This window comes from Aptenodytes patagonicus, chromosome 3 (genome assembly GCF_965638725.1).
Source record: "Aptenodytes patagonicus chromosome 3, bAptPat1.pri.cur, whole genome shotgun sequence".
NCBI lineage: Eukaryota > Metazoa > Chordata > Aves > Sphenisciformes > Spheniscidae > Aptenodytes > Aptenodytes patagonicus.
This window is the reverse complement of record NC_134951.1, coordinates 56,438,488-56,726,845: the sequence shown is the minus strand read 5'-3', so window position 1 is coordinate 56,726,845 and position 288,358 is coordinate 56,438,488. Positions and strand designations below refer to the sequence as shown.

Sequence of the window (288,358 nt, the reverse complement as noted above, 5' to 3'; positions counted from 1 at the left end):
TGCCAAAATAATTAGGAAATTGCAGTAAGTTGTCAAAAATGCAAATCAGCTAAAATAAAATCATGCACACTGATCACTGATGCATTACATTTTGGGGGGTTCTTTTTTTTGAGGTGGGAGGGGTGTTAAGCTGGGCCAATGCATACATATACAGCATGGGGTATTGCTCTATAACATGTTAGAAAAACTACTGTAAATTCCAAATAATTACCCTTAAAAACTCCTACATTAAAAAATTACTTTTATGACAGTGATCTATGATACATTTCTGATATGTCATAGGCTATGAAAGTGATTTTACAGATTTCTTCTCCTTTTCCTGTGTCGTATTATTCTTGTAGCTTCCTTGATTTAGAGATGGATCTGGGTCTTCTGAAATTATACTAAAAAGTCATCATTCTACTTTTCTCCTTTTCTGCTTAGTGTGTTTAAACAGCCTTCTTGCTAGCAGCATCTATTTTTACTGAAAACTTGCATTGAAGCATAATTCCAGGCAGATATTAGACATTCAACAGCAACTTTGCGTTGAAATTACAAAGCAAATCAGTATCCCCTTGTAATTAAAATAATAACATAACACTGCCTCTTGCTAGTTCCTAATGCCATTTTTTTCCCTTCAGTTACCACACTGAACGGCGGTGGTCATATATAGGATACATCTGGCAGCTTCAAATGTCCCGATGCCAAGCTTATCTTTCCGTTATTGGCATTCATTTATGGATTTACCTTTATTTGAAGTGGGGATTTTGCCTAGAAAAGACGTTCTAAGTGACAATTGTCAGAGAGGTGAGACGCTTAGCAGGAATAATTAACCTCCCGTTTGAAATTTATTTTGAGTGGTCACAGGTATCATAATTAAAAGGGCAAGTGAATTATAGGGCTAAAGGAATCTTTGCCTATTTGGAATTCATTAATGAAAGCTTTAACAGTTAATGTTGAACATTTAGGTAAATCTTCAAACTGCGTTTTGCATACACCTCCCTTGGCAAATATAAGGCCCCTGATCTCATCTCCACTGATGGTTAATAGACAGGAGTAGGTTAAAAGGTAATAAGATTTGCTTTTCTGGAGCACTCAATTCCATCTAAAAGTGCCAGAAGGTACCCTTATGACATCTTCACAAGACAGACTGTATCATTTTCCCCCCAATTTGCTGAAAATAAATTGAGGATCAAAGAGGTAAAACTACTTGCCCATGGATTCATACAAAGCCTGGGGCACAGCCAGGATTAGAATACAAACTTCCTCACTCCCACCCTATGTTTTGCCACAAGACCATTCAACACTTGGTAAACAACAAACTTGTAACTCAGCCATGGAGAAAATACTGCAGTAAAGTGGTTTGTTTTTTTTCCACTCGCAGTATGAGCAAGGAAGCTATCGAGGCAAAGAAATGACAGTATTTTATAAGGAAGGGATGCAAATCTTAAATGTTTCTGAAATTCTTCAACTCTGGGACTATCAAGTACTGCTCATTTAGAGATCATATAAATTTATATACGATTAAATAATTGAAGAATTCATAAATTCTGAGGGTGGAGTTCACATTGTTTAGGATGTCAATCAAAGTCTATGACTGAACTATTGCAAAAGTGAAACTTTAAGCCTAACAACATTAGTGTCTTTGCAGTATGTTTTTCCTCTGGCCTACCAGTCTCTGATATTTCCCTTCAAGTCATAATATTTTTGTTAATTCACTCCCTTATTTAAATTACGTAACGTCCCCTCTGTAAACTATGGTATTGCGTCCCTCTCCTTGTCAAGGTAGAGAGAGGCCATGCATATCATCTTACTCAAATGGCACATGGAATTTTTTTTGTGTTTTTTTTTTTTTAAATGTGCCACCTAAACCAATGTCAAGACCCAAGCCTACACAGCATGTACGCAGTATGCTCCAGATTTTCCAAACTGCAATAAAATCAAACCTTCTCTCTAAAAAGAAAAAGCCCTAGTCTTTCTTTTCTTTAGAAAGTCAATATTTTATGGAAAAATGTGATGCTGTCAAATGCATTTCACAAATTCAACTTATCTTCCCATCATTTGCTTGTATGTTTTATCTGAATCACAATGAAAGCTAATCTGGAGCCTAATCCTGTACTGCCCTGTAGCTTTTTTAGGTGAATTCTGATGCCCCAACATGGGAAAGCTCCCAGGAAGAGGAGGGTTCTCTGAATTGCCTATATTACTTCCCACTGCAATCCTGGAGACTGTCAGGAGCATTTCCAGGGAAAATCAGACATAACTGATTACAATGTGCCATATACAGGCAGGTAAAGATTAAGGTAGGTCTATTGTTTTCCATACCATATGAGAGAAACTGGTCTCCAGGCAGTCCCAAAATCAGTGAGACACAAATGGAAACAAAAGGTTGATTTCTGTTTGGTACCTGCCTCTTACAAAGGTTTGTATAAAGTGAACAGTTTGGAAAGGATGAGTCTGGGACAAGACAATTTACAAACATTTTAAAAAGTACTACCATTTGTAACTAAACAAATTACAGAAAAGCTCAAATCTGATGACTTCAAACACCCTGAAAGAACAGAGACTAAGCTAAACATTTGGCTAGCAATAGGTAGTACTGGTTTTAAATATAAATAAGAGAATTTACTGATTTTGTTCAACAAGATGTTGAACTTTCCAGTGAGCCTTTTACATGTGAAACTCCGTGGTATAAGAAAAAAGCTTACATTAAAATCTGAAGCTGCTAATAACTATAAAACCAATTAAAGAAAGTATAAACAACAATTTTAGCGATTTGAATCTACAAAAATTTTTTGTAGTGAAGTGAATATTACATGTTTTCATTTAAAGTGCAATTTAAACAAGAATCTTGGTTGTTCTCTAGTGCATTCCTTTCCTAGTGGTTATTGTGAGTTACTCCAGCTGCATGCTATGAAGGTATGGCACTAACCCACAAACTGAGAACTTAATCTAGACACATGCTCCCAGACTTTGTTTCACTTATTTGTCATTTTAGGGCATGGAGTAACTCTAAAATCATGAAGTATAGTGGAGAGGAGATTTTTTTCAGGCAAATACTGACCCACTCATCAGATCTCAATAACACGCAAGCCTTCAGAATGGAATGAAAGGCTTTAAAATAAATCTAAGGGGAGGGAGAAAGAATTAAAGGCATAAAATGTCATAAAACGTGGCAGAACTCTACCAAACAGATTTTGCTAAATTAATCTGGTAATTTGCTTTGAAAATACAAGGGATTTCTCTGAGATGTTGCTTTAAGCATTTTATATGGTGTTTTGGGAGAACAAGTTGGTTAACATGGAGAAGTTTAGGACTAGTACAGAAGTTAGACAAAAAGTAAAGGAAAGGGAGAAAATAGCTAAACACGCTGAAGGAAGCTTACCAGTAAAGAATCAGTACTGGGAGCTATCTAATATTTTCTTTAGTGACCTTGGTGCAAAAAGAAAGCTTGTTTTAATGGAATTTACTGATGCCATGAAGTTGGGAAACAACCCCAATGCAAGAGAGGTTTGAAAGACCTGATGACCTTGGGGATTTGCTTAATAGTAATGAGATAAAAATCCAATCATGCAAAGGGCAATGTCATACACTTAGGGGCTAATATTAAGAACTTATGTTATAAGCTCGAAATATTAGAAAAGGAGAGGATCTGTGTGTACCAGTGATGCCTGTGAACCGTAGTGATATATGCAAAAAGACAAATGTAATTTATACTTGTATCAGGTGAGGTATTTCCAGAAGGAGCCATGGCATTTGAGTGTCTTTACATGAGGTACTGCTGACCACTTTTGGAGAACTATGCAGTGTTTAAGACCACTCAGCAAAGAACAGGTGAAGAAAAAGGCTCTTGGAGTGATCAGAGAACCATGAGTCCTAGAAGAAGAGTAAAACTAGGTTTGTTTTGGGTAATCTAATAAAACACAGTCTAAAAGGATATTGAATTACTATCTATAAATACACAGACAGGGAAAAACTAGGGTGAGAGAGGATCTATTTAAACTAAAGGATGGCATTGGCACAAGAACAAATGGATAGAAACTGGTCATAAATAATTCTAGTGTGGAAATCAGAAGGAGGTTTCTAGTCATTAGGAGAAAGATATTCTGTGTAATATCTTTCCAGTAGACTTCTTGCCTTCCCCACTCAATAAGTTTGTGAAAGGGATTATGAAGAATGACTGCTTGCAGCAGCTGAGATTTAGACCCAAAGATCCAGGAGCTTCCAGTCTAGGTTAAATGCCCATTTCTATCTTACTAAATAAAGAAAATCTGCTGAACATGACATGTCATGCTACAAAACAAAAAAAAAGTTGAATCACTGTCTTTGCTGGTTAATGGGTCAAACAGTGTGGCGGATGAATTAAATAGAAAACAAATGTTTTGTAAAAGATAAAGATGCCTAACTGCAAATTGTTTTATTAAACTGCCTCTTAAATAAGAAAGATTACATGGAAGGGCAAATCTTGTGGCCTAACCTGCAAAAAAAATCTAATGATGTAAAGTTCCTACATGGCCCCTTTAAAGTTTACTGGAGAGTTGTGCCAGCCTGGGAAAGTATAGTGACTAAACCTTTAGACCATTATTTATTTATTTGTACTCAGATTTATGTCAAAGCAAGACAGGAAGAAACACAAAACTTTTTACTGTAATAAAGCTTGGCATTTGACTTCCATTATAAACAATGTGAACTAAAAATGCCCGGAGACACTATACCTTGTGCATCTGGCATTTATACAGCAGATTACCAGCCCTCTCACTGACCTTGGTAGCTCTGCAGGGGGGACACTGTATTTTCATTTAGCTGAGCTGATTTAAAAAATCTCTTGTCTATGCACATCCATATCAGGGTGAAGCTCAACTTGCCTCCATTATCGTGTCAGCAGGATTCATCTGAACTTCGTCACGCTTTCAGCAAAGCACATTTGCAAAGGTGTGAAATCAGATGGCAAGTGTATATAAAATCTCTCTGTTCCAAAACCCTCAAGCTCTTGCACGTGCTTGTAGCCCCTTGGGTTCAGTGCAAACAATTGTGGGAGTTATTTGTTACATACACTCAAGAGCCTACCAGGTCAGAGGATGTAAACATTAAGGGTCAAGCTTTCCCTAGGCTCTTCTGCAATTCTGGGGAGTAGCTGGACACAAGAAGTTTTCTGTCTCCTTACATGTAAAAATCGTCTCTACCACTTTAAAGAAATAAAGTTTGAAAAGTAGGCCGCTGCCATCAGACTTGCTGGATGGTAATGAAAGGCCAACTGACATGAAAGGTTCGGGGGAACAGATGTAGCACTCAAAGGCAAACAGAGACTGCCTTCACTTCCTTTTCTCATCATTCCACTGTACCTTTAGAATCCAAGTCTCCAAAAATTCCCAGCAGACTAGGCACCTCTGGGCCATCCAACCTCAGAAATACTTTAAAACCAGAGTCTGGCTTTTGCTGCAATTCACTGCTTTACTTGAAGTTATAATAGTGGCAGCTGTAGCAATATTCCCAGTCTCAATTTCCCTTACTGTTAAGTTCTACTTATAAGAAGACTTCAAATAATAAAAAAGCAAAGAATGAAAACGAGTTCTTCTGGCAATCTATTTTGTGTGTATTTACTTCCATCACAGTTTTCATTATAACAGAAACTTAGTGGGTGCTTAGAATCCAAACCCTTTGGATTTTCTGAGCAATAAAACAGCCAAGATCATTAATACTGTGTTAAATATGAATTAATTTATTTCTGATCAATATATATTATTACATATAGACATATTAATATGTATGTACACCATTATACATATATTAACCTTCAAAAGCCTCTTAAAAGATCTGTTTCACTACAGAGTAAAATGAATATCTATCAAAATGTGTTATTTAGACATAACGGAGTCTATAACACTTCTTTTGAATGTAGCATTTACCATTCTAAAAACAGATCTGGTAACTGCACATACTGAGTTTCTAAAGAGCTTTATTTCATGAACTTACAGAATAGAAGAATCTTTTTACAGAATAGAAGAATCTTTTCTTTCATTGAATAATGCAGTAGTCCAAAGAGCATGTTAAGACATATATAGCGCTCTAAAATGTGTTCTAAGAATTACTAAAAAAATTATATATCTGCATTTTGAAGTAGCAGGCTAACTGAAGAATGTACACATTTTCTGAAAGTGTTTACCAAATAATGATTCTTTTTTTTCTATATTTTTTTTTCAAAATTTTTCATAGATATTATCAGAAGCAGAAATAACCAAAACCACCATGCAGTAGCTTTGTTCTTGCAGTAGAAAAATACAAACTAACCTCTCCCTCAGTCCCAGCGATCTTAACAGGAAAAAAAATGAGAGAGGGTTGGCTTTGCATTTACAACATCATTTTCAGCAGTCAAAAACATTGATCAAAATATTCTCTAAAACTAATTAACCAATTGCAATCAGTAGCAACCTCAGTATTTCACTCATTTAAGCAGGTTTTGTTCATTTGACATGTTTAATTTTGGCTGCCAAGCACAGAATGAGCTTTCTAGTCATTTAATTACCTGAAATTATGAATATCTTCCTGATAGAGAATGCCACGGTCATGCTTAGATAGTCGGGGCAGAACTCTTGGCTTTTGTTCCAGTCTTTATGTTGCTGATGCAGTGCAAAGCTGACCCACTTGCTTCAGTTCCCAGTCCTCAGCCTTTCTTAAAAGCGTTACTGAGGAAAGAAGTGTAGGGGCGAAATGGGGATGGGAAAAGGTAGAATGGCGTGTGCAGTCCTCTGTTGGATCCTTGGCCATGAGTAGCATGTGCAGCATTGTAAGCTAGAGTATCCTAAAAATAATCTTAAATTATGCAGCAGATTTTCTTGCATTGTAAAAGCATAGGGAAATGGCTGAGACACACCTTTTCCCTAGACATTTCTCCAGGTACTTTGAAAGAATGAATTCTCTACTGACACCAGTATAAGCATCCAAAATATCGGATTTTGCATATACTAAAAACATGAAACAATGAATGTCTGCTTTTTAAAATTCTTTACTATTTAATGGCAACCAGTGTAGGGTTATTTGAAGCAAATGTACATTTCAGTTCTCCCTTTGGAGTACTATTCTCTGCTAACTTAACAGGTCAAAGTCTTCTATTTTTCTGTCAGAACCTGACCTGTCATGCTTATTGACATGAAGGAATTAGAAACTGGGGAGGGGGAAACTGTAGGATATAGCAATGGCAATTAGCATGTATATTAACATTTAAAGAGTGTTATGTGCCTACATAAGAAATGAGGCATAGTTTGCTGTATCGGTGCTATTTCTATACTGCAACAACTCCTTCAGGTCACACAGTGAGGCAGCATCTCATCTGAAATGCAAGAGGGAACAAGGAGACATTGTTTCCATCTATCTTGTTGTTTCAAATATGATCTTAGTTCTTGGAAGTAAATTTATATGGTTTCATTTATCTCTCCAACATATTAAAATTTCAAGATATGCCAATTTATTTTTCATACATATTTTTGAGTGTATTCATTCTGAGTGCTGGTTTTCATGTTTTTGCAAGTTCAGAGTGCCTGTCTCACGCAACCTGAGATATAATTAATCACACAGAAGTAGGATTATATGTTTAACACTTTGCCTATGTTTTGAAAAAATCAAACTCTCTGGAGGTTGCTCCATTTTCAATGTAGTAATGTATATAAGGAACTTTCCATCAGCAGACATGTTTGAGCAGATATACATAACTTTACAGCTCCTCATTGGCTTCAGAACACAGAAAAACCCCACAGGCTTGGTTACGCTAACGAAATAGAGTAACTTGCTTTGAAGAAGTTTTTGATGGGGGAAAAAAGTGAATGAATGAGTGTTTGCTAAAATCTCTTCATGGTTAAGCTATGTTTTAATTCGGTATGACTGACTCACAATATACATTCACAGCAGGAATATAAAAGAAAACCTAATTAATATTAGGGGAAAAAAATCAGCCAGTGAAACCCTTGGAGATTATTTCTTTCTTCTGCAGAAAATCCAAGCATCAGCTACTGCTCAGAGGAAGTTCTGCAGCAAATCAGGGTGAAAATACCCTTCAGTGCTCTGCCATAGCAGGTGCTCTGCACGGGATTCATCTGAACAAATGTAGATTTCTACATCTGAGTGAGGCTTCCTTTTTAGTCCCCACAGTGAAAAAGGCATTTTTATGCTGAAGCTTCTCTAATTTTGAACTAAACATCTACATTTGGTCAGATGAATCATGCAATAAAAATGCCTATCTCTCTCCACTGTGTTGCTCTCTCCCAGAGTTAAAGGTGAACAGCTTAGATTTAGATGTCCTTGTACTTTCTGACCTTTAGGTGACAAGAATCCCACCCTAACTACCACCTCAGCATTAGTGGCTAACTACATCTGCAGCTGTTTATAATTCCCTCTTACCCCAATAGTCGTCCAGCTATATCTCCTTGGGCAGCTGTGCTCAAAAACCACTCTCCGTGATGGCCAGCTGTCCTGGTTTCGGCAGGGATAGAGTTAATTTCCTTCCCAGCAGCTGGTACAGTGCTGTGTTTTAGATTTAGGATGAGAACAATGTTGATAACACACCGATGTTTTAGTTGTTGCTGAGCAGTGCTTACACTAGCCAAGGACTTTTCAGTTTCCCACACTCTACTGACTGAGGCAGCTGGAGGTGCACAAGAAGCTGGGAGGGGGCACAGCCAGGACAGCTGACCCAAACTGGCCAAAGGGACATTCCATACCATGTGATGTCATGCTCAGTACATAAACTGGGGGAAAGCTGGCCGGGGGGGCCGCTGCTCAGGGACTGGCTGGGCATCAGTTGGTGGGTGGTGAGCAATTGCATTGTGCATCACTTGCTTTGTATATTCTTCCATTATTATTATTATTTTTTATTATTATTATTATACTTTATTTTATTTCAATTATTAAACTGTTCTTATCTCAACCCACAAGTTTTCTTACTTTTACTCTTCCGATTCTCTCCCCCATCCTACTGGGAGAGGGGGGAGTGAGCGAGCAGCTGTGTGGTGCTCAGTTGCCATCTGAGGTTAAACCACGACACCAGCCTAAGCTGGGTACTGCTGCTGTCCCAGCCTATATTGTCAGGTAAACCCTATAAGACTAAACAGGTCCATATGGGAGGAGTACTGACTGACTTGATAATGGTACATTATTTCCAGTATAGTAGAATAAGAGCAATGACAAGTTAAGGTCATAAGGAAAAACAGAGAGGGGAATTCAGTAAAATGAATAAAACTGTGTCTAAAACATAAAGCTGAAAAAACCACTTCAGCTAGGTCCATAGCAAATGACAGAAAATTATGTTGTAAGGTGAAAAACTATAAGCAATTCTGATGATTGTTGTAAACTACAGTCCTTCTCCTTTGTACTGTGAGCAGAAGTCATCACAAGACTGACCTGTACAATCCTTCTAAGGGTGTCCTGAACTTTCACTCCTCACCATTTCTCTATAGCCATTAACTACACGTCTCATATTCTTCTTTGAACTCTGTGTTCAAGATGATACTCCTTGGTCCTTGTTTTTAATTCTTTTTCACACACTTCACCCAATCCTCTTCCTCTCTCATTTATCCCAGAAACTGATGAAAATGATAAATTGGCCTTTTTCTTTGACTCTAATGTAGGAACTTCCTGATACCACTGATGCAACCCTCTGTCTTCTGTCCTGTTTTCAGTTCCACCTGCACTGTGGACACTAACTGAGAGGGAAGAGCACAGCTGTTCATTAAAACACAATGTGTGCAGCAGCTTAGTCTCCTAAAGGAGTCATTCCTTCAATCTGTTCCAATATGTATTCCCTTGTGTGACTCTGTGTGTGTGTGTGTGTGTATATATATATAAAAAAGAAGGGGAAAAAAAAAGAAAAATAAGAGCACAAGTCTAAGGGTACTAAATTCTGCTAGGGAAAGGATATTAATTCATAAATGCCATCCCGTAATTTCCATCAAAATACTCTGAAAGGTACTTTTCTACATAACAATGGTAGCTGTCCTGGTTTCGGCAGGGATAGAGTTAATTTCCTTTCTAGTAGCTGGTACAGTGTTTTGGATTTAGGATGAGAACAAAGTTGATAACGCACTGATGTTTTAGTTGTTGCTAGGTAATGCTTACACTAGTCAAGGACTTTTCAGCTTCCCATGCTCTACCCACTGAGAAGGCTGGAGGTGCACAAGAAGCTGGGAGGGGGCACAGCCAAACTGGCCAAAGGGACATTCCATACCATGTGATGTCATGCGCAGTACATAAACTGGGGAAAGCTGGCCAGGGGGGCCGCTGCTCGGGGACTGGCTGGGCATCGGTCGGCGGGTGGTGAGCAATTGTACTGTGCATCACTTGTTTTGTATATTATTATTATCATTTTATTTCAATTATTAAACTGTTTTTATCTCAACCCACGAGTTTTTCTCACTTGTGCTCTTCCAATTCTCTCCCCCATCCCACCGGGTGGGGGGGAGTGAGCGAGCGGCTGCGTGGTGCTTAGTTGCCGACTGAGATTAAACCACGACAGTAGCTCAGAAGAGAAATATATATCAATAGCTTCAATTAGTTGATATATCTGGAAACAACAGTTGAGGAGAATCAAAATCAAACATGAATGCATGCTGGGGCAAAAGTATATTCTGGAGAGTGTCTTGGATTGGCAGCGCCCAGAAGAACAATAGAACATCAGAGGTGCCTCCAGCCCAGTATGCTGTCTCCAGCAGCGACCCAAACCAGATGGCAAAGGAGGTGTAAGAAGTAGTAACCATTGTTTCTCCCAACTAATCCCCTAGACTTCAACAGTTTTCAGCTCAGGCCATTCCCTGAACCAGATAGGGTTTGTCTGTTTAGTAACCCCCCATGGATATCTCTTCCAAGAATTTATCCGGTGTTCCTTGAACCCATGCATCCACAACATATTTTGGTGAGGATGTCCTCAGGTCTGCTACCTAAAAATTAGGTAATTCTAAATGCACCAGTTGTGAGGTAAAATCAGGACAGAACAGTAAGACACAACTAATTAAGAGCCATGCATCTTTAATTCTTATAGCATATACCCAGAACAAATACTGAGGATTTTCACAAACCTGTTGTACTTTCAGATACAACCCATCTATTTATAAAATATTTATTTATTCTGCAGCAGTATTTAGGTTACTCAAAATTTCCTGCTACTCTCTCCATATGGCTCCTTTGCATTACTATTAATGGTCATTCTGTAAGGCATTGACTCTTTTTGTATAGACATAATTCATTTGATATTAGAGTCAATGTCACTTGCCCATGAATTTACAGGGCTGTCATCGCTGTGACACTTCTCGGTTTGTTTGCTTGGTTTTGCCAGAATACCATAGGTGGAGCTTTAATTTTTGCTGACTTATCCCAGTAAACTGCTGGCCCCAACCTGTCTCCAGACTTTTCAATGGAGAGTATTTTTCTTTGAAGAGAAACCAAATTGTGTTTTAACAATTTTTAAGCTGCATGAGGGGCAACCTACCAAATCAAAGTTTTAGGCCTGAAATTTACCTTTTTAGGTCAGCTTTGTAATTTGCTGTGATCCTTTTTCATTTTGAATCCCTTTACTTGTAATAGAGTCTACAGCCTATAAATCACTCTTCAGAAATATCCACAGCAGTATCTGACAAAAAGGTAGTAAGCTTTGTGTTTGAATCTTAAAAGGAAGCATTTTCAGACCTAGTAGAAGAAATAATGAATCACTTCAATTTTTTTTTTCCAAGAAGAATAACTTAATAAAGATATTTTGAGAAATGGCAAAAACGTGATGCTCTGATTTCCTAAATAAGTTGTAAATTATCAACAGCTTTTGACTTAATAAATATTACTTTTCCCCACATGAAGTTTTTTTTTAAGTCTCAGATGCCTGGGTTTCAAGGACTTATGATGTAGATAGTGTAAGAAAGAACACGGAGACAGTGTCTTTGCATCTTAATTATAGCAGTCCTCTTCTTTCCAGTACTGAACCAAGCTACACTCAAAGCATGGGGAGATAAATGTGGGAGCTGTAAGCTTGACGTCTAATATCTGCTACTGAAGATTTGGGATTTGATTTAGTGCCTCTATTGGAAGGTTTGAAAAAAACAGGTCTTCCATCTTCTTTTAATAAATTCATTTTCAGACCTGCAATTTACCTTTTTGGCAGTTTTACGATTCAGAACAATGGCCCTTTTTTAGTTGTGTAATTTTTTTGGCTGTTTCCGTTTTCTCTCACATTTATAAGCAGAAAAGTGGTGTTCAGTAATTTGCAGAACAGGGAAGCAGGAGGCATTCATAGCTCCCTAGCTGGAAAAACTTCACCGTGATTCCTGATTGTAGAAAATGTTGGGGGACTATTTGACAATTTTTAATCGTGACAAACTGATACTTGCACATTACTAGGCCACATTATATTAACTCCATATATGCCTGCTATATTGGAATTTCTGAAAAGTAACAAATTCTGAAGTGACATACTACAAATAGCTCCCAGCAGAAGGGAAAAGAGATTTTCTGCAAGGAGGAAAAGAATCCTACAATAGTATGACTTTGCTTTTATTTCCCAGTAATCTAAAAATAAAAAGACATCAGGGCAGGGACAGGGGGAGGGCAGGAGATGTTTAAGAGGACAGAGATAAGCTGTGGAGACTAGTGATCCTGATGAATATGAGACCTGATAAACTCGGGACACCAAGAGTTGGCCAAATTTGTGCAAGGCCACCAACACACACATCAACAGCGGGTCGTGTCATGACTCAGCCCACATGAAAGAATGCGGTGGCTGCTATGGGCAGACCAAGGCAACAGGATAATATGTTCACCACCTCTTGGGGGACTTTCTGAATTCGTACCTAGAGGCCACAGGTGCATCAGTGTGTCCTTCCACTTCTGAGTGGACTTCTCAGTTGGCCTCCTCATTGTTGCTCCCACCGGGTAACTATGAGTGAGTATATGTGTGTGTGACCTGTGTGAGGAAACAAGTCAATGTACTATGTGAACAGCTATCTGGTATTAATAACAACAGCTAGATTCCTTTAACAACAAAAACTTAATAAACAATAGTCGTTCTAATAAATCTGGGTTATGATCTGCCCCCCTGACTCAAGAACCTGTCAAGGAAAAAGGAAGTGACAAGAGCAGACATCACCCCTCTGCATACATGCACTGCATCCTGTCTGGTTGTGGTTTTGAGTAACACACATACTATAACTGCATTTTCTTAAAGAATTGTACGCTCTAACTCAGAAAATTAACAAGAGTGACACAGCTGTTGGATCAAACACAGCAGTTTCTCTATTGCATTGACCTTTCACAAACCTGGATGTCTTGAGCACATGGTTCAAACAGTTTTTAAATAAATTTTAATTGCTTTTAAATAAACTGTAAAGAACAAAGACAATATTCTGTATCCTATATAGATAAAGATAGCATCATGTAATCTGTCTTCTGTCAACCAAAAGAAAACAAAGAACTGCTGAGATTGATGCAGCGATTCAGTTGTGTCATATCACCATAAAACTGAAATAACATCATAGTAAATCAGTCCTGTTATGTCTGCAACTCACAGTAGATATTCTGTGCTCCAAGTTCCATTTCTTTGCTAGGAAGCAGCTGCTGGGAACATTCCTTGGTCAGAAAACAACCCCAGCTTCACAGTCCTTTCATGCCTTGCTTGCACATAGACCTAGACAGGATCCCAGGGTGTGGCTGCTCCATGTACACATACCAATGCTGGTTTCAATCTTCCCTGCCATTAATAGTGCAGATAGGATGATTAGGGTGATAGGACGATAGGTGTTTATGGGGTTGTTTCTATAGGGAAAATATCTTCCATGAATCAGGACCAGTAACAAGAAAAAGGTTGTGGTATGTTCTTATTCATGTTGTTCATGGGTCAATGTAAAGAATGTGTTGCTAGCTATAGCATGGCTTTATTTTCATTTAGATCCTTTTCTATGGATTGTGGGAGGAATCTTGGAATGCTTAGCATTTATCTAAGAAATGAAATCACAGCATTATTCATATAATAAAACATTTATCTTCACTTTCTCCAGATTTCCACAACAGTTTATTATGTTATTATAAGGGAAGCACAACTGCTTTTATATTTCTACTAAATTCTGTTGATTAACAGTAAGAGTCAGGGTTGTATTCTTGTTCTTTTGATTCTTGCAGTCAGCATCCTTTCCAGTAAATGAAAGTCCCATAGGGCATTTTTGCCCTTCCTTTTTATGTATTTGTCTAAACCCAGTAAAAATGGAAGAAACACTTAGGCTTTCAAAGGGAAGAAAAAAAAAGAAAAAAAACCAACACAAAAACACCTCACTCCAAACAATATAATTAGGACAATTAAGGATCTAGCCTCCACTCAGTACACATACATAACTCTGATTAACGTTATCGGGAAATACAGGCTCACAGACTGGAGAATAGGTCCCTTAGCTCAGAAGAGAGCATTACTCTTGTATCTGAATGTGTCCTTTTAAAAAATGACCCTTAAGTTTATCCCACAGCAACTATTTTCCCTTTTACTGCATATCTGAAACTATTTTAGTTTGAAGTGCTGTCAGGAAACTAAAATCTTGTTATAAAATTCCCCACAGAATTTGAACCACATGTTTAAAAAATCACTTGATATTAATTGCAAGATACGTGGAAATAAATTCTGCAATACCCATGTGGACCATCTCACAGATGGCAAGGGGGCTATATGGATGTAACAGGGAACAGAGTCCGTCCAATTTATGCTCCTTAATGCAACACCATACAGGAGTATTTTTGGAGAGAGGAAAAAGGAAAGGAAGAGGAATTGGAAACTGTTTTTATCCCCTTGTTTTCTTAAATGTCGTTATGAGTTATGATCCACGGATTGTTTCCAGGTCTATATTCCGCAGTAACAATAACAAAAATGGAAACATCTATATGCAGATATGGGCTCCAGTAAAAAAAAACTCTCAGACAATTACAGAATCTTACTTCTGTTCCAATTTTCCACATTGTAGAAGGGAGAAAACCTATCTTAGCAAGCCATTTACTGAAACAATCTCAAAACCTATTTCATTAACTCATGTTCCTCATACCAGCTGACAAGGAAAATATTCAAGGTTTTGCCTTCTCAGCTCTTTTGATGGGGAAAATATTACACCTCCCTCACAGATGTGCCATCATGCAGGGCTGCTTTCAAAACAGTTTAAACAAGAAATGCTGGACTGGCAATTAAATTCAATCACTCTGTTTAGCTAACACATCCTGAACAATCTCTTCGACAGTAGAATACAGATGTGTTTCTAACTTGCTGTATACACTTGAAGGCCATCAGGTCATTTCTACCTAGATATACCAGAAATGGTCCATTGATTTGATACCAGGCGCTGTAATTCACTTGCGTATATACAGTTCAATATCTCTTGTATTCCTCTGTGTGAAGCCTGTTATCTCTTCACTAAAAAATAGATGTGTTTAATCCTGGTAGAATGTGATTCTTCTGGAAAGTTTACTGAGAATGGAAAGTAATTAAATAATTGGTGTGTGGCCTAAGAAGGCTAATGCTCTTAGTTATCTTTACAGAAGAAAATCTACTGAGGTCAACTGGAGTTTTTTAGTTGGCTTCACAGACTTTTATGGCTAAAAGGAATCATTAAATCTTCTAGTCTGTACTCCTTCATATTAAATTTCATCCAATTAGCTTTACAGTGTGTTCACTTACTTGCTTTTGGCTAAAGCATATCTTTTAAAAAGGCATCCAACCTTGATTTTAGGACCTTAGCAGTTGAAGGATTGGCCACATCAATACATATGTTGTTCCAGAGATTAAAATCCGTGAGAAAATAACATTTGCAAACTTGTGCTTTTCAAGCATTTGAATTTGCTTGATTTATGTTTCTAGAAATTGGCTGTTGTCCTCCCTACCATTGATAAATTTTAGCCTTTTACCACCCACTATTTCCCTCAGAAACTTATTCATGGAAATCAAGTAATTTCTCAGTCCCCCTTTTAACAAACAAAACAGATTTGTCTGTCTTCAAAAAGCTTGATCTAGTTCTAGTTAATTAGAAGCTACCTTGAATTAGTTTCTCTAGTTTAAAATAGTCTGTCTGTATCAGACATAAAATATCATCTCGTTCTTCTTCTTCCACAGTTTTTAACATAGATTTAGAAACAGGAATACAAGAGTGGTTTGCAGCTAGCAGTCTGATGTAAGCCACATTCAGATGTAGAATTACCCAAATGTATCCTAAATATGAGTCACTGTTTCCTTATCTATAATTCTAAAATTTGTTTTGCCCTTTTACTATAGCATCACACTGGACAGTTTCTTGTCTGCTATAAGCACTTCTCGGAGGCATTGCTTTCCAGAGTCGCAGCCCCTCATTCTGTAATAACAGTTATATACTTCAGTTTTAGATGTATAACTTAAACCTATGCAAATATGATTCCAAGTTATGCTACTACTATGCATTTCAGGCATTTTCTACTGATCTTCATCTGTCCCTCTCCATTTAGTAATGAACTTCTGTACTGGATGCTAGCATGGCACTAATACCTAATGCTCCTTTTAACTCTGCACAAAGTGAAATAGAAAATAAGGGCTAGTGACTGGCACGGGTGAGTATCAAGCTATCAAGCTTGTGCGTTTGACTGAAAAGAGTAGGAAGCACTGCAATAGAAGATATATTACATCATTCTCAAATGCAACTGTGCCAGCAACAGCAGCTGGGAAGAGTATGGGGTTCTAATTACAGATTGCATCCATCTCTGTGAAGAGAAGTAAATCTCCTTCCTAAGTTTCAGAGTTGCAACTTGCTTGGAGAGGCATAATGAGTTAGGATTAAATGTTCACTTACAATAGGATGACATTACAGGATGTAAGCAGATGTTGCATGTAAGAGCTCTAATGATATATATTTCAGTGCACCAAAACTTTGAACTTCTAAATTAAGTCTTTATTAACATAACTGTAAGTGTAAGGATCCCTCTCTTTATTTTGGGATGCAGAGTCAGTGATTGGAAGAATGTTCTCCGTGCATGTTAAGTAAGATTATAAACCAGCTAGAAACACCTTAAAAGAAATCTTGGGAGAGGCTTTCCACACAAGAATGAGACAATGAATGTTGAATACAAACAGAAATAGTGAAATTACAATGCTAAAAGTCAAAGTTTACCAGATGATACTGAGGTAACCATGTTATTATATTATTTCTCCTATCACAACATTAAGCCCCAACAACCCCAAATTAAGATAGCACTCTTCTAGTCCCTTCAATTAGGAAATCTGTGTTACTAACAATGCAATTGTAGTTCTGAGAGGTTAATGAAATTGTGTTAAATAAATCTGACCTCAAAGCACACACATTATAGTCCAAGAGTTTGGTTCAACCACATCTCCATTTTGTTTGCTTTTTATTCCTATTAATCTGACTTCATCACTGCTGCTGTCTTCAAAAAAATATTTCCTACTTTATAAGGAAGTTTATTCAACAACAAAGAACCTATTGAAAACCCCTTTAAAGGGTGTATAAAAATCAGTAATAGGGGTTAGATGGATTTCCTCTGCATCGTCTGTACCATGAAAGCAGGTATACTGACACCCTTGTCCTCCCCTCTGTTGTTTAAAAGCCTACACCAAAACACATAACTCTCCAGGTGTTTGGAAGTCTAAGCAGAGTCTTAATAAATGGTGGCAAGGGAATTATTTAGAGGCAGAAGACTAGATACCTAAGCCAGGCTTCTGCTTCAAATAGTTGGCAAACCTGAGTGATCCTTACATCAGAAGATCATTAGAACCAACACGTCTGAGCTTCCACTGATCTCCAGGCATCACATCTTCCATGAGCATCCTCTCATAGTGGGACACACTGCTACATTACACCAGCCTTCCTCTGCTGTAAAGGACTCACTGATACATGTGAAAGTTAGGACTGACTGGCACTAAGACTGGCCTTCAGAATCAGACAGCTATAACCAGACACCGACAAACCCTCCCTCTCCCGTGCCAAGAAAAGATCTAGTGCAAGGCTATTGACAGCAACATTTGCTTGTAAAAACATTGTTTGGATTGTCAATTCAGTTGATGCTAGAAGACAAACAAAATGCAAGAACTAGAAAGCCAAAATAATCCCTTTTCTCCTGTTTGATGGAAAGGAACACAAGGGGATCTGAGAACATTTTAGTTTGATATTCCTAATCATTCCTCATAGAGTAGATATCTATGAGCAGAAAATAATATCTTGCTTAATAAGTTTTCTTGTTTACTAAAAATAAAGAGAATTATGAACCTACAAAATTTAAAAATGGCAAATAAAGTTTTTAAAATATTTTTAATGGAATCCCTCATATATTTTATAGTAAACTCCATGGTGCTGTATAGAAGAGTCTTTCAAAACAGAAGTGCAGATAAATAATGAGCACTGTAAACAACTACTACTTTCTTCAGCAATTACAGTGCTTCAGAACAGAGTTATGCTTCTGCATTCCACTTCTAGTAAGAGAGCAGTCCGTACATTCATCCCTATGAATTATCTACCTTGTACACCATTCGTATCAATAAAGATTTTTTAAAGAGTGGGGGTGTCAGGGAGCAGCAGGAGCTGCTCTGCAAAGGAGGACGAGCAGGAGCTGAGGGTGACTCCAGGACAGACCATGTCCTCATCGACAGGCACCACCCTGGACTACCTGAGCAGGAGAGCAGGGCAGGGTGGTCACAGCAGTGGAGCCTATCAACAGTCCAGTGAAAATGAGACAAACATGGGATGACAAGTCAGGTCCAAGGTCAACCCAGGAAACTCAGCCAACATCAGCTGGGGACAAGCCACAGATACATCTAAAACACAGCTCAGCAACAGCTGAGCTGAAATGGAGCACCCAGGCCCATGTGTAGAGTGTGGGTGAGGATCCCAGGTGAAACTGGTCAGAGGCAGTAAGGCCTATTGGTGCCCTCAGGGCCTTGACACAGGGACCCTCTTTTTTTTTCTTTTTTTTTAATGCTAAGTACACTGCTTCTGGGATGTACTTACAATGTAATTAGTTTTCTTATATTTTGACAGACATGTACAGCTGTGCTCTTCAAGTACTTAAAATTCTTATTAACATGGTTTTATTCATTTCAGTAAGAGCAATACGCAATACCTATTCATAAATAAATATGAAATTGGGTCACATTAGTTCAGTGACAGTGGTTTATTTGTGCCTCAAAGCTTCCTATGCTAAATTAGCCAGAAAATGTGAAGAAAAATTCTCTTAGTGGTCTCCTAGGATCTATGTCTGGACAGAGGTGGGTTTGTCCAGCCACCCACTGCTGCAACAACAACTTAACCGCTGAGCCACACAATCTCCAGGAACCACAAAAAGTCCAGTGCTCTCTGAGGGCTCCTCTCTCCCTGCTTGCCATTTCTATGCACACACCTGCTTCCAGCAGCATGGCTCCATCCCTACAGGCACTTCCCAGGCACAGTATGTTATTTTCATTGCTATGGCATGGAGAGCTTGAATTTAACACTGAGATTACTTTTATTTAAACACTGCACAACTCAAGCAGCAAGAGCTTGGCTTTGACTGCAGACCAGAGCCTCAGGCTTTGAAAAATAGAAGCCAAACTTTGTTCTTTATAGCTGCAACCCACTTCCTTGCTGAAAAATAGCAACTACTCCATGCAGAGCCTGTGCAGAAGTTGTGCAACTTCACAAGGATAGATTTTTATTGAGAAAAGTCCCTGCATAGAGAAAATCTTACTATTACTGAGGTACTGAATAAACATGGTGACACAGAGCAAGGACAATTAGCTAAATTTAGAGCACAGATTCAAATCCCTTCACCTTACATTGCCAATTATGTCTATTTTAGGAGCATAGTTGCCACCAGAGAAAGGCATTTCCACAAATAAATTAGAACACTAGTGGCCTGGAGGTGCTATTTTTTTTCTACTGTCCATACACAAAGTCTAAGCGACTCTCCTGATTTAAGTGGTCCATGCTAGGTGACTTCATCTGAGCCTAGAATAGTAACTGGTAGAAATATCACTTCTGCAAATCTTTCTTCGTTTCAACCCATGTGTGCTTGAGTTTAGAATAAGATCATCCATTTTTTTCAATTGGATGAGAGTACAAAGATTAATCTTTCCCTCATATAGGCTGCTCAGGAGTTTGTCTTCTGACCAACACAGGTTTCTGTATGCCTGGAAACAGTACTGGGAGGAGATGTGGCTGGTGGGATAGGCATGGTTTTGTTAGCTTAGTCCTGCTGTGAATCCAAGTTTGGAGGGATCTGAATTGTCTTGGATTTATTCTTCATTTTATGTTCTCTCTGCAAGGGAGTACCAAAATGCATAATATTGCCCTGAAATAATTTTTTTTTTTTTAATTCTTCTCCTAGGTGTGTAGTTTATCCAACAAACACTATTCTTCTTTGTTCTCTCTCTTAATTACTTAGCCCTTTTTGAGACTTTTTTCCCTATTTTGTTTCAAAGCCATGTTCATCTTCCTTTGACGTCTTCTGCTCTATGGCCACCCTTCTGGAAGAACACTTTTTCTCCTGTCACCCATCCATCTATTCTTATATTTCCATCCTGTCTCAGCAACCAGAATACGTCCCTTTTTTTGTGTTAGTTTTGGCATACTTGCTTTTTAATTTTATGTCTAAATGTTATTTATCTCACTGGTTGTCTTTAAGGATTCCATTGACACAGAGAAAGCAAAAGTTTCATTATACTGGATTTTTAATACTACTTGTGGATTACTTATATCAGACCAGTGCCTTTTAAACCAGTTAATCCAATACCCCTCAAGTCAAGAAAGTTTGCTATTCTCCTGAAGAACTGATTTTATCATCTTGCCAATATTATAAATGCACTGCCTAGTTGCTCAGTCAACATCTCCATTAGAAATACTATTATTCTTATAACTCAACCATTTCAAATTGTAATTGGACCAAAGGCTGGCCTACAAGTGCTGGCCCACTTACATTGTTTTGTTCAAATCTGAAAAGGAAAAACAAGGACCTTTTAAAAGCTCTTACTATTCTGAATCCAAGTAAAAGATTGTCATGGTAATGGCCAGACAAAAACTATTGCCTGCCCCGTCTTCCTTTCCCATTCCAAGGTAACATTACTGCACATAACAAGTGCTGTTCTGATACTTCATCTTATATTTAGACTTTCCTAGAATTTGTCAGCTTAAGCCAGAGACTTAACACTATTTTTATGCAGCTTTTTTGTACTTAACAGCAGACAATCCATTCTGCTGCGGAGCAGTAAACAAGCTCACTGCAAGATGCCAATTGGGAATCACAATGGGAAATAACTGATCTCCTGTGTGATATTAGCTAAAATGCTGTGTCCTACAGCCAACCTTGAGACTTGGTAAAACATCGTTTTGTGAGAGATTAACTCACACTTAATACAAACTGCAGCAAACCCCATACATTATCAGATAATACAGAGGGTTTTTTTAAACAATTTTAGTTTATTGAGAGGCGATTAAAGCTAGCAATCATATATTTCTGTTGAAAGAAGTCTGTGTATTTATAGTTCACAGGTGCATGTGCACGTGTGTATATGAAGTTAAAAGCAACTTTAAATCTGACCTCCGCTATTTTGTTGCCACTGATACTAGCATAGTACTGAAGTACTGTTGATTAATTTAGAGACACATGAGGAAATACGAAGAATCAAGTTTACCTGTTTTCTCAGGTGGCTATGAGCTGCTGTAGTTCACGCCAAAACGAAAGAACTGTAAATCTGAAATAACTGGCAAAGGGGGGGGGTTGATATTCTGACTATTTTCATTTAGAAAAATAGTCCAAAACAGCTAAAATGTGCTGGTGATGTGTGCAAGTAACCTTAGTGAAACATTTTCATTACACAGTAGTAAGATTGAAAGAAAAAAATTTAGGAAAAGCCAACTCTTTATATCCATCACATACTTGCCTCCTCTCCAAAAAAACCCTGAGATCATAAAAAAACCTCAGATCTAAGTCTAACTGGGGTTCCTGTTTTGTTTGGTGGTGAAAAGGTATAAGAAAGAGATCTTACTTTAAACTTAACAGCTAACAAACTAAGGATGATGCATCATCTTTGAGTTATTTTTAGCTTATTCAGGTCATGGAGAAGGTAAAACAAAATGTGACAAAGGGAAAATGATATAAAAAGAAACCGTGACTCAGGATGCCTGAAAAATACCTGTCTTCATTTAAACAGATTAGGTGGGGCCACAATTCACAATCTAATGATTGTTCTTTTGTAAGCAGACAAGGAAAAGACTTGTTGTTCTCAGTTGTTTCATCTCAAAGTAGTCCTGAATGTTGCTGCACAAAGCATGGTTATATTCAGCGTGAAAGGATACTGTAAGGAAAATCAAGGAACTCCAATGGGGGGAAAATAAGAATCATCAGCATTAGCAGTCCAGGTCTCTCCCAATGTCCTATTTCGTACAATCAGGAGGCTGTAACTGGAGATGTATTAGTTTACACCAGTCAGCATTATCCCATTTTCTCTTGCCACCCACTGGCTGAGAATTTCTATCTTGTACTGTTCAAGTTGCTCTGCCACCTGTCAGTGTTATCTTGATAAGTACCTTGCCTTTCCCAGTTAAAATGCATAGTAGGTCGTGCATATGAAAAGCATTCCTATTTCTTGTAAATGATCAGAGCACACATTATGTCCTGGGGTTATCAAAAAGCGCCTATGAATACGTCCAACTGTTCCCCAGCTCAGGTGATGCTTAAAGTTTCACAGTATGGGCTTCAGGTATTGCTGCTGTTAAATGCTTTTCTTTGACTGGGAAACTTTTATCAGAGAAAGCTATCATCTGCCTTACCTCCTGGACAACACCATAAAGCTGAAGATTTTTTTCTGCTATTTCTACAAAGTACTTGCTACATTTTAGTTAGTCGTTCTTCCCTTTGTGTGTACGGAGATATATATATATATATATATAAAAAAAAAAGTGAAAGTCCCCCATTGCATTTTGCAAATGGAAAATTAACAATAGCAATTATCTCCATTTCTTGCTTAATTGCACTTGCAGGCACAGATCCCTTTTTAAATAGCATATCAACAAAATGTACTATTTGAGCACTGACAACATATACCCCTAAAACTCACTGTTACTTGAGGGGGAAAAAATGACAGCAGAAATAATATTTCCATACGACAAATTCATGTGCAGTATCATACCACAGTACAAACGAGGAACTTGACTCTTCTACTCCACTTACTTTGGAGGCTACCTGCACCATAGGTTTCAGGGTAGGTGGGACAGCAGCATCTATGTAAGGGCAGTACTACCTCAACATGCCTGGAGAAGGGAACAGGCAGTGTCAACACAGACAAGGAGGTCAGCACGTGGTGGAAAGTCTGTCTTCGCTTTTGGGATGCTGGAGCCATGGAGAAGTAGCACCTGCTCCTAGAAATGGCTTCACCAAGAAGGGCTTCATGCTGGAGCTTCATGGTGACTGTGCAGCTCAGGACTCAGATGTGTTTCCAGGAGAGCTTCAAACACAGTAAATGCCGACAGGTTGTGATAGGCTTATATTTTCTCTGTTTAGTGTCAGACATGATTCCCTGTGTTGTAATGTGGGTAAGCATATAAAAATAACGATACTTCTAGCATAATGCAGTTTTGTCAGGCTGTACATGTAGACTAATGGGACACAAGTGGTACAGTTTGCCCCAAGTCCCATTGCTTGGAAAGATTAGAGAGTCCAAACTTTTTACAGTAGAATATATCATCATATAGATAAGAGACATATAGAGAGCATATATTTGTGTATATAGTGGAGGGAGTAAAAACTTTTGGCCTGGATCTCTTTGATCCTTTTTATGTCATTACCTTCACAGGAAGCCTCCGCCAGGCACAAACATGTCCTCAGACTAGTCTCTTGAAAGAAGGCCATGTGGCTAGGTGCTATTTAAAAAAAAAAAAAAAAACAAAAAACAAAAACAAACTACACACACAAAAAACCCAAAAAAACAAAAAAAAACACACTTTTTTTTCATGTGTTACACATTTGTAAGGGCAGAGCAAGGAAACACTGCTTAATTTCCACCACCTTGCTTCATCAGGAGGTAAGAGTGAATTCATTAACCTCTCCTGCATCTCCTACGCTGAAATATGTATGCTTCAGAAGAAACAGCCTGAGGAGTTTATACTCCACGTCCCTAATTTCCTAGAATGTTAACAGTGAAGCCTAAAGCTATTTGGCTCATATTATAAACATGTTTAAAGCTAATCCAGGGCCCTAAGTGCAGCCCAGAGAAGACTCTTTGAAACAGGAATTTCTTGGCCAAAAAATGCAAAGGCTAACATTGTTCAAGTCAAGCAGTGTAGCAAAATGAGGTCAAACAATGATAAGTACTGTGTTATTGACCTTCCTGTGGTTTCTTTGTGTAAGCGTTGGGTAGGGTAGCATAGCTGATAATTAAAGTTTGTACATATTGTACAGTTTTCCAATATCAATATGATTTTCTTTTTCTCTCAGATAAAGCTAGAATCAGCATGTTAAAGGTCATGTCCACCTTACATTTGAACACCTCTGTAAATGTTTGCCCTTGCACAGGTTACAAGACTTGTAATAGTGTGCTAGGTGGGGTTTTTTGTTTGTGTTTTTCTCTTCATTGACTACAAGTCATATATTGCGTAGAGGAGCTGGCTAAATTCAATCTGATACCCAGTCCGACTTTGGTTTACTGCTACTATCTGAATCAAAGAATTATCTAACCCATGTGATGCTTTAGCATTGTGCTTTCCCAGTAAATATGCTAGAACTTGTAATTTTTCTGAACTCTTGGATGTGTATATGAAATACTTTGTACTTTTTTCTCCTCATTAGCACCCTAACTGATTTCTCTTGAACTACTAAATAAAATGACACTAAAAAGCAGAGTGGCAAAACCCTGTTTTTTGTCCTCAACAGCAAGAGGTGTTATTTCTTGCATGTAATAATGCATAAAAGTTTTTAGGGAACAAACCAACAATCAAGTGCCATGAGCTGAAGCATATGAAATAAAAGCCCCTTAGATTTTTAAGTGGAGTGGATAGAAGAAAAAGACAAAAAATAAGACAGTGGAAAAATCCCAGAAGTCAAGGCAATAGGCACATCTGATATGATCAGCAGCAGTTGTAGTACACTCATTATCTAACCAAGTATGTTTCACCGGAATCCCAAATCATTAGATGAGCAAATATTTTGCCTTTAGAAAGACTCTGAATGATCTGATAACGGGCACATGGCACGGTATAATTGTCTCATGCTTTAATCCGGGCTTGTTTCACTGCATAGCTCAGGACAAATCACTTTTCACCCCTCATCATCTTCTAAGTGTGAATAATTATAGCTATCCTGCTTCACAAAGGTGGTATTAGGAATAATTTAATTGATGCCTGTGTAGTGCTTTAAGAAACTTGGGTGGGTAGATCAATGCTAAATTAGAGCAGGCAATTATATTCAGCCTGAGGGAGAGAAATCAATATCCATATGGCAAGGCAGGAGGAATACTTTCATGGGCCTGTTTTAAATCTCCCTTACTGCACTCTCACATCCCTGTATTTTGTGTACTTCCTCGGAATTAGTTCTGGACAGCACTGGAAAGATGAGATCATGGTCAGACCCGATGAATCCATACCTGTGAGGAACAACAGCCAAAATGGTCTGCATGGGACAGGAAGAGAAAGCAAAGAGCAAAAGTAGTTACAGCTGAAGCTCTTCCATACTGTGCAGAGTATTTTGATTTCTCCGCTTTTACACAGGCTTGGATTTTTATCAAGTTTTACCTTTTAGGGAAGTAATTTTATCACATTTCTAGAGGAAAACTGAAAATGCTGACACTGAGTTTTTGCATTTTATGGCAGAGTCTTTTTCTTTTCCTTCCTTTGGTATAATGACTGAAACTTTTATTTAGTTACTGTCTCCATAAAATTATTTCCTAAATGAAGTGAGGTACGACCTGAACTTTCAAAATCAATTCACTGATTTTATCTTATGGGGTAAAAAAAAAAGTTTCTGAAGATGATTTTTATGCCTAAATACATAAATTCAACTAATAAATATTTTCAAAATATTAGATCTATCACAAAGCAATACTGAAACATGAAAACATTGAAATATGTTTCTAAAGTATTTTTCTCATGTGCAATATGGGGGAAAATCCTGACAAATTTTATGGAAAAGCACACTTTTTGTTAAAAGGAAATACTATATAAGGAAGATCTTAATTTTGCTGTGATCTCTGTACCACTCCAAAGGGTTCGGAGAGCTGTTTTATCCAGCAGGTGAGGACTGGTCTGGTGATGGGATGAGTTATAGCAAATGCAGTGATCCATAGTTATTAGAACAATTGCTTTGGGCAAAAGGGAGAAGTTGGCAGCTGGGATTACGTTAGGCTAGCCCTGAAGCTTCAGACCACCTTCACTTCTCAGATCCAGTGCCAGAATTAAACAGCAACTGAGATTTGGACCTGGAGAGTACAGCGTATTAATACTGACAGATGTCTTCCTGGAGAAAGAGTATACACAGGTGTACATGTGTGTTGCACTTCATGATCTTGGGAAACACTAGAGAGCCTTTCAAGTCAAGACTGGATTAGATCTGAACACTGGCCCTTTTTTTCTGGTGTTTATTGCTAATGAAATGCATGTTTTGCAAACTTGGTGCAAAAGCACATTGAATTTCCACAAGTTAAAAAGGCTGGATCCTTTCACAAAAATGTGCTTCTACCTGAAATCTTGCTCTTTACTGTTACTGATGATGCTATTGCGGGTTTTTGAGACTTGCAATTAAAAGTTAAGTGAAAGTTTTTGTTTATTTTGCAGTAGAATTCTTAAATATTTATAAAGGACCTTAAGTCTAGCTTGCCTTGAGGAAATATAGATGAATTAATAATTTATGTGGTTGTTTTGCAGAAAATTAAAGGTTGGGAACAAGTGTTTAAAAATTAAATCATCCACAATCTAAGATAGCAGATGTTATTTTGTTAAAATCTTGCAAACAACAAAGTACAATGAGGTGTTATCTTCTCCTTGGTCCAACTGAAATCTTAACGATTCATTACAATTGAGCAGATTCTAAAGCCTGAGGCCAGCTAATGTCAGAATAATGAAGAGGAACTTCAATTATGTAGCCTAGATTTTTTATATTTGTTTTTTGTTTTATTTTATTGCCTGCAGTGAGAAAGACTCTGTATCTCTATATGACATAGTGATTTGTAAGATGTTGCACTCCCACAAAAATCACTGCATATTTCATTAGTAATCCTACAACAGAATCCCCTGCAACCAAAATGTGTGTGCATCTACCTGTGTAAATAATAATAATAATAATAATAATAATAATAATAATAATAATAATAATAATGAGATTTTAGATGGAAAAGAGATCCTGCAACTACATAGCTTAATAACTTAATGATTCTTACTCTTTTTTCCAGCATCACTTTTTTTTTTCTCCTCCTTTTTTTCTTTTTTATCAGTGACAGCTGTCTCTAACTCTCACTTAGTCTAGACATCATAGTTAGCCAATTTCTGGTCAGCATCCTATGTCAATAGACTAGGAAAGATGGCTTTCAGACAGGGTCTGTAATGGGTTTCCTTCTTGGCTTTGATGAGCTGCCCTGACAATACAGTTCCAAATTCTGCTTTTGTATATTTAAATGCTTTCCATGATGAAATCTATGTTGAGAAGTTGTAAACAAATTGTCTTGCTGGAAGTAAGGCCAGACATGCAGTCTTTTGGAGCTATCTTTTTACAATAAAATTCTCTTTACAACTACAGTATCTATGTCCTAAACACGGTCTGATGGTTAGTCCTGCTTCTGGATCTGTTTCCAGTGCAAGGCTTCTACTAAGATCAATGCAAAACCCTCACAAAAAGAAAAAAGAAATGGTACCAGAACTTGGACAAAGATCCATTCTATGAATACAAATTCTAAGAGGTCTGTAACTACAGAGCCTTAAGCCAGGATCCAAAGAAACCATACATTAATTTCTCCTCTCATTTTTTGCCTGTTTGACAACAGGCAATTTTTTCAAATTTTGCAGTTGTGACTTCAACTGCATGTATAAAACTTGGTCATTTTGGCAATGTAAAGACATGAGCATATCAGTCTGTAACCACAACTGCAAACATAAAAGAGATTTTTTTACCCTTCAAATAAAAGATCTGTACAGCAGAGCAGATGAGAGAATTTTGTGCTTAGATTCCATCTAATAAGAACCCAAAGGATTTCACTGCTATTAAAAATGTAAGTTAAGCAGAGACATCTTCAATTTAAATAAAAAGTATATGTAGGAAAGATATAGTCATAAAGGGGTGCTCTTTCAAGATACTATGTGAGGATTTAGCAATGTGATTCCCAAGATGCGAATAAAGACAGAACAGCTAAAACCTTGTACATTGCTTGATAATATAATTCAGCTCAGCAGTTTGGCATTTTCTGTTCAGAGGAAGCCAAGTATTGGCAATTCATCTACACTGATGCTAAATTATGGTTGGTATACATATATAAGACTGTAATTGCACAGTAATAATAAATGAGAAACCTTCACAAAAACTACATACATAACAGTTCATAGACTCAGTCTGTTCCGTTTTCCTTCTAAATGTTCATCTTCAATCAGCATTGCAAAAATCAATCTCTTTTTTCCTTGGTTTTTTTCCTGTTCTAAGTATGAGTTGCTGTTTATGATATTGACTATTCTTAGCGATTTCAGAGGAAGCTAGGTTTGCCTAGCACACATATCTTAATAAAATGGCAGCACTCTGAATAAAATGGAGTGCTTGAAAGTAGAATCACTTTCCTAAATATTAACTGTAAGGGACATGATGAGTAGATTGATTTGATAGCGTTAGAAACTTGCATCTCCTGACTTTCTCTAGATGTGCATTTCCATATATGTAATCTTTCCTTTTTTTAATGTTCTTTCTACTGAGCAAATTAATCTTACATTCCCACTGCTGGGGTTATTTTCATAATTTATTGTGTCAGTGTTATTCAACACAGTCAAAACACAAATCTAGTGCCTAGGTTTTAAGGGTCTATTATGAGATGACAACCATTTTGTTCTCCCTTTCCAGACACAAAATGCAACTTATGAATGTGATCAAGTTCTAAAGGTTTCCCGCATGATGCAGAGCATTGCTGTGACAAGTAGTAGTACTGCGAGGACAAAATACTAGAAAAGTTCAGATTTTGAAACAGCTGGTTTGATTTGCTGTGAGATATGGTTGAAAACCACAGTTATAGCACACAAAAAACATCAGGGGTCTGAAATTTGTTCTTCTTTATTGGTGGTTGAGAGGGGAGAGGAAAGAAAACCTTTTGAAATCTGTCATGGAACAGAGGAGACCATCTAACACGCCTCAAAATATCTGGTAATTCACTGGTTAGAGAACATGCCTCGCACCTTGAAGTTCAAGGGTCAGATCTTTACTCAAATCTTTACTCAAAATAACGTGAAATTAAAACGTCTGCCTTCCTCTTTCCTGATAAAATTTCTATGAAGACTTTCTATGAAATATTTTAGTTGCAATGAAACATTATCTCATAACAAGGAAAAAATAATTTTGGACCAACATTGCTAACTACTGCATTGTTAAGTACTGTAAAACTTCATGCAGTTGCGCCTCTAAAACAGAGTAGATTTAAAACTGTTTAAATGTCTGAATCTCCGTTGACTTCAGTAAAACAAAACTCCTTTTAATTCAATTGAAGTTCTGGCCCAAAGGATCTAAGAAAAACTGTCAAGCGTTAAATGAAAATAACTTATAATTGCGTTTCTCAAAAACCTCCTTTTATCTAGAAACCAAAAGTAAGATACAGAAATGTTTTGAGAAGTTGATAATGTATCTGACATTTCTTCCAATTTCCAAATGATCTGGAATTCACAAACAGCTGGTTTGCATAATATCTACAAGCATTGCAGATTAGATGCAAGCTATCACTTTCAACAGGACCAGCCAATCTGAAAGGGCGTTCTCCTTTACATTTTAGCAGTCATGTCTCATTACACAGCTAATGTTCTATTACTCTGTCTAATGTAACATGACATGACTGGTAAAATCCAAGGAAGCAGACAATTTTTCATATTACAAACTCACTCTTCCTGTCTCCGAACCGGTTGTCGATTCCATTTTGAATGCACCAAACTGCAATCTTGCCTAAATCACCTGTATGGGAGAGCTAGCTAACATAGCAGCTATCTTACTACCAGAGACATGAAAAGCCAAGCTTGAACAGCTTGGCATGTCACTAAAAAAAAAAAAAAAAAAAAAAGGCATGACATATGATGTTTTTTTCTTTGAAATTGTTTTGAAAGCCTGTTATGGTTGAATATAAGCTTTTTCTCTTCTGTTTATGTATTCTACTACCCACACATACAAAATATAATCGGGTTGTACTTTTTTAATTAAGAAAAACATCGCATAGATAGATATTAAGGAAAATATATTGCAAAGTTTGATTCTTTTTGGAAGCTGAGTACTAAGAGTCGAGAGCAGATGGAAATATCTTAGTCCTGCACATGACATGTATATAGTCCTTCCTCCATAGACAAATGCAATTCCCATTAACATTGGAAAGTGATCTGTTTCAGTAAAGATTTTGAACTGCAATGACCAAATACTTCTTTGCCACATCCATCTGGAGGATGAGAAGGGCTGTGTCCTAACCTGAATGGCAGCTACAGCAGAATCCTCAAGTGGATTGATTTGACTCTACCTGTTGTCTTCAGCAGGGCTAAGACTGATGTAAGCTGTTATTTCAGTTTTAAGATTGGGGACCACTATACAGACTTAAGTCTATGAGATTTCCAGTTGTCTGAATAAGCCTCTGTTCTATGTGAGGCTGGCATCTAGAGAAAAAAGAAAACTTTATGTCTGAACCTACTGAAGTTTGAGGTAAGAATTGTTTTAAATGAGATGCAATGAATCTCATTATGATCTTTCCTTAAGGAACATGGAAAAATAACAAGATTCACCCAGAATATTTCTAATGCCAACAACCATTACTTAACACTTCAGGACATTTTCATGATCTCAAAAGAGACCGAGTCTGACTAAGTCATTGACAATAATAGGAGAAGGATTACAGAATCAGTAATGAAAATTAGGTTGCTGAGAAGACCAACAGTCTTACAAAAGCGGGTTCTCCCAGGTTTGTGGCAATCATATGTTTGGCTAGATCTTAGAAATTCTAGTGCCTCTAGCCAGTGGCACCAACACCCCTGCTTGCACATTGCTGGAAACAAAAACTGTTAATAAGATCGTTTAGCAAAGCCCTATTGCATAAAAAAGGGCCCTCACGAAAACAAATTTCTGCTCTATTCTGATGTCAAGTGCTTCTTTCTTTCTCTATTTTTTGCTGTCAGTCAATCAGTGTCTTTGGACACAAATTCCCTGTCTTGGCAGTAGTTGGGTTAAGTATTAATTGGGCAAAGGTATTTTATGTGATAGAACTCATTTGGGTATTGATGCATCAAAGCTGCACAATCATGAAGGAGGGCCGTAACAGCTGTTTCATTTTCTACTGAGATTTTTGGAAAACTTCTGAAATTTATAAGAGGAAAAATAACAAAATTAATTCTTTTCACTTAATGACTTTAGATACATATTTCATATTTTTGATAACCAGAATAGTCTTTTCTTAATTTAAGTATACATAAACTATATACAGCATATTTGCACCTGGCAGCAGGAAATCATTAGAAATACTTCAATTTTTTGTATAAAATTTGTCAGAAAAATAAATTTTGTTGTGTGGACCTCTCATAAAGAAAGGCTATTTTGCAGTTTACAGAGAGGACATTTTCATGTTGTCATACTGAATACTCTAAATATATAGTATTGTAATAACCAGAACATCACACTTTCCTAAACTGCCAACTTAAGTATACCGTGCTTCAGCAAAATTATTACTTGTTTATATTTTATTGAGGTAACAAAAATAGTAAGTGGTTTAATCTGCAGAATAAATCTCCTACATGTAAATATATTTTTTTTCAGTTGAAAGGCCATTATGAAAGACCGACATTAAAGAATATTCCTAGATTTTACCGCAGTGTAAATAAAACAGTTTTTATTGCAAACTTTTCACTCAGGAAGCATACACACTTAGACTATATAAGTTTTTTATACTTAAAGAATAAAAAGAAATTATGAGGTGAGAGTGTGACAGAACTTAATTTTTCTTAGTTATACTGCTAACGAAAAAAAAGGAAAAGAAAGGAGAGAGAGCTATACATTAAATATCTGATATAGAATCATAGAATCATTAAGGTTGGAAGAGACCTCTAAGATCATCGAGTCCAACTGTCAACCCAACACCACCATGCCCACTAAACCATGTCCCCAAGTGCCTCATCTACTCATCTTTTAAATACCCTCCAGGGATGGGGACTCAACCACTTCCCTGGGCAGCCTGTGCCAATGTTTAACCACTCTTTCAGTAAAGACATTTTTCCTCGTGTCCAATCTAAACCTCCCCTGGCGCAACTTGAGGCCATTTCCTCTCGTCCTATCGCTAGTTACTTGGGAGAAGAGACCGACACCCACCTCGCTACAACCTCCTTTCAGGTAGTTGTAGAGAGCGATGAGGTCTCCCCTCAGCCTCCTTTTCTCCACGCTAAACAACCCCAGTTCCCTCAGCCGCTCCTCAGAAGACTTGTGCTCCAGACCCCTCACCAGCCTCATTGCCCTTCTCTGGACACGCTCCAGCACCTCGATGACCTTCTTGATGAAGGATGTTCAGCCCAAAACTGAACGCAGTATTTGAGGTGCGGCCTCACCAGGGCCAAGTACAGGGGCACCATCACTTCCCTACTCCTGCTGGCCACACTATTTCTGATACAGGCCAGGATGCCATTTGCCTCCTTGGCCACCTGGGCACACTGCCGGCTCATGTTCAGCTGGCTGTCAACCGGCACCCCCAGGTCCTTTTCCGCCAAGCAGCTTTCCAGCCACTCTTCCCCAAGCCTGTAGCGCTGCATGGGGTTGTTGTGGCCCAAGTGCAGGACCCGGCACTTGGCCTTGTTGAATCTCGTACAGTTGGCCTGGGCCCATCGATCCAGCCTGTCCAGGTCCCTCTGCAGAGCCTTCCTACCCTCGAGCAGATCAACACTCCCGCCCAACTTGGTGTCGTCTGCAAACTTACTGAGGGTGCACTCAATCCCCTCATCCAGATCATCGATAAAGATATTGAACAAGACCGGCCCCAAAACTGAGCCCTGGGGAACACCGCTCGTGACCGGCCGCCAACTGGATGTAACTCCATTCACCACAACTCTCTGGGCCCGGCCGTCCAGCCAGTTCTTGACCCACAGAAGAGTACACCTGTCTTAGCCGTGAGCCGCCAGCTTCTCGAGGAGAATGCTGTGGGAGACAGTGTCAAAGGCCTTACTGAAGCCCAGGTAGACCACATCCACAGCCTTTCCCTCATCCACTAGGTGGGTCACCTGGTCATAGAAGGAGATCAGGTTGGTCAAGCAGGACCTGCCTCTCATGAACCTGTGCTGGCTGGGCTGGATCCCCTGGTTGTCCCGCTCATGCCTTGTGAGCGCCCTCAAGATGAACCGCTCCATAATCTTCCCTGGCACCGAGGTCAGGCTGACAGGCCTGTAGTTCCTCGGATCCTCCTTCCGGCCCTTCTTGTAGATGGGCATCACATTGGCAAGCCTCCAGTCGTCCGGGACCTCCCCCGTTAACCAGGACCGCTGATAAATGATGGAAAGCGGCTTGGCGAGCACCTCCGCCAGCTCCCTCAGCACCCTCGGGTGGATCCCATCCGGCCCCATAGACTTGTGAGCATCCAGGTGGCGTAGCAGGTCGTTGACTGCTTCCTCTTGGATTATGGGGGGTTCATCCTGCTATATAGCCATATAGCAATGGATAAAGCTTTCTTTACATAACCACTAAGACATATTCAAATTTTTTTCAATGTCTAAAAATCGTAGACTGGAACCCATCAAAATATATTGGCACTCCGGCTGTTTTTTCTGACTGACCTAATTTTTGTCTTTCTCAGCTTTCTCTAGATTTTTTTTTAATTATTATTTAGGTTTCCCATTTTTAAAAATAATGTATGAAAAGTAAATGTCTGAATGTCAGAATCCAGCAATTTGAATATTTCACGTTCTTTTTATTTCATTCTCACCTCACATCATTAATATGCACTCAGAATACAGTATTTACTGTGCAACACACCTATCTTGCAGAGCAGCCACTAAGACTATAGACACGTCCTTGAGACATCCATTCTTGGACAACTAATTCCTTACAAATGACCATAAGGTGACTTTACATAAACAGAGGCAGTAAATATTGTGATGCTCTTAAAACAAAGTGGTTTTGATGAATAGCTTTCAGGTGGTTTTGCTTACCAGCATGATCTCATAGGGAGCTTAAAAAAAAAAAAAAAGTGGAAGGACCATGAAAAGTCATTTAGCTTAACTGCTACCCAGAGCAGAATTAGCTATGCCTAAAAAATTCCTGAAAATTATTTCTCTACACCACTCTCCAAATTTCCAATGAAGAAGATTCCCTAACCTCCACAAGAAATCTGTGTCCCTATTTAACCACCAGAACTGCACTTTTTCTCTCATGGGCTGTAAGCCTTACAAAGGGATCGTTCCTTGCAGAAGAGAAAAAGAAAAGGAAAATTGTCTTTTGAAAAGGTGTGTTTAGAAGAATGAAATCAATGGCCCAAGCTGGTATCTGCTGTGGACTTCATCAGGAGAAACAGTGTTTTCTTCTTCTGAAAGACAGTTATTTACCATTCTGAGGGGGGTAGTTTTTACATTCTGCTTTCCTCCAGAAATATTATCCCCAAAATAGTCCATATTTTCAGTAGTCATCTCCTTTTCTAAGTCTCAGATTTCCTAGCTTCCTAGCTTTACATATATATGTGTGTGTATATATGTGTGTGTGTCTATACGTACATATATATATATTGACATTCCAATCCCACACATATTTTGACTCTACGAAAGAACAAATTCTTGCTATCATGTCAGTGTGCCAGCTGAATTGGTATAGTTTTTTCTTTGTTGCCAGGGCTATTACAATGAAATTGTTTCCACTTGTGATCTCATATTGTAAAGATTCCCAAAGCTCTGACAACTCAAGGCACTATGATATACTCCTCTTACACTGTTAAAGCAGACATAGGGAGCAGAGTTCTCTGTAGAGCATAAGTCAAGATTTATAGACATAGTGAAAGAACACTTTCCCTGCTGCCTTCTTAGAATAATTATGACTTTCCATGAATTTCTTTCTAAATCAAGTGCAGAATGACAAAAGCGTAAGGAAACAAGCCACAAAAATACCATTTACGATAAGCTCTAGTGGACTATTTCAGTGGTACATCACATCCTTGGGTGAAAACTGTATATAATTATTTCAAGAAGACATATGTGTCTTAATATGAAAAATAAGTATTTATTGTGCCTGTCACTATGTTTCAAAAACTTCCTTTCTGCCTTGATTGTTGTGTTACTATAATGCTTTCATACGATATTACTAAATATTGAAGGAGTGAACAGATACAAAGTGAGAGACACATAAAAGGGCACTATATGACACAAAATAAACATAATAGATTGACCAATTTTAACAGTCGTGAAGAAATATTCTTATTTAGAAAAACAAAGTACCCCTGAAATGAAAGCAGCCCTTAATTTTAAATACACCACTGCTGCTCTTCATTCAGGTTGCGAGAGACAACTGATCTGCCTGATCTACCAGCAGCAGCTACATGGGCTTGTCGATAACGTGGGGTTAGGTAGCTGCTGTGTGTTCAAGGGTATCAGTGACTTTCCACACTGGCATTTCTGCCTAAGCCTAATATATCTTACTGTAGCAGTACATGCTGCTGAATTAATACCCTTCATTCTTTGTGTTAATTACACAGAATAAAACCATTCAAGATTAGTTGTTAAGAAACGGTTGGGACAAAACCACCCTTCTGTTATATGGATCATAAATGCAGAATTTCTCTCTCTGACAGCCTCTCTCAACTGAACAGTGCCTTGACGGGCTGTAAAACCATCCTCATGCCTGGCTGTTCAAGTGCTTCAGCTCACCCACTCAGCTCCTCACCCTGCTGGCAAGGTTTCCCCTCAGCCTCACAAGTTCTGGGCAACAAACACAACCCCCTCATAACAACAGAGTTATTTACAGAATAGACTCATAGAATCGTTTAGGTTGGAAAAGACCTTTCAGATTATCAAGTCCAACCATTAACCTAGCACTGCCAAGTCCACCACTAAACCATGTCCCTAAACACCACATCTACACGTCTTTTAAATACCTCCAGGGATGGGGACTCAACCACTTCCCTGGGCAGCCTGTTCCAGTGCTTGACAACCCTTTCGGTGAAGAAATTTTTCCTAATATCCAATCTAAACCTCCCCTGCCACAACTTGAGGCCATTTCCTCTCGTCCTATCACTAGTTACTTGGGAGAAGAGACCGACACCCACCTCGCTACAACCTCCTTTCAGGTAGCTGTAGAGAGCGATGAGGTCTCCCCTCAGCCTCCTTCTCTCCAGGCTAAACAACCCCAGTTCCCTCAGCCGCTCCTCAGAAGACTTGTTCTCCAGACCCCTCACCAGCCTCATTGCCCTTCTTTGGACACGCTCCAGCACCTTAATGTATTTCTTGTAGTGAGGGGCCCAAAACTGAACACAGTATTCGAGGTGCGGCCGCACCAGTGCCGAGTACAGGGGCACCATCACTTCCCTACTCCTGCTGGCCACACTATTTCTGATACAGGCCAGGATGCCATTGGCCTCCTTGGCCGCCTGGGCACACTGCCGGCTCATGTTCAGCCGGCTGTCAACCAGCACCCCCAGGTCCTTTTCCAAAAGGCAGCTTTCCAGCCACTCTTCCCCAAGCCTGTAGCGCTGCATGGGGTTGTTGTGACCCAAGTGCAGGACCCGGCATTTAGCCTTGCTGAACCTCATACAGTTGGCCTTGGCCCATCAATCCAGCCTGTCCAGGTCCCTCTGCAGAGCCTTCCTACCCTCGAGCAGATCAACACTCCCGCCCAACTTGGTGTCATCTGCAAAATTCCTGAGGGTGCACTCAATCCCCTCATCCAGATCTTTGATAAAGATATTAAACATTTCATTTGGGGAAGGGCACCCTGTTCATAAGCTGTTGCCAGCAACCCTTTCAATGAACAGATTTCATTCACAGTTCTTCAGAGTCAGTTAACTGACTATTTCCCTCATAGCTGACATCTCCCTGGCTGCTGGGGTGGTGCCTGCTGCATTGCTTCACACAGGTAGGTATGCTGTGTTACCCTATTCTCCTTGGGTTTGTAACCCCGATTTTTTGACCTTCAAACACTGGCACAGCTTCAAATGCTGTCTGTGGTTTCATGGCATGAACCTGATCCCTGCATTTTTGAGAGAGATTGCTAAATCCATTCAGATAGCCTCCTGCCGTTATGTAGTAGTACATTCAGCTAACATACTCAGATCCAGTGAAAACCACTAAATGGAGGCACAAAAAGATGATCTGGACACACAAAAGAAGTGAATAAGAACTAGTAATCTAAAGGATTTGTATTATTAAATTGCATTAAACCAAAAGATATCAATTTCTGTGATGACTTCAAAGAAAATTATAACATAAATGCAAAAGGTTTATGAACTACAAAGGGTCAGCACTCAAAACAGAGGATCTTATAGCAGACAGACATGACAAAGCACTTTAAATAAAAGACCCTGAACGGTAAAATACAAAAAGGTTGCTGTCTGCCAAGAAACAGAAATAACTGCTGAAAGAAAATAGAGACTTTAGACCCATTATGTTGTCTTATTTTGTTTAGCCAAACCTTCCACACTCTGATAAACTTCTATGCCAGTGGATCTTGGTGGACGGTAAAGCTTTCTAACAGCTTGATTCTTTGAGATAAAGTAATTTTATTCTTTAAAGTAAAACATTTCTGATGTCTGTGTACTTGGAAGACAGGCATCCAGGTAGTTCTTTAAACTGTGTATAATCTTGTACATGAAAGGAGTGAAAAAAAAAGGTTTTAAATAGCACTTGGTTTGCAAGTGCTGTGATGCAGAAGTTTCATTTAAACTAACTAGCTTATGAAGTAGTAGTGGCCTACTAAGATTAAAATTATTGACATCCTTTAATCTAGAGAAGACAAAGCAGAGGGAAGGAGCATGATGGAAAAGCAAAATGCCCCAGTAACACACTTCAGATACTAATAAGACTGTTAGCAAGACCTGTGAACGCATCCTGTTTAGATTAGGGCAGCAATGAAAATTGTGCTCATACGCTTGTGATGCTGCCACTGCAATACAGCTGCTTCTCTCTTGGCAGGGAAGCAAAACATGAGAAATAGCTAGAAATAATCTGAAAGAGTAAAAACTCCTGAATCTGGGGCAAAAATTCTCCAGTAAAAATAATAGGTCAGTAATGCTCCCTGCACCCTAGCAAAATTTCTCTCTATGAACAACTGGCCTAACTTGGTCTTATATTCAGTGGACCTTCAGTGATCTCACTAACCCACAAGTCCCAGTACTTTTTACAAAAAACTTTTGCTTAGACGAAGAAGAAAACCAACCAACCGATTTTGTTTTCTTATTCTTTGATATATAAAGAAAAGTAAACAAAAAAATGGAAACATATGGAAATGTTGTCATGCAGAAGTATACAAACTGCAGATGAGTACATTTATTTTATTTTGTATTTAGTTTTTTTTCAAGGCTGCATTTATTTCAAAGTTCACAGAGATCTAGCTTTGTTGCATTATGTATGGTAATTTTCACTTCCTCTTGGACTTAACCACTATAAAAATTGTATCATGCTCAACAAAATCAAATAAGAAAATGCTTTAATTAACAATACTAACCATGCTTTAACTATTGAAATCTTGCTTATACTTTGACTCTGTTTCTATTAGGCTTGCTGATAAAAGGTAGATATCAAATACCTGTAAGTGCATATAGCATGAAAAAATTATGCTTCTTTTTTTTCCTAGAATTTATTAATACGAAGCTGTTTATAGAGATGTTTTTACTGAATGAGCAATGCTAATGACCATAGCTTTTCTTTTAGACAAGTTACATGGTAAATTATGAAGTTTCACAGTAAGCTTCCAGACAAGGAATTAAAATGAACAAGGTTGAATTCATGTCCATTTTATTTTCATCAAATTCAGTGAAGATTTGAATTAGATATATTTTACTATGTATATATTAATGTGTGCATATTTTATATGTATATTTAGAGAACTATGAATAATCTATATATATTATAAACAGAGTATATAACATTATATACTATTGTATTACACAGAACATATTATTGTTATATATTAGGTGTGGATATTTCAGTGTACCAATCTCTAATTTGTAATGGCAGCAACAAGTTCAATCCTACAGGATAGAAGAAAAGCTCAAGATAAAGTCTTCATATAATTTTTCCACTGCTGCCTTTAAGAAGAAAAAAAAATATTCTTTTCTCAATGAGTTCAAACACTGCAGAGGTTCACTTTTAAAGTGTAGGCCTCTGGTACCCCTTTAACACTTTACTCAGCAATACGCAGTACCTTTTCTCTTGTGCTCCATATTACATTCACAACACATGACGCAAGGCTTTTGTGTAATTAAATGTGTTACTCTTGACACTCATACAGAAAACATTCACATTTTAATGGGGAGCACTGTGTGGATGAAAAAAAAGACCTATTTGTCATCCTTCATTATGTCAATTCACCACAATAAATTAACAGAGAAATATTCTCCATATTTCCACTGTGCATTCTATAGCTCTTCCCCTTCAGCGTGTTAAGAGACCCATCTCTTTAGGGAAATAGTGCAGGAGTACTTAAAGGCACTTTGCAATCTGGTGTCTGAATTACATTCTTGTAAACTCTGTTTGGCATTGGATTAATATCTAATTTTGCTCTGACAAGAATAAGGAAAACTTATGCCTGCTAAAATGCTTATTTAGGTTGAATATGAGAACATTTGTTTCTCTGTGGGAAATAGACATATAAAGCTACAAAAAAGAGCCTGAGCTATGGAAAAAAAAACCCTCTTCAAGACTTGGTAACACTGGCAGTTCATGCAGCGGTGTACAAAAGAAATTATACAACATACATGAATGTTTTAATAATCCATTTCAAACTCTATGCAATATATATGATCAGTCACAAAAGAACTGCAGATATATGAATTATGTTGACAGAAAATGTAATGGAAATAGGTAGGAAACAACATATACCCTACATTATATGAAAAGTGTGTTCTGAGATACATAATTAATTGGCAAAAAGATCTTATGGGAACATTGTATAATCACTGCCCACCATAGTAATCGTGCCTACAGGACTTCAGAGAATACTTATGAAAGTATTGCATATTGTAGTTGATTCTTTGTTAGGTCATGACCTACTTCTATGTCTTTTTTATTCTTTGTGTTACAGCTGCTTTAGAGCTCTTCAAAACAAAACAAAAGTCAATCGGTCTTTTTGTTAAATGCCTGGGGAAATTAATCTTTTCCCTGACTCCTCTCTCTCCTGTTATGACAAGAGACCAGGTTTGATTTGGTCACTTTTTCAAAAAGTGACTTACTTACTTATTACTACTAGTTAATCTTGATTCCACTGAAATCAGTGAGAGAATCACCCTTGAATTTTAGTGAAAGACCATGGGTTTACCTAACTCACTGAAAATTTCAGCTCAAAATGTAAGTTTTTCAGAAAGCTACAGTCGTCCACAGATAGAGAACTAGAAAGGATTGATGTGATTTCACAGAATCCCACATATCATATAGTATTTAACTCTTCTAACATCAAAATCATAAGCTTTATTGTGCTTGAACATCTAAGCAGCCACAAAGAGGTTTGGTGTTTTGTGTTTTGTTTTGTTTTTTTTTTTAATTGCATTTTCATTGCAATAAAAACAATGTGACAACTGTCCCTTCTCTCTTTGAGAACTATTATGAGATTTCTATTTCTTTGACACTGCAACTTTTTTCCCAGACAACGTAGTGCATTTTTCTATCTAGTCATCGGATAGGTATATTTGGTATAGCAGCACTTGGGATACTATTAGTAAATCTGGAAAAAAGATTAGAATTAATAGAGAAATTGTAAAATTGGCAAAGATGTATTTTTAGGGACAGCAGCACACAGATGTTTCAGACTGTGTCAAAGTGGTTCCTAGTCAAGTTCCTCAGAACATGATCTTGGAACTCATCTGTTTTTTTGTTTTCAATCTGGCACAGTTTTAGATCCATAGTGATAAAGTTTGCAGATGCCATGAATGTGGAAGGTAGTACGGAGGAGATCAGAACTGAATACCAAAAGATCTGGATGAACAGAAATAGGACTAGATTGAAATGCAAGGTCATGCACGTGGAGCTAATAATAAAAAGTTCTCCACTATGCTGGAGGCTTATCAGCTGGAAATGTTTTGTAGGAATGGGATGTGATAGTCAATCTTTGAATGAATGAACTGCCAGTATGATGCAGCATAAAAATGGTAAATGCAAACTGAAAATGTATTGCAGAATGTGAACCCATGAGAGACAGGCAAGCACTGGTACCATTATACTAGGCCCTGGTTAAACCTTGGCTGCAATACAGCATTGAGTTTTCTGGTCGGGAAAGGTAACCTTGAAAGAGAACAGGTGCAGAGAAGGCTATGGAAGAAAACAGGAGAAAAGGCCCAGTTTTCAGGATGAACCTGAAACTGTTTTCCTGGTAGGAAAATATATAGAAAAATGAAGCAAAGAGGGAGGTGATTGAGGTCCATAAATACATCAGTGGATAAATAAAAGAAAGAAGAAAGATCTCATTAAATCATAATACTGAAACAAAAAACCATTCTAGATGGACATAAACATACTGAGGTGGAAATGAAAAAAGCTTCTAGCCATTACACCAAGCAAATTTTACAGTGGCTTTCCAGCTAGATTACATAGGAAGAAAGCTTTGAAAAGAGATCTTGGTAGATCTAATCCCATTATGAATGGGATTATTTGTCATATGCCTGAGCCAGGATGGAAATGGGACACATGACACATGCCCCTTCCATTCTCACCAGCAAGACTCCAGGGGCATCAGTGCTTCTAAATTACTCTAAAAGGGTAATATATGGTTCTGTATTACCTAAATGTATAGAGACTGAACCCATGTATTTAGTGATGTGTGTCTCTTAAGGGAAAATTTAACAATACCAAAGATCAAATTACCAAAATCGGACTTGAAAGATTAAGATGAATTTGTACACGGGCTTCTAAATATGGCATCTAGAAGGACTATGTACACTTTATAGGATGTCACCTGCAATGCAGGTGCCACTTATCTCTCTCTATTTCTGCCAGCTACATGTATCATGAAATGCAAATTTACTAAGCATGTGATGCTGAGTGTTTGGATTTGTTACAAAAAAGATCTGTTAAATATGGAAGTAAATGTAAACAGTCACGCTCACAGGCAGCTCTTGAAATACATTATTCAACCCATACTTGTATATATTTACTGTTTTTTTTCCATAGACCTAGCATCTGAGTTAAAGAAATTCAGCTGTTTCCATTGTCCAGAGCTTGTTGTGGATTGACAGTTCAAGGAGGAAAACACATCAGCAGGGAGAGGGTGCCAAGATGTGCATGATGAATTTTCTGAATTCTGTAGAGAAGAGCAGAGGGCCCAGCTCTGCAGCATCTCTCCACTGTGATCGAGATCTGTGGGTTAAAATAGGCATGTGGCTCATTCAAAGTTCAGAGCAGCAGTCTGCAGTGTGGCTCCAACAGAACTGGTAAACCTAGAAAACTGCTGGTGGTTACAGAAATGATGAAAAAAACAGGGTCCTTAGCTTTATTCCCTACAGGCCTGACCTTAACTAGGCTGGTTTTGGATTACAGATGAATCAGGTGATTGTCTATCTTGGTCTAGCAAAACAATTCCTGACCAACAAGATTCTAGCCAACAAGAGATCAGTTCAGAGGAAATATTCACTTGGTGATTCTTAACAAAATTTCCCACAGATAAAAGTCCCTGCCTGAGGGTTTTAGCAGAGAAAAAGGAGCCCCCTACCGTATATCAATCAGTCCTTGTTAAGCTAAAGGTTTTTGGTTTTCAGGTTCAGTGGAAAATAAATATGAAAATAACTGTAACATTTTATGTCCCGTTGAAATTCTCTGAAGACATTATTTAGCAAAAGAAATTTCTTATTGTGGACAGTAAAGGAAGAAATGGTCATATTTCACTTTTTCTTCAATGCTTGTTCCAAATCAGAAAACAGGAAAGGTTATCCTGGCATCGCTATTGTTAGAAAACTTGGAGAGAGAAGGAAAGGCTTCCAGCCCCCAGGAATTCCAAGCAATTTCCCTCTCCTCTAGCTCTGCTTGGATCCTTTCTCCCCCTATAAGTGCAATATTTTAAGTGCTCAAAATAATGAGATGGCAGCACCAAAAGTGAAGTGGGCTGTCGACTTCAAAGATGGAAATTTTCCAGGCGCTTCTAGACGGTAGACAAACTTTTCCAGTTTGGCTCCAAAATAAATGTTCAGCAAACTTTTAAGTAGCAGATTATTCTGGGATTTAGAGTTTCACTATGCTTGAAGAACTAATACTCAGTTATGACCTAAGTCTAAAGCATAGATGGGTTCCAGTTTAGCTCGTACATGGATTGTGAAGATATTTTTTTTTGCTGCAGGACCTCTCCTCATCAGCGCACAGGATGACTTATCTCTGGGGATAAACTGGGACATGTCCTATAACAATGCTGTCATCGGTTTTCTCTCTGCCTTTTTTTTTTTTTTTAATTTTTAGAATGTATACAGTGAAAGAAGTTTCAGTATGTTTTCAATTAACGTTTCATTCTTAAACCATTTGAATGGTGACAGGAAAAGCGGGATACTATCCCCTTGCATTGCTGGGAAGTTCCAGCGGTAAGCTGGAAAAGCCACCAAAACTGAACTGTTCACCTATTTCTCACAAGTTATGAGTATTTTATTTCTGGATGCCCTACTTAAAAGCCTGGGTCTCATTTGTAGAAGTGCTCACCTCTCAGCTGAAGTGAGCACACAATAGCCTTTCAAAAAGTAAAATGCTAATTCCTAGATAATTTACATTTACCCTCAAAACCGGTGGATACTCTTGCTTTAATTTGTTATGTCTCAGTTCTCATCTCTGCAATGGGAATGACGGAAGCACTGTGAAAGTAAATTAATATTCATTTGTGAGGTATGCAGATGCCATATTAACTGGTATCAGAGAAAATCCTCTGAAAATGCAATTAATATTTTTTCTCAGTAGAGTTTGAATAAATTGGTAAAAAGTGTGTGATCTGCCCAAAGGCCAATGAAAATAAAACAAAACATTACACAGCTACTTAGTCATTGAGCAGGACTCATCTTCTGCAGTGATAGATGTCCTATGCTGATGGAAGAAAAAATAGTACATGGTTTTATCATTTTAAACTGTGTTATAATGTATATCCACAAATAGGGAAGGAGAAGATGAATAGAGTTAGTAAAGGTGACTTCAGTTCTAATGTTGCCTAATACATGACAGCAACACTTTATTGTAATAAGAATTAGAGGATCCCCTTCTTCCCTTTCCTTTTCCTTCCTCTTTTTTTCTTCCTTTCCATTTTCCATGCCTTTTCTATTCTTCAAAGAAGAATGAACATAAATATTTTAAAAAAATGGCCTCATACCAGCAAGATTCATCACTGAGGTTGGGAAGTTAGACCTACAGGATATGTTTCTGCCAGTAGAGCTAACGTCAGGCTTGACAATGGTAACAGATGGTCACTCCTTGTGAGCAGCACCAGAGGAGAGTGAGGAGCACATTTTGCCAACAGGTTTCACAGATATTTATTGATAACAGCGAAATGCTGAGGTTTGGGATGGTTGGTTCATTTCCAAGATCTGCATGGCAGTATGCTCTAGTATTACAGACTTTTCTGTTTCTTTTTCTGCCTTCATGTCTTATTCCAGCTCTCTCGCTCTCTCCCCCACTTCTGGGACTTCATTCTCATCTTCACATCTTCACTGGCTTGTTTCCACCTGACTTTTTTCACTTAGCCAGCTACGGTCTTCAGTATTTAGATTTCTTCTTTTTCCTTATCAGCATATCCAAAATTATAAACTCCTCATATAGTTTTTCCATCTGACTGCCACACAGACAGATCCATTGTCTCTTCCCATGCTCCTTTCCTGCACCTAGCACTTAGTCATCTGAGTTCAGTCTCTGCCTTACCAGTTCCTCCCAGGTCTCACATCTTTCTCCCATACTTTTTAGCATTGAAATCCCTGTCACTTCATCTTTGCCAGCTCCCCAGTCCCAAGAAATCCAGGGAAGACTTCTTGTGCTCCTGTGCTCAGCTGAACCAGCCTCCTTCTCAGTGCCTCTTTGGCTCTAACCAAATGAAGAGCAGAGGAAAGACAGACCCTCTTGCTTAAGAACAACAGCATTGGGAGAGACAAAACCAGGCAACATCTGAATATACCTGGCTGGAGAACAGCTAAACATATGCATTTAGCTGCATAACTCTAACAAACTGCTATTTAGCATATGTGAGCTGAACTTCCAACTGGAAAAATTTAAATTAATTTTTAGGAAGATTCCAAGGAGCCCTCAACTAAACTAATACTTATCACCCTGCCAACTTACAAGTTTCTTCTCCATTACCTGCAGGTTCAAGAGTTCTTAAAAAGTAAGTCTTACAAGGAATGCATTAGCAAGAAATAAAGCAAAATAATGTCCCTCAATCTCGTTCTCAGATATAGCTGAGCCATTTTTGTTGGGTATGCTAAAAACATACAGCCTGAGGCAGAGCTCCAGCATACAGAAAATCAGGTTGAATCACTGAAGTTTAGCAAACTTGTAAGAAGCTAAAAGCAGTGTAAGATAATGGCAGTGTCAGGACGAAACATGTAAGGGACAGTAAAATAGCTGAGAGTTACTCCTCTTATATGCAAACCTCAGCTATTTTGTCAATACTTATCTGAATGGAAAACAAGAGTGAGTAGGCCTCGTATGTCAGTTTGGAACTGAACAGAGCAGTAAAAACATCATAAACCTGTGAAAATGATGACTAGTATGGGTGCTCAATGACCAAATAACCACACATATCCATTGATCTTCTATTAAAATTAATGTTAGGTCTTTGCATATAATTTTTTTTTCCTGCTGAAGGGAGTCATGCATGGACATTTGAAGGCAGAATTTGATTCTAAGCCTAGTATCTTTGGATATTTTTTTTTTCCCAACTTGAAAGTCTCTCTTTAACATGCTAGTCACATTTCATTATGATTTTAAATAAGCTGCCTCTCAACCTATTATGGTTTACTATGTTTTCCCGTATATTTAGAAAGAGTTGTCAAAACTCTCGGGTGCTGCAGATAAGCCTGCAAAGCAGAGCTTCAACAAAATAAAGAAGGAAATGGTATAAATTCTGAAATATATCAAGGTTAGATTACCTTTGTTGCTCTGTATATCTAAGATTTGAATTGATTTTTCTGGTATGAAAACAAAGGGGGGAAGGGACTTCTGATGTAATGCTTTGCAGAAGCCAGAAAAGTCAATAATATGCAGTCAACTCAAAAATATAGTATTTACTGATTCAGTGAAGCATGTTTTTAGTGGGTTATGACAGCAAATTCCAACCTAACAGAAGAATATCAGTTAGATTTCTTAAAAATTATATCTATTCTTGTAATACACAAGTTTACATAATCCTGTAAGATCCTTAAACACCTTAACTTTTTATGAAGTTCTTGAAGGGCACAATTTTTTTTCCGAAAAATAAGACAACCAGCAATAAATTAATAAAAAGTTGGGGTATGAGACACTTCACATGGAACAGAATGCAAGTTTGAAAAATTGGGATATAATTACACAAAACATACCTTTATGACAGACCAGATATTTAACAAATAAAGCAACACTCTCTCCTAATTGCCATAACTATTACTGAAACTTGAATTTTAAACTGAAAATGCAGGCAGAATATATTCCTATCACTATTAGCTACAATATTTTTTAACAACTGAGACCATGTATCTATGTGTGGCTTTTAATGGTCAGATGTTGGCTCGCGAACTGAATTTCATATTTTGTGAAAACACCACCATTTCAAGCTACAATCTTGGTTCCTTACCGTTCTATAAGGAAGAGTAGCCATCCTGTACCAATCAGTGTCATTTTCTCCATCATTGTGACTTTCTTAGAAAACCCTCTTGAGTATCAAAAAGCCCACTTGGTTTAAAAGGGTCAATGAGATTACAAGCCAATGCAGCCATAAAGCAAGTGTAATAAAGGTTGGGCGTTTAAGTCTTACTATTCTCATCTATTGTTGCTGGCTTTGCTTTTTTGCAGTGAATGACAGGTTTTGTTTATTATTTTATTATCAAAGCCTGTTTGTAATAAATGATACATACTTCTTCAAGTTACAGTACTGAAAATGAATAAATAAAGCTGTTGGATAATATACCTTGTAGTAGAAAAAGAAATAAATTTAAAAAAAGAACTTTATTAAAGAACAGGCGGCTCAACTTTGTATTTCCTTAAAATAATGGCTACCAAATATCAGCTATTTTTGTACCACGTGAAAGGCGGGAAGCTTGGATAGCCAGGAACATCACAGTTTTGCATCTGCTAATATCTATGTGATTATCCTACACAATATATGCAAAGAGGGACCAGTGTGTGATACCCTGTACCTCTCCCATATTACAGCGGGCAACTCTCAAGTAAGGAGAAAACGCTTTGGACTTAGTGAAGAAAAAACAGTGAAAAAGCAACCAGCTAAAATGTACCTACTTTCAATATTTAACAGGCTCTCTCCAGTAGCAATAAGCACTCATTCATTTTTGAGCTATTAATGACTACTCTTGCCACAACAGGTTGAAATATAGCCTAAATTTAACACTAGACAGTGCAGATTTACATCTTTCCCATCCCAAACGTCTGCTCTTGAAGCCACAGTCTCACACACTCAAAACATTCTGCTAATGTATCCATCACTTCTTGATTTTGTTACTGATTTTTATGAAAAAGGGATCAAAACTTCATTTTCTCAGATTAAAACCATATGATAGCCGGCAAAGAGTCTGGGCCTTTCTCTCTTTGGGCTAAGACAGCATAGTGCCAGCTGACTATGTCTGAAGAGTCGGTCAGGGTGACAAAAACCACCCCTAAAACCTTCCTCCTTGGGGAAAACAAACATAGATCCTCTAGGAAATGGGTGAGTCCCGTGAACTTAGATCTTTTAGAATTTCACAGAGTGTCATGTTTGGTTTTTTGGGAGGACTTCTTCGAAGACACAGAGGATTTAGAAGCAATGTGTGGAGGTCTTTAGAGGGTGTAGGTGTTATCCTATACTCATCCCCTAATGAGCAATGGGATGTGTTTTACAGCACAGCCTGACCATGAGAAAGGAGATGAAAGTCTTCTTTCAGGCCGCCTCCTCCACATGAGATGACATTTTGTTTCCAGGCCCAGTTTCTCCTGTAACATACTAGCTTCTTGTATTCACTGTTGTCACCCAGCTAGCCCTACTCCCCATCCTCATCACCTTTCCTGTTCCTTTTCCCCAGATCCTCATGTCGTCTTTTTTGCACATATTATCTTCCACTCCCAGACCAGACAGCTCGATCTAGCAGTGACAGATTCAACTTCTCTGAATGCAGACTTTCCAAAAGAAATATTTTGGCACATGGCAATTAGGACCACAGCCTAATGTCAAAATGTCCTATGCCAAAAAAACCCAGAAAACATTATACTTCCATTTTTCCACAGATGTATTTCTATTAACTAAGTTGCTTGTGTAAAGAACAAGGTGCAAGGTATAGCTTTCATATTCTCTCTCTATCAGTGTTTCTATGACTTCCTCTCTAAGCGGTAGCATTTTTTTATAGCACTCGGCAGGGGGTTGAGAGCTGTGTTTTTAGCTTTGCTTCTTTTCTATACTCACTTTCTATACTAATTTTTTAAATGATTTTGAAGTACATTATTTATATAATGGGTATTTTTATATATATAGCATGTACATGTGCACACACATTTATGTATTAATATATAACTTCAGACAATGTATTTGGGTTAAAGGGCATATACATATATATGTATATACACCTATAACATATATGGAAAAAAAGGGCCCTATATATCCTATTTTCATACTCTGATTTGATTATGTCGGGTTTTGCTTGGCTTTTCTCTGTAAAAGAACTAGAACTAAAACTTTAAATGGCACGCAGTATAAATAATAAATAATTAAATGCTGAAGGTAAAATTATCCCAAATCCTTGTTATAAAGTAAGAATTTTTCATATGCTGTCCACCTTTGCACATATTACCTTAAGCATAGCACAGTGTTTTTACTTATAAATGAACACAAAGTAGCAAAAAAACCCACAGTATATTTCTTTCTTATTACTTTCATTGTCAAAGAGACCCTTTTTAATTGCAACATAGGAGAGTGGAGTTTACTATGAAAAGAAAACGGCTTGTCTTTAAAATATAAGAATTTGATCGTGTGCTATTGTTGCCTGCCAACAATGAGCTAAAGAGGTTAATGGATCATAGGTCTGGCAAACAGCCACGCTACCTCCGGCTCGATACATTTAACTGCGTAATCTGGGTTAAGGTTTGGTGCTATTTTTTTTCATCGGGGCATGAATTGTTGGTAAATAAAAGTTAGATTTTGTCCAATCTTTTTCCCGAAAACTGCCCCACTTATCACTGATCTTGATTTCCACAGCTGGAGAAGCGAGGGAAAGCAGCCGGCGGCCTCCCGCGCTCCCAGCCGCCCTGCGCCCCCGGACTCGGGCGCGGCGCCCCGCGGCCGCGCTGCCCTCCGCGGCCGCGCTGCCCTCCGCGGCCGCCGGCCCGCCCAGCGCCGCCCGGCGCAACCTGCGCGGGGGCACGGCGCGCCCTCTCGGCGGGGGCGAGCAGCTGCGCGGCGCACCGCGGGGCTCCGCGGGTTTCTCCAAGGTACTGGGGCCCGGGTCCTCCTCCGCCGGGCCCTGCCTGGCCGCCCCCCGGGCGGGCATCAGCGCCCGCTCCCTCCTCCCCCCGGGTGCCAAACCCGAGGGCCCAAAACCCAGGGCGAGCGCTCCCCACGCGCACCTTCCACACGCACCTTCCCCCCCCCGGCAAACTCCACTTGCAACTCAGAAACCACCACCTGGAGCTACCTCGCCAGCAAGTGGGGAGGGGGTGTGTGTTTGGTTTGGGGGGTTGGGTTTTGGGTGGGTTTTTTTGAGAGCGCGATTGAGAGAGAGAACTACCGTCAGGAAGGGAGAGCGCACGAAAAGTATGTAGCTCCCTCTCTCCCATCTTGCATGTTTCTTGGGTACGCTGTTGGAGGAGACAGGCGGCAGCGGCAGCGTTATAATGCAAATCACAAAGCGAGCAACTTTCCATGCTGTTGTGGCTATTTTTGATTTCTCTCCCGAGAACGGGCTTTTTTGATGTGCGTGTTGCTTTTTTTTTTTCCTTTCCGTGTGATTGTTATAATTATGCCCTGCCGCCCTTCTCCGCCTGCTCCCGCCTCCCCTCCCCCAAGAAAGCAGGCAGTAATGATGCACTGTCCTCGGTCCTCTTCAGCGGGTCATTCCGCTCAGGCAGAAGGTGAGCCGAGCGGGGGAAGCGGCGTTTGCAGGCGTGCGATGGGGCACTGCCCCGCTGCCCGGCTGAGGCGGGCCCGCCCCGCTGCTTCCTCATTTCGCCGCCGTTGCTCCTGGGGCCCGCCGGCAGCTCTCGGGGGCAGCCGGCTCCCCCTTTCCGCCCCTCGCTTCCCCCCCGCTCCAGCCGCGTCCCGGCGGGGGCGGTCTCCCAGCGCCGCCCCGATGCCTGGAGGAGCACGGCCGCTGCCCGCGGAGGGGCCGCTGCGCCCCGCGCAGCGCCGGCGGAGGGCCCTGCCCTGCCCTTCTCTCGGCCGCCGGGCGAGCCGGCAGCACCTGCCTGCGCTGCCCGCCTTAGCGGGCTGGGAAGGAGGGAAGGAGGGAACGATGGAGGGAAGGAGGGAGGGAACGAAGGAGGCTCCTGCGTGCGCGGGGAGAGGCTCCGGCTCTCAGCTGGGCGCTACCGGCAGCGGCAGCTGCCGCCGTGCTGCACCGCGGGCGGTGGCGGCTCCCGGCGCGGCGGGAGCGCGCCGCTGCTGCGGGACCGCAGCTTTGGGGCGGGGGGCTCAAACCTCGGCCGGGAAGTAGAGACAGAGTTTTGCTGTTTTTTTTCTTTTCTTTTCTTTCCTGGTGATCGGGTTTTTTATTATCATTATTTTTAATCCCTCCCCCCGCTCCCCCCCCCCCCCCCCGCCCGCGGTGCGTGTGCCACCGGGGAGGATGCGCGCCTCCCCCAACCCCTTCCCCGGCAGCTCCCGCCGCGGCGGCGGGGCGCGGGGGGGCCGCGGGGCCGGGGGCGCCCTGGGCCGCACCTGGCCGCGCCGCGCTGCGCGGGCTGCGCCCCCTGAACTCCCCCGCCGCTTCCCGCCGCCCCTCGGTGCCTGAGTCTCCGCTCGCTTGTGTCCAGCAACGCACACACACGCACGGAGGCACTCACTCACCGACTGGCAGCACTCTGCCGAGCTGCCCAGGCTGCCGAGCAGCGCAGCGCAGCGCCGCGCAGCCCGCCAGGAGCCCCCTCCCTCCCTTCCTCCCTCTCTCCTCCTCCTCCCTCGCTCCCGCCCGCCCGCCGCTCTGAAGGATGCCCGGTAAGTAGCGCCGAGGACCGGCACCTCTGCCGGTGCGTGATCTGACGGGTTAGGGACCGCTTTATAATGCTACCGCCCGCCGGGGGGGGGCGCGGGGCGGGGGGGCGAGGGGAGGGGAGATGACAGCGATCCGAGGCAGGAGGCGGCGGGGCTCGCCGGGTGCTCCTCAGAAGGACTTTTAGCTGCGCGGCCGGGGCTTGGATGTGGGCGCCGAGGGACGGGATCTGTGCACCGCAGCGGGCACCGGCCGGGGCGGGGGCGCTTCGCCTGCGCTGCGGGTTGCTACCCGCAGCACCGCGGTGAGTACGGGGCTCCGCGCCGCGGTCCCCCGGGGACGGGGAAGGTGTGGAGGGTGCCCTGCCGTGCTGGGGGCACCCTCCTCGGCGGCTCCGCTCCGCGCCTTGCTGGGGCCGGGGCGCGAAGGGCACGGTGCCCCCGGCGCGCCCCGGGGACCGTGCCCTGCTTCTCCCCCCTCGGTTTTGGCGGCGTCCCCGGGGGCTGCCAGCGCGGTGCCGCCGTCCGGGGGAGAGAGGGAGCTCCGCCGGGCGCCTCACCTGCGGAGGGGAGCACCCAGGTGCTGCGCGCCGGGGCGCGCCGCTGCGCGGGGAGGAGAGCGGCGCCCCGGCCAGTGCCCCGGCGCCTCGGCGAGAGGGTGCCCGCAGCTCCCCTGCCCTCTCCCCGTCCCGGCTGCTCCCTCCCGTGCGTGACACTGGGCTGCGGTGGCAAAACGCTCGTCCCTTAGGGAAGGCTTAATGTTTGCAAAATGTTTGCTATCAAATGAGTGCGTGGCTCTGCTTAGCTCGGGTTTGCGCACGGCTAACTCCTCTCGGGCTGGGGTTCAACTCCGGCTACCGAATGCCAGGGACACCGGGCAAGGGGCTTTTTGTTCTCCTAGACTGCCCGATGCGATTTGTGGGAAACGTATATAAAAGCTGACTATTGCTGGAGATTTTAAAGTGGATTTTGCTAAATCATTTAAATATTTTTTCTTTTACAATGTCTACTTTGACAATGACATCTTTCCTCACTGTGTTTTGCGTCCTGGGTATGGTAACTCTCCCATTGAAGTCAATGGGAAAACTCCCAACTGACTTCATTGGAAGAAGGTTCTGGCCAATACCGAATACTTTTTGAATGAAGGGGACTGGGCAGAAGGCTGAGAGATGGCAAAGTGAGAGAGATGTGTAAAAGAAACTTCGTTTTTAAAAGATAGCTTTTTAACCAAAGAGATTTAGCTGCACTGTGTCAGAAATGTCTTCTAGATTTTCATTCCCACTTTGCAGTGGAGAAATATTGGAATGATTTCTTGACATGTTTGATACCAAGACAGACTGAAGCCCATTGTTTTACCCACAGACATTATAAAGTATTACCAGATTAGTATCTTACACTCTTCCGGTGCTGTATATCTTTTCTTCTCACTAAAAAGTTGGAAGCAGAGGGAGACCACTGAGACAATTGGATGGGCTCCCATTGACTTCAGTGGCCTGTGGATCAGGCCCAGAAAGGTTCAACAGAGAAGTAACAAGAGAAATGTAGTACAGTTTGTAAGGAAAGGTGTTCCATAAGCATTTAACTCATGAACAGCCTCCCTCTAGGGAGGAGAAAAATCTAAATGTACATTAATTCCTTATCCCATTTTTAAGAACTGTTTCACAACACAGATACAAATAAGAAAGAATGCTTCTGATTAATAATTAAAATGGCCATATTCATATGGACTACAAGGAAGATTTTATGCAAAAAAAAATCCATTAGCAAATGGAAGTTCTGGTTCACAGAACATCCTCTGTTCAGTGCAGTATTTAGATTGGGAGCAGTCAGATATATAATGAAACACCAAATAAAAATATTGATATTCAGATGGCAAAAGCCAGTCTTATTCCTGTAACCTGACTAACCACTTTCAATCGCTTGGAATACCTTAAAAAGGAAAGTGTGAAGACACGCTTTTAATTTTTTTTCAAATCTGAGTGCTGAAAGAACCCCAAAAATTCTGCATGTGGTCAACAACTTGTTAAGTGTCAGAATTATGCCAATACTCCATGAAGAATGTGACTATTACATTGATAAGAAAAATAACCTTTCTCAGTTATGGTCCAATAATAATGTTTCCCTTCTAAGCTCAAGTGTGTGTTGACAGGCAAGTATAAAAAGTTTGAGGTGCTGCATCTCTTGTTCATCTTTATTTGTAGGCATCTGGTAGAATTGTCATTGAACTGAACTGAATGTGCCACTGAATTTAACTGTGAACAGATTAAGATGTTCATGTTACAATGGAAAAAAACCCTGTAAAATGGACAAACGCTTCACTGGTTATCTATTCCCTCCTTGCAATTACATAGGGAAGACAGAAACCTCCTTTTTAAAATGTCATGTTACAGGTTCCGTTCTAATTTCCCTGTGAATTCATATATTTCTTTTATCATGTGCCCTATATGGAGCTGAAGGATACATATTTTATGGGACACTGCATGGAGAAAAATTGTCTTTGAGCTGCTTTGTTGCTTTCTCTATTCTCCACTCTATCAGCTGTTTACTAACACATTGTAATGCCACAATCTATTGATAATACTTCAATTTCAAGTCAAATGTGAAGAATATGGTGATTATTTCCGTATTAAGAGTTTGGACTGGTTTTTTTTGGGGGGAGTGGTGGTGGTTTTTTTAAGGTCGAAAGCAAATGCTTAATCCTCTTTGCTTGCTTGGATGAAGAGAGTCAGCAGTTCTAAAAATGAGGATATATATTTGCATAAATCTTCAGTTTTGTCCTGAGAGCCATCAGTTTGAAATTCTGTATTCTTTTCATTTCGGTGTTCCAATACTTATTCTTCATATGTGCATATGGAAATGCAGACAGATGTTCTTGTGGACAGCATCTCCAAAATAGAAAGTTAGGTTTCTTAGGCTTACCTGTAACTAAAGAGTATATAAGATTTGAGTAATTAAAATGGGGTTGAAGGAAGCCAGATAATGAAGTGCCAGGAAACTCCAGGAGATGATTCTGAATATCCATTACTCACTTTTAGCGTCTTTATAAACCTTATCCTGTTTTAAGGAGTAAGTGCTGTTTATCTTTATTCAGATACACCTTTTTCTAGACTATTGCAAATTTGCTGTCCCTTGCCTGTCTCTCAAACATGTTTATGCCATTGTATGGCTACGGTTGTTAAGTGAACAGTAGCAAGTGTTTACCGGTCTCTTAGTATGTGAATCTAGGAAGCAATATTAGTGGGATTGTTGAAAGTCACATGAATTTTGTAATTATTACACCTTTAAAAACTTTTTCAACATAAATTTGATTGTTAATCCTAGAACACATTCGTCAGATAATGTATTTAGGACGGTATTCTTCTATCCAATAATGTAAGAACAAAAGCCTCCACTGTAGCTCAAATCAATCAAAATATTGGTTTTAGGTTATACATTGTACATATGGAACCTGGCATGTAAAGCAGATGGTATGTAAAATTATGCATAGCATGTCTGGAGAGCCATACAATATCTAAATGCGGTGCAACAGAACAAGGAAAGAGTGTCACATGCAACTTAAAATATCAATTACTGGCCTATGTCTAGTCTCAACTGCGCTTTGTTTTAGCATGCACGCGCGCGCGTGTGCGCGTGTGTGTGTGTGTTGAATTTTCTCTTACTTCAGTCAGGACATTTCCTTGATAATATGATCTTCCCTAGAAAAGCATGCAGATTGAAATGATATGCTACTGGCTAAATGAAATAAAGGTGGATATACAAGAAAAAACTAGTTTAGTTTAGTTTGGGTTCAGAATACAAATACATGCAAATAAAAAAAATGATCAAGAACAGAACTTTTAATCTTTTAAGGAAAATGGCCAGACACCGTTTGCTACCAACATTGTGTTTTTCTATATTATTTACGCACTTAGTTTGCCCAACCCAGCAATAGCACTTAATAGTACTTCTGTCCTGTTGTATAAATACTGTGTTAGCTCCACACACTCTCTCTCAAGTATTACAAGTCTGTAAGCAGCAAATTTCTTCCCGAACAAACAAGCATTACTGTGCATTGTTAACACAATCAGATGAAATGGTAATTGCAGAAAGATTCACATCAGCAAAACCCTTAATTAAATACTAGTCTTTAAGCATGTGCTGACCTCAAAGGGACCTAATCACTTGTTCTCTTGAACAAAGATGCTTTCGTGATCAATGACCATGAAAAGTAATAATTTTCCCAAGTCTATTCAAGTGTCTAAATCTGTGGTTATAAAATATTGCCAGCATCAAACAACTTTAATTTTTAACTTCCAGGGGAAAAGCTTTAAATATTTCTACCTTTTTTTTTATATATATATTTTGTATACTTTAGAAGTACTGCAAGCTACAAACTGTTTTAAAAAGGGTTGCACAGCTGTACTGTTTGATATTTCTAATCAAAATGAACTTTTGTAGATAAGATGTGAAGGATGAAGTTTATAATGAAGGACTACCACAAAGCGAACTCTAGATATGATATCAGGAACTAATACTGCATAAGTTAGACTTTAATAGCCAATTTTGTAAGATCTAGCTGTTTTTCAAGGAGGCAAATTGAAGGAATGCCCCCATGTTTAAACTGTTGAATATCCCCAAACATTTGTAAGGTTTTTTAAGGTACTTGAGTTGATATAGAATGTTTCACACTACAAAAAAATAGCAATTCCTGTACTTTTTTGCACTAGCACCTTTAGTCCTCATGCATCTTATTGCTTGCAGCGGTGTTGCTTGAGAAAATACAGCTCTCTTTCTGGGGGATTAAAGTAACACAGTTGTCCTGATATGTTACGGAACAGTGTCTATCAATCCGTTTCTGTTTTGGAGATGAAAGAACTTCTATCCATTCAAATCACTGTAATACAATCTTGTATTATAATGGCTTGAACAATCTGGACTGCACACAGTTGCTCGAGTCTCCAAAGGACTGTCATAAATAAAATTGTTAGACTGTACTAGAGCAGACACATATTCAGAGTCTACCAAGGGATAACAGAATTTTACATTACAGCACAAATCGCTAAAAAATGTCTGTGAATACCAAAAATGATTACTGTGAATGAATTAATGAACCAATTTATAATCTATATATATATATATGCTATTTTTCTTTAAAACTATGTAAAGGAAATATTAATATTAATGGATTAATCCTATGTAGAATTAAGTGGAAACTGAGCCAACGAATAAGGGATTTGTCCTCTACAACAGGTACTTAAGCTTGCTCAGCAACATGTAAACTTTCTGCACTAGCTGACGGACTTTCAACCTACATCAAAACCTCCCTTTGCAACCTGGCATTGCTACTATGATGACAGCATTAGAAAACTCTCATGGGAGACAAGTCAGTTTACATCAATGGAAATGGATTTACACTGCATCCTGGATTCTGTGCAGACAGGTTTGTTTTTATTTTTTCCTCTTACCAGATACTATTATAGAAGGTACGACTTTTGCCAGATATACAGACACAACAGAGTTTGGCAAAACCCTAAATGAATCTAGAAACAAAGTTGGAAATGGTGGAGACATGGCAAAATGAAGTAAAAATGTGTGAGGATGTGTTTTGTTGGGGTTTTTTAAGAGAGGAAAAAATGTACTCTTTTATGAAAGATCCTTAAGACAGAAGTAAAACATAAAAATAAATGCAACTGAGGTTAAAAATAAAATTACAAAAGTTGAATTACCTAACGTTCTGGCCACGGGGGATGTAACTAAAGCTGACGTACCGATAGGATGGGAGCTTCAAAGGAAGACAAAAGCCAGAAAATAATCATTTCCCATGTTGGAAATCCAGATGGCCCTAGCAGATTTCGTGTGTATTTGTATGCACATTTATCTGTGTGTATACATGTGCATACATATATAATTTTTTTCTTTTAATATCAAAATCTGTATAATGACCTACTTTGTTACTATCTGGTTTCCTCACCCCAGCAGGGATTTGCTGGTTGTTCTTCCTTTCTGACCATGAAGATAGAGAGGAAGATACGACAGCGCAATAAATAGCTGAGAGTGGTTAAACTGTTTCCTGAAGGTAAAACAGCAGGGTCCAATGGTTCTCCTGCAGAATGTTTTAAACCCAAGGCTATAAATAATAGCCAGTGCTGGGAGGAGAAAAAAAAAAAAGTAACTGAATCCTGAAAAAGGAGAAAACAAAATGAATTTTCACTTCAGTGTGTGAAGCCAATGTTACATTACATCCTGAAAAACATGAATCTGAAAGATATTTTGCCAGCTACAGGCTAGTGTCATCTACAATCACAGTCAAGATCTTCCTGTTAAGACTTGAAAAAGCAACTACATTGCTTCTTACATTGAAGAACCAGGAAAGATTATCAGTGAATGTAATGTGGAGCTTTAAGAAAACGGAAGATGACAGTAGAGCAGAGGAGTATTTAATACAGCACTGCATTTAATACAGTAAATAGATGTACCATTTTTTAATACGAAATGTTGATGCTGAAAAGACAGTTGACTGGATTGAGTGGAGCTAACTTTGGCATGATGTCAGAAGTAAAATTTGGGGAAAATTATTTTAGATAATTTGCTGCTGCATGTCCTCACCTTTGTAACTGCTGTATAAGTATAAATAATGTCAGAGGTGGCAGCAAATCCTTCCTATTTATAATTTCACATTCCTGTCTCTTGCAAAAGGATTAATCTCCAATGTAAAGTAAAACAGATTTGCAGTAAGAAAAAAGTCTTTCAGTGTAGAGTCTATCAGTATAGTCAAACAACATGTCTTTATTTGTGTTCTGGTGGAAAATTACATTCCTGAATGGTGATGCACAATCTGGCTGAAATAATCTATTATAATCTTTTTGGCAAATAATTCTGAAAAAGAAAATATGACTGATTAGCTTTTTACCAACCACAGAGTTTTCACTCAGAGGTAGAAAAGATTTGAGGAGAATTAGTGAAAATTCGTTCCAGGATTAGAAATTCTCAGTTTGCATATACCAAACAATTCTGGTTACAATTGATATTGCTAGCCCCTCTTTCAGTATCCTATATTCAATGGTTTCTGACCTAAGAATGAAATTCATTTCCCTCAGGCATAGCCAAACAACCCGGGCTTCAAAAATTTGAATTGTGCAACTGCAGAAAATGGAAACCCAGGCCTTCATACAGATCTACCTAAAAACATGTTTCGCTTCTGTGGTTGCTTTCCCAGCAGTTCCTTCATGACTGCTGCCTGGCTGCTAGTGGGGTAGATCCAGGTGAACATGAGTGAACAGCTCTTTCCTCCCTTATATATCGGGCCTACAGTGTTGTAACTGCCTTTGCTTCTCTCCTGGAGGCTAGCAAAGGGACTATTTATGGTGCAGATGCTTCAGAGACATTTTCGTATACCTCCACCTTACACAACTTAATAGCAAGAAACAACAAAGGATGAATTTCATGACAGAAGCTTTACTTACCAGCATTATCCCTGAACAGGAATTATTTTCTTTAACAAAAATGGATTGAAAAAAATTTAGCTGTCATTCAGATTTGTCAACTTTCTTCTTCTGTAAAAAAGCAAACTAGAAATTTTTGCTTTGTTTGTTTCAGAACCAAATAGCATATAAGTTTCTTAAAGATATGTCATTTTTCTTTTCTTTTCTGCTTTTCTTGTTGGGGAAGCAAGGAAGAACTCAGTGAGAAAAAGAGAGGAAAAAAAGAAAAAGGGATAAAAATATTTTTAAGCTTTGAAACAATTTTCTCTTTTACGCAAAGTAAATAGATCTGATTAATGCCTCTTTATTATTCATCACCTTGAAAATATTCTGTATTAAATTTTTTTAAAAATCCATTTTTTAATGTCATTTCAGAATGGATCAAAACTTTTTATTACAAAAATCTTGTCTTTGAAGATATTTCAGTCAGCTCTCATGAAAAACTTGAAGATGGTTGAAATTTCTTTGAAATTTATGTTTTTCAGACATATAAGTTCCTTGAAACCAAAGCTGTCTGTAGAAAAGATGTATTTTCAAACATTTTTTCTGTGTGCTGTGATCATATATCAATTAAAAGACATTTTTCTTTTTTTTATCGATAAGGTGATTTTTTGTAAAAATAAGGAAGAAACTGAAACCCGAAAAAATGTCCCCAAAATATTGACACAAGACTCTTGATTTGTCCCTAATCAAAATGTTTTTCCCTCTAAACTTTTGAGATTTTTAACTTCCTTTTGCAACTTCCAAAAAGCATTTCAAAAGCTCCAAACATTTTTCCTGATGGGGAGAATACTTCTTGCCCAGTTCTAGAGCACACACCGTTGGGTAGATCGCGGTTTTAGTCTAGTGGATAAAGTGGAAGAATTGGAAAGGTAACCAGGCACTTTCTTGGAAAGGCACTTACTAGTGGAGGGTTGCTTATTATTTTATTCCTGAATAAAATTTCTGAATACAGCTCATGCATTGAGGCATGAGTGTTACCACCACTTAAGGTGGTAACAGAAAGAAAGAAAGAAGGAAGCGTCTCTTGCCATAAGTAAAGAAAATTGTGAGTGGGAAATCAGGTGTGGTTTTTTAACAACTTTAAGAGGAAAATGTCCTCTGACCGAACTGTATTTAGGCTCAGGATGTAGGTTTAAAAGACATTTAGTGGCCAGCTGGAAAGAAATCTAATTTACTTAGTCTACCGTTTCAGGAATTTAAGTTGAATATGTGTTGTTTATGTGACTTGACATGTATCAGTAAGTAGTGCTTATGGATGAGACAGCTTGCCTCTGGACTTGGGTGTATATCAGCACCAGTGCACTGGACCAATACGGAAAGCACAGCATGGAGATACAGCGTAAATCCCCAGCATGGTGGTAGACAGAACCTGGCCACTCACTTCTGTTTATCCCCCAGGGACACAAGAGAACAGATTTGTCAGGGTTTGTCTCTTTTATTCCAGTAATAATGAGAGATTAATTGGGAATGTTTACTGTTGGGAGACTAATTGGGAATGTTTGTTGTTGTTTAGATTTTTTTTTTCTATTACAGCTGCATTTCTGCTCCTTGCCTATATTTTTTATGAGTAAACTGAATGATGCAAGGCCTACCTGTAGCCTGGAGGCCAGATAAGCGTGGCCACTTCCCTATGGTTAAGCTCCCTTAGCCTCCCGAGCACAGGCTGCAGCTAGCCTGCCTCTCGGGAGCGGTCCCCAGGCTGGGCTAGTGCTCTAGCTGTGCCCAGGAAACCCTCGGGAGACGGCTGGTCAAGTAGCCAAGATCAAAAGAGTGTCAGGGACTGCCCTGAGATTTTATACTTCAGAAAAAACTAGTTCCAGGGCATGGATTCATGCCCTAGCACTATTTAATTCACTTGCATAGATGTAGTCTTAGTATTATTTAGGTCAGTATGACTCCAAATGCATACACATTGTTTATTCACTTTTCTCGTTAGGAGTGAACTCCACTGATTTAAGTGGTGTTACTACAGCACAGCATGATGTTTTTACAAATAGTGTGAAAGGGGCTTAATATTTGTTTGTAAGCAGTCATTAATTGTGGTATATGCAATAATGTTCTGAAAGTAGTGGAAGATTTAAACGTGGTACAATGTTTTAGGAAACAGTAGCTACTTTTCTGCATACTTTTCATTATTTATAGTTACGTTTCTCATTGAATGCTGGGGTCAGTTTATCCAGAAATCGCTGTTACAGGAAAGCTATTATCTATTTACAGTGCATTTGTTGTCAGAAGTTTGTAAAATATTGAAAAATCGGGTTTAGAAAAGTGAGGGTACAAGCACTTCTTCTCAAAGATGCATTACTAACTTCTGCCAGAGAATGCAAATGGAGACAAAAATCCTTATTTGGTAGTATATTCAGTATTCTGTGTGTCAGAAAAAAATAATGACTAACCTTTTAGGATGTGGTCTCAGAAGTCAAACTCCTTTAAGCTTTAAAATACAGACATTTTCAGCTAACTGAAAATTATGCTTACACAGGATAGTTGGATAAAATATTAATGAGTAATTGTATGACAATGGACTAATTGCATAACAAAAATAATATTTCAGTTGTGGAGGAAAAATACATTAATTTATAGTGGTTCTTATCACAGGTTTTTATTTCTTGGTATTTAGCATCACTGTTGCATCTTTTGCAACATCTACAAGTCATCTTCTCTACTCTTTCTTCATCTTTTACTGGTGAGCTTTTGCAAAGTTTTATGATTCTTTCACCAATGCAGGATAGCGCAACTTCAAAAACAGTGAAAAATAATCTGAGCATGGGTAAATAAAAATGTTGCCCAGGAGAGATTCTACTTCTTACTGTAATCCTTCAGCACCAGTTTTGTCGTTCATGGGTTGCATACATAAATTGCAGTGCTCTTGGGGGAAAGTCACCTAGCAGAGATATAATACTTTCCTACCAATGGTAAAATAATTGCCTCCAAATGCCGTGACCCTAGGTGTGTGGTAAGACCAAATCTCAGGGGGAAGGTCATGAGGTCCCAGTGCCTTCTCTGGGCAATGCTTTCAGTTCGGGCTCCAGCAAGCTGCATTGATTTAATACTTTTGGTGGTTTCAAATTGGGAGAAAGAACAAACCTAAATCTTTTAGCCATTTCTTCCTCTAAGTGATGCTTTTAGGATATCTCTCAGGGGAGTTTCAAGGATTCTGATTTAACTATTGTGTAAATACATCTATAATGAACCTGATGGACCCAACCTACAAAAAATTGGGTGTGAATCTGATAAATAAACAATAGTCAAATATCAGTTTCATTGTTCGGTAGGAGCTATTTGGCTTGACCCACAAAGAAGTGAAGATTTTTGTAGAAAATTTAAACTTAATGAAGTGTACCAGGACTTTGAGCTCAGCTTTGGTTTGGAAGTTGGGATGACATATAAGTCACTTACTTTGCCTTCCTATTGAAATCACTGAGTTCCCTAAAATTCTTCACACTTGGAAAATTATGTGTAATACGCAACTCAATAAATGTATTTAAAAACAATAGGGTAGTAACAGATATTGGAAAAACCCCTGCTAAAAATCTGAGAATGGTACTGTATGATTATTTATGATATAACCTGTAGATATTGATTTTTAATTTATTCTTACATATATATTGTACACACTCTCACCAAATAAAAATGCATTTTATCACTAGGTATGGGATGTAATGATTAAGGACAACTGAGTGTGTTCTAAAAAGTTTAACTTCTTTATGAGCAATACATAAAAAGGAATAGTTAAATAAGTAGATCTAAAGCTGGCCTGGATCTTCTTTGGTATGTGGCTGAAGTATATCTACTAACTACAACTGTAATTCATGTTCTAAAGAGCATCCTGCTCCTTGCATCCTGCCGTAATGCCTCTGGTGCCTCTGCCTTTCTCTCTTCTCTCCCTTCAGTTTGGTCTGCAGGGATGGTAGCTCTCAGTTGATGAATATGAGTCATGCAGTCCAGAAGAAGAGGAACCCTTACCAAACAGTTGCTAATAGATAGTGAACTAGTAGCCAGTCTCAAACCTGGGGCAGACACAGAATATGCCACAAGTTTGAGATTCCTTTAGGTGTCTTTCTTTCAAAGATAAGGCTTTTTCTTCCAGCCTATTTCTTGGAAAAAGCCCCAAAATTATGGCCTAGCTCTGCAAATCTCTTTGCAGACTGCTTCTATATCAAAACATCATCATTTGTGGCAATAAGTGTAAGTGTCTATTAAATATTTCAGCCTACATTATAAAGGTACTTTGAACAGATGTTAGGTTGAGATATCCAGGGAGAAAGATCATGACACATTTGGTGACAATGTGGTACTGGTGCCAATAGCTTCCTATAAACTATGAAAAAGCAGCTGTTACTCTGGCCAAAATTGTACCTTCCTCTTGAATACTTTCAGCGGGCGGCAGGCCTGACTCTGACCCCCCTAAACTAACCTTGAAGCTGCTGTTACGGTAATGGAGACCTCTCTATTAGCCTGGTCCTGCAACCATTTGGCACACCCTATAGCAAAATTGTTCTAGCCCGACTGTGTCAGCTGCCTCCTCAAAAGTGATACTGTCTGCTTATAACTCAAAGTATAACTCTGTCATACATACGCTTAGTGCAGTATGGTTCTTAAAAGGCATTTTAATCTGCTGGCATTTTAGTTCGTAGGCCTCTGGGGTCAGGTTGAAAAATTACACTAATGCTGAACTTACTCTGATATTCTGGGCAGCCTTCTGAATTTTAAGTAACTATCCTCAGAAGGCCATGCTTTTCAAAAATTATCTTTAAGACTGCACACAGAATTTTAAGCTCAGTTCAGTTAATAGCACACTGATGTGCAGGCTGAAATTTATAAAAATGCAGGGTAAGAATCTCTGAATTTATAGATACCAGCAGTTATTTTAGTTTTCATTCTCTGAGTATCTGGCCCATAGATTGCTAACTATATGGGTTCTGTGTTATTGTAATTGTTAATATATGCATCTGAATTAACTGTTCTTCATTGTTGGTTTTGTAGTTGACTGTACTCAAATATGTGGGATTATTTTGAAACCTGTATAGAAAATTATCCTTTTATAATCTGGAATTAGGCAAGGTGAAAGACACAGGTCTATTTTTCCAAACAAGAGCATTTCTTAATCCATTCCCTTATATGTATATAAAGGAAAAACAAGTTTACCACCTCTTCGTCTTGAGAAAGATTTATGTAAGTATTTCATATGTAGCTTATCCAGCATTTGTTGCTTCTCCCAGTGCTCTACTTGTATTGTTACTGATTCTCATCATGCAGCGATATTCATGCCCCCCAGCCTGTGTTTTACAGCTTCTTCTTCTGCTGTAGCCTTGTCTGTTGCAGAATTGAATCTGATGATCCTTGCTTGTCCAGCCCAACCCATTGGGCTCCTCCTCTGGATCTCTACCACCTCCTCCAGTCTGACCCTGCCTTTGCCCTCAAACTGTTTCCAAACCGCAGACTGCAGTGGGCATCCGGCCATGGAATGGGACCAGCTTTTGGGCACAAAATAAACCCCGCTGCTTCTAGGCAGGGACTGCAACCCGTTAGCCATCTGTTCTGCTGGATCATTAGGGATAAAGGCTACCCAGAGGTAGTTTTTAGCAAGGCCTTGAGCAAGTGTACCTTTCTGGTTTATCTGAACCCTCTCTTGCTAACAGCCTTAGAGGCGTGCTAGATCTAGCTTTCTCTTGTATAGAAATCAAATTTTGAATAGCTGAAAACAGTTCCCAGCTCACAGCACATCTTCTTACTCAGCTTGACTGGAGCTGTTCTCCTTTGGGAGGAGGTCTTTTTGAGCCAGAGGGAAAGGAAGGATGAGCTCTATATATTCCTTGTTCTACCAGCTGCCACCAAATGTATTCATCTTCCCTCCGAGGACCTGTGAGTCCAGATCCATTTGCACTGTGCACCCTGATGAGACAGAATGACATCTTCCATGATAGGTAATGAGGCTGTGGTTCCAACCTCTTTTTTTTAATAGCATCTAATGAAGAATGTCAAAACAGATGTGTTTCACTGTTGCGCTTTTAGGAGCAGAATGAAGTAAAAAGTCTAGGATGGCTGCTACAGTGAAATCTTGCAGCATGCTGTGTACCTGGACTGTGAGAAAAAGTTACTCTTTGGTTTCCCAGACAAGTCAGTCTTTTCTGAGTGCTCCAGTAAGCTCTAGGAAGAAGGTTTAACAACTGCTCATCTACCCTGTGTTGGAAAAAGCTTATTAACTTCAGCATGTGTCCAGCCCTTTGCTAGTTAGCAAAGAGTTTCTAGAATGCTTCTTTGGCTCCTTCTAAGATCGTGTCTTATTTTTAGATTGACAGCAAACTGTGCCTGGTAGCGACATCTGCAAGCTATTCTTTCTGGGGCTGAATGGTTGCTTTTGTGCTAGATGTGTGATGCATAATACACCAGTTCTGCTCTTTGAGTAGAAGGAGGGCAGGGTTTGCTTCAGAGAGTTTATTTTATCCTTGTCTTAGTCTAAAATCATTGGCTCCTTAGGAACCGGGTGACTTTTTTTGGTTGTTACTTGAGGTAGATAATAATTCTGATTCTCCACAGGAGCCTTTTGGTACAAATATGCTCCGAATAATGCAAATAAGAAAGTATTGATAATGCTTTATATTATTTGCAAAACAAAACAGAAGGAAAAATAAGATTATACAACTCCACAAATAATCCATTACCGCAGTATACAAATTGTTCTGTTAATATCTAATAAGCATGCAGTTGTATAGAAGATGTAAAGGTATATCAAGAAATCCCTCTGTCTTTTGATGTTTAGACACCTCTTTCGAGAGTTCTGGTTGGGGTCCTTATGAAGACAGAGTCCTCCTGTCAAACTATTCTGCTTGATTAGTTGTCCATTTTCTCATTCGGGGATATCTGTGCTGCAAAAAAAAAGGATCAAAATGGCATTTCATTGCCTTTTTCTTCCTCTTGGGAAATACACGTAGAGTTGCCCCTCTTTTTGTGAACTGCAGTTGTGATTGTTATCCAACAGATTCAGGTCTTGAATATGAAGTGAAATACTGTATTACTTGCTTTCATCATGCTAAGTGATCCATCTCAATTCTTCACTTATATGAAGAATGACCTATGCTTTCTTATCCTGTTCTCTCTCCCAGAGTTTGACACAGAATTTCAATGTCACAGGAAGAAAATAACAACATTACATCTATGCAAAAATAATCTACTTTATCATATATCATTCTCAGTAGCATCACACTTTCACCTTTTTCAAAATTAGATGACGGATTAATAAATTGGTGTTTGTTCCAATCATAATGGAAACTGCGACTACTTAACATGCTCATGCCCTCCCTGTAATTGAGATTTGCAAATATTAATGAGATTATACCACTGTTCTGTCAATAAATATTATCAACTGAGTTCATTCATGTGGAGGTCTTGGGATTTCTGTAGAATGATTTCACATTGTCGCTCTAGAGATTTCATTATAAATCTAACAGATCCCGACTACCTTTTTTAATTAACTCGAGTCTTCTCAAACTTTATATAACATGTCACTGGGTATAAAGTATACAGCTCTTGCACATGTAAGCAGACAGGGAGAACGCATGCTGACGTGCCTGTCGCTTATGAAGAGTTACAACTATTTGGAGCCTTGCGGTTGCTTCCATAGCTGAAAATAAGTGAATGACAAATAATCTAGATCTATTCTATCTATTGGGGGGGAACATGGTCACCGAGGATGAGGAAAAGGCTGAGGTACTTAATGCCTTCTTTGCCTCAGTCTTTAACAGGCAGACCAGTTATCCTCAGGGTACTCAGCCTCCCGAGCTGGAAGACAGGGACGGCGAGCAGGATGAACCCCCCATAATCCAAGAGGAAGCAGTTAATGACCTGCTACGCCACCTGGACACTCACAAGTCTATGGGGCCGGATGGGATCCACCCGAGAGTGCTGAGGGAGCTGGTGGAGGAGCTCGCCAAGCCACTCTCCATCATTTATCAGTGGTCCTGGTTAACGGGGGAGGTCCCGGACGACTGGAGGCTTGCCAATGTGATGCCCATCTACAAGAAGGGCCGGAAGGAGGGTCCGGGGACCTACAGGCCTGTCAGCCTGACCTCGGTGCCGGGGAAGATTATGGAGCGGCTCATCTTGAGGGCGCTCGCAAGGCATGAGCGGGACAACCAGGGGATCAGGCCCAGCCAGCACGGGTTCATGAGAGGCAGGTCCTGCTTGACCAACCTGATCTCCTTCTATGACCAGGTGACCCGCCTAGTGGATGAGGGAAAGGCTGTGGATGTGGTCTCCCTGGACTTCAGTAAGGCCTTTGACACCGTCTCCCACAGCATTCTCCTCGAGAAGCTGGCGGCTCACGGCTTAGACAGGCGTACTTTGCGCTGGGTGAAAAACTGGCTGGATGGCCGGGCCCAGAGAGTTGTGGTGAATGGAGTTACATCCAGTTGGCGGCCGGTCACAAGTGGTGTTCCCCAGGGCTCAGTTTTGGGGCCGGTCTTGTTCAATATCTTTATCGATGATCTGGATGAGGGGATCGAGTGCACCCTCAGTAAGTTTGCAGATGACACCAAGTTGGGTGGGAGCGTTGATCTGCTGGAGGGTAGGAAGGCTCTGCAGAGGGACCTGGACAGGCTGGATCGATGGGCCGAGGCCAACTGGATGAGGTTCAACAAGGCCAAGTGCCGGGTCCTGCACTTGGGTCACAACAACCCCATGCAGCGCTACAGGCTTGGGGAAGAGTGGCTGGATAGCTGCCTGTCAGAAAAGGACCTGGGGGTGCTGGTCGACAGCCGGCTGAATATGAGCCGGCAGTGTGCCCAGGTGGCCAAGAAGGCCAATGGCATCCTGGCCTGTATCAGAACTAGTGTGGCCAGCAGGAGTAGGGAAGTGATCGTGCCCCTGTACTTGGCCCTGGTGAGGCCGCACCTCCAATACTGTGTTCAGTTTTGGGCCCCTCACTACAAGAAGGACGTTGAGGTGCTGGAGCGTGTCCAGAGAAGGGCAATGAGGCTGGTGAGGGGTCTGGAGAACAAGTCTTCTGAGGAGCGGCTGAGGGAACTGGGGTTGTTTAGCCTGGAGAAAAGGAGGCTGAGGGGAGACCTCATCGCTCTCTACAACTACCTGAAAGGAGGTTGTAGCGAGGTGGGTGTCGGTCTCTTCTCCCAACTAACTAGCGATAGGAAGAGGTGAAATGGCCTCAAGTTGTGCCAGGGGAGGTTTAGATTGGACACGAGGAAAAATGTTTTTACTGAAAGAGTGGTTAAACATTGGAAGAGGCTGCCCAGGGAAGTGGTTGAGTCCCCATCCCTGGAGGTATTTAAAAGACGTGTAGATGAGGCACTTGGGGACATGGTTTAGTGGGCATGGTGGTGTTGGGTTGACAGTTGGACTCGATGACTTAGAGGTCTTTTCCAACCTCAATGATTCTATGATTCTATGATTCCACATGTAACCTGTTCCTGAATGAATGTATGTCTCTCCTGGGCAAAAAACATGCAGCACTGTCTCTGGGAGACACAGCCCAAAGCTCCTACCTAGTTCCTATGTGGCAGCTTTGCGATAAAAACTGACCCTGCCGGTAACAAACACCTTAGTTACTCATGCAAAGCTGCTGCAAAAAGATGACTCCCTTTACACAGAGCCTGGCATAGCCAAAGCTGAACACTACTTACCCACACAGAGAACAGGAATACTGTATGTAATAGCACCACTGAATGACACCTGTCATACAAATATCATCATTGCTGTGGTTCTTAACTACCTTAATTATGTTTAATAACTGTGAGGAGTCAATGCTCAGTTTTGAAGGGGTTATACGTTTCTGAAAATGTCCCTGAACTGAAATTTCCAAGATGGGCCTATTGCTGTAGGTATCTGGAAAGTTCAAGGAAAATGGTTTCTCTTTTTACCTTTAAGGAAAACTCCACAATCGTGTTAATCATTAAAAAGCTAAAGACTTGAATATTTTTAATGCCTGTGAAACTGAAACTTCCAGGGCTGGAAAACTGGAAAAGTTAAATCCAAAACCATCGCCCAAATAAGTCTTTCTTAAAATGTATTTGGTCATTCTAGTGACATTTGACTGAGCTCCAGCTTTTCAAAAAGTATATAGTGCAAGATTTTTTTCTAAACTTATAGATAAATGTAGTTCTGTATATATTTTTGTAATTATTTGAAATACACTGAGCTTTCAAAGGAATGAGAGAGATCTCTTGTCCTCTGTATTTGGCATGAAGGGTGTCCTAATGCTCATTTTCAGCTTTTCATTGAAGAAGAATGCTATCCTGTGGATTGCTTACAGAAAATGGGAGTCTATATCTGAGACAGGCAGTCAAATGACATTGTGTAACACACAGTCAGCATATTTCAAACTGAGAAATCTTTTTTCGCTTGTTACCTTCCTCTCGTTTTCCTTTAAAACAACATCACCAGATAACCTTGGAAAAATCCTACTAAAAGTCCATCTAGTGAGAGAAAATTAAAGCTGTCATTGTGCAAAAGTGTAAACTTAATAAAAATAACTTTTACTGCAAGTATTACTCCCCAATTTTCTGTGCCCTGTATTTTGAAAAAGGTCAGACTGAATTATCATATTGTTTCCTCCTGACCTTAGAATCTGTGTCAGTACGTTTTATTTTTTATTGAAACCTGGCACTGGCATTTCTCTGGTGCTTCTCTGAAGGTGCTATCTTTTATTTTTAAATAAAAGCAGAAAATCTGGGGGGGGGGAAAGCTTAAGTCTCTAGCTGTGACCATGACAAAGAAAACTTAAAAAAAGAAAAAAGAAAAAAGAGTTAAGTTTTTGTCTTTTTTTTGCAGAGAGAGTGATTGGCAGTTGGATTTTACTACTTGACATAGTCTAATTTTAGGTATGAATAGTCATATTGCAAAGCTCTTTGTATCGGCACTGGGCCTGAATTCGCCTTTGTGATATGCAAGAATTCTGGCTCCATTTCTAACTGCCTGAACCCTGCTACAAAACTAAGTCATCCCATATTTTTTTCCAGTTAATTGAGAAAGAACTCTGTGCTATAGGAGACTTTCTGAAGAAATATGATATAAAAATAATTTAAATAAGGAGAGATTCCGAAGATAATCAGTATCCCATCATTCAAATATTTTTTTTGAGAATAGAAATTCATAAAATCATGGCATGACTTTCAGTATCATCTCTGAATTGCTTTCATACCCATGATATTTCCCTAGTATACTCATTGAATTTTCCAAAACTAGATCTATGGCTAAATAGTATATGAGCTAAGGAATTATTCCTAAAAAATTATTATTCTTCATTGCATTAATTTCAGAAAAATAAGTAGGGAATTAATTAATAAAATACATTCAAAAAATTATTGCAGAAACCATTGCAGTTGATTTCTCTGCCATATTCCAGGACCTTTTCTTCTTTTTTTGTCTTTTTTTTTTTTTACATAAGCTTTATATTTTAGTTTAATTATTCTACAGATTACCAAATGCTATTGCAACGTTCAGTGCAGTATCAGAACAGGGGAAAAGGTGAGGCTCTCTCCAAACTGCACCTGCACAAGGTGCTCTTCCCTGTGAACTTATAAAAATAGCTGCTCTTCATTTTTAATTGATCATGTATTCAGAAAATTATCACATCTGTGTTTTTTCATGGGCTCTGCTAGTGTGAACTTCCTTACATGAGATTAAATGCAAGTCGCATGTTTCAGTCTTTTCCTTTCTTTATATATATAAACCAATTCATGCACAGGCATATATTATATTTCAACATGGATTGAGTTTTGGAAAGATGTTCAAATACTGCTACTTTAATATTTAATACTAGTTTTTAAAATGATATCTTTAAGTATTTCCCATGTATAAATTGGAATAAATTTTTTTAGACTTTTCTATCATTAAAACTCATTACTTTGTACATTCCTGTAGAATGTACATTTGAGCAAATTAGGTTTTCATCTAGCTGAGTTATTGAATTTATTTTCCTCCCTTTTATGTATCTGTGCATTTTCGTTTTTTGAAATGTGCTGTTCCCAATAATTTATAAGGAGACATAAGATACCTAATGGGACTGAAAGCGTCCAAATATTCAGTAAAAAAGGACACTACTACACTAGTAGGAGGGAGGTGTCTGTACTAGAAATGGTCAACAGCTCCTGTCATTTTTTAATATGATTGAAACCACAGGCTTCTCTCTGGTAAGACAGACACTATTTCATAAAACTCTCTCATCTCTTAGCTCACATACCTACCAGTTGAATATGTGACCAATGACTGGAACAAAAGATATATCCTTTATAAAGGATATTCTTTCGCAACATGAACTTTTAAAAATATTTTAAAGAAAAACATGGGGAAAAAAATAAGCTTCACCATATCCAACCTAAGGACTCTTCAGGTATTTCCTGCATCTCACATAAGAGAACTAACTGTTTACCTTTTCTATTAAAGTTGCGTACTCCACAGTATTTGCTTGTTACAGGGAGGGGGGGTAAAAAAGAAAATGCTGCATATCCCATTCCTAGCATGGTAAGAGGAGCATGGTCCCATGATCAGAGCATTGCTATTGCTAAATATAGAGCCTTTGCCTTGCTTTTGGAGGACATCGAAATCTAAAGATTTAATCTATCATATAAAAAGTTAATTACAGCTTCTGCAGCATCAGTAACAGTAATTCCATGTATGGTTAAAGGTGAAGTGTAGGGCAAGATGTATGGGCTTCTTCATAAGTTTTCGGAAGAATCTGATCCCATATTAATGTTTTAAGTTTGATTACATTGAAAAGTGAAGTATGGGGGGGGGTATAACTACAATAATGTTCACATTCATAATTCAGTAGTGTGTCCCCAGGCAGCTTCATGCCAAGCCCTGTTGTCACACTTATGAATGGTGTATGAGACAAAGCATGTACTGAGCGGTAGGCCATGCCTGTGCTCACTGTCCTTAAGGACGACGGCAAAAAAGTGTATCCACGTGTAGACAGCCATTTTCCAACGACACCCCATACGCATCATTTCTTACTCATTCCTGTCTTCACGAACACGCTAGTTGGTATGTGTTTGCACAAAGTCTAAACCCTCAGGTGCCCAGGGTCCTCTCCCGTTCCCTCTGCCCAGCTCTGCAGAGCAGCAGGGTCACCACCGCGGCTGCGGCTTGGGGAGGAGGGTGTCCTGCGTCAGCACAGAAACAGTCATGATCCGGGGAGGAAGACCCGCGGTGGACACCCTTCTCTGTGGCATAAATGTGAACACGTGTGGTCGAGGAAAAGGGTGGAAATGCTCTGAGGATGTCGGGAGGAGCTGGCAAAAGGGCAGGGTGTCAACTCAAAGGAACAGGTGGTGAGTCTTTTGGTTCAAAATTGGCTTGTGTGGCTAGCTGGACCTGTAGGTACTAACTGACTAAGCGTAATTTTCCAAGCACAGTTTGAGGCTGGGTTAAAAGAGAGGCATAGGAACAGAAATGAGATTTGCAATCTGCTAGTGATAGCAGCATAATTTTCACTACTTTCTCAAGAGAACCCATGGCATAACAGGGAAGGAGTTTTAACATACAACCAACCAGTAAACTCAGCTTGAGACTGTAATATCCCCCATGCCAGTAATTACAACTACCTTTGATGATAGGCCTCTCTCTGCCCATTGCACCTGGTGTCTGTGATCTGAGATAGGTCCCACCTTGGGTGAAAACACGGGAAGACATCAGGCACTCTGCGGTGGCGGCTCTCCCGAATGTGAACTTGGTGTGACATGAGCTGTGCTCCCACCATGACTGCAGTGTAGACATCCCTTTGAGATTCCCAGGTAGGACAAATTTTCAACAGCTGCCTTAGTAGCTAATTAGCCCTATCCATGCTTTGATATGTGGTTCAGTCACTACATGATGAAAAGTCTTATTTACATATTTTCCACCTGTAGCCTGTTTTTCTATCAGCCTAGGGTTTCTGAAACTGTAATGTAATGCCAAGCTTTCCCAGAGTGATAGTGTGTTTGAACCGACACTATTTAAAGGACTCCAATTTTATACTATTAAGACCCAAACCAGATGCCTCCCAATTTTTTATTTTTTAACTGTATTAAGTTTTCACCTTGCTTTTCCTTGAGTCTTCTTTCCTGGGAGGAATTCAGAGTAGTCCAGTGCAATAGAAGAAGAAATAAAAGCATATCAGCCTGATGGAAGTGATTTTTTCTTTCTATTGACATTGAATATAAAGAGGAAATATTCTGTATTTCTTTGTTCTTTGTTTAAAAAAAAAAAAGGAAATAAAAGGACTAGGAAAGTTAATATGTTTCTCATTCTCTTGATGTCATTTATACTAGGTTGTTATTCTGAAGTCCTAAACTCAGAAAATGGCTATGATGGCCAGGCGTCTAGCTGAGTCCTGCCTTGCTTGGCAAAACTTTGAACTTTAATTTCCTTTGCATATTTATAACTCTTCTACAATTGTACACAAGTAACTGATATTCCTGCTAAATCCTGGCAGTAAATAGGTTTGCGCAGTTGGTACTTGAGTTTGTGAAGGAAAAAATAAGAAGGAGGAAAAGACAGGAAATTGTTTGTGTTAAAGTACTCTAAAATGATCCAAAATCAAACCATCCCTACAGTGGGGGTGTTTCTCATAGTCAGCTACACACTGTGGCATTCCCATGTGACAGTGGACTGCCATTTACCATAGAAGTTTAACCTGCCATGCATTTTAAAAAAAATGCATAAAATATACTTTTGTTCCTTTGCCGGTCTTCCTCACCCACTACAATAGTTGCTGGACTTTCTTGCTTCCTGTACTGAGTTTGCAAACAGGGCTGATGGTTATGTCACTGGGAAGGAATGAAATCCCTGCTTGTCCTACGGTGCTGGATCTCTTCAGCATTTTGCACATTCCTGCACAGTTCATAGTGTCACATGCCACTGCCCCCATGACCGACTGCAGTCTGCAAAGTGGCTGTCACCATTGTGTTGTTGACATACTTAATATTTCTGGCATGGAAAGTGTATACTAGCTGCATTTAAACTAGGGGACCTGATAATTTTTCCAGCTCAGAAGTTAGAGGTGAAAAATCTTCACCTGGCCACATATTGAGGGCAGACGTGAATGCAGAGCAGCAGATGTCACCTAGCCCTACACCACAGAATAACTTGTCTCTCCAACCACCAGCAGCACAACATTTTCAGCTAACTAGACGCCATAAACTTGTCTGCTATGGGTCTGCAGCAGGCCAGAATAGTCCATTTCCATATAGTTATTAGCATCTTCTTTCTGGATTGGAATGGCCTCGTTCACTTGTCTGTCCTAGGAAATCCTGAAAATATCTCTTTTCTTTAGCTCTGGAGTCCTTGCAAGTTACTCCACGCCTGCAAGATGATGGTGTGATGCGACACGTGTGGTTTTGCATCACAGGAGCCTGGAAGCAGGTTTGTCCCGCACGCATCCAGGCACTCCTGGTTCTACTTCTGTATGGACTGCAGTGTGGGTGCACCCAGGGGACGGGGGAGATTCCTGCCTCAGTGCCAGTGGCTGTGCACCGGGAGAGAAAGACGAGGGAGCTAATTAGCCGGAGACTCCCTGGGATGTTCCAAGTTTGTTTGTTTGTCCCACATGAATAATTTCTTATAAAGTAGATTTTTACTTTTATAATGTCTATAGTAAAGCATAGTTACCCAAGAAAACCATTAGTTGACTTTAAATATCTAAACATATTTTTGAATAATTTCATTTGTCTACAGATCCTCTTAGAGACAGGCAGAAGGGTTTTTTTAAAACATTAAGTATTAATTTTGTAATTCATATATAACTTTCCCTAATCATGTAAATGTACATTCTAATTAACAGTGTAGAAATCAAATTATTCTGTTAATCCGTGACATACCATTAAATCTGATATTTTAACCATGATGAACTATAATTAGATGAAATATAATTAGATCAAAATACTGTCCTGAACATTTGGAATAAAAGGAAAAATATATGGCTGCTTACATATGCACCATTATGATAAATTTATTACAAAAGAACATAAGCTAGTGTATTCTAGGTTGGTTTAGCGGTCTTGTTCAGAACATGGCAGGAGTAATTTAAGAGGAGTTCTCTATCAGTTTTATCCACATTATACATAATGAAACAGTCAAATTGAATCATTAGTATACTAATTTTGGCTCTCTTAATAATCCTTTTTGTATTGTGTAATCTTACACAATCTTACAATGATGGGGAATGTATATAATTGTCGGATGCACTAACAGCTTGTCTGTATAAAAGGAGAACAGATTTCAAAAATAGCCACTGCCTTCAGTTGTGCAGTTTGAGAAACGTTATTTAGTCATCCAAAGCCAGAAGAAACCAAAATCAGGGATCATGACGTCAAACCAATAACTTGCCTTTTAACCAAGCTGTAAGTAAGTAAGCAGCCATATAACAAATGGCATACACTTAAAAATACTAGGCAGGTTTTGAAATCAAGAGCTCAAATGTTAGGAAACATCACAACCAAGGGCACTTTGCTTTCAGCCCTCTTATACGGATGCATTATGATTCAGACTTCAGTTACATGAGTGCATAGCACTTTTTCCGAAGGAATCTTGACTCATTTGGTACGATGATTAGAATGGGCTCTCTAATGAGCAACATTTCAATTTTTTTTTTCTTTTTATTGTTTACTGAGTGAACCTATGCCTCATTCACTTCATGCCATCAAGGTCTTATTTTGAAGACAGAAATCCTGATTTTCTCATTGGCTTTTCCCAGTGTTCATTGTTGTAATCTGCAAAAGTCATTAATTATTACTCATTTTCATCAATCCTGAAGAGGAAACAGGTTATCATTAGTCCATTTTCACAATTCAGAACTGAAGCTCAACTGAATGTTAGGATATGAACTCACTTTTGCTCTTCTGCTTGAAATTCTGCAATATAGGTATGAAGAGCTCAAAGGGAAAAAGGAGGAGGTGGAGAAGATGGCTGGATTATTTCATATAAAAAAAATAAATCTCCTGAAGGAACATACTAGCTGTTCAAATGTTCAGTTCCAGAATATGACTCATTCAAGCAAATTTCTCGTGTTTAAAACCAAAACCAAATAATTGATTTTTCTTTCCTAAAAAAAAAAAAAGAACAAAAAACCAAACAAAAACAATCAAACAAATTTGACAGCTCTACTTATTGAAATAGGGAATTCTGGTAGTCTGTGTGTGTTGGGAGAGTGCAATGGTACCTCTCTAATTCACGAAGTAGTAACCAACTCAGAAAATGCATCAGAGTAGATAGGGCTGTGATTGCTTAATATGTACTACTAAAATGGTCATCTAATTTTTTAAAATATAGATTGATTTATTTATTTAATTATATGCTTTACTAGAGTACATAAAAGTCTTAACCAAGAACAGATCTAGAGGTCGATCTAAGATCTATATTGAAGATCTATTATAATTTCAAAATGCTTGGAATTTAAATGCTGGCTTTTTTTTTTCTGCATATTTGAAAGATGTATTTCATCAATATGCTGGATGTATATAATACATGTTTTCAATAATTATTTTTAATTCCCTTGTTTCCACATACATTGCGTTAGAAATAGCTACTGTATAGGCCTTTTCCAGTGCCAGAAGTTCTTTGTTTGAAAGGAACTTTTTGTTTTATTAATTACATTATCAATTTCCAGTTATTACTCAATTTTGATGCAATTAGAGAATTTAAAAAATCCAAGATCTTCCAAGCAATTGTTCCTAGTGGTGCTTCTTTGGGTTTTTTTTGTTTGTTTGTACTTTTTCCTCTTATAAGGAACTAATGAAACAATGCCCTAGCATGACATTTTGTTTTGTATTCATAAGGCCATTATTCTGCAATGTACTCAACCTCTCATGTCATAGGAAAAATATGCTATGCTACTTTTTACAAGAGCAAGGATGTTAAACTCTTGTTGTCCTGGCTATGTTCCAGGTTGATTAATTAATATTCTACATAGTTTCTCTAAAATTTCAAATGAAAAGATTGTTCTTTATTTAGACTTGTAGCAAATATAGTATTGCATGTATGTTGCCCTCCAGAAAAGACTGCATTTCTTATTGCAGTTTAATTTTATGAAACCTTTTCAACTTTGAGGAAAAATAATTGTAGAAATGTTAGTATGTCACAAGAAACTAAGGTTGGTTATTCAGAGCAATGCTTACCTGTTGCAGGATATCAGATCTGTCATGGTAAATTCAACTTCATGTGAAAGACCAAGATTTAAATGAGACATAGGTGGTACATATGGTACAGCAACATGGCAATGTTATCACATAAAGATGAACCAAGATGGATTTGAAGATTCCTGTGACCTTACTGACCCCTGTGAGGACAGGAGCAATCAGAGTCCTTGAGCACAGATGTGCCCGGCGTTGTTAAGTGGTGCTCTCAACTTGAAGGGAGACGGGGCGTTGCACTCTCTTTCCTTTCTATTGAACGGCACAGCTGGCCTGTGCAGATCAGAGCATCTGCTGCTCCCTCTGAAACACTGCTGCTGCAGTGCCCTTACCACAAGCTCTGCGTTCTGTTTGATTCCCACACCTGCCACTTGGATAATATAACTGAGAATTACCCCAGTGCAATACAGAAACTGCATAATGCAATCCATAACAGCAAATTTACAGTTTTAAAATCCAACAGGATTATTGTATAAATAGAGCTGGAACTAAAAATACAGTAATGCATATGTGTTTCATCTCGTGTTTTAGGAGACAACAAAGGATAAGTATGCCCTCAATGAACCGGTTCTCTCTCTCCCGCTCTCTTTTATCTTACAAAACATAGATACTCAGTAATCCAATTGTAAGAGGTGCTGAAGATCAGTATCTTCATATTCAAAGTTGTTGGGTCTTTCCCTGTGGTGTGAGTAGGAAGAAGGAATTTGTGGAAGGACCCAAGGGTCTTTAGCCAAAGAAGTGATGGATTCATGTGGGTTTGGTTCTCGTGATGTGATTTTGAGAGAAGGTGCTTCTGATATGTCTTAGGACCGTAAAATGCCAATCAGGCCAACCTGTGGGCATACCGCATAATTCTGAAAGGGCTTTGGGTGGGAGCTTTCAGATGGTCTCTGTAGGAGATCTGGTTTCTCCACCCTACTGTGTTGCCATGCTTTATTCAGCCCAGGTTGTTGTAGCCTTCCTGGTCACACTGGAGCCGGAAGGATCAGTTATCACTGAGAGATCTGAAAAATGTTCCTGGCGACTCGGACTGCCAGCCCATTGGCACCTGAATTTTCAGAGCTACTGATACAGTCATTTTATCTGAGTCAGTCTCCAAATGGCAAGGGCTAGTGTTAAATCAGCATTGCAAAATCCTGGGGAATCTCAGTGCCTCACCTGCTTTAGCACAGACAATTAGATGGCTTGGTCCTCATCTGTCGCCTCCCCTTCCCAGAGCACTCTGAGGAGACAGTAATTTGAGGACAGAATCTCACTGGGAGAAAGGGTTTGAAGATGGAGCCTTGTTATAAGAAAACAGGGTAAGGTAAGAAAGATAGGAAGCCATTATGTGGCAGGGCAGCACAGCTCACCATAAGCTAATTGCTTCTCTCTTTGGAGAATGAAAGTGAGCAGGAAATAAAATCACTCAGAGAGGTAAAATAGCACTTGTCTGGTCTGGTAGTGTTTTTTTGGCCATGAGGTAAGCAGGTGTAAACCCCTGATGATTGGAGGAAAAATAGAGGGCCTGATGCCACATCATGCTGCAGCCTACTCCAGTCCTGGCCTACAGCAAGGCAGGATTATCGGCAGGCTGGAAGCTTAGTGGGGCAAGGAGAGACTCCTGTCCCTACGCATGGTCTCCCCAAACTCTAGTGACACTTGTCCAAAAGTTTTAATACTGTCATGATCCCTGATGATATTGTGCCTTTTTTTAATATCAGGGTTTTGAGACACTCAGGTGCATTACAAATCATTATTACCCACTGGTCGTAGCTGCTGACTGAAAGTCCCCAAAGCAATGCTTAGACTCAGAAAAGCCGAAGAAAGTATTGACTACGGAATGTTGTCCTTTGGAAGGATCATTCATTCAGTGCAAGTGTCACGGATCCTTATCTTGCTCTAGCCTCACACTGTCAGGATAGCAACAGAGGGAGCAGTATATTCCTCCAACGTAGACATAAGGACCTTGTGTCATCAAGCCCTGATGTCATAGTATCATAGAATCATTAAGGTTGGAAAAGACCTCTAAGATCATCGACCCAACACCACCCAACACCACCATGCCCATTAAACCATGTCCCTAAGCGCCTCATCTACACGTCTTTTAAATACCTCCAGGGATGGGGACTCAACCACTTCCCTGGGCAGCCTCTTCCAATGTTTAACCACTCTTTCAGTAAAGACATTTTTCCTCACATCCAATCTAAACCTCCCCTGGCACAACTTGAGGCCATTTCCTCTCGTCCTATCGCTAGTTACTTGGGAGAAGAGACCGACACCCACCTCGCTACAACCTCCTTTCAGGTAGTTGTAGAGAGCAACAAGGTCTCCCCTCAGCCTCCTGTTCTCCAGGCTAAACAACCCCAGTTCCCTCAGCTGCTTCTCACAGGACTTGTTCTCCAGACCCCTCACCAGCCTCGTTGCCCTTCTCTGGACACGCTCCAGCACCTCAACGTCCTTCTTGTAGTGAGGGGCCCAAAACTGAACACAGTATTCGAGGTGCGGCCTCACCAGTGCCGAGTACAGGGGCACCATCACTTCCTTAATTGTTACAGTCTCTTGAAAACTCCAGCTTCTTGGCAGGAGTAATTACTGTGAAGGGTCTGATCCAGACCAGTAGAGGCTGTGCGGAGCCCTGCTGCAGAAGGTGATGCACAGGGAAGCTCAGGTACGCAGCAGTGTGGTGGCTGCACGGGGGCCTCTCATTTGGGTCACAGAGCCTGTATGACTGACACAAGAAATAATGTACCAGAGCATGACTCTGCCACCGGAATCTGACTCTGCCAGAGTCCCTGGTGGGTCCAAAGCCAGCTGCACAATTTAGGGTTGCCTGTCACAAGGTATAACGTTCAAAAGGACTGGTTCCAGCACTCTGAAACACCTCACTCCTCTCCCGTCTGTTTAGGAGAAAATATAATTATCTGGGTCATATGTTACCATCATGCATAGGAAATGAGCTGCAATAGTTAGATTTTTCTGTTACATACCCAGTGTCTGACCCTATTTAGGGTTTTGAGCATTTTTCGTTTCACTTTTAACTCTTCACTCTTGATATAGAGGTTGTGGTAGGTGAATGACAGTGCTGTGGGTCAGGCTATCTTTTTCAGGCTGGAACAGGAAAGGACAGACAGTCAATATTATTAGGAGGCATAACTATTAGTTTATAACACTGTAACACCAACTTATTTCAAATGGCCTTTTAAAAGCTTACAGTAACAGAAATGTTTGTAAATAAACACTGAAGAAGAGTATCACTCTCTAGAACTTTTATGGGCTAACTTCGCTCTTGTGCCATCTATTGTAAGTGTCCTGATTTCTGAAGTCCCTGTAGGTATATGACTGTTCATTAAGAAAAAATTGATGTATTCATTGACAATGAGGCAAATGATCTTAAACTGGAAAAACACCGTAAGTCCCTACATGAAGCTACTTTGTTATCATAAAGAAAGCACTATAGGCTAATGTCTTATGAAGATGTAAAAAAAAAAGTGTCTACAGTTTTGAAAATTTCATAAAAGTAATTCACATTCTTTTTTAAATGATGCCAACTCTGTAAGAATTTTGCAAGTTGCTTTAATGATAACTGTGATCATTGCATTGCATTATGTATTCAGTAACAGTAGTGGAATATTGTGTATTAGTCTGAATAACTGAAAGCTGGAAGAGACATTTATGCAGTCTACAAATGTATTATGAAAGTACTTAATCTGAAGCAAACAATTGTATATGCTTTTATTATGTACTCTTTTGGACTTAGCTATGACAGAGTATCTTACAGAGCATTCTAAGATATTAGACAAAATTATTATATTGCTCAGTTCATCCTAATTTTAAGTAGATATATCTTGGTTTTTTTTTAAGAAAACTATTCCCAGTGAATACAGAAACTGTGGTGAGATGGTACACCATGCTACCGCTTCTTTTAGGCAAAGAGCTGCTTTCTGAATGGCAATTTCTTTTTTCCCTCTGAGTTTGCTTAATGATGTTATTCATAGAGTGATAATTTGTCACAGTGTGAGGCTGCCTGCTCCAGAGGAACTCAGCAGGGGCTGGGACATGCTGCCTCTCTCAGGCCACTCTGCTGTGAGGCAACAGCTTGTATGCCTATAGGAACTCGCTAACATCCCCTACGCTCCCCAAAGAAATATCACCCCTCAATTCCCTCTTTCCTTCCCCCCCCCCCCCCCAAAATTGGGTAGCATCTCAAAAATCCCAAAAGAAATAGGAAATAAACTTCTACACACGGATGTCTCCACTTAAATATGGGTTTTATGAGTAGAGAGAGTGCTTTCTGTTCTTTCTGCATGCATAAAGTAGTTTTTTTGACACTTTAATCTAAATCTGCCAACAGATAACCAAAATATTAAGGAAGAGGACACTTTTGTCACCAAGGTGCCAGCCTAAAAGTCAAAAGTGATTACTTTCATTACTGAACTAAGGAAGTCTGTCGTTTGTCCACAAAATTAAATAAATAAATAAATATATAAATAAAAAGCTTTCAGTATCTTTTGACATGTCTTTTCAATGTCTGTCTCTCATATCTAGAGGCAGTGACCGCATGTATGTGACTACTACTTGATGCTGACACAAATTTTACTCAAAGTGTTATGTCCAAACACGTGTCTTTGGCACATCTACATTTTCACTTAATTTCTCAAATTTCTCTGACTGTTAACTCTTGGAGCTTTTCTTTAGTGGCCATTATTAAAAACAGATGGGAGCTATCAACTTGTTTTCACTGTGTTTTATCAGCCAGAGGTATCAGAAGATTATTAAAGGATTAGATCAATGTTTCCTCCACCATTATAGAATAAATGGTACTTGGCTCAGTGGTTCATTTTATAAAGTGAACATTGTAATATGTCCATTGAATATTTCCTAATGACTTTGGAGAGCCCACAAACATAATACTTTATTAGGAGGAGCTGCAATAAGGTGTGAAATGCAGAACTGAAGAGCCTAGTTGGGAAAACCAAAAATGTCTCTCAAATTCTTCTGCCTTGCACAGCCCTTTGGAATTTAACATCTCTGTGTAATCCTCCTTCTTCTTTCCTGCCTTCTTTAATTAGTACCCCTGTGTACCTACTGAAATCTTCAGCAACAAAATAATGTTGAAGTGCACAGAAGTACACAACTGCCTTAGCAACAGGTTATAAAATTTTTCTTTCTTAAATTATACTTCAGGGTCATTGTGCCTCTGGATTTCCTAAAGGCCAGAAAGATGCCAATTTAGGTGGAAATGGGCTAGACATTCATAGAGAGAGAGGCGAGGGGACTGGGTCGTGGACAGTGTTTTGAAAGCAAGGAATCGGGAGATATCCTAGACCTATGGCTTCGCTTGCAGTAGTGTTGCTCTGTTAAGATGAATGGGAGATGTATGGGTTCAGTGACTTTGAAAATGAGGTTATATAAGCTCTGCAGGGATCCTTGCTTTCTTTCATGCCCTCATCCCCAGTGCCATGAAGAAGCCACGTGTGTCAAAGAGATTATAGTTTCCTGTCTCCTAATGCTTTCTGTTTTCCATCCTTTCTTATCTTGAAATCTGGAGTTCACCCATTGTCTTGGACTGGATTCTTCACACACACCTTACAGTGTTGATTACACAGCTAAATTTAGGCAGAAACATACACTTTTTTTTTTTTTTTGGGGGGGGGGGACTATAGCTTGTGCTGTTCAGCACTGAAGTTGTCAATAGTTTTCTCCAATGCAGTGCAATTTTTTGTAGAGTTCCAGAAGGCCATGTTTTTTCCTCCCCTTTCTATGTGAAAAAAGTGGCAAATTAACATTTTTTTCTAGCACTGAGTTGTTGGGAAAGGTGATTTTTCTTTTCCTTTATTGGTTTATTTGAGGGCATTTCTGCAAAAATTGATAATTTAGACTCATTTTAACTTGGTGCTTAAAATTGTTAATTTGTCTTTATCACAATAATTACCCAAAAGAATGGAAATTTCACAATGAATCTTCAGGCTCCTTATAGGTCACGGACATATGTATGTATGTTACTTCTGGAAATAGTGCATTTGTTACTTCTGGCAAATGAATTTCTTATGGAAATTATTTTAATGTGGTTGTATACAATTAAATTTAACAGTGATAGTCCAATAAAGAAACCTTAATAATTAAAGAAAACTTTTGAAGAATTAAAATCTAGGCTTATATTAATTCTGGTAGTGCTGTAGATCAATTTAGGTAATATGGGTGAGCTGAGTCTATCTACTTTTTCTTCTCTAGCAGAACTACTTACTTAAGTTCCAGTCAATTACATCTATGTAATTCCATTGCAGGCTTAATCTAAAGACAGTGGGGTGGCCCAGCATTATCTTGGGGTTTAATTTTGCCTTCAGAATCTTTATTACTGGTGATGATGTGCAAAAAGGAAAGAGCACAGCTTTGCTTTCAGAAGCCAGGGTGAGTTTGTTTGGCTGATGTTTAGGAACAATAACAAACAAAGCCTTTGTAAACTGGTCACAGATGATGTGTAAGTCCCTAGAAAACAACAAAATTTAAATTATTCCATTTTAGAATGTAACCCCATTTTAACTTGTAGGTGCTGCAGTTTGTGTTGTGAAGGGATTATAAAATACTTATTTACATGCCTTAAGCTAAAAAAGTTTATGGTTGCAAAGAGCTAAATCATATTAAACAGAGCAACATGCGCCAAGTATTACGATGTTCCTCACTGAACTCAGTGGTAAGACCATGACTGAGAATTAGATCCACAGTGAATAATTTGTGACAGGCTTTTTTCTGACAAAATACGAATTAATTTTCCTAAGAAAATTAGCAATCCTTGAACTAAAGCTGAAGTTCTACTCTACTGAGGTTGGACCAGCTTATTTTATCTTCACTTAAATAACCTTCTTAGCTACTGAGAGGACACTGCAGTTGATGTTGATGATAGGTGTAATTTTATTAGACCCTGATAGATCGTCTTAAAAAATACAAACAAACAAGAAGATGGTCAACTGTCCTGAGAACAAAATGCCCAACTGCTTGCATTGTCACCAGCCTTCTGAAGAAACATGTCATTTAACTGCACGGTGTTCATTAAGATTTGTAAAGATAAATATGCTAAAGTTAAATTAACCTCTTGATATCCCTCTAAAGACTTAACAGTAGATGTGTCCTGTGGAAACTCTGAGCCAAGACAGAAAAAGTGTGTGCCCTCCTCAAACTCCACTGGTTTGTAAAGCACTTCCACTAATGACTTCTTCATGTTCTGTCCCTAACCCATATGAGTCCTGTGTACTGACTGACCTCTCCTTTCTATTTCAGGGACTCTTGTAGTCCACTCATCACTTTTTGTTTGTTTGTTTTGTTTCCCTATAGGCATTGATTGCACTTTGTTTCTCATTGCTTCCCATCCCAGGTCTCCACTTTCCATTGTTTGATGTGATTCCCTCTACATTCTGTCCCCACTTTGCTTTCCACACCCTCTTTCCCTATACAAATATTCCCAGTTTCCTTTTACCCAGTGTGTCTCTGTTCTGCTTTCCTCACATCAAGATTCATCATGCACCTTCTCATGTATCTAGAGCTCTGGGTCCCCATGGCCAGCCATGCTGGGTCTCCTGTTTTTCTCAGTTCCATGGAAGGTGTAATTTCTACCTGTGCCTAAATTTTCTCCTCTCTCCTATGGCTCTGGCAGCTTCTTCTCCCTCTCTCCTCTCCTTTGTAATCTTATTTTCCTCTCTGAAAGATAAATCATTTAGAGCGTCAGCCTATAAAAATCTATTGGGAAGATGGTTAGAGCCAAAGTGGGAGCATTGTTTTGCTGCAGGGTATTAATTTACGTTATCAGCCCTATTCTTTGAGCTGCAGGTAATTGGAAAGGTGCTTGTAGCTGCTTAGGTAAATAGATGGCAAAAGTTTAATGTGTGATATATTTTTCTTTTCATGTTTTCTACTTTTTTTTTCTCTGAAAAATCAATACATTTCTGCCCATTGAATATTTTCTGGAATTTGGAACACTGATCACATGCGGTATGCAAAAGTGTTATGGACAAAGAAATGTATCAGGCTGAACCAGAGGCCTTATAAGCATGGTTGGTCAGTAAGCAAAGGTAAATCTTCCTGTCTGCCTTCCTCCATTCATGAGTAAGCAAGTGAGTAAAGAGATAGGATGTTGTTCTCCTTGGTTCTTATAGGTAATTATGGTTATCCACTGAGGCTTGGTTCTCACAGATAGATTTATGAAGTTTGCTCAGATTACCTTCTCACTTTCCATGAGCAGGTCTCTCTTTCCATTTATTGTTGTCTTTTGTGATTGGTTATATATAGTAGGATGGTATTCATTTCACCTAACTTTCAACATCTACAGTATTTCAGTTAGATGGCCTTTATAGCTGAAGGAAAGAAAGAGACATTTTTAGGATATGATTCATTTGACCTGTTTCAAATGTCTACTTTAGGAATAGATGGAACAAGTACCTCCACTAACTGCAAAGAAAACCTAGAAGGTCTAGATCAAATGTGAAACTCTTATTGTTGTGTTTACATTTACTCAAATTAGGAATCTCAGTTTAGTGATTGGAATTAACTAATGACATCTACTTCTGTACAGACTTGGTATACAAGTAATTTTTATCATGTAAACCTTAACTTGAGAATATGTTTTTTCTCTTTGGTTTGGCTGGAAGGGACCTTTAAAGATTGTCTAGTCCAACCCCCCTGCCATGGGGGGTTAGATTAGATTGCTCAAATCCCCATCCAGTCTGACCTTGAACACTTCCAGGGATGGGGCATCCACAACTTCTCTGGGCAACCTGTTCCAGTGTTTCACCACCCTCAGCGTAAAAAATTTCTTCCTTATATCTAGTCTGAATCTACCCTCTCTTAGTTTAAAGCCATTCCCCCTTGTCCTGTTGCAACAGGCCCTGCTAAAAAGTTTGCTGCCATCTTTTTTATAGCCCCCTTTAAGTCCTGAGAGGCTGCAATAAGGTCTTCCCGAAGCCTTCTCTTCTCTAGGCTGAACAACCCCAACTCTCGCAGCCTTTCTTCAGAGGAGAGGTGTTCCATCCCCCGATCATTTTTGTGGCCCTCCTCTGGACCTGCTCCAACAGGTCCATGTCTTTCCTGCACTGAGGGCTCCAGAGCTGGACGCAGTACTCCAAGTGGGGTCTCACCAGAGCAGAGTAGAGGGGCAGAATCCCCTCCCTCGACCTGCTGGCCACGCTTCTTTTCATGCAGCCCCGGATACGATTTGCTTTCTTGCACAATGTTGAACACCATCGTTATTTGTGTCTTTTCCCACAAATGAACCCTACCTTCAGAGACAGCACATTATTATGGAGCGGGTGGGAAAAAGATAGAAAGAGTGACAGGATAAAGCAGAAGGACAGTTGTAGGAATCACTTAAAAGCCAAAGTATAATTTATAATGATATCTTGCAAAGCTGAAATAATTTCCAATGTGTCTTACTAAAACAAGCAGACCTTAAGAAAAAAGGTCTCTGGCAGTTTCTTTACTTAGACCATGTTTGCCCTTAAAACAATTTGCTGACATAGCTGGGCTGGGGAGGGGTGAGATGTTTTCACTATCCTGACTGACATAAGTATGATAGCAACTCCCTGGATGTAGAAATGCTTCTAAAACAGCAAAAAAAAAAAATTTTGCAAGTACAGCTTATTCTATTCCTGGAATAAACCTCCTTTGCTGTTGCTCTATCTCCATGGTTAGGATTTACCAATGTAACCGTAGTGTAAAGCTTTTTCAGCAAACCCTTGTAAATCTAGAGGAGGCCTTCTGCCCTTCAGAAGAATCAGCCCTTATATTCTTGCTTTTTGATAACCTTATGAATCATGTCCAATGAACAACCTTTTTCTTAAGTGACCACATAAAAATATCCCCATGTTGTCTTTGGAAAAAGTTCATTTGACCTTTTGTTCAGGATCTTTTCTGCTATACAGCCAATTTATACTGGTCTCTTGAGTGGTCACTTATCAGATATGTATATTCATTCAATAAAGATGTGCTGTCTAGCTGAATGTGTGCCAAAATGTTATGACTTCCCCTCTTCATTTCTGCCAAACAGTATGAAACTACTTAATAATTTCTGGCATATTGTGTTTTGTCACTATGTATGACCTGAATGTATCCAGACATATGTTATACTGAGCCTTTATCTCTTCCTTTTCCGTGGGTGGGAGAAAGTCAATTACTTATCAGGAAACTGCCATGTTTAATTCTTGAGGGTATTTAGTTCCAGAATATAGTAGGATTTGCATATTCGAGACATTCATTTTATGCTATCCAGGCATCCAGGTTCTGTAACCTTCTGTAAAGTTCACAAAACTCTTCGTAGCATTGAGGGAGGAAGGTGCATGCTGCTCTGTGCACTGGAGAAGAGGTGGGTCAGCATCCCTCACAGCAGCACATTTCTCACACCGTTTTGAGTACATCAGCTTTTGCTAGAGTCAGAGCACAGTAGGGATGTTGAGCATTATGGTCTTGTCAGCTTAGGGAAAGTAAACCGATGTAAGCAAGGATGGGGTTTTAAATTATGTAAGTCTGCAAGTCTAAATCCAATTTGTAAATTCCTTCATTTTAATAGCTTTAAGTTGGGATTTTTTGTGGGTTTTTTTTCCAATGTAAACATAAAATACAAAACTACAAGAAAAACCCAAAACAACCATTCTTACTTCACCATGAGAGCATTCATATGAGGAGTTATACCTATATGATTTGTATATTGTAAGTAAAAACATCTGTGTTCAGATATTTTATAGCTCACCAAGCCTCTCCTGCTCTTCTGAGTGTGGCAAAGCTGTGCTGCTGTGCTCAGGGGGATCCTGATTTGACCCTGTGTTAGCGTAATGCCCTGTTGGAGATGTGGTTATACCAGGATATCCTGTGCATGAAATTGTCTCAATGACTGCCTTTACTCTGTCAGTCCAACAAATATCTCTGCTGGTAAAACAACGCCCCTACTTTTAACTTATTTATGGTCTGTCTATAACAAAGCAGTAAGCCTGCTCCCAGCTGCACGGACTCTCTCTTCCACCAGATTACACTGTCTCCTCAATTACTCCAGCGTGGCCGTTTGACTGCTCTGTACATTAAATCTATAAAAATGATCCAGGCTAAAGTCAGAGCAAGGGATGTGGTTCTGTGGGACAGAAACATGACACTATTCCAGCTGACCTGAGATTTCCCTAGGATTCATGCATTTCAGTATGAAGTTACTAAGCTTTTGGTGGGCCACAGCACAAGGTAGAGCACAAACTCAGTGTGATGAGAGTGTAGCCTAGTAAAAAAAACAAATGAGATCTCATTCAGTTGTGTCTAATAGATTTTCTTATGAGAGGTGTGCAGAAAATCTCATCTTCTGCCCAGCCCTTAATGGTGTTTGCTCTTATTACTAAATATTGCAAAATTCCTTTGGGGGATCTTTAATACATAGCCAACATAACATCACATGCATTATCCTGGAGATTCCTCATAACTTGCTGCCCCTGTTCTTTTACCTTATGTTTTCTCTCTGAGTTAACTCTTTCAGAGGCAGCAGCACATCAGGAGAAACAAATTTATTACATTCTTATCATGTTAGGTTACGGATAACTGTCAAGTGCTGTGTCATTTAGGTCAAACAGTATAATCCACACTATTACTGTCACAAACCAGGGCCCAAAGAGAGAGGAACAAGTTCCTGCACATATTGAAGGTTTCTTTAGGTGATGAAAATGGCAGGAACTAGAGATATGCCATGCCACTTACGCTGATTCAACTGGAAGGTTTAATTACCTCTAATTTGCTTATACTGTAGAACAGCAATGGAAAGAAGTTATCTGCTGTGTCGCTGTTGGCTAGAAGAGCTGAGGAACTGACCAAAACAAGATAAATTATTGCGAACAAGGTTCTGTCTGGCACTTGGGGCTCTTTAATTATCCAGGAGACTGAACTCTAATGAGAACAAATCACTAGAGGAGAGAGCTTTCTGATTTTTCTTGGTTCTTGCTGAGCAAGGATATGGTGAATGAAAGATAGCATGAGGTAAACGTTCAGATAGGAGCTTTGGATTTTTCCATAACGATAAGAACACTTCTCTGGTTTTCTTTCTTTTTCTGTTATCCCTGTGGTGCTGGAACCTTTAGGCCAGAGGGAAATGAGACAGAAGACGGGTTCTTCCTGGTGCAGGGGTGAAAACTTTGCAGTGCTCGCTTCTTCACGTTTGTCACTGCCCCGCCAAGTGGTGTGCATGTGAGAAGTCCCTAGCCAGCTTCCAGGGCAGAGTGAAACAGGCTATTTAAACAGCTTAAACCGCTAGTCTGAACTAAGCCGATTTTATCAGCGGTGGATTAGGAAGCAGTTGTATGAACTGTGCTGCTGGCTCTGCAGCGGGAACAGAACCTTTGGCCAAAGTTGAAAAAGCAGCAAAAAGAAACGGGGTGTCTGAGTAGCTCTGCAGAGCCCAGCAGGTAACTTTTCCTCCAAGTATGCTACATGGCTGAGTTGTGGACTAGTTCTGTCTTATTTGGTTAGCACTTAGTAAACATGACACATCCAAAACATGCATAAGAAGAGCCAGTCCCACATACAGCCAGTCATTTTGGGGAGTATTAAACAAAGGCTAATTTCAGCCACCAGCAAGCTGGTCTACAGTCAGTGGGAAGAGGGAAAGCAATCTTCCAGCAGCTCTTCCAAGTTAGACTTCTAATCTGAGTCATCACTTAACTAGGAATCCCAGTGAATTAGGTACTCATTCGTACTGCTCTTTTTTGAGAGAGATTATTGAAGGAGTGGGACTGAAATATCTTAGCAGCACAGATCAGACTCTGATTAAGCTGGATTTAGAACTATATTGGTGCTGAGTTTGTTCTGGCTACCATAGTTGCTCTTCTTCTATTTGATGGCAATCAAATATCCACACTGACATTAAGGTGTCTACTATGAGATTACTTATAATTGGCTTACTTCTTTTCTGAAAAGATACGAATGCATCACTGAATGATTGCCCCTTCCAGCTATTGCACACACAGAAATAAAACAGTTGGTGAGATCAGTGTCTCTCTATTCCCTTCTTTTCATCCCTTTTCATACAACAGTGAAGTTGTTGAAAAAAAGGTATTTTTGCTCCCTGTTCTGTATTTACTTCATATTTGGACACTAATTCAAGTTACCCAAAATAAGAGCAAAAGAGCTTGTAAAATACTGTAATGACATATTTTTCAACCACTGCCCCAGCACAAATAATTGTATGAAATACAGAGTAGGGACACCAGAGTGAGCCCAACAGTGAGTCAAAAAACCTACAGGTACTTTAGCTGCACATCCACTGTGTGCATCCTAGCCATATAGTTTAGGTAAAACAATGCTGTTCAAATAATTTCTTCTCCAATACATACCTGCAGCTCAACTCTACAGAAGATCTCTGTGCCTGAGGCAGCATGACTTGAAAATCCCTCTTTGTGTAACTTCCATCTTTAAAATAGGGTTTCAGTGCCGATGGCCAAGAAGCTTCCCTCTTGGAGGATCAGAAACAGTTGCGCTCTTCTGCAAGTTCAAGGACTTCAGCCTTAGCTCACTCCATTGGAAGGGCAAGAGAAAAAGGTCACTGTTCCCTCAGCGTGCTTACCCAAAAAATAAATCCTCTGTGGAAAAAGCTGAAAGAATGATCTGGACTTGTTCTTCTGGGCTTGGTATACTTGAGCAAGTTTTCTTCATGCTTTGAGAATGATTTGACCCAAAGTTATTATATACAATTTGGCTTCCTTTTCCATTTCAGAACTTCAGTCAGATAAGAAAGGTGACGTTACTGTTGGGTAAGGACCAGACCAGTTCCACTGGTGAATTATTTAATTGGCTCATTACAGCAAGTAATGCATCTGTAATATGGTTGCTTTGATAGATCAAAACCCCATAAAAGGCTAATTTTTTTCTTAAATATTTACTTTATAAATACATTAGTACCAGTGTTCAGACATGGAAGCTTGCTCCAGGTTTCTGTGCCTGAAATTCAAATGCAAACAATGTTTAGTTATTCTAATATTTATCTAACATTTAATTAGCTGGAGTTTTATGTAAGGAATGAATATAAGAAAGTATTTGTGTGAAACAAGCCACCCTTCTTTACCTTGTATCAGCAATTATCAGCCAAGGTTTTCCATTTTGGACTGCATGCAATGTGCTAGTTATTCACTGCTTGAGATTTGCACTTGGTTTTGACTGAAACCATGAATAAAATTAAATTAATTGATTTTGATTGTAGGAAGTATTTATCTGTATGACAAGACTATCAGAGACCTAGGCACAATTTGCAACACTTCCCAAGGTAGCACTTGTAAAACAGCAAAGGTGTTGATAGACCCATTTTATGCCTTTTGGCAGGCTTTTGTGAGGAAACTTGCAGTGTTGTGCCTAAATTATATTATTCTCACATCTAGTTAATGGGTTTCCCACCACTGCAACAGGAGATCCAAGAACTCCTTAAAAATCTCCAAATTCACTCAAAAGTCCAACTTTAAATAGAGCATTCAACTGGAAAGATGGAAGGTCAGGGAAACAAACACCTTATTTGTTTTGTCTTTTTAAAAAAAAAGAGTAACAATTTTAAATAAACTAGAGCAACTATTGTACAGACTCCAGAATTTGTCTGTCTTATCTAAATTTTTTTAAAACATGAATATTATTGTGGATTCTTATAGATTCTTCATTCTTATGGTCATTATTGACCACTGTATTTTACTGCTTCAGTGAAACATCCAGCAGAGCTGTCAAGAAATTAAGTCTATTTTGGCAGACTCTCTGTTCTCATATTTCTAATTTGAATTTGAGTCTTAAAAAAATTTTAAACAATTTCTCAGACTGAAGGAATTCTGAAAACTCAAGAGCACACAAACTTGAAAATAGTTCAGCTTGAAAACAGACCAGTTTGCCTTTTAGCAGTGTGAGTCAGCACTGTATGTATTGATTCCAAACAACACGGACATTGGAGACACATGATGACCCAGTTTTAAAATGCATATTGTTGATTAGAATGGTTATTTCATTATGGTGGCAGAATGAACAATACTGGACCACGTCCAGGCCCTTAAAACAGTTAATGGCTGCCCTCCTCCAACAGATGGCCACTGTGTTTGTTTTATGGGATAGTTTGGATCCATGCAGCTTGCTGCATGACCTGCTTATTGCAACTAGTTGTGCTACAGTTAGAAGAGCCACTTCCACAAGCAGATGACATGATGGTGTAATTTATACAAATAATTATCAGCACGCAGTCAAACCCCTGTAATGAAAGGATTAATTTCTAGTGACTTGAAGAAAGTGGTGGAGTAGAAGAGGGTAGGTTATTACCAGTTGCTCATTCACTGATGGCCTAATTTATTTTGTATTATAATAAATTTGGTAATTGTCGATAGCAAAAGTCATACACGTGTGCCTGCTCCTATTTATCTTAATGGTAGTGCAACATTAGATTGCAGCATGAATGAAAAGCTGGTGTGTTTCAATGCTTTGGCAGCTTGCGGTGACCTTCAGGAGAAATGAAATGCTCTGTTGGTTAGGGAAACAATTGAGCTGAAACCAGTCAGGCGCAGTAAACTCAGAGATAGTCTTTCCAAATTAAAAGCTGTTAGTAGCAGCTCAAAACAAGGCAAAAAGTGAGAATATGACATCTTGCTGCAAGGTGATTTTATGTGCAGATTGAAACAGGAGAAAAAAAAGGCAAAGTTCAGATCTAAAGGAATTCCCATTAACTTGAAGAATTTGGAGATTAGATTGAACATTAGCATCCAAAGGTAGCTGATGTATGAACACACTGTAGAAGCCATAACCTGTTGAAAAGCGCTGAGATAAATTTAGGCTACTGACCTTTCAGTGCATTAGGGCATGAAATAAATCGCTGGCTGCAAGTAGTAAATTTGCTACAATCAAAATGCTTTCCAAGTACTTCTAGTTATAGAATTTTGCAGTCAAGAGCACTACATATCTGGAATAACCTTTTAATATTTCAATTATGCCTGAGCGTTATGGACCCAATCCTGCATTGTTGCATACCCAAAATTCCTATTAATGTCAATGGGTATTTCAGAGTATAAGAAAGAAAAGGTCAGGCTTTAAATCAGCCAGCAATGTCCTCATAAATTAGCGGTTATTTACAAACTGATGAGGAGCCCAGATGAATCTCTCATAAATTTCCACAGATTTCAGCTGCGATGCTTAAAAATATATTATTCAATGCTAAAATACACTTCACCAGGATCCCTTTCTTTATTGCATGGGTGTTGCTTCACAGGTGTGTACCCTGGGGAGGCCAGCCCATAGTGTGGGAACTGACTAGCTACCTCTGCAAGTTCCAGTCCATACTTCAAATGTAACTTAACAATATTTCAGAAATAGATTTTGTAGCCCTGTTTGTTGTGCCCTGCTGACACGGAAGTTGTATTTTCATCTGTTGTAGCAATACAGCTGTAACAAGAAGTCACTTCAAGTGCAGACAACGCTTTCCTCTTCTTTCTGTCCATTCCAGAGCCTTTGTATGGATGATATACAAGTGCTTACACAGTTTTAAAGTAAAAGAGAGTATTGATAACTTGTATTTGGGGGAAGGAATTATATCGTCTTCTGTCCTTGTGTGTTTTCCTGGCTCTAATGCCACTTAGACATCTTTCTTTTTGCAGAAGAAATAATAATATAATCCATACAGCATATATAAATCTGTAAATGTCAAAATGCATTCCTCAAGGTGGCAAAAGCTTAATTCTTTCCCCTGATAACTGGGGTACATAGAGCATTGACTGGCCAAGCATGGGCTTTTTCAGAGGTCTTCAGGAACTACTGTTCTCTTGAAAGCTCAGAGGAATCATTGGGGTTCAGCATCTTTCAAGATCAGACATTGGAAGAGATAGGGAGAAGTGCTGTCTCACTGCAACATGAGATAATGTTGGTTTTATTCTGCTAGACCTTATTACAGTCTCTTTGTGAGGGGAATTGGAAAACTGTATGGAAGGAAACATAACTCTGCTTTGTCAGCTGAAACTCAAAGCTCCCTCACTTCACCAAGTCAGCAGCATTTCCTGACCACAGCAACCCTGCTGTGGCCCTCTCCTTGGCTGGAACAGTGAATGGTCCCCCTTCTCTTCCAACCGACTGTTAGACATTTTAACAGGTGGATGATCAGCTTTTAATAAAAGTAATTGATTTATGGAGTGCTATCCTGGGCAGGGTCCTGTATGTTAAAGATCTCAACAAATAACAGCAATTAGCTAATTATCAAATCATGTTTATAGGGAGGTTTTTTTCCCCTTTAGTATCCAAGGGATCTAGCTAGTCATGCCTGACTTGCACTGTTACATGCTTAGTACATTTTCCCTTCCCTGATATAAGTATTCAAGGCATATGCTTTTATACTGCTCAGGGGAATACTTCTCCCCAGACAGCTCTCTTGTGAGATTTTCAGGGAATAGCATGTAGGAAATGATTTTCTGCACAAATGTCCTAGCAAACCCAGAAGGCTGAAATTTGCAGGTTTCCTTCAATTCTGAGGTCGTACTAGCATTTAAAGAGACAAGGAGAGGTCAGGCACCATACACTGGTTGCTCCTTAAAAATAAATAAATAAATAAATACATACATACATACATACATACATACATACATAAAGCTCTGGGAGTTGAAATCAGTCTCCTAGTTTCCTGCTCCTCAGTTTAAGAACATTAAAGATAATATGAATGATCACACGTGCCCTGAGACCTGCCCTTAATTCCTGATAGTCTTGCTTGCAGTTGAAGTGCCATTTTCTGCCAGGCCTATTGCCATCCAGGGAGACCTCTTTAACTTTACACTAAGATGGCATGCAATGGAAAGATCTTTATTCCACAACATCAATTCAGAAGAAGAAGAAAGAAAAAAAAAAACAAACAAACAAATAACCCAAAAAAACCCTTTGTGTCTTTATTTTTTAATTGACTACCAGCCTGTTTATGAGCAACTTTTTAAATTACTTCTCAAATTTACAAAATCTGTTCATGAAGCTCCTTTATTTGGCCTTTCTTCAGAGTTTGACTTACACTACGTCCACAGAAAATTTGAGTACAAAACCACCATGGACCTGCACTCTCAGCATATTGCTGGAGTTCAGAGCTCTGTACAGCTTACTTGGCTCTCTGCATAATGCCCTGTTTGGCAAAGATATTCAGATAGTATGTCCCATTTATACAGTGTTCTCAGAGTTTGGTGAAGTACAGAGTAGGAGGATTTGGGAGGATGCTGTGATAACACTTGACCTTGCATGCAGTGATCAAGGACATAAATAAGTTACAGGAATTGTAAGGTACACAGAAAAGGCAACACAAAAGAGGAGAGGTAAAGTTAAAATAAAAAGAGGCACTGGAAAGGCAAAAACTGAAGATCTTTCACATTCAATATGATCACCGAACATGTATATGCCTTTTATTTGAAGCTAATTTTTACAGGGATCAAAGAAGAGTTTTTTCATCCTAGCCTCCCCTTCTGTTACTGCTTTTTTGTCTCCAGAACTCTTCTCATCTTTTATTTCGCTTCTTTATTTTTAATCTTTCTACTCCTCAGCTTTTAGGGATATTTTTGAAGCTGTGTGTAACACGATCCTTTCACGTTTGCCTGTCCAACTTGGTAGCCTGTGCACTATGAAAATTTAATCAAGATTTGAGATTACCAGGTGTTGCTTTTAGGCAAGTATATCATTACAGGGAAAGCAAGGATTTTGTCTGTAAATTTTCAGAGATACTTGTATCATTATCTAGCAATGAGTGAGAGAAAAAGAAGTGGTTGCCTGTTAGGGGATCATGTGTCAGTCTTACTGGAGAAAATATTTACGCTTATAATGTCCTCACAAACAGTAGACTTGATAGTTAATATATTTTTTATTGGATGAGCAAATCACTACTAAGCACACAGGATTTGCAATAGAAAAGAGAGGCAACACTCTCCATGTTACTTGGTTTCTCTTAAGCATGTTGACAAGTATTCTCCTTAAGAACACAGGGTACAGACAATGAAAGAAGGCCACAAACTGTGACATGGGTCAATATAAACTGAAAGTCCACTGAATGTTCAAAAGAACATTTGTCCCAAACACACGTGTCAAGCATCCATAATTTTTTCTCACATTGTGAATGTCAAAACTATTGACAGCAGCTGGAAAAAACACCACCTGAATAATAACTCTGATGTCTTCTGCATGCCCAGCTTGAAGTATCCCTAAAAGTCCAATTTTTGTGAAGTCCTGAGCATAGGCCTTTTAGAATCACTTCCTAAAATCCTTTGCCCAAACTTTGGGCAAAGAAAAATTTAGGTACATAAATTGCTAGGGTTTGAAAATCTGCATGTAGATGTTTGTGCAATATTAAGTATGTTATAATCTTGAATAGTTTTCTAAAGAGGATCACCACTAACACGAATGCTGACACTCTTTGTTCTTGCGCGTGTACAGTAAATGAACTACATGAAGCGTACAGTCCATGCTCCAACTGGACATTAAATGCATATAATATGCCTTTAAAATACTTGTTTTATTCATTTATTTATTGATGCAAATGCCTTCTTTTTATAGCAGTGTTTATTAATTTAAAGTAAAGTGCTTCCATGTATGTGTTGCAAGTGTCCTTTTGGAATCCCAGCAGAAGCTGATGCACACTCCATTATTTAAACCTGCTCTACTTCTGCTTTGGGCTCCCTGTTGTCTTCTGTGAATTCATTCCCCATCTATCATTTGTTGTATTCATTTTTTTCTGGAGGAGAGCTGTCCCTTTGCTCTTACTTATCTGGTAATGAGGAATCAGTAGTGCAAAGTCAAGAAGCTCAATTGAACTCAAGGCCCTTTGCCTTGCTGGGTTGACTGTACACTGCTATTTGGTCTTGGAAGTAAAGCATGGCTGGGCCCATTTAGCACTGAGAAAGGAAACATGAGATTCCTGTTTCAGAACAAGCCAAGGAATTACGGTGAAACAATTGGTAGAAGTCAGTCTACAAAAACTGGAGGAGCAGAAAGGCTTCATTTAGTTCCTTTGTCATTATTAAATAAATAGTGGGATTCCAAGCGAAAACCAGCCACCTTCAGCCAAAACCAATGCTTCACTTCAGAAGAAGAGGAGAACAAGAAGATATTGCCGCCTTCTCTCCTGTCAGCCAGAACCTTTCCTCAAAGCTTCCCAAGTCCTTCCCAGAGCCACCCCTGCCTATTGCTCATCCTCCCATTGAGCCTTCTTTTTCATGCTGATATTCTTTCTGGTCACTCTTTGCAGCTCAAATGTGGCCTTTGAAGCTCTAGCTCACGATAGCAGAGAGCTAATTTATTTATTATTAATTTCCAGTTGTTTAAGCTATGTCTGTTTTAGATGCAGTAGTTAAAAACCTAAATTTTCCTGAATCCAAAATGAGCAGTGGGCAGCATCTGAAAGGGTTCTAAATATGAAAAGAAAATTGAATTCATCATTTAGCAGCACTAATTAAAATTTTTGTTTGTTCAGTGCCTTCATTGTTTATTTTAATATCAATATTTTATTAGGCATTGAGAAAAAAACTGCAGTTCTTGGTAAAATGCAAATTCACTTTTGTTGCTTTAAATAAAAATGCAAATTCCTTCTTCCCACTTATCTCTTCAAAAAGAGAACACAGCAATAAAAAAGGAAAAAATTCTTTCTACCACCTGCATTTCCTTCTCTAACCTTGGCCACACAGGAAAGTTACATAGGTATAAGCCAAAAAGATGAATTAAAATGTCCTTGCTAAATAGGTGAAAATCTGTCTGTGGACACTGTTTTCATTTTAACACTGTATTTTATGGGCCAGCTGGGACCAGATTTATGAATTAAATCACCCTTGCACTGATATAAAGTCATGGACCTATGAACACAGACACAGAGGTCAAGGCATAAACCAAATCACTCCACGGTAACTTCATGTAAAAAAAAAAAAAAAAAAATTCTCATATTAACCCTCATTTAGGGCAGTGTGGATGCCTACCTCTTTGGGAAGCTGCTTCATGACTCTAAAGAGTTTGAAGCTCTTCAGGGTGAGGATGTCATACCTCGTCAAAAATTAATGTATTCATATGCTTGAAGATTAAAGGGTATGTCCATAGTGCAGCTACAAAGGCAATTTCAGTGTAACATGGAGACACAGATCTAGGGTTAAATTGTATAGACCACTACTGAATTGTATTGGTAGTGGCAACATAAATCTTGGGATAGAGTAATTTACCCTACTTGTGTGAAGTATTTAGACATACTCTTTTTTAATGTCCACGCAGGTGTCTATCACAGTATAACTATCAGCTTTGACATATTAGCAAGTGACCGGGTGGCAATATGTTACCAGGCATCAGCGACTCCATGATAACTGTGCATTGTGCATGCTCCATTTCTTTATGATAAATGTGAGGTATTTGATACAGGTTACCCTTCGTAAGGAGGGTAAGCTTCTTGACAAGTACAGAGGATGCTGCAGAGTAAGATTATGTGTAAGAACATTGGAGCAGCTGATTCCTGGGACTACATTTGTATGTTAAAGCTTTATGCCAGATTGAAATCCAATTTAAGTTAAATCAGTGCAATTCTGCCCTTCAGGCGGGACATTAAGATTAGTGCATTAGTACACACTAAAAACTATATTGGTGCAATCTATGATTTAAACAGTCACCCAGCGTAAGTGGGCATATATTAGTTCAATCCCATATGGAAAGGGAATAAGTCACACTGGTCTAAGGCCAAATTTGCATTACAGGTTTTACTGACATAGCTATATTAGCCAAAAGCCTGACAGTGCACACTCTGGTTGACACAACTATAGGAGTAAAAGCACCTAAAAACATGTAAAGAAGCAGTTAAGACAAGAATAAGCCTTTGCCAGCAGTAGTCTACATCCAAAGACGCTACATTTCTGGTCACTCTAGATATAACACCCTTAAGCAAAACAGTCATGAACACAGAAGTGCTAGTTCAAAAGCCAGAAAAAAAATATTTTGATAGCGTATGTTATTCTGTTCAAGAAGCTGTCTTAAGCTGTACCTGCAAAGAAAGTTATTTTATCAGAGTGATCTATTTCTGTACTACAAAGGAGTGGCTGGTGTAATTCTATCAGTGTAGCTCTTTTCACCAAACCCGTTAAGTGCAGCCAGGCTCTCAAGATAACTTATTTATCATAGGAAGAGGAAAGGTGTGTTGCAGTAAAGTATACTGGCTGGAGTTCAGATTTGCTGATTTAAGTTGCCTTCTCAAGAGGAGCATTTTGCTTGTCATATTCCAGCACAAAGTACTCCTATAGTGGCCCTGACCTTAGAAAACTTTTTACTGTGTGAGTGATCTTATCAGGGCTTATACCAATATATCACTCTCACTAAAAAAAGTAATAACTGCAGTGGCTATGTAAAATTGTATAAAAAAATCTCTGTGTAGACCAATATTTAGGCTCCAAATATTTTTCATTGGACGTTGTGGCTGAATTTTTTGTAGATTACCACTTAAGTATTCGCTCTGGTCCTGATGGTTAACTTCCCATGTCATATAGGCTATTTGTAACTCCTTTACTGGCATAAAGATCGTATTGTGATGAGACCTGAGCTTCTGATCTCCTCTGCTGTGTCTTCCTTTGCCTGAGGTCATACCCATGTGCTGCATCCTGAGAATTCCAAATTTATGTTCAAATTCTCTGCAAGACAAGTTTCACATAGATATAGTGATATAGATAGGTATGGCACAGAGAAAACTCTAAAATTAGCTGGTTTTTAATTTGGTTTTGGTTTTTGTTTGTTTGGGTTTTTTTTAAAGAGCATAATCTACAGGCCTTAATTGCAGTGGTTGAAGAAAATGCTCAAAGCAAACCCGTCCCTTCAGGCACACGTTCAATTTTAAAATCCCATTAAAATCATGGGATTTTAGCAAGAACTTGCACTTCTGTGTATTTCTTCCTCATTTCTATCCAAGATTTATCAGCTATTGTTTTCATCAGCACGTCTTCTCAGGAGTCCTGCCGCTCACTGTTTTTTCCTGTGCTGAAGGGTGCTAAACTAAGCTAACAATGTTATTACTCCAAGTAACTTTTACTCAGTTTTTCTGGAAGATGAGCTACTTTATCTCAGTTCTCACATTTATCAAGTTCAAAAGAGAGACATCCTCTGTCTTCACAATGGAATAGACAGTCAGGACCCTGTTGTTATTCTACCTTGTTGAAAATAATCATCTGATACAATGATTCCTTGACCTTGACATTTCTAATTCATACCTGAGATGGATTATAGTTGACTGTGTAACATTGAAGAGTTACTATATTTTCATGTATGTCCCATATCTCAGAAAACCTACACTCCAACAAAAGCATTGGCAATTAAAGTGATGCTTACCTTTGAATAACCTGTACAAAATTAGAAGTGCAGATGGGGTACTTTTGGAAAGAGGGAGGACTCAGTGGTAGTCATCTTCTTTTCCTCCTTGCAGTTCAGATGCATGAAAATGCTGTACTTGCCAGCCACCATTGCTTGGGTATTCAGTAATACAGATTAGTATTGTTCACATGATGCTAATGGGATCACAACAAGGGTAAGTTTAATATTTTTGATAAATGCAGGAACTATTTCTACTGTGATATTCTTAAGAACTATTTATAGATAACATTTTTTACACAACTAGTCTTCATTTGAGTTTTGTGTTGAATAGGTAGCCTTTTCTCCTGGAAGGAAGCATGGAAAATGTGGAAGAATGAGTTCATTGACAGCAATGAATACCATTCATCAAAATTTAGCCAGTACTGTTTTCATTTGTGTTTAAAATACTGTCATGGGAAGTCTAGTCTTTTTTCCTTTTTCTTCTTTTTTTTTTTCTTTTTTAATAAAGAAATTTTGGCCAGTGATTTTATAGAATCTCACCCAGTGGGATCTTGCATCCTAACCTGAAACAATTGTAATAGCCTTGCCAGTTGGGGAGTCCCAATGTGTAAACCAACAGCTTTAATTGTGGCCGTTCTGTCTACTTTTAGGTAGTGACTTAAAGGCTCTATTGTTAAAATAAAAAAGATAAAACAAGGAGAAAATATTGCTTGTTGAATCATTCCAAAGTTAGCAATAATATTAATAGCTTAAGTACTTAGCCAGAAATTCACTATAGCATCGTTCACAGCAGTGATGGTAAAGTGAGTTAGACACACTTTCCATAAAACAATGCAGAAGTCTCATACGCTGTCCAGAATCCCTCAGTTCAAGGAGAGAAAATATAGGCTACTTAAAACTTATGTGAGAATTAAATGGTGTCATTTTTAATTCAAGTTCCATAGAATCAAACTGCAGCATACTTTATGTGAGCACAGTTAAGGTAAAACATAACCCTTACTCTCTTAGGAATGTTTTTAACAGTCCAGAGAGCTTAATGGTATCAGTTTTTCTCAGCTATTTTTGCTCAACCAAATGCTTAACCTGTTTTTAGCCATACAAGTCAATTTTATACTAATGGCAATGCGGAGACATAAATGCCCTTTAATTATAGGGCACTGTGATACTAGTATTGTAAAAAGCCAAGATGCCACTAATAGAAAGAATTTTGGCAGGCTACATTAGCTGGGAAAAAAACTAATTTTATCTGAACGTACTGACTGTAAGATCAGCCTTTGGAGTCCTTTTAAGCCAATGTCTCCCAGTTGTGACTGAAAGCGAATATGTGAAAATGTAGTAATAATACAACCTGTTCAAAACAAGGACAGCTCTTTGTGAATTGCAAAACTGAAGATATTGCATAGCAATCAGGGATCAGATAACTAGAATTTTAGCAAATCCTATATGCATATTACAGTCATTTTTATGGTATACTTAATTGAAAGGAAGCTCTTTTCTGCTTTATAGAGAGATCAAACTATTTTGAGCTGCAAAATGTTTGAATAAATTACCCAACATTAAATTGTTTCTGAAGCTGCAGGCAGTTTCTAGTCTACCTCCCTACTCTACTGTAAAGTTCACATTGTTCAGTGAATTCAAGGAAGGCACAGGGGAGCAAACCGAATAGTTAAGAGGCTAAAGAAGACAGTGCTTCCTCATGGGTACTACTACTCAGCTTTATGAAGGACAGAAATTAACCTGTAGATGAGTTCAAGGGTGTCCTCATGCTTTGAGCTTCAGCAAGCCTAGCTTGTTTCTTCTCATACCGCAGACCTGTCATTTCACTAGCAGTGTTACTGCTGTCATGCAGTATACACTTGGCAGGGGAGCCTCACTTGAACTCCTCAAAAGCCACGAGATAGTCTCCCATGAATAAATCATCTTGGTTTGGTGGCTACTTAATTTCTCATGTATGCCAGTCGAAGACTCCTGTAGTTCTTCTACAGTAATAGGCAATCACTTAATTTCCAGTTAAGATTTTGATGGTACCACTTCGCACGGTGGCCATTGCACACAACGAATCCCCATTCCTGTTATCATATCCTAAAATAACTTCAAAATTAAGCTCTAGGTTACTAGGTGGTTTCACTCTCTGCTGGAAAATACTTAATTGTAGAGTGAAGATGATTAATAATGGAGTCCATGAGAACCACTGAATATTGGAAATGTGTTTCTTTGAATGGAGGAGAGGGATTTAATCAGGACATAGTAGCAATTTCTTTTCAGATACTGTTCTGACATGTGATTTGTCCTATCATTAAAGTCTGAAGAGGAGACTAGAAATATATGCATCTCAGTTACTGCACTTGTACATAAACACCAGCTCAGACTTTTAGACATACAGTTATATTGTACAGAAACTCATACACACAAATACACACACAAAAAACACTCTTACACAGAGTAGTGGTATTACGGGAAATGTCAGAATTATGGTGTTTATGATCTCTTAATTCAGTTCCCCAGAGTGTGTATCAGGACACAGGGTTCACACAGTCACAGCCTGTTTTCCATGCACTCTTCCACTGCACAGAAGAGCGTCATATGCAGCTGCATGGTGTAGTTCTTTGTCCTCATGGTTTAGTATGTCTTTAGCCGGTATTAACTATGTACTAGCTATGCTTATTCTGAATATAGTGGTGTGTTTTTCCCTACTCAGATGTTCATTACCATTTTGCCTGACTGATTCACAAATATTAATGCTGCTTCTTCACAATGTCCTGTGAGAAGGGCGTATTAGTTCCATTTTACAGGTTGGTAAGTGTTATATATGGAGATTAAAATAAAAAATGTCCACTGATTTTGGAAGTCCAGTTTGAGATATTGAAGAACTAGGGTTTTTGCAACATTATACAGCAGTTTAAGTAATCAAAACTCAGCATTTTCTGCACCTGCAATTGTCAGAATTTCTGCAAATCTGATACCATGAAAATAAGGAACAAATGAGCAGAGATTAATCTGATTTAAACGACTCTTACAGCATCACATAAAAATTCTGCCACTTGATCATATCTCCAGAGTGGTTTTACCATAAAAATATGTTCTGTTCCAGTTCTGGAAACATTTGCCTTATCACTAAGCACCTTCCATCTCCCATAGGAGGTGAAGCAAAAGCTCCTGCAGCTCTCAGTCTTCTCTGCATGTTCCAGAGTCATTTGTACAGCAGGTCTGTCAATAAACCAGACAAGGCTCTTACTAAAAAAGAAAATGGAAATAAAATTTAAAGATAATATGTTGCATCCTTCAAAAATTGATCTTATGACATCAAACAGATACTTGAGAGTACCTCAGCAGAGCTGAGACACTCCAGATTCCCTTCCAAATATTTCTTACTTGAGGAAATAGTTATATACATCGGATAATGAGAGTATTGTAATGCTATACAACTGATAGTGAAAGTGAGTTGTTATGTTCAGTAGGGATCAGCATTAAAGGAGAAACAAGGACAGATTGCCAGGTGATTTCACAGATACTTTGACAGTCATTTCAGGCTCTTCCCCCAGACTTCTTCATATTGTTCCCTAGACCATGTCAGTTGCTTGCTCCTCATCCAACTTGTTAGCCTCTGTTATCTTGATTTATACTCATGTCCTATCCTATTGTGAAATGTCTTTCTCAGGCCATCTCCAGTAGCAGTTTCCCTGACTGCCTTTTAGCCACCTCTTCACCTTATCTCATTTTGCCCTTTCTCTCTTTCTCCTCAACATCTGCAGCTTTAGGTTGTCTTGGCCATCCCATTTCAACTTTTTTATCCTGTTCCATCTCTTGGCTTCTTAGACTCCTGGCCCCATATCTGCTTCATCATTGTCCTTCCAGGTATTCCTGCTGAATATACCTCCAAAAACCATTGGTACCCAGTCAATCCTAGTCATCTCATGGATCTAAATCTGAAATCTCCTCATCCTGTCCCCATCTCCTACCCTTCTGGCTGAACTGTCCTGCTGACAGTCTCCTGTTCCAAACCTTCTTCTACACCCGCTCCTCCATCAGCACACGCACATGCATGCAGTGCACCTAGCTCTTTGCTTGCCACTTGAGCTAGGTGGCTTTCCCCCACCGTGCTGGCTGGGATGCCAACTCCCTGTGCTCACTTCACAGGCTCAGATCGGCACTTGGGGTGGGTCACACAGCAGCCCAGAGCTGGTACATGCCTACTGAGAACAGGACCTTCAAGAAAAAATTCAGCTATGAAAATCTGACCTACTAAGTATAAAAGTATTGATTTTTTTTTCCATGAAAATATATGTTTCGATGTAAGAAAAGGTAAAAGAAGTATCTTTGTCACAAAGGTCATATCTGTACAAGATTTGAGGGTCTTGCTCCCAAAACAGTAGGGACTCTGAAATCTATAATATGGATTGTCCCCACAGGTGGTGGTTTTTTGTTTTTTTTTTTTTAATTTGTTTGTTTGGGAGTTTTTTTAGCATTGTTGTTTCCCAAGTTTCTTTCTTTGAAATGGCTGGAATTTACCAAAATGTTGCTGTCTGAGCCAGATACTTAGGATGAATGCTCTAAGCCCCTATTATTCAAATTTGGGAATGTTACAAACAACTGAAATTAAGATTTTGTGATGGAAATTATTAGACAAATGTACATTTTCTGTGATTGAAGCAAAGTTCAGACCAACACCTGATTAATAGCTGTAGACTTAATGAGTATGCAGAAGACATAAAAAGAATCGATCATCTCTCCATGGAGTCTTTTGAATGGCTTAGTAGCTTTGGCACAAATTTATAATATGCTGTTGCTTTTTGAAATCCTGTACACGAGAGAAGTATGTGTACACAGTATCCTGTACACAATGATCCTGCCCCACTTATAATAGTGTTCATTCTCTTTCTTTCTTTCTTTCTCTTTCGTTTTCTTTCTTTCTTTTTTTGTTTTCTTTCTTTCTTTCTTTCTTTCTTTCTTTCTTTCTTTCTTTCTTTCTTTCTTTCTTTCTTTCTTTCTTTTCTTTCTTTCTTTTCTTTCTTTCTTTCCTCCTTCCTTCCTTCCTTCCTTCCTTCCTTCCTTCCTTCCTTCCTTCCTTCCTTCCTTCCTTCCTTCCTTTCTTTTTCTTTCTTTCTTTTCTTTCATTCATTCATTCATTCATTCATTCATTCATTCATTCTTTTTTTTTTTTCCTCCCCTTGGCATCTAATGCCTCAAGAGTGGTATTCAGGCTTTTTGGCTTTATGAATCTGTTTCCTTTTGGCTTTCATTCCTTCAGTCTCTAACTTAGTACAAACTGTTTCAGTAAACAAGAATATGATACTGCAAATGGAAGTCTGTATTTTTGGGTAAGATATAAGCAATGTAAAAAATGGGGCACAGTTCTAGAATCTGGAGAGTGTTTATTTTTTCATCACCTAATTTATCAATAATATCCAACTTCTTTTTGTGCTGTTGTTCTTCATATCTAAAAGGATATGAAATTGCATCCATTATTTATGTGCAAGAAGTCCAAACTTTATAGCTGACTGATTTGGCATTCATATATGACTCTTAAATATCTAGCAGTCCTGAAACTGTGTCTTAAGAATTCAAAGGAGCCTCAAGTGACCAGATCTGTTTCACTTGCAAAATAATCATAGAATCATAGAATATCTCAAGTTGGAAGGGACCCATAAGGACCATCGAGTCCAACCCCGGGCTCCTCGCAGGACTACCTAACACTAAACCATATGACTAAGAGCATCGTCCAGATACTCCTTGAACTCTGACAGGCTTGGGGCCGTGGCCACTTCCCTGGGGAGTCTGTTCCAGTGACCGACCACCCTCTCAGTGAAGAACCTTTTCCTCATGTCCAATCTGAACTTCCCCTGATGCAGCTTCATACCATTTCCTCATGTCCTAATAAGACCTGTTTTAAAAAAAATAATAATAATTTTTAAAAAAATAATAATAATTTGATTATGTAAAGATTTGGTCTCTAGAGAAACAATCAGGCTGGAAAAGGATTAGCTTTTCAAACAAGGCACTCTTCTGTGCTTCGTAAACTCCTATATGAGAGCTGTGAAATGTAGAGTGTATGTCCAAATTAGCTCAAACCTCATTAGGTGAAAAATTGAAGTGGTTAACTCTGTCATACTCTATTGTGGTTATTTTGAGTATTTCAAGTACAGATATCTGGGAGTCTCCAAAATAGCTTGATTTTTCAAGAACCGCCTATCTCCACTTGGAGCCTGAAATTCAGCTCCAAGCCACCTGACATGAGCACGCAGTATGACATTTAATAATTGCAGTGTGGTCAGCTCTGTAAAGCTGGCTTTTTGACAGTGTATACCAAATTACCTGCTTAATTACAATCGGTTTCTACAATTTAATACTACTGATGTTGACATAAGCCAAGTACACATAAATATGGATATTCAAGTTCAAAATGTTTTAGATTCTTTTTGCTTTAAGATAAAGTAGGTATTGCTTTATGGCTTTATTATCCTTTTGCTAAAAGAAATCTTCATGGGAATACAGGACCAATAAGATGGTACAACACTGTAGCACATTTTTGCTATTTCAGACAAAGCCACATAAACTTTTTTTTTAATTTTGAAAATATATTGGGAATATAGAAATAACCAAATATTGACAATATTTCAGAACACTCCACCAACTGGGAGAAAACAAGGCTATAGCACCCCAACTCCCAAGCTCAGATAAGCTATGCACATCCTGACAGGCTCATGTCTAATCCGTTCTTAGAAACCTTCACTGAAGAAGACTTCACAACCTCCCTAAGCAGTCTAATCTGCCGCCTGTCTACACTGTTCACAAGTCTAAACTAATGCCTGAACTAAGCCTGTAGTTTCTTCATGCTCCTATTCTGTCAGGAGCATATCACGTATAAGATGTGTCCCTCCTCCCCACGAGTGGCCATGCATTCCTGCCTCCCTTTGAGCCCTGATGATTTTTTATGCCAATTCAGCAGTTTGTTCCCCTGACTAAAAATCAGACTGGTGAAATGGCATGTTTTTATTTAAAAGCAAGACTTTTTTCTTCTTTTTTTTTTTTTTTTTTGTGTGTGCACTTCATTTCGCAGGTCCAGTTTAGACCACAGCCATGTGAAGAGCTGAATCGGCATAACTCACAGGAGAGAAAAATCTCCAAGGGGAAACTGGAATGAGTGGCTGAAAGTAGAGAAGGTGAATATTGTTTGGGCTATTATAAATGGCATGGTTAATGTTAAACCACAGTCTGCAGGTCCCTCATTACAAGATCAGCCCCTTACTTGCTTCTCTGTTCCCAGTGGATTCCTGATCAGAAATTAGATTTCAAATAGAAAGTAGTCCGGAGGTCATAATATGATGGATGAAAGATGGCAGAAAGGTGATGGAGCTGAACCAACCTAACTGCATAGATATCATAAAAGATGTGGTTTCCAAACTCTCTGCCTGCTCTGCTGTTCCTCTTTCTTGCCCCATCCTCAGCTGTTCCCTGCCCCCTTTTCCACTTCTCTTGCTCCCTCCCTTGTACAAGCTCTGTTGCACCTCCAGCCTCACGGTAGTCTAATTTAGCTCACTGATCTGGCAGATATTTGTTTGCTCTTTTTGCTGGACTAATGAGCTGCACTGGTTCAGCAAACTGTCATATGAGCAGCGGCAGGCGAGACTGCGCCATGGGGGGGCAGGAATGGGAAACTGCACTGTCACTGCGTGCAGCTGCCCCATCAGAGGGGTCTTGAACTCCCTTATATCATAAGCAACAGCAAGTTGTTATTCATTCCTTGTACTAAATAAAGCACATGCCAATGATGCTGTCTTATCTGTAGGGCCTTTCATGAGCAAAACCTGAAGACTTGTGAAGCTATGACTGCTGGGGTTGCAGTATAGTTCAGTCACGCTTCATTCTCATTTGTGTGACTAGACCCATTGACTTCAAATAAACTCAAAACAGTTAATAAGTACTCACACTGGAAAAAAGGACTAGAGAAAGGGTCATTATTTTAATCAATAGAATGAACTTAATTTTCCTTCAATCTAACAGAAACACACTGACTGCAAAACAAGCTAAAAAAAATAAAACAGTAAAAGAAGAAATGTAAGGCATGCACAGCAGTGTCTGAAGTGAAATATTGGGCAACACCTGCCTTGTTTCTTTCCCTGAAGGCAGCAAGAGACGAGTTTGAGCCCAAGTCTCTCCCTGGGATAAGGGTCAGCATGCCTTGACTCTCCACTTAGGGTCTTGGTAGGTGGGTGGCCTCCCTCATCCTGTGAGACCTATTCAGCTGTGAGGGAGACAATGCAAGTCATCGGGGAAGGACAAGCACCAAGAAGAAATGCTCACCCAGAGCGTAATTAGGGTATCCTACTGTAAGGATGCCTTAGCAGGGTAGACCTAGACTGATGCTGGTGCTTTTATACAGTTTGTTGCACTAGAAATAGGAATAATATTGCAGAGACCAACACCTGAAATCCTCCTTTCCCCTCAATTCCAGTTTTTATTGTAAACATTGGCTTTCTTTTCTCCACTTTTCGTCTAAAGTTTGAATTCCTATATTCCTAAATATCTGAAAGCCTGATTTTTGTCCTGGTGTTTAGACGACTTAATTTTAGTCAAAAAACAACAAATGTATATACCAGAAGATACATATAACTTCATCTCAGATACACTCTTGCATGAATGATTAATGAAGTGCTCTTTTTTCCTTATTATTTGGCTTCATGTTGCTGGCAATCTCAACAGCTAAAGGTTACGATCATTATTTATATGGCTGATATTTCACATTTGTCCTCAAGTCTGGTTTGCTTGGGAGAAGTGGATTGTACATATGCAAAGCAATAGCTAGCCATAGTCACTGATTTACTATTTCTCTCCTTTGAAGTTTTTGCTAAAATTAGATTGGTATTATGGTTAGCTCATCCTACAGAGTTACTGCCTTCTCGAAGGCTGATTATACATACAATGAGATTAAAAAAATGTCTAGCTTGTTGAAATCTTGAGGCTGTTGACTTTTTTGCTGAACTGACAAAAAGGAATCTGTACCTACATTGTATTTTTCTATGGCAATGTTGCATTGTGTAATAAGAAAAAAAAAATCAGTTTCAAATCCAGATATACATTCTTATGGTATTATTTATTTCTAGTAGGCTTTATACTGAAAAAAAATTGTTTCTGTAGTGAAGAATTGTTCATTTAGCATCCACCTGTCAGCTTATAGCTTTTGGAATCAAATCCAGTTTTGTGTAGGATTCTCATATTGTTCTGGCTAAATTCAAAGGTTGAACTTTACCATTAAAATAACTTGTTCATAAAGCAATGAATTGTTCCATTGACTTAATTACTTTTAAATGTCCTAAAATATTAATCAATGGAAGATCAATCCTGCTAAAAAATGCTTTAATTTACGTTTTTATTTGTAACGACTACCCATAAATTTCCAAGATTTGTCCTTCAATACAAGCGTACATCACTGTCGCTTCTTCAAGCTACCTTTCATGATACATTTGAAGGGAAATGTTACTTTCACAGTTGCACAGTAGTAACAAGGATTTCTTCTTCCTAGTTGCTGTTATAGGGCTGTTGAAAAAAGTACAGAAGTAAACAGTAGTCATTGTGATTGCTTGCAGTGGATTCCTACTTAACCTGTGCAACCAAAGAACACTTGCACATTGGTTCAAATCTAGCATGTTATACAGTAAAATACCTATCATGTGACAATATGAACTTCTTTAAATATTGAACTGATATACAACATATGTATTTTCTTAGTTAAGCAGGTTTTCTGAGGGCCAACTGTGTATCAGTATATAAGAGGTTGGTTAAAACATGTTTTCTTTATTTTGCTGTCTTATCTGACTAGGTTCTTCTTAATGCAGGTCCAGCTTTATGCAAAGTTCAAGGTGAAAAATGTAGTTTGCAGAGGGCATTTAGAATTATACTCTATTCCTTTAATGATGTTTTCATAATTGTATCTGGAATAAATCTTTGAATCCTCTCTTCTAGGTCTAATCAACTGCTAATTATTCTGAGCCCACAAAAAGAACAGTAACAAAGTATTTGTCATTTTAAGCCCCCAGCATGATATACAGCAGTTATTGGTTTTGGTACAGTGAACACTTTTAAAAGCTGATTCATGCAGTGTTTAATGCATCGTTCTAGACTGCTTTTTAATGTCAATTAGATTGAATCTGAAAATGTAATAGCAGTAGCTAACTACAGGAGAGGATTTATATATATCTTACGTCAACGTGTTGACATTGTACACATGTATGAAAGAAAGAAGAGAAGGAAGGTTAAAGGGAAGCATAATTTGCAATTACCTATTGGATTTTAGTAGAAATAAGAGTAAACTGGAAAGCTGCACCACCACAGAGAGGCTTCAGTAATTTATGCACTCATGAAGACTGTCAAGAAGTGTGCCGTTTATCTTTTTTACCAGAAGTTGTTCATTGCTACTTTAAAGTGAAAGCCAAGATCAATTCTGAATAGAAAAAATAATGAAAGCAGAGGAGTAGATAATTTTTGAACATTGAAAAAGGATTGAAAGCTGGAGAAAATATCTGTAGATTTCATTTGTAGTCCATTTTAACTTAATACTCCTTGTATTCAGTGTAGCACAGAGACAAGTTGCTGCTTACAAAGGAGTTCATTTTATTATACCCTGATGAGATCTGCAACAAGACTCTACTATGCTGGATGAGGGAAGAAGGCCTTTCTGAGATTAAGGGTCCCTCTTTAAGAAGTTCTTGCTCTTTTTCCTCTGTATTTAAATCAGGGAGATGTCCTTTTGCTAGTGACAATCACTGCGCTGCACATAGTTGTTCAAGTAAGCAGAGGACAGGCTACTGCTCTCTTTACAAGCAGTAGGGTAGGGATAAACTTCTGATAGAAACTACCCTGTAACTTGTCAGAAACTCTCTCTACTAGCTGAATTTTCAAAATTGTCTTAAGGTAAAGCCCCATATAGAGAAAGTTACAATTTTTAAGGACAGATAATTTAATTTGAATCAAATGTGTGTTTGATTTACTTATTCAAACTGCATGATGTCCTTGGTCTTTATAAATATTTTCCAGTATAGCTGAAATAAAAAAAAAAAGAAGTCACAGCAGTCTGAAAGTGAAGAATACATATAGGGATATCTAAAGAATTAAGAAACTTTAGAGTTTTTGCAGGTAGAAGGAAGAAAGTGTATTCTGCTAATTAGTAATACCTACTCCAAAGACTCGCACAGTAACTTAGCATTTAATTCTCCGTTCTAGGTTCTTCTCTTAAAATTTTAGGTGACAGAACAAGTCTTACAGGTACACTGTATCTAACATCACAAATTTACTGTTGAACCACGTTCTGAACTCAGTATCTCTCCTTAAAACCAAGTTCAGACTTTAGAATTCAATCTATGCTTTACAAAAAATGCCATCTTTGGGGTGGCAGTTATTACTGCCATCTTGATAGGGGATGGATAAATCACATTAAAATCACCAAAACTTTACAACTTTTTCTGGGAATTCTCATCATAGTTTATGCTGACTATATTGTACCTGGTTTAGAATGTGCATATATTTTAGCATTTCAAACAATCAATACTAAGCCTAGTAACACTGATTATTTTTTTATTGATAAAATTTTATTGATTACTGATAAGTAATCAGTTGACTTTGGATCCTCTGATAAAATGTATTGTTGTGATTATCTCAGAGTTCAGAAGACTGTGAGAATCTCAAACAAATACAAATGCAATCAAATCTAAAGGTCATAAAAGCCTGATGATGTAAAAGTGGCTGAAACGTTTGTCTAGTGTGTAAAAATATGAGACCATTCTGACTACGGAATATATTAAAATGAAACTGTAGATTGTGTTTTTCTCTAAGTAATTACATTTTGATTATCTTATCTCAGAAATGAAATATTGCAGCAGGGCAGAAAACTAAAATGTTTTCTGAGAAAAGCTAACTAATGGAAGCAACCCGTAAGGGAAAGTGATGAGCTCCTGCACAAGGAGATACAAAAATCTAGAACTGTTGAAAAGATGTGAAAGCTGATATATAATTTGACCATATGTAGTGGATGATGTTCAACCTCCAAATAGGCACCTGCGGACTGGATGTGTCCTGGAGACAGGTGTGTGACTGCACAGAGGATGCTATTAAAAGGACTTCTTGCCTTATGTGAGATGAAGTTCCATGAGCAGTGGGGCAGGGATGAAAAAGAAGAAAGGAACATCTTTACAAAGCTTGTGAAAAGGGTTTTACAGGTAAAGGACTGAGAGGCCTGAGGAACAGAAGCCCGAAGGTAATGACAAACAGCAGAAATCTGCACAAACACACAAAAAGTAGGAAAGAAAAATTTAATAAAAATAGGGTCGTAAGAGGAACATGAAGGATGATAATAGATCGGTCTACTGAAAATCTAAGATACATAACAATATACTAATACAGAAAATACAGGAATAAAGAACAAGAGCTGGAAGTCTCAGTACAAGATCAAAATATGATTTAATTGGTATAAGAGAGACATACCAATTACCCCTCTTAATTCATATCACATAAATATTACAATAAAAGGTTACAGTTTGTCCAAGGACAGGCAGTGGAATAAAAGAAATGTTCTTTGGTACATCACAAATGCTTCCTTTTGACTTCAGACTTGGATCACTAGAAGACAATAAACCCAATACAGATCGGGTGGATGATGCTTTTTGTGAGTATTTTTTATGAGTATGTGGTAGAATTACCCAGTGGCAACTGGGGATTTTGACTGTGGATAGAGAGTACTGCAGGGATATGAAATCCAGCAGTTTCTAAGAATGTGGCCATGAGAAGATTTGGGTACAAAACTTCAAGAAAGGATTTAGAGGGAGACATTTTTCTGGACTGATTCCAGCCAACAGAAAGATGGTCACTGATACTATGAAGGCTGAAGACAACTTGCATGAGAATGACAACGAATTGACAGTTTACAGTTTTTCAGAAGAGAGCACAGGGAGCAGAATAGCAAAACAAAAATAAGCAGGCAAATTCAGCAAACACTGAGATTTGAGAAATAAGCTTAAGGGGAAAGGAGTTAAGCAGAACAGGCAGATCCTTTAACAAGCAATTTTAAAAGCAGAGGTTCAAATTGTTCCATTCCTAAGGAAATATACAGAGACCAATATGGCTAAATCACAAGCTGTTTAATGACTCTCAGACAAGCAGAAATACTAAGGACAGGGAAAAGTAGATTGGATTACCATGAACAAAGTGTAGGAACAAAGCAAAAGGCCACAGAGATACAGTGCACAGAGCTACAGTTAGGAGGGACACCAAAGCCTCTTTTCTCTCTCTTAGAAAAAAAGAGCTATTAAGTACATTTATAATAAGATTAACAAGCAATAGCTGATACTAAAAAGGAGAGAAAACTACTAGTAGATGATTCTAGGAATGCCAAAAAGTTTAATATTGTCACAAAAATATTGACTGGTATAATGCCAGGCTGATAACAGACAGATGAGCAGAAATCAGCACAGATTTCTGAAGAAGACACTGTATTTAATTTTATTCTTACAGAACAACGGGCCCTATGGAGAGAGGGAAATGTTTTACTAAAGTTCATGACATGATCTCATATGATGTTTTAAAAAATTAGATTTTTTTTTCCTATAAAGCTATGATAAAGTTACATGAAATATACGAGCACATCTCAATATTTCTATTTGCCTTTGGTTGGAAGATGTAAATACTTCGTAAATGTAATATTTTAAAAAAAATACTTTTTTCTGAATTCATAAATGATATTCAAACAAAAAATATAGCTAGATAAAATTAGTTTGTTTATCATTTGCATAATTTTAGAGGTTATCCAATATAAATTGAGGACATAAAAGAATTGTTCTTTTGCTTTATCACACATACATGGATGTGTGTGACTATGTAGCTGAAGTGGATTGTATTCCTCCAAAACACCTGAGATATTGATCACTATTGGAAACCTCTATTCTGTTTAATCAAGTCAATCCCATCAGTCAATCACTTCTCTTGTCTGGTATCAGAGATACCTGCTACCATTTGGGACTTGTCTAAAAGAATATACCTCCAAACTCAGGTGGCCTGTGATATGTTTCACAGGCAAACCAGTCATTCTCCTTTTTTTGTGAATCAGATTCAAATCCCATTCTCCAGAGGTGAGATGCAAGTGATTGAAATCAAGGCTTTTCAGACTTCAAGTCTGCATTGGACCACGTAATTTATTTGTTGCTGATGCAAAGTCCAGCCATGCCAAAATCTGACAAACTTCCCCCACTCCTTTTTTTCAGTCTGCTCCCTAAAGTCATTACTCTAATATCTTGATATCTTTGATGACATAAAGTACAAGGCAGAATAATAAGTTGAGCCAAAGTATTCATCACTGCAGAAAATTTCTTTCATCATCTAAAAGATAACTCCGGTTGGGATGATTCATTGCAGGTACATTTTTCTTTTTTTTTTATTTTCCCTTAACTTTAGGATCATAGTTCTTAGGAAAAACAAGCAAGCAAACAAAAATTGAATGCCTTTTTTTACGTATTTGTCAGTTGGATACTCATTAGCAAACTGTATTCGCTCTGCCACTACTCGCTTTTCAAACTCATAGCAAACTTTAAAATGAATCACATTAAATGAAAACATTAAAACTCACAGTGGTATGTGAAAGACAGACTGTTTGTGTTGTGCTTATATCAGAAGGAGTAACAGGAAAAAACGGGGGAGAAAAGTAAGATAAATCCCATGAGAAAATATCTGACTTTCCTGTTCATCCTGTTCACTTGTTACAACTTATTTAATTTGGTATACACAAATGAGATTTAAATTATATTACCTATAGCCTAAAGCAAGAAGCATTTATTTTAATTTGTAAAAGGGTAAGCCATATTTTGACGTCTGCTTAGTTCTATGTTATCTAATTTTTTGGCAAATATTGACTAAAGAAAAAATGCTGTCTACTTCCATTTTTCTTCAACATTCTTCTCTTCTGACAGGAACACAGATAAAAGAATATTACTCTTTTAATCTTTTCCTCAAAATCTAGTGCATGGTCCAAATCTAGTCTAGGGCTCAGAGCGTACATTTCTGTTTTCTAGCTGTATCTGGAAAATTACCCATTGATTTGTTTGGCAATTTAGTTTCTACAAGATAGCTACAATTACAGAAAGGAAGTCTCTTTTGCAACTGCTGGTATTCTGGATTTACATTCTACTCACAAAAATGATTTGGTCATATTTTACTTCTTTTTGGAATAAAAAGCAATAAAATAATTATCATCAAGGAGTCACTAATTCTGAAGCAAATTGCATTTTTCTTCCAGTGAAAGATAGTAGAGCCAATGGTGCATTGCAGAGATTCTTGTAGATGCTTGGTTTCGACTAAGACCACAAACAGCAGTTGGTGATCTCTGTGATTAGTGCTCTCTATTCAGAACAAGTATATGATGGTTGTCATAATATTTAAACTACATTTTTCTAACAGGAAAACTATTGAAAAGTTCAGCATGATCCTGATACACCAGGAACCATAAAGTTGCAATACACTTGAATCATCCAGAAGGGAAATACAGTATAGAAAATAAGAGGGAAGCTTAAAAAACATTCTAAGAAAGACAAGAGCAGAAGCCTCATGTTCTAAAGCAATTTAATAAGTAGTATAATTCTGTGAAATGTCTGGTTCAGGCACTCCAAATTTGAGTGAGTGTTGCTATGAATTTTGTAAATGGCTAAAAGTAGACCTTTGTCCAACAGAACTGGAGAACAATACTTGCAACATCCAGCACATGGATAAACCTTTAGAAGCAATTGAATGGTTCATGAAATTCCACCAGCCACTATACTGCTTGTGTAACCTGGCTGTCTCCAATTATCGTATTCCTCCCATTCTTAAACCAGCAATATTCCTACTGTTACAGAACTTTCCTTACCCTAGTGCACGTTATGTTGAAATAGCAGTAAGAGAAAGGAGAGAGTTTTCTTCTCAGCAAGGTCACCACTACTAGTTGGAAATAAATATTCAATCAACTTTTCTTCCTTGAAAATATTGGCATTATGCCCAAGATGCCTGATATTACTTTGATCAATAATTTTTTTCCTAATCACTGAAGAAATGGAAATCCAAACTGTTTTTCAGTCTTCTGTTTTTGGTAAAGTTGTGTAATTGTTATTACAACATCTTTTGAAAACTAGCCACCGGTCCTCCCCACACCATAGGAAAACTTTTACCCTGTTGGTCTTTAAACAAAACACAGATAGATTATCCAAGTACATTTAGGAAGAAAAGCAATGTTCAAAGTTTCCCACACTAAATAGTTGGTGGTTTCCAACTATATCTGAGTGTGACACTTGAAATAAATTCTGTAAAATTCTACATTCCAAGGGCTTTATTTTCTAGTATGTTTGTTTTCTGGATACATTGAATTTTAGGTGTTGTGAGATCTGTTGGATGTGAGAACATTTCACAGCTTAGAACGGCATCAAACCAGAGAACAGTGCCTAAGGCAGAAACCATAAATTAAGGGGTCAAATAATAATGGCATTGGCCTATGTGTCAGTCTAACAGGAGAAAGTAGTTCCCTATTTCATTTAAAGTCACACTTAAAGCAGCTTGGAAAAGACTGAAAAAAGCAGGTTTGTATTTTTAAATGTTGTTGGAGATAGATAGCCTATTATTAGAACATATGCTTACTACTAAAAAAATTCAAAACTGTAAAATAGAATTAAACAAAAAAACTTAACAAAACCCTGCACCCTGCACTAGAGAATCTAGACATCCACACATTTTACTGAGGGCTCAAAAATCCCCGATATTATAAAGTCTAGAATACCATAGATAGTGTGTTCAGTCTAGTATCCTCCTCGTCAGCTCCTGTTTTCATAGCTTTCCCTTCTGCTGTTTTAGAGAACAGCGTGCATGTACTGTTTATAAACAACAACACTAATTACTAATTTGAAGTTGAAGAACAGACGTCCCCAGTAATCTTTGGCCAAAGCTCAGAACATCTCAAAAATGATCTTACAAATCCATGCCCTACCCTGGAGATTATAGAATATTATACGTCTGTGCAAACCTTTAACAAGGTTTCAGAGTCAGGAGACTATAGAGACTGAATCAAATTTCTGTGTAGTCTCCCTGGGGTCAGTGACAAATCAACAGCTGCTTGTTTTCATCAATAATAGTCCGTCTGCTGCTGCTGCAAAAAAAGACAGGTTAGAATTCTTGTGATTCAGCTCAGGCAAGACAGTGGGGTGGGTGACCGGCTTTACAGATTTTAGACCAGGTGCGTTGTTGTCAGCTAAGCAGAATGGATAGTGCTGATGCTTAATTACTGTGTACTGGCATAAGACATGGATCACGTAGTAAAAAGAGGAAGGAAGATTTACAAGGCAAGTCGTTCTGTTTAAGATGATCTATATAATATAGCAACATCGTCTTGAGATTAGAGAGTTTTTAAAATAGACTAGATTTGTGCTTCCTTATTAAAGCTGTCTTTTAGCTACTGCAGCACCTGATTTTTATATGATTTTCTGCAATGTGGTTGTTTTCTAGAAGGTATTAAGTCACTATTCCAGGTAAAGACTAATGCAGTAAAAATCTCCACTGGTGATGATAATGAGATTCACTGATATCTCCTGTTTCTTCTTTGGGGAATGAAAGAGTGGGAGCTTTCAGAAACCCAGTTATAGTCCTCTGATTCTCAAGGGCCACCTCCAGTTTTAATAATTTATAACACTGTAAAGCCTGTTGGAGTCAAAGTGCTTTTCTTTCCATGCTTCTCCCTGTCCTTTGAACACCTGCCTGCTGAGAGCTGTCAGAAGGGGTGCTTGTTCCCTGAGACTCTCCCGTAACAGTGACTTTTCTGCATGGAGAGCCCAAAGTGAATGTAGTGACACTAAAGTACTCCAGCAAAGCAAATAATATTACAGATAGCCTTCTACTGATATTTATTGTAATTCAAGTGGCTGGGACACATTAAAAAGGTGATGCATAGCATGCATTTCTTAAATATGTTATTTCATATTACAAATGCCTCAGTGGAATTTTTTTTTTTTTTAAATAACATCTTTTAAGAGGCCAGTCCAAAGCCTGTTGAACTGGATGGCTTCAAAGATTCAAAGTAAGAATTTCAATGAGCTTCAGATCAGGTTATGAATTTCACCCTGCTTTCCACTATCAACTAGCATTTGGTCTACCTGCCAGGTCTACCTGCCAGCCTTTTGTGATACCACTAGAGGTGTTTCTGATATCACTGGATCACTCTCAGTGTCATTTAGAATCTAATAATTTATAGGTTTATAAAGAAAGACTTGATTTTTTAGGTCATTATGTATTTGAAAAAATTAGAAGGCAAGTGGACAGGTCATCTCAACATCATTCTGACTGGCTTCCTAAAAAATTTTCTATGTCTGCCATAAATTATGTCTTTGATCATATTTATGTGGTTAAAAAACAACTACATAATTTTATGGGTGAAAAAAACCTAATAGTGTAAATCTGAATAGTGAGTCCAAGACGTGAGCAGCCCTAAATACAGACCCTGCTAAGATATAACTCAGTTTAAACTGACTCACAGCTTACAGAGAAAAAGGCAGTTCGTCTGGATCTAAATAGTTAGGGCATTAGAAGTTCAAATGCATCTCTTAACAGCCAGTGTAGTTTCTGAATTGTTGTATCAGTACGTTCACAATAGGATTCGCCCCATAATATTCAGGAAACAGCATTCATAAGCTTCCAGATGATCTCACAAATACATGATTTCACACAGGCTGTATTTTGGCAGCCTTGCCTCAAGGTGACAGAGGCACAGATAACAGAAGCAGCGCTCCCATGTAAAAGAAATGTTTTTATCTCACCATACAAAGGTGGAAGAACTCGCTGTTACTCAGCTGCTATGTGAAAACTTAAGAGCAACAAAAAAAACCTGAAAAGCTGCATACATTTTGAATCTGCATAACCTTATGTAGCTTGTACAGTTGTGGTGTAATCTGCATTTCCAACTTGTTTTTTTCACTTTGATATTAATAAATATCAACTTTTGTCCAAGTTCATGTCTGTATGAGTATCCTGCGCATATTACAGACAACGCATTCCCTTTTTCCTATCTCTTTGAGAAACTTCACGCCCCATATGATGGATAGGAAAGCAATTTATTGCAGAATTAATAATGTGTGGTTATCTTAAAGTTTAACCTTCCACACCCTTTAAAACATAGATGTATCTCAAAGGCATTTGAATACCCATCTTTTTCTTTTACATTCACAAAAAAAAGCTAAAAACTCAGCTAAGCAAACTCAATAATAGACATCCTTCCACCTTTTCCTTGAAGCAACAGCCCCCTCACAAGTGGAAAGGCTGACTAGAGAGTGAGCTGGAACCTGGAAGTCAGGTATTTTCTCAGCCACGTGTACAGAGCCTGCAAGAGGCAGCCTAAAATTCAGTCCCTGACACTATCAAGATTGGACCTGGGTTATATCTGAGCACGGCCAGCAATCATAGAATCATAGAATCATAGAATCATTGAGGTTGGAAAAGACCTCTAAGATCATCGAGTCCAACCGTCAACCCAACACCACCATGCCCACTAAACCATGTCCCTAAGCGCCTCATCTACACGTCTTTTAAAAACCTCCAGGGATGGGGACTCCACCACTTCCCTGGGCAGCCTGTTCCAATGTTTCACCACTCTTTCAGTAAAGAAATTTTTCCTTACATCCAATCTAAACCTCCCCTGCCGCAACTTGAGGCCATTTCCTCTCGTCCTATCGCTTGTTACTTCGGAGAAAAGACCGACACCCACCTCGCTACAACCTCCTTTCAGGTATCTGTAGGGAGCGATGAGGTCTCCCCTCAGCCTCCTTTTCTCCAGGCTGAACAGTCCCAGTTCCCTCAGCCGCTCCTCATAAGACTTGTTCTCCAGACCCCTCACCAGCCTCGTTGCCCTTCTCTGGACACGCTCCAGCACCTCGATGTCCTTCTTGTAGTGAGGGGCCCAAAACTGAACACAGTATTCGAGGTGCGGCCTCACCAGTGCCGAGTACAGGGGCACGATCACTTCCCTACTCCTACTGGCCACACTATTTCTGATACAGGCCAGGATGCCATTGGCCTTCTTGGCCGCCTGGGCACACTGCCGGCTCATGTTCAGCCGGCTGTCGACCAACACCCCCAGGTCCTTCTCTGCTGGGCAGCTTTCCAGCCACTCTTCCCCAAGCCTGTAGCGCTGCATGGGGTTGTTGTGGCCGAAGTGCAGGACCTGGCACTTGTCCTTGTTGAACCTCATACAGTTGGCCTGGGCCCATCGATCCAGCCTGTCCAGGTCCCTCTGCAGAGCCTTCCTACCCTCGAGCAGATCAACACTCCCACCCAACTTGGTGTCGTCTGCAAACTTACTGAGGGTGCACTCGATCCCCTCATCCAGATCATCAATAAAGATATTGAACAAGACCGGCCCCAGTACTGAGCCCTGGGGAACACCGCTCGTGACCGGCCGCCAACTGGAGGTAACTCCATTCACCACAACTCTCTGGGCCCGGCCATCCAGCCAGTTTTTGACCCAGCGCAGAGTCCACCTGTCTAAGCCGTGAGCCGCCAGCTTCTCTAGGAGAATGCTGTGGGAGACAGTGTCAAAGGCCTTGCTGAAGTCCAGGTAGACCACATCCACAGCCTTTCCCTCATCCACTAGGCGGGTCACCTGGTCATAGAAGGGGATCAGGTTGGTCAAATGTGCTACTTGAGTCAGCTGTATGCTCTTGCAGTGATGAAGGCTAACTGCAGACCAGACTGCATTGTCAAGTTATTTGCAGTCATTCAAGTAAAGTGACTGTTTCCCTAACATTGACACTTGTGAGACTTCATCTGGATAAATGTGTCCAGTTTGGGGCCCCCAATACATGAAAGACATTGACATGGTAGAGCAAGTCCAGAGGATGGCCACCAAAATGATAAAGGGTATGGAGCACATGAGGTGTATGGAAAGGCTGATAGCAGGAAAGGTGGAGCCAGGCTCCCCTGAAAGGTGCAAAACAAAAGGACATGAGTTATAATGATTGATATTCCAGTTAGATATTGGGGAAAACATTTTTTGATCCTTTCAATGTAAGGGTGGTCAAACACTGCACAGGTTGCCCAGGGAGTCTGGGGAATGATTCTTCTTTGGAGATATTAAAAACTTGGCTGCATATTACCCTCACTAACCTGATTTAAATTCAAAGTAAGATCTAACTTTAAAGGTGGCCCTGCTTTGAGCAGGGAGTTGAACCCGATGACCTCCATAGGTCCCTTCAAATCTAAGTTATTCTATGATTCTGATATAAAACTGCATGCTTCCCAGCTTTATAATCTTTCTCTACCAGCACCCTCAAATCTTTCTTCTTTGTAGATTTATGGAATACTTCTTTGTTTCCTACCACAATAACTCATAGCAATCAAAAGTTTTACATCTTACCTCTCACAAGATCCCCAAATTACTTTCTTTACTACCTACTGGTTTATTAAAATATACACAAAACTGAAATTCTCAGTCACCTTCTCTTGTCAATGAAAATGTCTACAAGCTATATTCAATTTGTTTCCAGATAAGCTCTTTGATTCAAGACAAGTCAGCTATCCAGGCTGCCTTTTTGACCTAATTATATTCTCTAAAATCCAGAGTGCATCTTTTTCTAAAGCACACTTGATGTGATATGGATTTATTATCCACTCCACATACAGAACAGCGGGAAATCAACATGCACACAACTTGTTCATCTTCTAATAGCTGATAATAATAATAATAAAAAAAAGTCAAAGTACTGACTGTACATTCATATTTATGGTCCAAAATGTGGTCTGTGCAGTGTGGAAGAATAATAGAAGGGGATTGGAAGTTGTTTGTGAATTTTTAAGGCAAATAATCTGCTAATATAAATTATTTAAACATTCTCAAAGTCAATAGGGCTGTGAAAATTTACAGCAACTACAAACCTGTCCCTTCCAAGTCTTAATCTTCCACATTTTGGTTAGATTTTTAATCAAAACACTTTAATAATCTCCTTTGGAGCTCATCCAAAGCTCATTGAGGCCAATGAAAATGTTCCCAGCAAAAGCAAGCATCTTCTGATCAGAACTGTTACATTTCAGTTACTTGCATTGCAGTCGTTACCTCAGTTCTGTCAAAATGACTTTATTTATCTTGGGAAAAAAATCAGGAGCTCTGGCATATGCAGAGAAATGATTTTAATAGATATTAATGAATGAAACTAATATTAAGAATGATTCAAATGCCTTTGCATCCTAAAGAATGAGATGTCATTGCTCAAGCTTTGATGCGTTCTGGAAATAATATTTATGGAAGATACCTCCTTTTCCTCTTTTGCTCACATTATGCCAATGGAGCGCTCTCTTTTCTTCTTTTTTCTTCCCCTCCCCCCCAACTTTAAGGTCCATGCACACCCACACCCCCCCTTAAAGTCCAGTTTCTTCAGTGAAGTTCTAATGGGCATAGCTTTTGATGGCAGCATTATCAGAAAAGTGACATATTGGTAGCTGAGAGGCAGTTCAGGTGTCTCACTGGAAACAGTATCTCAGAGAGGGTGAAAATAAAGTTCTGTCAGAGAAGCCATCATATTTTGGATATGGATGATGGAAGAAACACACCATTAAAAATCTATATGCCCCTTGTCCTGCTACAGCAAATAGACCTAAAAGCCTATCTCGTTCCTTTCTTTTTTTTATCAGAGAGTCAAACTCAAACAGCTTCCCAGGTAGCCATAAGGGAAGGAAGGATGGGATTGGAGAAGAGCGAGTATTTCAGTTTTTTGGTTTTTTCAAGACCAATTACCCTTTTGATCATAATATTTTAAAATGTTAAGTAATGACTGCCACATGAAATCTGGATATGATGCCCATAGAAGCTTCTCAGGCAAATTCTTATTTTTCACTGTAACACAAACATTTGACACTAATTTCACATTAAATAGCTGAGTCATGAAAAAATTGGAATTTGTGCTCAATTGGTGCTCTGCTGATGTGTAGCTGTTAAGAGAATGATAGGCACATAAAACAGCATGAAGGGAAACCTGACATTTATTTTAAAAATATTTTTTCTATCTAGTTCTGTATCATTATTCATACTATTAGCAAATTTTACATAAATGAAGGCTTTTTTTTAAACTTCAAAAGACAGCTTTTGAATTCCCTTCTCTGTTAGAAGAAATCTCACATGGAAGCAGCAATTGTGTCCTCTACAATGGCTTTAGATATTGGAATGATTTAAAAGTTTTTTTCTAAAAAAGACCTCTTTGAGCATAATGAAAAAAAGAACATTTGAAGCTTTTTAATTTCGATGGGACTATTCTCAAGGACTAATGTCTGCAGCATTGGGGTGACAGTTTATTAGCCCCTTATGTGGGACTGTGAAAGAAGTCTCTTTGTTGCTAGACTTAGAATCATAGAATCATAGAATCATTGAGGTTGGAAAAGACCTCTAAGATCATCGAGTCCAACTGTCAACCCAACACCACCACCCACTAAACCATGTCCCTAAGCGCCTCATCTACTCGTCTTTAAATACCTCCAGGGATGGGGACTCAACCACTTCCCTGGGCAGCCTGGTCCAATGTTTAACCACTCTTTCAGTAAAGAAATTTTTCCTTACATCCAACCTAAACCTCCCCTGGCACAACTTGAGGCCATTTCCTCTCGTCCTATCGCTAGTTACTTGGGAGAAGAGACCGACACCCACCTCGCTACAACCTCCTTTCAGGTAGCTGTAGAAAGCGATGAGGTCTCCCCTCAGCCTCCTTTTCTCCAGGCTAAACAACCCCAGTTCCCTCAGCCGCTCCTCAGAAGACTTGTGCTCCAGACCCCTCACCAGCCTCGTTGCCCTTCTCTGGACACGCTCCAGCACCTCAACGTCCTTCTTGTAGTGAGGGGCCCAAAACTGAACACAGACAGGACTTCTTCCTGCTAGTAAAATTTCCCTGCAATAGATAGTAGGTATCCTTTTTTTTATGATTATTTTTGGCCATTTGTGTTGTCCATGTTTCTGTAGTAATGCATTACAGTCTTGAATAATGATACAGTTTGTAATGAACAGCTTATATGAGATATAATGCTCTTTTCATATGTTATTTGACTCCTTGCTCTAATATAGACATGTATTTAAATTATTCAATTAATTAAATTAATTAACAAAAGTATGAATTCAGGATGTCTGGGACAAAGAAAGAAGTAACAGCTTTTGCTTTTTTTGAAAATTTACTTCATTAAACCTTGTAAGGTAGCACACAGGTTCTTCAAGTATGATTTCAGCCAGATTTGATTCATGGAGAATCTTGTAGAGATAACTGATTCAGTCTGTTAGCATTCAGTACTGCCCATGGAAGAAGATGTTCAGTTTAACTGACTCAGTCTTTTTGCTAGGAGAGTTGAGATACCCTGAGTTTGTAAGGATTGAGCTATGTTTTTAATGGTTTCCTTTTGTAGCAGATTAGGATAGATTAAGACAGATCCTTTTTGAAGGGCTTTAAACTCAGTTTTCTGTGCTAGAAGGACAACGAAGATGGGAAGATGATGCTGAGTGACTGGTCTTACAATGGATAACATTTTAGGTTTAAAAGTGAACAAATAAGACAAAACCCTGTGTTTTCCAATTGTGGCAAAGTCTGCCTGGTGCAGGAGCACAGCAACCAACAGTTACAGGTCTGATTTGTACACATTGATGCAGAGAAAGACTTGAATCTGCCTGTTGAAACTAATGCCAGCTGTCTGCAGCACCCCTGGGACAAATACACCAGATGGAGTTTGCCAGAACAGTATAACCATGTCCCTTCCCTGCCAATATGTTCCTTTACACCAGTGGGACTTGGGGAAAGCACTTGAGCTAACTATGTCACAGGGGAACTCCTCATCTGGAGCTTTCCTCTCCCTTTGTCCAGAAGATGTAATGGGAAAAAAAGAACGAAAGAAAAAAAAAAAACCCACAGTGACTACATCTCTGCATCTTCCTGACCATATTTAAGTTGTCAGCATCATCAGAACTATGGTGCAATAGTATTGCAAATAGTATTGCAAAGCTGCAGATAAGTTTCTCCTTTGTTCTTATTCTGACAATATTTTCCTTAGCATTTTATCAGTTAATGTAGCTTTTCAGTATGTTTTCTCTACATTGTTTGTTTTGCTAATAAATAAGATTCCAGTATGGTGTCAGTACAGACCTGTGATTTGATTGCTGTTTAAAATCTTTATGTGTGATTTTTCTCAGGTCTTAGTTTTCTGAATTCCAAAATGATTGCACTTGAATTGCACTTGATTTCCAATTCATCAGGCAGTGGATTGTATAAATCCACTACTAAATATGACCATTCCCTACTCCTTTCCACTTGCATATACACTCATTCCCTTTTAAAGGTAGTGGAGCTCTAGTGCAGGCTGAAGAGCTAGGGACATCCAGGTCTCTTTATCCTTAACCAGTGACGGGGTACGGCTGTACTGGTGGTCATTTGGTCTGACTTAATAGAGTCAGCTGTTAACACAGCCAGACCTAAATCAGTGGTTAAAAATGCTTCGTACAGGTCTGTTCTACCGTGCCTTTCTAGGACCTTGGCTTTCCACATTTCTAGAAGGGTTTTTCTAAGTTTGCAGCTATTTAGAAAGCATAGATGTTGTTTCGTCTTGTCCCTGTCACAGGTGCATGGGAAGTGGTAATCTAACAGTGAGTTATTATGCTAAAAAATTCTGCTGTCTGCTTCTCAGGTGCACATCACAAAAAGACTAATCTTGTATGGATTTTCCTGTTTGTTATCAGAGGCAAAATGGGACTCTGATATTCAGGTATATAGAAGTGTTTTTTCTCTTCTTTTCTTTCCTGCATTATGTACAGCGAGAGAGAAGGATAGCTGCAATTCTTTACAGCTATCAGGAAAGACATGTTATGTTACTCTGATTGTAAGTCAATAATTTAAACCTAATAAATTTGCTTTTGAATAGGGAAGTTATCTGGCTTGCAGATTAACTGTACCATGGGTGAGGTGATGCTTTGTATTGTAATGCTTCCAAAGTGAGTTGCCATTTCCACATCACTTAGGATATCTGTGGCCCGCAGTCAATACTGTGTTGTTTTCTTTTCTCACTTAGTTTTTAATTGTATATACTTACAATTACATATGCTCTGTTATCCACGTTTTTGCATTGTCTGGGGCCCTTCCTTATCCCAGAAGATCAGGAGCTGACTATAACAAGTCTGTGCATGTGTACTGAAAGCAGTAAGAGGCTTCTAATAGGTATGTTCTTGCAGGAGGTTAGAACAGCAAGCAGCAATAAGTTTCCAGTGAGTCTGTCCAACACGCAAACTTTTGCCTAGTGAAACTGCCTTCTCCCCATGTTACTGTGAGGAGGGTTAGAAACCACAAAGAGCAGAGGCCTCTACGAGGAGAACATGTTCCTATTGCTCCATTCATGATGAAAACAAAGCTGGGAGCTACTGGCTTAGAGCAGTAGGTGGGCAAAGCTGCAAAGCTTCTTGGGGACCGGCAGTCACCAGCTGACCTCCAAGTAGCAAGGAATGGCCATAGATGGTATATTTGTATATTTACCTGTTCCTATGCATTTTCACATTGGTATGAAAGACTCAGCTGAAGTTCTACAGCCTCAAAATAAGCCCAGCTGCCGTTTCAAGGCAAGAGGCTGCATAACAAACTCACTCCCTGCTGCAGGCTCTTTATGACTGATTAGTCATTACTGCAAGCAGTATTCAGTTGCCCAGCTAGTGTCTCTTGCCCTACCACAATGAACTTTCCTTCCTTCTTGTAAGGAAAAATAAGCAATCTCAATGTCAAATACTAAAGTATATTGTGGTGACTTCAGATTTTGCACACTGTTGTTTTTTTTTCCTCCCTGCCCACCTCCTCCCTGAGTGGTAAGCTACCGGTGAACTATCTGGATTGTCTGGCTCTCTGCAGGCTATTTCCTATTGCTTCACTTTTCATTTTGAAAAATATGCAAACTTCCATCTGTTTCTTGAATACAATCCTTCTGAGATCTATGTATGTATGAGCGTTTTGTGCTGAAGAGGCAGGTTTCTTAGGACTGTGTCATTTTATGTAAATGCATTTTGACATTAGTTTTCTGCATCCACATACTCGTCCTACCTGCATATTGTGTTTTAGCTGCCACTCAAAGTAATCACTAAACTTCTATAGTGTTTGTAATGCAATTGGGCAAGCAATGTTAAGTACAAGCAAAGGCAGAGCTGATCAACAGTAAAATCTCAGGTTTCTGTTTTTAGCCAGGGTGTATGTGCTTGTGCTCTACAGCAGATGTTTCTGCCTTTGAGGCAATTTCAGTGCTGAGCTATTTTAAAGACAGATTATTCTACATGAACAAGTAAATTCATAATTAATTCTACTTTCAACTTTTCAAGATTATTTTTTTGCCACTGAGGGAAAACGTGTTACTGCCTAAAACGTAAGCTCTGAGAGTTTATATAATTCTTGTTTCACCAGATGGTGTTTCAGTGGCAAAGGACAATGTGTTCTGACCAGAGGTGGCTTTGATTCATACCTAACACTGAGAGGTAGGATGTGAGTCAGATAACTAAAGGCTGACATTATATAACTGAAGAGATGCATGTCAACCAGACCCCATTGCCTAAAAATTTTGTCTCTCTCTGAGACAGGTGATGTTGACAGCACTTTTTGCTCCCCTGTCTGCCCATATAAACTGTGTTTGTTAATTAAGCCTGGGACAAGATTCACTTAGTTTGGAGGCCCTGACTATGCAACCTCTCCGTCAGAACCATCTGCCAACATTGCTGCAGTTTCAGGGTACCCTCTTTAGGGTAAGAGAGGCCACTCTGCTGAGCAGAAATAAGCAATGTTGGCAGCACTTTGCATGCACTTCTATCTTTTTTGGAGGAATATTTTTATGGCTTCTTGTGATGTGGTAAATGTGTGTTACTGTGGTGACTTGTGATAGCACTTCCCTGTTCTGGTCTCCTGGTATGAAGTGGGGGGAAACTGTGGAATTGCAAAAGGTGTTATCAGTGGGAGAGGTGCTGGTCCAAATGAAACTGTCTAGATTTTAGGCAGTCCTATGTGGTCATCCAGATAGCACAGGCTTAAACACCGGCAGATTTGGATGAAATGTTCTGGATAGACACAAATGGAAGGAAAAAACCACATGTGAAATTGTAGACTGAGGTGCCTTTTCTGCAAAAACTACTGAGATGCATCAACCCCAGGTGAGCTGAGATATATCTATAGCTCTCTGTAGGGTTCTATCCCAAGGGTGGTACAGCTGCACCTGAGTGGCACAGGCAGACGTAGGGCCAGCTGCCCTCAGCATCCTGCTGTACCAACTCAACTACATCTCTGTTCCAGAGGTGTAGGTCTTTCTTAGTTCAGGCACCTGAGTGGAGCAGCACAACACCACACAAATATACCTTTGATGTGAGACACTCTGTTCACATCCTTACAACGCTCGCTGCTTTGACTTTGCCTTTTTCTTTACCTCTTCGATCGCTGAGGTTTTGTGTATGCTTTTTTTGTGAGGTTATTAAAGTGATGTGATTATGTTTGTTTTCCTTTCAAGGGTTATTGGTGTCCAGATTGTAGTATTTTGGAATAATTATTATATTGTAAAAGTTATCAGAAAACATTGTGCTGGTTTTGGCTGGGATAGCGTTAATTTTCTTCATAGTATGGGGCTATGTTTTGGATTTGTGCTGAAAACAGTGTTGATAACACAGGGATGTTTTTGTTATTGCTAAGCAGTGCTTACACAGAGTCAAGGCCTTTTCTGCTTCTCACACCACCCCACCAGCGCGTAGGCTGCGGGTGCTCTTCCTATTCTCTCCCCCATCCCACCGAGGGGGAGTGAGTGAGTGGCTGTGTGGTGCTTAGTTGTCGGCTGGGGTTAAACCATTTAATCTGAAGAATGTGATCTTGTGGATACAAACACACTTCTGAATGGGGCAAAGTAAGTTTTGGGTCTTGGAATAGCTTCGTCTTTTCCTACATCAATGGAAGCTACTGGTGGTGTACAGTGTTAGCAATCAGCCCCTAGGGAAGAAAGGACAAATCACTAATGCTGACAGCAGGAGCAGTTGTTCTGCATGGCTTTATGGATTTAAATTTCTTTTTTCTTCTTCAGTGTTTATATTTGCAGTGTGTGTATTCTTGAGAATTTGTGTTTTGGAGTTCAAATGCAGCTTCAGACAATACAGCGGGGGGGGGAGAATTTTTGGACTTTATAGTTCTAATCCTCTTTTAGGTAGGTCACAGGGTTTTTTTTCAAATAGATATATCATTGTCTTCTGTAAATACCAAAGCAATGTTGGTCCTAAGAGTCAAATAAAAATTATATCAACTAATTTAAGAGCCAATGTTGGAGTTTTAGTGCCACTGTTTCCCTCCTGAGTGCCATTATTCTTGTAGAACAGAAATGAGCAAGTGAGGGGAAGATGGGGGATGATGGAATAAAGAAGCAGGAGTGTTTCTGGAAAACAAAAACTGTGTGTCACTTGGCTAAAGCAGGAAGTGACAATCAACCACATTTTATTAAATGTAAATGGAAGAGAACAAACTTGTAAATGTTGTGTTCACATAACCCCAAGTCAATGAATGACTCAGTATCAAAGACTGTTTTTCGTTTCAGAAACTGGTGTCTCAGGACACAGCCTGATTCCTGGAGACAGCCATTCATCCAAATGGAACTTGTAGATCAAAACGAATGAGTTTTAGTCCTTACCAGGAAAGACAGACAAAAACTGTGTGGAAATAGCAGACTTCTTCTCTTTCCCTCCCCGCTTAAGAAAAAGCTTTTGCTTTGAATTGCCTTTATTAGTTTTGTATTGAATTAAGTATACTGTCAAACTTCTTGTCCAGATTGCTCAAAACAGTATTTGGCCAAGTTGACAGCTATTACAAAAGCCTTTACTTGAGCCCAAATCATCTTTTCATTGCTGCTGAAGTGCCTCAGAGAATATGAAACAAAATTGAATAGGTTGCATTTTATAACTATTAATGAGCCTTCTTTCTAGGTATATAAACTGTCAAAAATGGTAAAACATTATAAAAAAATCTCTTGCCTATTTAATATTTCTTAGCATTGCCAGATCCCATCAGTTTTTGACAATCATTCATGTTATGTCAGTTTTAATGCTGTTGAACATGGTACAGGATTTCCCTTGGCTTTAACCTACTTTTACTATTTATGTGAAGTAACTTTTCTTTAATATAAATGAAAGCTGCTAAAAAGTAGTTTTATATATACTTATATATATATATATATAACCTTATATACTTTGTAGCTTATTTTTATTTTTCGGACTCATGCTATATTGTAACATTGTTTCATTTTATTTCTTGACTTATTCAGTAATTACTTTTGAACATTTTGAATAAATTAATATGTAGCTGAGTTGTATTTTAGAACAGTAGAATCTAAATTAGCTTATGCAAAAGACAGACCAAGTCCCAATTCCAGAAAGTCCTTGAGAATTTCCTTAGTTTTCAGTCCTTAAGTCCTACTTGAGTCCTATTCACTCCAGTTCGCTTCCCTGGTTTACACCAGATTTCAGCTCAAGTTTAGCAAAGCATATAAGTATGTGCTTAAGCTTTGCTGTTCAAAAATCACAATGTAAAAATAAGTCAAAACAAGCCAACAACATTTGCACGTGTTTTTACTTGCCTTCTGTTTTTATATATTCTGATAATATTTTCAAATTTTAGCACAGTTATTGAGGCCAGCAATATGCTTAACAATTATAACTCAACAATTAAGTAAAAATAACTCCTAGAAGCTGGTTCTTTAAGAAAAGCACATCGGGAGACTCACAAAAAGTTATGGGTGCCCTCAATATTGAGTTGTCCTGAACAAACTACTTAATGTTGAATTATGGATTACATCTAACAGCAAAATGACTAAGCAAATGTTTTAACAGACTACTTCTGCCAGGCTAGCTTTTTCCCCAGGCTTCTTTTAGGCTGAATATGAATCAGCTCTGGTCCAGAGACTACATAACTATGTCTGTGTGTTGCTAATTTGCTCTGCTATGTCTCACTGTCTTCCTGGTTTGGGAGGCTGGTGGGTTAGCCCCCTCTCTAAAATGCCATAACTGAAGGCTTTTGTGTTTTCCATACTGAATCTGAAACTTTTTGTATTTCACATTTCTTTCTTATTATTTTAAAGATGTTCTGTTTCTCATTAAATTCTGTACCCTATGCTGCAGTTGGTATTTTTGCAGCAGTGACTGCTTTGAATTGGCTTCATTTTCATTAGACAATAGGTAACAAATCCCTATGCTGAGGAGTCTCACTAACAGTTAATGTTTTATAAATACATGGCCATTATGTATTGCAGTATGCTTATTGCAGTATGCTACTTTAAAAATAGCTCTTTTCATATCGTTCTGATGGTACAAAAGGGAGAATAAAAGGTAATTATGTGATGCTTCACAAATCTGTATTTAAAGTCATTAAAAATTGGGATGATGTTTTCCATTGTGAATCTTCCTAGTAATGACAATCGATAATGAAAATACACAAAGAAATGGAATTAAGTATTCCACATTCTTTTGCATATCCTGTTTTTTCAATTGTCTAAATAATAGCTTCGTTCTTCAATAACATTTTTTTTTGTATTTATTTCTCCTTTGTGTTGTGGTTAATTACTTTTACAGTGATCAAAGAAGCCTAGGAATCTTGATTTACAAGTGCTAAACTAGAGAGTTTACTTCTCACAGTTCTGATTCTTCTGTGATTATGGTGTATTAATGTTACCAAAGACTTAAAAGTGCTTGTGAGGCTGAGGCTTACTTTCAAACAGAACAGAAGCTGTGGGAAATATTGGAAAGACTGAGCATGAACAATTAAGTTATTCTACCAGCATAGGCTATAATCCTATTGCTACTGTATATTGGTTACCGTCTTCAGGACTGTGCACATAAGCTAAGTATTTAAAAGTCAGCTGTTAGAAAAGGGCTTCTGCCAGCTGCCTCCATCTCAGCACTGCCTGAGGGTGGGATTTGTTTGACCTAACTCCAACCGTCAGAAAATTAGGTGTCTAAAAAAGATCAGTCGCCTATTGTGGCACAAAGGAGACAGATTCACATGCATAGAGATTTATCAGCAGGGTCCATAGCTGGTGGCATACACTGACAGTCAAAGTAGCTTTTGGGGAAAGATAAAAACAGAAGAGGAGAGAGAGAAAAGGGAAAGTGAAAACTATCCCTGGTGGCCATCAGGAGAGGGAAGTGACAAGGTCCGCAGCTGGGCACCCCCAGGCCATGCTCCCATCAATCAGCAGCAGGTGGTTTACCAACACACACACACGAACTTCTGTAGTAACTATGTGGATGTCTTCAAGACCTGCTCAAACTGTCAGTTGTTTATGGGCATGATGCTGTTAGTGCTGATGGAAGCATACTTTGGGGGCAAGTGCTGCAACTGGTTAAATGCTGTGTGCATGGGTTTGGTCCACTGAGTAACCAAAGTGTAGGGAAAGGATGGAAGAAGGATGACTCACACTGGTGACAGTCGTTTCCCGTAAGACTGCACCATAACCACAACTTTGAGGCTTGCAGATGCAAGGATGTGAGAACAATGGGAAAATACTGCCATAAGGCTTTGGGAAAATGCTGCCGTGGTGAGTTTGATGAGAGATTTGAGCTGTGAGTGAAAGGCAGGCTTCAGAGTTGCAAGTAGAAGGCCCTTGGTGATAGAAAACACAAAGACACTGTGCAACACTACCTTGGGAAGTGATGGACCACCCCAGGGAGATGCCTGTCTCCACTGGCTGCAGAGGGATTCCCATTGAAGTTTGTTGCTTAGCTTTTAGTTAATGCAAGTTGAATCCTACTCCATACACACACATCTGACAGCATGATACTTTTAATATGAAGTTATATGTCTGTCTTCAGGAATCCTCATAGGCCATGCTCCTGGTAATACTATATTTTTCTTGGTAAACTTATAGCTATCTTTAGCTTAGCGGCTTTTAGTAGAATGCTTTTATTTATATCAAAATGACATATTGTGTAAGGAATTGACACTCGTCTAAAATGATCTGAGAAAATGGCCTTGTCCACACTCAGCAGTTGCAGCACTTCAACTGTGCCAGGAAGCTGAAAAAGGGCAGTATGCAATAACTGAAAATTATGCCTAAATATTTCAGCAGCTCATGCTGTTATGTCATCAGTTATATCTTGCTTATCCAGGCTTATTCCCATAGGGTTTAATGAACTGCTTAGAGTGGTAGTACTTCAGTCCCATTAGCAGCTGGAGAGGTAAAACAATTTCAGTAGAAGGAATCCCTTCCATCACAGAAATAGTTACACAGGCACAATACGTCATGTAGAGCAGGGCTAAGAAACCATTGTAGAATGATTTACTGACTACAGCACTGGGTTTTTTATTCTCTTCCCTGCCTCCTACCACCTGCTGCATCCAGTTTTTAAGTTGGATTCTTCCTTTGACAGAGTATCACTCATGCAGATCACTGTCCTGTTAAGGTTATTCTGATATATTCCCTTTGTGTGACTCCCTCTCTGAAGATCAGGCCCTTCACCCAAGTCTACAAGGTTGAAGAACTGCCTGCTGTTCTAGCTATGATCTCTAGTTCAGGAATGAAAGAACTAGCAGGAATAAAACTAGTCCCCAGGCTCTTTAACATACAGTACGAGTATAGTGAACTGGCTCATCTGATCCCAGCTCATGTACTGCTCATCTCTGCTTCATTGAAGTGACTATTCTCATCTTTTGATGGGTGCTACATTAATCTGTAGTTCATACTAGCCCATCACAAACCTACAAACACACGGATGCCAACACACAGTTGCATCCAGGAATGAAGCTCTGACAGTCAGATTGACATAATCAGTAATCCACATATCAATGATTTTTGTGTGATTTAGTGGAAGCTTCTGTTCCTAAGGAGTATAGATATTCACTATTTCTATCAACAGTAAGACATGTGCTTGATAATCAGCAGTGAGGTTGGCTGGTTTGTCTGAAATGTGTAGATAGTATCTTCAGCAGTCATGTAGTAGCACTTTTTAAAACATTTTTGTCAAATAGTTATCAGTTTTGCAGGTATGAGCATTTAACAGAATGTTTTTTGACAGCTTAACTAAGTTTGAAAGCATCAAGCACTGGTATTTAGATAATGACACTGGCAGGAATGTTTTTACTGCATTAGATGCCAATTAAATTACTGATTTCATAATTATAAATCAGCACATTACAGTGGATAATTAATGTTGTCACACTCAAGCTGAAATACTTTATATAAGCATAAGCCTTTCCTCTGTTGATTTTCTAATTCAGGAACCAGAAAATATTGCATATCATCTTTTAATATTTGAATACATATCTTTTAGGATTCCTGCTCCTGCCTGCAGCCATAGCAGCGCACTGTGCTATATAATGGCTCAATTTAATGAGTGTGGAGACTGTTCAGAAGGGACATAATGATCTCCAGGGAGAGAACTGTTCATATAAAATTAAGACTAGATTTGGGGGCAAAAAACCCCAAAACACTTAAAAATAATTGCCAGATTTATCATTTTAGCAATAAGAAAACCTGTTGGAAGGAAAGGTGTTGGCAACTCACAGTAGCAAGGACTTGGTGCAGAAAGTTTTGTTCGTTAATGTGGAGTTGCTCTAAATTATAAAAGAGATGGTGGAGAGGTAGTCCTAGATTAAGGTCTTCAGTCCTATAATAACGAAGCATAATGTCCCCAGTCTTCTCAGCTAATGGAACTTAGTTGTGGTCAAGCTGACTGATTTTCCATTGATAAGTCACACTAATAAATGTGTAGAGAACCTGACCATAGAACACAGGGCAAACTATAGATTAAAACAGTTGTCCATCTTTGAGCAGAAGATAGGGTCTGATAATATATATATTTATTTTTTGTTCTCAGAAATAAAAAAGCTAATGATAGTTGACCATGTATCAGCACAATAATTCTACTTATAACCACAGATGTGTTCTATTGATTTCAGCTAGGAAGTGGGAGGCCAAATCTCAAGGCCATTCCCACCTTCAGAGAGTTTAAAATCACAGCTCCCCCTATCAGGAGAACACCGTCAGACTAATGGACTTTCTCTGCGAAAGCATCTTCCAACTCTCTCTTGTAATCGGGCCACACTGAAACCAGGAATGCAAAAGTGGTGGGGCTAGAGGAAGAAGTACAAGAGACCCATTTGTGGTTGAAGACACCCTTGCTATTAGCCAGATATGGGGTTCCAGCCTCTGCTCTCAGAACTCTTTATGCCTCTGCTAGTCAATATTTTTGTATTAAAAATATACCACGGTTGCTCTCAGCATAGTCATAAAAAACAATGAACCTTACATGGGCAAAGTTGCACATTCTGGTTTGTAAGGGGATCAGGCATGCATGGCAGCAAAATATAATCAGAAGTTGCTTTAGGTCACCGTTTGTCTTCACCATCTACAGCTTCTAATGCAGCCACCCTGCAGCACAACTATCAACGTTGCTTTACTTTCCCAACTCTTTCATTTCTTTAGTTTTCTTTCTTTACCAAATCACAAAATTCTGGTCATAAAGTAGAACCACTTTCCTGACTGCTCAATAGGATCTTGAACCCTCCAAACATTAGGTTTGAAATTGTGGAACCAAGAGACTGCCCAGTGTACACGGCAGCGGAGAGTGGCATCTGCTGACCCGATCGTTCATATTTACACTGAAGAATATCAAAGTAAATACTTTACAATGTTACAGATCTAAAAAGACACGATTTCATCTGTTTATGGCTTTATGATAAAAGTGTATGAATTTAAAGAGGTAAAAAGTGAAAATAAAACTAGTCTATTTGAATGTAATTTTTCAGTACTAAAATAAGGAAAATGTTATATTCTTGCAAAATGTCTGTATTTTCTTTATCAAATATAGTGGAAAGGTAATTGTGATGCTTTTATGAGTGAACAGGTATGATACAATGACTGATTATTCCCAGTTTTCTACACACATGTACATTCTCTCTTTTTGACATTAATACACCTTTGAAACATTTCGTTGAAAGAATTAGTCCTGGGGGTTTTTTATGCCATTAATAATTTTGTAGTCCACAACTTTTAAAATTAAAAACTAAACCTATTTTTGACTACTGAGACAAAAGCAACACTCTCTTTATAAATATGTATATACACCCAGAGTTAATCAGTTCGCTGTTCTGGAATTAGCTGACTTGTTTGCCTTGGTGTGTCGCCAATTAGCAGGAACCCAGGGATACTGTCAGCTGACAGCTGGAAAGAGATCCCAAGCTCTGCAGCATACGGTTTGCTATGTTGTACAAAACCCTGAGCTGATGGTATTAATGCTTTAATATTACGTATTAGAATTTTCATCAGCAATCTGTCTGCTATTTTTTAATGAGAAAAATATACTGCTAGAACCCTGCAAGGAGCTGTTTTCCTCAAAATCATACTTATTTTAGTGTTTGAAAAAGCAGCTTTTCGGTTGGTACTCCTAAAAGGGGTTGGTGAGGAGAAAAACAAAACAAGAAAAATCACAACAGATAAACAGAATGGGGGCAGAGGGGAGGAGAAGTAAGGCATTTTACTGTCCAGGAAGCCGCATAATTCGGAATGATTTCTGAACAGAACACCTTTAGAAGATTATTAAAGGGGTTTGTTCATGGGAATCTAGTTTTAAAATAAAAATATATACTTTAAGAATTAAATGTTTATTATTATTGATGGGATTGTACATGTGAGGTACAACAGTGGATTCAAATATTTTTTTAATAAACGGTTGTGAATGGTTGACTTTTTTCTAGCATAGAATATACACGCACCAATACAGTCTACTGACATAACAGGTACAATATAAAAACACAGTTTGCTTCTTTTAAGATTTAGAATAAATCATCGTTGTTTTCCTAATCTATTTATGCTTGAAAGGCTGGATAAATAAAACAAAATCACCTAATAGGATCAGAAAGTTAAGCCCCACAAGAGTGAGCAACACTGAAGGTACATTATTTATTTTCCATCCTTAACTTTATTCTTCTCTAGAGATGAATACATTCTAGAGAATATATCCTCTATATATCCTTATATGTACTTAGAGAGAGAGAGAATGCAATTCTCCTTCTATTTTGTATATGATCCGTAAGAGCAGCTCTGATGTTGCACACTCTTGAAGTCCCTGCCACGACTGGGAAGGAGCAGCCAGTCAGAAACTACGGCACAGGATGTGGCTGGAGTCATAAATATAGGAGCTCCGTGAGAATTACACATAAACAATTCAAGATTAGTATTGATCTATTTTTGCATTATTTACAGTTGGCCTTGAGTCCATGTGCACAGTTTTAATGGAGCTTAGCTGCATTAGGATTCAAGCTAAATATCACATTAAAAGCCCCCCCAGGGAGAAAAGCTTTCTGAGTACAGTAATAATGGAAAACACATATCTGTGGAGTGCTGAAGATGACTGTGTAACCTCCTGTGTTGGCTGCTACATAGATTAACGCATGACCATGCAAAGTAATAGATATTTGTTGATAAGGTAGAAGTAATATGTGTAGTTAATGGACGAAAATTAAAATTACCACATTTCTTCCTTTGTCTGGAGAAGTTTCATCACTGAATTAAAACATTAGGAGAATAATAAAAGAAGTGAAGAGAACTTTTTTTCTAGAGAAATTTGAAAACAAAAGTGTGATGGGAGTGAATGACCTTGCATGTTTCTCAAGCTTAAATAGGCTCCCGCTGGCAGTGCGCTGTTGAAGGGCAGATAACAATCCCGCTGTTATCATCAGGGATTGCAATCACTGTCACAGAGCTTGTGCTGTCTGCAGAAGCAGCAGCAGAGAAGAGTGCAGATTTGAAATCAGTGTTATCTGTCAAGAAAGAGATTTCTCTGTGAGTTGGGAGTATTTTGAAATGTACACATCCCTCATTTGAGTTTTGGCAGTTTGAGCAGATCCACAAGCAGAACTGATGCATCAGCACTTTCCCTGAAAAAGCCACATGAAGACAGTTACGTGGCGTGACCGGATGCGTGAGTGCAGCCAGTGCTCCACAGAGAAAGTAGGGTTGTGTGTGTAGCAGCAGTTTAAGGTGGCAACATTGGTGTCAGCCAGTCTTCTTGATGGGACAGCTGGAGATGTGGTGCTGGCACCTCATTGTATCACTTTTTTCCAGGCATGCTCTGCTTTTCTGTATGCAAGCTGCAAGGATAGCAGTCAGCAAAACAGCCTGATTCTTCACCATACGATTTTCTCCCTTTCCTCAGGATAATTTTCTTTCTCAAGTTATGTTGGCTTTAGGGGGTGATAACTGGTGCAGTAAAACTAAGAGCAGCTCCAGCTTCCTGGGGAATCTAATACCCTGAGTTACAGACACAGGAAAAAAGCAAGTTCATTACTGCATAAGAGAACAGGACTTGCTAGCATGGGATCCATTAATATTTTTTTAATAATGGATTGTTACTGAACAAATATTTGTAACACAAAACAGTGGAATTGTTAGCTCTGCATTTAGAGCACCATAACTGAAAAGCAAGTAGAAGACAGTAAGCTGAACAGATCTGTCATTTTACTCAGTACCATGATGCGGTTGGTATGAGTGTTCGTATAATGGCCTCCCTTACTTAAAACAGAGAGCCCTGTCTTTCTAGCCCTATTTGTTTGCCCTACCGTTCCAAATCCTTGTAGCCTGGGACCTTGCTCCCTCCAGATCATAGGCCTTGATGCATTCATACTTCCCAAAGATTAGGTAATGAGGAGAAAGTTGAGTGTTTCAGGATTTTTTTTTTTTTTCATTTTCATTTTTAACGCAAAGTTGATGATTATGAGTGAATGTGGAGTTTAGGTATGTTTGAGACCGAAAGCTATATTTAACATTTGGGCATTCATACTGATATTTTGGAAGAAGATTCAGATCATGTTTCAAACAACTAAATTTAGGCATTCTCATGTAGGTGTCCAGATGAACTAGATATCTAAGCTCTCATTATTGTCTATAGGTCATTAGTCAAAGGCTTAATCCAGTCATCCTAGAGAGCTACCAGTAGGTATTTACAGCAGTCAAAAGCATCAGCACTGGTGTAAAAATATCTCCTCCCTGGCTGCTTGGCCTCTTCTAATGCTGCTTATTAAAGATTTCCTGTAAGACCTCACCTGGTACCAAAGCCCAGAGGGATTAGCCCTTGTTTTTCCGGGCTACAGGTTTTTTTTCCAGGGCCAATAGAAATGATTACTAAAATTCAGCCTTCTTAAACAGAAGTTATTAGGTGTCAATTTGTGAGAAAAGCTATACTATTGAGATAAGCTCTGCAGGAAAAAAAAAATCCATTAAACTTAAGGGCCCAAGAAAAATAACAGTTTATTCTAAATAAGCTTGTTTAGTACAAAAATGCATTTTTGTCCATATTAAAAATTAACTAACTGCTCATAAGGTTTAATCACATTTTGTGAGGTTTGAGTGTTCTGTGATCTGCAAATCTTCAGCACTTAGCCTTCAAAAAAGTTGGATGTCATGTCACCCAGTAGTTGGATAAGAAGAGCACCAGGACAAAAGTTTGCCTGGTGCCTACATGCCTGGAAGGAGGTAGAGGAAAGAAAGCAGAGATGTGATAGGAAAGATGGTTGAAAGATTTCCTATTACTTTTAGGTAAGAGTCTCCTCTTCTGTTTGGCTTAGTTCTGATCCCAAGTGCCTCAGACCATGCTGAAAGACAGTGAAGGAGAAAAAAGCTACAGAGCTTGTATATGATGGTGATATCCTTGACTGCAGACAATGCATTCGCTTGCAGCAATTTGGAGGACCTGAGGGAACAGCACATTTGTGCCTAACCGAATAGGTTCTGCTAAGAAAGCCTGAAAGCATGGCCATGGCTATACCACTCCTTGAGACAGCTCAAATGCTTCTACATCATGTTGTCCAACGCATACAACTCCAAAATTGTCTTTAGGCAGGAAGTGGAGCAAAGGAGATGTGCACCCGTACCCTCTGCTTAGACAAGCCCTTTAACTTTATGCAGGGTTTCCTTCCTGGAAGCTGCATCAGCATTTTACTGGTTGCTCCATCCTGGAGAGATATGACAACAGAATCAGCTAAAAGTCCTTAGAAAGTCAAAGATCATGAGGGACTAATACTCGTCCCACCACTATTAACACTGCATTTGTAAGTCAGGAGAGTTGAGACTACTTTCTGCTGACCAGACTGTTCTACAAGGCAGTAAAGACTGTCAGATTGCAAGCAGTGGTCCTCACACACCTCCCAGGGCACATGCTCACCATCAGCATTCATTTCTGTATTCCCCAAATGTGATGTGGAACCTCAGCTGAGGTTCAGCCTTCCCTCATCAAGCTGAGGAACCACACTGCCAGGAAATCACAAGGGTCTAGCTGGACATGGGGGGAAAATATGTGTTTCACAGATATGGGAAACTTGTTCTTCTTTAGATAGGAGGATCAAGAAAAACACTCATGTCAGCTGATGCAATAGAGACTTAATTTCAGTTCAGAATTATGTTAGAATTAACTATGATTTGTGGCAGAAATTGTTGTAAAATTAATTTTAACACCCCAGTCTATGCAGATATCATTTTCTGATTTGTTTTTCTGACCTGGATGCGTTTTTCCAGCCTCTTTTTTGTTTGATCACACCTTGTTGACTTCATTTCCCCTTCTTCCTCAGTGTTTACTCCCTTGTAGGTTCATTGTAGTTTTACTGTTTATATGACTGAGCTTTGCACACATGTCTGTGCCTAGTGCAGGAGCTTCTTCGTACAGATGTTGCCCAAAGACTGTATTCATACAGTTAATACTTTGACTCTAAACATTTTTTTCACCAGTGGGCAGTGCTCAAGATCTAGTCTTTTTCTGTGTTTAATCTTTGGTGCTTTGTGTAAGAATATTGTTACACATATTCTGAAAATGGGTATCACTGACTTCAGTATTATTGGGAGAACTCACTAGTCAACAGCTAAAGAACAATTTTTGTACTGATACTAATTTACAATTAAGCACATGTACAGAAACAATATAAATTCTTACAGTGAGTGATATTTTTCTCTAGGAATAAGTCAGAGATGCAAATCACCCAAAAAGTGTTTCCATCCTTTCACAGCTGGCTTTTCATACTGTATTTATTGTTTTGTAAATATGCAATAACACTTGTCAAGTATTGCATAAGAAAGCATGAGGGACCTTAAAGATGTGTCATTCTCATCAAAATCATCTTTCACTGAGATAATTTTTTTAAAATAGTCTTTAGTGCTCTAAGTGTAAAGCTTGATGAAGCAGTTCAGTTCAGGGAGATGCACTGTTCTGAAAATGGACTCCCTTGTTTTAGGTGATTAACTGTCACCACAGATTTTGAGTTTTTACACTTATGATATTCCAAGCTCCATGGAAATTCTTTGAAGAATTCATCTTAATATGTTTTCAGATTGCATTGGAAACCTATAATGTTACCTTCTGTCCTTAAAAGCCATCAGGTTATGGATTCCTTTCAATGAATTTTTGATAAGGTGGTCCAGAACAAGGGAAAGAAGTAGCTGTCTGCCAACTAATCTCATGAAGTCTGCATTCACTGTTTAAATGCTTGCTTTGTAGAGCTAACCAGATCATGCAAAAACTCCCAGCAGATCCATGAATAAGACATACATTTTGGCTTATATATTATTTACTGCTGTAAAGCTTCTGCACTTTTTATGAGAAAATAGGTCCTAGTTTATTAAAAGAAGAAAAATTCAATAATGGAAAATTTTTCATTACTTAGTTGCATCATTCAGTTCTGTTCCGTGTGCAACTGTCATATTAGACAAGCCGAACTTGCAAATCTGTGTGTTTCTAGCAGCGGGTCTTGGAACTGAGGTTTCCCTTGGGACAATGGGGAAGAAATCCTTGGGGTCCTGCATGCAATTACAGATGCACCTGCTCGATCAGTCGGGCTCCCCTGGTCCGTGCACTGTATGTGCGTGCTGCCACGCAGCTCTGTTTCATACCACCCAGACTCTGTGGAGCCTCATCTCCTTTTTGAAAATATGAATATGTGTAAAACAGTTCCCTGTTTGTCACAGCTTGAGTGGTGGACAAAGCAGAAAGTTGCGTATGGGTACACAGCATAGAATTTATCTGATTTATCTGTACAAGCCGCATTTCACTTCACCATGGTAAGCTTGACATGCTGTATCTCTGGAGCCTACCTATTCCACACAAAAGTGTCAGTTTTCTTTCTGAGGAGAAAAGCTGAAATAACTAGACTACTGTTTCCTTAGTATTTATCTGCCTTCTGAAGATATGAAAGCATGTTCAGAGAATATAACAAAAAGGCAGATAAAATGTGAGTGATATTATAGAACTATCACCAAAAAAAGGTAGAAACAATTCAGTGAATGCTAATCTTTAAATCCAGTCAATCCAGCAACAGTATTGAAAGAAATGCTAGGGTTTTTTCAGTCTTAATATTTTCTCAGAGATTCATAGCCAACTTAAAGGAAAAGAGAACAACTATTGTTCTTTTGAGGGCACGTACAATAGGACACTAAAATGTAAAAATGAGGTTTTTGTGTTATGTTTTTTGTGTGTAATATTCTGATGGGGAAAAAACAGTTAAAAGAAGTAAAATAGTCTGGGTTTGTTGGGTTTTTTTTAAATCTATGATTCACTACAGAACATCTCACAAAGTCTTGTATTACTTGTTACAGGCACTTTTTAATGATGATTCATAGCTTTGACAGTTCAGCCTATTGATATCAAAACCACTTTGTGCAAATGCTCTGTGCTCCTTTGTTCCACTGACAATATGCAAAACCTTTCTTACACCACTCGGGATGTTCCACTCTTTGAAATTTGAAATTTCTGGCTTCAATCATCTGTTTAATTGATACATTTTATAAAACAACAACGCTTTAGGATTGTTTTCTGCTGTTCCAGGCACCACTAGCATAAGGAATGACAGAGGTTTTGTGGGTTTAAGTTTAAAACAGTGTTTTTCCTAGCTGTTGCGGAAAACTACGATTACATTTCTTTTGTGTTTACATTCTGGATATGTTACAAAATGACTATAATTATGTAGAAAAGAAAGTGATGATTATATGGTCGGCTTTTTACATTTCAAAACTATAAAAATATTATAATAACATTACACGTCTGAGTTATTCTCGTAGAAAAGTGAAGGGTATGAGTTTCCTTCTGGCCTTAAATCAGGCTGTTTGTTGTATATTTCAGGTCAACTTCTGTAGGTTGTAACCACTGCAGTAAGCCCTGCAGAGTCTACATGATGGATGATTTAGGCACCTAGTAGGAATAAAAGAAAAATAGCTTTGGAATATGTCATATTGCATAAAAGGTATTAAATTAGCAAACAACTAGAACCTTTGAAACAGTGAAATGCAGCTGAATTTGTTTATCTGGCCTGGCAACCAACACCTCGTTCAGATCTCACCCCCAGGGAGATTTTGATCACTGACAAATTCAAACAAGAATCTTCTTTGTATCATTGATCAAGAAAGAAAAGCACATGAGCAAATTGGGTATGTATATGTTTTTAACTGTTGCCTGGACAGGCAAATTAGTTTTTCTTGCATAAATTACTTTCATAGTTAATAAAAAAAAAGATAATAAAAGTTTCGCACCTGCGACACTGGTGAAAGAATTTTTTAAATAAAAAATACTCTTTGACCTGACCATGCTGTGTGTTCCAGTTCTATCAAGGTGCAAGAGTATGACCAAGGAGAGAAACGTAGTGAAATGTTTTCTTTAAATAAAGTCACAGCCGTGACTCCCAACTGTGGTAGATTCCCAGCTTCTAAACAAAACAAAGTAAATACTTCTGACAAGTGGCAGGCAAGTACACTGGCTGCCTGGGGCTTTGCTCTCTTCAGTGGGGAGGATAAGTGTCCTACTTAAAATTGCTGCAACCTAAGGAGCCTCACTGTGCGTAACTTTTGAGTCCTAGATAGGGGGATAATGCCAAATAAGTCATCCAACAAGTGCTTTGTTTGGGAAATGGAACCCAAAAGGAAAATTCAGAAATTTATATCTTTAAAAGGGTTTTTTTTGCATGGAACTCTTGTTTGAAACCTTTTTTCTTCTCTCTTATCAGCTTAGTTTTCCCTGTAAGCATAGAGTTCAAAATTTAACTGGGGAAAAAATAAAGAAAAGCTTCTTTCCTAATGTCAAGATAATCTTTTAAACATAAAACCCAGAAGATAATGATATGAATGCTACCTCAAAAACTGGGTCACTAGTCACTCTTCTTAAGAAAAGTTCTATTCCATTCTTATAGTATATCAGAAAAAACATAGTACTTTGATAGGAGTAAAAAATCACTGCCAAAACAGCAGGATAGATTACAAAATTTTTTAATTATTCCAATCCACCTTTCTTCTCTGAAGTTTCCTTCTGGAAAACTTTTTTGTGGAATGAGCCAAGTAAACTCTTCTCTACTATTCTTTCTTCCTAAATGCCAATAATGGGAGCAAATAACTTTATTTGTACCTGGAGTCATAAAACTATCAAGCTTGTTTCCCAGTTACTGCTCTGGGTTTTCTAAGCAACTGAAAATTTTCCAGAATACCTTCTGTGTTGTTCTTTCTTCATCTCTATGACAGTGATTGTCTCAATCTGTAGTAAGGAGAGGCACAGTGGTGAATTTCTTATGCCCTCCTTGCACTTATGATCTGCTTGGCTTAAGGTGTAGATGTTGAGTGTATTTACATGCTAATTCAACACTTCTGCTCCCCTGGAGAAAAGCTAAATAAAGTTTGAAAGTGGGGGGGGGAAAAGCATTCTTGGTAAATGAATGCAGCATTTTTTAGGTCAGACCCTCGTTAGTGGAAATCAATGTATCATCATTGACTTCCGTGGAGCTATGGCAAATTACATCAGCTCAGAGTCTGTATGCAGTGATGATATTTGCATTTGCTGAGGCTTTGAACAAGAGCTGTAAAGCTTTCATATGGAACAGATTTGTTGCACTGGGAGTTCTTAAGACTTTCTGTTTGGAATGTTTGGAATTTGCTGGTTTTCAGATTTTTAATAGTGCTATACACTATCATATTACTTGTTCTGCTGGGATTTCCTAATTAGCAATGCTGAGCAGGAATTGTTTTGAATGTAGTGTGAACTGCTGCACCTCTGTCCATTTTGTACATTTTAAAATTAATCTGTTTGATCAGAAACTTATCTGTAGAAATTAATTAAATGACCTCAACTGTTACACCTGAGTTGTTGAACCTGAAAGTTTGTCTATGCAAGTGAGTACTTGCATAGTACAACACATAATTCAGTTGCATAAATATATTTGCAAATAAGATTATTCTTTTGCCTTTTCAGCAAAGCTAGCTTGAAAAGTTTAAAATTTTGATCCTCAAAAATACAGGAAAATATTTCTCCTAAATTATTTTCCTTTTTTTGACTGTCTCTAATTTTAAGCTTATTTGGTGGCAAATCATCATTGTCCATTTGACTCACCACAAGGCTTATAACTGGCGGGCAAGCTGAGCTTCCAAAAAATACGAGTGGAGGTTATATGCATGCTGTGACAGCAACAAGCCCAAGGGCACAGCCTTCTGTTCTGGAGAAATAAGGTTTATGTCCTTTGAACCGTCTGTCCCACAGGTCTCTAGAGAAGAGTATGAAAAAAGGAATAAGCACTTTCTGGACATGGATCTTCTCAGCCATTGATTTAAGAATGATTCTTTCTGCCTACTCCTGAAAGTACTCCTTCTAAATGGAATAAATTTGGTAGACTAAACCCCTTTCTCAGACATCCATCAGTCCCTACCCGCACTGAGACCGTACCTGCTCAGGGCAGGGTTAGAGAACACAGGTGCAAATATGTCTATGACTAGTCAGTGTTTAATTCAACTCTGCCCGTTGCCTTTGTCTTGATGCTTCAAGAAAACCAGAGGTAGAAGTGGAAGATTTGCTGAATGTCATTAGTGTCACTTTAGCCTGAGTGAAAGGGAGCGTAAGAACCAGAGCTGACGTTAGCATTTCGGTAGGCCCACACAACTGTTTCCATTTTCTGGCATCCAGCTCCCTCTGACATCCATTGCGGTCTCTGCTGCTGTATGCAGAGTGGGCCTTAGGATCTGGGGAATGGCCATTGATGATATTTTTGGGTCACACCTTATGCCAGATCAACCCAATCTGCCAGTGATGCATAGCTGGTGTGTAATGCAAAATTGACTTAAGGGGGAATTGTAAGAAAACAAGAGAGCTCTCTCTCCATAAGCACCTGCTTTGAAAAGATGGTGTTTTGCTGATGGATATTTTGTTTTGTGTTTTTTCAGTGTTGCCAGTGCTCTTGCTTTGATTGTAAGCCAAATGATATTTTGTGGTCTTTTGTAAAGCCCAGAGTCAAGTGAGCACATAAGAACCTCAGTTTTCATTGAAGAATGAATTAAAATAGACCTCGTGTTGTAGGAAAAATAAAACTTAGGAAGCATGCCCTGATTGCACAGGGAAGGCTTGGTCACCAGAAAAGGATAGAAAATAATGCTTCTTTTGTCACAAGGGGGAAAAAAAATCCTCTTTTCTTATTTTAATTCAAAGGACATTTTTCAGCTGCAGATGGGTTTTGTGCTACAACAGTGTTGTGAACTCCTAAGAAAATATATATTCTGCATGTCTTTAAAGCTCATGAGTGGAGTAGTACACATGTGGAGCTAAATCAGTGCTCTTCATGTCCAGCTTGTTAAACTGGGTCTAGCAGAGTCTCTGCTTAACTTTTTGCGCCCCATTTGAAAGCTTTCTGTGCAAAGTATTCATATTAACATAAGTGGAAGTCTTTTACTGGGAAAGGCCCGGTAGGGTTGCCTTTAAGGCTTCTTGGCTCCATCACGTAACTCATAGTTTTGTAGATTAATTAGGAGATGTTATGGCTGCAAACTAGAGCTGAAAGAGCAGATCTATTGGCCCAGTTTTGTGGCTAAACAAACCTTCCATGCATCCACAGAAGCTCCACCACCTTCCACACAGCCTGCTGAAACATTATCACAAGTGGCATTATTTCAATATGTTTACAGTTTCCGCTCATTTCAAGTTCTTGTGTTGTTCTTACCACCCCAGTGCCTGAGCACCCTAAAGATATACACTTAATTTCGAAAACTGACATGCATGAGAAGCAATGTGGTTACTCACTAATGCTAATTGGCTTCTAAAAAACCAAAAAGTTTTTCAGATAGTACTGATCTTGATACGTTTAACAGAAATAGAGAGGAAAATATTCACCAAAGTGAAAAGAAAGTGTTTTCAAGCATTCATCTTCCTTTCTCAGTGAAGCAGCTTCTGTCACTCACCTGCCTGTCCTCGATGATCTTCATTTATCATAAGCTTCTTTTTCAGTTGTTTTCCCCAGCCTTCCTATCAGTTTCAGCTGATGTAACACCACAAGCAAAAGACAGGAATTGTTGGTGGTCTGCTCTAGAGGACCCGTCGGCTCTTATGAGAACTGGTAAACGTGCATAGAAATAACACGGGAAGTGGGAACAGCTTAAGCTGACCCTATTTTCATTTCAGTTGCTTTCTCAATTTTTAATGAAAGCCATCCCCATTTTCTTGAAGAAAAATTCTTATTTCCAGATCTGTCGCTAAAGAGAACTGTCTAGTTCTTAAGCACCATTGGATAAAGAAGATCATAAGTACATGTAAAACTGAACATCAGAGTTAACTGTATTTTGCTGGATTGATACTGTTCTCATTCTTCCAGGTAACCACAAAGAGCAGCAGATCACCTTAGAACAGATTATAATTCTTTTTTTCTTTTTTTTTCCCATGAGAAAGGATGATATATTGAAGCTGTCTGAGCAATGTTTGGGGGGTTTTTTTGTAGTCTTAAGTAAAGTAAATATGACCATGGGGAGGAACTATCTTATCCCAATAAGCCTGATGCTGATCTCTTTTGTGCCAAAGTAAATCAAGAATAATTTTACCAACATCAGTACAGCCACATCAGTAAAATTCTAGTGGGAGTATGGAATATGGCACAGTATCTCTGTAAAGAATAATGAAAGATTGCACTGGGAATTGTTGTGCCTGTGTATCTCTGCAGGAAATAAGTGGAATTTGGTATTTTAGATAGTTGAATAAAAGAAACTTCTAATTTTAATTAATCAGGGCTGAGTTAATTAATCTGACACATGACAGGAGAACACTGTGAAACTTCAACCGTGTCATCTGAGACTGGACTGAAATACCTCTGGTCTGGAAAGGAAAAACGCTTTTCAAATCTGCTGTTAATATGATAGTGGTTGGCAGCATTTGGGCAGGATGGGAACTCACATAAAAGCAAATTGGAAATAAAGACTGCTGCTCTGTCTCAAACGTGGCTGTTATGTGGTGCAGAGCAATTCTTTCTGTGTGTGTTTATGAAGGAAACCAGGAAACGGCAAGATAATTTTGTTAGCACAGGCAACTTTTTTGCATTCTTCATGGCTGACAGTGGTTTTGCTCAAAGTGCAGAACTGATTTCTGAAAAGGTGGCCATTTAGACTGTTTAAATAACTGACTGGGTAGCGATAGGCTGCTTTTATGGGGTGTACAGATAGACACATGGTGCATCCATACCCGCAGTGCTGCCTCATGCGCCTGGCAGCTGTCCCTTGGCATGCCCATGGAAAACTCCTGTCTCTCCACCAGTTGCGTCTGGCTGCTGCAACAGCCAGGAGAGAGGAGGAGTCAGTAGGCAAGGTATTGAGATCGAGGGATGCTGCCTTTGAGGGAGGGGGGTTAAATCAGATCCCAGGAGGTTCAGTACAGGATTACATTGTTTCCACTGCCTGCCTGGAAACATACTAAAACCCTGAACATCCCATTACATCGAGAAGATGTGAAACTGCTGAAAACACAGATGAAGCAAATAAGCCATCCAGTAAGAGAAATTAGAACTGCAAAATATTAATTAATCTAATTTATATGCTTATCAGTTTAGGGAGAGAAGGTGGTCAAGGAGAGCCATTTAACTCATTTTATCATTGGCCTGTGCTTCATCCCCAAATGAGAAAAAAACCTGACTTTAATGGGCAAAGGTACTGAAAAGATAAGCCATAGTGATACTTGCACTGAGAATGTATTTACTGCTCTCTACAGTCTATGCATCTTTGTAAGTCAGCTCAGATCTGTGAAGTTTGCGTGAGGCTGCACTTCCTCTGGAAAGCTGACGGGGCTGAGCCTCCTTGGGTCATGTGTATATGATCTGGTTTGGGATTCGGAGTACTGCTGTGTAGTAGATAAGAAAGCCTTTCCTCTGTAGCAATACCCAGCGTTTTGTGGGAAGCAGGTCTGCAAGCAGTGTTTGATCTGTCCGAGGAACCAGGACTTCTGCTCAGCAGAGTCACCTGGGAGGTAAGGGGCCTCGGGGGTGCCGCTTGTCCACCCTCCTGCTGAAAGCAGGCCAGTCACACAGCAGGTAGCTCAACTTCATCCTGCCGAGTTTTTAATATCTCCAAGGATGGAGATTCCACAACCTCTGTGGGCAACCTGCTTCAGCTGACCATGTTCACGGTGTAATTTTTTTTCTTTTTATTTGTCCAGAATTTCCTGTGTTACATGTTGTGACTGGTGCTTCTCGCCCTCCCACTGTGCACCTCTGAGGAGAGTCTGGTTCCATCTTTTCCACACCCTCCTCTCAGGTGATTGCAGACCTCAGCAAGGTCTCCCATTAGCCTTCCCTTCTTAAGGCTGAACAAACCCAGTTCTCTCATCCTCTCCTTGTATGTCATATGCTCCAGTAATGAGTCCTCTGGTGCTTTTTCTTGCCTTTTTTAAAAAATCCAGATAACTGGAATATTTGGAAGCTGCAGTTAAGAGGATAGGACAGAGGACCAAATATACAGCTACCCTCACACTGCCCAACATTAAAATAAAGATGAGCTTGCCTGTGACCTTGAGCTTATGGATTAGGAAAGACAGACTACCTGTGACATAGGAGCGAAGAACCCCTTATGGTGGTTTTTCAGATGTTGTCTCCCACTTACAGATTGTATCAGGCATTACATGGTAAGATGTAGTAAGTAGCTCTGAAGAGATAGAGCAGCTGATATTTGTATGTATTCAGGTTTTGAAGGGAAAAACTTCCATAGTATCATAACATATGCTGATTTTACCCTCTTCCTTTTGCCAAAAAATAATTAGTGTTATGAATACATGTATTTAAATACATGTGAACATAGAAACACGTATATTATGAGAAATATCTTCATAACAAACATCTCCTTTTTAAATATAGGTACCTAAACTGCATGCATGAAATCTTTGGACAGGGTTGTCAGTTTGTAGTGTGCTGATGAGCATGTATGAGTCCCACTGGCCCTCCTCCTCTTCTCACTGTCACACAAAGCTGCCAAGTGTCAGTATGTGTTGCAGCCTTCCCTTGCCAGAGAGCACAGTGTACCCCTGCTGCCAGGGCTGTGACATGAATGGTATCATAGCTCCGTCCACTCCTTGTACCCTTTTGCACTGTCTCTCGTGTTAGTGTGATAGAAAGGCATCTCTCTGCACACAGGTATGGATGCTGGGCCACTGGCTGTTCCTTTTTCTGACTCTCATAGAAAACAGATTTCCTGCTAAGAAAGTTCACATTGGCCTTGTGTCTGCAGGGAGTTGTCCCCCCAAGAGGAAGTTCGCTATTTATTTCCTCCAAGAACTAGTGATTTCTTCATAAAACTCTCCCATTTCTGTAGATCACGTGCCAGAGCTTCAGCTGCTATAACTGGCTGTATGGTTGCGCTAATGTGCTGAATTTACGTTAGTAGAGCAGCTACTCTTGTCCCAGGTAGCAATTTGTATTGAATAACTATTGCAGAGCCGGTGCACAAGAACCCACATAAATTGTATGTGATACGTACTTATTGCATATATGGTGAATATATGGAATATGGTGGATTAAAGGTATATACATATTCTTTTGTGGAACTTTGAACAGTACTCAGATATAAATGAGGTTTTGTTTGTTGTACATACCACTGTTGAAGGGTACTTTGAGGAAGTTTGTCCATGATTATTTTATTCTCGTTTTTCTTATTAAACATTTATTAAAATAGAACCTTGTTACTTCAGACTACTGCCTCAAGAGATTTACTGCACATTTCACACATATTTTTTTTAAATGTATTTTTAGTTTGAGAATTTTTTTGAATTGTAACTTGCTTAGTGTAGACACACTGCACTAGGTTGACACCATAGTAACACGTTACTCAGCATGGAATGCTGATGCCACTTTTTGCCTGACAGTTAAACAGGAGAAACAGGAGGTTTGTGCTTGTTTTGAAATGTGGACACACTAGCACAGAGTGTTTACCAACCTCTATTACACATTGATGCAAATAGTCCAAGTCGTGTTTTATCACACTCAAATTGGAGTTCAAAAGGAAAATTGTATCTTTTTAAAAATGCAGGTTGCTAGTATTCAGCTTTTCGGTGGCAAATTATCAAGCTGCTTGAAATTCATTCCATCATGCAACCAAAATTTAACTTGGAACTGAAAAGCTGGTGATGAACACAGTGGTGTGTTGGTCGTGATGATATTCCATGGCTTCACACGTCTCTCAAACATTTTGAATAACAGCTGAATAGGTAATATGTGGCATGTCAAAAATTGCGAGAACAGAGGGTTGTTTCCCTGAGGGTAATTATGCTTCATACATATGTGGCAGTTGGAAGAAGCAATCTTCAGAAAGTCGTCCCAGGTTTCATCAAGAGTTCCTGGACTACGTGCAGTCAGCTGTGCAGGTCTGTGCTGGGGGGCTTCCCAATGCTACTGCCCTAAGACAATCTGTCAGAAAGGTTTACCCCAGAGATAAAAATACTAGAAGCTCTGGTTTCTTAGAAGTTGGGGCAGTCTGATTGTCAGGGTTGGACAGATGCCATAGGCTCAGAAATTTTGGGTTATTCTGAAAATATTTTCACTGAGCAGAGGGAAGCCAGGAGGTGAAAATCTGTGTAAGTGAGAACCCCAGATACTTCAGGTATTTCATGGTTTTTTTCTTCTTTGTCTCCAGTCACATAATTATGGCTCTCTGTGTGTGTTTTCATGGCATTCATGGCAAGTTCATTGTTTTTGTAGGGACCAGCTCTGACTGTGACTTGAACCTGCCAGAGCAGCCCTGACACTTGTTGCCAGGACAGCCTCTTCACTGCCATGGAAGCAGCTATAGCCGCTCGCTGTGCTGTTTTCACAGCAGTATCTACAAGGAAATGTAGCCCGTTGGCTGCTTCTTATTCACCTGAACTTTTACATAGGTTTTGGTTAACATACTGAGATGTGAAATGCTTTAGAAAGATGCACATTAACTGTTGTATTATTCAATTATAAAATCTGAATGTGTGCTCAAAATAGCACTAAAACCAAACAATGAAGTATTGTTCATTCGATCTTAGTCTGAATGATCTCTGGTGTTTAGACTTACCTCAGGTAGTTACTACTGCAAGAGATCACAGTGATAAGTAAAAGAGAAAAAACATCTGCCCTTTGAGATTTAGTACCTTCTGTCTCACTCTGTTGAAGCAGCATGTATGGTTCAGCTGTCGTGGTTTAATCTAACTCATTATATTTTACATTGCAATGGACTAGGTGTATGCACATGACCAGTTTTTGTGTATTATTTGAGGGAGAGTAACTTTCATGTGTGAAGGAAGAGGAGGTCACTTCTTAAAATGTACAAGTGTTTAGTTGCTTGCTATTTTCTGAACAACAACAACAAAAAAAGTAATATTTCTTTTTAATTTCTGCCTTTCCGGAATAAGGAGACTCTTGTCTTTTCATCTGTTTTTATAAGATTTCTTGCAAAGTGCTTTCTTGTACTTGAAGCACACAAAAAATGCATCTAGCAGATTCAGAGAAGGAAACCAGTAAACCAACTCAAGTTCATTATTAAAAACAAACAAACAAACTTAACCTTCAGCAGATCTTACTTTTTGGTGTGCCTTGACTTATGATTTTTAACAGTTGGAGTCCACAATACTGGACACTGGTGCAGCCACACAGCTACACAGCATCTAGCTGCCTTTGGTAGGAGTGGGAACCAGCTCAGCGTGGAACAGTGCAAACCTTTATACAGTGCAGGTGACTCCTCTTGAATAGTTTCTAATGAGAGACAATATCCTTTGCTTTGAATTCAATGAGCTTTTGAAATGCTTTTAAGTCATCAAGTGGCTGAATAAAGGGTTTGCTCTCTTAATGGAGAGGAATGATACCTCTGTATCAATTTGCTATTCTCTTATTGTTTAGTCCTCCTCTCCTCCTGTCTCTCCACTAAGTGGAAGGCAGGAGGTGCATCATAAGGGCATGTGGGAGTATGTGAGAACCACAGCTGGCTGGGTTATGCTCAAACAACTGTGTAGGACAGAAGATGTTGCGGCTGGCGAGGTCTAGTCCCTACTGCCTATGAGGAGTGATGGACATGTGAACTATGGTGAGGGTGATGCCCAGAGCATGTGGGGAACCAACTGGCTCATTTCAAAAGGGAGCCCAGGAGCAAAGTAACATGAGGCAAGTGGGAACAGTCAGAGGACCAGGACCCAGCAGCAATTCATGGACCAAAACAGTAGCTAAGGCTTTGCACGCAGGAACTGCTTGGATCCCTAAAAATTTTGCTTCTTCTCTATTGTTAAAGACCCTGGATATGTCTGAGTGTATCTAGCTTATAAAGAAATCAGCTAGAAGGTTTTTTGTGCAAAAAGAGTGACACAACTTATTGGTTAATAGTGTTGACAGTAACGCTAGCACCCTTACAGGAAAAGCAATCAGTCCGTTGAAAGGAATCCTACTCTGGGAAAGAACTAAAAGTAGTTGGATCTACCATGTCCTTTTGCCCTCTTGTGGGGCATGGAGACCCCTATGGATCCTGGGCATGGAGTATGAAAGGACACATTGGCCAAAGAATCTAGTCTTAGGTAGACCGGGTAAATGCACTTCGAAAATGGACAGTCAATAAACAAAAATCTGTAGTGTTCTCATTAGCACAAAAAGAAAGAGTTCAATTAGAAATCAAATAAGAAAAAAAAAAATTATGTCACTCCACTTAATTTGATTTTTCACTTCATATGTATTCATTTAAGCTGTTTACACTAAATAAATTGATGACATTTGTGATTATTGTATATAATTACATATATTGATATTTGCATATATTCCATGTTGAATTGTGGCTTTTATTGGTAGAACTGCCATTCCTGAAACTTATTGTTTATAATCAATATGAGATTTCATCAAATAACTGAATCTATTACTAAATTTGAAAACAATCTATTCTTGGCAGAATATGTGTGTTCATTTAAACTGAACAGTATCCATTTTATAAATAAGTCTACATACTGTCAACATATTATTGACTAGTCTCCTTAAGCCTGATGGGAAGCCATTCCATTCTGCAATTACGGAATGCCTATAAAATGATAGGATTTTCAGCAACATTATTCTTAGGGAGCTTGAGTACTGCCCTGGAAAATTTTAAGTTATTTAATTCATGTAATACACTTATAGGAAAGAGGAGAAATGTCTGACCTTTAAAGGTCCCTTCCAATCCAAACTATTCTACGATTCTATGATTCTATATATGCAGCTTTCCTCCAGAAGTGTTTTCAAATCTCCCTCCTTTTCTCTAAAACCTCAAAGGTAGTGAAGGTTGTCAAAGCACAGCCCTTAGAATACATTTTATTTTCCTTGTGATCAACTTAGCTGAAAATTCTGTAAGTCAGAGCATGACTTATTTGTGATAAGTCAAGAGCCCTTGAGAGCTCCCTCTTAAGGGGTTTATTGCATTTGCTTCCCTCACTCTCTGTGCCGCATATACAAGTGATGGCAAACACTGGATCTAATGCTACAATCTATATCTCTAAGTACCACTGACATCGAAGGAATCAGACCCTTCTGATTTCCAAAGTCCCATTCACACATCTGAGAGAGGAGTTCATTTGTCTCCTTCATGTGATTATTAATCTCATTTCCATGCATACTTAACTTGCAGGGAAGTTTTGTACACTCTTTGTTTGTTTGTTTGTTTGTTTGTTTGTTTGTTTTCTGGAGCCAACCTATTCATTTCAAAGATACTGTTCATGATACTGGCATGATTTCACAGTGCAGTAGCTGAGATGCTTTATTAGTTATTTTAGCTGAACATTTACTCTATGAAACTGAGCTATCAAAAGAGGACTTTTGGGACATTATCAGTTCAGTCTAATGTATGAGCTCAAATTATTGTAACATTATAATATGCTGCTTGGTGTCTTTTGCCATTGATTTGCCTACATTTTTTAAATTGCTCAATCAGAAGCCATTTATCTGATAAATTATTAATAAATAAATGTTTCTGATGGAAAAACAAATAATTCAGCATTGTAAATCATGTATCATACAGGCAACAGCAGTCAGAAGTAAACTGCTCTTGAGACAAGTAGTTTATGTAATGTAAATGGAAATTATGTAGTGAAATTAACAGTTCATTGCAAAGAAAGGATGGCTGTTATTTTCCTAGACTTATACCAGATTCTGCAGTTTCTGCATTGTACATTTCTATGTTCTTTTATTGGTGCATCAAACATACAACAACAAAATTTAGTTTCAAGTGTGCAAAGGCATCTGCACCTGTTAGGCTCCGGCCACACTGTAAGGGGCTCAAACTGGTCATTCTTTGTCATATTTCTGTAGAAACCTTTTGATTTAATTCTGCTTCTCCATTGAGAAATATTTTTTCCTGACTAACAGAATAATTACAGAGTTAATGTCTTTTGGCAGGTCACATTGGCATTGATGATTTTGAGGGCTTAACAGTATTCTAAATTCCTTGGGCCTTGATTTACTTTGAAAGAAAGTAGATATGTTCAAGCCTAAAGCTAGAAATTGTAGTACAGGGTTTGCAATTAAATACCATATTCACATTTGTGTCTGTGTCCCATTTCTTCAATATGGAGGCATAGATAGATTATAAAAAAACAGAAAACAGAAAAAAAGACAAGAACAGTCAAAAATTATCTCTAAATACTGTTAGCATTTTCTTCAGATGGGTCTGGCATTGTTCTCAGTATCAAAGTAGTTTTTCCAGTGATTTACAAAATGTCTGTAGAATACATTTCTGGTCAACATCAAGGGTAAAAGGCAGCAGAGTAGCAGTAGCACATGCAGTATATCGCCTCTTGCCAGTAAAGATCTAACATTCTTTTTCCTGTAGCCCACTTAAAATACATGTAATTAACAATTTTCTGTTATTGGGAATGTTTTTTGTTTGGGGCTCACTATTGTGAAACACATTTGCTGTTAATTTTCCTTCCCCTTCCCCTTCCTCCCTAACCTGCGCTCCAGATTCCAGGCTTCCAATGTTTACAAGATACTGAGTACATTCAAAAACTTGAGCTGGCAAGCACTACTGCTGGGGCCCTACTACACAAAATTTCTTTTCAGTCTTAAAGAGGGAAACTGAGTGTTTTATTTATTGTTTCCTTTTTCAAATATGCAACAAGCATCTTCTCTTTTCATACAGGCTCAACGAGTTGTACACCATTTCAGCAGAGATGTCTGATCTTTCCATCTGCATACCTGGAGATGCTTTATCCCTTCACTGCTCTTTTCAGTAACCACTAAAGACTTCTTTAGACTGAACACTGGAACAGATGAGTTAAATTCTTCCTGAATGTTCTTCATCAAAAGTAGATGTACTGGACTTTCTGGATGTGCATAAGGACACAAAGGTTAGTGTATTCCTTAAAATCCTGAAGTTTCAGGACTGTTTCATTTAACCATTACAGTGCAGGCTATGTTTCAATTTGTTCCTTAAACGTAGCCACAGGTGGACAAAATGGTGATTGACATCACATATATAGTTGAGATCATGCTTTTAACTGCCATGGAATAAACATACTTAGTGAGCTGGTGCAACCTGAAGTCTTCTGAATGACTTGCTGGCCGACAAGAGCAAGCTCTACCCATGCTCTGAGCTTGATTGCCATGAGTAATTTTTGTGGTATTTCTTCTAAGCTTGGGTTTAGTGCACTGCAATCGCACTCATTGATTTACGACTAGTAAAAAAGGGACGAGAAGAGTATTCTACTTACCTCTGTTCACAAAACAGTCCTTGTTTACAGTCAGTGAGGATGAGGCGGTAGATGTTTGTCCACCTGTGTGCTTATTTGTTCTAGATGGCTTGTGGGCTTCAGGGGAATGCCAAAGACATACACAACATGTTGGAAAAAAATAATTTCTTCCTAGCTATTCACTTCCTGGAAGCTGTTGGATTTTAATAAAACGCTTTTTCTATCCCTTGATTTCTGTTAAAATATTATATAATCTATGGATATTACTCTGTCACCTCTCTGTCACCTCAGGAAATCACCCTCGATCAGGACAATTCACTGACATCATTTTTCTGTGGTATGATTGAAAACGTAGAAGAAATCACTCTGCAAACAGATATATGCTCAGAAAGGTGGTGGAATGTGTGTGGGCATACGTGCACACCAAGTCATGTCTCAGACACATAACTGACAAGGAAAGTAGCAAGATCATAAAGATACATCAGGATTTTCAGCACCAATCATAACATTATTTAAAAAACAAGTTATGTTTATAATGATGTGGATATGCTACATGCAGTAGAGAAGAAAAGTGAACAGTCATGTAACCTTGATTTTATTCTATGATTGCCATCTGGTTTTCATCTTCTGCAGAATATTCTTCAGGATTATTGCTCTATCTGGGTTTGGGGGAGGAGGAGGCAAAATTATTTTCAGTTTTACTCTGTCAACCTCATCTTATTTGATTTGGCCATTTTTAAAAAATAATTTGTTTTACAAATACTATTTGTTCTTATTAAACATCTCCACAACCTATTAAAATGGTTTCAGGAAACCTATTGGCTAAAATAGATGGAGCTTAAACTTGATGCAATTAAAACTACATGAACTGGGTTCTGCTTTCTCATTTTTGTGGAAGGATTCTAGTGATATCATCTGAATAATAGCTTTCTAATCAATCTCTTTCTGTCTGCTACTCTAGCTAGCATTTCTGTTTGCATTCTAAATGCCTACTCCCTGTATAAAGTAAATAGAAGACAAAAATACCATCCCTCATCAAAAGGAATTGTTTCCCCGTTGGCACCAAATGTCTACTCCAGATAGAAGAGGAGGGGGAAAAAAAAAAGTAACAATACAGTTTTGTTTCATCTAAGTTCTATTGAAGTTACTGAGAGTTTTTGTAATAGAGTTCAGTAGGAACAAGAACATGGATATAAAAATACAGACTCCATTTAAAAGCAGAAGGTTAGAGGAGTTGCAAGATTTTGCAAAGATTTCCATAAGAAGGAGAGCTATGTTAGTTCTGTGTGGTGCCCTCGCTGTAATACCTAAATATTTTCCAAGAAAGTAAAATTCATATAGGGCATATATTGTAACTTTAACATGCAGACTGGTTTTTATAATATTACATCTTTTATACATGTGTGTATACAAAATACAGAACTAAGGGGTGAGTATTTCATACAGTTGCAGAGCTCAAATGTCAAAAGTGTTGTGAACTCCACCTCCTTGCACTGCATGCATGTTTGTAGTTCGACTTGGGGGATTTGTGTAACATGTATTTGTGTGGACTGTTAAAGATATGTGATGTATAGGATTACGGCTTCTGCAAACTCAGTACAATTGTTGACAGAGCCTTGCTATATTAGGATGTGTAATGCTGGAAGATCCTACATATCTTTCATTTTGCTTACAGTATTGCTACTAAAGCACACATTAATACCAACATAGAAATTTGGATGGAAAATTACACAAAAAAATGCTTTATTCTCCAATTTTGTGGATTTTGTAGTTTATGCTATGACAAATGTTACAAACATTATTTGACAGATTGGAGAACAAACTTTCCTTGCTAGATAATGGATATGTTAATTTTAACAGTGCAAATCAAAAAGAATGAGCTAAATTATTTGACTGGCTGCAAATCCAGTGGAGTTTCACCTGTCCAAATTTTCCATGATGAATTATATTGCTTGCTAACTTTTATCTTTTGCAAGAACAGAAGTGCAGCTAGGGTTATCTACAAAGCCTGCAGAAGCTTGGGTGGTAAAAGTAAATGTAAATGAATAAATGATGGCTATACTGAAATGAGTACCAAGGTTGTTAAGTCAAAAACTTTGCGCATTTAATGAAGAAGCACCAAAAGAAAAAGATATGATGGCTTATGAAGTGGGAATGTTTGGCATAACCCCAGATTTAAAACTGATCCTGGAGATTTTCTGCTAAGCCACCAGCATACAGACTAAGTCCTGGAGGTTACAGCAGCCTCCTGGAGGTTGGGAGGAGAGTCCCACGACATGGGGAAGACTGAAGCCTGCCCTTCCATGTCTTGGGAGGTTGACCTAATGTGTGGAAAAAAAGATGTCTTCTGTCAGATATATTTTGAGGGGAGGAAAAACAGAAGAGATCTATCCACCACTTCAGAAGTAGGTCAGAGCTGTGAATCCTAATCCAAAGCAACAGGACTGCAACTCAGCATAAGGTCTCTTAAGTTCCAGAAAAAAGGGTTGTTTAAGATATGTCTCTGCTCTTGTCATCACCTTTGCCTGACTTGCTGGCTCTCCTGAGAACCATCTTTCACACAAGAGTAACCGTATCTTCCTCTTAACCATTATGCCTCATCAGCAAACCTAAACTGTATACAACTATCTATAGCAGCAAAATAGGGCTTGGACATTAGTTTGATCCCTGGCTCCTGCTCATCCATCCCATCTGTTCACATGTTTGCTACATGGTTTTGCCCCACAGTCCCACGCAATGCCAGGGTAGCAGGGAGCAGCTAACGAGTTCAGGGTAGTTCAGGGAGCAGCATGGTGTAGGGACAGTTTCCATGAAGCAGCTAAGAATACGGCCACCTTGTTTTGGGGTGGAGAGACTGGGTCACCCACACTCTGGGCAAGAAAATTAGCCCCGGTCTGTTTAACTTACAAACATACACACAGCCAAGTGCTGCAAAGCTGCAAGCTCCTCTGACTCTAACTGGAACACTGATGTCTGTACAAGTTGTTCCATTATTCTCCTTTATGGAAAATGAGGAAATGGCCATTAGGAAATGGCCTCAAGTTGCGGCAGGGGAGGTTTAGATTGGATGTGAGGAAAAATGTCTTTACTGAAAGAGTGGTTAAACATTGGAACAGGCTGCCCAGGGAAGTGGTTGAGTCCCCATCCCTGGAGGTATTTAAAAGACGTGTAGATGAGGCGCTTAGGGACATGGTTTAGTGGGCATGGTGGTGTTGGGTTGATGGTTGGACTTGATGATCTTAGAGGTCTTTTCCAACCTTAATGATTCTATGATTCTATGATTTATCTTTAACCTTTTCACTGGCTACGACTTGTGGTTTAACCCGGCAGGCAGCTAAACACCACACAGCCGTTCGCTCACTCCCCCCGCGCCGGTGGGATGGGGGAGAGAATTGGGGGGGAAAAAAAAAGTAAAATTTGTGGCTTGAGATAAAGACAGTTTAATAGGGCGGAAAAGGAAGGGAAAATAATAATAATAATGATAATGATAAAAGAGTATACAAAGTAAGTGATGCACAATGCAATTGCTCACCACCTGCCGACCGATGCCCAGTCAGTTCCCGAGCAGCGGTCACCACCTCCCTGGCCAACTCCCCCCAGTTTATGTACTGAGCATGACGTCACATGGTATGGAATGTCCCTTTGGCCAGTTTGGGTCAGCTCTCCTGGCTGTGCCCCCTCCCAGCTTCTTGTGCACCCCCAGCCTTCTCAGTCAGTAGAGCATGGGAAACTAAAAAGTCCTTGGCTAGTGTAAGCATTACCTAGCAACAACTAAAACATCGGTGTGTTATCAACATTATTCTCATCCTAAATCCAAAACACAGCACCGTACCAGCTACTAGGAAGAAAATTAACTCTATCCCAGCCGAAACGAGGACATGACTTAAAGGACAGAGAATTTGAGGAGGATAAGCTAAGCCACCCCCTCCTCCATTTTGGATTCTCAGGCAGGACACAATGCAAAGGATGATTGCAGTGTTTGTTGCTTTTACATAGTAAAACACGATTGTTCAGACAGCTATGGTGACCTCTAATACTTATCCCCAGGCCTTTTTTCTTTCTTTTTTTGGTACCATTTCTAGCTTTAATGAGATAAAGAATTTGCATGAATGAAGTTATGTTTTCCATTTTACTGTTGTGGGGGAAGTTTATTCCCTGTGTCTGCTTGCTAGTTCATGGTCTTTTGCTCGTGTCTGTGTAGTCTTTTCTGTATACTTTGCGTATGTGTTTTAGCTTACTAGTGTGTTGAGCATCACACCTATTAGCTGATTCTGATGAAACATCTATATTACAATTTCCTTTTGTACAAAATAAGAAACTTACAAACATGGAATTTTTTCCAGTAATAAAGTGATGAGGGAGATATGATGATAAGCTTTATCAATTAAATAATTAAGACCAAAGTACAAAACCATGAATTCTAGACATTTTGTCCCTGCTATCAAAAATCTGAATATCAAACAGTTTTACAAGAGGAAGTGAAGGATATATGACTTACCCTTTCTCAGTAATTTTACTCACATAAAATTTAAAAAATATTTGATTTAAGAAAATGTGGGCATTTTTACTCACTTTGAAAAAAAAGCATTTTAAACAGCAGGATGTAATTTTAGACTATTTGCAGTCAAGAGGCCTCTGCTGAGCAAAATACTCATTCAATTTAGGAATGCAGATTATAATAATTTTCCTATCTCCCTCACAGCAGGATTCCTGCCATCGTTTTGCAAACTCACAGGTTGCAGTATTGAATGACTAGCTAACTTCAGTTCCAGGTAACACACGCTTCAAGCATATTCTTATTAGCTCAACTTAGTTATAATGCAAAGCTGCTTAGTTTCACCAAGTGAAATGGGATACACTTAAATTGCCTCATCTAATATAATACTCCTTCTTAATACATGCAAAGTGGTTTATGATGGCAAAGCTTGTAGAGCATGAAAATCGGCAGGGAAAGTAAGCTTTCTGACTAAAACTGTCAAAAAGAAGTCCTAGTTTATATCATTTCTTTTTAAAGAGGTTAAGAATGAGGAAGCAGAGTATGGAGTAAGAAATAATCAGTGCAGAAAAATGTAAATTTAGTACATTAACCTTTTTAATACATCAGCTCTACCAAACAAGAAAATTATCAAGTAAAGCTGTTCTTTCAGTAATGTCTTCTGCACCGTAAAATTAAACATAAAATACACAGTGGCCAAAATATATTGCAGTAAGAAACAATAGTCTTTATTCTATCTGTTTTATCCAGAGACTTTTATATTGTGCACCATGTTTCCATTTGTTGGTATCATTAATCCAGCTTCCTGTGGCTGTATTAATTTGCAAGGACTTTGTAATTTCAGACATTGATAAGGAATTATTTATCTTTCTTCTCCCTTTAAATACTAAGTGAATATATCCCAATCTTGTATACCTTGCAGACACAAAACCTGGTTTCAATAAAACCCAAAAACGACACTGGTAAAATTGTTTTTCTTTCCCAATATCCTGCACCTGCTGTCTGACCATAGGGCTGTAAATCCTCTCCCTACATCCCTTTCCAATACTTCCAGAAGACTGTTCAGAGAGGGGCTAAGCTGCTACAGGCTTTGCAGATGACACCCAAGTGCATATCTCATTTTCCACAGATGCAACCAGGGCCATCGCAAAGATGTTGCACTGCCTAGAGAAAAGTCGCTCCTGGAGAAGAGCATCTGGCTGAGATTGAATTTGGGTGAGATCCAGACAATACTGGTTGAGAGACAGAAATGATCCAGCCAGTTGAGCAAGACTCCTAGGCGCATGCCTTTAAGCATTAGTTTGCAATGAGACTGTTCACATCCTTGGAGAAAGGTGGGGATAAGCATGTTGATGAGCTGTGGCCCCAGAGAATGAACCAAGAACTCTTCCCACTCCAACTAAAAGCATCTGCAACACAGGGTTTTTTTCAGTCTTTCTTAGCTTTTCACGGAGCTTAGAAAATGAGGCAGCAAAAATAACAACATCTAGAAAACTCTTCCATGCCTACAAGACAAAGGCCTAGCCGCAGAGATCTCTGCATACTTTGTAAGAGGTTGATCTAACTCATTGTATCCAGGGCTGTTTCAGTCTTCACAATAAGAGAACCTTGCTCCTGAACCGCGGTGTCTCTGAGGCTCCCAGTTTATTTGCATTTTGGATAGAAAGCACTAATCTTGTTCTCAGAGGTACCATTGTTTTGGATCTCTTGATATCCATGATTACTTTTTCATTTGCCACAAATGGACAGCTTCTACAAGAAACAGTTTAAAAACTTCTGAGCAGAGAAGGCTCACGAGAGCGTAACCACCTCTTCTGGTTATGCAGCGAGCTCTTAGGGTCTGTACACATTGCAGAGTCCTTTCAACAAAGAATTTGACTTTCAGAAGTTCTGTACATCTGCTAAAATCAAACCTTCTATTCTTGGTAGGAGAAAGGTGAAAGACAGGTGATTTAAACTGTAGGAGGTCATACAAACATTCTTCATCTGTGAAGTGCCAGGACACAACAATAGTAGCCTATAGAACTTAATAACTGGTGAGTAGAGGTGAAATCATACGTGAAAACTGCAAGCAAATAACGCCCCATGAAACCACACAGTTGGAGAAGCCGAACACAGTAATCTTGGGGAAGTTGAAGTCTAATTTCAGGATGGAACAGGTCTTCGAGTCTGGTCCCAAACATTAATGAAAAGTTACGAGCATCTTTATGGAGGAGAAACAACTGTAAAACTGTTGGTATTCACTGTCAAAATCTTGAACCTTCTCCCTGGCAGCATTGTCTTTGTTTTACTCAGTTCCCTCAACAGGGAGCAGAAAAAAGGTATCCTGGGGTCTCACTGTTGAGGATTTTGTTGGTGTAAGCAGTCACCTGCAGTGTGCATGTTTATTCCCCTGGATTTTCTGAGGTCACAACATGACCCAAGTAAGACATGCTCCTTTAAATATTTCTCTTGTGTTTCTTCCAGTTCACATTCAGGAGTAAGCAAGAGAAAAATGGTAATACAGGTCATTAGTTTTTTGCTTTTCTTACTGGTGATTGCATGGTTTTGATTTTTGGTAGAGACTTGTCAGAGAAATTTCTGTCAAGCAAAGATGTTTTCAGACAGTATTCGAGTCACCCTGTTTATTTTCCATATATATTTTACATACATGAACTGGAGCACTAATCATAATTGGTTAACCTTTGGGCCTCATAAGGAAAATACATTCCTAGAACATTTTCCTCCTGGTAATTCCTTCCTTGTAGTCTCTTCACTGGCTCACCAGCTGTGCTGCTTATCACAGCTTCATTCACTTTATGAAAACTATTTAAAATATTCTCCATTAAAAGCTGTGTAGAAAACTCAGTGTGCGTTTGTGAGGCACTTGTAGGAACATGTAGTTATTGGGAGGAATAAAATAAAAAATGCAAAACTACTATTCAATTGGTATGTGTACAGCCATGCTGTACTTATTGCTATCATGAATAAAGCATTTGTTTTTCTAAATTGTGTGTATATTCCTAGAGGGGTACTTAAAAGACAGAGCTTGTTAGAGAAGGCATGGAAACAATGCAGAATTTCTCCCGTTTCAGTACTCGAATCATAAGGTATAATCGTAAATCCTGACTGCAGTCAGACCAGCTAAAAGGGCACAAGGGACTCCTCCAGAAATCTGGGAGTTTCTTTTCCTTGACCATTTGTGTAACCCAGCTCCTCTGAGGAATGAACGGCCAACCGATCCACTTCCAGGTCTACTTGTGTCATCCCTCCAAAAAAACGCCCTGTCACTGCAAGGAGTCCCAGCAGAGCCGAGGGCAGTAAGCACCCCAAAATGCGTTCCTGGTCAGCCTCTGCCTTCTGGAGTCTTTGCAAACCAGAAGCTGGGGTGTGAACATTTTGCTTTTGAGGGTGTGTAATGAGAGCTGACGTGCTTTGATCTGCTAGGAGACTCACAGGAAATACTGCCTTAAAAACACTGGGTTCCTTGGGGAATTTATGGTTGTTGGTTTGGTTGGTGTTTTTTTCTACATTTTTAACTGTTACTTTAAAGCCTAAATCCTCCTTCCTTCCCTAAAATAGAGTTACAAACTCAGCTGCAAGATGTGTATACTATAGGATACCAAATGCTTTCTGTGTCCTTCCTCATTGTTCTGATAGAGGGTAGCATTTTCCCTCCTTTATTAATATGCTGGTATCTTGATTGAGATCAAGAAAGCTACTGTCTTAATGGGCCTGACAAAGTGATCCCTGCTTTAACAGCTATTGCATAGTGCTTCAAATACCTTTTAATATTTCAAGTATACCAAAACTATGTACACATAGTTTACAAAAATTTAATCACAAGTTTCTTTTTAAATTAGTAATGCAAAAGGAAAAAAAAAATTAAAATAGCTTTCTTTTTCTTATTGTTTTTGATTGATTGTTCTAGCTGACTTTTATATTGTGTGGCACAAATACCATTCTCTGAATTTTTTCTCCTTGCAGATTAATGTGCATGGAAATGAGGTAGCAATAGTATTTTCTTTCCATAAAACACTCCTTTTACAGCTGTATGTATTGTGTGGTCCCATCACATGGTAATATACACATATTGCTACATGAATATCTGTTGCAGCTTGTTTGAAAGTGTCAGCTGTGCCCTCATATAGTCATAAGGCTTACCATAAACAAATCTTGGATATTTGGGTTTTTAACATCTTTTAGATGTAGCCTTCTAAAACTATGTAAATGCATACAATGGATAGAACTTTCTGATGCAATTTTGCTGTCCAATGTCATGTAACACTAAATTATTCCTAAGTTATGTCCTTAAGAACAAAAGTCAATGTCCTTATATATGTTTCTGGATTATTGGCATGGTCTTAGAAGCATGTAAATAGCTGACATATAATGCAAACAGAATTTGGATACAGAAACCTACCAGTGTAAATTAAAAAAAAAAAATCTTTAGTGCCCATTTAGTATTTGAGGATTCAGAAGTATCTTAGCTTGCAAGAAAGATTGTCACTTCAAATCCTGTGATCACACAACCCAGAAACATTGCTGTATTGGCTGTCCTGTGGATTCAGCTAACTCTCGTATTCCACAGGCAGTTCAGATCTCGCAAGCCAGGTACCTCCAAAAACTGGTGTTCTGCATTGACCAGATGCTGAAAGTTTCTCAGCAATCCCATGCTTCTCACCTGAGAACATGGCCAAGTTTTTCCTAGTTTGACTACTTAGGCTTTACTTAGGGAAAAAAAGGCAACAGAGCCTGGAGTCTAAAATTTACGTCTCTCTCACTTTCAGAGGTAACCAACACCAAGTCTGCTTCCCAACACCAAGTCAGCAGAGATTGTGAAGCCATAGGATAACATATGGAAGGTGTAGTCACTAAAGTACTTCGCTGTTTCAATTTTCACTGACTTGTGCTCATGCATTTGTATTCTTATGTTATCGTTGATAGAAATTATGTTCAATGGTAAATGGAAGAAAAACATGAAAAATAAATGGGTCATGCACTTTATCCACCTCTATTTACTGTCCCATATCACAGATGCTTATTTAACATTTCAGATCCCTGAACAGATTAAATCTGTGGATGTTTAAAAAGAAAGGGTTTTCTACTTTTGTCCTGTTTTGCAAAATTCAAAATGTCATATGAAAATCACCCCATTTGTGGCTCAGATGAAAAGGTTTGATTCTTCTCAGTTTCATGTTCTAAAAATGGCACGGATCTGAAGTCTATTTTCTTAATATCTTCTCTTAAAAAAAAAAAAAAGGGAAAGATGTGTTTGCCCAACCTAAATAGCTATTTCTTTCATCAAATATATCAGAGATTTTAAGTCATTTTCAGCAGATATTATAGCTTCATCCAATCCTCTTATTCGCTCTTGGAACCTGGCAGCTCAGTCAGGTGTGAAAAATAATCTCAGTTTTATAAGCACTCTAAATATACTGGAATTTGGTTTTTCAGTAAATAGATGACATGAAATACTTTTTTTTTTTTTTAATCAATATTCATTCCAAGATAGTTGCATTACTTACAAATGACAGTGAACTAACATAACGGAATATAGCATTTCTGTGCTTATAGAAACTGTGGTGGAGAGTTGAAGACATGCATTTGGATTCTTTGTCCCTGTTTCTGAATATCGTGACTCCTTTATTTAGAATATGACTATATTTCAAATATAAGCTTAAAATAAAATAAGGAAACATTTTCTTTTTTTTTTTTTTCCCCTGACAAACTGCGTAGATCTCACAGGCCCAAACTTGAATTGTACAATCTGTTCCTTGGCCTCATTGGAGGGACTGAGGAGTTTTCCTGCCTAGAAGCATAAGCACGTAGCAGAAGTCTCTAAATTGAGAACTTGCTCATTTTAAGCTGATTCTGTAATCAGCAGCCCAGATCTGAATCACATTCTGGAAACGTTCATCTCTTGGCATTGATTCTAGGGAGAGTTTAAGGTGACTTCAGCTCCCAAATTAGGCACTTAACTGAGAAAGTCATCACGATGGAGGGTGAAACCAGACCCCGATGTTGCCACAATCCTCCTCCAAATTCTACATGAAATCCTGGTGTAGCTGAAGCTGACGGGAGTCATGTCATTGACCCCAGGCAGCTAGAAGCTGTCCTCAGACCTTGATTCAAAACTTGCCAGAAAGTTTAACCTTGGAAAATAAGGACATATGGAAATATTGACACAGCCCTGAAAGCTGTAACTCAAATGTGTCTGCAGTAAAATGTATCAAGCTTGTAGCTTTGACACAGGAATAGGATGATGCATAACTCAATGAATACAAGAGGTCTTTTCCTTTGAAAGTCCAGACAGCAGTGCTCTCCCAGCAAAGCTTAACAATATATAAATATCTCTTTGTCATTGTCATGAATGCTTGTTTACAAACCCCTCAAGCCCACAGAGTGCAAATAAAAATTGACAGGTAACATTATAATTGAAGGTGCATGCATATATGCTGCCGTGTTTTTTATTTATGCAATGTTGTGTTGGGCTGTGCCAAACACACTGAAGAAATGGGACCATTGCAATCATTTTAACAAGTTATTTGGCTGCATGCATGATGTGATTTACTTCTGGGTCTCGCGAATGCATTCAGCTTTATTTGTTAACCTAGCAGAACATTATTTATTAATGAGTTCTTCATGCTTTATTAAGCCTAATGTCAAAACACCTCTGTGGGACTCTAGGCATGTTCTCTCTTTGTGTTAAAGCCTTCTAAAGAAAATGAAAAATTATGCAGCAAAGCTGCAGATAAAACCCAGTAGATATCAGTTCAATTACTCTTGATCCTGGCAGATGATGTTTCTGAATATTTGTGAAAGCACAGCATCTGATTGTGTGCTGGCTTAAATTAAAGCATTCTGCAATCTCAGATGTATGTAATTAGAGCGCCTTAGAAACCTAACAAGGCTACTGTGGTCTCCAAAGCTGAGTGGAGCGCTCAGATGGCAAAAACTGACAAGTTCACCATGGAAGTAGAATTCATGCTTTTTTCTATGAACTGATGTTTCGTATCAGAGGGGGAGGCTTCTTCATGGGAACGTTAAAATGATTCAAAGTAGTAACAGGGTGAATCATCTGTGATTTTGTGTAGTTTGAGAGGACTATTATGGCTCAGGAAACTAATACTGGAGTTCAACAAACTTTTTCATCCTTGATCTGACTGAACACCTTGTTTTCTAGCACTGACATGAGATTCAAATCCAGCAGTTCTGCATATCTTAACCTGTAAGAATATCTTGGGACGTATTTCATTATTCTTTTACATGCATTGGTATTTGACATCGGTTAGCAACACCAGCTTTTACACTGTAGAAACATAGACAGAATGGAATAAACGTGATTTTATGTAGTTCAAAAAATGGTAATTCCTAGAAAGTCAACATGTTCATCATTTTTTACATGAAATAGACATAAGCTTTACATGTGTAAGAAGCCTTCAGATAAAGTTTAGTTTGCTGCCATCTTACATTTGAAAAGCACCTTTTTAAACACGTGCTTTCTAAAAAGATTTTGGTTAGCAGACATAACAATGGCCAATCAGAATCACTTGAGTTATCATAATAAGCAGAAATAATATTAAAAACCCCTAATCTATAAAAATGAAAAAAATTAGAAGTCAGTTCCTTTTATGAACGCACAAAAGAAGACATGTAACATCTGAAGTGATAGACACAACAGTTTCACTGTTGAAATCTAAAGGTTTTGCGCACTTGAGATGCTGTCTTGTTTTTACTGAAGACAGAGTTTCGTTATAGGTTTTAGTGGAGAGTAGAAATAAGGCGTAGAGTCTTACTTAACTCGCAACTCATCACGCTAGCCTACATTTATGTATCAGATAAATAAAGTAGCAAAATCTGACCAAAGCTACAAGCCAAAAAGACTGGCTCACTTTCCAACTCCAGCAACAGAAATCTATGGAGAAAAATTCCTGGCAGGAGCTGCAGAGAGATGATTTGGACACTGCATAATCACTACTGCTCTATTTCCTATTTTCTGTTTGTAATTACTACCAGTTATGAATATTTAATGTAAGCTTGTTTTGAGCTTGTCCTTTTTCTTTCATCTTGCTACTTTCATCGTCTTTCACAACATCTGAGAGATCAATGTAAGGCAATGGGATGGTAGGGGAATGTACCATATCGTTACCATATCACAGCAAACATAAATAATTGGGGGACAGATCCTCAGCCGGTGCCTGTGAGCGGAGCTCCCCTAGTTTTGGTAGAAGGTGGCTGGTTACAGGCTCTCACACTGAGACCTCTTGGCATAGAGATTTCGGTAACATAAACTGAAGACTGCCAGGCCCACCTGCTGGAGTGCTTTGTCCCGTTTTCTGCCAAGTAGTTACTGAAGCCTGGTTTGCCTCTTTCCAAGTGGGCGCCTAATCATCAGAGAAAGAGTCCTGCTTGTCTGGTGCATGTTTTTTGTCTGGCACTAGCTATAAAGCTGTGAAATAAGCCAGGGATGGTAGAGGAGCGCTCTGTTCTTTCTCCTCTGGTTATCTTTTGTGATAAATAATTGATCCTGCTACAGATGTTAGTCTGTAAATCCCAATGGGAGGGAAGCACCCCCTGCTAGCCAGGAAAAAACCTGGAATGACACAGAGGCAGGATCGAAATTTAAGCCCCATCCTTTCCATTGGTGCGTCCTATTGTTTAGCTTGGTTAACTGCAGAGGGTTTCTCCAACAGGGTTTGGGTTTTTTTTCCCCATGTTATTCAGCTACCACAGTTATTACAGATTTTCCTCTTCCCAACCTTCCTCAGGCATTGCCTATATGTTGTATGCAGAACACAGAGTGTAGACGATGAAGAGGTGTAAAGCATGGCATTGCAGTGCTGTGCCCAGCTGCCTGCTCTGGATCCGGCTCAAGAAGCCTTGGACTGTACAAAGGCCAAAGGAAACGGGTAACTTGGCTTCCTGAGAGTTGTAAGGCAAATCAGACTGGTCACCAGTCCCGCTGCAGGCAGGCACGTTGCAGGTATTGCTGTTTTAATGGCCACTATTTGCTAGTTTTATACTGCTGGTTTTTGTATGCTCAGAGACTTACACTAATAAGAAAGTAGAACTAGAAGAAGCTGTCACGCTGAACCCTTTATATATTTGTTTATTTTTTTTCTTTTAGTGTAAAAAAGATGTCAATAAAATTGCATTTGTTTCAGAAACAGCTAAACATAATTTGTCACTAAGACTTAACTAGAGTCCAGAAACTCAGCAGTAACTCGTCCTAGACCAAAGGGAATCTGTTGAGAGCTTGTTAGGTCTCTCTAGACTACAAGGGAGGCAAGCAAGTCTGCCTTGTACAGTTTTCCCAAGAGGAAACAATTAAAAATCATCCTATTCAGGAACTCCTTTATATGCTTTTGTTTTTAATAAAGCCCTTTGAGACCAGCAGCAGTGTGTAATATACCTCCTGCTTTTGGTCTGTGTATGGTCTTTATGCTGCTCCTCGACAGAGTCTGCCATGCTTTCTTCTCATTTTTTTGCTGTCTAATGAGCAAACTCATGATTAAATGCAAGGTCACTTGCTTCTTTACACAACTTCAGTACAAATGCAGCATGGAGAAATGCTGTTTCATTTATGTGATTTCCAGAAATACAATTTCAGCTGATTAATGTGATTTTATGATATGCACATTCCTGTGAACACATCGTTTCTTCAAAATGCAAGTTTTCTATTTACAACTTATGCTGGTTTAGACCGTGGTATAAACCTTTCACTGAGGACAGCAGAGCCACAGTAAGCTTCGCTGGCCTCAGCCATGAGCTGATTTTGGTACAGACTGTCGCTGACGTGATGCCCGGCACACTGTCACATCTCCCTGTGCTGTGCGTGTGAGAGAGCTCTCAAAGAATGGTGAGGCATGTTCCCCCCTGTGGTGGTATCCAGAGGAACCTGCTGTGGAAGGAACCGTCAGCTGAGACAGAGCTCTGGCAAAACGGGCTCAGCCCACCCCTGCGAGCTTGCGGAGCTGAGGGCACAAAAAGCCTTGCATCTTACATCAGTGCAGTTACTGGGACGTTTGTTCTGGAAGTCACAAAGAAAGCAAATAAACTCAAAAAGGCTGGGTTCTGTGGAGTGTCGTCATATGGCAATTTCACTTAATCATGTAAAATTTTTACCCTTTGTTGTATAGATGTGCAGCCCATCATCCTATATCACACAGCAAAATATGACCTATTATATATGCAGTAATGGGGAGGAAGAAACTGCCCAATCATGTAAAATTAATGCTCTAATTATTGGACTTTTGCTTTGTTTTTCTTATGTTTGGGGGAAAAGCATATTTGGAAAGCTCTTCTCTATCCTCAATTACTGCTGCTCCAGGCTATTATGCTCTTGTAGCGGTTCCGATAAACCCACTGAAGAGAATCGCCTTTTCTGTTGACAGCACATTTGCTGGTATTTCTGCAACAGTGCAGTAATGTCTTTATTGTGTAATGCTGTATTTTAATAGTCAATTAAAATTCCCATTGAATTGACAAAATGGACTTAGGAATTTCTGAAGACTATTTGGCTAAAAGTACTCATGAGACTGTTCTGATAATCACTGCCACAGCACTATTCAAAATTACTCAAAAGCCTCACCTTATTACAATAGGAAAAGTAGTAAGGCAAGAGAAAACATTTTTATAAAGGAAGCCTGTTGTTCAATTGAGTCTCATCTCTCTGTCGTGCCCATGTCTCCTCTTTTTTCTTTGTCCTCCAGCACCACCACCATATCTCTTCTGCCTTTTGTCCATTTTCCCAACTCCATTCTGTGTTGTCTCTCTCTTCCCCCCCTGCCCCCCGTTTTCCTCTCTTTCCCGTGTTATCTAATAATAACAAATGTGCAGTGCCTTTGTGATGAGAATGGGAAGGTGATGAATAATCCTGTAGCAAGATTTCAGGGGCTTCACACAGAGTTTGTGTAATTTTATTCTTTTCATAACAAATGTGTTTACAGCCTGCAGGTTAAAATGAATGAAAGTAACAAAGAATACATAAGATAAACTCTGTATGAGTAAGTACACTGCTAACAGGGAACGGGGCTTGCAAACACATGAGTCATTCCAACTCATCCATTGCTCACTTCTGCCATCCCCGCAATGTTATCTTCAGTCCTGTGATACTTGATGGGTTTCTTAACGCCCTGTCTGCTGAAATCACTTATTGCATGAAGACCTTTGCTTCCATTCAGCATGTTTCTTAGTTGTTCCAGCTTCATTAGAGGAATTTTTTTTTTCCAGATGTCATCAGTAGCTATTCTTTTGGCACTTTTATGATGATTTCCTCAGGGCCTCCCCCATACAAAGAGGTAATAAGTTTATGTAGTGTAGTGCGCTGCCACGTGTGTTGTGGGATCATGTTCATAATACTTAGCAACTCTTGCAATTGCTCCACAGAGGAAGCATGTTCCAGCTATTGCAGTCAGACTCTGCAAGCAAGGCAAATGACAAAACTCGGGAAAAGCCATAAATATGAAGCTCACAATTCAAGACACAAACAAATCCACAGGGCTACCGTGTGAGAGAATAATAATAATTTTAGCCTTTTGAAAAGACAAGGGCAGACTAAACTGCAAACAACATTTCAGCCTTCCTCATTCTATTGCCTCTGGCCTTTTGCTTCTCCGGTATAGTGTGCAAATAAAAGTGAATTGGCACTTTCAGATGTACTTCTGTAACACTACAGATGTGTTATTAATGTGGATTTTTCAAGTTTCAAGGCACAAAAGGACTGTGATTGAATTATATGAAAACATAAATAGAATGGGCATCTGCTTACAGGGCATTCTTCCTTCTATTATTTACTACAGACTGTGAAGAATAATTTTGAACAGAGACGAATGTTGGGGGAATAAAATCCGGGGCATGATGGGCAGGGGAGAGTGAAAAAGGTAGATTTTTAAAATGGCAGAAGTGGTGAAGCCTATGGGAGAATTGCTGGAGAGTGAGGCAAGGGCTTGCTGACAGCAAGTATAGGGGACAGTAATCAGCAAGAACTAAACCCGTCATTTTTTAGTCCAGCATTTCTTTGTAGTTAAATTGTTCATTCCACCTAGTGAAGCGTTTGCTTCCTCTTCCATGGTGGGACCTCCACAAAGTAGTGCATAGACTGGTTTCAGTAGCACGCTTAGAGCAAGGAGAAAAGACTTATGCCACTTGGGGAACCAGTCCAGGTGATCCTCAGCTGTAGTGACCCAGAGATGCTGCTGTGTGCTCCAGTACACCTCTCGGCACTCTCATGCAGAGGGGAGAACGTTACAGCATACTTCTTACCTACAAGCCCAAGCTTTCTGCCATGAAAAGCGAGGGTGCATGGAGAAATGACAGGTTTTTGTCCTGAAATGTAGCCAAGGTAAGCAACCAGGGACTAGGGTAGCCTAATGCAACACTAATTTACTCCCCTTGAGTGTATGCATTATAGCACAGTCTTTAGTTCATGATTACATACTATTTTTTTCAGACCTCTGCTTCATTCACTGCACAGGAGGGACTATGCATTGAGAACATACTAGCAATACACAGAAAAATATGCTGATCTCTGTAGGATGCCTGTCTCATATGTGGTAAAAATTGAAGTTATATGACAGCTAAGGCAGAAAAATGCAGGAAGAAAAAAGCACCTGAGGCTTCAAAAGTCAGTATAGCAATTTTAGCAGTTACTGTCCACCAGCTCTTCATTACTATCCTTTAGCTGGAGGTTTCTGCCTCCAGAACTGAGTTGCGTTCACTGCTGGCAGTTTAAAACAAGTCCACTGACTTTGTGTTGAAGCAGACTTGAATTTTTGATGAGGGCATTAAAACAGTGTAGATGTGGATGTTGTAACAGCAGGGGAGGGCAACATCTTAAATTGCTTCAACTCCATCCCAAAGAAGATGTACCTAGGGAGAAGACTCTACCTTGGGTTTCTCCCAGCCTCTGCCACAGGCTTCCTGGTGATGGTGGGCAGGTGACTAAAATTTAAGTTTTCACATCTGTCCACTAAGTGCATTTTACTCCCAATTCATTCTATTTGGCTAAGCAAAAGGAAATACTTGGGGTCTGATTGACAGAAATGATGAACAACTCCCAACTGCAGCTGACCCTCCTCCAAGGATGCCAGCAGAATAGGGCCAGGTTGCAGCCTTCTCAGACTGACTTTCAAGTTAGCTGATACTTTTGACAATTCATCTTGAACACCTATAGCTCAGTTCCCTGTCTTGTGGAACATTGGCAATGCTCTCATCTCACGTGGGCATTTTTAAGATATATATTTATTGGTATTTGTAAAGAACTTCATTACGGAAAGTCTTGGTTTAAGGAAACTATCGTTCTTATTAGATGTATAAAGTGAAATTCAGCCCATCTGTTGTGTACCGCTGTCCGATTTCAGCTTTTTCTCTCATATATGTAAAATTTTTTAATGTGACAAAAAATGACTTTTTTTTTTTTTAAAGTAGCTCTTCAGAGCATGTGGCAAATGATGCTTGGATATCTTTTTCACACTTGCAATGTGTGAGTGAAAGGATGTATAGAGAGACTTGTCTGCCTTTTCTTTTCTTTTTCTTCGTTCAGGCGTAGAATGCCTCCTTTCTCAATATTACTGCCTTTCCGTGTGTGCCCTGTTTTCTGCATTGTTTAGCATTATTCTGTCAACTCTAAGCAGTGTTGATTAGGAAATTGATACAGTTACTAACAAGCTATATTTCATGTGTTGATTTCAGTCAACAAGATGCGTTTTCTCCATCCTAGTTAAGCTGGTAATGTAGTAAAATGCACGGTTGATTTATTTTCTGGAAATTTGCCTTACATCATCACTAGATGTAACAGTTGTTTACATTCCTATGGTCTGACCATCATACAATGAACCAAGCAAGACCCATTGGCTCGGTTATCTTCCTGGGTGCTGCTTAATAGTGACTCTGCATTTGTGATGAAGAAACAGCAGTTTGAAATATCCCCTACTGATAGTGCCAGAAGAAAGCTGGAAAATCTCCAGAACTCTCTCATTTTAAAAACATTGCTGAATTTCTTTGTGAATATATGAATATACATATCTTGCTTATTTGAGCAACAAGATTTTTTTTTTTTTCTCACTTGACTGTACTTTCTTCTTGTAGTACATATTGGTTCAGAAAGAGATTAGAGCTTACCCCATGTACCAAGGAGGATGAGAGGTGGGAATTTTAGTGTTATGCATATTAAAATTAAGAATTTATAATTTTTTATATATATTGCATTTTGTAAATAAGGGGAAAATTGGAGAAAAACATACACTCAATATTAAGCATGACTGAATTTTCACTGTAACGGAATTGTTCCAGAATTGAAGGATAGTTTTTTAAACCAGGATACTGATTAGAAAACAGACTAACAAGTTGGTAAAATCAAAAGGCCTGATTTCTACAAGAAATGCAGCCCCTCTTGTTTGAATAGAAACAGAAATACAAATTAGGAAACATGCTTTTATATGTGGTCACGTGTGGAGGAATCATAGAATCATAAGATAGTTTGGGTTGGAAGGGACCTCTAAAGGTCATCTAGTCCAGCCCCCCTGCCGTGGGCAGGGACATCTTCAACTAGATCAGGTTGCTCAGAGCCCCGTCCAACCTGACCTTGAATGTTTCCAGGGATGGGGCATCCACCACCTCTCGGGGCAACTTGTGACAGTGTTTCACCACCCTCAGCGTAAAAAAATTCTTCCTTATATCTAGTCTAAATCTGCCCCCCTTTAGTTTAAAGCCATTCCCCCTTGTCCTGTCACAACAGGCCCTGCTAAAATGTTTGCTGCCATCTTTTTTATAAGCCCCCTTTAAGTCCTGATAGGCTGCAAGAAGGTCTCCCCGAAGCCTTCTCTTCTCTAGGCTGAACAACCCCAACTCTCTCAGCCTTTCTTCGTAGGAGAGGTGTTCCATCCCCCTGATCATTTTCATGGCCCTCCTCTGGACCCGCTCCAACGGGTCCGTGTCTTTCTTATGCTGAGGGCTCCAGAGCTGGAGGCAGTACTCCAGGTGGGGTCTCACCAGAGCAGAGTAGAGGGGCAGAATCCCCTCCCTCGACCTGCTGGCCACGCTTCTTTTGATGCAGCCCAGGATACAATTGGCCTTCTGGGCTGCGAGCGCACATTGCTGGCTCATGTCCAGCTTTTCATCCACCAGTACCCCCAAGTCCTTCTCAGGGCTGCTCTCAATCCCTTCATCCCCCAGCCTGTATTGGTACTGGGGGGTTGCCCCGACCCACGTGCAGGACCTTGCATTTGGCCTTCTTAAACCTCATGAGGTTCACACAGGCCCACTTCTCGAGCTTGTCCAGGTCCCTCTGGATGGCATCCCGTCCCTCTGGCGTGTCGACCGCACCACTCAGCTTGGTGTCATCTGCAAACTTGCTGAGGGTGCACTCAATCCCACTGTCTGTGTCATTGATGAAGATATTAAACAGTACCGGTCCCAATATGGACCCCTGCGGGACGCCACTCATCACCAGTCCCCATCTGGACATTGAGCCGTTGACCACTACCCTCTGGATGCGACCATCTAACCACTTCCTCATCCACCAGACAGTCCACCCATCAAATCCATACCTCTCTAGTTCAGAGAGCAGGATGTTGTGGGGGACCATGTCAAAGGCCTTACAGAGGTCCAGATAGACGACATCTGTAGCCCTTCCCATGTCCACTGCTGTAGTCACTCCATCATAGAAGGCCACTAGGCTAGTCAGGCAGGACTTGCCCTTGGTGAAGCCATGCTGGCTGTCTTGAATGTCTATATCCTTCTTTATTTTAGATGATATTCTGTATTTTTTCTTCTGATGGTGGGGGGCAAGCCACAGAGATACCTCAAGCTCTGGGAAGGAAACATCGGCCTCTTGGATCCTGCTGCCACCTTCCACCAAGCAGCCAGGGAGGCAGGTACCCCCGTGAGCAGGGTCTGACCTAGCCTTACCCCTGCCAGTGGCTTCATTTCAACCTTTGTCATTGCTCAGAAAGGACAATCATAAATAAAATTACATCAGGACTTAAAAGGAAAAAAGCCTGAAGGTGATGGAGAGTTCATCAGATGGATGGATGGATGGATGGATGGATGGATGGATGGATGGATGGAGAAAAGCTTCTTCTTTTTTCTCCACTGCTGAGCTGTCAGTCAGCCAAAAGAAATTAGAAAGTGAAAGTTATGGCCCATGTGAAACCAAGAGAAGGAAGTACATTAGAAATGCCTCCTGATTGCAAACCCAGGTGAACTGGATGCAAATTTAACAGTGTAATTGCTCAGTGAGGAGGATTTCTCAGGGATAGAAGGCAATAAGCACAGAAATATCTTTGGGCAAGTGTTAGTCTCTAATGTGACCCGAGCAAACTCAATTTTATTGTGGGCCATGTTAACAAGGAGCTGAGCCTATAAGCCTTGTAATAGTAACAAAAAAGCAATTTATGCAAAATGGGGCAATCCTCATCTCATAGTATCTAGAGAATATGCAGTTTTATAGGTGATTAATTTCAAAAAAAAAGAGGAAAGAGAAAAAGGCTTGCATAAGTTATTTAAAAGCCTTTTAGTAGGCTGCTACTGGGGAAGTATTAAGAAAAATAGAAAGGGTATGGTATTTGAGGAAACAGCAAGGCATTGTGGGAATATAGTATGAAATAAAGCAGAATTAATTTATGTAATTACTACAGAGACACAGTAGTCATACAGTAGTTAAAAGTTATGCCGTGATTCCCCAAAATAAACTTGTCTTCATGAAAGTTTGTTTCTTTATCTTTTATCTTTTCTACTTGGTGTTTTTATTGAAAGTAGAATAAATCTGAACATATGAATAAATTAATAACTATTTCTAAAACACTCTTCCAGATTCAGAGTTTGTTTTGCTTTGGTTTTGTTGTCTTTTTTTTTCTTCATAACATCTTCAGAATTATTTAACCTAGGTATTGCAAGCATAGCCACTCTGAAAAGAATTGCATACTGCTACCTTTATGCATATTAATCAGAGAGTTGAAAGACACGTAAGTTTACATTTTCAAAAGCAGTCAGTAATTCACACTGTGAGTGCTCCATTTGATATGCATAGAAAGAAAACACTGAGTATTAAATCAGCATTTAATATCAGGTTTCTTTAAGTGTGTAAACTTAGCTACCTGACATCATTAATCAGTTTTGGTATATTAGGCTGTAAATATTTGTATTTGGTTTTAGAGTAATACACAGTCACATTTTCTGTTACTGTACAAAAAAATTATGGTTGAGACTTCCAAAAGAGCTAAAGGATAATAGACATACTGGGTTAAATCAGCCCAGTCATTATAGCTAGAAACAATAAAGGACTTGGAATGAATTTCAGAAAGTAGACATGGGGGCTTCCACACCAATGTTTTTTTAAAAAAAAGGACATCCACATTGTGTTGCCACTTCTGAGGTGCTGAAAGTCTTTCAGTAGCTGTTGTTTATTTCAGTTTTTAAAGTTCTTGATCCATTTTTTGTGTTTCTGCACGGTCACCAAAGGACTTTGGCCTTAGGGTATTTAAATATTTCCTCTACACAGGAGAGTGCATTAACCACCAGCCTCTCGATTTATTTAGCTGTAACCACAACACAGTCAGCAGAAGCTTCGTACGTCTTAGACCAACTGTTTAAAGCACTAAAATGAGAAAAGCCAACCTTCAGGTCTGAAATAAAGCAGCACCTTTCAAAGTTATTAGTGAGTTCAGACCTAATTGATACATATTGGTTATCGGTACATATCTCATTAACTCTGCGCCATTTTTCTTAGCTTTGGTTTCTCAGACCCAGGGTCATGGATGTACCTGTCCATTGCATGAGCCAGGTCCCTAACCCTGGGCTGGGGCTGAGATTTTGCACCGACCCCTGTGCTTGGTGTTTCCTACTGTTTTGTTCAAGCAAGTCCTGCTTCATACGCTACCACCCCCAGGCACGCAACTCTCTCTGCGTTTCATTACACATATTAGATCACACATGGGATTTCTGACTCTATTATGGGCCCAGTATTGAAATTCCTAACCAAAGCAAGTCCTTCCTCAACCACAGTTGAGGAAATCCTCAAAGCACCGACCTCAGCTGATAAAGCGAGAATTTAACCTTAGAAGGACTTGCAGCCTAACTCTGTCAGCATCTGAAACCCCGAGGTACTGAAGCTTCTACTTTTGCAAACCCCACGTACACCTAAAGGTTTTCCAGGTGGATGGTTAAACCCACCTTCAGACTGCTTTTGGGCCACAGGGAAGTGATTAACATGCATATTTAGGGCAAGGACACAGCCTAGCAGAGAGCCAGCAAGAGCCCTGGCCGTGGAGCAGAGGCGTGTTGGTTGGCACAGTGATAACTAAGCGGCATGTCCTTCAGCCAGGAGAGGTTCCCGTCACCTAAAAGCCGTACAGACTACTTTAGGAGAAGGTCATGGTGTGTGGTATGAAGGGGAGAGGAAAAGGGTGTGAAAAAGGCCTGCAGCTATTGAGGCAAGAGTCTGCTGCCCTCAGCTCCACCAAGGCATGTGGAAGCAACTTTAGCCCCTGTAGAAGTAGCAACTGGAGGATTATCTGCTGTATTTCAGCACTGAGAAAACAACCACCATATTTTAACTAATCCCTCAGATTTATGCCTGACTAGCAAGACACTGTTGATGGTATGATTAAATACTTTCAGAACATATATGTAATCAACTTTTCACTCCAATTTTATAGTTTGCAAAGAAAGTGGTAACTGGACAATGTTAGGAATGTTCCTTCAAAACATGGCTATCAGTGAATTAAATAGTAGCAGCTTTTTAAAAGCCTGCTCTTGGTTTAAAGGCATTTTTGCCATCGAAAATATTTATTCCAGACTACAGTTTTAGAAGAAGAACAAATTATTTCTGCAACTAAGTAGTTTATACTTTCCCTTAATTTATTTCATCTCTGTCATTATATTGTCCTTGAAACTATTTTCTGTCACTGTCAAACACTATAGCCTTAGGACAGAAATGAAAGTGAGATGAGCTTTTCTGGTGAAATGTTTTTAAAAGTTTTCAAATGCAGACATTTGGACTTAAGCAGAAGATGAAAGAACAATGAAACTAGGAGATTAAAGGAACAAAAACAATTATTTTAAATGTTATCATTCTAACACTCCAATATTAATCCTTGAACACCGTTATAATTGGAACAAATGATTTATATAAGTAACAGAAAAATTATTTTATGTTACTTCTCCTATTCCTCTGTGAAGAATAGTCTTCTCTGTCAGTCTCTCTTCTCTTAATTATGATTCCCAGAAATGTGTCACTGTGACATGTTTCTAAATACGGTCTTAATAAGAGGCTTAACTTCAATGGTTTAGTGCCTTGAAAACTTTCATAAGATTATCAAACCAATTCTTAAAAACATATAATATATTCATTTTCAGAAACAAATGTAAGTTCAATGCGTGCCATTTTTCCATTTCAGAGATAACTTAAGTAGAACAAGCAAATCCACAAAGTAAGACTTGCATTGTTTGAATAGTGTGGGAGGTAGAGTGAGGGGCAGAGATTAGAAGATTTATGCTTTTGCCCTATTTCTTCAGTGCATTGTTATAGAATTTATCGATTGTTTATTTCTCATGTGCTAGCATTCTAAGAGATTATTTTCGGAATAATTTTTTACTCTGTTTAACCACTATTACATTTTCTAAACTGGAATGTCTGTCATTTAGGCTTTGAATTTCCACAGACTGACGTGTTTAGAGGTAGAGTGACTGGCTGGCTCAGGGAAGCCATGTCTTACGTTTCAAGAAACATGATTCAGACCTCTTTGCATCGCTTTGATGGTTGCAATGTTTTCTTTACACAGAGTTACTCTTGCATGTTTGTTTGCCTTTTTATTTTCTCCTTGCTTAGCACTAGCAACTTCATCAGCCCCTTGCAAAAAAGCAAATAAGCATGGTTCCTCCTTCAAGGATTCCGTAAAACAAACACAAAGAAGAGGCAGTCCAATGACAGATGTTTTACTGCTTTAACTCACTTCCAGTTGTTGGCTGAACTGAGGCCTTTCTGTTATTTTGATACCATTTCTGATGAGCCAGAAATTAATATATGGTAAATGGTTTATATAAGATTGGCACATTTGTGTAGGAGCTGAAAGCACAAGCCCTCGTCCCCATCCCCAGGACACGGCAGTCAGTTTGTGCAGACAGGATGGGGGGAGACCGTTTATTTTGTTGATCTTACCAGGATACATTTTCCTCATCCAAAGGGACCTTTGCTATGCAGTGCTTCTCTTAAATTACCACTTCAGCCTCTTAACAATTTCCCTACCAGTGATTACTGTCACTACTGAACAAGAACATCAGGCCGGTTTCAATCTTTGCCTGAAGAATGGTGGTTGGGTATATGTGAAACACCAGCAAACAGTTCAGTTTACCTGCTATTATACAGGACTCAGCTGCTTGCTTTTCAGCCTACCGACACAGGGAGGGATATTATATGAGTGCGTGTGTATATGTGTGTGCATGTGTGTATGGTCATACCTTTAAATACAAGAAAATTCTAGTGGTGCTCAAAATTGTTCAGACATTGCTGGTTTACTTGCCGTACACAACCACATGGACACGCAAACATCCACATCTATCTTTATATAAATGCATGCATTTGCATATTCATGCATAGAGACGTATTTTTGTACATATTCATAAAAAAGTTTTTTTAACTGTAAGTGCATACATTTAAAATTGTAATTAACTGTCATATTATTAAAGTGATTGAGAAGACATAAAATGTAATCTTGAAAGCAGCTACTGTCTGCAAATGCAATTCTCCGTTATGTCAGCATGCCTTTTTCAAAATTTTCTTACAGTCACAAGATTTTATAAATCACTGGCACCAAGCGTGCATGTTCTATATACTGAAAACTGTTTACCCACACAGATGGATGTATGTGTATGACACTGAATCACACTGAAATAAAATATTTTTCATGAAAGAACATGTAAATACTAACCACTATTTTTCAAACACTTTTTGCCACTAACGCAAGAAATAGTTATACCAGCATTATTAAAAAAACATGTTTTAAAGAGAAAGAAATTCAGGCAAAGAAATATTTTTGAAAGTGCCTATTAAACTCGGATAGCTCAGAAGCTGGGCGTCTGGCTGGGGAGATGCTGCCTTTTAGGAACACTTACCTATAACTGTGATTGATTGACCTTAGCAGGTACTGGGGGTGCTTAGTGTCACTGGGAGAAACACTGGAGAGGCCACGAAACAAGAATGTCCCTGTAAGAGGTGTAGAAAATGCCAGCAGATGGCAAGCATGAGTCCACAGTGGTGTTTTTTTCACGGGGGCGGGGGGGGGGGGGGGGGGGGGAGAGTTTTGAAACAACAAAACTTTCTTGAGTACCCCAGATATCTTATTGTGCACAACTTTTGAACGTTACTCTGCAAATTGAGATTTCTGAAGACGTTATGCTAGGTAAGGAAAAAGCAAAAGAACCCCAAATTGATGAATACATTTAGGAAAGGATTTGCCTGAGTCATTAAAAAAATATCTCTGCAGTACTGAGAAAGCTCAGTTCCTATTACAGATACAGATTAAAGATGCTATTTGTATGCACTTCTTCTTGATCTTCACACTCATCGTCTTTGTTGGAGTTTTATAAAAACACATTAAAAACATCAGCATTGCAAAAAAGGATTTAAAAGCAACTTGTCTTCTGGAAAATATTTGTTTCATTGATGTTTGAGCTTGCACAGAAGAAGTAATAGAAACTGCATCTCTGATCACTGGAAAATGGATTCTTGTCAAAGGCACTAACTGTCCTAATAGTGTGATGCTACATCTTGCTCTCACTGCCAGGCTCAGCTATAGAAACAGCATAATTATGTGAGTAGCAACAATTCCCTTATCTAGTATGAACACTTGCTACTGTTAACCGCATTTCAATGTGCTGAAGATGAAGCAGAGAATTAAAATTTAAGCTGAGTTTGTTGGGTCTTTTAATCCAAAGGAGGTTGTTTTCCTGTCAGGTCTTTGGTGTTGTCTTTTTTTTTTTTAATTTTACACCTTTCAAAATCTGCCAGCCAGCCCCGGAGCAGGTGATGTTAGCAGAGCCAGGAGCTGCTGCTGCCCAGGGCACGCCGCCTGCCCTCATCTGGGCACTCTTTGCTTTCCCGCAAGTCTCTCCTGGACCTGCTAAATTTCTGTTCTGACTGACTTCTTGTGCCACTGCCATTACCGTGACCTTGGGATTGTGGCATCTGAGAACTAATTTTTTCAAATAACCTCAGCAGAAAATTCTTCATTTCTGTCTCTCATTGCCCCATAAGTATATTTCCCAAGTGTAGACATTACTAGTAAATCAGTCCAGATATCCTCATGCTATTCTTAAATATAGTCAATTAACGGCCTAAAATTCCTGATCTAAAGCTTATTAATGTCAATGAAAGTTCTTCTAGAGAGAACTCTGAATGCCATGAGTCAACCAGAATAAGCATCTTCTAATCCACCAAACCCGTGAAACTATTGTGATTTGAATATCTGTATAGTGAAGTAGTTGTAATGATATTAAGAATTAGTGAACTTTTGATATTAGAATATCTAGTTGTTTGAGTATGACTAGCAGCTATTTCCAAAGCATCTCACAGAATCACTGAAATAACAAAGACCTCTGTAGAAGGCAGAAAAGAAGGCATTTGAGTTAGAGTAGGGGGAACTGGAGAAAATCCAGCTAAGAATGATGAGTCAAAAATCATTTTATATCAAACAACCTAATTACAGTGATTATGTTTTTTGTCATTGCAGAGTTGATGAATATTTTCTGGAGCAAATGGAAATTTCCATCCCACAGTCATTGTAGTTGTCTAATATTGCTGTATATTAGTATCTTAGAGCACTGTGATAGTGTCAAATATAAACAGATTACTGTAGACAATCACCAGCCAAAAACAACAAAGAGGCCAGATTGTATCTAGGCCTTCTGATGATCAAAGCTTTAATACGCTTTATACGCTGTTTCATAAATAATGAATGTGAAATGGTTGTGGCAGTAACATCAAGGCTTACATATTTTTGTAGTAATTATTTCAAAATTAAATATAAGTAAACATATTTAAAATTACTGTATTTATTAAATATAAAGCCTGAAGAGCCAAACACAGAGAAATAGCTAGGAGGAGATTTATCATCTGTAGGTCACTTGTATCCTATTTGTAATGATTCCTTTCCTGCACTAAAGAGAAAAGCTAAAACAATTTCATAAAAGTGTCATCTAGTAAAAGATAACCCTTCTTTGGAATTATTTCTAATTTGTTGCAGAGCTTCAGAAGGAAATATGCCAGCACCAGTATCTATTTTCCCCTTTTTGTTTCATACATGCTGATTTACATATTTTGCTGGTCTTGTTTAAATAGCATACCATCTTCTGTGAACTAAAGAGACTTTATTAGCAGCAATGATACCAACTGTTCAAACTGGAATACATAAAATTCCTTATTACTTCACATCACAAAATAGGCATCCTTATCTCTATAAACTAGATAAGTAAACAACATCTAAGTTTGAACATTCAACTTGCTCATATTATCTTTACCTGGACTTCTAAAGAAAACTAAAAGAAAATTAATATAAATTTTCAATGCCCTGCCAAAGAAATTCAGGTGAAGGTTCAATAAAGTTAATCATCCTTTCCACAATAATGAGGAATTAATACTCAAATCATCTACATTTGATACACTTTATATTCAGCAATGTCATTTGAACCTTAAAACTGCAAGAATTATGGGAGCTCTCAAGCTAATATTGATCTAATGCCTCCAGCTCAATGACAATGTAAATTACTTTACCCTTTTTTTTTTAGATAATATGGGAAGTACCCATGCTGTTAGAAATAGTACATGACAGAAAGGTCCTCCATCCAAAACTGAAAAAAATTAATTTCCTGATTTTTTTTATTGCCGCTGATTCAGATTTTAACTCAAAGGATTTATAGGTTTTCCTTAGGGAAAACTAAGAAACAGCTTACATGTGTAAACTTTAGACTATTTAAGGAAATTGGTTTAAGCTTTAATTAAAAATCCATTATCATTTACTTTCTCTTTTTATGGTTGGAACTATTGTTCCCTTCCCAGTTTTTTCCCTTTTAGGATACTGTAACTTACCTATCACCGGCCAGTGCAACATCTGCATTATTCCATTCAAATTCAACACCTGAAAATGCTTGTGCTTGTTATTCCTTCTTTCAGTCCTTGCAGAGAAATGAAAGAAACTCAGGGTTGCTCTCATTGTTTGCACTATATAATTTTATCTCTTCGTTTAATACTTCCTTGCTATTTTATGTCAGCCCTCTGCTAAACAAAATTATCTCCAGGTGTAGATCACATACTTACCAGTTTATCACAGGGAGGTTTCAGGGAATAACGGTAGGGCAGTGGTCTAATAAACTCCCACAGTGCACTTCAGGTGCCTATATCTAGGGCTATGCTATACACATTCTTTACAAAATATGGGTCAACGCAGCGTATGTGAAAGATCTAGCAGGTCTCTGCCAGAGCACCCCACTACGGAGTTGGAGGCATTTGTCTCCTGCTTTCTCAGCACCTTCCCGAGTGCTCCACAAGGCAGGTCAGGTGCCTTCTACTGCCCAGCCCATTATGAGTATTACCAGAAACAAGTCTGTATATTAGCAGCCTGTTTACATGTTGGCAGACCAGCTACAGAAAACAGGTTTTAATTTCCAGGTGTTTGTTGCAACAGAAAAAAAAGGTGTTGATTGACCCCAGCCTGTTTCCTCAGGGGCAAGAAAATTCTCAAAGTGGTGTCTAAAACAAGTCCTCTAGGCTGCAACTGTTTTAAATTGATTACACATTTATTAATAACTTACTTGTAAGTGTAACGTCAAAGCTGAACTGAAGGACAGTCCAACAGATAATTTTTCCTCAAACCCACATTGAAGTAGGTTCTCCTTCTCAACAAGAATCAGGACAGAAACAAAAACATTGCCTGGTGGGATGTAATGAATTTTTCAGTATGAAGATCTGAAGAGTTTTCCAGTGTGGGGAGTGGCTGGTGCTGTGAGAATGCGCCTCTGTAGCTCTGTGCTGCTCTGGCAGCTATGTGGGGATTTCTCACGGTGGCCCACAGAGTACCCAAATTATTGCTCCCATTGGCCCTTTATAGCAATTTCTGATCTCTTGTGCTGAGTTATTGTGTGCCCTGGGCAGAGCTGATGTGTCCGCACCCTGGCTAAAACTTCTTCTTTCAGGCCTGTAATAGGGCACCTTCTGGTTTAAAATTCTGGTTTCAATGAGAACCACTGAAGCACAACACCCAGCCTGTCTTCACATCTTCGAAAATTATGATTGAAATGAGAGACCACACATCACAGTCTCTGAGGCAACCTATGAACCTTTAAAGATGTTATGCCCAGAAATGTGGGCCCTTCTTGGAGGGAAAGGACCATGCTGTCACTTCCACCACAAGTGTGAGAGTTTGGACATGCTGGGTCTGTCTGACAGCAGGGATAAAAGAAGGTGGCTGGTCCTTCTTGCCTGTCTATTGGCGATATAGGGGATATATGGAACTGGCTTTGTATTTCTGCTTCATTGGCTTTCTTTTACACAGATGTGCATATTTCTTTTAAAACCTCACAGCTATTGGCTCCCTGTGATGCATTACCCATCAGTCCAAGGAAGAACAGCTCTAACCAAAATGAAAATGATAATGCATTGAGAAATGTCACAAACAAGAGACCTTTCTCTAGAGGACTCTTGCGAAAATTTGTTCCAAAAAACATACCAGTGCAACAAGAACAGAAGATGCCTCACACAATACAGCTAAGCAGAGCATACATGTGATGACACCTTTAAAGGGACAACTTAGCAATTTAAATACTTAAGTCCTTAAAATCTCAGATAATAAGTACTGCTGTAAGAATATAGCTGGGTGTATTCCTCCTAAGACCCACAGCAATACCTTCTACTGCCACTTGCTAGTCATCCAGACACGTTGTCTCTCACCTTCCCCCTCTCTCTCCCTGTCTGGGTTAGAAGAAAACAAGCATTGCTGCAGCTGGTCATTGCTTCCAGTCTTCTAATGACCTTTTAGTTCCTTTGAAAGAACAGCTGCTGCATATATTCCAGTACCATGGGTATGACTGTTTGAGGTTGATAATCATGTATTTCTATAGGGGTCAACCTTGGAAAAAACCCACAAATAAATGTCTTAAAAGCTGAATGAATTTAACGTGTTGCATACAGCATTACAGGAAGATCTCCTGGGAGAGTGCCCTGTGAAAAAAATTGTCCCGAGAAATGTGATACAACAGAAAACACTGGATGGGAAACCTAACAGCTGTTTTACAAGAGATTAGGAGTTAAGACTTCATTAAGGACTCTTACCTATAGAGGGGTCCTGCCTATATTGAATAATGTGTTTGTTACTTTGAAGAAAACAGTGTGTCATTTTAACCACTGTAGGTGGGGGGATGGCTCACCTGCTTAGACATAAACATTTCCCCAGCTGATGACTGGAATGATAACTCATGGGTTTAGTGATGATCGGGAAGAACCTGCCCTGAAGTTGGGCAGTGGAGTATAATTAATAAACTATATGATCCTGTCATCCATTGGTATGTTGGGTACAAGCCCACACCGCAAGGATCAGGTTTCTTTAATTTAATTAAGGAAGGTTTTCATGAGTTTGTTTTCCTTTTAGTTTGCTACAGATGTCATTGTTTTATAGCAAACATTTCACTAATATTCATTTATTTGCTCATTTGATTGTAAATAACAGGAGCTAGTGTCCTGTAAGTCATAATGGGAAGTGCCTCCTGAGAGCAGTGTCTCGGGTACTGAGTGGCAGCTACTCTGCACCAGGGATTCAGCAGCAAATTCATTTGCCTTAAAAATTACTATAAGAGGGTTTCATGCTCCTCAGACCCTGGGTTCTGGAGAATAACTGTGACAGTCCAATAAAATCCAAAGGGTTTTGTTCATCTGTAATATAAAAACCAAACAAACTGATGCTACCTTTTGTTATGTAGAAGTGCAGGCTTGACAAAGTGATCAAGCCAGGGGATGCTGTGATCAACAACGACAACTTGCACACTCTTTTTGATTTTTTTTTCATTCAGACCAAACCAAAATAGTAAAGAAAATGATGAAAGTAATTATTTCTAATTCTAGTGGCCATGCTACCATATCTTTCACCTCTAAAATTAGGTCACATTCAAGTATTTGTTGAGACTTCATCACTGTGGCAAACAAAGCATTTCTCTTGGCAGACCAGCAATCTTTGTTTCTGGCAGCACATGTAAGTATCTCCTTAGTTAAAAAACAGCTTAGTGCTTTTCTCTACTTGTTTGACACCTACAGAGTGTCTACTTCTAAACTAACTCATACTTTAGAAGATTGTAGCATACTGTCATCTCTGCTAGAGAAAACCTGTGCCCAGTATGGCAACGGCCACAACATTTCTGGTTTGCCTTTGACAATCTTGGATTTCTACTAGTGCAAAACTATTCTTGGTGACTTTGCTGATACTGCCACAAATATTTTTTTTTTTCTGATTGATTCCAAAGGCTTCTCAGTGTCTGTCCTCCATTTTATATACTGACATAAGTACTCCTTGCAACAGTTTTTCAAAACTTGATGTCCCTGAGAAGCAGTAATATGTAAATGACCCTCTCCCTTTCATACACTAAGAGTCTCATGCCTATACTTAAATGAATTCATGTGGAATTGCTGCCTCCTAATTTTTATCACAGTATGTTAATGCATTTACATTTGTTTGACTTCTTCCTCTGGAGCATGGTACATGGATTAGCAACACGTTCTTACACAATTCTCCAGTCACTTGATTGCAAGCATTGGCTTTGTTCACTTTCTTTGGAAATGCTTCTTGGGCTGAATCTACGTTAAGTAATAACAACGGTGACTATATCCTCTTTTGTCAAGTGTTAAATGTAATTATTAATAAAAAAAACCCTTGTATTCTTTTTTTATCTGATGGGTCACTCAGTTACCTCAATCAAGATACGAAAACACTGGGCAGCAGTTAATTATGGGCCAAATTTTGTAAGCTATACTTTGCAGTAAGCTTCTGTATCACATGGAGATTAGTTAAAATCTGTCTAACTACAGAACAGCAAGACAGTCTTAGTTCTGTATTCTGTGCTTCATTATTCTGTAAGGCCATTTGTAAATAAATGCACCTAATGCTTTTTAAGTTGCAAAATTTTTTAGCTGAGTAACACATGAGGGATTTAAAGTGCAGCAAGTACTACTGAATCTACAGAGTCTGTGATAGTATCTTCTATAACACATTATCCAGAAAACTGCCCTAATCTATGAAACATATATTTGTGTCCTTTTATTGTGCTGTTTTGCTTACTATGTCTTTGTGGAAATGGAATACAGAAATCCATCTCTGACATTACTTGTTTAATGAATCTATGACCTAGACATGCTCAGAAATTGATTTATAATCCTGTGGTGTTTTTTATCCTATTGTCCTTAAGTAAAGCCTCATACATGGGTAACCAGGGTATCTCACTTCAGCTTCTTCATAGAAAGTGAGAATGAGTCTTTTGGAGAATAACAATAAGTACAGTTTTGCTAACCAGAACATGCATGTCATGCATGCCATTTCCCATGGAAGGATGTCGCTGCTCAGTCAAAGCTTAATACAGTTCACCTCCTTGTGTAGCAAACTGTTGCCATTACCATTATATCAGTCCTGAAAAATCTTGGTTAACCAGGGTCTCCTTTCATTGCTTCTATTTGCAAAATTCTGCCCAATCCTCATTTGCATTTCTCATATCCTACCCAACACCTTCTGTGCTCCTTGCCACAGACCGACCCTTCTTTCAGATCTTTCTTTTTCCTTGCTGTATGTTGCAGTGTTCCAGGCTGGGGTTTCTGTTAGTTCTTTGGTCAAACAATGCTGAGAATTTACTGCTTCATTCATAGTCTCTTCTTTACATATATATTACCCCTGAGCTTGCCACTTCATGGACATCAGCAACACATTCATCAGCCTTGCAGGGAGTTTTGGTTTCTCCCAAATGCTGTGTTGCCCTATACTATTCTTTTCATACCATTAAGTGTATTGACTTCCTTTTATGCCTGAAAGCTGGCCTATTCCTTCTAGCTATATCAGCTGGTTTAAAAAAAAGATCTTACTCTCCCTAAAAATGTCCTCTGATCTTTAACCAGCAGTGGCAATTATGCCAGAGATTGTTTGGAAGAACCTTTTAAATGTAAAAGCTTTGGGAAGACGTATGTACCAAACCTATTTAAATGGGTCCTACATCTTTACAGTATTACAAGTTGTATATCTTTCCCTGCCTCTGAGACTAGCATTTTTCCTCCTATTTTTAGGGATATTTTTGGAGAGGGCCTTCAAAATGACCATAATATTTTAACCTTCCTGTAGTCAGAGTAATGAGTGCTGGAAGAGCTGAATTCCAGCAGAAGTGGTAATTTTTATCAGTGGTGCAATTTCATCTCTCCTACAGACATGGGATTTTGTCTTTCTGGCACTTTCTTACTCTCTCTCTTAATCTCTTATTTTCTTCTAACTGGGAATTCCATGGTTTTTCAGTGGAATATATTCAGTGCTGCAGAAAGAAAAAGATACATATTACGTTATATTACAATCTCAGCCCCTTTCACTAGCAGGGAAAGTCATTTTCATAACATTTCAACATTTTCAATGTACAAGTATGCTAAGAGTATTTTGTTGCGGGGCGTTCTTATATATTTATTTATTTTGTAGATGAAAGAAAAGAGGAGAGAAGGAAGTGCTGCTTCATGCAATATGGTCTGTGAAGCTGAACTGTTGTCATAGCTGGTATCTCATTTTAACTTTGCAAGTCTTGATGAAAAAGGATCTGAGTTCAGGCAGTTATTGAGCGTATGCTCCAGTGACTGCCAGATTGATGCTTCTGTCATACAAGAATGTGACAATAGTTGCTATGGGTTTCCTGATTCACTTAATTAGATTTTTCCCTGTATAATTAGCACATCTTTAGTCTGAACTTCAAACTATGTCACCAATTTATTTTGAAATTAGAGAAAGTGTTGGAGAGGATTTTATTCCTCCCGTTTCTTGTAAATGTCTGTGCTAAGACCTACTAGGAATATCACAGAGCAAAATTGTTAGGACATCAGTATGTGATGTGGAAACAGGCTGTTTGACCTAGTTTTGGCTGTGGCTCAGACATCTGAGCTCACTGAAGAGCGGCTGTGAGGAGAATCTCTCTTTGTTTCATTTCTCAGGATCGAGGTGAAGCTAGTAGGAAAGAGTGGGGTAACTTTGCAATTATATGAAACAGCTATTCAGTTCTAGAGGTCATCCCAGACACAAAAGTATTATCATAGCACAAGAAGGACTGGCTCACCATACAGGGAGGGAAGGAGGAAAGCAGCACTGCAGAGCAAAGAAAGGTACATACGCGGTATGAAACTTTGTAAGTAATTTTATTCATATGGGTAACCACAGGAATTCAAAAGCCTTTGCTTTGTCCAGTAAAGTTTCTATCCTTTCATGGGCTCTTGCAGAACTATTGTAAAACTATCAAAAGTTTAATTTAAAAAAGCCCTGTTTTCATACTACACAATTATGACAGGGATTCTATTGGGGATATTTGGCTGAGGTGGTGTAGTTAAGTTGGAGTTCACTCTATAAATCCCCAAACCTTTATTTTGATTTATTTTTAACATAAAATTTGTTGCTGCTTTAAGGCTAAACAGTATAACATATGCAAAGAGAAATCTGTCATTTTGAGAGGCTTCTGAAAAACGTCAGCACCTTGCATTAGCTGAAGCTTTGCTCTGTGCACTGCAGCAGCTCCTTAAAGATTTCCAATAGGCTGCTGCATACCAATACTTCACTACAGAATTGTTTAAAAGCACATTAGCATGAGGGTACATTTCAGTGGAGTGGAAAGGGGCCAGGAGGGGTTACAATGGGATTGTGACATCCCCGTGCATGACCTGAACCAACACACAACAAAGGTTGAAGCATCCTCAGAGCTCCCTCCGGCTCCACAGTCCCGTGGGCTCTCTCGTGTCCCTGCAGCGGGTGCTGTCTGCACTGTGCCACTCATTCAGTCTCCTCGCACCCTCTTGCTTTCCCTTCCTTTGCAAACACACACCGTACTGAGCATGATTTTTCCTCTGCCTTTATGGCTATGGAAGCTCAAGTGAGCAGCCTTCAGGACGGCGCTCCGTAACACACCATTGGTCTGTACGCAAACTTTCCAATGGGAAGTGACAGGGAGCTCTGCTTAAATGTGGATGCCACAAAACAGGCCAGGTCACAAAATTTGTGCACACTTTTTTCTTTTCTTCTTCTTTTTTTTTTTTTTTAATGTGAACTAACATTTGGAACACAGCTTCCACACTGGAGAAAGAGGTATGGCAATAAAGAACTTTCTGTGATTTCAAGACATCAGGGTTCAAATTGTTTATAATCCTTTCTTGTCTCTCACAGAAAAAAGTACTAAAATCAGTTTTGTAGCACAGGTTTATGCCACTGCTTGCTGCTTTTATAAACACCACTGACTAAACTTTCATTAATCCAGAACTATGATTTCAAAGCAGAAACACTGGAACTAACAATGCTTACGTAAACACAGATGGCCTTGGTATTCATTTGGAGAAAAAATGCCAAAAGATTTTGTGAAAGGCAAAAGGTAAAATAAGTTGACAGACTTAGGCTGTCTTACTTTTCTTTATGAAGTTGTTTTGCATGTGTGCCTTGAAACATAGAATCATAGAATCATAGAATCATAGAATAGTTTGGGTTGCATATTGATATCTTCAATCCTAATGCTATTAATTTAGTATCATTGCACATACTGCTCCATAATGGGGAGCAACTTGTGTTAGTCCTTCTTCCTGTGAACTACAACTCCCAGTTACATTCTTCAGTTATTTAGTTCCCAAGAATATCTTCGAAGTTTGATAATAATTTATGTTGTCAGTCTATTAAGTCGATTTTACAGGATCCAACACAACCAGTACCTGCTTACGTGAGGCCTGAAGATTACGTTAAGAGTCTGTGAAGAACATTTGATATCTGCCTTCTTTTATGGTTGACCTTGAAGGAGAGTTCAGTTTGGTAATTTATGGCAAACACCATCCAGGAAGACCCATTTGCAAGATTCACTGTCACTTAGTGCTAAACGATCGCTCCTGACTCTGAAGACAATCTGAGTCCCTGACAGGGCAATCCCATAAAAAATATTGCCTGGCCGCCCAGGTGTCTTTTCCAATTATCTGGAGTAGAAATTAATACTTTTAAAAGCTGCTAGTTTTTGAAAGGTTATTACAATTTATTCCAGTAGTTTCTTTTACACATTATGATGAATTGGTTTATTATGTCATTATTTTCCATGTCAGCTTTTTAGAAGATTGAATCATAATGTCGAAACATTAGAGTGAATGGCAAACATATTATTTTACAGCTGAGTAATATATTTCCTCTAAAAAATTGTGCTCTGTTTTTAATAACAGGTAATTTTATTATTATATTGCTTAATGCTGTTGTCCCACATCATTATTTATTTCTATGTAGTAAGGATTGGAGGACTTTCTTTTAAGATGTCAGTGATAGCTTGGACAGGACACAAAATATATGAAAGTACAATAATCCAAATTGTGAACTGTGCTTGGAAGCATAGCAATTCATGACTTCTCAATATCAGTTTAATATATGGAGCAGCTCCAGGGAGAATAAATGGTTAGCCTCACTTTAGTGGGCTTCTAAATTTAGAAGCAAGTTTTTTTAATGTCATGTTTTCTTCTTTGATTTTTTTTTTTCTGTGATAATTTCTGGGTGCTATTTTTGTTCCCCAAATCCTCTCCAACTGATCTATAAAAGGGTGGTAATTAGCATTTTAATGGGAATAGTTGAATCTCTGTTTCCCTACAGCGAGCATATTCCTATTTATGTAGAGCTCAGCAATACTCAAAGACATAAGAAATTCGTCGTTTCATTTTCTTTTTTTTCTGGAAGCTGGGAGAGGGGGAGCCAGGGTGGGGGAGGAAAAGGAGCAAAGCTAAAACTCCCATCCTTTTCAACACTGTATCTGCATGTAGAATAGTTTCTTTTTCCAGCATGAATTACAAATTTTTGACTCTCTATCATCAGTTCTGCAGGTGGCTGAATACTTTGAACTCCCATTGACTTCTTTCACAGCACAATAAAGTTTCCATCCTGAGGTGCACAGCAATGCCCCATGTATTTTTTAATTGGAACAATTATCTCAGAATGGTTTAGTACAAAGTACTATTTCAAAAAGACAATTTCCTGGAGGTAAATGGTGTCAATTTCAAAAGTTGTAGGTTACTGCTAATGAGAGTCTGACACTATTTTTCAAGCAAGTGTATGTATAGATAAAGATTTGGAACTCAGCCCAAATGTTTAGAGAGTAAGACACCTACAGCTCAAATAGTCAGATAATGGCATCAAAAATAACCTTCCCTCAAAACCAGAACTTCTTCCCCATCACCATCAGAAACCCTTCTTCTGTCGGCTGTGTGAAGGGCGACCTCCTGTACAATCTGAGCACCTCACAGATATTACTGATTTTCACCCTCCATTTCATTAGGCTGATTTGCATGGCAGCATGGAGGGTAAGGCTCTGATGAGTTTATCTTCTGTGTGATGTAGAGATATAATTGAAGTTTATAATATGTAACGTTTGGATTCTTGCTTCACGCCTTAGCCACAGGTCCTATGTAATGCAACAGTTCACAAAAGGCAGCATGGTTTTATGGATAAGAAACAGATTGTATTGCAGGAGAACAGGGCACGGTTCCTGGCTTAGCTGGGGCAAGCTGGCGGTGCTGTGTGTGAGACCATGGAGCTGATATGCCTCTGGGCCCCACAAGGATCTTAGAGGTGATCTTAGCGGTGATCTTAGAGGTCTTTTCCAACCTCAATGATTCTATGATTCTATGATTCTAAGGAGGTGTGGGCCCCAGCCTTACCCAGACCCCTCTGCAGGAGACCCCGGGCTGTGCCACCCCCTTCACCCTCCACATGGTTCAGATACGGCCTTTGTGAATATTCACACGATGTTGCTGAACAGTGCTGAACTGTGTGTACGTCACGAGGTTCCTGGTTTTACCAGACCACAAATCGGTAAATCTGTGGCTATGTTCACCAATCCGCTCATTCTTAAAAGTAAATGCTTCCTGACTCTATTCAGCATATTCCCTAGAAATGCTGGTGGAGATGAGATAGGAAAGATGGTTTTCCCCAGTCCTATAAATATTTTTTCCCACTTTATCATATTAGTATCAATGAAAAGGTCACATACATACCTGAAATTCAAATCCATGGAGGAGCGATTTCCAGATATTTCTGGTTAAAACACTGAGACTATAAATAACAATATATACATAGCAGCCTCTTGTTTTTCTGAATATCAAGATTTATTTCCCCTCAAGATAAATATTGACCTTGGCTTTAAATTGGTCAGAATTAATCTTTCTGGTCAATAAATCTTGGTATTCCCTTCCACAGAAATCAATACCTGTTTAATAGATCAGATTATTGAATGAAATTAATAAATTTACCTCTGCGTGAAGATTTTTGTAAATGGTGAACAGTCTAAATTTAGGAGGCTTCAAAAAGGCTCACAACATACTATATGGACTATTTCAGTTTAATGTTAAGAAACGGCTGAACTGTGCATTAAATGAATTACTGTATTGCCCAGAGAGTTACAGTAAGGTCTAATAAGTACTTATTTAAAGACTTGGCAACAGTGAACAACAATAAATAATTCAAGTAGCACCTCTAATCTTGTTTTCTTTCTCCTTAATTGATTTTACAGCATTGTTTTGACATTTACCCTTGAATTTAAAAAAAAAAAAATACTCACAAAAAAGAAAATGCATGCTGTGCACTAATCCAGCTGCCAATTGAGTACTTGCATATTGATGCATCAGAACAGCAGAGGAGCTCCACTCTGTCTTCAGAGCTGGCAAAGCCCATTATTGGTGTGAAGCAGTATGGGTTTCTGGGCTTGCAGAAAAACTGAGTTGATGAACTGTTTGTTTATACAGGTGCACATGTTCAAACACAAAGTTATTTTAAAAATATAGAGATATTGCATCATCATCTCAGTGAGACTCCAGAGCAAATACATAAGAGACCATGTCTGATCTATTGCCCAGGGAGGGACCTAGATGCCAAAAATTTGCCAAGAAGGACAGATGGATCCAGAAGAGCTCAACAGCTGGAAAACTCAAGAATTAAAGAAGGAGAGCCAACACTTTTGCTGTCCGGGTTTCCCCAGCCTGTTGAGAACTCTGGAGTGATTCTAGCCTTCAGATTTTGAATTCAAAGGGACTGTGTCAGGTCATATTTGAACTCAGCTTTTAGAACTGGAGAAATTGTTGTTACTTTTGTTTTTAATTAAGTTTACAGAAAATAAAATATAGTTTGGTTTCTGCAACAGTTTTTCAAAATTTTGTGTCTAAAATATTTTGTGTTAATTGGCCTTTTTATTCAAAATTATAATACTTATAGACAGGATTTCTTTCAAATTCTTTTTTTCCTGAAGAGAAGAGAGAATAGGGAAAGAAAAGCCACATATTTTCCTTTCTTTGTGTTTTAATTTTGCGATATAATTTTTTTTGAGGATAGGTAAGGTATAAGTTTGCATGTGTGCGTGTGTAGGTAAATAAACACATACACAGAGATATGAGAAACTAGATTATACTGGCCCGTTTTGAGCAATGTATGAATAAATTCAAAGCATACATTTAGTGAACCCCAAATTGGTAAAAATATAGCACATACTGCTTTTAGATATCATATTGGCACCTCTTGGAGCTTCAGATGGAAGTATTAACACTTTTGTCATGTACATATCACCTCCATGCATATTCATAGAGACTTCTATGCATAGTAAGGTTTTTTTTTTTCTCTAACAGACACTGTATGGTTTCGTATGTGTATCCACTGTTTAAAAAATAATATTTTCCAACACATCCTTCTCTTTAATTGTGAAAAAAAAATATTTTTTTGAAAACAGCATTCTTACTGTATACTAAAATATAAAAGTTAAAGACAAAGCAACCATTAATCAATGTAAAACTGAAGAATATATTTTTATTACCCAGAGAAAGGTAGAAATACTCTTCTCACTTACTTATAAGTTCTCATGCTCCCAGCCTTCCTTTTAACAGGACATAATTTTTTTTAAAAAAAGCTGTTTCCTTTGTACCTAGGCCATCAAGGTGTTCCCAGTGTGCAGAAGCCCTGCAATACCTCCCTAGTGAGATATTCTACTGAGTAGTGGAAGACTGCAGTAAAGTTAATATATTCCCCTCTGACAGTAATGAATTTCTTCTCTCTTCATTGTGATATTTGGTTGAGGTGATACATATTCACACCTCCCCAGTAAGTCCAGACACTAAAGGTAAAACCTACTGCTCTTATTTCCCATTCAATTTCCTACATTTGTCTATCAATAAACATCCTTGTGAAGCTTAACGTTCTTACCATATTAATTCGTTCACCTATATTAGTTATATTTAATATTTGACTCACCATGAAACATGAAACAAATCTGATTAGTTCTATCTTTGTTTCCAGCCAGGTTATTAACAATTCATTATTAGGATAAATTAGCTTTTATATACCATATTTAGTCATCCACAAGCAAGGACTGCATTGCTAGCTCTGCTGATAGCCTGCCAAGTGAACTGGGTTAAGTCACTTCACTCCCCTTACTCCATTCCCTCATCAAGAAAGAGAAGCATTTAACATTAAGTCCTTAGAGCTTGTTCTGAGCTCTGGGGAACAAAACCCCTATGCATTATTAATATTTGTGTTGCAATAGTGTAACAGTCCCCCAGTAGAATAACTGGGTGTGATTCATCTTGCTTGACACTGGCTGAAGAAGAACGAGGAGTCAAGCCTGAGCTAGTAGGTTACCCATTAAGACCTGCTCTCTGCAGAGAAAGGCAACCTTCCACAAGTGACAGGTACTATTTCAAAATGGTATCATAGGCTGAGATGAACAGCCTTTGGGATGTACCTGTTAGTCTCCATTGAGAGAGCCCCCCCCTAGCTTGCTTAAATTTGAAACCTAGGGAATTAATCAAGTATCTAAATATATGTCCCTAATACATTTTGAGGTGCCCCAGAGTATCACAACTCTGAAAGGTGGGAGTCCTCTGTCATTCCTGTGTCATATCTGTTAGCACCATGTGTCTTGAATTATCAAAGGGCATCTCAATTGGCATTAAATGCCTATGTCTAGGTACCTGAATTACTCTTCATATTTTTAGGGCACTGCAGTTGAAGGGATTCTTCCTTCTCCCCACATAGCATACAGGGAGTCTTACACGTAGGCACAATGTTACAGCGCTTGGACAAGAGATGTCTTGAGAACATGCTTTCACACGCAAAAGCAATATTTCCTCAAAATTAAAAATATTGTTCTTTCATGTAAATAAATATTTTTTGTCAGTCAATTTTATGTTTATCCACCCTAATATGCCACTGGTATATAGCTTGCCTTAGGTAACAAACTTAGTCATGGTAGTAGGACTAAAGCAATAACTGTGGTTTACACTCTTAAAATAATTATTCTGGTCTGGTTTTATTTTCTTTCTTTTTTAAGAACATGTTCTGTCTGCAAACACGACTTGTTTTCTAAAAGAGTTCTTCTTTCTCTAAAAGAAAAGAAAATCAAATAATATTGATCTAATTGTGCACTTACTAACGAGTGTCTCAGGAAAGCAAATAATTTGGGAAAAGGACGTGACATGTTTGTAGTTCGGCCATATCTATTATCATCTTAATTTCACAAAACTATAGACTGACCTTGAATTGACCATGCATTTTATAAGCTCAGGTGAACAGTTACGCAACCAGATCAGCTACCACTTGAGAGAGCAAAAGCAGTCGGCTGGCCAGTCACTTAAATTCAAGAATAGATAAATCATTAACCTATAGATTTTGCATATGGTTTTAAAATAAATCCCTACAGTGGTTTTGCTTTGCAGCTACATTGCAGGCACTCTGTGGTTTGGGCAACTTTGTCATTTCCTTTGAATTTACATTTACCAATCTAACAAATCTAGCTTTCATATCCTTAGCAAAACATCATATTGGGAGGCTCATTCTCTCAGATGACCTAATTCAGCTCCCATTAAAGTCAATGAAATTACCTTGTTGGCTTAAGTGAAAGCTGAGTTATATACTACACACAGAACAGCTGTGCAGGATCAGCTCAAAAGTGCATTTACTCCAGTATCCCATTTCTGACAAGAATAAATAAAGTGTGCGTATGGAAGAAGTCTAAGAAACAGGGCAAATACGGAATGATACTTAAACTTGTACCCTTGCTACTCCCAGTAATTTGCATTTCAGAGACTTTGTGAGCTGTATGTTGTAATCTTTTCACTGTGTTTAATAGCTTTTGATGGATTTTTCATTGAAAGTCTTCAATCTGCCTTTGAATCCACTTCTACTTCTGACATTCACAGAGAGTTCCACAACTGAATTATGCCTTATTTGAAAAAGTACTTCCTTTTGTTTATTTTAAAGCTCCTAATGATAATCTCATTTGGTTCTTCCGAGTTCTTACATCCTGAAAAATAATGGATAATCAGTCTCTTGTTCAGTATCTCCATGCAACTCATAATTTTATAGACTTAAATCATATTTTCCTTCTACCAATATTCCTTTTTCAACCTGAAGAGTTCCAGTTTATGTAATTACTCCTCACAGGGAGGTCATTGCACAACATTATCATTCTTCTGTGAAGAATTTGTAATTCTACTTTGCCCCTTTTGAAGTGACACAGCCAGAACTATCTGCAGAATTCAAGACACACCAGGAATGCACACAGTGACATGATGATGTTTCCTCTCTTATTATCCCTTTCTTTTCTACCATTTCTTTGTTATTTCAACTGCCCTGAGGACTAAGCTGACATTTTGCACAGAGCTATTTGCGTCCATTTCTCCTGATGGGCAAGAGCTGATTTTCATGACCATGCTTTAGTGTACATGTATACTTAAGGTTGTTCCTACCAACATATATTAGTTTGTCTCTTTCAACATTGAATTTTGTCTGCCATCTCATTTTCCTGTCATTTGCTACCATGAAATTCCTTCTGTAACTCTTCTCAGTCAGGGCTTTTTTTGGACTAACATGCAATTTTTGTCATACCAACTGTCTCACTATTCAACCTCACTATTGAGCTCACTGTTCAACTCAGTTTCCAAGTCAGTTTTGTGTATGTGTAATGACAAATGACAACAGAGACTCTTTAGAGAGATGGTTATTCCTCATTAGTGATTAAATCTGTTCATTAGAAAGAACCAGAATTTTGATGTAGTCCCTGAGCTGAAGTTTTACAGTGTCCTAGCTTCCCACCTGCCTGTGGAAATACATCCTCCGAGATGGTCTCTGTATGAATCCCAGCTCCTCAAAGTTTCCTTTCTCTGATACATCCTCACCCATTCCCTCACCCCAGGCAGGTGAATATGCCTTCACATTTTTATTTTGGGATTAAACCATAAAACTTCTTTCAGTGGCAATTGTGAGCATTCAGGCGTGATGACCTCCAACCAGTCCAACTACCCTTACTCCAAGGCTTCCAAGTGGCCACAGTCCCATCCTCCAGCAAAACTGAACTGTTCTCTGCACTGAGCATGCACATTTTAGTGCCTCTGAGAGCCCTATTAGTACTGCCAACAGAGCTCGTCTGAGCAAGGCATTTGACACGTTCTAGTTTGGGTGGTACATTTTGGGGTTTGTGCAAAACTGTTTCTGGTAACCTTTTTGAACAAAAGCCTTTCCTGTGCTAGATCTGTAAGTGCTTATATGAGATAGTATACAAGGGTATTAGTTTCAGATCAAAACTTGGATTATACAAGAATATTTTCCTTGCTTAGGTACAGCCTAAAAGGCACATGCATAGCCAAGGCACAACAATTTTTCTGCATCTGCAGAATTGTCCAGATAGTTCCTAATGCAGGCCACATGGAAGCCCATGCAGTAATATAGGTGCGTAAAGGAAAATAGCATATGTCAGTACAGGGAGTAGTAGTCAGGGGGTAAGTGAGGCCAAATCTTGCTGCACATGAAGGATTTTTCCATGTTCCAGGAGGAACTGTGGAGCTGTGGAATAAGCAGTAGGCAAACTCAGTTCTGGGGCTTTCCAAAATATTTTAAAGCTTTGGATAAAGCTTTAGATGTGAATACCAAATCATCAAGGGATTTAAATAGAAAAAGATACATGAAAAGTAACGGCAAGAGAGCTAGCATATCATATACATTACTTGGTGAAAAAGCACAGATATATTAGGTGCATCCCTACAGGGAGCTGTGACAACAACAAAACCCTTGAAGTTAAAATACCATCTAACATGCTTTAATCAAAAGCCATGTGGACCTTTTGGATGCTCTCTTCCATCATTGCTGTGATTAACATCATCTGTTCCTTCTGGCAAGCAAATAAATGGATAACTAAAACATGCTCAGATGCTCTTGCCTGAAATGTGACAAATATGCCTTGCCAGCAGATGAGAAACATCTCTTTCCCAGGGATGGACCAAAGTCAAAAAGTTGCAAGGCTTTTTTTGGTTTATATATGCATGTGAAATTTGGGAGTGGTACACTTCTTGAGTAAAAAAACATCATATATGTGAGTATGCCTCTTGAGTGAGAACTGATACCAAACATGTCAGGCTATGTGAATTACTTGATGAGATGAATGAAATCATCTGCTTTTTTATCCTTTTTTTCCTGAAGAAAATGTGATTTATTTAAATATGCTGTCCATATTTGTCTGGTAGGCTCTTATGCCTTCCTACTAATTTTTTAACCCATTGACCAAACTTGACAGAAGGTAGAAGTCTCGGTGATAGCTGTAAAGAGAAAATTACTATTTTAATTAAGTTTTTGTTACAGTTATTATTTGGATATATAAAGTGGTTATTTTCATGATTAGAATATTTTATTTTACTATGTGGAAGGGTTGTGTGCAGGGATTAAAATGGAAAGTGTTAGAAGTCATAGTTATAATGAAAATATCAAGGTTTAATTGAATTTTGTTATCTGCTTCATTATCTGCTTTAGAATGATATTTAGAGTGCTGTATTTAAAAAAAAAAACAAACAAAAAAAATTACAGAAGTTTTCAAAACAAATCTCTGTACATGGAGGTGAACACGGAAAGCACAGTGCAAACTGCATGTTCTGTAGCGTCTCAGTGAAATTTTTACATCTAAAGAACAGCTAGATGTCCCAGGTATGTTATAGCATTTCCTCTGGGCTAGTTTATCCTTCTTTCCAACAAATTACAAGATTGTACTGTGTACTCCACCTTGTAGGTGCAAGCAGCAACAGCCACAAAAAAATGAGAAGAAAAATGTTTCAAATTGGTAAGACTGTAATGGAGCCTGCACTTAAGAATAGCCTTTATTAAAGGCTTCCACATATTTTTCATGTTAGTAATAGTGAAATACTATCAACTGAATACTGTATTTCCTCATAGATCGGGACATATTTTGAATTTCCTTTCACGTAAAGTATGAAACACAACTAACATACTACATGTCAGTGAAAAGAGCTGTCGTTTTCTTGATAGTACATAGCATGATGTGTGCGAGTTTGTGTTTAAAAAATGAAAACTTTCTTTCAAGAGGCTAGATATTGGCATATTTAAAAAACATGTACATTATAATATCCCCCCAAAGAATACTCGTCATTCACAAGTTGGTTGTTATTTCAAGGAAAGAGATCACAACTCTCATGATTCAATTTGTTTCACAAGCTAGATCTCAGACACCAACTTTCCATGGAAGAAAAGTTACCTAAAGATTGTAGATTATCTAATACTGGTAGTTTTCTTGCAGGCAATGAATTACATAGACCTCTGATTTAATCTACTTTAGCAATTCCTATGCCCCTGTGTTTCTTCTAATCTCTTCGATGTAGCTTCATATCGATAGAAATCCTGAAAGTGTTGTCATTACATGCTTTACACAAGAAAAGCAAATTTATAATTGTAGGATGACTGACTAACATAGAAACAATGAAAGGTGAAGGAAAGAGAGTTTCTTATGATAGGTATGTATGTGTGCTGCCCACAACAATGGAGCACATTAACAGCATAGTTAACAATATGTTAAAATGAAAACAATCTGTTTTCACAGGTGTTTTTACAGATGCTTTCACAGCAATCCTTTCAGATATTCTTTCAGATAACCTTCGTTCTTTTAAAATGTTTTTCCTTGAAAGCAAATATTCAGATAACTTTCTTTCTCAGAAAGCTTGCGCTGAGGGGAAATGACTTTGCTCAATGCCATGAGGGATTAAAAAAAGGAGTTTCTTTCATGCTAAGGGATGAAGTCAGAAAAATACTCCAATGCAAGTAAAATGGAGTTCACCCTGTGATGAGGAAAGGGACTCAGCCTTTCCTATCCGTACAACTGCAAACACCTTTTTAATTTGTAGGTCACACATAAAATATAGTAGTAAGGAAAAAAAAATATTTTAAGATAAAATATTAATTTAAAAGCTGCTATTGACAGTTAGCAAGACTACATTGTGGAGTAAAGTTGGGTAAGAGGTTTCAGGTGAAAATTTTGAGCTTAATATTTAGGGTACCTGTAAATAATTCAAAAATGAACATGTCTTTTCCAGTCAGGAGAAAAAAAAAAAGAGAAAGATTTCTCTTCACACTTTTTAATCAGAATATTTCAGTCTTCCGTGTGATTGTTCCCTATTTTTCAAACTTTAATGCCAGAAAGTCAGCTCATAGTTTGGAGGTTGGGTGTGGTCTGCATATTTGGAGTTCTCCCCAAGATGTCTGAAGTCATGCTGAAACCAAGTGAATGGTTTGCACACGTATAATGATTTTTACTTTCAAAAAGCAGGTAATCATTCCCATTTCAACAGGCTTGACAAATTGAATAGATTTAGAGCAAAGATGTGTTTTATTAACAAAAGACACAATTTTTTAATGTTCTCTCAAATGTAATCAGGAAGACGTGACAATGAGACAACGCTGCCTTATTGCCTATCCCTTTGCAGCGGCAAGTCACCTTGCACAAGTTTGATAAAAGACTGTGTGAAATAACTCCTAGATATACTGCACTCTGAAAACGGCAACACGATTAACTTATTTTATGAGCATCCTAGCACTCAATTCAGATCCTATCCTCTGCCTCTGTGCATACTTATTTCTTTCATACTCACTCTTTCACTTACTCTCCTTGCTATATACTATAGCAAGCTCTATACTTCTGCCCCTTTCTTTGCTTTCTCCATCATAACTTCCCTGTGCTTTTTCCATTTTTTTTTTTTTTTTTGAGAGGCACAGTTCAATACTGGTTCTCTTCTTGTTCTCTGAAACAGCTGAATTATTTTGACTATGAAATTTCCATGCCCAAACTGAGGCTGAAAAAGACACCAGACATAGAAAACTCAAGCCTGCTTCTTCAAAATCTGAGAAAGTTTGAAACGACAAAAAGCATGCTCTAATATTTCTATTAAGAAATATCAGAAAATTTTTACTGAAGTCAGCAATACCTACCTCACTTTTAAGTCCTTCCTTTCTAGTGGAGCAGGGGACGTGCCTAAAGAGGCGAGAGAAGGGTCATGTTCAGGTGGTAAAAACGTGCATCTGCTGGACGAAAGAATAAATAACAACCCATTCATTTCATTGCCTGACTAATGCCAGGATTTCACTCAAAATCATTTCAGGCTTGTGATGCTAAATTATTTTTATTCATACTGAGTTCAAAGGGAGCTAATGACTCTCAGTCCCTTCTACAAGTGAGCATTAACAAATAAGCTGGCCAGGCAGAGATAGGACCTACAGGAGAAATCCCTCTAGACAAGATATCTGACTCCCTGGAGAAGAGAGGTTTGCCTCAGGGTTGGCACCCTGGAAAACAGCTGTCTTGGAAAGCTGAAAACTCATTTGGAAGCATAAGTGTTGGCATCAGGCTGGCTGTGGGGCTTAGGGTAGCTTTACCCTCGCCAGCAGTTGCCCTAGCTGCCTTCAGGTCCTCTGGATACTGCTGCACACCTCTCCGGCTCCCACTCCCCGAAAGTGAAGAAATGACAAAACCAATCCAGCCTCTTCTCCCCGCCACTTTTGTGGGCCACTTACTGTGAAAACCCACATCATCAGGCGGGAGGAGAGGCGTGCTTCTGGCAGAGAAAAGACCAGGTCCCTTGCCTGAGGCTGGGCAATGTGTTTCCTCAGAAGACATCCCTGGTCTGTGCTAGAGGACCACAACCCCATCCCCTTCTGCAGTGCTCAGCACAGCCACCTGCAACAGACTGCCGGGGTGGCACCTGGGGTGACCATGATGCTCTGCGGCAGTGTGAGCCATGGGACAGGACAGGGACACCAGGCTTTACTCTCAGGTGTCATGAGTGAGTGCAGCTTGACAGGTCTGATGGATGCAGGTGTGTCATTTTGTGTGTGCACATGAGAAGGCCTTAGATAACATGTGCTCCCTCTGTAATATAATTCACTGGATTAATTTCTCTGATAAATTCAGACTTTTTTTTTTTCCTTATAAGCAATTTTTTGTTCTGGCAAACACTAAATCACTTTCTTTCAGTGAAGAAAAAAAAAAAAAAGAAAGAAAATATTTTAGGTTTGCATGTTCACCAGTAGCTGAAATTTTGAAAAGTGTTTAGTAGCTTAAATCCCCAAATGGTCTGTCTTACCACTCAGCTGTAAAAGGCAATTTGAAACAGAAAGTTTCATACATTATTTAAAGCCTTGTAGATTTGTTATTTCCTGAAGGCCATTCTAATTTCATGATGCTGTTCTGCTTGCTAGAATTTTCTCAGCGTAGCTGTCTTGAAGATTTAGGTTAAAAATAACAAATATGTCATATAAATAGTAAAAATATCAGAAATCGGTAGAGGAAATTCAGAGGATTCTTAAACATTAAAAGGAATGTGGAGGATGCAGTAAAGCAGAGAGAGATTTTAATTTCCAGAGACTTCAAAAGTGGTTTTCACTGGTTTGGGTTACTACTCTTAAAGGAGTGCCTTGTCAATCAAGTGTTAATTTTTAAAACTTCCTTAGATAGACCAGTGAGACCGTGGCCCTTCGAACCTTCACACAACATCTTTTTGCATGAAATCTAATAAGCAACATCCCAGTTATATTCCAGATTTCCATGAGCATAATTTCTTTTCCCTTAACAAAGCACCTTGGACCCCCCAGAAGGATGCTGAGAAGGTGGTGGGGTTTCCCTTCACCCTGCAGCACCACAGCCCTCTGCGCAGCGGGCAGGGTGGGAGGGCTCTCACGCTTCTCTGCTGCACTGAGCACTGCAGACGGGCCCCCACCATGCTGAATGGCGCATTGCATGAAACAATGCAGATAACCACAGTTACAGGTTGTTCTGCCCAGTGTCATTTCTTGCCTAAGATTCTGGTCCTGTATGCAGGAAATTGCATGTGGGTTTTGGTTTTTTTTTTTCATGGGAAGTCTCATGCTGCAGTCTTTATGGGATCTAGGCTTGCCTTGTATGAAAGAAAAGAATACTATGCCCCCTTTATAAGCAGGGTATCATATACCCCAAGTAACAATGACATAATTAACAGAGCCAGGAAAGGAAGCTAGAAATCTTGCTGTCTAATGTACTTTAACCTTAAGGTTTAAAAAAAAAAAAACAAACACCAAACAACCAAAACCACAAACTTTACCTTGATGCAAGGCAAGTGAAAGGCAATAGCTCTCAGGCCACTGCTGGTTACAAGTGTCAACTTCTTGGAAAGCAAGATTTGCGGTCAGTGTCGCTGTGGTCCCTGCTGCCACCAGAAAAGCGCAGCCAGTCAAGAACTCCCTGCAGATGTCGGGAGTAGTCAGTGATGCAAAAGGGAGCTTCCCAGCATGAGTTCCCACACCTGCTCACAATGCCGGGGCTCTTCCTTCCTTCAAAGGCTTCTTTTTGGTCTATATATAGAAGAAATGCAGATGTCTGTTGTGAGAGGGTGGAAGGCACTGTGGAATAGTTGCTTTCCGAAGCTACAGAAGTTAAGGCGCCTGCAATAATGCACTTGACTCATCCTGTACTTGGCACTGAGTCAGCGTCTTAGAGCAAAGGAGGGATTGCATGCAGCAAGGTCATATGCAACTAGTGACAATCAGGCTTACAGTACTAAGAAGCAAGCCCAGCTTATTTTAGTCACTTTAGTAAAATTATTATGGAAAAAGGTTACCCAGGACTAAAGGGATTCTAAACGCTCTTCCATTACCAAATTAATGTCACGCAATAGGAAGAGGTTGTAAGCTGAGGCATATTCCTCAACATTGTGCCTGAATCCTGCTCTCGCTGCCATGGCTTGCCTGAATGCCCTCCAGACCTCCACCACACACCTCCATGTTGGTGGTGATACCAGACCATGATGAGCATACCAGAGACTGTATGCTCACTGGTGAACTGCCTGTGAGGTCATGCAGGAAAGAAAGGGATCTTCCACCAGTTGTTCCTGGCATACTACTGTCAGCCTTGCCTTGGTGAGAACATTATGGTAGGCATGGATAGGAGAAGCCTTATGTCCTCCTTATTGACTCTCTCTTCAGCTGTTACCGGGGGGGATATAAAATTACCTTCAAAGAAAGATTAGTATAAGTTTGCTTACTTTTTCACTCATATCCATATGAACCTGAACTTTTATTTGACTTGTAGACTTTTTAAAAGGACTATCGCTATTGGGGACTGTTCATACGCTAACCCCCAAGCTGACGTAGAACACAGCAGACTCCCAGCTCTCCATTCAACTTAGTTTTATGCAAGGCAACTTGAGTTCAACCGAATTGCTTCACCAGCCTACAGGCAGAATCAGGCCCTCAATATTATCTTTAGAGTTTTCTGGAAATTTTTCACCTGACAAGATTTTCAATTAAAAACAGGAACATCATTGATGAAAATGTTTGTGATTATAAATTACATTATGAACTGCCTCTTGAAATGATTATTTATTTGGTTTTTTGCTGGTATCTGTCCAGCTGGCTAGAGAAAAATAAGTATCTTCCAGATTTTCTTTCTTTTTTTTTGTCAGTCTTCTGATGGAAAATGTTGAGAGGAAAAATGGCAACAATGCAAAACAAAGCAGCATTTTTCAAAATACTGTTTGTTTAGAAAAAGTGCCCATTTCTCACTCCTTGAAATTTTAACAGCTCTAATTTTTATGTATACATGAAAGGAAGAGAAGAATCGTTCCACTAACTTGTCCCCTTAAGCAAAAAAGCTTGCCCATATGTCTTGCTTGCTCATGGCTCTTAGCCATTTTTCATCATATTTTTGCCCATTTACATCCTTTCTCCACCCCCTCCGTAGGCCCGTGCCATTTGCAGAACACTTGCAGGTGCTGTTTTTCACTGGTGTTCCCCAGGCTGCTTCTACACCAGGGTGACTGCTTAATGCAGCATGCTGGCAGGGCTCCACATGGAGCCCTCGCCAAGATTTCTCCCCTCTCCCCCTTGATGTATGAATGAGTGCAAAATAAACTCAGCAGATATTTGCATTTAGGCTTACATGGACTGAGCACGGAGTTTTGATGGACTGACCAAACCTACCACAAGTTTTCACTTTTCTTTCGGTCACGGGTAGAAAGGTTGTCACATTTTCAGTTTACTCTATATAAGAGCTGCATACAGTTAATGAAAGTCATAGGAGCAGTTCAACTGTGCTGTTAGGTTGAGAGCATGAAAGATCATATATCACTGTAACCTACCTAACCTTCCCTGTACTAAATGACAAACTGCTGGAAATAGCTTTTGGGTCAGATCTCACATTCACTAAAATACTTGTCCTTCAGCTGAGGACTCTATTGAACTCATGTATCATTCAGCATCTTAAATCACACAGAGTTGCATAAATGCTAAATACTAATTAAGATTAAAAAAAACATAGTGAAATATAAAGTCCATGAAACAGGTCAAATCAAGGCTTAATTATATTTAGAATTTATCTTTTTAGGTGACCTTAGGAAGATATAAGACTGTAATTTTCTAAGAGTTTATTAGGTTGCTACTGTACTTCATGCTGCAACTCATACCACCCTCAGCACCCATTCAGACTACGGCTTGTGCTCGTCCAGAAACAGATTTCCAGTTGAACACTTCAAGAAGCAGGACGTGGTAACATGGCTGAGCTCACAGGGGCTTGGCTGGTGCTGAGAAGCTTTTCAAATTTTCCTTACATAGTTTGATTAATGGATGTCAATAAGCAGTTCTTAAAAGGTTTTATTTCAAAGGTTTTATTTCACATACAGGGCATCATTTGCTAGGAAAATATTATTTGAAACATTTCAAGGACCAATATAAAAATGCATTTTGGAATAAAGCAGGAACTATAGGTGGTGGCTTGTGCAGTTAGGTGCACAATGAAGTTAGTAATTATTACTTAAGCACTGCTCCATGCATGCTAAATGCTTTCTGAGCAGTGTTTCTGCCCTGAGGAACAAACATGCTAAGAGGAGACAGCTAAATATTCAGCAGACACTGAAAAAGGGAAGACGAGACAATTTATATATCAAATCAGTCAATTCCCTGCAAGTAGCATGGTAGAAGTGTTGAGGTCTTTTATGTGGCAGAAGGCAGGAAAGTAGCAGATATGCTCAGGGAGGTCGGGCAGTGAATATAGAGCTTTTAGGTGATGGGGAAGCTAACAAATTGGCTGCTTTGATGTTAATTGAATTGCACTGGGGTCTTCAGAACTGAGTAACACGACTTTGTGTAGGGCACATGGTACAAATAATGACAAAGAGAAGGAGACATAGTACTGAGTCATGTTTTGAGATAAGATACGAGTTGCTGGCAGGGAGATGCAGGACCTATTCTGAGCACAACTGCAGAGAGGACCCTCAGATGAGAGAGGTGACGAGGGAGGGGAGAAGGAGATGGTGCAGGAGGTCAGGAGGAGTTGCATACATATGACAAGCGCTTTTCTTCTGCATTTCAAAATGTGATGTTTGCACAGCGAACTTATTTGAAAATAATAATATAAACATGTTTGTTCCAGCCTTCTCCCCATTCCTAGAAATTGGGCACAAAGGGTGGCATGGCACTACCTCAATTTACTGTCTGTTGTATTCCCTTCTGTACCTGAGCTGCTGCAAGTGTGTTATTACTCCTGGCCTCTGAGTCTAATTCAGCGGCTCCTGATGCAGAGGTATAATCACCTCTGTCAGCTGAGCTATGGCGTGTGCTGTGTTGTCGTAGTCTGCAGTTGTGGGGGAGTCCCTAGGAAACTATTACCAGCCGGTGGAATTTAGAGAAGGTCCAAACCTGCTTTGAATTACACCCCAGCTATAATTAATGCAGGAACATAGTGCAGACTGAGCTTCTGTAAACTGCAGGGCAATGTTGTGCAAGGCAAGGCAGGAAAGAGTCCAGGGTAATTTTTCCTCTCTATTGTTCAAAAAGTCACAATCTATCTGCAGTTTTTTAAATGACAGTTAAAAGGAATTCAGACAGAATTGTGATCCTTAGGTGTTTGATATGTCTTCTGATTTGTCTTTGTTGGAATTATCTGTACTGCAGAATAATTATCTATACACAATTCCTTGTATTAGCATTATAACCTAATCACATCTATATAGCTTTCTGTCTGACTTTTTTAATTGGTTCTGGAATAGCCTCAGTGTAAAAACAGTAACCTGAAGTGATTAGTCATTCATTATTTTCCCTGTCCCTGAGTCAAAAGAAGAGATGAGCTAATCAAATCCATACCACTACCCAGACTTTTCCAGAAGTAGCTAGAAGTAACAGAAGCTGCTTTTACAGGGCAGAAAATCACTTCAATTCTTTCCTCAAATGACTGCACAAAATTCAATGTGGAGCTCCTGCAATATCTTCTTTGAAACCACTGTGGGTTTATTTACATCAGAGAGAGAATTCAGGTAATTGTGTGTAAGTCAAAGCCTTATTAACAAAAAGGAGAAACATATTCTTTTTATGTCCAGCACTATCTTATTGACAGGAAATTTTTTGCTAGATTAATAAATATTAAAAGGTAAAATACCATGCTAATCAAACAATATAAATGAAAATAACATATGTAGTATTTATAACACGCAGTTAACTACCCTGGCTCATATTCTGGAGTGAGATAAACTGGCACTGTCTTACAAAATTAAAAGCATTATGGCTAAATCTTGAGACAGAAAAAAGAGGCTATATGTAAAGTCTATTGTTTCATATTCTTCATTTAATATACAATTTTATACATATGTATAGTATGTAGTTATATGCAATGCACAAAAAAGTATGAGTATAGTATACAGGCTTATGACAATATTTCATCTTATATATGATTTATGTACACTGTGACAACATTGGGTTTTGTTAAGCATTATTTAAAGGTATAGGTGACCACTATTAGAGGTTAATATTATTAAAGGTATAGATGTCACTATTTAATTTACTGGTGTATATGTAGCCAAGGTAGTCAGTACAACAGATCTTTTTTATGTTAATCACTGTACATAGCTAGAGAAAGTCCCTAACTTGAACAGTTTGAATCTAATTAGATGAGATGGAGAAAGGAAATATTTTAGGATATGGTACTGAGGCACAGATATACTTAATCACCCAATCAGTTGATAGTCATTAGGCAAAGGGGAAACCGATCTCCTGAGTCCTAATGAAGTATCTTAAATTCAAATGACCATCCTTCCCTACTAATGTCCATCCTTTTCTGTTATTCCCCTTTTTATCTTATTTTACACAGTGCTGTACTTCCTTTTCCAGCCGGAGTATATAATGGTCAAAGATAATATTGGTGCCAGAGGATAAAACTTCCATTAACAAGATGATGATGTCAGATGCTGTTACCAATTTATTTATTCATTTAAAACTGCAGAACTGTACAACAGAAAACTAAAAGGGAACTTGTATTTCCCTGAGCCATCCTCAAAAGATTTAACAACTAAGCCAAGGGCATCAACCTGGACTGATGTCACATAAAGGCTAAAGAGCTGTTGCTCAGCATCTTCACAGCCCCAGTGCTCTGCAGTTTTGTCTTTTGTGGGATCCCTCCCAATGGCCTGCTCTATCCCCTCCCAATGGTCTGCTCTATCCCCTCCCAATGGTCTGCTCTATCTCCCCTGTCCTGTTGGTCTCTGGGATGTGCACTGGAGAGGTACCCTCGGGCACCAGGACCAAGGAAGAGGCTTTACAGTGTTCTCCTTTGCCCAGAAGAGTACCACCACAAGCCTTTCACAGTCATGCCCTGCTGAATAGATGCCTTCTGACATTGGATTTACTTAGTCTCAGCATGGTCAGCCAGAATATCTAGTTAGGCCCCAAAAATTGTGATATTGCTAAAAATTCTTGAAAAAAATTGGCTTTCTATCAGCCTTGAGCTTAGCTTTTGGACAACGCTTCAATAATGTTTGCAAGCTATTCTCCATGGCCATTAAAGCTGGTTAATTGGCTGCTGATACATTGAGTGGGTTTCTTTTATTCTGTTTCTCCTCTCTAATCACATGGATCTAGGAAATGAAGCTTTATTAAAAAAAAAAAATAAATCACTGAATATTATCAGATGCACCATAAAAAGATAAAGATGGGATATATAGAGAAAAAACAGCCCTTACTAGAGAGCAACAGAAATTTTATGCTTGTAAGGGCAGCGGGTGTGATTCAAATGGAGCTGTACCTTCAAGAATATCTTTTCTTCTGCAGAATTTATGAGAGAAAGACCTTATTACCCAGCTACATTTTACCCAAATACCATTAATCTGTTCCATCCAAATGGTCACAATACTAACAGATCAGAACAAGGTTTCCCATGTCCGTTTATTAAAACACCTTTTTTTCTCCCTTGTCTGCACATCTTTTGTCATTTCAACTAGTAACATTTGGCATTTTTTAAAGCTAGAGCCTACAGCATGCAAATTTTTCGCTGTGATTTAGATGTCCAATTAGTGTAAGCACATGTCATGTCAGGAAGTACAGGTGAAAATAATTACAGGGGGAGGAGGGCAGAAGAAAAAAGGTGGGCAGTAGGCGTGAACCTGAAGACTGGTAGGAGAAAACAGACTACCTGTTTTGTCATTGTGTTAGCAGAAGCCAAAACTCTGCTACGTTATTTTCTAGTAAGATATATTTTTTCAAGATGTACCATTTTAAATGACATGAGAGATTAAGAGGAAAATAGCACAGGTTGAAATCTTTGAGCAGGAATTCAGTAGAGCTGTTCACTTAAAACTAAATGTAGGAGCCCTTTTCTTTTGTTCTTAAGTACTGCTACCTGCTAAAAAATTTTGTTAAATATCCAGATTAAATGATACCGTTGCAACAGATCTTGTTATGAAATAGAAATGAGGTGTCTCCAGAATTCAAGAGAAGCAGATATAATTTTCTAAGCAAATATTTTTAAATATATACAAATCTTTCTTTACATATGTGTGTGCATATATGTACATATATGAAGTCCTTTCTGATCTCCCTACTCATCATAGAGGAAAAACTCTGGGAAATTGACCCATTACAAATCCCTATCCTCACCCTCCCACCACACACTAGTTTATCAAAATATTTTTCCTAGTAAACAGCTGTCTTGTTCAATATCTTTATCAATGATCTGGATGAGGGGATCGAGTGCACCCTCAGCAAGTTTACAGATGACACCAAGTTGGGCGGGAGCGTTGATCTGCTCGAGGGTAGGAAGGCTCTGCAGAGGGACCTGGACAGGCTGGATCGATGGGCCCAGGCCAACTGTATGAGGTTCAACAAGGACAAGTGCCGGGTCCTGCACTTCGGCCACAACAACCCCATGCAGCGCTACAGGCTTGGGGAAGAGTGGCTGGAAAGCTGCTTGGCGGAAAAGGACCTGGGGGTGTTGGTCGACAGCCGGCTGAACATGAGCCAGCAGTGTGCCCAGGTGGCCAAGAAGGCCAATGGCATCCTGGCCTGTATCAGAAATAGTGTGGCCAGCAGGAGTAGGGAAGTGGTCGTGCCCCTGTACTTGGCGCTGGTGAGGCCGCACCTCGAATACCGTGTTCAGTTTTGGGCCCCTCACTACAAGAAGGACATCGAGGTGCTGGAGCGTGTCCAGAGAAGGGCCATGAGGCTGGTGAGGGGTCTAGAGCACAAGTCTTCTGAGGAGCGGCTGAGGGAACTGGGGTTGTTTAGCCTGGAGAAAAGGAGGCTGAGGGGAGACCTCATCGCTCCCTACAGATACCTGAAAGGAGGTTGTAGCGAGGTGGGTGTCGGTCTCTTCTCCCAAGTAACAAGTGATAGGATGAGAGGAAATGGCCTCAAGTTGCGCCAGCGGAGGTTTAGATTGGACATGAGGAAAAATGTCTTTACTGAAAGAGTGGTTAAACATTGGCACAGGCTGCCCAGGGAAGTGGTTGAGTCCCCATCCCTGGAGGTATTTAAAAGACGAGTAGATGAGGCACTTAGGGACATGGTTTAGTGGGCATGGTGGTGTTGGGTTGACGGTTGGACTTGATGATCTTAGAGGTCTTTTCCAACCTTAATGATTCTATGATTCTGAAAATTAAAAGCTGTGGGCTACATTCTGCACTTGCACACATCAGCCTGTCTATTCCAGTTGCCTTTAAGGTGGGCTGCAAGGCAAACATAGCGGGGGACTCACTGAGATCCTGACCATAATGGGATGGGTGAGCATTTGTTCTCACAGAGAGGAACAGAGCCTTAAAGAACACACAAAGAAAGGACAGTAAAAACTGGATATCTGATTTATCTACAGCAAATTTCCAAATTCTGGCCCCAGTTGCAATTTCAGGAGCTGGGGGAAACAGAAATGGCAGACACTATTGTAGAAAAACAGCATGGTAAGTCTGTTTGGAGGAGTTGTCTTCCTTGCAAGAAGTAAAAGAAAGCAGCACCTTTGTGCACCGAGGGAAAAGTGAGGTACGAAGCTACAGAGCCCAGGGTGCTGCCAGTTTAGCTCCTACTACTGGCATGGAGTGCACATGCTCTGATCTTGATAAAGGCTGTCGAGAGAAATAGGGGGTGCTGCTGTACAGTGCCGGCACACCGTGGCTCTGCAGCTGACATGCTTCTGGGTGCCTGCCCAAACAGCCTCTGCTCAGCAGCCTCTGCAGCATTTTATCCTGACGGCCCCGCACACCTCAGTTCCTTCTACGCGTATCTGGTAGTTTGGTAATTTCAGGATAATGAGATCAGTTGGCAAGGTTTAATACCAATAGGAAGGGAATGATGCCTCATTTATATCCTTCTACAGACAAGGACCATATCTTGTATGTTTTCTACAGCCAGGTTACATTCACAGAACTCTGTAAATAGCTAATCATAATATCAACAACAATAAAATCTTTGTCTGAAATAGTCAGTGGGTGCATGAACAGTGAAAATTGCAGGCACAACAGTAGTTGTACAAGCACTAGGGTACACAAAATAAAACAGCTGGTTTACATGCACTTTTCTTTTAAAAATGATCCATCTCCAGATCGAGACAGTAGCGAGAAACGAAGAACAACAGGTAATTCTCACAATACTGTACCTTCCTCAGAAACAGCTGGGTAAATCTTCTGTCTGGAGCTATTCAAACTAGATTGGACACTTCATCAAAAAGTGATTCTTAGGAGAAAGCCTGCATGGGAAAAACACAAACTAACACGTCACTTCAATCTTTCCCTCCTAGAGAATAGCTCAGTAATTGAACTAAAATTATCCCTGACTTTCACAAATGTATTTCCTATAGGAGCATATTTAATGATCCTCAACAAGTTTGTTTCTGGGCCTGGTAAACACAGGAGAATTTTTATTTTGTGGAGCAGTAATACTGCAAAACTGTAGCCTTGTTTTTTTCAAAAGGATCTGTTTTATGTATATTTATTCTTATTTGATGAATATAAATACCTGATGCCCATACACCAAGCAACCATCTGTGTAAAAGTTAGTGTCAGGCAACACAATACGAATCTTTAACTAAGTCAATGCCAAAAAGTGATAGAACAAGTATTGTAGTACTTGGTAATTGTGGTGTAACTTCTCCAGGCAAGAAATGAGTGGAGAGGTGGATGGAGAGTCCATTTCTTTTTCTCCCTCCCACCTGCCCCAGGCCCTAGATAATCTGATCTCAGTAAGGTCCAAGGTCTCAGTGAAGGACTTGGACTGGTGGCTGGATGTTTTAGCTCATTGGGAGATCTTTAGCACAATATGATTGTGGGAATGCTTATCTCCAGCATATGAGCCTTCCTATCTCAGTACAGTCCTTTTCCTTCCTACCCCTCTCCCAGGACCTGCACACCCCCAATATTCCTGTTCCAATACCAGCTTGTTGAGGAGAGAAAAGAAAGCTTCTGGCTGGGAAGAACTGATTTGCAGCATCCCAGCCTTGCAAGGAAGCCTTGTGAGGGATGAAGCCAGAGCCACTGTGAGAGCAGGCAGCACTGGTGGGAGCACTGGGCTGTACAGAGCAGAACAGTCTCAGGCACACAGGTACCACGGGCTGCACCTACACCAGTAAGACAGTGCCAAGATACGGGCTCAAACACTATCCTGCCGTTGTTCACTAATGGCTGGCGTGCTCTCTGACACGCACTTGGGTTCATGCCAGCTAGCACTCCCTAAGCCAGTGCTCCAGCACCATTCAGGAAGCTGTAAGCAAAATATGAGGTCACCCTTATTTAAAGAGTAGTTAGCTGTCTGGGTGCAAAGTGCTTCTAAGGCAAAAGAGAGGGCTATGGACTGCTTTATTTACTAGTCCAAATGTAGTAATGGATACCACAGTAGTGATGACACTTCATGGCTTTAACATCTTTTGGTACCATGTACATTCAGCTTTGTAGTGCTACTACATGGTGGAATATCTGCCTTTAACATGAAAGAATTGTGCATCCAGCCACACCTGTGACTGTTTGTGTGACTGCTACGTATATGCTGGGAGGAATTCTCATATTAGGACAAGGTTTACGCATGCGCACCTTATAGTGGAAAAATCCATCTTTCTAACCTTGTATCTCTAGAGGGCTATTTAAAATGTTTTTTAGCAGTATAAAGATGCAATATTGTGCTCACTAATTCTTAGGACTGCTTGTGGCAGGAAAAGTGTTCTCCTAATCTCTTACTCCTGAGAAGCATAAGGGAAATAAAGCCATTGTTATTAGAGCCTGGACTCCAAAAGATGCCATTGCAATGTTGTCACTACTCTACAGAGACCTGTTCATCAGCATCAGATTTTTAATTATTCCAAACCAATCCAGAATTCAGTTAATTGCGTGTCTTTTCAAAACTCCCTTTCTGCATAAAAGTAGGTTAAAATATTACCTTAATATGTTCCCCTTATAGATGTTTACATTGCTGGGTAGCCATGTCAGTAAACCTTATTTTGCTTTGTAAGTTTTACTTGATAAAAGGATATAGATATCTCAGCAGACACAGGATATGCAACACTCATTTGTACCTTTGCATCTGCTTATCTATTTATGTCCCTACCTACAAGACCTATATAGCCCTGCTTACTATCATGTGTCTGGGCTAGGATGATAAAAATAAATAGGCAGGCACTTTTTCATGCACCAGGCAGCAACGTCTCCATGGAGGGCCACGCTGCTCACAGGTGGAAGAGGGGGATGCTGCTGACTAGCAGGCCTGCTGCTAGGCTCCTGCGAGCACGCACCTCCGAGCAGCAAAGGATGGCAGCCTTTCTCCTGCTTCAGGATGCTATGTGTCAAATGCAGCTTGTCGGCAGCTGAGGACGACCCTGACACATGGGGCCACTATGCTGGTTTTGCCTGGGACAGAGTTAATTTTCTTCATAGTGGCTAGTATGGAGCTATGTTTTGGATTTGTGCTGAAAACAGTGTTGATAATACAGGGATGTTTTAGCTATTGCTGAGCCAAGGCAGAGTCAAGGCCTTTTCTGCTTCTCACACCACCCCACCAGCGAGTAGGCTGGGGGTGCACAAGAAGGTGGGAGGGGACACAGCCGGGACAGCTGACCCCAACTGACCAAAGGGATATTCCATACCATATGATGTCATGCTCAGCATATAAAGCTGGGGAAAGAAGGAAAGGGGGGACATTTGGAGCAATGGCATTTGTCTTCCCAAGTAACCATTAGGCGTAATGGAGCCCTGCTTTCCTGGAGATGGCTGAACACCTGCCTGCCCATGGGAAGGAGTGAATGAATTCCTTGTTTTGCTTTGCTTGTGTGCACAGCCTTTGCTTTACTTATTAAACTGCCTTTATCTCAACCCACAAGTTTTCTCACTTTACTCTTCTGATTCTCTCCCGCATCCCACTGAGGGGGAGCGAGCGAGCAGCTGTGTGGTGCTTAGTTGCCGGCTGGGGTTAAACCATGACACCACAAAGCAGGGAAGGGTCTGTAGCACAGTGCTGTGAAAGGGTGACGTGCCAGCCTGGCTGGAGAGGAACAAGCGGCGGACATCAGTGATGGCAACCAGACACTCAGGCCAATACAACAGTCAAATGTCCAAAATTGCCTAAGCCTTAAACCCAGGTTTAAGTCAACAGCCCCCTACAAAAGCCTTATATCTCTGAATCTTTCAAACACCTAGCAGTCTAGCCTAGCTAGCGCCCATGGCTTCACACAAAATACTCCTGTTTCTAACACTAATATAACATAATGTAGTCAACTGCAAAAGTTTGAAAGGTGAGTTTTGTTTAATAATAGTAAAGAAAGGAAAAAGGGGATGCTCCCCAAAGACTTTTCTTCTAGCTGTGTCTTGATTGCCTTTGGACTCCATGGTCATCTCAGGATCGGAATTGTTGCAATTCTGAACTTCAGACAAAGCCAAACCAGAGAAGAAGTCATGAGCAGGGTTTTGTCCTGGGTTCTCTGACGTTCCTGCTGAGGCCAGAAGTGTTCAGCTCTGTGGGGGTTTCAGTTCAATCCACATTCACATCTGTACTGGGATCAGACTGATTGAGACAGGGTGATTTTTTTTCAGCTGCATTTCACTATTAATGAATGCAAAACCTGATCTGATTAATAACCAGTGTGTTGCAAGCCCCAACTGACTCAGGAATAAATGATTAGCCAATGGAGCTTGCTGTCAAAAGAAATGATTGAGGACACGAACTGAATAGGATTAAATACATTTGACACCAGAATTTTAAAGCATGTAAGCAGAAAAGTACCACGTATTGAGCATAAACCAATCACTGACTGAGAAGGTTAGTAACTAACTTCCCCATTAAGCAGGTTCTTCTACAAATGTACACTTTGATTATATTTCACTATGTTGTTTCTTATTCATTTTGTACCATTCAGTTCCAGGGAGAGGGAGAAGGAGTATAAAGGAAAAAGCCAGCACACTTTGGACTCCATTGGAAACCGCTAGGAATAACTTGCTCAGATTCCCTCAGTATAGGGGGAAATAATAGTCCTGAAAATAGGGGTCCAACCCTGCATGCCCAGAGGCAACAGACCCAGCGCTGCGTTAGGCACACCCTGTGAAGGGGCAATGGCATCAGGGAGCAGGAGGTACCAGAGGCAGGTTTTATTGGGCAGTTTGGACACTGGTTGGGATGTTGGCTGCTGCTTGGGCTGAACTTTCCAACCTGCCCATAGCACAGCTTTACCAGAAAGGGAACCACTACCTAGGCAAGCTGTCAGTCTGGTAGTATCCCTAACAGCAATTTCTGAGATTCTTAACAATATGTAATCAATTTTTATAATCCTAATTCATGTGTACCTGTACGGATTTGTCACTTAACAGTCATTAAACTTTCGTGCATGTAAACAGGTGTAAAAAACCCAAATTACTAAGAAAACCAATTGATGTAATTTTTTTTGTGTTACATCAGCCTTTAATCTTTCATTTCAGGAAATGTGATGTGAAAGAACAGGACAACCTATAGTGGAATACTGTATTGGAAATCAGCCTACGTACGGCATTGGGTCTGGTCATTTGCGAGTATTGTGCCAAATACATTGTGTCAAATGTTTTATACCGAATGGCAACTCATTCCAAGAGTTGTGCCATGCACAGAAATCATCTGCCTCTGTGAACAATCATAAGGCATTCAAAAAATGTAATACTTAAATCCTGGAAGTGAATCCTGGAATTGCAACCCCAGGAGAGAATTTTCGTTTGCAGATTGCATGCCAGGCTTTTTCTGAATTATTATCACAGATGGTGAAAAATTCCCATGGCCTTATCCTCAAGTTCTTTTTCATTCCAAATGGAGTCCTTTGTGAAATAACAGCATGACTGCATATGTTTGAACTCTGACTGTCCACTTAAACGTATGTTGCATTTCAGTGGTGTGGTCTCCGGGAGAGAGTGTTAGGCTCTATTTCAGGAAGTTTAGAACAATTTATTTTCACCCCAAGGCCACTGAAACCTTGCTTAGTATTATCTCTGCTAGACTATACCGCTAAACTAGAACAGTCAGAGTTGAAACACAGTCCGTCATGCTGTGCTTAATCCAATAAAGCTGCAAGCTTCAAAAAGTCAATTCCAGTCTCTCCCTGTCCTCTATACCCAGTTCCATGTGCCCGTCACTTCCCCAGCTCTCCCCAGTGATCTTTCAGCTGCAGAGTTAGTGGGATCTGCTTGCTGATCCAGCGGAAAATGATGTGTGGCTGGCTCTGAGATCTCTTGGTTATTGGTCTGATGGATGACCTCAGACAAGATGCTTCAGCTCCCTCTCCCTCCCACTTATGCCTCGATAAAATGGGGAAATGATAGTGATGAGGTACCTATAGTAAGTTTCTATCCTGGTGAGAGATATTCAATGGCAGCCTTTTTCTCAGTAATTAGGGTGAGCCTATTTAACTGACAGGAAAGACAAATTTAAAATTACTCAGGTGATCTTGTAACTTAGACCTCAGATTTTCTTATGTTTGCATCAACAGCTATGTAACGCCTATTTGTTACTTTGTATAATAGGTATTCTGAACAAATTTTGAAAGTACATAGTAACAGAGATCTATAAAAGAAATCACAGGAGCTGCGAGTATTCTTACAGTGGGTGTGAAATTTCCTATCTGCTGTAAGTTTGGGGTGAAAGTACTGCTCACATTTTGCAGCTAAGTAGTGGGTGAATTCCAGAAGGGGTGTGGGGGGAGCTGGGCAGAGCGGGTGCAACCTTTCTGGTGTGCCCGCTGTTTTGTCACCTGAGAGGGGCAGAGCTGACTGCCCAGTGGTCCTGCCCTCACCCCTCACCCTCCGGCTGCTGCTGCTGTGCTGGAGCACAGCGCTGGCTGCTATGGTTGAGCACTGCCTGCATTTGTAACTCCGGGGTGATAGCCCATCACGCTATACAGGGGTAATTTACCTCGACTGCTGTTGATGGAGCAGTATAAAACAGCTGGAGTGTGCTTATGGACTTGGCATTTAACGGGCTTTTTTGGTGAATAGTGGTACAAACCTTATGTATCTGGTACTGGTACACAGTGTACAAGCCGTATTGAAATGGATCCGTTCCACAGGAAATGATTTTATGCTTCCTAATTAAGCAATTAATTTCAGTTTTGCCTACAATTTTGCAAATGTCAGGGGACAAAGTTGAGAACAAGTGCACGCCGTATTTGCATCAGGAACTGAGAGCTAAAGGATTGTGCAAAACTGATAGTACACAGAGTCGATTTCCAGATTAATGTTTGGATGCATTTGAATGGATAGTTATTTTTGCTTTTTTCTTCACTGATTTGATATAACCTAGTTTGAACCCCCCCCAACAGAATAAGAATACAGATTTAAAGAAAGTCTTGGCTGCCTGCTCTCTCTAAGCGTCCTTGAAAGTCCTTCTTTATTCTTATTACGATTCTGTTCTTTTCCACTGGGAAACACATGTTGTCCTGTAACTCTAAACTCGTAAGAGACAAATGTCAAGAAAACTTGGACGGTTAAATAAAAATTGATTTGCATGGCCTGAGACTGACAGCTGTTTCATACAGTCTGGGCCAGTCTATGGAAATTTTTAAAAATTAATAACCAGCAAAATCTCTCTCAAGTAAAATATGCTTAGTGTGTTCCATCCAAATGATACTAATTTTACCCACTGAAAACAGTCTTGAATAAAGCTTGGTTCATTCACAGAAAAGAAACCAACCCTTTTGCTTAATAAAGTGATAGGAAACTTGTTTAGTATGAGCATGTACTCATTTATCATACGTTATTTTATTATTACATGTATCTATGTATGTACATAATTAGAAGCCTAATCCAGAAAAGCCCAGAGAGGGAGAGTCAACATTGTACTGGGTGTTACATCAGTTCTGCACCACTGAGAAATCCACTTTATTTAAGGGGAATTCCCAGGAAAGCCATGAAGGGAGTCAACGAGCTGCTTTACACAAGTGGGAAGACTCTGGTCATGCATGTCTAAAATGTGCCATAGAAAAAGACGTGATTGCCCATTTTATGGACTGTTGGACTTCACATAGAGTCTGCTTCCAGCAAAGAACATTTCTAAGGTATTGCATGCAATAAGTGAATCCTCTAGGCTCTTGTTTTCAATGTTGCATGCACTTCTTTAGTGTGAAAACTTCTGTGGAGGCTTCATGAGCTAAAAATTCTCTGAGGTGAGGTGCTGAGACTCTAGGAAACAAAACTGGTAATTTTGTACCTCGGGGCATCTGTACTCCCGCTCTTCTTAAAAAATCAATGTGCGACAAAGATGTGGTTTTAGAAGGCCCACTGTATGCAAGTGGCTATTAAAATGGTATTAATGATATCATAGGCAAATTGGCATTTATTAAGCATATGGGTATTATTATTAGCATGACATATGCCTGGCATTTCAGTAACAGTCATCAGTATATCTGAAGCAGAAGGTGCCTTCTTCATGGGTCAGTTCTGTGCTGAAATCTGTAGAGAGTTGAATTGAAACTAAATAGTTATTGAACCCAGTGCAATTTGGAGAAACTACCTGGTCCTGTAACATTTCCCATGTAAACTTGAGATTGAAGGAAAAGCTGCAGTTGACTGAGGAGGCTTATTCAACAAAAAAACCTGAGGTGATGCGGACACCTTCATCATGCAAATAAAAACATGTAATAGCAGCCAGCACACCTGCAGTGTGATAAAGTGCCCGGTGTGTATGTGGCAGCAGCTCCATAGGCTGTGTACCACGTGTTTTGAAACTAAATCTTTCTTCCTCCTATTGAATTCTTGCCCTCTGGTACATTGAGTTGGCTGCTTGAGACGCTTTCACTAAGTACAAAGTCAATTGACTGTAAGTGGTGATGAAGAAAACGTCGTGTGATTAATATTACAGTTCAAGCTCTTCTGATCAGTCACAGAAAGAGCAGTCAAATAAACTCAACTTCATTTCGAAGAATCACACACTGTTAATGGTGGAGACTCTGCCTGGAGCCCAAAGGGAAAAACAAGCCACTTGAGGCAAATGTCTCGTCTTTTACATAGAACAAACTAGTTGAGCAGTGTTAAAAGCTGCCTATTGATTTGTGCCTGGACTGAAAGCCATGCAGTGATGTAAATGAAAACGTGTCAAGAGTCAATATTGATTTTTTTTCTTCTTCTTCTTCTCTTTTTTAAAGTAAGGCCACCCCCCTTGGGAAATACTGTTAGCTATACTCTTAGGCTCGTCAGCGAGTGAAGTAAGACCCTTTTCCACAACACTACATATGTCCAGACATCAAATTTCCTTCTTTTACTGAGGTAATATGGACAGCATGCTGAGAGCAGCTATGTTGACAAAATTTCTTTTTTGAGAAAATTGTTAGGTGAAGAAAAAGAAATGGCAAAGAAAAGAAATCAAATGTTGAGAAGATAAATTTGCTGGGCTGAGCTTGCAGTCTAATACTTGCAGAGTAAACCAAATTTTTTAAAAAATCTTTGCTTGCAATAAATTTATGTAACAATATAAATTATACTCAGCAAGAGCCAAGGACAAGGAAAGGGTAGAAAGGGAGTCCTGCTGTCCCTAGAGAGATGTGCACTCAGCTGGAGTAGACCTGGCAAGAGTTTCCTTCAGAAAGATGGAGGCCCCAGCAAGAGGCCCTACAAGAGTCTCTCTTTTGAGTGAAGGCTAGCAGAACAGAAATGGGTGATTGCTGAAAGGTAATCCAAATATATCATCAAATATATCATTTGTTGAGTTCGCATCATCCTCAGCTAGGGATATACAAAGCAGTTTAAGAAAATACAGCTAGCAGTTGCCTATTTTTTCCCCCTGAAGAATCAGATGCAAACTGCAATAAACACTGTTCTGAAAATCAATGTTATAGCTTTTTCTATTAGATGACAAACTGCAACCAGGCTCTTTTAACCAAAATTTCTACCTTGCTGCTTCTTAGGAAGTAATATTCGTCCAGTTCTTTGACAAAGACTCCTTCTCTGTAGCCAAAATAAGCTCTTATCAATCTGTGCCATCAAATTTGGCAACTAATTGTCTACACCTCACTTAGAGGTGACAACAGGATGTAGCAGACAGCCTATCGCAGCTCTGATCTTCTAAGAATGAACCAAGGCCCACAAGGGAGAGTTGTATTTAGTGTGGAGGCAGCCTTGTGAGAGATGCTTTTTACTTTGTTGGCACTTCTTAAGGCTTTGGGTACTTCCACAGCTCCTAGCTTTGCCTCCTGGACAGAAGAAACACTGCTCCATCTATGGCGGTGGCTTCCTTCTCTCCATTCATCCATCTCTACCAGCCTCTCTCTGTGAAAGAAAAACATTTCTCCTGGCTCTGTATCTGCCCCCAAGAAATCATCACCTCAACTGTAGTTTTCCCAGAGTGACAAAAGAACTATTTCAAACTGAAAATAAATAAATGCAGAAATGGAATCTAAATTGTGTAGGGACCAAGTACCACAACAGTAAACTGCCAATCTTCCACTTCCTGGCAGAAAAAGGTGTCCCAAACTAGGAAAAGGCTGTGGCAAATCAAAAGTGCAACCCTGAACATATTAAGTGTGTGGAAATACTCCTATCGATTTCGTGTTGATGAGGTTCAGGTTCCAGCTGATTAAAATAAAAGTTCATTTTTAAGATTCCAGCAAATTGAATTTGGCCTTCTATTAAAGGCTGCAACTGAGTTATAAATGGATGCCTGGTTATTTGGGCTGCTGAATTGAAAGTAGTTGAATGAGATGTACACATGGCTCCCTTTGTATTTATCACCATCTCAGACAGGTTTTTGACACTTTTCTTTTTTTTTTAACTTTTTGTTGCCAAACAGAATGAGAACCATAAATGTAGTAACTTTTTTTTTTTTAAAGAGAAGAAACGTGAGGATAATAACATCTTCTGTACAAACTAGATGTAATTTGTCACAAATCAGGAAAGAAAGGCAATACTGAGGTTGTTCATGCATTCTGCCTAGTTTGTCAGGCAGGTTGCTTTCAATTTTGTGTTATAACCATTCAGACTTATTGTTATTAAAATTCAGGCAGAGGGAAACAGAAGATACAAAATTATTCCACTGCTATGTTCTGTACATAATGTGCAGAGATATTCACCTAGTGGAATTTTACAATAAAAGAAATTAGCAAGAAATATCAAAAGCAAAACACTTATGAATTGGATGCATTTTATAAATCTGTTTTAAAAATGTATGAATGGGAACGATCTGACATTAACTACTTTCCAAACATTTTACTTGTCTCATAATAATGTTCTTTGCATAAATGATTTTATTTTGTCAACACCACAATTTCCAGTGCTGTCTCACACTTTTCTGGGAACAATAACTGAAAATAATATGAGTGATTTCAGCCAACTTTGGAAACAGCTATTTCTTCTGCACATCTTAAGAACTAAACAGGAGAAGGGCTGTAGGTTAGATCCACTTAGATACTCAGGCATATAGGAGACAGGTGCTGACATGCAGAGGATTTAACTAATGTCTCCTGGAATCCTCAGTCCCTGGTGTGGTGCTCCACCTTGGAACTGCACAGGAAGCCACCTGAACTAACCAGGAATGAAATGAAAAGGAAAGAAACATCTGCCTTTGGCCAGAGAGACACCTCCTTTCTCTTGATGTTCTTGGCTGCAAACTCTGCCCTAGGTGCCAAAGCCTTCTTTCTGTATTTGATGAAGCAGACACAATGATATTTCATATTTTTCCTTGATGTTTCTTTCATCCATTCTTTCATTCATACACCCACTGTGAATAAAGAATTGTGATTAATTATTTGTTCTGGAGCAGGGACTTGAATCTTGATAACCCAGCTGAGTGACCTAGCTGTTGGCAATACTTAATCCTGTAACTTTTAACACTGGCCTTAGACATGTTCTGAAGGCACCTCTGTGATCTGGCATGGCTGCAAAAATGGGTGGAGAATTGCCTTGGTTGAGGATTCACCTTTAGGGACTCAGGACCTTTGGTTTGTGCTAGGACTCTTACCTGGGGTGCCATCACCTCTCTTTAAGCCTGCCCAAAAAGAGGTACTGGCACAGTTCTAGCATCTCCTCCACCCCATGAGAAGAGAAGCCAATCTAACACCAGTACAGCATAAAAGCAAGACAGTTGTAGCTGAGTCCTGAGCTTTCTGAGATGCTGTTCGACTTTTGGGGGTACGCAGTGAGGCAGATGATGACCTAGTGGACATTCAGTACCAGAAGCTGCCCCAATGCAGACATAAGCTGCAGCAAATGAGGGAAGACCTCCTTTCCTGGAAGTCCTCCTGCTGCACCTAACCAGTCACCTGGAAGGTGAGGGCTCACACACATCACCTGCCAAGGTGGGAAGGGCTCAGTTACATTTCATTCAGAGCAGTCACTGGTTTAAATAACAAGTAGTCTTTGAAGCAAAGAACAGAAAATGGGTCTCTCTCCCAGCTGAGTGCTCTAATTGCTGCCCTATGGTCATGCTCTGTCCTGCTCCCTGGCCCAAGGAATCCTTAATTAATAAAATTAATTAATAAAACAGCTTTCTTAGGAGCAGCACAGAGTGCTCTCTCCGTCTCTGGGTATTCACGTATGCGTGTGCATATGTAAAGACACCAGTCCATAGATGGAGAGGTTGCAATTCTCTTGGGAGGTGAGATATGTGGGTTAGAATCCTCTTAGGCTGGAGGGCAATGGAGGATTAATTTTGTTTTGTTCATAGACTTATACTAGAAGAGGGTTTAATGGGGGCCTTGAAGGAGGACAGTAGAGTGACCTTGGGAATCTTGCATGCCTGGTAGTATTTGGTTGAACACTAAATTGTTAAGAGGAGAGAGGATGATAAGTAGGGGAAAAGAGGGAAATCAATTTATCTCAGAACTGTATTGGTTAAATTAATCACCTAAATGATCTGATCTGGGTGCTTTATAAGATGCACAATTTTATGTGTAAGTCACTTGTCTTTTTTACAGATTAAATGCTTTGAAGTCAGTATAATGATATGACCCATTTCTCAGCACAGGACATAGAGGGTAGACATGATAATAACTTATCTGTTTTTATTTTAAAAGGAATCTATTTGAAATATCTTCAAGATGCAAAAAAAGAAATAATAATATGGATGAAATAGCAGCTGTCTGAGAAAACCGTCCAAGAGCTCCACTTTCTCTGAGAAATCTTTATGAAAAACAATATAAACAATTGTGTTGCTTAATGTTTTCTTTGCTTGTTCAGGTGTTTCAGGAGTGAATTCAGAGTGTAAAAGAAGAGGCTGTGCCTGAGTTTCAGAAAATTATATATGTGACTCACATTTTGGAGAAAAGAGAAGGGGGAAAAAGCATTACTCATTTTTCTCTCACCCAACTCTTTAATCCTCTTTTAACACTTGCCTTATTTCAAGCACATGCTTCTGTCCTCTTGAATCCAGTGCAGAGTCTTTAGTCTCTTACTCGTGGAAGAGGGAAGAGTGTGTCTGAGTCCCATTTGCTTTGGGGGTGTGACAGAGCGGCGAGAGGGAAAGCAGAGGTTTGTGTTTTGTTTAGAAGAAAAGGAGACAGATATGGGGAAGAAAATATTGTGTGAATAGGAAAAAAGATCATGCATTCAAAAGCCTTGCAGAAATCTGGCCCTCCTCCCTTTTCCCTCTACCCACCCCATGAAATTATTCTAGCTTTGATCCCATCTCTCTCCCCCCGCCCCCCCCCCCCCCCCCCCCCCCCCCCAGTTTAGTGACACACAAGTATGTGACCCATGCCCTGAAAGGTATCTGTTCCCATTTCCTTTCCTGCTTAACTCAGATCAGGAGGAGGAACTGTTTGAAAAGCAATGATTACGAAAGGGATTTTTAATGTGAGCTCAGTACTTTTTGTGAACGTTCATGCCAGAAGAATTTAACCAGCCTGATAACTTACAAACAAAAGCAAATACAAACAAACTGGAAACACAGCTAAAATGTGATTTCTAGTTTATTGTAGTGGTTAGGAGCATATTCTAACTCAATTTGCCATGCTCTCCATGATTACTGTAGGCTTGTCAATGAGAAAAACTCTTCCCAGTGAAATATCTGGATTCTTGCCCTTAAATAAAACAGTATTGTTTATGCCTTCTAATCAAGGATATTGTTTACAGGGTAGATAACATATATTTATATATGTAAATGTCTTCTTTCCATTATTGACTACATGATTTATTTCCTTTTGCAACTGCATTTAGATGTGCTAAAACCTCTCTCGACTGTTTATAATCTTCTCAGTGTCTTGCTCCAGCATGTGAATGCAGCACAGTTATATCAAAACAGCTGAGTATGGAGCAGTGTCCAAGCTACCCATCACCTGCGTTGAATAGCTGTGGCAGTCTTTTTACTGTTTGTTTTCTGCTCTGTAGCAGAGCATGTAAAGACGCTCAGGGAATAGTGTATTATTGGACATGGGTATAAAGACTTCATCAGCCTAATGGAACAATTAACTCAACCATTCTGCTGCTCCTGATCTGCAAAATTTTGCTTTAAGATTAGAGTGATAAAATGAAGATTAACACCTCTGGGTCAGTGGGGCTGATGAGACATGATTTATTAATCCTCAAAGAAAACCTTAATTGGACACTGGAGCACTCTTTCCTTCATTGTTAAACACCGCCAATTCCCCGGATAATTAGGGTAGATGGTGAGTATGATGGAGACTTATTGTAATTAGATGCATCAAAACTAAGGTAATGATTTTTTCCCCTGGGAACACCATGTGTTATTTCCTCCAAATAAATCAGTGTCGATGTTTGCGAACAACTGAAAAACATCCCCTACAATTGGACATTGACTACCCAAACATAACTTATAGGCGAGAGCTGGAGAACAAGATTCATAAGAATCCTTTGATTTAGAGGAACTGTCTTAAATCCTGGCCTTCAGAGCACACAGAATTTATTCTGCAAGCAGGTTAATGAGCAGGTTGATTGATTCTTATTTTTTTACCTATCATTACTCATTCTTTCATCAGGTTCTTTCCATTAAGAGGCACTGATTTATAGGAAGAAGGACTCCTTTAAGGAGTTTGGTAGGTTTTGAAACCAAATCTCAGAAATACTTTCTTTTTCAAAGAAATGTCTTTTTGCAGGCAGTATAATAATGTGTTCATTATAATGCAGCATGCAGCTAAAGATGGGAGAAAAGTCCGTAGGCATCCAATTCTAGCTACTGTACCCCAGGCTCAAGGAACGGAGCTGTGTGACTTGAGGATTCATTAAGACGCTTGGTGTAGCGCAGCCCTGATGAAATAAGTTAACATTCTCATTAGCGGCTTGGAGCAATCATTTGGAAAAAGCCCCTTTGCTACATTTGTTTACTGTGTCACAGGAAGCATGTCCTCAGTCAACTGGGATAATCATTGTCAGCGTTTTACAGAGTTACAAAGCAAACTAATAGGCCAGATTGTCAAATTATGTCAATCGTGTCTAAACATCAACAAGCAAATTGCTGTATGCAAATGGAAAATTTGTAAAAAAGCCTAGATATTCAGTACAGTGTGAACAGTGCACATTGCGAGATTGTGATATAAGACTACTATCCAGGGGAATGTGACTTTCCACCGTGTGGCTCTGAAGCCAGATTGCTGTCTCTATTAAATTGTCTAGTGAGACTTTTGACATTTAGGGCACTGACCGAGGAAAACTTGTATCATTAAGCATTACGTCCTGCTTCTCCTACCCCGTCGCTTTACCCACCACATTATCACACTGGTATATTAGTTGTCTTCTTGTTGCCTCTGCTGGAGTCCTCACGATTTATTGCAACTTCACACCCAGACTGACTTCCCAAGGCTCTAGCTGGAGGAGAGATGAGAATCAAGAAGTGGTGTCAGAATTTTTTCTGCTAAAGACAGAGGAGAATTATATATATTCCTACCCAGGCCGGTTGGGGATTGGAGTCAGCTTTTAGCCCAGCGATCCTGATGTCAGCTTTCTGAGTGACAAATCCTTTTGGCACTTGTCATCTTTGCACCAGACACCACCCCAGGGGGCAAGGGACCCGTCTGTGCTGGTAGTTGCTGAGTGCTTGTGTGATTTCACCCCTGCCCAGGCTGACACCTAAGGGACAAAAGAATGAAGAGTTTAAAAAATGCTATAAAGCTTTCAGAATGCTTAAATAGACTGAAGATTGCACAAGGAAGTAAGATAAAAAGTAAGACATTAATCTGCAGAAAGAACAAAGATCTATTAAATTAATCAATAGGTCTTTTACAGTGGCAAATATAATTTAGTTAAAGAAAACATAGACAGTGCAAGAAGACCATAATGAGTTTTCTACCTCTCCTAAAAGCAAGGATTAAGACGAGCAGTTATTTACTGATAGGTATGTTTTTCAGAGAGGAAAAGCATGCTCTGGGGGCTGGGTCTTGGATCTGCGCTGGAGTTACAGAACCCCCTGCACCGTACTGTCCCACGGCGACACGGCCTTCGACTCACAGCAGAGAGCTGTCACCTCATCAGGAAAGCTGGAACATAACACACACCAAAGCCAGTTTCTGTCTTTCCTCATATTTAGAAGGAAATAGCAAGGAATAGATATATATTAATCCCCCAGCAACTTTAACTGTCCTTTGGGAACATGGTGAAATAATGGGAGAAAAAATAATGTATATTGTAAACAGGGACAACTGTCCTGGGCACCAGGTAATGGGAAGTCCTCTCTGTTATTGTAGGTACCAGTGGAAGTCACTCTTTCTATTAGGTAAGTCCCAAAGGGTTTGATGTTGGTTCTGCCCAAGATGTAAACTGAATTGTTCAGTCTCAATGAAATCTAGATTTGCTTTTTACTGTGAAGAATATAGTGTGTCTTTATCCAAAGTTTTTATACTCTGATACTGAAACCCCATCATTTTGATGGTCATTCCTTACTGATGAATGACACTAATGCTGCATTGTTTTTCCAAGGATTCACTCCCAGAGCTACAGATTTTCCTGCATCACTGTTGCATGTCCTATTGTATTGATTTCCACTGATCCTTGTTCATTATTATTTGGGATTCCTTCATTCATCCTGCATAACATGGAGTGCTTGCTCCATATTGTGGTTTTTCTTTACTAGCCTCTCTTAGAAATACAGTCATGCGCTACCCAGAGCCCAGGAATTTGGAGACTCAGACTTTTGCAATACCTCTCCCCTGTAGCACCAAAAGACTTAACTCCAATATTATTAGTTATACTATTACAACTTCCCAAGAGTTTAAGCGTCACAGTCTGAAACGAGGTGCAGGGCGGACTGTCCCTCCTTCTAATTCTGAATGTTCATGGCCAAACGCAGGCACCTGCTATTCAACAACAGTTTCCTGAAACTTGGGCAAGAGGAGAGCCAGAAGCACTAAATTAAACTATTAGTGTAACACACAGAAGGGATGGGGGTGAACAAACTTAACAACTTTATCATGCCCCATCTGACTGGAGTACCGATGTTATTAATTTAAAGCTGAACCAGCCATCTGGGCTCTTTAGCATCCATATATGTTATGTTGGAGTCTGATCCTCAGAAAGGGGGAACCAGGGAAAGCTTAATCCGCCATTCTGAAGAAAGGCGATGATACTTCCTTTTCTCGGTGTGAAGCAGTCTTTGCTAAGCAGGAATTTAGGAGGTTTACAGGGTCTGTATGTGCTAGCAGGCACGGAGGTTCGTTTTAACTTAATTTGGCCCTTTGGGAGAGAGTAAATACATAGAGCATCTTTCTTTCCACGCAGCTTCATAATAAACTTCCAGAGGAGCATGAGCTTGACAAATCTCGCTGTATAATTCTAATTAAAATAGATCTTCCTTTAAAAAGTCAATTCCATTAAAAAAAAAACTCCACAGTTCTGCTTCAATCTCAGTCTCGCTAGAAAGACAAGTATCAGTAAGCTGTTGGATCTTGTGAAAAAAACATACACAACCTACCTGATTGATTTTAAAATGCAATCAATTAGAAATCACACTTGACTTTTTTGATTGGAACTTAATTTGATTTGGAATGGGTTTGTGTCCTTGTCTACTATTAATTAGCAATAATAATAGTATTGTTCTTCTATGGGAATTTCAAACAGATCTGCCTTCCTATAAGCCTTTGGTACAGCTCAAAGCACTCTCAGTCACAGCAGAGATCTCAGCTCCATTACTTCTGTTAGCTGGCAAGGGAAGGCTTTGGTGGAAAAAATGGTAACCCTGAGCAGAGGAAGACGTTGTCAGTGGAACGAGTTTATCTTTTCCAAGCTGCAACCTGAGAGACAGCTACAGGCAGGAAGGGTTGTGGCATCCTCACAGCATTGCAGCCATCAAGGCTTTGGTGCTGGGGCACTGCAGGGAAATGTACAGAAATGCAGTAAGGTAGCGGCTAGAGCTTGCTCTAGAATTCCAGGTATTAAACCGGTGTCAAACAATCTGATCCACATTTTTATCTAAAGCATTAGGCCAGACCTTCCTTGGCTAAAAGCAAACTCAATTGCATTATCTTCTGTTTGTTCAAGGGATAAGCCTAGCAGCTGTTCTTGTTGTGTAACGTTTGCATCTTTACAGACACTGCAATAACAAGGGAAGCTCCATGTGCGGGGGCTGGCCCGTTCAGTAACCTCGGAAGGAGTGGGACGCACAGCGCTGTGCAGAGCAGTCTCTCACTGACAGGAGATGACTGGGTGGATGGAAGGAATTTTTTACCTTTACACTGCAGACTAAATACTAGTCTGCAGGAGCGCTTTTCATTAATATTCAGCTGACAGACTGAATTTCAAAGCAAGTATTTGTTATTTTCATAGATGGAAAGAAGCTGTTAGTATTCCAAAAGATAGAAGATATTTTTTTTTTTTCTTCCTTTTTTTGCCTGGTGCATCAAAGGGTACAAACATGTTCATAGTTCTACAGCTAGTTTTAGGACAAGGAGTGTAAATGTACGTGGAGTGTTGGTTTCTTTTTAATCAGCCCTGTTCTTCACACAGCAGTGTGAATAAAGCCTGAAGCTGGGCACTGTGAAAACTGACGTGGATTGGGACCTCTGGGGGGAAACTAAGCAGAATGATGCTTAGTATCAGTTATTATGTAGTACTAGCCTAACAATCTACACAGAGATCCATGACCTGTATATATAAATAGTACAGGGAGCCCTTAGGGATCTCAAGGTGGCCAGGTGCAGGGACATGCTTTCTCACTGGGTCTTACTAGGCTTGACTTGGCAGCAGGGGGGACCAGCTACATGGCTTGTCCCTGGTGGCCTGGGAGTGCGGGCAGACTGGGCAGGAGCCTGACAGCTTCTCCCTGGGAGAGGCTTCCTACCAACAGGCAACTGGGGAGAAGCAGAGAGCAGCGGGGAGCAGTCGCCTCACAGCATGGAAACACTGTTTGCCTAGGATACATGTACTTGCATAAAAACTTTGCTCCTGGAGTCCCAGCAGGACCACAGGAATGGCACCTCTGACATGGAGTAGTTTGAGAAACCTACTATTGCTGTGGCTAATGTGGCAACTTTTCTGCGCATAGCTTTAGCTGGCAAGGGCACTGAACCACCACCTTTCAGAGACAAAAAAATATACCTACAGATACAAAGGGGAAGTGCAGAAGCATATGTTGCAATGGAAATCAAGGTTCTCTACATATATAAAACTTCAACTCCATGGCACCTTTGTACCTACTATATACCTGTGTTTTACAAAACAGAAGTTAGCAACTTCCTTAGCTCACCTAATACAACATAAAGACATCTTTACAACCGCATAGTCTGTTAGGCAACTATTAAATAGACAGCATTAGGACCATTAACTTGAAGGTAAGAGGTGCCCTATCTCATACCCCACTCTCCAGAAGTCTGATTCTGTTGAACAACATGGCCACTGACATCATCCCACCTGCTTGGATTCTTATTTCTGATCAGTCCCACAGAACTACTAAATACATTAAATTTAATCAAACACAATACATTTAATGCTCTTAGAAGAGTAAAAGTGCCTGCCATTCTCAGGAATGAGAATTGCTCAAGGCATTAATGCAGGACATTAGTATATTAATGCCCACAAACCCCCAAATATTTCTAGAGAAAAATAAGGTGGTTAGTTAGCAGCAAGAATGTTCATGGAGTCATGAGAGAAGCATCTTCAAAGACCAAAGGATTAAAGTGAAGCTGCAGATAGGACAGAGTGCTACTTGAAAGAATCAGTGAATTAATCCATAGCTGGTACTAGAAAAATAATCTTAGGCAATACTGTAATATTGTTTCCTTATTCTAGGCTGTGACCTTGTATTTGCAGAAAACAGGGCCTGTTGCAGAGATGCCAGGAGGCGAATTGTTCGCCTGAGTGGCTGTCAGCACAGGGGAAGGAGCATGGCACTGCCATCCATCCTCCGTCCTGACAGGGGCCTCAGGTGGGGACGTGCCACTGCTCTGCCGCACAGGCAGCCCCGTCACAGTCTCTCACAGACGTTCAGTATGGCTACCACCTCACAGAGGTGGATTTTTAAGCAGATATCACCAGGTCTTCTTTGCATGAGAGGAACCACAGCTGGACAGAAATGGCCACAAGCCCTCTCCCAACAGAGCTTCTCCTTCTTCCTCCTCTTTTGCGAGAGAGCTTCAGCCGAGGCGCCCTGGGAAGGGGCAGGAAATGGATGCGCTGCACCGGCGCTTTCCGGCAGAGGGGAAATTATTTTGGACTGTTGGAATTGAGTCTGCTCTTCTACCAAACAGTGAGGATAAAGTTTTCTGCCAGACTAAGCTATGATCTGGCTCCAATCCATTAGCACATTTTTTTATGTGTAAAACTACCTATATATATTTTTCAGTGGAAATCTGCCTGATAGCCTGCTACCTGTACCTCAGCAGAGCAGGGTGAGAGATGGCAGGAAGGGATGTGAGCATGTTATGGCAGTAAAACAGGAGGAAGTCAATTATAATAAACATTTGTTTAAGAATATATTGTACGTTCTGGTGTGGAAAAAGACTAGTGTCTCCTTTACACTTTGTAAGGTGAAGTAATTGAGAAGCTGTTCCATTCAGATGCTATTGCAACTGGGAAGCTATGAGATGAACTGCCTCAAAAACTAACTTCAAGGAGACAGACTTAAAGTATATAAAAGAGGATCCTTCTCCGAACTTAACCAGCACAGCACGTAATTCACTAAGCTTTAATGGTGAATTTATGATGTGAAAAAATTTATTTCCTATCCCATCTTCTCACCTAAAAAAATAAAAAGAGAGAGAGAAAGGAAAAGAGAAATATTTCTTACATAAACTTTAGTTACATCTTCTGGTGAAATGGCAGGATGAAAAGAGTAATCAGGGTTCAAGGTCAAAATGAAATTCTGTTCACATCTCAGTCCTTCACACATCATTCTGTGAAACGAGAGAGCTGAATATAGGAAGAATTAACAGATTTCTTTTAAGTTTAGTAATTGCAAATGCAAAATGAATATCATTCTGCAGACATGGTGCCAGAGGACACCGCAAGCTAACGAAATAATGGTAGTCCTGATAAATAATTGATGTACCATATCAAAAGCTGAATGAGATAAAGAAATGGAGAACCCATTTGAAAATTTGGAAATTGCTCAAAGCTCTTCCTCCAGTGACTCCCAAGAGGATGAGCATGGAACACTAATAAACTCTGTGACCGTGTATAATTCATAAACTTTCTCTCATTTTTTGATTTTCAGTGCTTACAGTTTATAGTTAACAAAGGAATAAAGAGTGGAAAAATCCTGGTAGCAGTTGAGAGGAGAAGATAAGCCAGCTGATTCCTCCACTTAGTCTATTCATAAAGGGCATCTGTTTTCATCCCAAACTGCACATATATCACCATTAAACTTAGCACACTGAAAACAGAAAAAAAACCCTTCTGCTCACATCCTCATGCCTACTTTATATTTGTATTTTTATGACAGCTATTACAATGTGAGGTTATAACACAACAAAAGCCATTTCGGGATGATTTTTATTAACAGTATTCTGTTGTGGCTCTCGGTTAATGCTCAGACTGGATTTGTTACGGATTCATTCAATTGCAGTAGAACAAACCAGTGGATGCTATCTGAAGGCAGTGGGATGTTTTTGAATGCATTACATAGCAAGAAACTTCCCCCTCACACAGCCACATTGGAAAGATATTACTAAATTAAACAAATCTAAAAATTACATTTGGATAAGAATTGCCTTGAAATGATTTTGACAGTCGCAGTAACAAGCCTGTGAAATCTTATTTTGAAAAGACATGGTGGGGAAGGGGGTTATTTTTAACTCTTAGCACGTCAGCACTTTGTTGCTTGATTTCAGGGACAGCACAATTCAGTTGCACAACCAGACTTTTGTAATCTGGTGTGGATCTGAGTAGCTTGATGATTTGCCCTTTAAGGATACAACATGAAATAGTTTAAGCTGTTAAGATTTTTTTTTTCTCTAAGACGCCTTGGAGTTTTAATTTTTATTTTTGCAGCCTATCTAGAAACAGGGGACAGTGTCCTGTGGCTTTCTGAGGGAAACCCTTTGCTTCCTACTTTGAGTGCACAAGCAGAGCACAGCACACTTCTCGGCTGCGTGACAAGTTTCAAGCTGCTGAAAGGCTGAGATGGCACCCCGCAGCCTCTGCTGCCACATGCCAGAGCAAGCAGCGTCTGGCTTGAGCGATCACAGCAGAAGCTGGTGGAACACCAGAAAAGGACTCTCCAAACAGCTTCCCACAGTCATCAAAGACACAAAGAAATCACACAGCGCTCTCAGGGCACCTTTGTGGATCTGTTGTCCTGGGTGGCTAGATGGGAAAGACAGTGATTACTATCAGCAAGCTACAGAAGCAGCTACAGGGCAGCTGCCCTTCGGTGATCCCCTGTGCTCATGCACAGGCTGTCACGAGGCTGACGAAAGGGATCCATTCTCTCAATTCCTCCCTGGCTGTCCTGCCTGCCTCTGAGAGCCTGTTGAGTGTTATTCGAATATTGTTTACTTCATTAACTTCCTCCTACCATCAATTGATGAATAAATTATTCATAAGTAAATTTATAAATTATTCTACCAGTTCTATTGATGATTGAATAATATTGACCAAATAAATTATTCACTCTTCTTTTCCCCCACCAAATGACAAACAAATTATTTGTGAGTATTCTTTTCTTCATTATTAGATCAACTCCTCCATCTATCGAGACATTTGTAAGATGTCACTCACTCTGATAGCTACACAATTTGTGAGCAGGACCCTTTAGGACCTATATTTTCATAGACAAACAGAACTAGTTTAACCTTATTGTATACTTATATGGCAGTTGCTTTAAATATGAGGTCCTTTTGAACATGAGGTGACATGTGGAGGTGTTTTTGTGTACTTCAAAGCCAATTAAACAAAACATTAAGATATTCTGGGGTTAATTCTCACCCAACCAATATATCTTGAATTGTGCAGATTATTTTACAGTTTTCTCTATTTGTACAAAATAGTCAGTGTTGAGGCTGCAGCCAGCCCATGATCCCAAAAAGGTATTAGTATGTAGGTTCTGTAAGTGAGCATCAGGAGCAAAGCCAAACCAGACAGATACCATGACTAATGGCCACTACAAACGTGAACTGCATAGGCCAGAGGTTATTTCAAGTTCCTGGATAAATTACATGAGCTTTACATCCAGCTAGATCCATTGCTTCTCTCTCTTCTTTCACTGATCACCACTAACTATATGGCAAACAAGTGATAGCCTCTTCTAGTGGCATCATTTCTAGCCTCTTCTAGTGGCATCATTTCTAGCATATTTTACCATGCAGGCAAAATGTGTCTGTATCCAAAAGTATGGACAGTCCATGTGGTGACTGTCATTATGGTGGGTCAGGAAAAAAAAAACACAACAAAATTAAAATTAATAACTAAACACATTTCTAGGAAAGTGATACTAAGGCATAAGCACCCATAGAGAAAGGATTAGATTCCCTCTATTGCATGGAGCTCAAGTTAGATTAAGTCCACCAAGTCAATCAAGCTGCATTAGCATGAAATCAGTATAAGGACTGTGAATAGTACACTGAAAAGTATTCTCTAAAAAGTTGCTTTAAAAGACACAGAGAGAGAAGGCATCTCATGCCAGCAGAGGAGCAGCCCTTCTGTAATTTTTCAGGTGTGTCTGCCAGCGAGGATCAGAAGCACATACCTCTCTCTGCTGGCATCTTTCTTGCCACAGAGACCCACCAGTAAAGCATGTGCAAAGAGGTTTCAGTTGACTTTTTATGGGTTTATTTTTTCAATTTAAAACCATGGAGCAGGCGTTTTTGCCAAGCTGGCTGCATGTGAGAGAGTGAATACAGCCCCAAGACAGCAGTTCCTTCTACAGCTCACGCTGCCCAATGGGAGGAAGATGAATGGGCTGTGCAAGGGAAGCAGGACTGCTTAGTGAGCAGAGAGCTCATTTAGGGGGAACTCTCCGGCACTGCGCAGCTCTCTAACACCTGGCTGCTGCAGACATGAGCTGTCTCTCTTGTTTCCCCTTTCTTTTCCACCCAGATGGGGGCTGTGAGCTGTCACTCGGGCCAGTATAGCAGTGTATTATTGGCCTTTAAAACACAGGCACAGCAGAAAATCACAGCTCTCTCATTTTCAGAGAAAACTGTTAATAGGTCTCCCTCTCTCATGGAGGTGTTGTAACAAGTCCCTGGTTAACTGGTGTTGATATTTTCACTTAGATTTCCACATTAAAATAGGCAGCACTACTTAGCGAAGTGTTGTGGTCAGGACTTACAGGGGAAGCACCTAGACTTTGCATTCTGAAAAATAACTAAGTGGTCTTTGGGGTCAAGTTTTTAAACGCTCTTTCTCCCTGTTCCCCCAGGAGTACCCAGGCACAGAAATATACAGAAAGGTATGACAGAGAAAGTGGGAAGACAATAAAAGGGTGTCTAGACAGATGTGGTGTGGTCAGACAGACAGGCTGGAAGAATGTTCTTTGCAGCACTGTTCAGAATGGATGTGAATAGAGCACAGTTATATTTGTCAAGGCCAGAGAAAAGACCACCACAGTAGTTAAGATAAAATTGTGAAAAGAACCCATGGAAAAATTTTAGATGTATAAGTATGTAACAGACTACATCTGTGGGACATTTATGCAGAAAGGAGCTATGGAATTTAGCTTGCATATGAGGTTTTGGAGACTAGCCTGAGCTGAATATGTCTCAGATTAAGGGTCTGAGTAAAAGACAGAGGTGCTACCGATTCAGAATGAATGTAGGTGCTCCATATTATACATTGTGATGTCTATTCATCAGTAATGGGGCAGTCCAGAATATGAGTTTGGACAAGAGAAAAGAGATGAGCAATTGATCTACCTGAAGATATGCGGGTGGGAAAGAGAAAACCGCCTGCTCTACAAGACACTCAGAGGAAGCTGAGGCTACATAAGAAGCAGATCACAGAGTCACAGAAGCTAAAGAAACAGGACCACAAGAAGATGTCATCATATTTAGTTGTCTTGCAGTATTTTGCAATATCATCTCACTGCACCTGGTCATTTTCATCAATAGCAGGAAAAAGGACTGTCCTGCTTTCGGCTGGGATAGAGTTAATTTTCTTCCTAGTAGCTGGTACAGTGCTGTGTTTTGGATTTAGGATGAGAATAATGTTGGTAACACACTGATATTTCAGTTGTTGCTAAGCAGTGCTTATACTAAGTCAAGGACTTTTCAGCTTCCCATGCTCTGTTGACTGAGAAGGCTGGGGGTGCACAAGAAGCTGGGAGGGGGCACAGCCAGGACAGCTGACCCAAACTGGCCAAAGGGACATTCCATACCATGTGACGTCATGCTCAGTACGTAAACTGGGGGGAGTTGGCTGGGGGCAGCAACCGCTGCTCAGGGACTGGCTGGGCATCGGTCAGTGGGTGGTGAGCAGTTGTATCACCTCTTGGTTTTGGGGGTTTTTTCTTTCCTTCCTGGCTTTTGTTCCTCTCTCTCTCTCTTTCATTGTTTTACTTTCCATTACAATTTATTATTGTTGTTACTATTTTTTTTTTCAAGTATTAAACTGTTCTTATCTCAACCCATGAGTTTTCTCACTTTTCCCCTTCCGATTCTCTCCCCCATCCCACTGGGGGGGGAGTGAGCGAGCGGCTGTGTGGTGCTTAGTTGCCGGCTGGGGTTAAACCACAACAAGGACTTTTATCACTGCTGCTTACTCCAGTTTAGCAGCCAGAGCAAGACACAGCTGTGCAGGCGGTAGGTATTACTGCAGCACACATAGCATGGGGGTTGGCAGCAGCGTAGCTAAGCCAGCATGTCTGGCCTGAGGAGCAAGAACTAAGATTAGGCTCCAAAAAAATGTTCAGACTCACCCAAATTATTTTTTTATAACATGCCTATATATGCACAGAGGGGTGGGTGGGTGTGTTACCTCATACACTGGAATTTTTTCTCACTGGGGAGTAAAAGCCATGAGGAAAATCTACTTAGGTGGTTTTTACTGTAAATGCAGTGTACCAGCAAAATATATTTGCAGCTTGGTTAAGTTTTTGCTGTTAGTTTTCCCATGAATGCTTTTCACTCCTTGTAATGTTTTGCATTTAAGTCAGTTTTGCTGCTTTTTTAAAGGAAAGTCACAGAAAACAGAGCTGTAAGGAGCTGCCGGAGGCCATCATATTTTGCCACCATAATAGCTAAGAGGAGAATTAACTTAAATCATCTGTCAGGTTTTAACTAATTAAAGAACCTTCAAACAGTCTTTCATTTGTCTTATTTCAGGTATGAAATTATTTGGGAAAGGGTAAAAAAGGAGTAATAGTCTGCAAGCATGACTTGAAGAATTTTTAAAATTACAAGTATGTGAAAAGATGCGGTTTTACTTAATGCTGAAACATATTAAGCAATACCTCCCTGCCTTCTTCATATCCCACTCAATGCAGTGAAACTGTTCATTACTCTAAATGAAGTACACTAAATGAAGGGCAGAAGAAGAAATCTCTGGATATCTACCTGGTTACCTTTCTCTCTGAGGATTCATAATCTTCTCATTTAAGTCTTTGCCAGAGCTGAAAAACAAACTGCTTACTCCTAATGTGGCAGTGCTATTGGCCTTCCTTTATGATTTCTTTTTTGACTTTTGCAGTCATTCCTCCCCTCTCTTCCATTTCACCGCATTTTGCTCCTCAATCTCCTTTTTCTTTTTTGATTGCTATTTTTGGTTGCAGCTGTTGTAATGCCAGCTGTAAGAAATGAGGCTGGTATTCTCTTTTGAAGGCTGTGAAATTAGTATCTATTATAAACTTTCTACAGTCAGAATTGCAGGTCCACAGGTTTTCTATCTTAGTGTTATCAGCTCCACCATTCCTGAGAAATGGAGCAGAGAAGGAAGGTGATTCTTTCAGAAGAAAAGGAGGGAAGTAGCTGGAGAAACACCATTAATTCAAAGAAAAGGGCCAACCCTATCAGATTAATCTCGTGCTCTATGAAGAGCAGTACAGGGTAATATAGTCAGGATGCTGGCAAGGAGACAGGCATCTGTATTTTAGACTAATGAAGTCCTATTAAGATCTATGTGCTTGGAAGTGTTCCTGGAGCACTGTAGCTAAGCGTGGATCATGGCAACCTAGTCATCATTCAGCAGAACGCGGCCGCCTGCCTCGCCGGCTCAGATGCAATAAGGCAGTTTTCCTAAGCAGATGTGTCTGAGACCTCAAGGGCATCAAAGCATCTGAGATTCCTAACTACTTTGACAATCTGGCAGCAGATCTGTTTGGCACAGGGCACGGCAAAGGCAACAGTGAGCTCTGGAGTTGTTTCTCTCTTCCCAACACCATCTTGCTCAACGTCTTTCAGTAAGATGCAAAAGAAAAAAAGGCCTCAGGCTGAGAAAGGAATGTGATAAAGAGCTGGTTATGGCCTGTACTGTTCTCACTTGACACAGTAGCTACCTAGAGATAGTAAAACTATGGATAGGTAAGTCTTGAGGGTGTCTGGAGTTAAATGTCCTGTGAGCAGTGGACTAAATAAATAGCCATTACCACTCTTGATAGGCTTGAGAGAACCCAGATATCTGGGTGTATCACCCAAGCCAGCCCTGATGGGCTTGGGATTATGAATCACAAATGCTCTTTCAGCACTGATAGTGTACTAACTTCTGTAAAAGGAACATACGATTTCTTATCTAGTATCCACTAGATGAATCAGCATCCACATACAGATGCTGGTTTTGTGGATGGTCTCCCAGAGTAAAGTAGCCTTTCTGGAGAAAGCTCTTACCACTTCTTCACACAAAGAACTGGCTTCAAGGGCAGCTTGATGTGATTACACATCAGAATTAAATTTCTTTTTGATATTAAAAATATGAACTATTACAGAAAATTAAAAAAAATTAAATCCAAATTCCATTTCTGCAGGCTCAGCACTTTGCCATTCCCTCAGAAAAACGGTATTTTCAAAGCTTTCAGTTCCCATTATCCATTTCATTTTACTGTGTCAAAAAGGGGAAGAATTTTGTCTGTTCTTAGGCTATTCAATGCTATTAGGAATGAAAAATCCTCTCTCTAATGAAAAATCATGTTCTGCTTTATCATGATTACTCTAGGTTTTTAATACAGTCCACATGGTGCCGCAGTACTGTTGCAATTAAACCACTGAAGTGAAGAGTACTGGGGAAGAAGTACAGCGAGAGTGTATCTTTTCCTTGCCACTAGCCTAGACCTTCATCAGTGGTGAGACAGCACAAGGGGAAGGGGAGGACCTGGAGGAGGCTAAAGAAGGAGCAGGAGCATGACCAGCTATTCCAGCCAGACCATGAAGAAGTTCATGAGCAGATGAGCTGATGCACACAATTTGAGGGGTAAATTCCCTCCTTTCCAAAACACCATGTGATTTCCTACCCCAGAAAAAGTCTGTGCTTGATTTGTATGAATTTTACTCACAGTGACAAATGCAAGAAGCTGTAGTTAACATTCAAGAAACATAATGCAAAATCAAGAGAAATGGAAACGTGCCAAGTGATCAGTTCCCTGACTTGTTTTCTCAGTCACTGTATTTAAATCCCACATAAACTCGAAGATCTTTTCGCAGTGTATGAAGACAAATATTAGTTGGTCAACAGATGACCCCTGCTGGTGTGCAAAATCAAAAAAATCTATGCAAACTGATTGATAAATTAAACTAAAAAAACGCCTCCTATTTATTATTTTTTCCAGCCTCCTTTGTGCATATTTGCCTGTGGTTTGTACTTCACTTTGATTAATCACATCAGTCCGTCAAGACTGTATCTCTTCAGTCTGTTTACCAAAGGATTATATGTTACCTTCCTTTCTTACACTTCTCTCCATAATCAACCACATGCTATTCATTTATCAATAGCATCGTCTCACCTCTGCTCCATGTGTCCAAAAATTTCCCTCTGATCATTTTCAAACAAGTTCCTGGTGATCTTCTTGTCTCATTGTCTGTTTATTTGGAACAGGTGATTATAGCAACAGCTTCTGTTTTCAGTGCTTCTGCACAATTTATGGTGTTATCAAATTCAGACTTTTATCAGTAATACCATCGGCATGCTTTTTTCTGTTTTTTCCTACTCATTTGACTTTGACCTAACTTCAACCTAAAACTAACTTTTACAAGAGTTCACTGAAAATTCACATTATTTGGCCAGCACATGCAATATCTTCCTTTATCCATGATCACTTCATCGTGTCAGGAATAGTCCATCTGTTTTTCAATTGGTATTATCAGCACAGTTCTACATAGTTGTACTGTATTCTCTTGGCAATTCACTCAGTAACCCCAGTCCTCTCACCAGCAGGGGTGGAAACATGGGGAATGGGGTTGGGTGAGGCATTCACATCAATATGCTGATAAAGCTACTTTCTAGGGCTAAATGAAGCTTCTTTATCTAACTTTACCATGTCAATCTAACAAGTTAGATCAGCTGTGCATCTGAAATCACAAAGTGCATTACATTTTTTTTCTCTACATGATGTTGCACACGCTCTCATTTCTAGAAATTATGCATCCCACATTGTGAATTGTTTCTGTTTTTCTTTGTGCATCATGACTCTCTTGGATATCCAGGAAGGGACTTTTCTGGTATGCATAACTAGATTGTTAAAGATAGGTATTTCTGATGTAAGCCCACTGGAGATGTGCAACAGTATACTGTCATCTCTTTTGGTAGGAGGTTCCACGTTCAGCATCCAGCTACCAGGAGAGTTCTGCCTGCGGCTTTCCCAAGCATCCTTGTATCGGTCAGTAGTTTGTGCGCCAGTTCAGCTGTCGTCCCTAACAGAGAGCAACATTTTTTTTAAAACACCCTTATTTGTCTCAAATAACTGCTAAAATCTTGTCACTTTGGATTACATTTTATCTTGCCTTCCAGCTTCTTGTTAAGTTTAAAAGTACGTGTTCCTTATAGAAAACTTTGTGCAGCTTATAATGGGTCCCAGAATTTTCATTTCTTCCTTTTCATTTCTTCTTTCCATGTCATTTAAGTGTTGCCATGTTAGTCTCCAGCAACATTTCTGCCTTAGGGACCTTCACCTTAATCACATTCTGGTTGTATTAAATAGAAGTTTTTCTTCAGTCCTCTCCTCTGTCACGTAGAGCTATCTCAGTACATCCATTGCAAGATGCAGCCATTTCTGAAGCTGAGATATTATTTCTCTACATTTCTTTTCATGAAAAAACCTAACTTCTGAGGAAAGTACTGTAGAGGCCACAACCTCTCTGGAATAAAACTCCTTCTGTGGACTTTAAATTAGATGCTGAAAGTGATAACAAAAGTGAAACAAGCAAATAAATAATGTTACATTTGCATTTCTAGTGGGTGTTTAGTACCTGTTGTTCTGTGGAAAAATTTTCTGTACTCACGTACATGCAAACACAGAGCAAATGGAACTGGTTTGGGTTTGGGGTTTTTTTGGTTGGTTGGTTGGTTGGTTGGGTTGGTTTGGGTTTTTGGCATTGAATCTTATTGCGAACATGAATACTGAGGGCACGAGACCTTGTGGAATCTATTTCAGGAAACAGCTTGTCATTAATTTGATTTCATTATGTCCTGATGACCTCCACAGCCTTAGTGAGGCCTGCAGGTAGCACTTAACTGGGGTCTAAGAACCTGTATAAGGGAGAACATGTGGACAACACTTTAGTTTCATGTACAGAGTTTTCTGACAGATTAAGTTCAGAACCAATTGTAATGCTGAAGTGATACTTTTATTTAGAGAGAGCAGCACTGAAGAATTTAAAATGGGAAACCTATGAAAATTTGCTATCATCACCATCATCATCATGTCCTTCTCTTTCCTCTTTTTTAACTAATTTAAAAAGTAATTAGCAGTAGGATATCAACATAGAGATATAGTATCTGTGCATTTTTCTTAATAATTGAGCTTCAGCTATTATTTCTGCCTTGCTCAATGTCTAGAATTCCTCATTTATATGTCATTTTTATGTTTATTTTTCCATGTTAAGAAAAAGTATACCACAAAAAAGGCAAAAGTTTATGATGTAGTTAAGGTGCTAGATAGGAATTCAGACATTTCATACTGAATCCCACTGGTGCTACAGGTTTTTTCCGTGACCTTGAGCAAATCACTTAATCTCTCTGTACCTCTGCTCCTCATTTATTTTTTAAAGGATGATAATACTTCTTCTGTCTCTGTATTTACTTTGCAAACTCCTTTTACTCTGTGTTTTATATGATTCTTGTTGCAATAAGGATCTTATCTAAGAATTCTTATTATAGAGTTGCTTTTATCTATGTAAAAAGCAATATATTCTGTATGATAGGTTATCCTGAGCTATGACCTGGCTTTATAAGGAGTTAGTATTATTATTAGCACACCAGAAGTGTGTTAGAGACTCAGTCAGACTCAGAGCTCCAACGTTGCATGGCTCTTTTATCAAGAGATGATGGGCTGGTCTTACAAAGGCTTTCTCTCTAGCGGTAAAATATATGTGCTTTGGAATGACTCTTCTACCACCCTTGAAGACAACCAGTACGAAGTGACCTGCATCCATACCATTAAACTCAGCCAGCACTAAGGCAGGCAGGCTGCATGCATGTCATCTATTGGGAATGGTCCCTAGCTTGTAGTAGCTCCCAAACTGTATCCTGGAGTCTGGTGAGAGCTTTCTGGGCCAAAAATTTAACAGTATGGGCAGGACAAAGAAACATTTGCAGGCTCTGTTTAACAGTGGCCAGTCACACCTTGCACTCTCGCTACCTGTTCTGCTTCTGTATATAGTTATATGCTTATAATAAGCTATCCCAGTCTTGCTTGATGCAAGTCCCAAGGCTGGAAAAGAAGAAAGTGAGCTGCAAAAGGAGCTTTACTAGTAGTAAAACATAAGAAACTTGACATCAAAAATTGTTCAAAATAAGTCTAGTCAAAATTCAGAAAAAAAAAACCAGTTTCTGTTGAAACTAATCCATAATACATTAAATATTCCCTTGTTGAGGGACTGAGAATATGGATGAGTAGTTCAGGTGATTCCAGTTTATATTTATGTTTTTTATGTCAAGAGGATCAATTTGGTGATTAAAGCATTCATTTGGTAGGTAGACGATGTGGCTTTGCATCCCCTGAGCCAGTGAGAGGATTTGAACTTATGCCTCTTGTACATTTATAAGAAAGCCCAGGATTAGTAGAGAGTGAAGAACCGCATCATCTTTGGCTGTGCTCTGAAAGGAGAAACTGATCTTTCTCCTCAGTTCTTGTAAGAAGGTATTTAGGCATCCAGCTCTGAGTCTCCTAAACAGGTCTGCAGTCCTGAACACAAACCTCATGCCTGAAAGAGTCAGGCTAAAGACAGTTTTACTCAGCGCTTCCCTCTACCTTACCCAGGGACCTCCTGGTTATTCTGGTTCAACCTTCTTGGGACAAGGTCACATCTTTTGACTCATGCCTGCCTAATATCTAAAGTATTTGAAGCAAAGCTCATTTGTGGGCTTTAGATGGTCTTTGGTGCACATCAGAAAAGGAAATTTAAATCTATGCTTAGGTATTGTTGACATCTGGGGATATAGGCATGCTCAGTTCAAGGATGCCAGTTTGTGACCCATCAGGTCCTGAGGTGACAGCCAAGGCTGGTGTCAGGCAGATGAGGTGCTTAAGAGGTTCTCCACAGAACAGCCCAAGCTGACAGCCAGCACAGGGAGAGCTGATAAGATGCACTGGTGTCAAAAAATGATCAATGTGCCCACCCCAGCTAAATGTTTCCCAGGTCTGTCATCAGGGGCTTGCTGGCACAGATCAAGAAATACACTGCTTTAGATTTCTCTCCAGCTTGCACTCTAATAATAATAGAGACACGGTAAATGTGGCCCCACACACTGTGTGCACAGGACCTGCAAGTCTAACGCCTGGTTACTGATGCCTCACTTGGCAGCAGAGTATTTAAATCTCTGTTGAAATCTAGCCCAGGCTGATTCTGAAGGGCTTAAAGTCTAAACATATTTACCTAAAAAGAGATCCTATTACAATACAAGCCTCTACACCATCAAGACCCAGAGTGTGGCTATCAGACAGCCCTAGTAATGGTGGGTGTAGCTGAACTGTCGCTTCCAGAACTATCACCCTATCCCAGATACATTGCCTGGTGTTACCGTGTGGGACAGAAAAACAGTAGCAAACAAAAGAGTTTTAACTACTTATTTTGCAGTTTGAAAAGACTTTGCAAGTGTGGCTTAATCAATTGCAACAACTGATTAAACATTACCCTGCATATTGCTTTCTGATGAGTGTTTTATGTGTTCTTGTCTCTGCAGACTGAAGAAGTCCTGAAGATTGATGGAGGGCCATGCTATTCAAACAGCAGGCGTTGCTGAGACAGAAGCTCTTTGTGCTAGGCAGCCTTGCTATTGGAAGTCTCCTATATCTAGTTGCCAGAGTTGGGAGCTTGGATAGGTAAGTCATTAAGTAGCTGCTCTCTTAATTAGAAATGGGCTCAGATTGTCTGTTTTTGCTCAAAGGCTCTGATTTTTTTTTATTTTAGTGTCTACTCCCGTATAGAAAGACAGAAAGACTGTCTATTCTAGTACTGGTTTTCATTGTTCTTTCCTCCCCTTTGGAGAAGAGAGTAGGAAAATAGTCACGGGTCATCCCTGTCAAAGTGTTTCTGTCTGTCCATTTGTATTCTAAGCACATTGGCACTGGTTTTCAGAGAAGAAATAAAACAGCATCCAGTAAAAATGCCATTACAGTAGCTCATTTTTGTCTGTGTGCATCTGTGTGTTGACCTCTAGTTTCAGAAAAGCAGTTATGATGTATTTATATATCGTCTTTTCTAAATTTATGAGCAAGCAATAAATGTGCTACAGTGGTAGTTAAAATTAAGTATGAGCCTGCAGAGTAGCTCATCAAGTTTTGAATGCTATTTCACTTGAAAGATTGCTTCAGGGTTTGAGAATTTTAACTATGTTAATTAGCCAGTATTTTCTGGAGCTGAATGTGCTAAATAAGTGGGTTTTCTCTGCAAGTGATTTCCTGGAGAGCAGTAGAAGATCCAGCAGAGGAAACCAAAGAGTATTTGGCACTTTTGACCAGACTGAGTTTTGACTGGTTATTGACCGTGCAACAGTAGTGCTACCTGCACTGACACTGCTCTTTCTGTTACCTTCGAAATGGCCTGGGATTGCTCTGGTAGGTGCTACACAAAGACAGGATTAAAAAAAAAAGCTGTTTCAAAAGAATGAATGAAACAAGACTTCAAGATTTCCAGAAGCTGGTAGACAGCTTGCCAGTGCTAATGATCTATTAGTGTTCTTCTTTTAAATGATGGAAAATATTAGTTGAGTTCAAAATTGTGACAAAATGCTGTGTGAATATGCAGCGCATGGAACGTCAGTTGAAAACAGAGCTACCTAGTGTCCATTGCTAGGTCATGTTGAGCTCCATCTGAGGTCACTGGGTGCCTTTTTCAGCTGCTTAAATCCACTCCAGAAGAAGAGAAAGACCATGTACTCAGCTAGGACCAAGTGCATTGCAAATTAAGCCCCAGAATTTATATCTTCTTTCCCCTGGTAGTCAGAGCATCTCTGATGCTTCAGAGGTGAAAACTTCACTGGGACTAATGTGATTCTGTAAATGGAGGTAGAATTCCTTACTGGTTCCTGCAAAAGTATATTTTATGCTCAGAGGCGTGAAATCTAATTAACCTTATGCTATTATCTATGCTTGCACATCTTCAGAATTTACTGGTGGCTATAAAATTATCTCACCACAGTATTTGCCTCGCTGACCTCCTGCGGCAGTGAATTCCACCAGTTTCATATATAATGTTGCCAATGGCAGTAAAATTCAGTTTCATTCTCTTGGATTACCTAGTGTGAAAAATACCACACTGCTAAAAAGCAGCCCTTTATTTGGACTGGTTATGAAAGAGAGCAAAGGAAGCACTAGAAAGAATGAGACACAAATGAATTAACTGGAAATGTTCTTCTGCCTCAGCACTAGGGCACAGTCCAAACTTGTTGAATCTGTCAATAAAAGGACACTGAGTGGCTTCAATAGACATTGGAATAACTAATTGTTCAGGAAGCAATCCAGATTCATTTATGCTTAATTTATGCAGATCCAGTTTGAAGAAGAGACCTGAGGATGGCCCACAATTAATAGCCTGAGATTAGGCTCTTCAACAGGAATGTTTTGAGTTTTCTTAGGCCCAAAGGGAAATTATCACTAGCTTATCTGATTCATTGAGTCATAAAGTCCGATAAGTTGAGCACTTCCCTCCAGGGGAGGCCACCATTCTTCAGATCCTGAGTGCATGGAGCTGCTTCACATGTGAAAGCTCAAACAGGTTCTGTGCCTGCCAATTTTGAGAAGATCTGGACCAGTCTTTGAGTTGTCCGACTCTCTCATTGGCAGTATGGGGAGCCTCCTCACCTGCTTATGATGCTCCAAACCACTCCTGCTGGAACTAGACTCGTAATCTTTGCCAGTGTGACACCTCCATTGGAAGCAAATTAGCAAGTATTCTGGATCAGGAGAGACAGCACTGCTGCTTGTCATTAAGATTGCCCAGCCGTACTTTAGTTGCTTTGAAATGTGTCAAAAATATAGTTCCCTGAGATGAATTGTCCTATGGTGGGTTTTCTCAAGAAGAATATTTGTGGAGTTTTACTGTAGCAGTTTGAGAAATTGCCTGTTTTGGGAGAGCAAATTCAGTGATATAATAAGAGTCATATACTCTTTCTTTGCAAAGGACTCTTATTTTAATGGAAAAATGACCCAGAATCAAAAATATTAACATGTTGTGATATAAACGTAAATAGTTACATCTGGGGATTCAACTACCAAGATCTGACAGCCTGCTTAGTACCACCACTGCCAAGATCTTTTAAAGGATATATTTTATTATTTAGAGAGAGAAGAAAGGGGAAAGAGTGAAAAAACTGAAATGTAAAGTGTTGAGGAAGGACTTTTAACAACATCCAATCTTTTCCCTTAGGCTAGAGGATATTTTGGGTATTTATTTACTTTTAAAGGAAACCACCCTGTTTGACAAGCTGTTGTGTTACACTGAAGGCAGTGCTAACTGTCTTTTTGAGAAAAAAATATAAAATTAGTTGAGATGGGTCTGGAACTGCTGTTGTGGAATCCTTTTTGCTTGAAAACAAATAACAAATACACAGAAGGAGAGGGAAGAGAAGAACAGAGACAGCAATTGCAGCTTCTGTTTCTTATGCTTTTAACTGCCACCTTGCTGCTGCAGAAAGACTGTCTTACCAGCCACACCACAGTCTGAGCAAATTGTACCACTGTCAAGTTAAGACATTGCTTTCTGCTTTTTTTTTTTTTTTTTTTTTTTTTTATTGGCAGGTTTGCATCAGCATTGCAATGATTCGGTCTTTGTGACCAAGTCAGGCTCTTATTCAGTAGATGGCAGAGAGCAAAGGAAAAGAAGAGAGTGGAAACTTGAGAAAAGAAATAACGACAGGAACTCACTTCTCATCACACCTGCTAATTAGTCTGCAGGACTTAGCTAGAGCTCATGTGAACCCAGCAATGTCATCTGGGTTGTTTCTTCGGCTCTGTCTGGACAGGCTATATCTCTCAGCATCTGGATAATCAAGGAAACAGTGATGGATGGAAAAGCCATAAAGAAATAAATAATTCTGTCCTGAAAGCAGAGTTTGAATAATATACAGTAAATGAGTGAGGGGCCACATGCTGAGAAACTAGAATAAATACTGAATACCTAAACAGCTATTAATGAGCATTGCCCATCTGGTATACTGGCTGAGGCAGGGGTCTTGTGAAAAATAATAGCATGTGGCCATGTAATTTAAAAACCGTATCATAATATATATGCACAGTGAGCTCATATTAAAATTGCCTAGGCAACCTTTGTTCTTACATATCCTTAATTTTGGAGAGCATGGCTCTCCAAATAATTATTAATGATATTTTTCCGTAGGACTTTGGAAGCTCTCCCTACACACCAATTTCATCTTCAGTGCAATATATTGGCCTGCATAATGACCAAAGTGCTGATTTGGGAGTGGAGGTGAGGGCTTATTCAAGGTTCTGTAGTAGCAAAATTTTAACATTTTTCTTACTGAATCATTTCTTGCATTTAGTGACATCAAACACAAGAAGGAAGCATTAGAAAAGTAGAAAATAGGTGAAATAATTGCAATTGAATATAAAAGAATAGCACAAAAACACAGGGGCAAAAGAAGAAACAGTAAGGCACAAAATGAGGTTCAGTGGGAGGGTACATAAGTGATGACAAGAAAATCATTGATGTAATGATGCAATAAATGCATTTTTAAAATCTTTTCTTGCCATTCTTTCTGTGCCTTGCTAATCATGCCTGATTCAGAACCTTAGTCTTCCTGGTTCTGTCACCGGGCATCTTCTAAAGAGGAGGGGAAATATTGAAAGGTGATACCTAGAGAGCTGTTTTTCATCCCTTTTGCTCCTCTTCCCTAAAGAGACCAACTTTGGATCAGCAATTAATAGAGTCAACACAATGGGAAGCACAGGAAAGAATTCAGGCTAGAATAGGAAAACTGTTGGAAAGAGACGACTTAACTGAACTGGATTTTCAGATCAAAATGACTAAATAAAATTCATCTTAGAATGCTTTAAAAACTGCCCAAGAAATGGCAAAGTAATCAGCAATGGGGGAGGTGAAGCAAGGTTCAAGAAGCCCCGAGAACAGTAATCATAGTCCCTATTCTTGAAAAGAGCAGAAGGGTGGAGTTAAGAGTTATTCAGCCAAATCACAGCAGAACATCAGAATAAATAATCAAACTATTTGCAAACAATTTAATCATTGGCAGAATAAAATAAAAGTTGAAAGATGGGCACATCACATTAAATTGCAAAAGGTTTCCATGAGCGTGACAGAAAACTTGCCTTAAGAGATATCCTTTTTTTACAAATACCTCTTATTTTGATTGCAGACTGCAGCCCCTCTGTCCCATTGATGGTCGATTTGGATCCCGTGGCCAGGACGAAATCCCACTGAGAGCTCTGCAGTTCAAGCGAGGGCTGCTCCACGAGTTCCGAAAGGGCAATGCCACCAAGGAACAAATACGACTGCACAATCTGGTTCAGCAGCTTCCCAAGGCCATTATCATTGGGGTGCGGAAAGGAGGCACCCGAGCACTGCTGGAGATGCTGAACCTTCACCCTGCAGTGGTCAAAGCTTCTCAAGAGATTCACTTCTTTGACAACGACGAGAACTATGCCAAGGGGATTGAGTGGTATCGGAAAAAAATGCCTTTTTCTTACCCTCATCAAATAACAATTGAGAAAAGCCCCGCGTATTTTATCACTGAGGAAGTACCTGAAAGGATTTACAAAATGAACTCATCTATCAAATTATTGATCATTGTCAGGGAACCTACCACAAGAGCTATTTCTGATTACACTCAGGTGCTGGAAGGTAAGGAAAGGAAGAACAAAACTTACTACAAATTTGAGAAGCTGGCTATTGATCCTAACACCTGCGAAGTGAACACTAAGTATAAGGCGGTGAGAACCAGCATCTACACAAAACATCTGGAGAGATGGTTAAAATACTTCCCAATCGAGCAGTTTCATATCGTAGACGGAGACCGGCTCATCACAGAACCACTGCCAGAACTCCAGCTGGTCGAGAAGTTCCTAAATCTTCCCCCGAGGATAAGTCAGTACAATTTATACTTCAATGCCACCAGAGGGTTTTACTGCTTGCGATTTAACATTGTCTTTAACAAGTGCCTGGCGGGTAGCAAGGGACGCATCCATCCAGAGGTGGATACCTCTGTCATTACCAAATTGCGCAAGTTCTTTCATCCTTTTAATCAAAAATTTTACCAGATCACTGGGAGGACATTTAACTGGCCCTAAACTAAACTTCATACAACACTTTCCGTTGCACCTGAGACATGCAATAAATGTCTCTGCTAAAATATGCACTTTTCATAGACATGGCTGTCAAAGTAACTTTTTTTCATGCATACGTGTACATATGCAGTGTGTGACCAAATATACGGTGGGATCAATTTTTTCTACAGAGTAGTAACTAACATAAATTTACTGTCAGCATAGTTGCATCTTTTAAGATATAATAATAAAGGGAAAGGAGGTATTTAGGGAAATAAAGTCAGACACCGTTAAAAGGGTCAGTGTTCCTCTCGCTTAGTGAAGTGTTTATGTGACATACTTATTGATCTAAGCAGAATGTTAGTTTATGCCATAAAAATTCATGTCAAAAGTCTGTGAAGCTGTGAGAAAGCATAATCTTCAGGCTATACTTGGTATGTATATTGCTAAAGGAATACTGACACTTTAAACACAGTGCTGAATTTTTACAATGAGAGTGGATAGTACTATTTTCTTATTATTTGAAATGAATATCTTATCTCATACAAACTACATTGTTTCAGAGTTCCTGTGGTGAGTTTGCACTATTGTTTTATTGTATGGACCATAGTGTCACTTGTAGCATGTCAATCATGTGTCAGAAAAAGTCAAATAATTTTTTCTTCTATGCTTGTGTGTCGACAAAGCTAAACATCGTGTACATAGTGTACAATGTTTGTAAATACTGGTTTCACACTAAGTAATTCTATTTTGTAAACTGAATATGGCTATTTAATTTATTGTGAAAATTAAATTTATTGTGGTATTTAACAATGGAATGGATTAAAATTACCTACATGTGCAATGGCTTTCACCTTTGCTTGATGTACATCAGTGTGGTCCCTTAGCCCAGACAAATCATGTGCAAATATGTGAGAGAGCTGCACGTGTAAACTTGGTTTCTAGACAGCTGAGAAAACTTGATACATGCAGTGAAGCTGAGTTTATTAAAAAACTCATCCATCTGGGAATCTGGTGTAATACACACCTCGAAGAACATTATTGCTGTTCTATTGCAGCACTTTGCTATAATTAATTCAGTTGCAGTAGCCCGTGAGGCTAAAGAATGACCGTAAAAGATTACTGTAAGTAGGTATATCAGAAAAGCAGAGCCACTATTAAAACCAAAACGACAGACAGACAAAAAAGATCAGAAGAAGAGTTATAGATATTTCATCACCGAAAGCTGGTGATGTTTCAGAAGTCAAGGAAAACAGTTGTGATACCTCTGCTTTTATCTGGTAACATATGCACCAGCTCCAACCAACCAACCACAGTGTGGTTATTCCTGGTATAAACATATAGCTCATGTTTCCATTCAGTTAGTGACATCAAATTAATTCAGGAAATTAGTATTTTCATGCTTTATAGATTGTATGGCTTTTAAAGATTCATAAGAAAGAATAAAAGTAACTGAAAAATGTCTTTTAGAATAAGAAGAAAGAAAGAAAGAGAGAAAGAGAGAAAGAGAGAAAGAGAGAAAGAGAGAAAGAGAGAGAGAGAGAAAGAGAGAAAGAGAGAAAGAAAAAGAAAGAAAGAAAGAAAGAAAGAAAGAAAGAAAGAAAGAAAGAAAGAAAGAAAGAAAGAAAGAAAGAAAGAAAGAAAGAAAGGAAAAGAAAAAGAAAAAAGAAAAAGAAAAAGAAAAAAAAGAAAAAGAAAAAGAAAAAGAAAAAAAAAGAAAAAGAAAAAGAAAAAGAAAAAGAAAAAGAAAAAGAAAGAAAAAGAAAAAGAAAAAGAAAAAGAAAAAGAAAAAGAAAAAGAAAAAGAAAAAGAAAAAGAAAAAGAAAAAGAAAAAGAAAAAGAAAAAGAAAAAGAAAAAGAAAAAGAAAAAGAAAAAGAAAAAGAAAAAGAAAAAGAAAAAGAAAAAGAAAAAGAAAAAGAAAAAGAAAGCAAGCCAACCACTTTAAAACCAACATCTAAAGATTGATGGGGACACATATTTTGGAAGGCATCCAGAACATCTGAATATTCTGAGCTACAGTAGCAGAGTAGCTGGTAGTTCAGATTATAATAAGATCAAGTTTTCCCTGTGGGCTGTTTATCTTGCTCAGTGATTTGGAAGCATCGGTTTTCTAAATAAGTGATTTTTAAATCTCTTGTGAGAGATTGCTACTTGTCTTGCTGTATCTTTAATCATATGTGGTAGCACTGTGAGCAATGTGCCCTTTCTTCGTGCTGCTTCAGAGCTTTGCCAACACAACACGGTAGAGCATATGTGAAAATTTCCGCAGTAGCTACGATAACTACTCACTGTTTTCCTGTATGAGAGCCATTTATCCTGCCCACGTCCAGACATAAAGGCTGAGACATTTAACTCACCTAATAGTGTTCAAAGAGGAGATTTTATCCATTTTAACATTTGCACGATCTTCAGGTGAGCAGACAGATTGCAGATGGCTTTGGGTGATACTGGCTTCATATAGTCCTGGCTACAAACTATGACTGAAGGCTGAGATGTATTTTCAATGAAAGGGACAAATTAGGCCAAAGTTACCTCTAAGCATGAAATATGCATTTGAAATTAATATCTCTCTGCATTGATCAGAAAAATCACAGAGACTGTGATCTAACAGGCACGACCGCATATTCCTGTTAAAGTCAGCTGGCTTAACTCCAGCTTATGATTTGCAATTTTGGAGACACATGGATAAATGTAGGCGATATCTTAGACAAATCTGGTTCAAAAAAGCACAGAGGAATAGTCAGGAATAGCAGGGGAGGAAAGAGGGTTCAGAGGCATTGCAATGTATTAAGAAGCCTAAAAGAGCAGGAGACTGATTCACTTTCACTGAGTCTTCAGTGCAACGTCCTCAAGTCTTTTTGACATTACCTAGTGAAGAGAAAAATTTCAAAATTGGTTCTTAATACATGGATCCAACACAGCACCCAAAGCACACTCCTAGGTTAATGGGGATTTTGCTGCAGTATTCATAACCGGTTTGAGAAGTTCTGACCTTATGGTATTTGTGTCTTCAGGAGCAATTTGTGAATAATTCATTTCAGCCTCTTCGCTTTGCTTCCCAAATCCTGAGTGAATCATTTCTATTCAAATTGATCATGAGCGTTCAGACTGGGAAGAGCGCTCATAGCTTGAGTTTACGACTGCAGAGTGATGCACAGCTATATGAAGTTGCAGCTGTTAACTCATGGCATTCAAGTTCTCTAAAGACACTGCATCTTTCATATTTTCTGTACTGTAAAATTGCAGGCTTCACAGCTCTGATAAATGTTTGGATTAAAACTGTTAATATTTCTGTGCATTTTTATCAGATTGTCCCAGCTGCTATTTAAACTACATAGATCAACAATTTGCAGCATAAAAGAATATCAGAGATGAATTTGAAATTGTATTTTCAGAAATCAGTATATAGGTAGATAAAGAACTGACATTTGGAGATCAGTGATTCATTTACCATTAACCCACTATGCTGCCTTTTCTTAAGGAAAGCAGAATAAGCATGATGAAAATGTATTTGCCCTATTTTAATGGATTTTTTTTTTTTTGCTATGATGTCTAAGAATACAAGAAAGACAATGTTTTTAGCCACGTATTTCAATATACTAGTCCAAGATTTTTAAGAGGCAATGCGCACAAATGGAAACACAGGAAGCACCATCTGAACATCAGGAAAAACTTTTTTACTGTGAGGCTGACTAAGCACTGGCACAGGTTGCCCAGAGAGGTTGTGGAGTCTCCATCATTGGAGATATTCAAAAATCATCTGGACACGGTCCTGGGCAACTGGCTCTGGGTGACCCTGCTTAATCAGGGGGTTGGACCCCCCCTTCCAACCTCAACTATTCTGTGAAGATCTCCCTCTACCATTAACGTTCTTCTTAAGTATTGCCCATCTTTTCAAGTGTTACACAGACCTCAGAGAAGGTCCAAGCCCAGTGTCACAAGCCAGTCCAATCACTGTTCAAACCCAAGCTGTAGAAGCACTTCTGTGCACATGTTTACTCCCCGGCTAGCTGACCTAACTCATATTGGAACCCTCTGATTGGAGAAGATAAGGAAGTAAATTAGAGAAATCTTCCTTTTTCACATCTTGGATGACCTCAGCAGTGATGTTGAGTGAAAGAGGATATAGTAATACAAGGTCTATAGCAGGTAAACTTCCAGAAAAGAGAATTTAGTCAAGCTCTTTTCAAGAAGCTCACAGCGAGCAATGTCTCTTGCATGGCATTCTCTACAGCAAAACACTGAGGTATACCCATAAACCTGGGAAAACAGAGCCATTAAAATTTGTTTCGTAGATGCATATTATTTAAATTGTCTGCAGTTCCACATTATATTAGCAGCTATTTATGCTGGACACATGCCTTAGGGATATATTGAGAACATGTGGACTGCTGAGTGACTGCAAAAGATTCATATCTGAATACACGTGGTAAAGATCTAACTTACATTGCTTCTCTGTTTCGATTTGAGTTATATGTAAGACCAAAGTGTAGATCGTAATTTGAAGAAAACAAAAGCAAAAGTTCAATCAACCCACAAACACATGACAATAACGCTTTGGAGAAACTTCCTTTCCCTGTCCTCCATATAGGCTCCCTGATACTAATGAGACTTGTTGAAATCATGATTTAGCAAGCTAGATCTATTTTACTCTGAACAATCAAATGTTAGCAATAGTGAGAGAATAAAGCTCCTGTAAAATTACTGGGAGCTGGTTTGTGTGAAGCTTTCAGATGATGCTTTTGTAACAGATGAGACTTTACTACTTAAATGCTCGTGCACCTGTCCAAGGTGGTAAGTTCAGAAATTTCATGAGTTTTAGCCTTTTCCGAATTCCACCATTCTGTTTGCAGGCATTTTCAGTTTGATGGAATAAACTTATTGTTAAACTGGGGTACCTAAATCCCATGCTGAAGTCATTGCATCCAGTTATTTTGCAGACATGATTTCACACATGGAACTGATTTATCTCCCACGAGGTAGGGTTGAGTGCTCTAGCAAAAGGTGTTTGCTTGCAGTTTAGCTGATATATCTCACTGAAGTTTCAGCAGTGCTAGAGACTGTTCCCAGCAATAGCATATCACTGAAACGAATTATCTGCATCCTTGGAGAAGGCCAAAGATAAAGCCATCACTGGAAGGGATTTTTAATACCCACTTGAAAAAGTTCAAGGCCCAGCTTCTCCTAAGGCTGGAGCAAGGATCATGCAGAAGCATCATTTGTAAATGACAATCTAACAGATCACTGCTGCTGGTTTTGGTAGAATGACTGAGAAGCCTGCAGTAACCAGGAAGTTCATGAATAACCCTTCTTGATGAAGAAGTCGTCAGGAGCTGAATGTATCTCTGCTTTCATTTAAAATGGGATAAAATGCTATTTCTTTTCTGCGTAAAAAAAGAAACCAGGTTTGTAGAAGGAGCCTACAATCCCATGGCAGTTTAGGTCAACCCAGCTGATGCCTGCCAAGGTCCCAACCTCCCTGCCCACACAATGTGCTCTTTCCCTCTCCTTTGCACTGACTCACGCTCCTTCCACATGGAGCTGCTTCAGTTCACTATGCAAGCAGAGGACTAACCTGACCTAAAAAGGTGAGTAACGTCACTAAAACTGTACTGGTCTTTTCAAACCAGGATCTGTCACTAGAAGTGGCCAATAGCTAATGCCTCAGGAAGGACATAAAGACAAGGAAAGCATGAAGACATTTCCAGGCTCCAGTGGTTTGCAGTCATTGGATGTCTCCAGTGGGACAGCACAATCTTCAGATGTAGCAGCACTGAGTGCCTTCTGCTTCTGTGTACTTACCCAGAAACCCCTTGAACCCACTGACAAGGTATTCCAGAGCTGCACTCTAAGCCCTCCTATGTTATCAATTTGCAAGAACAGATGTATAAAATGAATCAGAGAAGTTTGGGTAGTACCTTTAAATTCTGATGATGAATATACTGATATGGTAATAGAAGTTTTATCTTCCTTCCCACTTTGAAAATGCTATGGCCTGTTTTGTTAGTTTCTCAGAAAAAATACTTGCCACACTACTTTAAATTTATTGAAGATTCCTGAGCAGACTTGGTCCTCAAACTTGTAGAAGACTGCAGAAACAGACTAAATTATAGTAAATTTTACTTTTTAAAGAGCTTGTTTGCAGAGAAAAGGACTTCAGGTAAATGTGAGTTTTAAAGAGATTTTTAACAGTAATCTCAAACATTTTTTCTTACTGTACCTGTCAACTCCAAGGAGACTGACTGGCTACTGGGTCACAGTGCTGTTAGTCTTCTACTTCGGTGTCACTGTTTAGAGTCTATCATGTAAGACTTACTTCACAGAGGAGAAAAAAAAGATTATTTAAAAAGTTTGGCAACGTAGATCTAGTGACTCTCAGATTGCCATATAAGGACTTAATTTTGTTACTGAAGGCTCATGCATGTTATTGAAATAGTGTTGTGCCCAATCATTTCTACCTATGAGTGGATTTTTCCTTTGTTTATGAGTTTCTTTGAGGAGATCTCTATGTGTGATATTCCATAGCACACTTCTACCAGCTGATCAGCTCTGGCTAATCTGTTCTTTAAAGCCTGATTTACCTTCTGACAACTTTGAGACAGACATAATAAACCCATCTTCAGAACTACCAGCTATCACTAACTGCATTTACATTTATAGAGAAAGGATTTTCAATTCTGTCCGCAATAGTGCACCGATGAAAGAGTCAAGCCCTTAGAGAACATCCATGTGTTATCAATCTGGATACCAGCCTTTTTCCCAGGGCTTGAACTGACAAGTGTAAGGAAAGCACAGAAAAGGCTAGAACACTATCGTCCATCTGCTGCACTGTGCTTAGCATATGGTAAATAAGATTACCTGCTGTTTTTAGATCCCTGTTAAAACTGGCAGTAGCATGACTTTAGGAGCTGATGTTGGCCAAACTACCTGACTCTTTTTAGTTCATATCTAGCTTACTTTCAGTTCAGCTTTGACTCCATTCAACTTTATATCAGTTACAAAGTTCTCTATCATGGTGCATAGTGATCCACAGCTCTCCCTGAAATATATGTCTTGTGAGACAGAAAAAGAAACATCAGCAGAGGTTGTCACAGTCTTTGCCCCAGTGACTGCAGAGAAAGATTGTGGCACACCCAATTTCATTCTGCTGATGTCCTTGTATTTAGCTGATTCCCTCTAACAACTTTCAAAATAATCTCCCCCCAGCAGCAGTGTTCACTACTTTAGAAGGTTAATGCTTCTGTGAAAATGTCCTGATTATTGATCAGGATTCAGGCAAAATATGATATGTCTCTATTTTTAACAGATTGCAGTCCTTTGATACAGTACATATACCATACACATAATACACAGCAAATCATAGGTCATGACAAGGAAACTATGCCACTTCAAACCATCTAATGTTATGCCTCAGGCTGATTAAATAAACAAAAAGAAACATGACAGACTCATGCACATCTTACTCCCAGCCTTAATTGCAAACAACTGTTTCGTAATGTATGAGGCCTTTGCCATCTAATTCCTTGGCTGATTTTCTACTGATGAAAGACTTTCCACTTCGTTGAACTGTGAAGGCATCGTTTCTATTCCAAACCCATGGAGACAGAAGAATTAATTTACAATTCTCTACTATATGAAAAAAGTGATAGGCATTTCATAAGAGCTGGGACGAGCAACAGCACTATTACTAACTTCATCTTCAGAAAATTGCTCCAGCTGTTACAAGCTCCTCGGTGTGGCTCTACTAGTAATACAGCTTTAGGAACAGAAAAAAGCCTTTTTACTTTGGATGGCTGTGATGTATCACAGCGCCTTGCAAAGAAGCAGCCTGGACCTATAGGGCTGGTGAAGCAAAACCATCATTTGTCTTAAAGGAAAAGTGCCACACTTACTATGCATTGAAAGGGCCAGCCTGCATCAAGGAGATAAAGGAAATAATAGTCTTTTTCTTTTTTTTAAGTGAATGGTAAGGCCAGTCTTCTAAGAGGTAGCCACATGTAATTATCATTGCCATCAGTAGTAATTAGCAATGCATATCCTATACAATGGGCAGTTACTCTTACACCTTCAGGCTCATTTAAATCAATTTGCTCTGAAGGCCCACAGGATTAACTGGAAGAGAAACTTGCACTCAGTGCTCATTAGGGAAAAAGTCTGACTATGTTTCCATCCTGGAGTCTAAAATTTCCACCTGCACGTGCGTGGTTTGCCCTGGTACAGTGGCCTGCCATTCTGTTCATTGATAACAAAAGGGGAACAAGTACAGCTATTCATACAATTTCTTTTATATTTAAGATCCAGTAAAATTTCCCTTTGCAAAGCCACACAGGCTATATTTATTTTAAGATTGACGTTGCAGTATTGCAACGTTGCAAATTGACGTTGAGTATTTCACAGCTGTCATGTTCACTTCCACCTTTGACACTTAGATATTAAAAGAAATCCAGAATATAACTACTCAGACATCTTATCAAGCCTTGGAGCTACCTAAACACTCCAGATTTCTATTTTTACTCAATTTTAATGGATTAGAATAGCAATGACACAAAATGCTAAGTTACTTGATAAATAAAAGTAGTAGCAATGCATTTTTATATTGCATAAAAGAGTAGAAACAATCACAAGAGTAGGCTACAATTGTAGGGACCTTCTCTTCCTGGTTGTTCCTAAGTGTCAGCCTACAAGACTCTTCTTGCCAGCTTTCTTGTTCAACCCAAAAGTGCACTGAGCTACATCCAAAGGTAGTTTCTACTTGCACCATGGCTAGGATATTCTTTGAATATATGAGACAAGCATTCAAATTCCCCCAAGCTGAGGAAACTCTGTAATGTAAGGTAGCCATTTTGGGGGGCAAGTACAAAACAGAACTGCTGGCAAAGCAAGGTTGCATGCTATGAATGTTTGCTAGACTTGCTCAGCACCAGCTGATCTTGTACAGCCTCCCTCAGGAAGCCTAATGGATGGATGTCATGAAGTCTTGGAGAGGTAAGAGGCTATACTGATATTTCTGGCATGGATTCTATTGGTTGCTGAATCATTAGAAGGCACTGTCCTTACTTATGGTAAGGGTAACCAAGCACCTACTTCTGGGTTACAAATTCTGCCAGGTGGTTACAAAGTTTAGACATTACAAAAATGATCCCCAGTTACCCCTAATGTCTTGGAGTGACACCCTTGAACTGGAAAATCTCATGTGTGAAACAAGGCTCTAGGTCTGCAAGTTAGCAGCCAACTTAAAACCATCTAAGTTTATGAACACCATAGCAGCCTGTACAGTGAAACAAACACTATCACTGTTTCCAGAAGAAAGATCAGATACTCTGCAATATTTCATGTCTGAATAGTGAATTACAGGACTGACATTGTAGGTGTTCACATGGTATGGGGAAACCTAAGTACTCTGACTAGTTTGATCAAATGGTCAAGTGGTAGAACTGCTCTATTAGCCACCAAGTAATCTTCAAACCTAGTAAAGCATTATGAAAACAGCATTAGAGTTTGTTTGAGTAACACTGGTGATCTCATTTCATTTCCTTTACGGCTCTTTATTAGTTACAACTCAGCAGATCTGATGTCCTTTTAACTTGCACAGCTTTTTGTGTAATCAAGCTGAAGGTGTAGCACTTTATATTCAATTAATTCCAGTTTTTCTGCTGCAGCTTTTTGGAAGTGCATTCTGAGAATCTAGAAGGAGCTCATTTTCTCCCACAGAGACAGAAGCCAAATCCAAGACAGAAGCAGAGCCCACAGGAATGAAATACCACTGCCTTTAAGAGACTCTGTCTGCCACACCTATAGTAGAATCAGTGGGAGATAGCTCTGTTAAACCAACCTTCATGATCCTGTAGAGAGAAGAGGGAAGTTTCAGGTGTGAAAAAGAAGGGAGCATCACAGCTGCTGGAGCCATTGTTCAAAATAATGTATCCTCAAAGACAGGCCAGAGCTGTGTAGTAAATATGCTTTGTCTATATTGATTTTGGTCCTAGCATATCCAGCCAGTGTATCCCAGCATATTTTCTGCTTGCACCCAGATTGGGAAAATTCCATTGGTGTTACACTGCCATGCCCTGAGTTTGGTCAGGTAATCGACAGAAACCTCTCTAGGGGACTGACATAGCACCTCTGGGAGAACGTGTGCACCTGTTCTCCTCCTCTGCCTTACCTATCCCATCACTTTCCCACTCTGAGTCCTGCATCATTAGGCTGCCCATAATCTCTACCAAAACGAAACACAAATCCCGAATAATGACTAATCCAATGTCTCCCATGTGAGTGGTTGTGGATAGTGCTGACTCGTACCAAATGGATGAAAGCAGGAAAGCTCCTAAGCCATGTACAGCTCATGAACAGCCTCAGTGCAGCTCCCAGGGTTGGGCTACGTTTCCCAGCTGGCAGAGAGGCTTGGCTTTGCTGCGGGAATCCAAATCTGCAGTGGTGGGAGGGCAGGGGCAAAGCGGGTTTGTTTGGTGATGCATCCTGGCCTATCACTCATGGTCACTCAGGGACACTGTCAGTCTGACCTTGGTGCTGGGGAGGGTTATGGAGCAGATCATCTTGAGTGCCATCATGCGGCACGTACAGGACAACCAGGTGATCAGGCCCAGTCAGCATGGGCTTATGAAAGGCAGGTCCTGCTTGACTAATCTGATCTCCTTCCATGACCCACTTAGTGGATGAGGGAAAGGCTGTTTATGTTGTCTACCTAGACTTTAGTAAAGCCTTTGACACCGTTTCCCACAGCATTCTCTTAGAGAAGCTGGCGGCTCACGGCTTGGATGGGTGTACTCTTCACTGGGTAAAAAACTGGCTGGATGACTGGACCCAAAGAGTTGTGGTGAACAGAGTTAAATCCAGTTGGTGGCTGGTCACGAGCGGTGTTCCCCAGGGCTCAGTTTTGGGGCCGGTCTTGTTCAATATCTTTATCAATGATCTGGCTGAGGGGATCGAGTGCACCCTCAGGAATTTTGCAGACGACACCAAGTTGGGTGGGAGTGTTGATCTGCTCGAGGGTAGGAAGGCTCTACAGCGGGATTTGGACAGGCTGGATCAATGGGCTGAGGCCAACAGTATGAGGTTCGACAAGGCCAAGTGCCGGGTCCTGCACTTCGGCCACAACAACCCCATGCAACGCTACAGGCTTGGGGAAGAGTGGCTGGAAAGCTGCACGGACGAAAAGGACCTGGGGTTGACAGCTGGCTGAACATGAGCCGGCAGTGTGCCCAGGCGGCCAAGAAGGCCAATGGCATCCTGGCCTGTATCAGAAATAGTGTGGCCAGCAGGAGTAGGGAAGTGATGGTGCCCCTGTACTCGGCACTGGTGAGGCCACACCTTGAACACTGTGTTCAGTTTTGGGCCCCTCACCACAAGAAAGACATTGAGGTGCTGGAGTGTGTCCAGAGAAGGGCAACGAGGCTGGTGAGGGGTCTGGAGCACAAGTCTTCTGAGGAGCGGCTGAGGGAACTGGGGTTGTTTAGCCTGGAGAAAAGGAGGCTCAGGGGAGACCTCATCGCTCTCTACAGATATCTGAAAGGAGGTTGTAGCGAGGTGGGTGTCGGTCTCTTCTCCCAAGTAACTAGCAATAGGACGAGAGTAAATGGCCCCAAATTGCGCCAGGGGAGGTTTAGATTGGACATGAGGAAAAATTTCTTCACCGAAAGGCTTGTCAAGCATTGGAAGAGGCTGCCCAGGGAAGTGGTTGAGTCGCCATCCCTGGAGGTATTTCAAAGACATGTAGATGTGGTGCTTAGGGACATGGTTTAGTGGTGAACTTGGCAGTGTTAGGTTAACAGTTGGACTCGATGATCTTAGAGGTCTTTTCCAACCTTAATGATTCTATGATTCTATGATTCTATGATCACTCAGTAAAGAGGTGTGCTTCCTGGGGGGCCTGCTTTCATCTTCCCCTTAGGGATATAAGGAAGGTCTCTCGCTACATAACCTTCCTGTACATGTACATGCAGAGCAAGCCTTACTCTAAATCTTTCATATACACCTGTTCTTTCCTAGTCTCCAGAGCTCATCTCCATCATATCTGAGCTCTTTCCACCTGGGAGACAGACACCTGGCATGGGTCTTCTCTCAGTCTCTCCCTAATGCTGTTCAAAAAATCTCTTGTTTTGGTAAGACTTTGTTTGTTCACATATATTGTTGTGGTTTTGCATGAGGGAAGGGACTCTGTGACTTTTGTGTGCCGGGTTTATGTCCTTTTGTAAAGCAGTAGATATGTAATTGCTCAGACTGCTCACATGAGACACATATTGCCCTTTTGCTGGGTTTCTTGCTTGATGACTCACCAAATTTCCAGGGGGGCAGAAAGGGCAGCTCTGTATGTCAAGCCAAAGGTACTATGAGCATAACTGACAAAGGTTATTACTCTCCTAATCAAAATATAGGAGAAATTAACCACTTAAAAAGGAGCTAATTCCAGTTGTCAGCTCAATGTTTCAAATGAAGGGAAATGTCTGCATACATTTTGAGGTACTCTAAAGCAGGCATCACCAAGCTGTGACTCCTGACCCACATGAATTATACTCAGGCACAGTTCACACATGCCTTTCAGGCAAGGATTATGTTATTTCTCCAAGACAGGGAATGCCGTTAGGCTGCAGAATGCAAGGGAATCTGCAAAAGTTGTGGATGACAAATTTTATGCACTGAGCTAGCCAACTTGAATTGTCCAAATGAATCATTGCTATAACCCTGCAGCTTGCATCTTGGGAGGATAAACAGCTTCTGTATCTCAGAATAAAAGCCACACAAAAAAAACTTGGAGAAAATAAGAGTGATAGACAAAAGGCACCTGTGTCTTTGGAAAGAAAGAATACATAGAAGCAAGTGCAGATGTAATTTGACAAGATATAGGAATAAAAAATCTGTGGCTATAAGTATGAAAAAATAATATACTGAACATAGGAAAAGAGAATTAAACAAATCAGTTGCCATATGTGAGGGCACAATATAAGAGATGGAAATAAGCAAAACCATTTCATGCCAGTCAAAGCATTTAAAAGGAATCAAAAAGGGGTTTAGAGGTATATTGGAGAAAGGAAATAACAGAGAAAATACGTTGATAAATAGACCAGGACATGTATTCCATGATGAATGGAAAAATACCAAAGAAAGATTTGAAAATGAAATTTAACACAAAAAATAAGAACTAAAATAAACTGAAAACACATGTTGTAGCTTGCATTTTCTGACAGCTTTTTCTCCAGGTATATGTAGATCATATGTTGCCATGTAGGTCACGCACCCCTACATAATCCTGAGTATCTGTGCCAGGGTTGGGCTATCTGATGAGACTGGACGAATTCTGCCGTCTTGTGTTAGTGTGAACAAGGGCAGAGGCCCACCAGCACAACTATTCTGCTTTCCCAATCGAGAATACAGGAGTCTACAAAAGTCTCATTCCTTCTTATTGTAAATAAAAATGACCTACCTGAAGTGGACATGCTCAGTTTAATACCAGATATTTTTTCTGTTTTCCCTCTATAAGCCAAACTTTCAAGGGATCCACTTGCTCAGCTGAGTGCCCCAGTCCAGCTGTGAGAGCCAGGCTTCTTCCCCTGCTCCGAGCAACCTCCCAAACCTTCCTGCCCTCAGCCCACCTCCAGCAGAGAGACCAAAAAGCATCTTCCACCAGCTGGATACTTAGGCTTGAATTTCCTCAGCTTGTGGAATCTGAAGTCTCGGTCTCCACCTGCAGCTCTCACCATCAGGATTTCATAGAAAAGGTAAGCGTGGCAGTGCTGAACCCAGGTCTCTTTGGAATAGCACCTGCCTCTTGCTTCTCTGCTCTCAGTGCCTGCCAAACTGGGTTCATAATTGGGTCACTTTAAGCTATTACAAAGGCAGGTAGTCCTAATTCTGAAGAATTACTACAGCTGTAATTCAAATAATAATTATTATTACAGTAATTAATAATTATTATTACAGTAATTATTATTATTATTATAACAACAACAACAATAATAATAATAATGAGAGTGTGAGAGCTGGATTATCCAACAGAAGCAATGGGGAGAGCTCTCAGCTCATCACTTAGAAGCAGAGATGTTAGTTTTCTCTTCAAAGGCCAGAGTTATAACTAAGATGAAAATCCATAAGCAATAGGACAAGCTATGGAGCAAGAGAGCATAACCCACAAACTAAAAAATAAAAACCATTAAGACTTCAAACTATGATCTTATGCTCAAACTTCACTGCAGAAATGCACTGTAACCTAGGATAGAGAGAAACTTGTTTGACCCATTACCTGCCACAGAGCTTCAGATCATTCCTTGTCACGCAAACTTGAATACTTTGAAAGTTAGAATTTCAGTTAGCAACATAAATCCTAATAATGGTAGCTGTGATGGGATACTGCTGTGTATCAGCTTCAAGCCACCAAGTCTGCCTAGAGAAAACGATGGATGTCTCATTAAAAATCTCTCCAAAAATTATAAGGCAAAGTAGCACCGCAGCTCCTGATTTTGTCCAAGGACATTTCTGCTGGAAAGCTCATCAAATTGAACATAACTTCAGTGGTGCATCTTTTTAACATGATATTTTAAATACACAATTATTTAATAATTAATTACATTTTTAAACACAGAAAGTTCAATGGCTCCATGATATTTAATATTTTACCAACATTGATGAGCATAAAAGTCTTTCCCCAGCCATTTCCAGATAACATAAAAATTGGTGAGAGAATAAATAATCTGGAAGTCAGCTACTGTTACCCAATGATTGTATTTTACTGTCATTTTGACCAAAAATCCATCACTGGTTTATTGAACCTGACAAAAAAAGAAGATCAAGATCAGTTTCTATGCAGAATTGTTCCATCAGTGTCAAGACCATTTACATTATGTCTCCTTCAGTATCACCATCCCTCCTTCCAATTTTGTTATCCGATAGTGCACAAGTCCCTTTTGTGTCATCTGCAGGATGAGTTATCAGGATGCGAGGTAGTTTTCATAGCTGTCTGGGGGTTACTATATTTCTGTTCTTTTGCAAATGTCTTCAGCATATGAAATATCTCCATTGCGCACAGCAGTTATGCTTACAAGGCTAGGATTTCCAAACATCTGGTGGCTCAACTGGCTTAGGCACAACAGCTCCACTTGACATGCTGGATATCCAGAAACCCCAACCCAATGGCCAGGACCCTTAAATCATGGCTTGATCAAAATTGCTTGTACTGGGTTGAAATTTCTAGGCCAAAAAAAAGTGCACATGCTCTAGGAGGATAGCAAGTTCATCTGTTTCATGAAGCAGGAACTTATCCTGTTTCAGGACTTATCCCACAGAGCACATGAAAGAGGTTTGTTTGACAGCCCCATTGACTGAAAGCTGCTGTGAATAGCACCAAATAGCCAAGAGCAGTGTGAATTTCTCTATAGTTACCAATAAGTGCAGGACAAAGTAGGACAAGAGGAGAGAGACTGATCTAGTCTCCATGCCCCTTTCAGTCGTTTGCTTTTCAGCTGATTCATGTGACAGGGTCTTCTGTTCATAGAGAATAAGAATTCAGATTCTCAAATATTTTATTTCAGTAAAATGAGCCAGGAATAAGGGCATAAGCTGTCATAGTCAAGGTTTCTAAAGGTAATAGTAGTTACTAGCTGGTGAAAATTTACTGAATAAAAGTTCAACAGAGACCCCTGAAGACTGAAAATGGACCAGTTTAATGTCATAATTAAGACAAAATCCTCTGAGTATTCCAGAGATTATAGAACAGTTAATCTAGCTTCTTTTTTAGTAAAGCACTAGGTACCATTTTTTAGCGATCAGATGGGAACACTTTAAAAAAAGGAAAATGTCTTGATTTAAGGGTAGGCAGCCTTCCTGAAGAGAAGCATAATCATGTTTCACTTAGAAAGGTAATAAGAGGCAGTTGACTCCCATTAATCTTGAGTAGATCAAAAGGATACAGAAAACATAATTAAAATTTCAGCGAGTGCATAACAAAGTTTCACAGTAGTTGTGAAGGGCTAAGAGTTGTGAGAAAAATGGAAGAAATTTGTCTGGTATTAATGGAGTATAAGCTTTTGGCAACAATGATGCATCTATGAATATCCGTACGGGTTTGCCTATTTAAAGCTAGAAAACAAACTGTTCCACAAGATTAATATTAGTGCCAGTTTTTAAATTGCAAATGAAAATATAGGAAGACTATTTTACAGGTGGCTTTCCCACGTTCAAGAATGTATTTTACAACTTAGAGAAAACATGAACAAAAAACTCAAAAGAAGCAGCAAGTCAGTAGCTGAAGAAGCAGCTGAAAAGCAAGATATTTATGAAAGTACACACAAATATGGATTTATGGTTCTAACCTTAGGCATTCAAGCTAGAAATTACTGGCTTTTAAGAAACATATATGATCTGATAAAAAGGAAGGCTCATCTTACTATTAAGGCTCTGCCTGAAAATGCAGGCGCTATGGGTTGAATTTCTGGCTCTGTCTCACTCTCCCTGTATGACCTTTCGCAGGTCACTTGTGTCTCAGTTTCTTCTCAACAAAGTGGGAATCATGTTTCTGTGCTGTATAAAGGTTATACCAGGTAAATTCATTAACATCTGAGCCTGACAATGCACAGCAATAAGGAGCAAATAAATTAGACATGAATCAGAGAAGTTGGTGGCTACAAAAATCTGTTAGTGTGACAGAAAAATAATTTCACAAATATGTTTTATATTTTTTTTTCCTTTGACATTTAGAGTTGCTGGACTTTTACCAAGCTGCAAAATGTCTTCAAGCTTCAGTAGCTCATCTTCAACCTGATAAGGTAGCAGATGCCACATGAGAGAAGGCACCTGTTCTGCACCCTTGCAGCATTAGGTAGTTATGTGCAAAACAACTTAGATACGCAATTGCTAAAAGTCAAACCATTACCTCTATCAACATCTTGAGCTACTCATGGAGGCAGTGAGAGTGCGTTGAATGAATTTACAGAAAAGTATACCTCCTCAATTAAATTTGTGTATGTGTGTGCGTGTGTCTACAAGTGTGTGTGCATCTGTTTCTGTGTGAATCTATAGATTCATAAATACAATTTTTTTCCTCAAGAAACTGGTGGATAAAGCAGTAACAGAAAGCTCATGTTTGTGTAAATGAGTTGGAGCCAGATGGTGAAATATTATAAACTGAAAAGTTCGTAGGGTCAAACAGACATATGGTTGAAATGCCAAAATGCCACATTAGGTCAGAAAGCGTCACCACAAAAAGAAACACACGGGAGTATTTCTGCTACTTTGCAAAAGGGATAGGAAAGAGATAATGATCCGTCACTGATACCTTCTTCTTTCTGTTCTTACAGGTCCCAAATTACAACTGGCTCTAGTCAATAGCATTGATTTAGCTAGTGGGCATGACTGACTGGGACAGCTCATACCTCAGAATGGAGATGATAACACTTCTATTTTTTAGCTGAGGATTTACACTCCTGATAACTTTGTAGTAATCTCAACCTTCCTTCTCATCAGCTTATTTTACCAATGTCAACTTTTCAGTCACTTGTCTATCAAACACATCTGGCTTCCCCGAGGTAGCGTGCCATAAACTACCTAAGTGGCATGATCCCCTCTGCAGGTGGTTCTACTTTAAGAATTTAGTAACTCATTCTTATATTCTCAGTCACAGTGATCAGTGCTTTAGAAGAATCAGATTTGAAGAGTATCAGGGTCAAGAGAGACTCCATTGGTGCTTAAGGGTCTCTTTCCCATCAGGCTCCTTTTCCATGTGCAATTGCAAATGCAATAGAGTTTCTTTCTCTGGTAACACTACCACCACATCAGCAGTTGGGGACAGTAAAGAATGAGAATATAAAGTTTTCGTGTTTGCAATTAAGAACTTGAAAATTCTTTGGGATACCAAAGGCTTTATGGCTCCTCCCAAGCAAGGATGATTTTGTCATTATTGTGCCATTTAAAGCAGATAACTTGAACCAAAGCAATGATCAAGGTGGTATATAAAAAAAAAAAAAAATGAATGAAGGGAAATTTGGAGAACAGAATATAATTATTAGCAAAAGAACATGCAGAATGCTAAGTGTTGCTCTGATACAGCAATAACATTTCAGCAGCTGCAGTTGTGGAATTTATCCTTACATTTTCTTTCTTAATGAAAGGAATGAAGGAAAATGTCTGGAAAACATTCTGTGGACCAAACTGTGGGAAATATAAGAGTAAAGGTATGAGTGTCTGGATACCAAAGTCAAATGTTGACAAAAATCAACAGTAGAACTGGTCAAAATGCTTTATTCTTAAAAAAAAAAAAGGTTTTGTCACAAACAGATTTGCACTAAAAAACCCCACAATAACAAAAAATCCAAATCAGAAGTGTTCTAGCTTGAACTATAACATAAGTAATCTCTGCAAAGAGGGTCTGGGAAGAAATGACTAACAAATATACATACACTATCAAGGAAGTTACACATATATTCTGAAAAATAAGTGATTCTTTTATTGAATGAATCCTGTCCGAATATACAGGCATCACCTACCTGAACCACAACACATCCAGAAGTATCAGGAAAATCAAGCTAAATGGTTCCACTCTGTTCTATGTACCATTATGTAACCAGCTGTTTCTGCTCATCTTTGAACAGCATGCTAATAGCTAAAGCTGAAGATTGGCAACAGTCATAATGTGGAAAAACAGCTCAAATATTTTTAGAAGTCTTTTGCAATGTGACCAGTGCATATTTTCATGAGGAAAGTACTAATCCACAGAAAGAATATACATTTATACTGAAAGTAAAAGCAAAGAAGTATTTACATTTTTCATATTTGCACACTTAAACCTAATTTGTACAGTATGCCTAATGAACCATAGATCTGCAGAGAAAAGGAACAATTCAGCTCTATCTGCTGCCTTTTGTTTCTGTTTGATTTATGTTTGTAAGTGATGCTTGATTCCCAATTGCTAGGTTTATTGTTTATTGATTTTTACTATTATTGGGCTCTACATACATACAGGAATTCATGGTCCAGAGGTTTTTACTAACTGTGCAGTGAGAACTGTGCACAGGTACCTTTTTCATCAAAGTCAGTGAAATACCAAGGAGGTAGGGCCAGATCCTAGGTATGCCTAGCACTCTGGGACTGAAGGTGCTCAAAGGTCTCACAGGTGGGGTTATCACGGTGTAATTACACAGAACCACAGAAATGAAGCTGAAATCTTGTCCATGCTGCATATGTACCATATGATAAAAGCTCACAGATTTCTGAATGCTGTACTAGTGTGAGCACTTAGTCAGCATTAACGTGCTATTTTATCTTCCAGCCTTCACCGCAGACAGCCAGGACCAGACTGGGTCTGGCTTTGCATCACAGAATCATTTCATGTTTTTACTTATAAAGAGTTGTCAGTAAACTTTTCCATTCTGTTATAGTTGTGGAAAGAAATGTCCTAGGCCTGTAAAATATATCCCCAGTATAAATGCTCTCAAGGGCATGGTTGTCAAGATCTTTCATTAAAACTTGATACTTTCAACGGAGCTCATGTTACTTTTCCAATAACCTGCACAGAACACATTCAGGATTTTGAGGTTGGAGAAGACTAACTTGCCATTTTTACAGCCTAGTAGTCAAGCAAAAAGTCTCAGAGAGGTTCATGGGTGAGGAATACGAAAAGGTTTATGTTACTGATAATAAAGTCTTCAAGAGTTGGATCACACACCTAATTAAGATAATAGCTATAGAGCAAGCTGGACAAGCAATTTATCATTTTTGAGTTGTTTGTCAAGGAAATAACTGATGCCAGGAAATACTGACAAATGCGGAAGAGCACCAGGTTCAGCAAGATACATCCTTTACAGGCAACATCCTCTCCTTGTGTGACGTAAAGGGCAGAAATCAGAAAAAGTCATATAGGAAAAGGTGAAAAACAACTAATACAGACTAAGTACCATTTAAATACAGTTTAAGGAAATACTAAACCATTATACATTTATACTTAATTTTATTTAGATTCTATAAGTTTAAAGAATAAGACTGGGGAACTAGAATGCCTCATTTAAACAAGGGTATTGATACAATAATAGGTGTATCAAGAATTCGTTAGAAGGAAAACAACCTGTCGAGCACTATGGCCACATCTCTATCAGTAATCCAATCAGGGTCAGGGCTTAGTCTAGAGCACTGCCTCACCATGGTCCATCTTGCTAGCACTCCTCATGGCAAGACAGTGATTTGTGGCAACAAGCACTCTCCAGACATCTTATTTGTTAGCATATATGTAGCCTATAGTACCAGAGTATGAAGCATACAGAAAAGCTAGAATATGCTTAAGTTAAGACGTATGCCACATATACAACTAAGGACACTCTCAGCCTTTTTTCTCAGGTCTAAGCCGAGTGAATTCTCCCTTTGCTTTTGCTAACTGTAACTTTACCACTTTACATTCCCTAACAGATGAAGTAGAGAGGTCTCAGCCTTCTCCCACACTCCAGACGCAAGAGTCTGTTGGCCATGCCCAAAGGGAACACCAGAAGGCTCTTTACAATTAAGAGTAGTTCAACATAAAACAGATGGCAGACATAATGGAAGGAGCTACTTTGGAGATGGAAAAACAAGAATCCCTTGGTGGAGCCATCCTGTGCTGAAAAAACAGGATAAGCAGCAATAAGGCTACCTTCATCCGATACCCGGCATATTCACAGACCTGTGAGAGCCACTTTGTCCCAGCTCACGAGCCTCAGCACTTTACTGGGACACAAATAAAGCCTAGAAACATGCTGCTATTTATTAGTCAATGCAAAACATCAAGCCCAGACAGCTACAGATCAATCTGGGGCTATAAAGTCTACGCAAAGCTGTGTTCAAGGTTTTCATTTCAATTAATGTCCCTTTTCTTGTCAACACTGGTAATATCCACCACACTTGGAGTGTATGCTGCCCCTTAGCTGCATGGGTACAACTGACAGCATTGACTATCACCAAAACTCACTTTCTGAAAGGAAATGGCTGCATTCAAAGCACTTGCAGGACCTTGGCAGCGACCATTGCCACCACTGCAGCAAGCAGCTAATGATGAGCTGCTCTTCTTCAGGCAGTAGCTTCTGCTCCCGCTGAGCTTTGGTTGGCAGGAGGGAGCGAGCTGCAGCGTTGCCCAGAGAGGAAATTCTTGCTGTAGTAGGGGGCAGCTTGCTCCATGATGAGCTTCACGAGTCCAGTAGGAGCTGGAAACTGCTGCCCCAGCTACACATTGTGCCTGTGAAAGGCTGTCATTGAGTAGGTGGGTAGCTTTTGATTTGTGCATAGGCAAAATTTTGCTCCTCATTTTGGGTACACTTGCCTGAGATGCAAGTTTCATGATGCTAGGTAGTCCTGTAAGTGTGGCCTGTTTCAGCCCAGCAACCTTCCTCTGCCCTTCGTGATAAAGCTTTCCTCATCATGGTGAACAGTGACTGTGTTTGACTACATGCTCCACAATGGAAGAATGGTGGTAAAGTGCATCTTTAGACTAATGACTGCCTTACCACTGCACAACTCCCTTATGTTTGTACATGGAAAGCAAGTGAAAATGGATAAAAGAGTAATACAGCATATTCAGGTTGTCATAAAGTAAGTTAATCTTGTTGCTTCTATTCACATAGGAATAGGTATATCTTAAAGAAATAAAGATTCCTTTCTTTCCAGCTTTACTGAAGCTCATTGATGCGTAAAGCCTGTCCAAAACAGTATTACAGCAACCATGTGACTACCAAAGGCCGTAAAATTATTTAAATACTTACTGTTTCTGTTGCATTGCAGAAGATGTAGAGGCAAGTCAAAGGTATGGTGGTTCATGGCTTTCTTATCCAAATACTAGGATTTTTTGTTATTTTGAAATACAGGATAACAAGGACAGGAATCCTTGAGGTCTCAATTTTTAGCACATTAGCCTGTTCCTAAGCATAAAAGGCAAAAATAATGCCCAGGCACACCTGTGAGGGTAATCTATTTCCATTTCAAAGGCAGTAAGGTTTTTTTAAATAATCTTGGATGTCAATAGTTTTGTAGCAGTTAACTCTTAGAGTGCAATTATAATTCCATGTTAAAATGAACCTTAAAGTAGAAAAACAAAAAAAAAGGGGGGGGGAATCTCTTTCAGTAAAAGAGAAAGATGTTCCAGGAAGAAAAATGACAGCTGGAAGATTCTACCTTACTACGAGAACCGCTGAACCTGCAGCTTAAAATGCAGTACTACATTCAAAAAGACCAGGGTTAGTGCTCCATACAGAACTTGTAGCACTTTTGTACTTTTTTCTCAAAGGCTGAGATGAATAACATTCCTTAAAATATAAAAGATTTAACTGATTTATCTTTGTGTGTCATAAAATAATATTTTTTTTTTAAATTTAACTTAATGGAAACTTTTATTCCCTGGAGATTAGCTGGGAACTCACCGAAAAGTAATATATTCACACTGGGCTGGGAGAGGCTGAGAAATTCTGTGCACACAAGAAGCACGAGCTGAGAGCACAGGAGACAGTTGGACCATTGTGCTCCCCTGAAGATGACACAGAACTCCTGGTTACAAAACTTTATTGTGTACTAATTGAAGGGGGACAGCTGGAAAAGCAGTGTATCAGCTAGAAAATGAAGCTTGTTACATACGAGTGAGAGATTCGTTCCATCAATTGGCTTATTAGCATCTCTAGAAAATACTGCTTTACTTTGTAGGTTTTTTTCTTCAGCGGATTTCACCCTGAGTCGTTTTCATTAACTGGAGCTCCCCCTCAAGGAATACAATGGGAAACTAGTTTTGCAATAAAGGACAGATTTCTCATTTTGACTAAAACAATCCTGATATCCTAACCTACTAAATCTTAGAGATTTTCTTCAGCGTATTCCCTCGCTTACGGCTGATATATAGTTTGCTAAGCAATTTCATGTAGAAGGGAGGCTGATCTTAAATAAAGAAACCTAGGCCAGAAAAGATTAGAACATTGATCCGAGTGACTTTGGGGACTTAAGTATGATTTTACTCAAACGACAATCCTTGTACTATAAAATGGCTGATACCCACACTCTGCTGTAGTACAAAAAGTCTACATTTTGGCTCAGCCCTGTCCCTCACACTTCAGCAAAACTTAAACGAGACCTGCTAGATGGGTCACTGCATGGAGCTCTTAGCAGAGCACCTCTCCAACAGCCCCACTGCCCACTGTCTGCCAAGGCAGTACATGCAGAAGAGATGATGGGCCAGAAAATATCCAGTGGCAAAAAAGGGAGGACACAGGAGGACAAGTCACCCACACTCTGTCAGGGAAGTCTAGGCCATGGTGTCCAGAAATAGTCTCTAGGTTTGGTCAAAACTGTGGAAGGAATTCTTCCCAAAATATGAAGACCCTCATAAATCTTACAGCCTTAAGTTTTGCATTTCTTCAGCCTTGACTTCTCTGATACAGACATTTTGCAGCGTAGATAAAGAAACCCAAATCCTATCAAAACAACTGTACTTATCAAACAAAACACAGCACATAATTATTTTGGGGTGGCGGAGAGGAATGAGTCATATATGACAAATATTAGTCACCTGGCTGAATTCATTACTGCAGCATCATTATGAGTGTGATGATACCCAAACAGGGAGGGCTGAGGGAGAGAAGAATGAATACCCGGTACCAAACAGCTACTAATGTCTTTACTACTAAGCAGGTGAGCATGAGTGAGATCATCAGCATCATCAGGAATGGGACTCTATTTTGTTCCCTTCTCAGGGCCTCTAGTATCCTGTCCTGGTTTCGGCTCTGACAGAGTTAATTTCCTTCCTAGTAGCTGGTACAGTGCTGTGTTTTGGATTTAGCATGAGAACAATGTTGATAACACACCGATGTTTTAGTTGTTGCTGAGCAGTGCTTACACTAGCCAAGGAGTTTTCAGCTTCCCATGCTCTACCCACTGAGAAGGCTGGAGGTGCACAAGAAGCTGGGAGGGGGCACAGCCAAACTGGCCGAAGGGACATTCCATCCCATGTGACGTCATGCTCAGTACATAAACTGGGGAAAGCTGGCCGGGGGGGCCGCTGCTCGGGGACTGGCTGGGCATCGGTCGGCGGGTGGTGAGCAATTGCATCGTGCATCACTTGCTTTGTATATTCTTTTATTATCATTATTATTACTGTTATTATTATTACTATTTTATTTTATTTCAATTATTAAACTGTTCTTATCTCAGCCCACGAGTTTTCTCACTTTTACTCTTCCAATTCTCTCCCCCATCCCACCGGGGGGTGGGGGAGAGTGAGCGAGCGGCTGTGTGGTGCTCAGTTGCCGGCTGAGGTTAAACCACGACATATCCCCAGTGTTCCTTCACCTTGACTCGTCATAGGACCAGTCACACACCTATAAAACTATCTTAGATGGGCAAAGAAGTCCATGGCTCTTAGGATTTGACCAAGATACCCTCTGCAATAGTTTTGGTGGCATTAGAGCGTTCTCTGCCTGTTCACATTCAGTCACACTGTGGTGGTAAAATTATTAATATTTAAGATTTTGAGAGGTCTGGCTAAGTTCATCCTAACTAAAAGAACATTCCTGTCTACTAAAAGCTAACAGTCTGTGACTGTTTCCACCTTCCTGCTCCGAGCTAAGATAATACTGGGTGTGCCATTCCTATAGGCTCCACCAACAGCTGTCTCTCCATATTGTCACATTATTTACTGTTTGATTCCTTCTTCCAATTGTGGCAGTTAGCAAGATACTTAAGAGTCCATCCCTCCCGGGGATGGATACCTGGTTTTGTTAACATTGAAATGATTGGTTTTCCTCACCTCTTTCTTTTTTTTCTGAAACAGCATATAGGTCAGGTCTCTGCAGTCACTTGGCAGAGAACAGGGGAGCAGAGGGGGAGATGCTGGCCGAATGTTCGCTCACTATGATCATGGTTAATAAAGTTTATGTCTGACCTGTGCATTATTATGCACTTGGAGTCCCCAGATTTACAACACCACCTTAGGAAATACGATTTTTCAGGTTCTCCAGGGACCTGATCACACGCTTAGCACTCCGTGGTACAGCTCAGCATGCCATGATTAGCTGCTCTAGAATCTGGTTTTAATTTCACTTCTTCCAGAAAGTGAGCAAATTCACAAAGCTTAACCTGACACAGTATCTATCACTTGGCTTTCTTTTTAATGTTGTACAGTAGATGGAGAGCAAAACGCCACACACTATTGGCCCCAGTAATGTCACTCTGCCATTCATCCAGCAAACCCCTTAAAGCTACAGTTCCACGTCATTTTTCTTGCACAATAATTAGATTTTGTATTTTGCAGGCCCTCACAGTTTAACTGCAGCCTACAGCAGGTGCTGCACATACAGCCATGCTGTGAGAGAGGTAACCGTCTACCCCTGCCCTGGTTGCTCAATATTGAACCTTTGCTGTAGGGTATTGCCCCTTATTCCTCCTAAGCAGGCAGAGTGAATGTTGAGTCATTCAGGAGCCAGGTTGCCAGAGATCTAATAGTTAATCTTTGTAAATTATGCTTATTTATTCAACTGAAACTGCAGGGAGGACACAGCCAGTATAACCGGAATGTTTCCTGGGACCTGCTGTACCTACCTATCTGTAAGTATGATACAACTGTAGAGTTTGCTGAGACAGAAAAGTTGCTTTTGCTCAGTTTAAAAAACACATGTAATGCTGTAATGTTACCCCTTTTCTATAATCACCCGGCACAAAAACTTCTTCCCCAGTTCTTCAGCAGCTCTTTTTCCTTGTGGCAGTATGGACCCTCAGGCTCTTGGCTAAATTTCAAGTGGCATAAATACCACTTTGAGAGGACAGCAGAAGCTATACGTCTCCACAGCTGATAGTCCTTTCCTGCCCACCCACACTTTTCTGAGGAAAAATCAGTGTTGCCCATCTTTTCTCAATGCTATGGCCTCTGGGATATGACCTGAGAAGTCCAAACGCTTCAACCTACGCAAGGAGAGCTGGAGGAACGCTCAGCAGCCAGGCATGTCTCTACTCACAGCGACATGAAGCCACACTTCATACTTTGAAAGCAGTACAATTGCAGTAGGATTTTTTTTAAAATGTAAATTAATTCCCTCAATTAAAGGGATCCATGTCTGGCCTTAAAACAGTAGAAATAGCCTATACACCAGCAACACTATATATATACATATATTTTCTAGAGAATGTTTGCTCTGATTCTTCTTACTGTCTTCCTGTTAGCTAACTAAAACCTTTCCTTCCTCACCTATAGCTTTATTCCCATGGATATGCAACATACAGGCTTTGCAAACAGTTCAATTACGCTATCATTATATTTATATCCCATCTCCTCATTACTGCTAGCCTCTGATTTGTCACAAACAATGTGCGACTAAGCAAATGCAAGCTTTTAACATCCAGGCTGCATCACAAATTTCTATTCATGCAAGAACGAATAATTCTGTGCGCTGTGTCAGCTGGCTTTGTGGTTTGCAAAGGCTGTAGTATCACGGGTTGATTAGAGAAGAAAGGAAGAATGCAGAAAATGTGGTTGGTTTTGCTACTGCTACCCCTACCAAAGCCAGCACTTTTCATTTGTCTCTGTAATGAGAGGGAGCCTTCCCAAGCCCCAGGTACATTAAGAAAGAATGTGTGCATGGAGGGTCCCCACTGTGTGGTTACCCTAATGTTTTCAGGACTCTTCAGATGGCTCCCGCTAAATTAGATGCATAAAGGAAGAACTAATCCTGCTGAATCAAGAAATGAGACAATGGGGATATTCCGTATGATTCCCATTACCTTTATATTATAGTCTGCAAAGGCTACAGCTCTGAATATACGGTACTTGTCTAATTCCCACTGAATTCAATGGGAGTTTGGGGGACAAGTTCAAACAAACTGCATGGGGAATGTGGAGGACCCTGGTGACCGGAAGAAGAACATTTTCTGTATTATTCAAATATTTAAAGCCCGTATTTCAGTGCTTTGAGTCTTGTCTATAAAATGGGATTATCTAGGCTTCAGAATAAAACTGAGAAACAATTTACAACCTTGTTCTCTAATATGCCTTAAGCTTCTGGTGGTGTACCATTAAAATTAAGAAACACAAGGAAAAAGTTCCATTATAGAGCAACAAAGTTCATTTTAACTGCAGACCATATGCTCCAGTATCACCTAGCTTTCCATATTGTTAACTAAACTACTGGCATCAGCTTGATTTGTTGAATAAATAGATTAATTAATCTAAGAGAGACATGGTACGCATCCCCATTATCTTCCATTCTGTGCAAAAAAAAGAGCAATCATGATGTGCACTTATATTAAATTTTGTCAGTAAAATATGCTTGCTTGATATTGTAGGCATTTGCATTTTATATACTTCAGTTACCATCTGCTAATGGTAATTTAATCATTCAATAAATAACACTAAAGAGAGCAACATTAATGAAGATTGGAGAAATTTTTAATATAATGTATAATCTTTGGTTTATTTCTGAGAACTGCAACTGCAGCCAGCAATAAAAAGGATAATCGATTAAAACTAGAGCACAGTAACGAAAGCTGTTGTTATGGTTCTGGCATAGTGGACGACCAAAGGGGATTGTAAATTCCCAGAGTGATGACTTACCCTACCCTTACTAAGGAATAATGTGTGAATCATTATGCTATAGACAGATGGCACTACTCCAGAGAGGCTGTGATTGCATGCTAGCCTAGCAGAAGTTCCAGGAGGCATTTGTAGCTTGGATAACCGCAACGTCTCCGGCAGGGCAGGAGGAACCTGGGTATGACCAAACTCTTTTAAAGAGTGCAGGCTTTAGATCCCAGCTCAAGAAAGAATGCCTCTTAGGGAGGGCACTTCAGACCTGCTGAATAGTTAAGTCAGCTTGACTAGCACACAAGTTTAAATACAAGCATTTGCTTATAGGCTTTTCTTAATAAATGTACGCTGAGATATGTTTATAGGTATTTCTTTGCTACCTAAGATTTTCATTCAATTTTTAGCTCAATCCATCAAAGCATGAAAAATCTTTTGCAAAGTATTAAATGTACATTGAATTTGATCCTGTTTTCCAAGGTAGAGCCCAGACTTCTTAACTGAGACAGCAAACTATTCTCTTAGTAAGATGGAAACAGGCTTAATCCCAAAATACAGAGCTTCAATGTCCCCCAGTGAATTCCAATCTGCCAGAGCCCGTATCTCCATGCTCACGTCTTCTGCACTGAACATCATTTGTAATTCTGTATGTGATGAGTTCATATTGTGGCTCTTTATTGCATAGGGCCCCCTCCATTTCTGCATTCAAACAGCATATACATAGCTTTCTGGCAGCTCCGTATCTGAGTGCACTGATAACCAGCAGAGGCCCATAGTGAAGTACCCTGGATACTTTGGTGGGATGTCAGATGAGTCCATGATTCGAAATCATCCTCAGAGTCACAACCAATACTACTTCCAAGGCACTAGCAGTAAGTGGTAGGTATTCAATGCAAGGAGAGGCTGGTTTAAAAAAAAAAAAGCAGCTTAATTATCATGAGACCAAAGACAGCACAGGTGAATCCATCAGCTCTCCTTTTTCTGTGACAAATTTCATTGAGTACTCAATATAATCAGACTTGACAGGCTTTTTAAGACACTTGGGTCTAGTTTTCATTAGAGATTTTTGGGAAAACCAGAAAAGTCTTAGGAAACAGAGGGATCAAAGGACTTGAGACAGGTCATAGGAGTGGAAGGACTACAGTGAAGGATCCAGGAAATGTATCAGAGACACGGCAGTAGTGTTGCAGCCAAGAAATGTTAAATAAGAAGAATTAATGATAAAAAGATATGTCCTGTGGATCAGACCAACTGTTCACTTGCCACGTATTTTCCCCTTGGCTATGCCAATAGGAGGTACTACTTAGGGAGACATCATGAGCGTAGTGTTATCCACTACTCTCCTTGCCTACCCCCAGCATCCATAATCATCAGGGATGTTAAAGGGCACATCCCTGCCTGTTTCCTTACTATCTGTTTGTGGATACATTGTCAATGGATTTGTCTCATCCCCTTTTGAATTTGCTGATATGGTCTGCATCCCTCAACCCCCTTCAGCAACAAATTCCAGAAGTATGCAGAATCATAGATTATTGCAGATTGGTCGGGATCTCTGGAGGTCACCTAGTCCAACATCCTGCTCATTGGAGGGTTAACTTCAATGTTAGATGAGGTTGCTCAGGCCCTTGTCCACCTGAGCTTTGGAAATCTCCAAGGATGGAGATTCTGCAGCCTCTCTGGGCAACATGTTCCTGGATTTAACCACGCTCATTGTGAAAAATATTTTCCTAATTGGAATTTCTCGTTTCCCTTTCCTCACTCCAGTTTGTCAGCTTTTCTCTTATATTTTTTCTATCCACTGTGTAAAAACTACTACTTCTATTTGTTTTAAAACAATCTCCTCCTAATTTCAGAGATTGCCCCCTAGTTATAGTATTGTCATGAGGTGAGAGCTGCCATTAGTCTTTTTTTACATTATGAGTGAAATTTCCATAAAAGTGAAAGGATTTTGCTCCCTTATGAATATTAAATGCAGTGAAGTGGTCTTTGCTTCTGTTGAGGTGGAAATGTGACTGTATCTCAGCCTTTGGATTATCTATAATCCAAGATGAACTATGACAGTAAAATTAAATATGTAACCAGTGATTTATTCTTGATTGAATGTGACTGATTACTGCTAAATAATTTATTCAAAATCAAGTTTGCAGATTAAGCAGTGTCTACAGGTACAGGAATATGTAACATTAGCAAACACTTTGTATGAATGCCCTTCTTTTGTACAATTCCTGAACAACCTGTGGTTGTAGCAAGTACAGAATACTTAAAAAAGACTTTGGGTCTGGTTGGTATGTGGTTCAATACTTGATTGTCAGTTGGCTCGGACAAGGGTAGCTATGCCCGTGACAGGTGAGTCTAGCTCAGCATCCTACCTATGCCAGGCCCATCTGCTTTATGTTGCTTGAAATGTTTTCATATTAATAAGCTTCCTCGGGAGAAGAAATTTCCTGTTATCTTTTCTCACTCGCCCTGTAACTTTTTGTCTTTTAGTCAAAGACCTGCTACGTAATTGCTTGTCAATGAAATGACTTTTTCCCATTGATTGATGCTATCCTACTATAAACCCAGAAAACGATCCCTCATCCATTCTGGAATCTTCAGGGGTAAATAATTTCCCACATCAACTACTGCACTAAATAATCCATGGCTTATGAGCTTCCAGCACCTCTGGACTGAAGCACCATTTCTTCATTATAATTTTAAAATAAAACACAATAAAATATTTTATCATTGTCTTGAGTAAATGATGACCTCTCAGTCATGTGTTTCTGAGACACAGCAGAGAAAAGATGAAATACAGACAATAAATACAGACAATTGTAGGTAGTTTAGAGTGCAACAATAATGCAAAATGTTGATGAAGAGAAACTTGCCATTCTTTCCAGTGGCAAGGACCAAAGAAAGAAAGAAAAAAAAAAAAAAAAAGATATGGAATGATGTGCTGCAGGAAGCGTGCTTACATTTTGGCTCGCATGTCAGACCAGAGGTGCACAAGGGTGGAAAGAGACTAATGGCAGTAATGGCCAAGAAATTCTGCCTGGGTGCATGTAGCACAAGCAGGTGCCTGAAGGCCTGGGGCTACTCAGGATTACTGTGTCTGTGGTGGGTGAAGGGGGGGTGTTGAGGGAGGAGCAGCTGCAGCAATTGCAGCTCTCCAGTGGTCATTGGTCTCTTGAGCACCAGCACAACTCCTCACTGCAGTCTGTGCTGGCAGCAAAGTCCAAGTCCATCCCGGACTGGGCTGGGCAGACATGCGATGGCTGTGGTGACACACCGACTTCTCAGGGCTCATTGCCGTGGTGTTCCTGCTTTCGCCTCCATGATCCCTGCTGTAGCTGCAGTGCCTGGCTTCTCCTCAGCTTCGGGCGATGTTCAGTACCTGAACATCCTGCTCTAGTGTTGGCTACCGGCCAGTTCAGAGGGTCCTGCTGGACATGCGGACCTCCAGCCTAGTGCTGCTGCCCCTTCCCGTTGCACGGCTCAGCTCACAGTCTGGCTGTTGCACACGTTAGCATACATGGGATGAACACATGCATCTCCATCCAGTGTGCTTTGCCTCCTGTGCTAGCATCCAGGTGAACCCAGAGGGCTGCACTCAGGATATCCTGCATTTCCTTCTGAATTCAGGCCAGAGGCATTTTGGGGACAAAAAGAGCTCCACTGGACAATGCCTCCCTCTTATTATTTGTTAGCCTATTTCGCAGTCCTTTAGCCCCCACAGAACTGCTGTGGCAGTGAACGGCCTCTGCAGTTTTCACTACTTCTAAACAAAAGGGATTTAAAGTTTTTTTCCCAGTAGACTGAAAGGAAGATGGCTGTTGCCCTTAACCGGCTAATTTGCCTGAACCCAGCTGAAGGGTGAAGTCAGCTATTCAGACATAGGTGAAAAGGAACAGAGCCACCCCCACTATTTCTTACAGTCCATTTTAGTGAATTTAGTTCCCATTGGAGGCATGAAAGCAGGTGACAGCAGCTATAGCCTGCTTTGTTCTGATTATTTCTGGCTTGCTCTAAAAGTAATTTACTATAGAATAACCCACGTTAGAAGCTGTGGTTCTGCAATTTTACACAAAGCCAGTATAGCTTGAGCATCCTTCCTACATTGTCCTGACAAAGAAGAGTCCTCTCCCATGTTGAGAGAGTGTTTTGCTCCCCCTGCTCCTCCAGCACCTGGTCTGTCTGCTAAAACAGCCCATAAGGTTGCCACTGCTAACAGTGTTTTATTTTGGATACAGAATGGTATTTTTTTCTAGGTCTAAATGTCTGGCAAGCCTATTAATTGTGCCTGTTCCAGCAAGAAGTTGCAGAGATGTAGTTGTAACACCTTACATCCAAATAGTCATTAATTAAAAAAAAACAAAACCTTGAAAAATCAGTTTTACGCTTAGCACTAGAATTGTGCTTAGTTCTTTCAAATCCATTAGACTGGAATATTGATAGACTGAGAAAATGCAATTTGGAGCTACACAGGCAGCTTCAAGGTAGGGTAAGTATTGGATGGTTTGTCACTTTACCATTATTTTACTAAAATCAAAGGGGCTGTGTCAGTTAAGGATGAGTCAAGGATTTGCTTCATTGTTCTATTAGAATGCCAAGCTATAAAACAAGTAGGAAAGTATTGGTGCTGCCTGAGCTAACCAAACAGTCACGTGAAGGCTGAAGTTACCCGAAATAATCCAACAGGCTCCCTTAGCCCTGTGTAGCTGAACTCAGCCATCTCAAGCAGAATCTCAATGGTGCTGGAAGGCTAATCTATGCATAAGATGTCCAAACCACTTACCAGGAAGAGAGAAGGAGATATTATATTATACCTATTTCAGGAGTTCATTTGGATGGTGAACAATCCTTGGAGAGTCAAGAGCGAACAACAAGCAAAGGTAAATACATAACCTGAACAACCTAAGGGACTATGTATTTTAAATTCTGAGGACAAGGTGCATACTGTTGGGCGGATCACTTCGCTCTGAATTAAACTCTGAGACATTTAACAGGCAGATGCATTCCTTACATTCCCAAGGCAGACACTGAACATTTATTCCTTATGCACTCTTCATTGCAAACTGTTCAAACAATTGCAGCAGGCCTCCACCGCAGAGCCAGCTGAAACTAAAGATCATAAAAAGCAACTTTTCTAGATATCAATTCAGAGACCTAGGAGTTCTCCTGCTGGCGAAAATAGCGGTGTGTGGCATTTGGACTCTGCCAAGCTCGTGCCCCGTGAAAGACGACAGGCGACAAACTTGGAGCTTGTGAACAATGAGGAGACAAAGGCAAGAAAACAGCACCCACTGCCTTCCTCGAAAGCTGGGGAGAAAGTGTTGCCTTTACCATTTTTTGTTGTCTGCACTTTGTGCTATCCGAGTTTTTGTTACTTAATAACATAAATGTAGGGTTAGCCTATATGGGGGAAAACGTTAGGCTAGGATTGCTGCCTCAGCCAGTGTGAATCAAATACTTGTTTCATCTTCCGAGAATAAAGGAAAGTGTGTAGTGATAGGGAACCTTTTAGGGGCCAAACACAGAAAGAAAAAGAGCTGCTGCGTTTAGTAGTGCTGCAAAAGATATAAAAGTAATTCATCAGCTCAGACTAAGGATTTTATGTACACCTTGCATGGAAAGAAAAGGATTCAAATATGATCAAATTAGGTTTATTACAAAGTAATAACATATTTCTGCTATGGAATTGCACAGTTATGGATATTCAGTAATTTATCCTGTTGGTTCAAGGTTTGCCTTTGACAAAACTCAGTTCTCGTGACAGCCAACAACATTTCACCTGGTATTAACGTAAGCCATTTTATTTCTATTTTCCTGGCTTTACAAATGTCCAGCTATGTATACAATGCATATTCATGCATTAAGGAACAGAAAATTCCTAAGAGGCCTGGGGTTTTCTTTGTTTGTTTGACTGGAAGGTGGTGCTTGAAGAAATTCGCAGCAAAGTCACAGGTCAGAAGAAATGACATGTCTCTTGGGAAGCATGCAGGTAAAGTGAAACGCTACCCCAGCTTCTTTCATAGAAAATCTGTTAAAATGTAATCTTATGTTTTGTAATTATCCCAAAAACTACTGGTGTTCAAATGGCCTTTGAACATCATCATCTTCGAAGGGAACTAATTTGGCCTCCCTCCCAGGAGGACTGATGTGGGATTGTCTGTACATACCGGTTGTCCCAGGGAATAGCTGGGTGATGGGAGAACATTGCACCTGACTCACAGCTGCACAACATCAGCTCATGAAGCTGAAAGGTATTACGCTGGCAGAGAACTGCGATGATGTAGGTCGCAGAAAAAGTGGTCATCTCAGGACTACATCCAAACACTCAGGATTAAGGATCATACTTGAAACCTTTTCTTTTCATACAAGATGTACGTAAAGTGCTTAGTCTGCGCTGATGAATTGCTTTTCTATCTTTTAGAGCACTAGTAAATATATTTACTAGTAAATATATAGGTATCAGGGGATGTCGAAATGCCTCAGCCC

At 39.5% G+C, this 288,358-nt stretch overlaps 1 protein-coding gene across 7 annotated transcripts; it reads left to right on the top strand.

The window, feature by feature from the left end:
- The first annotated feature begins 49,875 nt into the window (after positions 1-49,875).
- HS3ST5 (heparan sulfate-glucosamine 3-sulfotransferase 5) lies at positions 49,876-255,210 on the top strand. Of its 7 annotated transcripts, none has more exons than XM_076333449.1 (5): positions 51,370-51,621; positions 56,845-57,034; positions 156,869-157,076; positions 248,813-248,951; positions 253,460-255,210. In XM_076333449.1, exons 4-5 carry the CDS (start codon positions 248,845-248,847, stop codon positions 254,388-254,390), a joined length of 1,038 nt encoding a protein of 345 aa, XP_076189564.1. In that variant the 5' UTR covers positions 51,370-51,621; positions 56,845-57,034; positions 156,869-157,076; positions 248,813-248,844; the 3' UTR covers positions 254,391-255,210. The 7 variants fall into 7 exon arrangements, with proteins under 7 accessions (XP_076189568.1, XP_076189564.1, XP_076189567.1 ...); XM_076333448.1 differs by lacking the exon at positions 51,370-51,621 and adding an exon at positions 51,832-51,920; XM_076333453.1 differs by lacking the exons at positions 51,370-51,621; positions 56,845-57,034 and adding an exon at positions 49,876-49,901.
- Positions 255,211-288,358: the final 33,148 nt, after the last annotated feature.

Excerpts from the sequence above, each read along its gene's own strand:
- HS3ST5 (XM_076333453.1), top strand. The coding sequence starts at position 248,845 with ATGCTATTCAAACAGCAGGCGTTGCTGAGACAGAAGCTCTTTGTGCTA. Across the intron at positions 248,952-253,459 it reads AGAGTTGGGAGCTTGGATAG|ACTGCAGCCCCTCTGTCCCA; the intron begins GTAAGTCATTAA and ends TTTTGATTGCAG.